Source organism: Alligator mississippiensis, chromosome 10 (genome assembly GCF_030867095.1).
Source record: "Alligator mississippiensis isolate rAllMis1 chromosome 10, rAllMis1, whole genome shotgun sequence".
Lineage (NCBI taxonomy): Eukaryota > Metazoa > Chordata > Crocodylia > Alligatoridae > Alligator > Alligator mississippiensis.
In genome coordinates, this window is record NC_081833.1 from 52,220,605 (window position 1) to 52,508,962 (window position 288,358).

The 288,358-nt window shown below is 42.7% G+C and overlaps 4 protein-coding genes and 2 long non-coding RNA genes across 12 annotated transcripts in view; 3 read left to right on the plus strand and 3 right to left on the minus strand.

Moving 5' to 3' along the window:
• The first annotated feature begins 26,036 nt into the window (after positions 1-26,036).
• Positions 26,037-41,597, plus strand: LOC109285695 (uncharacterized). The gene is made up of 4 exons (XR_002093519.2): positions 26,037-26,929; positions 27,390-28,303; positions 32,946-33,056; positions 41,311-41,597. It is a non-coding gene; the product is annotated as an uncharacterized LOC109285695 (long non-coding RNA).
• Positions 41,598-55,799: 14,202 nt separating this feature from the next.
• Positions 55,800-125,036, minus strand: TENT4B (terminal nucleotidyltransferase 4B). The gene is made up of 12 exons (XM_006273209.4): positions 124,384-125,036; positions 90,235-90,358; positions 80,098-80,144; positions 77,218-77,338; positions 76,222-76,329; positions 70,979-71,107; positions 65,372-65,585; positions 62,544-62,670; positions 62,335-62,438; positions 59,944-60,131; positions 59,252-59,416; positions 55,800-58,586 (listed from the first exon to the last, which is right to left on the minus strand). The coding sequence occupies exons 1-12, from the start codon at positions 124,929-124,931 to the stop codon at positions 58,404-58,406; spliced, it is 2,058 nt and encodes a 685-aa protein (XP_006273271.2). The 5' UTR covers positions 124,932-125,036; the 3' UTR covers positions 55,800-58,403.
• Positions 125,037-125,115: 79 nt separating this feature from the next.
• On the plus strand, positions 125,116-155,044 carry LOC109285694 (uncharacterized). The gene is made up of 3 exons (XR_009455277.1): positions 125,116-125,280; positions 125,775-125,916; positions 154,821-155,044. It is a non-coding gene; the product is annotated as an uncharacterized LOC109285694 (long non-coding RNA).
• Positions 140,544-180,984, minus strand: HEATR3 (HEAT repeat containing 3). Of its 5 annotated transcripts, XM_019497496.2 has the most exons (16): positions 180,823-180,905; positions 179,285-179,349; positions 176,077-176,249; positions 175,325-175,412; positions 174,091-174,203; positions 173,624-173,733; positions 170,826-170,966; positions 169,138-169,421; positions 160,413-160,503; positions 155,796-155,953; positions 153,460-153,542; positions 151,986-152,122; positions 149,564-149,652; positions 148,069-148,212; positions 147,770-147,946; positions 140,544-145,883 (listed from the first exon to the last, which is right to left on the minus strand). In XM_019497496.2, the coding sequence occupies exons 2-16, from the start codon at positions 179,285-179,287 to the stop codon at positions 145,770-145,772; spliced, it is 1,905 nt and encodes a 634-aa protein (XP_019353041.1). In that variant the 5' UTR covers positions 179,288-179,349; positions 180,823-180,905; the 3' UTR covers positions 140,544-145,769. The 5 variants fall into 5 exon arrangements, with proteins under 5 accessions (XP_019353041.1, XP_006273270.1, XP_019353040.1 ...); XM_006273208.4 differs by lacking the exon at positions 179,285-179,349 and having other exon boundaries at positions 180,823-180,984; XM_019497495.2 differs by lacking the exons at positions 179,285-179,349; positions 180,823-180,905 and adding an exon at positions 180,420-180,772.
• A 15,358-nt stretch (positions 180,985-196,342) lies between these two features.
• On the minus strand, positions 196,343-205,337 carry CNEP1R1 (CTD nuclear envelope phosphatase 1 regulatory subunit 1). The gene is made up of 6 exons (XM_006273219.4): positions 205,206-205,337; positions 202,853-202,924; positions 199,455-199,528; positions 198,190-198,299; positions 198,006-198,060; positions 196,343-197,776 (listed from the first exon to the last, which is right to left on the minus strand). The coding sequence occupies exons 1-6, from the start codon at positions 205,228-205,230 to the stop codon at positions 197,735-197,737; spliced, it is 378 nt and encodes a 125-aa protein (XP_006273281.1). The 5' UTR covers positions 205,231-205,337; the 3' UTR covers positions 196,343-197,734.
• Positions 205,338-211,595: 6,258 nt separating this feature from the next.
• Positions 211,596-288,358, plus strand: part of LOC102562739 (nuclear receptor coactivator 5) — a 76,917-nt gene continuing 154 nt past the window's right edge. The window contains exons 1-12 of one of the 3 annotated variants that reach the window (XM_059713799.1): positions 211,596-211,807; positions 213,998-214,064; positions 222,882-222,914; positions 226,352-226,432; positions 235,094-235,176; positions 241,248-241,374; positions 244,420-244,619; positions 245,480-245,755; positions 246,444-246,662; positions 248,073-248,210; positions 285,452-285,551; positions 287,415-288,358. The exon at positions 287,415-288,358 is cut by the window's right edge and continues 154 nt beyond it. In XM_059713799.1, the coding sequence (XP_059569782.1) occupies positions 211,645-211,807; positions 213,998-214,064; positions 222,882-222,914; positions 226,352-226,432; positions 235,094-235,176; positions 241,248-241,374; positions 244,420-244,619; positions 245,480-245,755; positions 246,444-246,662; positions 248,073-248,210; positions 285,452-285,551; positions 287,415-287,439 (1,512 nt within the window). In that variant the 5' untranslated portion in view covers positions 211,596-211,644 and the 3' untranslated portion in view covers positions 287,440-288,358. Of the gene's footprint in view, positions 211,808-213,997; positions 214,065-222,881; positions 222,915-226,351; positions 226,433-235,093; positions 235,177-241,247; positions 241,375-244,419; positions 244,620-245,479; positions 245,756-246,443; positions 246,663-248,072; positions 248,211-250,106; positions 257,322-285,451; positions 285,552-287,414 lie in introns of those variants that run through there. The other 2 variants (XM_059713800.1, XM_006273205.4) reach the window with 2 other exon arrangements.

Consider the following 288,358-nt stretch of genomic DNA (forward strand, 5'->3'; position numbering starts at 1 on the left):
CGTTGGACTCAATGGGTAGTGATCAATGGCTCGAGGTCTAGTTGGCAGCCAGTATCAAATGGAGGGCCCCAGGAGCCAGCCTTATGACCAGTTTTGTTCAATATCTTCATCAAGATCCTGGAAGACGGGATGTACTGCACCCTAAGCAAGTTCATAAATGACACTAAGCTGGGGCAAGTAGTAGATACCGGCAGGTAGGACTAGGATTCAGAGTGACCTAGACAAATTGGAGAAATGGGCCAAAAGAAATTTTACGAGATGCAACAAGTGCAAAGTCCTGCACTTAGGATGGAACAATCCCATGTACCACTACAGGCTTGGGACCAACTGGCTAAGCAGCAGCTCTGCAGAAAAGGACCTGGGGGTTAAACTAGATATAAGTCAACAGCGTGCCCTTGTTGCCAAGAAGGCTAACACTATATTGGGCTGCATTAGTAGAAGCACTGCCAGCAGATCAAGGGAAGTAATTCTTTCCCTCTATTCAGCACTGATGAGGCCACATCTGGAGTAGTGTGTACAGTTTTGGGCCCCATGCTACAGCAAGGATGTGGAGAAATTGGAGAGAGTCCAGTGGAGGGCAATGGAAAAACAGTTATGGGGCTGGGGCACATGACATCTGAGAAGAGGCCAAGGGAACTAGGTTTATTTACTTCGCAGAACAGAAGACTGAGGGGGGATTTGATAGCAGCCTTTAACTACTTGAAGATTGGTTCCAAAGATGATGGAGACAGATGGTTCTCAGTGGTGGCATATGACAGAACAAGGAGCAATAGTCTCAGGTTGTAGCAAGGGAAGTAAGTATAGGCTGGATATTAGGAAAAACTCTCTCACTAGGAGGGTGGCAAAGTACTGGAATGAGTTACCTAGAGAGGTGGTGGAATCTCCATCCTTGGAAGTTTTTAAGGCCTGGCTTGACAAATCCCTGACTGGAATGATTCAATTCAGGATGGTGCTGCTTTGAGTAGGCGGTTGGACTAGGTAACTCCTAAGGTCCCTTCCAACCCTAATTTTCTATGATTTGTCAGAGAGGATAGCGGAATTCATTGCTTTTCAGTCTGATTCAGTTTGGTAACTACTTAACAACAGTTCATGACCCCAAACTTTCACAATCTTAATTAGATGAGACAAAGAATAAGAAACAGAGTCAGAGAGAGAACCCAAAATAGAACCCAAGTTTCAGGATTCCCAGTACAAAAACTTATCCTTTACACCACACTAACTCTCATGGAAAGGGTCACCTTTACATTAAAGAATTTAATGCCCCATTTCCTTAATTTTCAAGGGTCAAACAACCATTATCTTCCACTAAAGTTAAGTGTTGAGCAACTGCAACCTATATAGGATCAGGCCTTAAATTAGAGTCTTCCAAAAAACCCACTGTTGCTAAAAATTTAGTCCCAAACAAAATTTCCCTCAATAATGTAATAGTTCTGTTCCATGCAAAGGAGCTTTTACAAGTCTCAGAAGACACCTGTAGTAGGGATGGAAATAATGATTAATTAAGTACCTGTTTAAACTCCCCTAACATGATCAGTTAAACAGTTAACCAATAACATCCATCTACCGAGGACTGGCCCCTGTCTGTACTCACTCATTCTCTAGGCAGCAGCAGTGAGCTGGAAAAGACCCTCACCCGCTGCTGTGACCTACCACTTGACAGGGCTGTGGCGAGGCTCACTGCTGCTGCCTGCAGCCAACCCCAGACCCCAGGCAGTTGTGTGTCAGCAGTAGCAGCAGGCTGGGAAAACCCTTCACCTGATGCTGCTGCCAGTGCACCACTGCCCAGGGATCAGGGCTGGCTACAGGCAGCCGGTGGCAGGTGCACACACATCTCATGGCAGATGGCAGTGGAGCCATGAGGGGCCCGATCCTTCTTGTGGCAGTGCAACCCCAGCCCCTTCCCTGTTGTCTGTCCTGAGCCATACGTGCAGCCGCTGCCAGCAATGAGCTGAGCCGGAGCTCTGTATATCCCAGTGCAGCTGCTTGCAGCCTCCCCGCCACCTGCCACAAGCAGCCCAGACTCTATGACAGGCAGTAGGGGCCTGCCTAGAGCCTAGACTGGCTGCAGCAGGCAGCCAGAAGCTGCGAGCAGCTGCATCGAGGTCTGCAGAGCTCCGGCCCAGCTCACTGCCAGCAGCAGATACACACGTGGCTCAGGGTAGACAGCAGGGAAAGGGCTGGGGTTGCACTACCACAAGAAGGATCAGGCCCCTCACAGCTCCCCTGCCATCTGCAGTGAGAATGCAGGCAATGCAATAGGTGACAGGATGTTTTATCAGGTACAAGCATAACAATTCCAGGAATCCACGATCTGAGAAGAGAGAGAGAGGAAGAAGGCTTGGCAGCACTCACTTGAAAGTACAGAAAGGTTAATGTCCTTAGAAAGGAGTGTGTGAGGTCCACAGATATGCTAAACTAGAATGAAAGATGGCTAAAATGGTGTCAGGCTAACATATCAGACATTACTTGTAGGAGGTCCAGAGCAAATCTCATCAAGAATAGACAAAAGAAGTTTCCTTTTATGGGAAGGGCAAGACAACTGTGTGAAGTTTCCAGCTAAGTTTGAACTCAGAAAAGCATGATGTAATCAAAAATCTAGGGGGTAAGAAAGATGCAGGAAAAAAAAACTCTTTGCAAGTGTAAGCTGCTCTGCTGAAGCCAGCCAGGATCGGACAGGTAGAATCTCCCTCACTACCCCTCGCTGTGAGTATTCTCATCAAATGGATGCAACTGTAATTAGTGTGGGTGCAGTCATTAAGCAGTGTTACAATACTTATATCTAATGTATACTTAGTGTTTTGTTATAATAATTTAGAGCGTTCATTTAAAGTAACTCTACAACTGCTACTGGTCTTTGGATTTAATAAAGGCATTTTAGCTGAATTGCTGACTGTGTCATTTGAATTCCAAAGCATCATACCATAGAGTCATCAAAGCAAAAGATTTAGGACATCCGTGTTATAATGCCTGGTGGTTCTGCTACAGGCTCCACACAGCCTTAAACATGGCCCAACTTGAGTGTTTCTTTTTCCCTCCAAATTAGGACAACACTTTTTTTTTACCCAGGGTATAGACAAGATATATATTAATATCTATCAGGCATTTTAAGAGTAAAGTAAATCAAAGCATTATAATTGTGTGTAGGCTATATGGACTGTTTTGTAGCAATACAGTCAACATCTCTTCTGACACTTCAATAATTTTGTTAGACTGCACTTCAGTGTCTCTTATTTTTGGCTCTTTTCTCATGCTTCAAGAAAAATGCTCACTTGGCTTCAGTATGAAACACAATTCTGGACTTTAAAATACCATGTGAAATACAAGATTGATTGATATACAGCTGTCCCCACCATGCATATCAGCAGGCAATCTATATAAAACTAGCGCAGAGGATTCACAAAGAATAGCAGCATGTTGGAACCTAGCTTAAACATTCTGTTAACAGGCAAGACCAATTCATTTGTTTGTGGTTTGCTACATATCGCTTTAGAAAATAAAGTTTGGCTTTGCAAATGCAAAGAACATCAATCTATCTTAACATGATGCGAAGGTCAGTACAGGGAGGGATTACAGCCTCTCTTTCAACTTAATAACAAGGGAGCCACTATTCCTCCAGACACAACTCTAGCCAACACATGAGTCAACCGCAGTAATTCACTGCTTTCTAAAGGACAATTATATTGCTCAAGCAAATGATTCCTAATTCACTAGGTTGCTTTCCCAGTGTAACAAGAGGTAACTGCATTCTTTGTGCTCATTCATTTAAAGATTTACTCAAATACCTTCTGTAGCAAATGTATGTTGATTTGTGAGATAAGGTGGGAAACGCAGCTTACGGTTTCAGTTTTTTCAGTAAACAGAGATTTAAAGGGGGGATTCTTGCCCTCTACCCCTCAATCAATGCTTTCTGGGAGAACATAGCTACTGATCCCTTATGTCTGAGTTGCACCCTTACTTTTAACTGAGGTCAAACCTAATTATTTGCTATAGTAATCTATTGAGATGTTATCCATCATCATTGGAACATACTGTATTTATCCAAACTCAAAATTACTTTGAATTTAAGAACCACCCGGCCTTCCCCCACCCCTGGTAATTAGATTCTATACATGGAAAATATATATTTATAATTTTCCATGTAGAGAATTTAATTATTGGAGGGTCATCTTAAATTCATCTCCCCCACCACTGCAGTGGGGCAAGCAGCAACAGGGGAAAGGCAGCAGGGGAGCCAAGTGGCCTGACCTCTGCCCTTCCATACGTTGCTCTCTGCCACCCATCTCCCTCACCATTTGCCCCCATGCCTACCCCCCACCACAATGCCTGCACCCCCTGGCACCAGCTCCTCCTCCTACCTACCCCCCCACACTACCACTACTGCTTACCCTCTGGCTCTGGTTCCAGGTCCAGCCCTGCTTCAGGCTGGGGCATGGGGTTGCTTCAGCTCCCACTCAGCCACACAGCAGAGCGGGGGCCAAAGGGTGAGGGTGGCAGTGGCAGCGACAGCTTGGACCCCATTCCCAGAGGAGCCAGAAGGTAAGTAACAGGGAAGGGGGGGGCCATGTAAGGGGATTGGCTGCAGCTCCAACTCCAAACCCGAGTCTAGGTCAGGACCAGAGTTAGAGTTGAAACCGAAGATAAGGAGCTATCCATCTCTTCCCCCTGCCCTTATGTTAAATGCCAGGGAAATGACCTCGTATTGGATTTGACTAACTACGGTGTACAAGAATAAGGAAGCAGTCAAGTTAAAACAGAGATGGTTTATCAGCTTACACAGAGGCAATGCTCTGCTAAAGTAAATTAAAGGAAAGATAAATGAGGAGCAATGATTTAAAAGAAGGTACCAAAAAGTAGTCAAAGATCAATGCCCTCCAATAAAAGTTCCTGCACTCAGCCTTGAAACAAGCTGCAGAGACCGTGGGATATACAGAGCTCTGAGAATAAAAATGGCTCATCTTTCCTTTGTGTAAGGATAACAGACAACCTTCCCAGACTGGGAGGGAGAATCATAATTGCATCATCTTTCTCGATTAAGTGGTATCCATGATTCAGGGAGCAGCTCTCCTCCCTCTGAGTCAGTACTGAGTCAATGCCTGAGAATACTCCAGGGACACCATTCTGTCATAGGTGATGACTTTCACGTAGACCCTAATGTGAGACTTTACCTGACTTTTTGTGCTTATTAGAAATCCTATATCACTCTTCACAAAGAGCCAGAATGCAGTGCCAGTACCTTGGATAAGCTCCTGCTCTGCTAAATTACAATATATTTTCATTTCTATAATGCCTTATATCTCCACCTAGGGATCTTAAAGCTCAATGAATAAAGCCCCATCACACTTCTTACAGCACAGAAGGAATTACTGTCCCCATTTTACAGATAGGGAAACAAACCACCTAAAGTCTGACTCACTAAAGTCACGTAGGAACAGAACTCAGATCTCCCAATTTTCAGGCATACATTTTTACCTCACTGCTAGATAACATTTCCTCTCCTAAGCCTATATAAAACTGCAACTTCCAGGGCACACAAAGGGTGCATCTACACATGCAATTAGGGCCATGTGATAAACTCTGGCACAGTTTGCACCAGTCTGCTGCTGCCAGACTCAGCATTTGCATGCATGCCCAGGACCACAGCACACCAAGCCAGGGTGCATATAATTAGTTGACCGTAGGACAGTACTATCCTACAACAGAGTTAGTTAATTTACTGCACCCTAATACGGGCGCATGTGTAGACTGTGATGCTTTACTCTAGAGATAATTAGTCAACTCTGCAGTAAAGCACATGTGTAGATGTGCCCAATGTTGTTCACTGCTAACCTAAGCTGTGGTATGGCAAGAGGCAATGCTAAACTACCAGGTTGTTGCATCTCAGAAGTGTCTGTATTCCACTACTAGGTAGAGATCCCTGCCTAATTTACAAAATGTATTTGGGATCCTTTACGATAAGTGCTACTCAAAGGGTCTTAGCTACACTCCCATATAAGTCAAATGGGAAACTTGTATGCCTACACACACACAAACACACACACAACCAACATTATCAAGTTATATACTATCACATGAATACTTGAAGCACTTATTTTACATATGTTGACCCTAACAGTATTTTTCATAAAATTCAGAACCTATAGATATATCATTTATAGTTCTAGCAAACTGAAACTGCATTTGTTCTCAAGTTATATACTCACATAGTATAAACATTTTCAGAGGGAAATGCAATTTTCTAGTTGATAGTATCCCATTGAATGTTTTGTTGGTCTTAAAGCAGATGATGTAATCACTGCCTATGAGAAAGCTTCATTAAGGAATTAAGTATATCCAAAGTAGTAACGAACCAAAGGTAAAATTAACATATCAAACAGAAGCCATTATGTTCAGCATAGATGTATATAGTAGGGAAATTCTGTGTCGGGGTAGGCAAAATATGATCTGTGGGCCAGATTTGTCTCGCCAACTGATTGGGGATCCAGCCCATGGGTGGGCACAGGCTCCAGCAGCTCCACGGTGACCAGCAGCCAGGACTGCTTCCAGCGTTTCCCAAACAGTTTCTCACCCTCTCTCTGTGGGCCAGGTCTGTCACCAGCACAGAAGCAGAAACATGAACCTGCCAGCAGCTGCAACATGTTACCCCACCGAGTCCAGATCTGGAAGTTCCTCAAATGCAGCCAGCAGCTTCTGGATCAGAACTCCAGGTGTGCTGCAGCTGTGGGCAGGCTCAGGCTTCCATGCTGGAACAACTGTAAATGCACACAATTGTAGCATGCCCCAACTCACCCCCTAGCCCCCCTCCCATGCCCAGAACCCCAACCTGGAAGCTGCTGGCCATGTTTGGGCAGCTGTGCACATGACCGGCAGCTACCAGGTCGATACTTGGACAGGGAAGGGGAGGCCAGGAAATACTAAAGCTGCAGAAAGGTTCAGGCTTCCACGTTGGTCACAGCCCCAGGGGGAGGGAGGTGTGGCCCTTGACAGGTCATTAAAACTCATTAAGTGGCCCACCATCCTAAATAATTGCCCACCCCTGACCTATGTTCAAATAACTGGGTCATCCTCCTTCCTCTTAGGGAGCCAATACCCAGTGCTTCAGAGAAAAGACCAAAGTAATCTCTGTAACACCACTCAATGACCTAGTTCACTATACCAAACAGGTAAAACTACATTCTTAGGTTTTTTTCTCTTTATTTATACGTTCACACATGCTCATATATTCATACACGCACCCACACTAAAGAATGCTGCAACACTTAAAAGGAATGGATGGCTTAGGGCTGTTGTAATGGAACACCCTTTTGTTTCTCAGTCAACATTTTAAGTCTACATCAGGAGAAAATAAAATAAGTCAGAAAATAGCAGGGAAAGGGGAAAAATCATAGATAACTAAGAGAGATGTCTTCATTTATGTTTTTAACTTACATTCATGTTAAAAATTTTTACTACCTCTTTAAAGGACTGGAAGTGATAAACACTTGATTAAATTAATGTACACACATGTATATAGTTGCACATAACACTACTTCATCACGATGGTTTGTTTTATAAGCATTTGATTAAGCATCTTCAGACACAGGAAACAAAATGGAAATTAATCTTGATTTTTATGCATAAAATTTCAAAAGAAGTCACCAAGATGTTAAACTTAGTTGCTCATTTTAAAATACAATACTAAAGCACTACCATGGTCTATAAAAAGGAAAAAATAATGTCTTCGAAGCCAAAAGGAAACACAGCAGTTCTGAAGGAATGACACTAAGGCCATGCGTTGGACAGATGTGCATTGGAAGCATTCCAGATCCCAAGATGGCTCTAAATTCAGCATATTGCCCTCTGTCCTTGGAGCACTTTAAATGGGCAAAGTCATACAGCTACTTTGCTCTTCAGCTAGGCAAGATGGCTGTAGTGTAAAAATCCCTGCATGCCTCTCAGCCTCCAAAGGTTTCTGAGAACAGGCAAATGCACTGGAGAGGACTCATTAGATTTCTGCTCTGCTACCTCCTCTGCCCCCATGGACGGGTAGTGGACAGGAAGCAGAGCTCTGTGAGATGCCAGAGGACTGCTGGATCATACAGACCTTTCAGGAAGCACTTCAAAACAAAGTACTTCATAGCTGTATTTTTTTCAAAGATAATTTTTAAGTGCTTCAACCATTTTTGAAGCACTTTGGCTGTGCACATCTTTGTTGTCTGGAGTGCTTCAAAGGTACTTGTAGCGCTGTAAAGAGCATATCTATCTATAACCTAGTAAGAGTGAAGAAAGATACAGAAGATGACATAGAAACAAAGAGAAGAAAAGTTGGTATAATGAGAAAAATGAAGGAGAGCTCTCTGTGCAACAGAAGAGAATGTTAAATACAAATTAAACTGCTAGAATTAAAATTTTATTCTTAGGCAGCCATTAATAATGTTGAATCTGTAATTTAAAATCCACTAGGTTCTACACCCAAGAACTGATTTTTAGAGCCCTATATTCTAGGTAGCATAACAAAAACAGCAGCGTTGCAATCTCCAAGCGTAAAAGATGAGGATTCTGCAGGTCTGCATGGACATTAAACAGTGACACCACAAATCTAGCATGGTTAAAAAATAAAATTTCTTCCTAAATACAAATCAAGAATTTAATCCACACCAAGCAAAGAATTGCTCAGGACTTGCAGGTAGAAGCAATTATTAGCCTTCTTTAATTTCCAAATTTCTCAAAAACTTTCCCTTCTGAACTGAGATCAAAATACAAACAGAAAATAGGAGCAATTCAGTTCTATTGTTTGAGTTAGGTAAACAAGAAATACTACTACTAATAGATACACAATATATGATTAAGTACAGATACACAAAATACACACGTAATTTTAAAGATATTTTTGCTCTCAAAAAACACTCTTGATTGTGCACTAACTGCCGTACCTGCTCTGCTGTCAGTGCAGGAGCCCTACTGTCTTCAGCAGCAATCCACGCAGGACTAGGTCCAACCTTAGAGCATTTAATGCAGAATCAGGGCCTTCAGTTCCCCTCTTTCTATCTTTAGCCACAACGATTAATATCTAGCTTCCTGAACAGCCCCACTGCAATCAATGAGAGCACTTCCCTTTTACATTTTCATTTTCAGTCCACATAGATTCTGGGTTTTAGAGAAGATCTGCCACGGTTAAGACAGAAAAGACTTTCTGCAATCACCTTTTAGTTTGGTTTGATCATGAGTGGGAAGGATTCAGTGGATGCCACGTCAAAGAAATCCTTTCAAAGGGCTTAAAGTTTTTAAGAGTCCAAGATAACCACACTTGTTTCAGGTAAGTTCAGGTAAGTACATCCACAATATAAGCAAACAAGGTAAATGCTAGAGTGAAGTTCACTGATAAAAGCAGATGTTTGTTTCTGCACTACAGCTAATGAGCAGCCACATTATTAGTTCCTGTTCAGAGCTCAGACATGCACATAAACGAATCCCACTGCAACCCACATTACACAAGTACAAAAGCAAAAGGAGCAGTTTCAGTACAAAGATATCCTGCACGCAACATAAAATATAGCAGGTGGCCCTTGTTAGTTATTTTTCTATCTTCTTCTTTCATATGGCTGATAGAGATACAAAACAGCAACTGTAATTTTGCATTTAGATGGTTGAGCCAGACAACTGCATCAGAAGCAGCAGAGTGTATCGCTGCGATACCTCCTTCATAGATTCATAGATTCTAGGGTCAGAAGGGATCTCAATGGGCCATCTAGTCAGACCCCCCTCCCCTGGCAGGCCAGAAAAGGGTCACCAAACCTGGGATCATGTGATCCCAGCCAGGTGCCTGTCCTCTTGAAGACCTCCAAGGATGGGGCGAGCACCACCTCCCTTGGAAGCCCATTCCAGATCCTGGCAACCCTGACCATGAAGAACTTTTTTCTAATGTCCAGTCTAAACCTACTCTCCAATAGCTTATGGCCATTGTTCCTTGTTATTCCAGGGGCTGCCCTGGTAAACAGATCATTGCCTACTTTGTGCTGCTCCCCCCTTATGAATTTGTACACTGTCACAAGATCCCCTCTCAACCTTCTCTTGGAGAGGCTGAAAAGGTTGAGGTCCCTTAGCCTTTCCTCACAGGGCCTTCCCTGCAGGCCTCCAATCAGACAAGTGGCTCTTCTTTGGACCCTTTCCAGGTTGTCTGCATCCCGCTTGAACTGCAGCATCCAGAACTGGACACAGTACTCCAGCTGCAGCCTGACCAGTGCCGCGTAAAGAGGGAGAATCACCTCCCTGGACCTGTTTGTGAAGCACCTACGGATGCATGACAAGGTGCGATTGGCTCTGCTGACTACTTCATCACATTGACAACTCATGTTCATCCTAGAGTCAACTGTGACTCTAAGATCTCTTTCTGCCTCAGTGGTGCTGAGAAGTTCATCCCCCCCCAGCCTATAGGTATGATGGCAGTTTTTCCCCCCCTAGATGCAGCACCTTGCACTTGTCCTTATTGAATTGCATCCTGTTGTTCTCTGCCCACTTCCCCAACCTGTCGAGGTCAGCCTGGATCTGGTTCCTCCTCTCCAGGGCGTTAGCTTCAGCCCATATTTTAGTGTCATCTGCGAATTTGGACAGGGTGCTTCCCACCCCATCGTCCAGATCACTGATGAAGATGTTGAACAGCGCCGACCCCAGAACTGAGCCCTGAGGAACTCCACTGCATGCATCTTTCCAGATTGACACCAACCCATCCACCACCACTCTCTGAGTGCAACCCCAGTTTGCTACCCATTTTACTGTATAATCATCCATGGCAATCTCCTCAGTTTAGTAATAAGGATGGTATGGGAAACCATATCAAAGGCCTTCTTGAAGTCCAGATAGATAACATCCACCTCAACTCCTGCATCTAAACATTTGGTGGCCTTGTCATAAAAAGAACTAGGTTAGTCAGGTAGGACCTGCCCACTATAAACACATGTTGGTTGTCCCTCCGCATCACATTAGCCAGTGAGCTCCCACAGATGCATTCCTTGATAATTTTTTCTAGGATTTTCTCTGGGTTAGAGGTAAGGCTGACCAGTCTATAGTTCTCCAGATCTTCCTTCCTTCCCTTCTTAAAGGCTGGGATGACATTGGCCCTCTGCCAATCCTCGGGGACCTGACCCGAGCACCATGAGTGCTCATATATCCTTGATAGTGGTTCGGCTATGACACTCGCTAATTCCTTCATTACCCATGGGTGGAGTCCCTCCGGTCCCAGTGATCTGAACACATCAAGTCCCTCCAAGTGTCCTTTTACCATATTGGCAATAACCGTTGGTCAGCTGATGTTCCCCTTGTTGATGTCTGTGATATGATGATACCTTATATTGGACCAACTATATAACTGGGATAAAGTTAGACATGCTTTTGAATGCAAGATATTCTTCCCCAGGTCTCTGATCACAGGATTTGATAATTAAGGAGCATCAACAACTTTAACTGGGGCGGGGAATGGAGTTTGAAAATGACACACCGGGACGCTGTAACCTCTCTTGTACTGTCAAAATAATTAAAGAACTTCAGAAATCCCGTTGTAAAGTCTGTTGCACTACCCCTGAAGGATCAATAGCCACTGAAGCAGAACACAGGAAAAGGCATGCTTGTAATGGGGTGCATAAAGGATCAGCACTGTTCTTAGGCCACAAGTAGCTGGACCAAGGGGTACCATGGGTGTGCCAGAAAGGAAATCTATGCCCTAGAGACAGAAAAAGTGACAAAGCCTGGAGCCTACTCAGACCCAGGGGAACTTAAAACACCCATACTCAGTGTGTAGGTCCAAGCAGAAGCAGCCCAGTGATTGCCTGCAGGGGAGCTCAATCAGGACTGCAACCCCTCTATAAAAGGATTCTTTTAATGGACATTTTGCCTGTGCTATGCTATATAAAGGAATAGGTTTTCCCTCTGAACAGTTTTGGAGAACTACAGACCTTCCTAATGCAATGAAGTAAGCAACCCAGCCTGATTCTAGATCTGGGCCAAGTTAACCAGACCCTCTCAGAAAACACTGTGCAATGGCTGGAAGTGAACACATCTCCATATGTATTCCCTGCATCCCAAGTAAAGAGCTCCCTTTTGCGTTCATTATACCAAGTGCTATTCCTAATTTATCATGAGGAAAACTTTCACTTGAAAGAATGACACTGCACTGCATCCTCCTTCCAATTAGTTGAACATTGTGCTCTCCTAGTACTCTCACTGTAGTTTTCAGAAAATAAATGCTTCCAGCAAAAGTAAAGCTTGGCTTTTTAAAGTGGTGCTGCCTCCTTTCTTGTTTAGAAAACTTTTTTGGTTTAAATAGGAAAACAAATTAACATAGTCTCAATCCCTTCACCCATTATCTCTGTCTGCAGCCAGTATACTCTAGGAGGCTTGTTACCAGTTTAGGGGGAAATATTTGTGGGAACCTCTTCTTAAAACATTAGCAGCGTGCTTGTAAACGCTGTAGTAAAAGAATGCGGTGCAGGAAATCTATAGGCAAGAAAATGATTGGAAACAGTCAAGAAAGCCAGGAAAACATGAACACAACCCCTTATAGATTCTGTATTCTCTAAGAATGCAACTTTAATTGAAAACAAGAAAAATGTCTAGATCTTTAGCAGCTCCAATAACCTTAATAAGGGGCTACATCTTCAGCTAAAGACGATGTTAAAATGCAGCTGAAAAATAAGCACAGCAGCACTCGTTCAGAATGGTTTGACCAGGATTTGTGGACTGAGGCCAAAACAGTTAATCCAATATTTAAAAACATCATTTGGGGCTAATCTGATAAATCAGTTTGGCTGCAACCACATCTGAACTCTGTTTAAACATGGCTTATAAACCCTCATAGCAAATGAAGACAAATCCAGTGTAAATCAATCCACTATTCTGTTTTAAATATGCCAAGAGTCTTGAAACACTAGCACAAAGAAACACAACCACCCTTTCAATAGGTTATCTGTAAATTCCAACTTAAGCCACACAAATATGATTAACTTTCATTGGTCATTATACCAAAAGCATCCAGCCAATGTCCTCAAGCATTCCAAAACACTGCATAAATAGGAGAGAAGTAGTTGGCTGTTAATCTGAAATCAGGCAGAAGACAGAGAAGACAGGGTGGCACCTTAGAAACTAACTGGTTCAGAAGGCATAAGCTTTTGTAGACAACAGCCTACTTCATCACATGCTATAAATGGACTTTCATGAAAAGTGCCACACTGTCCTGTCAAAATGTTGCGCAAGTTCCATGTATACAAATAATTGAATAGCATGTAAGCTCTTAGAAGACTGGTGCATTTGTTTGTGCAGCATCTTTGTGGGACTATAAAAAATATATCAAATATAATTTTTATGTATTAAATAAATATATTGCTTTTTACTTTCCATAAGGATAAAATCAATAACAACTCCCACTCAGAGCAGATCCTAGATTTACCTACTTCCTAAAATTTACAAATCTCAAATTCAGAAATACTCTGTCAGATCCAAACACAAGGTCTTTCATTAATTTGTACCATCCATAATATGAACCGACACATTTACTATCAGATAAGGGCTTTGATTGTTTAAAAAAATTCACTGGCTGCTAATGTGGAAACATCAAGTCTAAAATTTACAAAAAAGACTAAAACAGGATGCTCCTCAGGAACGTATAAAGAAATAATGCAGATCATTTTGAAAAAACCTCACTGAAATATTTTTAGGTTAGTTTAATTTCCTGCTATACAAGTAAACCAAAGGTGTTAAATACACAAATCCTGTTACTCATGAACAGAACTGGAATGGGACTAACAACTCTGCAAATGAGTGCGAACCAGAATGCAAACCAGCTTGCTTCCCTAGAATGCCAGAAGAGCTCCTTTTGATCAGAAAACAATGCAGATCTGGTTCAGAATATAAAACCAGGAGCAAATCAGAATAAGAAGGTGCCGTTTTATAAAGGCACTTTTCATAACAAAACCACATTTAAGCTGTCAAGCTATTCCAAACAAAACATATTTAGACCTCACACATGTATACTAAATCTGGCAACCTCATACACTAAATCTATCAACTTCAATGCAACAGGCCATCAGGGAGAGTACAAAAGGGAAGAATTGAGCCCCAAAGTTCCAACTCAAATAACATTTCTCTGTCTTCTGAGACTATTTTTTACATCCTACTGATTTCAGAGAAAACGGTTCTTCTTTTGGGGAGAGAGAGACACTGTGTGTGGGAATAGTTCCAATTCTGCCACCAGGAAAGCTGTACTAGTATTAACCCCTAAGTATAGACAAAGAGAAGCTTTGCTCTACTATGGCTTAACTATGAATCTATGAAACTACATTAATTTTACTCCTGCTTGAAACAGGCCTTTTTAAAGCAGCATACATACAACTGAGGGGCTTCTAAAGAAATGGCAAATGGCAACCATACCTCAGAGTTGCTGCTTTCCCACATTCTGTACATTCTGCCTGGGCCATCTATGGGTTTTGGAGAGGATGGGGGATGGACATGAGAGCCAATGTTTAATTTTTTAATAAATTGTTCTCAAGCACAAACTAATTTTTCTCCTTTTGCAGCAAGATTGGCAAGATACTTTGTATATCTACCAGGTGGCCAAATGCACACAATGTGGAATTAATTCACTCACCTCTGCCCAGATGTTGAATAAAAATATGCCCATAACCTACATCTTATCCCACTTAAGTAATGTGCGTTTCTCACAGGTAAAATGAGAGAAAAAGTGCAACACTTTGAAAGGGTTGTCAAAGCCAAGATCAATGCTGAAAAATCAAATCCCAAATGCAAACTCATCCTAACTTAAAGTTCAAACTGAATCTGTATTTTGCTCCTAGGACACATTTCTGATTAAAGCCCATATAGCAGCAATAAACATAGGGACAGACACACACCCCATGCCACTACCAGGCACATATCTCTATAAATATTTCCCTTCTGTGACTGTCCCAATCTAACCTTGTTTCAGTATACAAATCCTGCTCTACAGTCTGATCTTCTAATCAGTTCTGCTCACGTTCTATAATAAGATGAGTTTTTTACCCTCCAAGTGACTGCAGTAGGAATTGAGGATACCTAGAATATTACATAATGAGACTCTTCATCCAAAGTCAATTAAATTCCATGGAAACACTCAGTAAGCTTTAGATCTGGCTCTGTGACTACTACCTATACAATATCCATTCTTCTGTGGTATACTTTGTGATTCTACTGGAATCGTTTCCTCATCATTTTGGTTACGTGGATGGAAAACCACATGTCTGAATAAAAATTAGTCAGTGCTAAGAGGCATGATTATTTGAAAACATGCTGCCAGCCTAATTAAAATACATGCCATAAAATAAACAAGCAAATCTAACATAAGTTTGTACATGAAAAAAATAAGGACCAACATTCAAATACCCTGGAAACAAAAAACAAAGCTTTTCAGTTCACCTCATTAGTGCTAAACACTATTAGCCATGAGAACACACTTTTGCACCAAAGAAGAGAAAAAAACAGATGAAATCACTACAAATATAGTTACCCACATGTAGATGATTTCTAAATATACCTACCCACCTATCTTAGGAATCTGCGATAATTTGCTTCCTTGATACATGACATGTACTCTAAAACCTACCAACTTAAAGTGCTTTCCAAAAAACTTCTTTATATTACTTCTACTGTTATTGCAAGTTCTTGGTTCCTATAAGCAGACATTTACAAAAACAGTATTATAAAAAAAAAATACTTTATAAACCAAGTGTCCCAGAGAATACAGTCTTCTCATAGTGAGCTGGATGCATTTTTCACTCTATGTAAATTGTGGACTATCCCTAGGTGACTCATGTCCCTGAGAAAGTGTCAATATGCACCTATTTAGCACTTACACATCTGCTATTTAAATTATGCTATTATGTATTGCCAAGAGGCATTTGGCAGATTCTCTCATAATAGGATGTCACTGAAGTAAAACTAACATTGTACCAAGTTTAGTCAACTTCCTTCTAGTTTATTTACACTTTCAAAGTAAGGAAAAACTTCAGTTTTAGTGAACGTGAAAACTTTCTGTTTTTTTATGTGACTGCTAAATTTGCTATTTTGTTTGACCCTTTATACTTTTATATGCTCTAAAGCGACATTTCTGCTCTCTACCCCCCCCCCCCCCCATTTCCTTTTGGCCTGAGATTTGTCCCAGAACACTTTTTTCTGGAAAGTCTAAAGAATTTCAAGTGAGGCATTTAAAGAGAGAGCTTTTCAGCAAATGTACTGTAAATATGCAGCATGGTGGTCATTCTGAACAAAATCAAAGAAGCAGCATGCAGACCTAGGGCATTTATACACATAGCTTTGTCTGCTCAAACATGCCAGAAATCCAGTGTGTCATCAAGCCTGCAGGGCACACGAGCTGACGTGCCCAGCGCTGCATTGCATGCATTTGTATAAATGATGAAATGCGCATCAGCACACAGAAAATGGCAGCGGTGCGCTATTGAACTAAAACATCTTTGACGTGCCTTTTAAACACCTTTTAAAAGAGCTCGGTTCTGCAGTGCACAAATATCCCCCTGATGAGAGAGTACAAATGCCCTGGCTGACTGGAGAGTACAAGTGTCTTCTGTACAGAGTCAAGAAAGACTCCTGCCTACAAAATGATTCTCTAAAACAAACCCCAGCCTGCAGGCCAAATCTGGCCTGTGGAAGCTATGGCATCCAGCCCACAGGGCTCCCCACAGGTTGAGAAATTTGAAGGTGGAGGAGTAGCGGCAATTATCACTGCCACCCCTCCCCACTTACAAAATGCCAAACTCCGTGTGGCCAGATTGGGATGTTACTGTGTGGCTGGATCAGGCCCTGGCCACTGCCACACAACTGGATCAGGCCCTAGGGCCTAGGCAAACCGAACCCATGTGCCAGACTGCCCCCTCCCCCTCAAACCCACACTATGTGCTGGATCAACCCCCACCCCACCCAGCCAGATCTGCCCCACAAGGCAAAAAGTTTGGGCACTACTGCTCTAAAACAATGTTTCCCAAACTGTGGGGTCTACCCTCAAGCTACTTCAGCCACTCTTGCACCCAACTTCAGTCACCATTGTGGCTTCCCCTGCCACCAAATGCGGCAGTGGCACAATACAGACCACCATATACAAGAAACCCACAGACCAACATACATATCTGCACAGAACCAGCAACCACCCTAAACCAGGGGTGCGCAAAATGTGGCCCAGGGGCCAGATGCGGCCCGCCAGGCCATTCTATCCAGCCCACGGGGCCCCTAAAAAATTTAGAAAATTAGTATTTATCTGCCCCTGGCTGCCTATCATGCGGCCCTCAATGGCTTGCCAAAACTCAGTAAGCAGCCCTCCTCCCAAAATAATTGCCCATCCCTGCCCTAAACACACCAAGAAAGCTGTAATATACAGCCAAGCCCTCCGATAGCACTGAATTTGCACTGAGAATACCTGTGATGATCACCTCACAAATCTCAAAAGGGGCTTTGCTCAACAAGGACACTCCTCCAGAGAGATAGACAGCACATTTGGAAGAGCCACCCAGATACCACATGAAGAACTGCTGCAGTACAGAAGAAAACCCCCCATGAATAGCACACCATTGCTTATGACATATCATCCCACCCTGGAACCTATACAGAAAATCCTCAAACAATTGCAACCCATACTAGAAGGAGATCTGGAAGGATGTGGGCAGTGGGGTCCCCCAGGGCTCAGTCCTCAGGCCTGCACTGTTCAACATCTTCATCAGCGACTTCGACGAGGGGATGAAATGTACCTTGTTCAAATTTGCAGATGACACTAAGATCTGGGGAGAAGTGGGCATGCTGGAGGAGAGGGACAGGTTACAACTAGATCTGGACAGGTTACAGGGGTGGGCTGATGAGGACAGGATGGGCTTCAATACAGACAAGTGCAAGGTATTGCACCTGGGGAGGAAGAACCAGCAGCATACTTACAGGCTGGGGAACTCCCTTCTCATCACCACAGAGGCAGAAAAGGATCTTGGAATCATTATTGATTCCAAAATTAACATGGACCACCAATGTGGGGACATGGTCAGGAAGGCTAACCACACCTTGTCATTCATCCACAGATGCATCATGAGCAGGTCCAAGGAGGCGATCTTCCCCCTCTATGAGACAAGGGTCAGGCCGCAGTTGGACTACTGCGTCCAGTTCTGGGCACTGCACTTCAGAAGGGATGTGGACAGCATCAAGAGGGTCCAGAGGAGGGCCACTTGCATGCTCAGGGGGCAGCAAGGCAGGCCCTATGAGCGAAGGCTACAGGACCTGAACCTGTTCAGCCTCCACAAGAGAAGGCTGAGGGGGGATCTGGTGGCCGTCTACAACCTGGCCAAGGGAGACCAGCAGGCAATGGGAGAGTTCCTGTTCCTCTGAGCCCTACCGGGAGTAACAAGGAATAATGGCCATAAGTTGACTGAGAGTAGATTGGAGGCACTACTTCACAGTCAAGGCGGCTAGGATCTGGAACCAGCTTCCAAGGGAAGTGGTGCTCGCTCCTACCCTGGAGGTCTTCAAAAGGAGGTTGGATAATCACTTAGCCGGGGTCGTTTGACCCCAGCGTTCTTTCCTGCCCATGGCAGGGGGTCAGACTTCATGACCTACTTAGGTCCCTTCCGACCCTACCAACTATGAAACTATGAGACCCAATTCTTAAGAGAGATCTTCCCAGGCCAGAACCACCCACCCTATCCTTTAAACAAGCACCGAACCTTGCCAACCTCATAACCAGAACCAAACTTCCTACAGCCCAAAACACACCGAATGAGTCTAGACTATGCCGGGACAAGAAATGTAAAACCTGCCAACACATCTCCACCACCCCCCACAATTACTACACCCCACAACAGAACCATCAGCATTCCTGGATCTTACAGCTGTACCTACAGAAATGTAAGATGTCTCATCCAGTGCACCAAATGTCCTGATGGAAAATCTGTAGGAGAAACCAAACAAGAACTGCATACCAGAATGAAAGCACACTGGAAATCTATCAAAGACATGAATACCCAGTTACCTGTGCAAGCATGTTTCTCACAAGAAAACCACTCTCTCTCCAATTTCTTAGTTCTAATCCTCAAAGAGAATTTACAAAACACCTTCCACAGATGAGCCTATGAAATTCACTTCATCAACCTACTGGATACAAAAATCATGGACTAAATATAGACACTTGATTTATGACATATTATATAACCAGCCTAACATTTGACTCCCCAGGTAAACCCTCACTTTTTACCATCTATTCTCATTTCCTTCCCCACCACCCTCCTGTCTCTCATCCTTTGACTACAGCTACATTCATTCCCTACCCCCACCTGCCTCTCACCTACTGACCACCTCAATTTACATTTCAACTGACTGGCTTTCTTGCATACATACTGGCCTCTGGCTACTTTACCATTCCATCCAGGAAGAGCACAGACCATCTGCAGATGCTTCCTCAGCCTGACAAAGAGTGTTTGTGCCCAAAAGCTTGCTAAGAAGAATTTTTCCAACTATTTGAGTTGATCTAATAACAGATATCAGATTTACCCAAAGAACCTTGTCTGTCTTTGCACAAAATACACTTGTTACATCATTTTGTTCATTGGGCAAACAAAGATATATCTAAAAGTACATACATTTGAGCATTCTTCTCTATAGTCATATTTACTATACCTATAGCACTACTGTATCTCTCAGAGGCTCCAGTCAAGACAGGGGACCCACTGTGTTCTTACATACATATAGCAGGAAACAGTCTGTAATCTAAAGAGCTAACAAACGTAAATTTAAGATGATGCAGCAAGTGGCTATAACAAAAGGGCAAAAACAGCAATGGGAACATGCATTTATGTACACAAATTATTCTCACAATTTGCAAACAGAGTTTAGCCATTCCCACCCCTTAGGATACACGTAAACAAATTATATGAACCATATCAGAAATTCCTACCTGCCACCAGCTTCTGGCCATTATCACCTGACAACTTTTTACAATTCTATTGTGTTACACATACTGACACTAGAGCTATTCCACATGTTAGAAACCAAAAGAAACCTGCTTTGCAAGAGTTTTGGAAAGACTGCTTTGGAAATCTTAATTGAAATAAATGGTCTTTTAAAAATGAACTTCCAAGTAAATCAAGAAACTAATTAAAATAACAACTTGGAGAGGGAAAAGATCTTTTCTTTTAGCTAATGAAAGAAGAAACTGAAAAAACAACTAAAATTGTTTCCAAAACTTAAAACTGGTCACAGTTTTGTTATCAATTGTTATCAATACACACAGAGGCTAGTTTTTGTATTTTACTTACAGATGAAGGCCTAGATCCCAGTGTGCATGTCACATACTGATTTTAGTCAGTATAGGTTTCTGTCTATACAGTGGCTCACCAAAGAATTGGAGCTATGGTTTTATGTTCTCATTTATGATGCAGATGACAAAACCACTTACTGTTAGTAAACAATTTGTACCTAGAAATTTAGTAACTAACATATACCATCAGTCAGCTTTAATATCATTTCAGTCAAGAGGCATTTCAGTCAAGTCATTTCAGTTATTAAGCTCAACAGTTCAGAATTCAAAAGAGTTATAAAAGAGTAAATACACTCAACTGAAATATTAGTTTTACTATCTACTGGACAAACTTAAGTTGTGGCACTGTTTTAAATTAATCAATATTTTCCTAAATCATTAATTAAAGAAACTGTGCAACTGTACATGAATTTTTGTGGATAAGGACTGGAAAATGGTGTTTTAAATGGTTTAAATTAAATTCCGTCTGAATTCCATCTACCAGCATAACTTACATTGCCAAATGTCTGAAGATGTGCAAGATGTTGCAGAGACACTACAGCATTTAAGGAACAAGTACATACAATGTCTTAATATAAACTCCCCACACAAACAAATTCTCACCTTTAAGGCTGAAAAAAAAAATTGTAGTTCAATCTGAATGCATATTTTATTCCTGAGAAAATCCTTGGTTACATGTGCATCTATCCATATCTGCAGGCTCTTCATCAGTGCTTCAAACTTGGTCTTTTTTTTTTTTTTTTTTTAAGTGCTTTTAATTTGTAGCACATCAGTAGCATACAGATGTTCATCTGCCTCCTGAAGTGTCACTGTGAAGTGCTTCAGAGTAATCCACAATTCATACAGTCATTTTTATATGGTCCAGGACAGTTTGTAGTACTATAGCACTGTGCACCTGTCCATTCATTTTTTTACAGCATTTTACAGTTGCTTAAAGCATTACTAAGATGAAGGAGGTTAACTGAGCTGAGTTCTGGCCTGCAGTTCTTGCGAGGAACATTTTGGAGGCTTAACATGACCATGCTTTGCTGTATAGTTCCTATAAGCAGTTTCATAACTAGGGTACTTTTATGCTGTTTTCACCCCAAGGGCAGATGGCAACCTAGGCCTGACAGCAGGCTGCAGAGACTTCTCTCTGATTGGTACCATGTCTTTATGTTTCATTTGCTTGTGTAAGGATTGTCCTCAGATTAAGTTGTGTTGTAAAGGTGGCCAACTGTGCCCAGGAAGAAAAAAGTAAGGCTCAGAAAACTGGAGGAAGAAAGGGCAGTCCCAAGGAGGACAGAAAGTTGTAGAGAAGAGAAAAAAGGCCCAGGGAGGACAGGGAAATATAGAGAGGAATAGTCCCAGGGAGGACAGAATAGAGTCTACAGAAGGACAAAGGGCACTGCAATAGCAGTTTGTTTTGAAGCAGAGTCAATGTACTGTTTGGGACATCAGCACTCCATCCCCCACCCCACTCTTTGAAGAAGAAAACATCCCCTCTCCAGGAGCTGACCATAAAAGAAGGACTTCTGTTGAAGTAGGCCTGCTATGGATCACCAGGGAAGCCAGGGACAGAGAAAAGCCGGGGTAACACAGCAAGAAGCTTGCCCTCTGAGAAGCCATGCCAGGGCTGGCTGCAAGGGGTCTCTCAGAAGGAGATCAGACAAGGTTTCTTGGGGAGTCCTGAGGCAGACCTTCTCCTGAAAGGGACATGACCCATGACAGCTATAAATGTCCATAAATCGGTGGGGCCCGCCCAGTACGCAGACCAATTCCTACATCTTCACAGGTGGAACTCTAAGATCTATAATCTAGGTACAACTATAAAACTATGGACAAACTTAATAGAGATTTTAGTTCTTTCTTTTTCTAGGCAAGAGCTTCTTTTAAAGTATGGTTACCATGAAATTATATCAATAAATACAAATGGGATAAAGATCTAGAATCTTCAGTATCATTTGTACGCAAAGAAAAAGCTAATTTTAAAGTAAAAAGGTTGCTATATATTTTCCTTCAAGAACTCTGCTAAATTCAGTTTTGAAATACCCCAGAAGAGTACTTCCTTCTTTTCCCCACTTTAAATTATAATGCATATCAGCAAAACACTAGACTTTGAATTTTCATGGTGTTATTTCTTACAAAACAAATTACTGAGTTTCCAAAACTATATTAAGCTAAGAATGAAATCGCACTTCCGGATTTTAATACAGTATGATCTGATTGCACTAACAGCTAGAAACATCATCTTATCTGCTGTAATATCCTGCCAACTCAGCAGATTTCTCTCTCAACTCTTTGTGGATGTTATCTTTTCTTAACAGGCACGTCATGTTTTTATATGCTGGTAATATTTACTGTCCATCATTTATAAACCCTCAAACAATGTACTCAGCTTTTCACATGAAATTCCATACTGTAGTTGAGCATTTAAAGATTTTGTACCTTCTCAAGAAATGAGGAGAAAAGCAAATCTTTTTTAAGCCAACCAGGACCCCATATTCATTTAAGTAATCTTTTACTTCAAGTGGGATGAATCTTTAAGGGTCAGATTTGTATATATTAACTCAACTTGAATGATATACTGAAGTCAGGGAGATTATTCAGGAAGTAAAGTGCTACTCTGTTTAAGAGTATCAAAATCTGTCCCTAAATAATAAAACCAGTAATAAAAAAATCTATGCTTAATTAAAATCCCTATCTGGGATTTTCAAAAGGAGATGAATGGCTTTATTCTCCTTTGCTACAGTCTCTCCATGTCAACAAAGAACTGTATCAAGTGTCATGTTTATCACACTATTTTCAATACCGGATGAGGAGCATCAGAAGACCCATAAGTCAGAATGTAAGGCTGGTCATACACACCTGTTAAAAGCTTAATCAGTCAGACAGCCAGCACACCACGCGCAGCCCTGGATATTCAGAAGAGCATGAGATCAGAAAGGACACTTGGGTCTCCTGCATTTGATTGGAAATTACCTATGTGCACTGCCAAATACCTGGACTCCTATGATCAATAAAGCAATCACTAAGATAAAAATCGATAAGCATTTTCATTTAAAAGGTCCACAGTAGTCTTTCAGCATAAAAACTGCATATGTTCTTAGTGAATTCCAACTTACATTTTATAAGTCTTAAAATGTGTAATTCCCAAACACCAAATGAACCAGATGCCTTTCTAACAGGCTATGCTGTAGCTCAACCAGAAATCACTGAGTAAAATTCTCTAGCCTGTGCTAAGCAGGAATTCAGCCTGGATGCTCAAAATGGTCCTCCATGACCTTAAAATCATCAAAGATAGACACGACTCAAAGACGTAACCTAAGAAATGAACCTATGAACCTATAGGATTGCAGATGGGGTCCCTAGGATTTTCCTTAATTCCACAAGGTATGTTGTCTTTTTTGATGCATAAGCAATTCCCAGTTATACAAACGTACTGAATGAAGACACTGCCCTACTGCTTCTAGTCTAGCACCTAGCTAATTATCTCTAAACTAGCACCTGCTCTTTCACTTACTGCAAGCCATCAGGGTGTGAATATGCCCATAATTCAGTCCCTAATGCATCTTCCTTGTTTTCTTGTAATCCCATAGACATTAGCTTCATTAAGTTTTTATAATTGCTCTTAAATATTTTATAAGAACCCTTTTACCTTTATTGCTGTTGTCAAGTTTCTTCAATTACATAATGATATTCATTAAAAGTTAAAATTAACAAACTTTTAGCTTGCCAGGCAGCGGTATTCTCCTTATTTTCTATTCTAAAATAATTGGAACATACAATATTCCACATCTGGAGGCAACGGATAGAATACATCAATTTTAATGTTTGACCACTCCAATGTAAAACTTTTCAGAAACCACAACAAAGTACACCACACCACAGGGCTAAGTACAGACATTCGGAGGTGTCAAGGGTAAGTTATCAAGTAAGTGAGGATGGGGGGAGCTAATGGGGGGCTTGCGGGTCTGCTGGGGGATGAAGGGGGAGGCACGCACTATGAGGGGTGGAAGGGCAGGCATGACCCACAGGTGGAGTGGGGTACCCCCCTTCAGTGAACTTATACCCCCATCCCTCCCACCAGGACTTACTTGCTTGGCTCTGGCAGCAGCAAACACCAATAAAAATGACTGCACCCAGAGCAGCTTATGGAATGGGGGGCAAAAGGGCTGGCGCAGGGGGGGGAAAAATAGCCCAGTGCAGGGGAGAGGGTGAAAAGAGCAGCCAGGTCTATAAGTGTAGGGGGGCTGAGGCCAGCAGCCGGGTTTTCCCAGTCCTGGGGCTGCGCAGGGAAAGTGTACAGAAGTTCCATGCACCGATTTGACTTAATCAAGTAAGTTTGATACTACGTAGATCCAGGTTCATCTTAAACCAGGTTGTGGAATCTTTAGACCAGTCTGTGTGCACAGAACTTCTGTGCAATTACAGGTTTAGGCCAAGTGCCAGTCACTGAGACCAGGTCTGTAAGTGTTAGGTAGGAACCCAGATGAACTAAGTTTAAATCAGGAGGCCACTTTAAACTCAATGTAACCTCCCCAAATGTCTGTACCTAGCTTAAATGAAAGTCAGTATTGGTCTCAGAACTAAACCTAAAACCAGTCCTCTCTTCTGATTAAAGGAAATGGAAAGAGTAAATAACAGTTCACATGCAAAAACTTCATTATTTGAAGGATCAGGACTGCTCAGACAACAGTATTTTGACTATCTGACCTAAAAATAATTGAAAGGTATCTTTTAGGGGTGTAGCACACAGAGAATTCTTCCTATTAGCAGCTGCATTTTCAGAAACTATATTTTATTCTGTTTTCATGCAGCCGAGCACAATGGGGGGAATCATATTCCCATGACTAGGAATCATAAGTGGTAGAGGAATACAGTTAAGAAGTAATAATCCATCTGGCTGGAACACAGCACCCTCCTCCTCCGTGAACTGAAACAGAATATTGTACTTGAATTTACAAACAGTCTTTAAGTGTGTTTTCCAATCGTCAGCATCTCCTGGACCACAAAATAAACATTAGCTTTTGGAGAAATCCCAGTCTTTAGTGTTAACAATATGACAATCTGCCTCTGCAAAATGTTTTACTTGATGTATTTTAAATAAAACATCCAAGAATGGAGCTTGATTGCCAGGGCAAACACTCTGAAACACTTTTATCCTGCTATTGAAATAAAGTCATCATATGTGATGAGTCTGTACCCTAAATCTCCCCCCCCCATTAGAAGTGAATCACAGACTTCTAATTCTTTAAGCCTATCAGCACTTGAACAGCCTTCTTAAAAAGGTTCACAAGTGTCTCTCTCCCATTCCTGAACAACTCCTTCAGCCATTGAGACACATTATGTAGAAATACAAGGAAAAGGGACAGGAGACACTTCACTGCACCTGAGTCAGCTTTGTGACTGTGCCTTACGCTAGGCAAAGACATGTTCAGCCGGTTACAATTTCATTCATTCGACCTTCCTAAATAAAGTGGGGAGGAAAGTCATCAATCCCTGAACTTCGCCAGCTCTCCCCAAATCCAGATGAACAGACCATAATACGGCTGGACGCGGCCAGATGTTTGGGTGGCTCATTGCAGCACGCGTCAACGTTGGTACCGACATCTCCCCTCATGGAGCCCCTGGGAGCCCGTCCTGCCTTCAGCGAACAAACATTTCGCGAGACCCCAATCTCTGCGCGACTGCAGCGCTGCCCCCGCTCCCTCGGGCCCCTACGCCCGCCCGCCCGCGAGGCGCAGGAAGTGTGTGCTGGCGCCGCGCCCAAGACTCAAAGCGGCGGGCAGCCCGGCCTCCGCTCCGCTCCGCTCCCGCCGCAGCCAGGACACCGGCGAGGTATCTCCCCAAGCTGCGTTTCCCACGCTCTTCCCAGACACACAGCTGCCGACCAATCCACCCTCGCCTGCACCCCCGGGGCGGATCCCACGTGTGGCCGAGGAGCAGGCAGGAGGCTGCGGGCATCCCCGGCGGGGCCGCCGCCGCCGCCGCCTCCCTCCACCGCCGCGTCACGTCTGCCTCACGGACCCGCTGCCCCTTCCCCGGCCCGCGCCCACGGCGGCTGCAGCCTCCCCCCGCCCGGGCCCGGGACACTTGCCTGTGACAGCGGGTCAGGAAGCAGGAAGCGGGGGCAGAGCCGCCGTCGGGGCCACCGGGTGCGCTCGCCCCAGCGGGCGGAAGCGGCGCGCGGCTCCAGGTGGCTGCGGGGCAGGGCGAGGGGCGGCCGCGCCGGGGCGCACACGGCTGAGGCGTCCCGTCCCGTCCCGCCCCGTCCACCCTCCCGCAGCCCCCGCGACTCACCTGAGGCGGGGCCGGGCCCTCCCGCCTCCGCCCCGCCCGGGGTGTCTCCCGGCGCGCCCTGCCCTCTAGCGGCGCGGCCTCCCCCGGCAGCGCCCGGCTCAGGGTCCCCGCGGGCACGGGCCTCGGCAGCCCAGGGGCCCAGGTCCTCGCCGCCGCAGGAGGTCCGGCCCTGCCCCGACCCTCAGGGCTCCCCCTTGCCCGCTGCTATCGCTTCAGACCCGCGGGGCTCGAGTAGGGCCCTTTTGGGGGTGCCGCAGGGTGCCTCCTCTTCACAGGATCAACCCAGAGACTTCTAACAGCCATGCCACCGTGCCCGGCCGTGCTTCCAGTGGCGGCAGGATGGCTCCGGTACGTTCCCGCACTCAAAATGAGTGAACACTGGAAGCCGGCATTTTCCCAGGGCAGTCTGGAGTCTAAGAAAGGTTGGGAACCACCACGGTAGATGCTCCACTGTCCCCGCCAGCCATGGGCAACTGGTGCCACCTTGGTCAGGGGAGGCATGTGCCCCCCCAGCGACCAGTCAGTGCCTAAGCAGGGAGTGCAGCCTGTCAGGGGGTGCACCAGTGCTCTCAGGGTGCACGTGCCCCCTCTACACGTCGCCACTGCCATCAGCATCTCTTGTGCTGAATCTTGCCCGGTTCTCGATCTGGATCGTTGGTCATCGCAAGTTGCATAGCCCAGAGGCAGGGGGTTGAAAAGATCTGTTTTAAGTTTCTCGCATGATCCTTGGTTCCTGTAGTAAACGAGTACAAATAGGGACAATACATCACCTGTCCTTACCATTCATTGTTTTCACATATCTTTACAGCAGTGCTTTTCAACCAGTGTGTTGCAGCACGCTCCCCCGCGTGCCGCAAGAATTTTGGAATAATGAGAAGAAAGTTCTCCACTGCCTGGTGTGAACAAGTAAGCCGCATTGATGAGCTATTCACAGAAGACTGGCACATGTGTTGGCTGTGGGGGAGAAGGAGAACCAGCAAAGCAGAAGGAAATTTATCTACTGTGCATGTGTTGGTGGTGGGGGATGTGTAGGTCACAAGCCTCTGAACAGCTGTGCTGTGCAATTTTGCTGTGGCAAATGAGCTAAAGTGAGCTCATGCTTTAACATGGAAGGTGTGCCAGGGAAAAGTTTTATTAATGTAAGTGTGCCTTGGGCTGGAAAAGATGGGGAAACACTGCTTTATAGTATAGTTTCTCTATACTAGGGTCATCCAATACTTTTCAGAAACTTTAGATCAACATCTTATCTCATTGCTACTAATTACTCTCATCATCTCCAAAACCCCTTTTGTTCTATTGTATATCTTTTCTGAGGTAGGGTTACAGGAGGTTAGCACTACATACAATTTCATCATAGCCACCCATGGAATAGTCAGTATTATTTTGCACCCCTACCTTCCTGCATCTTGCTTTTTCATGATTACCATTGCACCTTTTCTACAAATTAATCAAGCTACAGGCTTGACTTCTGCATTATGCTACTTAATTGCATCCTCTCCCTTTGTTTCCCTGCAGCCCCCCTGGCTGGGGTACATTAAACAAAGGCTTCTTTATCTACCAACCTTTTCAACCTGGCTCTCCTGTTTCTGTCGGATATGTTCCTTTTCATGCTGACAGAAGGATATATAACCTCATCAACTGTCTGTTCTCAAAAACTCCTCTGTTACTGAGGAACACAGCTAGCTCAGAAAGCTGAATGCTTCAAGATCACAGAAACTAGAGGTAGGTTTTGCCCTTTCCATCTGATGATTTCAAGGCATTTTTACAAACAGAAATAAATTAAGAGTCACAATACCTTTAAGAGTTCGGAGGATAATTTGCCCCATTTTACAGATGGAGAAACAAAGGACCAATCCTGTTCCAGCCTTAGCAACTTCCAGAATCAGACCTATAAAATACAGGCTTTATGGGTTATTTTCAAACCCATTCCCCGATTTTTGAGTACACACACAGCTTGTGTCTAATTTTTTTTCACATTTATTGAAAATCCACAGTTGCCGTTGATTTCAGCTGGAGAAAGGCACATAGATTCTTAGAAAATAACGAGCAAGTAAAATAATTAGAGAGGACCGAAAATGTTGGCCTAAGAAATTTGCAAAGAGATTTCTAAAATCTCTGACATTCCAGTCAGAGGAGTAGGGAGCGGAACTGTGGAAACAGATTTTTAGATCATTTATTTGGTCCCTTGCCAACTCAATGTTCTTTCTATGTTAGAAACATATCTGTTTTGTTGTTGTTGTTTTTAATAAATTAACACACACTCCCAGCAGGTGGCCTTCACAGCAGAATAGGGATGATCCCAAAGGATATGCTTTATTTTTTTTGTTATTGTTTTCCCTAGTCAGGAAAATACTCTAGGAGTGTGAAATTTGTGAAAGTGACAGGCTCGTCCAACTCAGGATGCCCCTTTGCAATGCCGTGGTTCCTGACCTTTAAAAGGATCTATGTCTAAATTTCTTTAAAATAGAAGTTTTACTTTGTCTTAGAATTCTTATGTTTTTATTTTTAAAACAATATCCATTACTAAATTTTTTTGCTTGCACATTGTCCATGTTTTATTATCAATAAAATGATAGCTGTATTGATCTATGTCCTAAGTGAAAGCCCACTGAAGTCAAAGAAAAGGTACTCCACCTGGAAAACAACATGCAGCCATGCAGACTAGTGATGCACTGATATTACATGATTTTGACAAAATATATCTAACAAGTGGCCTGGCATCTTCTACACCTGCCTAATCTTGAAGTAACAAAGTATGAATGACTGTAGTGAGGTTAACAGCTTTGAAAACAGAGGTGCAGATGGTGTGGTTCATCATCACATGCAATACAACACACATTTTTCTCCAGTTAAGAAGAAATGAGAAGCTTTACTAATAAGGTAGGGTCCTAGAGCTATATTATTCAGTTTAAGATTGAAGCAAAACTAAATATAACTTTATTGCAATGTGCATTAATTTGTTATATTATACATTATGTATAAAGCACAAACTAGGCAAAATAATCAAAATATGTTCCTGCATTAGTTATTAGAATTCAATAATTAGTCATTAGAATTAAGTGTGTATCTCTTTTTGTCAGATTCATAAAACAAAATGTAGCCTTCTTAAGCAACTTGGCAGTGTATTCAGTGCTTCAGTGCATCTTGGCACTGTATTCAGGTATGAAAAATGATTTCCATACTTAAGTTTATGTTTTTATCTAGCATTAAAAACAGGTCTTGCAGGGCTATGAAATACAAACTACATTACCAGGAGCAGCTAACAGAGCAGCACTGCAGAAGAAAGGCTGGCTTGATTAGTGAAACATCAAGACCATTCAAGGAGAGAGGGTCTTTAACACCTGGGGAATGAAAAGTTTAGAAAGAATCAGGTCGATTATAATGAGCTGTTGGAGTCAATTGACTCCCTCAGAGGTGTCTGAATAGAAATGTTGCTGCCACTGTCAGAGTTGGTTTTAAACTTTGGGTAAAGCAGGAGTCGAAGGGGGGTGCAACTGCACCACTTCACCCCCCTGGATCTACGCCTGTCAACATCTAAGAAAAAGGTCCACAATCTGCTATCCAGATGTAGAAGGGGGAAAAATAGTCCTTATTCTTACTATGCAATAGACTCCCAGCTGATTCTGTAGCAAAACCCCCTGTTTTTCTTTTTTTTTTTTTTTTTTTTTAAATTTAAAAATGCATTCCCTCCTCTTCCCCAACCATTTCTGACTTTTTCTCTCCCTCTCTATTCCCTTTAGATAAGTATAAGTAAGCTAAGATGTAGGATAAGCTTTAACATTTTATTTTAGGAAGTAAATTTTATTTTTCTCTCCCTTCTTTGCAAGTAAGTGCCCTGCTATTTTGATATAGATATCCACTGTTTTATAAGTGATAATTATTTTGTTTGTATTGATTTTTTTTTTACTGCTTTTATATTGTGTGATTACTGTTTTAGGCCTAGATATGCAAGTTAACCTAAGTCATATCAAGTTTCCATCTTGTAATGTCAAGCCCCCATCTTATCCCCATGCCCGGTTGTGTAACGTATGACTCGCATATACCCCTCCTACGTAACTTGGTTCCTGAATGAACGGGGATGGATGAGGGTGCTTGAGAGACAATGGCAGTTAAGTCTAAAAATAGCTCACTCTGAATGACCAAACCATCAACACCAATACCTGGACCAATGACCCAGCCCTTGAAACTACCCCCAGCATTTAAGAAACAAAAGATGAGGCAACCCACCATTGTGCCAGGCTACACGTGCTCAGTAAGAACACTTGGGACCCTCTGGAACAGGACTGACCTTGCCTGGACAGGCCCTCCTCATAGGAGATCAGAGGTAGTTTAACCCATAAAAGTGGTAGTGAAGACTGACTCCTTGGGATGCCCTCTCCATCTGGACCAGCACCATGCCACATCACCTATCCACCCAGAGGCCCTGCTGGTGACCCCCCTCTGGACAACACCTACTGGACAAAGACCCCTTTCCAGCCTGGATAGGTAGCTATCACCCCTCACCCTCTCTTCAACCAAAGACTTGGACTCTGCTTCTCTCCCACCTGGACTTCAACCCTTCTACTGAGTCCCTTTCTCCTGCTGCTATTGTGAGAGAGAGTGAGTGTGTGCACGCGTGTGTGTTGTCCATTTAATAAAACTGTTATTTGGACCCTTAAGTTGGGTTTTGCTTTATTATGGTTTGGCCCTGCTCCAATCTCTGCTCCTCGCCCCTCTAACTTGTGTCTCATTTCTCCCTCTCCTGCTTCTGGCTCACTGCCACCTCCAACACCTGTCCTGAGCTCCTCTCTACCTCCAAACCCCATTTCTTTGCCACTGTTTTAACCCCACTGCCTTTTCCCCTGAGCAACCAGGTTTCTGCCTCAGTTTCTTTCCTAGCTGTCTCCTCCTTGCCACCACTTATCTGCCCCCCACCAATATCTCAGCTGTCTGCCTCAGTTTTCAGCCCCAAGCTCCCAAATTTCTGTCTCTCTCTTTCTTGGCTGTCTCCTCCTTGCCACCAGGCTTTTTTTTTCTTTCTTTCCCTTGCACCAGTGACCTCGAGTAACCCTGGGGCCACTTGATCTTAAGTAAACCCAAGCCTCAGTTCCTCAGCCAGCTTCTCTCTAGTCCACTGGTTCTAATCCTGGTTCTGGCAACTTTTACTCCCTACACTTTAAGTTAGGAGCTTACCTGTGTGTATGTGTAGGTGGGTTGTGTGTGTGTGTGTGTGTGTGTGTGTGTGTGTGTGTGTGTGTGTGTGTGTGTGTGTGTGTGTGTACGTCTCTCTCTCTCTCTCTCTCTCATTGTATGCATGATATACAAATTAGTGATCTGTGTATGTGTACTGAGTGTGCGGGTATGGACAATTGATTTTTGTCTAACTTTTGGGGTGTATAGTGTATGTGCTTGAATTGGTAGAGTGTGCGTGTGTGTGTGTGTGCGTGTGTGTGTGTGTGTGTGTGTGTGTACACCTAATTGATTTGTGTGTTTGTATATGTGCAATTGTGTCACACCCTCCTGTCTAACAGCGCAATATTGAGATTCTGAGAGTTGGCCTGACCCCACAGGGCAACACTTGTAAAGCAAAGCAAATGCTTACAATACGAACTGCACCACAAGTCCATAGACAGACAAGGTTTTTTGGGTAAATCTGGTATCTTTTATTAGACCAACTCAAATAGTTGGAAAAAATTCTTCTTTGCAAGTTTTTGAGCACAGTTTGTACCACACACACTTGAGAAACTGCACTCTGGGTCAGACAAAGAACTGAGAATTTCTGAGGATCACCAATATATTGATAACGCTTCAAGTCACGTTTCCTCACTAACTGTAATTCAATAACCCTGTGTGACTAAAGAGGAAGAGGGGTAAAAAGGTGCAATTATCTATAAACTATTCATTCTTGCATCCAGGAGATACCCAAAAATGAAGGATTGTTTTTTCTGTTGATCTGCTTTTCCATTTCATTAGTCAAAGGAGTACATGTGCATCTGCACGGTTCTTACTCAAATGTCAAGCCAGGGCTAACTGTTATTGCTATTCTTTGGTCATTTTCAAAGGGCAAAGGACAAACTGAAGAAGTATGTCTAAAGACAATGGCCTCAAAGCCTGTTTGAGTGGCCACAGAGTGCATTTTTTTGTGGACATTACAGCTAGCCTATTCAAAGTAAAGAAAAAATTGATCTACCACTGGTTTAGCTGGTTGTCAAAATTAAATAGAATGCAAGGCCTGAGAAGACACATTATACAAAAAAAGACTTAAAATAGATCCTTCAAACTGAGTGCATCATAGCTTTAGCAAAAAAAATGTTAATAGCAATGATTGTTGTAACCCAACTGTATTATAGTTTTGCTGTAATTAATACACTTATGTCTTTCTTAGATGAGTTATAAAAACAAAAGCAACCTCATCACAAAACATAATAAAGGACTATAAAACAGGTGCAAAGAAAACAGGATGGTGCCAAGCAACGTTCCAAGACAGTGAAACAAGGTAATAAGAAATCCTTCCCTCCCCAATATTATAATTTTCATAAGGATATAAATTCTATCTAATTAAGAGTTTCCAAGACCATAGTAAAACTTGTGCACTCTGATTCCTAAAGTTTTAGTGAAACAAAGACATTTAAATAAATCTGAGAATGTTTGTTAGAGAAAGCTATGTATAAATATGAGATATCGACTGGAGGGAAAATTGAAGAACTCGGCAAATTCAAGACCCACTACCAGGCTCTGTGCCACTCCTCCTCCTCAAGTCTCCCCAGGGGAAACAGATGAGAATATTGCACCCTTGTAGGTATCCAGATAAGCCTTTGTTCCAGTACCTATTCTTGTGTTTTGGGGTGTAAGTGATAAAAGGTCAGGATGTAGACTTGTCTCTTTTATCAGTAGTCAACTTACCAAACACCTGTAATTCAGGTAATCCTATCTTGGTGCTCCCACCTTTATTAGATAGATTTTAAACAACTTCAGAATGGCTCGGACCAAGCCTGGCTTTACTATACAGGAATCTGAGCCAAAGTTCATTAGGGCAACAGAGTGTTGAGTGTTTCACTCAAATAGGCCCTCAGCAGGACACAGTAACAAAACATCTCAAAATATTTATTGGTCAGAAATAACACTCAGACAGTGACAAGTGGATATATGCTAGTTTGCCAAAGGCAGCAGAAATTCTATCGCCAACTCTGAGAAAGAAGAAGAGAGAGTGCAGGAGACAATCTTATTAAAAACATCTTAGTGATCCAAAATTATTTTTTTAATGCAACAATAGGGACTCTTTTCTGTTTGTACATCCTAGGCTCCAAATATTGGGCTATTAAATAGTACCTTATAAAAAAAGTATACCTGAATATTACCAAGCAGGATTTTAGAAGTACTGTCTAAATTACTTCTCAGTGATAAGTGGTCTAAGGAAGAAGTTACTTACCAAAAAGCAATATTTGGCTCTTAAAGAGTTAGTTGGGCAAACAGGACTAGTTAATTTTCTGGGAGTGCTAAATGACTTTTTGGACACTGGGTCCAAGTGTCAAGGAAAGAGATCTGTATCCAGTTTTAGACATTTGAGAGAATATCATTAAGAAAATGGAATGAAAAGTAGTTATATGGTTTAACTACTTAATTACTTCTGGCAATGGCATAAGTGTTAAAGTGGGTGACCAGGGTGGCATCCTCAGGCACCAGACCTGAGAGGAGGCAGAAAAATAACATCTGTTGTCAAAGCTGTGCATTTGAGCCAGCAACCAGAATAAGTTGCTGTTGCCCTGGGCACCCAGTTGTTCCGTTATGTCTCTGATTACTGAAGTTGGCACTGAGCTGTGTTCTTTTTGCAGCCCTGCCGCAGGTTTTTATGGAAAGCCTTAAGTAGTTCACTTAATGTTGCTCCACCCCCACTTTCTCCCATTCACGTACCACTACATATGTGAAAAGCATTCAAAAAATTAAATCCTTCTGGTGGACAGAACTCTAAGTGCATAGTATTATTAATTAAATATCAAAGCAAAATACCCATTTATTGGCCTGATCTCTGCAAGAGAAAATAAATCTTGCAATGGAATGATTGTTAAAAACAAAACAAAACAAAAACCCTCCTTTCTTTCACTGAAACTGGATTAAATTAAAGAACTGCAGGAAATTAAAGTATACCGCTTTGCTGAGATCATAAATGGACTTATGTCAGAACAGATGGACTCCATTTACCACTAACAACATTTTAAGGACATTGAGAGTACACAGATAATTCAGTGGCTCATGCAGACATTATTCTAATATTATAAAAGTCTACGTCTGTCTGTCTGTAATGCTTTATACACACTCTGATTGGCTGACAGAAACAGCCGATCAGAGTGCTCCAAGTATGGGGGCACGCCACCATGATTCTGAAGCTGAGCCAAGGACCAGGCAGAGGGTGGGGGAGCCACCCCGCTCCCTACAAGCTGTGCCAGCACCAGACCCAAACAAAAAGCCATCTGGGATGGGGAGAGAGAGCACGGTAGGGGAAAGTAGCCCAGTTCCAAAGTGACGAGGGCGGGTGGGGGGAGGCCAGCCCCAAACTAGGGTGCTGGCGTAGCAGCAGTGTCCTCGTTCCCACCTACCAACAGAGGCAAAGTGAGAAAAGACAGAACAGCGGCAGCACGGGGCATTGTGTGGCAGCACTCCATCCGAGCTCCCGCCCGCATCATTCTTGATGACCAAGGACATTGAAAGTACACAGATAATTTAGTGGCTCGTACAGACATATATGAATATTTGCTCTGTATGCGATCATAAAGTAAGATTTATGTGCTCTAGATTTGGCAATCTAATTTTTAGAGCAGTGTCTTAGTGACAATAGTTCTATCAGTACTAAAACATTCTATAAACTACACATACACACCACCTAGTGTGAGTGTGATTCTTCCTGGTTTCTGCAACAAGCTGTGCTAACATGAAGAACTGTTAGACACTTTTTGCATGCAATTTGTCTTTAAAGTGTTTCACAAAAGTTACTCTATTAGCTCTATAAAGAGATCTAGACTAGGATTCAAAAGCCAACTGCTGTGCAAACAAATATAGGAAGCAACAGACCTTCTTACACTGCCTTCCAGTCTCTTATGCTGGTGCCAGCACAGCAGGAATGGGACTGCAGTTTCAAAGAGGTTTGTTTTTTTTTTTTTTTTCAGTTCTCAGGAGATGAGCATGCATCCATTGAGGGGCATATTTTGCACATGGGGGAAATCAGCAAGTATAACAACACTCTTAAATCTTATTTTCAAGCTATTCCTTTCAAATTTGTAAGAAGAAAGTTTTTGGAAATACCTTTTACTGCAATACCTGTACAATTTGGAGAGATGCTAGACAAGTTTTTGCACACAAGGGCTGCATCCAGATGAGTATAACCTTGCAGTATGTTGAGCCACAAACACATCTGTGGCACTACATACCATACATTCAGTTGTTTTCAACAAAGCAAGGGAGGAACACGGAGGGGTTTATTTGACCCCTGGATATCCAGGGGGTCAAAAAAAAAAAATCCACAGAAAAAGAAGAGGAGTGGCACACACACGGGTAGCACGCACCAGGTTACCCAGAGCTAGCTTGTGGTTGCCAGCCAGGCAGAATCTCCACTGCTGCAGCCTCAGGAGGGCCCCAGGTAAAGCTGCTGGGGCCAGTCCTTTGCTGGCTTCAGCCTCTCTTACCAACCCTGGGGTAACTTGCTACATGCCAGAGGATATGTGGCACAGCTGTTTCCCAGGGACTAGTGGCAGCACAAGGTATGCCACTGCTAGTTGTCCCCAGGGAACCAAATGTCCACACTGTGTGTGAATGTGGCCAAAGGGGGCATCTACACATACATTTTTTACTGCGGAGTTAGCCAATTAGCTCCATAGTAAAGCATCACCGCCTACACATGCAGTGCTATTACACTGGAGTAAACTAACAAACTCCACTGTAGGTTACTATATTACCTGACACAAGTACTAGCTTATGGCAGAATTATTAGTGCGCTGCAACACACATGTAGACAATGACCAAAGCTGGTTGGGGCACACGGGTGTTAGTGTGGGGGCTCCCTACTAGTTAGCCCTACACTGTAGCACCCTCATGCCCCTGCCAACCCCTCCCTAGCCCACCGAGCTGGGGCGGGACAGCTCCAGGTTGGCAGGCTGACCCTGGGGCTCCCCTGCCAACCAGGGCTGCGCCAGCCCAGGTCAATGTGCTGCATTTCCAGGTACATGTGTAAATGCTGAGCCCAGGAGCAATGAACTCCAGTGGTGCCAGAGTTTATTCATCTGCACTAACTGCACGTGTAGATGACTCTAAGGTGTCCTTCTTCAAGTAATCTTTAAATAACCGTGTGCCCAATCACTTGTCTATCATCTCTTCCAATTATCCAAGTATTCCAGTAAAAGTTACCTCCAAAAAACCTTTACTTCTCACACATTTCTTGGGACATCCCAGCTGCAAAAATACTCCAACCCTACTTTAAAATTTGTAAACATTCTTTTCAAATATATACACTCCTCTGTAATATGCCTTCGAAGCTTTGCAGCATCACAACTAGAGAGCATGCTAGGAAATTATGCTTTACTGTGTTTTGTCTGCCAGGCATCCAATATCAGAAAGACTGGAAGAAGGGACATTTCCTCTTGCTGTGCCTCACTGGCATGATACCTCTGATACAGAATGTAGGGATTAACATGTCTTTCTTTATTAATACAAAGTACATGTTCATGGTATCCTTAAGAAAAAAACATTTTTTGCAGATTAAATAGACAAGGACCAGAGCCAAACATTCTTATCTCAATCATCAATTTAGAAAATAAAGTTGTAAAAACATTGGGTTATTTATCTACATTTGGAGAAATTTATATATTATACTGGGACAATGCTAAAGTGTCAGATGTCAAAAGCCCATCTTGGGAATCAGGAGAAATATTGTATAACTATTGTGGCAGTACCATTCTTATTTCTCACACAGTAACATTAAAAATTAAATGTTGAAGCTATCAAGTTTATATTGCTAAACTTAAAAGTATCTCACTGCATCAGTATTATGCCTCAGCCTGGATGAGGACAGAACAAAGTTTAATTGGTGCTGAAGTGTTGTCTAAATAAGGTCATCATAATCTACATCTAGGCTTTTAGATCAGTGGAGGAGTTTTAAAGCAGTTCCCTCTAGAGTCAGGAATCAATGCTATTTGAATACTGGATCATCATAAAGAGTAAAAGCTGCCCAATCCATGCCTTAAGATTTGTTGTAAAATTCTTGAAGTACCTGAGTGTCTTAGGAACTCTGTCCCACTTTCCTGTGACTTAGCTCTTTAGCTAGTTTGAGTCCTCTATATTCCTAAATGCCTGATTAAGAAGCTAAATCCTACCGACTCTCAAGTCACTTTGGAAAAAGGCACAGAGGTTCCTAAGTTACATAGACATTTTAGAGAAAATTAGTATTAGCCAGATATCCCGTTTTTGACAGCATTGTAAGTGTGTATCAGGGGTTAAACTTTGTTTGTATTTTTAGAATTATGTTCTCCAGCTGTGGCTGGAGATGCCCTGTTTGACCTTTTAAGTTACAAATTAAAAGCATTTTCTCTTCTTTCCCACTCAAGTAACATTCTTTTTTGGGCAGGCTCAAATGTAGAATAAAAATTATTCATAGATTCATAGATGTTAGGGTCGGAAGGGACCTCAATAGATCATCGAGTCCGATCCCCTGCATAGGCAGGAAAGAGTGCTGGTTGCATATCCAACCTCCTCTTGAAGACCCCCAGGGTAGGGGAGAGCACCACCTCCCTTGGGAGCCCATTCCAGACCTTGGCCACTCTAACTGTGAAGTTCTTCCTAATGTCCAGTCTAAATCTGCTCTCTGCTACCTTGTGGCCATTATTTCTTGTAACCCACGGGGGCGCCTTGGTGAATAAAACCTCACCAATTCCCTTCTGTGTCCCTGTGATGAACTTTATAGGCAGCCACAAGGTCGCCTCTCAACCTTCTCTTGCGGAGGCTGAAAAGGTCCAGGTTCTCTAGTCTGTCCTCATAGGGCTTGGCCTGCAAGCCCTTAACCATACGAGTGGCCCTTCTCTGGACCCTCTCCAGGTTATCCGCATCCCTCTTGAAGCGAGGTGCCCAGAATTGCACGCAGTACTCCAACTGCAGTCTGACCAGCACCCGATAGAGGGGAAGTATCACCTCTTTGGATCTATTCATCATGCATCTGCTGATGCACGATAGAGTGCCATCAGCTTTTCTGATGGCTTCATCACACTGCCGACTCATGTTCATCTTGGAGTCCACTGGGACTCCAAGATCCCTTTCCGCTTCTGTGCCACCCAGCAGGTCATTTCCTAGGCAGTAGATATGCTGGACATTTTTCCTCCCTAGGTACAGCACTTTGCATTTCTCCTTGTTGAACTGCATTCTGTTGTTTTCTGCCCATTTGTCCAACCTATCCAGGTCTGCTTGCAGCTGTTCCCTGCCCTCCAGCGTGTCCACTTCTCCCCACAGTTTTGTGTCATCCACAAACTTGGACAGAGTACACCTCACTCCCTTGTCCAAGTCGCTGATGAAGACATTGAAGAGTATCGGTCCAAGGACCGAGCCCTGTGGGACCCCACTGCCCACACCCCTTCCAGGTCGAAGCTGACCCATCCACCACGACTCTCTGGGTGCGACTCTCTAGCCAATTCGCCACCCACCGGACTGTGTAGTCATCCAAGTCACAGCCTCTTAACTTGTTCACCAGTATGGGGTGGGATACCGTATCCCTTCCTGAAGTCTAAGTATACGACATCCACCCCTCCTCCTGTGTCCAGGCGTTTCGTAACCTGGTCATAGAAAGAGACTAGATTAGTCAGGCATGATCTGCCTGCTACGAACCCGTGCTGGTTTCCCCTCAGCATAATTTGTCCTGCCGGTCTCTCGCAAATGTGAGCCTTGATAATTTTTTCAAAGACTTTGCCAAGGATGGAGGTGAGACTAACTGGCCTATAGTTGCCCAGGTCCTCTTTCAAGAAGGGGAGGAAGATGGGGACCACATAGGTGGGACTCTGGGACTTGGCCCATGCACCACAAGTGTTCAAATATTCCCGTTCAAATTAGTTCTTTGTTTTTACATGCACTGTACCTTGAGAGATGCTGTCTGGCTAATTACATAACCCTTTCTATTTTTACTCAAGCATATGATTTTTTTTGCCTGAAAAATGAGTATAGAACTTGGTCTAAGGTGATTACTGTTAGTTTTGTACAGAGTTGCTAACAGTATTAAATCACCCCTTTCCTGAACTATAATAAGTATACTGAATAGTAACATTTCCTTCCAAATCCAAACACTTATCAGCAATTCCAGATGCCAAAGAAAAACTATTCCTTCCTTCTCTGAAGAACTCCTACCAGGGGCCTATCAAAGGCCACTCTTTAGTTTCCTTAAAAAAAGAACAAAAACCCCTATATTTAAGAGCATAACAGAATAACCAAGAGATTCAAGGAAGAAGAAATGAGAAAGGAAAAACTGAATCTTCTCTGTTTGATATAAAAATACTGAAAATGAGTTTATTATAAAATTAAAAGAGGTTATGGATTTCAGTAACAAAGAACACTTATAAAGCACTGATTGTTTTATTTTCACGAGTAATGAAACAATAGCAAGCTGACTTTGATTTATGCTTCCAAAATCTCTGAGTTAGCAGCCAAAAGTCGTTATAGAAAACTGAAAGAAACGCTCTGGCTTTTGTACAGCTATGTGATTAAAATAATCAGAAAAGAATAAAGAGCCTATGTATATATTTTTTCCAAGTGAAAAATACTTGGATTTAACTTCCACTTGACTCAGATGAGATGTAAAACCTAGATCCAATTGCATCTAAAGTCATGGAGAAATCCTACTGAGAAATATGAACTTACCAAGATTTACTTTAAATCATTGTTTTAAAAGACTGTAGACCAGAACTTCAAATTGGTATCAATCACCATGTCTCCATTTTAAAAAGTCAGTGAAGTGCTGCTGATTTACATTAGTGGAAAATTTGGCTCCGCATGTGAACACATAGTATCCACAAAAATGTCTGGTTTCTTAAGGATTAGAAATAAAATAAAGAATACATGCAACAAGATAAGCTCACCCCTGTCTTCACATCTCTGTTGACAGAGGCCACTTGTACACATGACGGGGGCTCATCCCCCTAAATTGAAACAATGGGTTTTTAATTGTGATGATTAAAAACCCACCATTTCAGTTTAGGTGCTTCTGTCACCATTATAGTGACTGGTCTGATCCTTTCATTTTTTTCTTTCCCTGCAGAACCTGCCCACCTCTCCTGCAGCCGGGAGGCAAGCTGCTGGTGGACCAAGCAGCCCCTGAGCTGTGGGAAGCCCCAGTCCTTTCCTCCACAGTGGCGGTGCCCCTGGGGTTGCCTGGGTAGGCTGCTAGGGGGTGGGGGCTGCCTGGGGGATGCTGCCACTGTGGAGGGAAGGTCCCAGCCCCTCTGCAGCTCAGGACCCACCAGCAGCTCGCCCCCCAGCCACAGGGGAGGCAATCAGGCTCTGTGGGTGGGGGAGGAGGGGGGAAGAGGATTAGGCCCCTTGACGCTTCCCTCACTTCCAGCCCCCCTCTTAGCACAGCCTGCCTCTACAAGCTGCTGCTGGGATGAGTGGCCCCTGAGCTGTGGGAGGGCCCGGTCCTGCCTGTGGTATATGGAATGTACCTTTAAGGGGCCAGCAGTGGGACGACCCAGTCTCTCCCCCTGATGCCCTGCGCGTGTGGTTTGCTTCAGCTTATCCAGGGCTGCCTGATGCTCGGGTCCTCATCGCCAGATAACGTCATTCCTGAGAAGCGCTCTCAATGGGGCCATCAGGCTCGACTCATGTGGAACGTATTGTGCTAAGTACTGAATGTTTCCGAGGAGTCTCCAAAGGCCTTCTTTGTGTGTTGGAGGGGGCATCCTGTTGATGGCTTCCACTTTGTCATCGTCTGGTTTGACACCATCTTTTGAGAAGATATGGCCCATATCTGTAGACTAAAAACTGTATTTTGTCCTTATTAAAAACTTTACTCCTTTCAGACGTGCTTTCTCCAGGACTTCTTTCAGGATAGTCTCATGCTCCCCTTTGGGGCTAGCTGTGAGGGTGCTGCCCTGCCTCACAGGCAGCACCTGCTGGATCCAATTCTTCCCCGAGCCTACAGGAAGCAGCGCCCAGCCAACTTTCAGAACACAGGCTGGGGGAAGAGTTGGATCTGGCAGGTACTGCCTGTGAGCTGGGGCAGCACCCACACAGCTAGCACCTCACCCAGGAGGCCCCAGGCAGGTCAGGGGCTGCTCAGCCCGGCAGCAGCTCACGTGGGTAGGCTGCGCTGAGGGGGGAAAAAAAAAGAGTGGCAAGGGGCCTTTTTTTTTTTTTTTTTTTTTTTGTCCCTTCCACAGAGCCTGCCCACCTCTGCCATGGCTGGGCGTGAACAAACTGCCAGCAGGCTCCAAGCTGTCGGGAGGCCCAGACCTTCCCTCCATGGTGGTGGCACCCCCTGGGGCCACCCAGATGGATGGCTAGTGGCCAGGTGCTGCCCCAGCTTGCAGGCAGCACCCAGCCTGATCCAACTGTTCCCCAAGCCCGAGCTGGGGCAGCACCTGCCCATTAGCAACCTGCTTGGGTAGCCCCAGGGGGCGCCACCATGGCAGAAGGAAGGACTGCGACCCTCCACTGCTCAGGGGCCACTCAGCCCACCAGCAGCTCACCCCTCATCTGCGGGAGACATGGGCAGGCTCCATGGGGGGGGGGGGGGGGGAAGGGGGGGAGAAGAAAAAAAAAAGGATTGGGCCCCTCACTGTGTCTGCCTTCAGCCTGCCTTTCCAGTGGTGCGGGGGCAAGCTGTCAAAGGCTGCAATGTTACAGATAGCTACATTGCAAACTAAACTACCTACAGATGTGGTTTAGTTAGAAATGTAGCAAACTCCTTTAAATCATTAAAAAACCCTGCAAGTGTACAGTGTGATGCAATTAAACCGCAAAAGTGGCCAATTTTTGTCACATATACAAGCGCCCATAGGGGTTAAATCTTCTTCTGTGTAACAGGCACTGGAAAAAAAAAAACGCAGGTGGTCAGTTACTAGTACCCCAAACTTGATGTAAAGGGAAGACCTGCAGAGGTAAAAAGATTGTTTAGTCTTCAATGTGCATCTATTCTGTAGTCACAGAAGCAGCCTGTGCCACTGAAAAGCAAAATAAATTAGCCTATGCTGAGTTTTGTGCTGCTTGACTAGTTTGCTTCAAGTATTTGTGCTAGCTTGTTCAAATAGTGCTTTGGCATTTATATACTACTGCTTTCTCCAGTGTTGACTTGCTAGTGGATGGTCCATATCAAATTGATTTGTATTACTTCAGCATTGAAGCCCCACCTTCTGCTTAAAAAAAAGGTGCTGGATGCACAACTTCTTTTAATTTCAAAGTCAATGAGAGAGAAATTCAGCCACACTTTAGCTATTAGAGCAAATTAAAAATGTGTGGCAAATGCACTGTGCTGCTTTGAAAATATCCATTACAACAAGTTAAAAGGAATGGTAGAAATACTGTATACAGAATAATGAATGATGTAAAGTAGATCACCCTTTTCTGTTTATTCCCTCATATGGCACAACAGTGAGGGTATACAACTCTAAGGCACTTTATGGATAAAAGTTGCTTACAATAATTAAGTACCGTAATTAACCTGGTTATGACCATAAACTGCATCCAACTGGAAAGCCTGGTGGCAACGTAGTGGGGCTACTCATGGTAGAGTAGCTCCTATAACATACCCCATGTTGCAACCTCCAAAGTAAAACGAGTATAGGGCACCTAAAATACCCTAGCCCTCACTGCCTGGTGGATACTCCTTGGTTGGAGAAAGGCTAAGGGACATCAACCTGGCAGGAATGTGCCTTTGCTGAGGTATTAGGCAGTCAGCAGCTGTGCTTATCTCTTTCACTCTGGCAGAAGCTACAATCACTGAAGCACGGAATGTCTGGACTTGGTCTGGCCTTTGGATTTTGTCTCAATGGTCTAAAGGGGGAGCAGGGAGACAGTAAATCTTGGGCAGCCAAACTCCTCCATACTCTTGCCTAGGGGTATGCATCAGAGGTCTTCATGTGGTGGCCACAGACCTCTTACATATACACCATCATCCAGAGGATCAATGGTTGCCTACAATTAACACAATATTTTCATGTTCTTTTCATAAGGAAGCCTTTCCTTGACTCTGATAACAAGGTAGCTGTGGGCATGGGTGGATCTAGGATTTTGAAAAGGGGGGTGTAGATGGTGTATTATATGGGATGATGTACCACAACACGTTTTTCTCCAGGTAAAAAGAAATTAGAAGCTTTATTAATATGCTAGGGGCCTACGACCATATTATTCAGTTGAAGATTGAAGCAGGAGTAAAGTAACTTTATTGGAAAGAGTTAAAAACAGTCTGCAGGGTTATGAAATAGAAGCTATATTACGTGCAGCTAACAGACAGAAAGGCTACCTTGATTAGTGAAGCATCAAAACTATTAAAAAGGAGAGAGGGTCATTAACACCTGTGGAATGAAGAGCATAGAAGGAATCAGTTAGACATTAAATAAGTCACGAATTCTATTGTTACACTCAATGCTGCCTGAATAGAAATGCTGCTGCCACTTCCAGGCAGTTGGTTTTAAACTTTCGGTGAAGCAGAGATTAAGAGGGGTGCAATTGCACCAGTGCAACCCCACCTCTATCCATTCCTGGTTGTTTCTCTCCAGTGTATTCTTTGGGGTAAATTAATTCCAGAAAAGGTGATTTTTAAACCTCATCTACACTGAAAAGTTCCAGAGTTTTGGGGTTTTTTTAATCCAACCTAAATTTAAGGAAGAAATCAGAAGCCAGGTATGTACAAAGTGCAATAAAGAATTGTTGTCTAATAAAGAAGTCCCAAAATTAACCTGTAATGCTGTTTTCTGATAAATTATCCTTTTAGTCATGTGACAGCTCTTCTAAATGGGCAGTTGATTTTTTCTGTTAGTAAGCAACAGTAGAATAGAGTAGCTAAATATATAAATACAGTATTGTAATTAGAATGCATAACATAACTAAAATAATTTTTTTTCAAAGACCACTTCTACTCGAGTGCTAATAACAAGAAAAACTACGTAATGCAGTAGAACTATCATTTTATTTTTAAAAAATATTTTGTATTTATTCAATTACCATTGTAATGTATAAAAGGATTATTAGTTTTACAATAGAAATAGTGGTATGATAGCATTTTAAAAATTGTTCTTTTTTAACTCCGAGTAGTTATGCATAATAATAGCAGCAGATCACCACTTTTTCATTATTACTGGAAAGAAATTGTTCTCTCCTAACTCTTCAGCTTCCAGATTCTCAAACTCCATTTTCATTAGACTGTCCAAAACCTTGTTCTATTGACAGATGTACAGCTTTGAACTCAATAATCTGAAGATTACTTATGGTACTATTATATTCAAACTTCAAAGAAAGCTGCATTTTTCTACAGAAAATGCGAGAGGTTTTCCTTCAAATATAGTGACAACAGGCCTGCAGCTCAGGTACAGTTTCTCAGATGGTTATCTTTTAGTTCAAAAGTTGCATTTATAAACACAATCTATAGTATCAGTTCAATGTTTTAGTCTGGACTTTTCATTTAGGACTTTTATTATCTGGCAACACTATACCTTCTATATCTGTTTGCTAAAGGCTTATAATTTGCTTCAAAGCCTGTGTATGCCTCTATTATTAAAATAGTAGCCAACTGCCCGTCAAGAAACAGTGGGCCCAGGCTGACCTGGCGGTGGCAGGGGGATGGGAGGAGCGGGCTCGAGGCTGACGCGGGGGAGGGTGTGCGGGGGAGGAGTGGGCCGGGCAGAGTGGGGGGGGGGGGGAAGAGATGCTTGGTCCCTCCCTCCCCCAGCCGCTGCCATGTCAGGCTGGGCCCACTGCTCCCACCTCCACAGCTGTGCTCGCTCCTCCTCCCCCGCCCCCACATCGGGCCCAGGCCAACTCATCCCCGCCCACACCGCCCACTCTTCCCCGTGTCAGGCCTGTTCCTCCCCCCCACCACCATCGCATCGGCCTTGCAGGCGGCAACAACAGAAAGGGGGAGGGTTGGGCTGAGGCCAATACTGGTGGCCTTAGTCCCCCCCAGTGTCCCTACCTCGCTTCCTCCCCACACCACTGCTGCCGTCACCTGCAAGGAGCAATGGGAGGGGCGTGAGACCAGCTCTGGTGGCCTTGCCCCTCCGCTCCATCATTGCCACCTGCAGGGGGGAGTGGAGGGCCAAGGCCAGCTCTGTCCCCTGCCCCGTGTCCTGCCATCATGGCGGTGTGCCGCCACTTGTCCGAACGCTTCTTCGCATTCTGATTGGCTGTTTGTCAGTCAATCAGAGCGCGAATAAAGCATTATAGACAGACAGATTAAGTCTTTTATAATATTAGAATGCTGTATTACCAAGCTTTAGTTGGAGTTTTCGATATGCAAGGAATGCAGGAGCAGTTTCTAAAACCCTTGGTAAACAAGCACCAGCTGTTTAAGGTGCAGCTGAAACTATTGGCTATGATCTATGTACAAAAGAATATTCAAAGATAATTACAACCCAGAAATCCATGGGTTATGACAGGGTTTCAGACAGTTGTTAATAACTAGGTTTAAGGTTTCTAGGATTAGCAGCAGTAACCTGTTCATAAGAAACCCTCAATTAGTAAACCTTGATCCTGGCTGAGTTCAAATGTGGCTAGTTTAATCAGAGTCCAGTGAAAAAGACATTCTGGTTTTATGACAACCATAAAAGATGAAATCTTCATTCTCTCCCAAAGATGGTGGGCTGAACTACTACTGACCAGAGGCAGCCTTAGAGATGGGTGGGGTGGGCAACTGCCCAGGGTGCTCTGGTCTGAGGAGCACCACACACACATGCCCTGCCCTGCCTTGCTGTTTGTGCAGGGTGGGAGCTGTCAGGGGACTTGTGTGACAACTAATCCCCAGGGGTTGGGCAGCAGGGCCTGCCACTCCTGGCCATATCTGGAGCTGATTAGAACTAGCCAGCTGGGACAATGGGTTAAGAAGTCCCCAAGCAGCATCAGGCACTACCAGTCAGCATGACATGCCAGGAGAAGGGTGCCAGGGGCTGGGCCAAAGCCAAGGCAGCAGTGTGCAGCAAGAAGGCAACGCAGCTAGGCAGCCTCAGGTTGTGCACCAGGGTCTTCGCCATCATCAACCTGCTGGGGCTGGAGGCTAAGCTGCAGCTCCTTCTCCCTGCCAGCCGCCACCACCACCACCACCACTGTGGAGGGTGAGGGTATAGCAATGCCCTACCACTGGGGCTGGGCTTCCTGTATAGACAGCCCTGACTGCTGCCAACCTGCCTGCCTTTCCTGCCATCAAGTCTCTACTACCCCCTGACCTTTCTGCCTGGCACCAGCCCAGCAACTTGGGTGAGCAGACACGCTGCCCTGTAACAGCCCAAGGGGTCCCCTGCCACCTGCAGATGCCGGGGCATGCATGCACACTACCCACCCCCTGCCACACACCCAACATACATGGTGCTGGTGACTTGGGGTAGGGGAAGGTGCCACGGATGGGGCACCAGCAGGGGGGGGTGGGGAGCCAAAATACAAGTTCACTCAGGGCACCATTTTCCCCTAAGGCTGGCTCTGCTACTGACTCCTGTAAGTTTTCTCTTGAGCCTCACAATATTTGTTTTTCTTAATGCCACATTTCCTGAAGGGCTTTGTTGGAGGAAAAGTTCAGTTTTCATTCAATGAAAAGATGGTAAACCTGAAGTGTACCCCTAATAGCTCTAATCTAGCAAAGAAAAAAAACCTCAACAATTAAATTTCATCAGTCTTTGGGGATTTGACTCAGGATTTTTGAATGATTAGAAATGGTAGTAGTGTATCTTTTAGCTTATTGTTGGGTTGTGTTTTACTGGTCTAGTTGTGAGACACTGAGGTGTCCAGATGTTTCAATGATGTGTGTTTAGACAAATAAGGGTTTTAGAAATTCACCGTGGTAACATAGTAATGTGATCTCAACATCATTTGATAGCACACAGTATAAGATGAGAAGTCTGATGTAAATGGCAACTTTCCAGAGAAGTTCAGACAAATGCTATTCTATTATAACAAAACTAATACTAGTTCTGCTCATGGTGTTAAAGGTTTTGAAAATAAAGTGAAGAAAAAGATATTCTGACGGGAAAAAAAAAACACAGTAAAGTTTTCTAGTTGCTGTCGGATTAGCAGTCTAAGGATTTTCTGACAGCCTGTGATCTTTTCACAGCTACTGACTATCAAGCAACCACAGATTACTTTGATTTAAGGTCCACTGCAATAAATAGGGGGAAAAAAATCTCAACAATCTCCTAGTTATTGCAGGTTTAACATAAATGTAGTTTGGAAACAGGCCATTGATGGAAAATAGCAATGAAATGCTAGGTTTGGGAAGTTTTGGATGGGTAAAAAGAAACAAACAGTAATAATTCAGATTTTACTTTCAATATGTAATTAGATGCATTACATTTTAATCAATCAGAGACAAGAAACAAAGAAATGTTTCTACAGTATCCATATATAACAATCTTCCTTACACAGAAATCAAAAAAGTAATTTAAAAAAGAGGCTGTCAGAGGTCATTCCGGTGCTAAACTGCTAGACTTCATAAAATAAATAATTTAGTAAGACTCGTTTGGCAATAGTGAAAACGGAAAAAAAAAAATCTGCTACTGTGAATGATCTCTGAACCTGAGATAAGTGCAGTTGAGTGTTTATGATTTTCTTCTAATAGATAGTTAGAACCACTTGATTTGTCAAACCGCCTCTACAATGAAAAGTCGAACCCTGTCCTATCCAGAAATATGAACCAATAGGTGATTTTTCCCTACCTGCAAACAAAGTATTCAGTCTGGGTCAAGGACTTTCTGCAGATTTCTTCCATCACCATGCTGATACACACCCTCTCAGGACTGCCTTCTACATATTTTTCAGTTGATTTCTTCCCTTTATGAGGATCTTTATCTACATACCATAGCAAACCTATAGAATATAGAGTGAGCTTACCTTTTTAAAATAATAAATCTTAACTGATTGACAGCTTAATATATAGAGGTCTGGGAACACTCCAGCATGTTGAATGATTTGTTTCAGAAACCAAATTTAAAGAGGGGAGGGAAAGATGTCACTCACTTCTATTAATTTCAGTCTGGATAAACAGGCTCCAAGTAACAAACAAACAAACAAACAAACAAACAAACAAACAAACAACACTTTGGCAACCCACCTCTTTTACAAGTCATAAGTACTCAGCACCCACTTGTCAAGTGCAAGGATAACATATCAAACCTATTCAGCTTTCAAGAAGATATACAAGGACCACCAGGTGGCAGGCTTGCCCACCTTTTCTATTTTCATGGCCTCTGAAGTAAGGTTTCTGGGAAAAACAATCCTATGGTTTAATGTGCCAAAATAGTTTAGAGCAGTGATCTCCAACCTTTTAAAGGTGAAAATCACTTTTTGAAGTAACGGGCAATCCAGGATCTACTGCCCCCCAGCCCAGTCTATGTGGGGCAAGGGAGGAAGTGGGGCAGGGATGAGTACCCTGCTGGCCCGGGCTAGACTGGGGAATGGTCGGAGCCCAGGTAGCTCATCCAGGCGCACAGGGGGCTTCTGCTGCTGTATGCACCCCAGCAGAGGACTGGGGGGGGCACATGCCCCCCAATCTGTGCATAGGGTGAGGCAGCTGCCGTTGTGCACTGGGCTTTGCAGGTTGGGAGCCCCTCCCCCCGCACACCTGGATGTGCCACCTGGGCTCCAACCCTCCCCTGGTCCGGCTGGGGCCCCACTCCCAGTGGCAGGGGGCGTGGAGGGGGATTGTCACACTCACCCAGCCCAGCCCTGGCGGCAAGGGGTGCGGGTCAGCCCAGCCACGTGCATCCTGCCACTTGTACATCCTACCACTCCTGAACTGCATGCCGGCCACTCCCGCTCATGGAGTCTCTGACAGTCGATCTCAGTCTGGGGGGTGCTAAACACCCAGAGATCGATTGTCAGGGGCTTCCCAAATGACCTGTCGATCAGGATTGACCAGTTGGTGACCACTGGTTTAGAGTGTTATTCACTTAGCTGTGGGGAATCTAGAAACATTTACCTTTCTGAAGAAGCATTCTAAGAATTGTGCTCTTTCCTGAGAGATCAGAAATGCTTTTCTGCCTACCTCACATGGCTGAAGTAATTGCTGTAAAAAAAGATGCAATAAAGAGGGAGAAATTATTGGAGAAGAAAAGGTCTAGACTCAGAGAGGATATGAGCCTAAAATATTAAAACTGTTTTCACAGAAGAATTATTGATGAAACTGGTTTTAAGAAGGACCAGAAAAGGGGTCAGGACTCTACTATGATTTTACTACTTCTCAATAAGAGCAGATATTTGTTCAAGTAAACTAGGTTACACTCTAAATTCCAAACCTGCCTGAATAATTCTAAGATGCAGGTGGATGGACTGGTAGCAAGAGATTCGCCATTAAATGCAATCAATAAAGCCTCTCTTGTATAACCATGAGGTTATCTTGGTCTCCAGGCCACTAGAAGATGTTTCTTTGGCGTGAAGTGAAAACCTGGAGCCTTAAATAAAGAAGGACAATCTGAGACACTTTTGACTTAGTGCAGGAAGCTAATGTACCGAGGACCACAGAGGTTTAATGGGAATGCCTCAAATAAATCTTTCAAAGACTCTTAGGATGAGGGTCCAGGAAAATGGGGAAAGTATTAATCCTGTGAAGAGGTTTATGGCAGAAGCTCCTAGTGCCACAAACCTGCTTCAGAAATTGACAGTTTCCCAGTTTATTTGGGTGTTGAGCAGATTCTTTGCTGGAGTCCTTCAGTATCAGGCATGAAACACTGTCTGGTAATCCAGGTTACCTGGATATCGACAATATACCTATGTGGCCGTGTTGCTAGAAATAGCTCCAAATAAGCTAGGTTGGGTACCAAAAGCAGAATTGCTGCATTCCTACACCTGTTTCAGCAGGGCTAATTTACCTATATGGCATTCAACACTAAAGGGCCAATATTTGTTCAGAGCAGCTTGGGTATATACTTGGCATTGAAGTGCTGGGCAGAGGCAGCATCCCTCCCCAAAAAGTGGAAAGGTCTGGTTTCAAGACAGAAATTCTTACTTTTTGTTCTTTTTTAATAAGATTTATAATAGAAAATTACTTCCCCGTGTGCGTGCGTGCGTGCGTGCGTGCGTGCGTGCACGCACACACACACACACACACACACACACACACACACACACACACCAGTGACTATCAAGAGACAGAAAGCTAGTTCTGGATCTAATAGTAGAGAACTAACCTGCACGGCCAACATCTGTCTTTTAGGTTATTATTTATTTTCTACTTGAATCTACAAACTTTGGGCTGAGCATCTTGAGTAAAAAGGATTAAAAATCAACCCAGAAAGAAGGCTGATTTGATTTTAAATCCTAGACAGTTTACCCTCTGTTTGTGTAGTCTGTCCCCCATGGATTTTTATTGTTTAAAGAAGTTTAAGATCATCTATCCTTACCAAATGCAAAACAACCTTTGAAGTCAGTAAGATTAGACACAGAGCAAACTAATATTATAGGGAAGACAACGATTCAGAGGTGTGGCTCAGAAATAGTATAAAGTAGTAATATATTTAAATTTTTTCAATAAGCCAAATCCTTAAAATTTACAGATTGAACTATGAGCAACTCTTTGTCAGAACTGCTGGTAAATGACATGCATGGAAATACAGTCAAGAAACCAATGTTTAGATCACAGACAACTGGAAAACATTATTGAGAAACTATTTATAATTTTGAAGAGGCAAAATTGGCTGTGAACAAAAGTTTTCAGACAAAACAGTTCTGCACGAGTTCTGTATAACCTGAGTTCTGCATAACCTAGGGCTTGCTCAGTGATGTCATCATAAGATGTGACACAGCTCTTTGACTTTTTAGGTTTGAATTATATTTTCAGTCAAGCAAATTTGCCTTCCTCATTGCTTGGTGCCTCTGGTGTTTTAACGAAACAAGAATTTTTCAAGATGTTGTTCCGGGATCTCGCACATTTCAAGAGAGATTCAAAACTGCAAAATATTAGCAGAAACAAAGGTCAGAATATGGAGATATGATAATTTTCAGTTATATCTGACAAATGAGGCATCAGAGCCTACAGTATGCCATGGTGTTAGTAAAAACAAACAAAACAAAAAACCTACGCATTAACATTCTCATAGCCAAGATATGAGTAGAGTGCCATGGGTTTACGACAGGGGCAGGCAAGATGCAGCCTGCGGGCTGGATGCGGCCCACCAGGCCACTCTATCTGGCCCACGGGGCCCCTAAAACATTTAGAAAATTTATATTTATCTGCCCCTGACTGCCTGTCATGTGGCCCTCAATGGCTTGCCAAAACTCAATAAGCGGCCCTCCACCGAAAATAATTGCCCGCCTCTGGTTTACAAGGTAGGGCTTGCATAAAGCCTTCTTACATATCATTCTTGGACTATTTACCATGATACTAAAGGATTTGAAATTCAAATACATGCTATATATTTTCCAAAATAATCAGTATTGGACACACTCTAGGATAATGTACAAAGGTCTCATAATATAGATAGTGTATAAATAGAATCCATTTATTTTTACCTCCCAAAGCACAGGGCTCTATTCCAATTTTAACGTGGCTTCTTTAGGTAGTGACCCACAAGACTTCCATTCCAATGCACAATGTTTAAAAAATTTGGCAGCAGGTGGAGAGGGCCAGGGAAAAGTCCTCTTGCCTTAATTTTCTCCAAGTTTGCTACTCTGCCAATTATGCAAAATACCCATCTATTATCCCATCTTTGTATACTGAGGAGAATAAATCAGAGCAAGCCAGGACCTAGCCATGTCTCTTGAATTCTTTTTTGATTCCCCTTGGGCACATCTACACATGCCTATTAATACGTTTGAATAAACTGTGGAACTTAATGCTTCACAGTTTATTCAAATTGGGCATGCATCCGCACGTGCACCCGGGATTGCAGCATGTTGAGCTGGAGCAGCCCCACCTGGTCGGGGGCTGGTGGCCATAGGAAGGGGTTGGGGGTCAGCCTGCCAGCACTCCCTCCCAGTTCAATGTGCTGTGGAGGGGCTGGCCAGCACATAAGGGTGCTTCACTGTGGGGCTACCCAGCAGGCAGTCCCCACACTGAAGCACCCTCATGGTCAAGCCAGCCCCAGTGGCATGTACATGTGCACTGCTGAGTTTTACACATACTATCCTTCTGTGGAGTGTATTTACAAGTACTATCCTGCTGCAGAGTAAATTAGTTTACTCCAGCCTAATAGGGGAACATGTGTAAACACAAGACATTTACTGCCCAGCTATTTAGTCAACTGTGCAGTACATGTCTTGTGTAGACATGCCCCTCAAGTTGTAACCATGTTAAATAAATCTATACTAGGCATTTTATATTATATATATATATATTTATTAGTGATGATAGCGAATGTATCAAAAGGAAGAAAAAGTCCATCCACCCAGATGCTCCAACAGCATTGCAATTTGAACAGAAAAATACGGATGGGTCAAATCTGTACATTAGAAAAAATACGTAGCAAAACAAAATCCTCTTCATCATATGCCAGGTCACCAGTCCTGTGACTGAAATCAACAGCCTACATAAACGGTGGGTGTTACTCTGGGCAAGCACTTCCAGAAGTACTGCTCAGGTGCTTAAATCTATTCCTGCTTCTTGGTAGGAATCTGGACAAATCCAGAGTGGTTTCTCAGGGATGTAAGCTCCCTCTTCCCCAGTCACCAAGAAATGTTAACTTTTCTCGAGTAAAACTTAAGAAAATGGACTTTGAAACAAGAGATTTAGGAGCTGTCCACTTATTGATGAGGAAACTAAAAGTACCTGTCAAGATTCTAAAACTTTTAGCTTAGATCTCCTTAATGTGGTTTTGAAACCACTGCCCCCTCCCTGGAGTGCATACAGCCACAGCAACACAGTCCTCAAAAAAGGGAACTTTGCTACTGATGAATATAAGGGTGTTATGCTATTACTCTCTAAAATTATGGCTTCCAGTACATTAGAAAGCAAAGTTAAGAAATAAAAATAATGTTAAAATCTTACCTGTTTGAATTTGCTTTCCCCTTCCAACAGAAGTAATCTTACTTACATAAGGTATCGTGCTAGAGACAAGATATGGATAGTAATGAATAGTGAAATAGTGAAATATTACCATTTTATACATTTTAAAAGCAGTTCAATCAACTGGTACAATTTCAGTTACATCATTTAGATCAGTGGTTCTCAACCTTTTTTGTTCCAGGACCCACTTGTAAACATTGATGGCCAGTCCTGACCCGGTAAATAGTTCAAGTAGCTAGCCTCCTGCCAGTCAGCAAGGGGAAACCCAAGGTTTCCCATGTTTTTCTCCATTAAAAGAGAAAACATGATTTTCCATGTTTTTCTGTGATTGTTCACTACCCTTTCATAAATTCTTGTGACCCATTTTTGGGTTGCGATCTACAGGTTGAGAAACACTGCTCTTAATTTAAAATTTGGAAGCAACATGGAATGTTAGTTAAAGGCACTCTACTATAGAGTCTGTCGCTACTTTACTGGAGTTAGGGCCAAATCCTGAGATTCAAGAAACTCAGGCTGGAGTCACATTTGCATTTAGATTTAAATGTCAACCCAAAGTTCTAATTACTGGGTGATTTCATTTAATAGCACAACTTTGGGCTCTGATGCATCATTTTCTGATAACTTAACTGTGCATCCCATAGGAATTGTGCATGGCCCCAGATACAAGTGGGAGAGGTCGATTTTTAATATACCGTATTGGGAAAAACTTCCATAGTAGATCAGAACATGATTTTTTTCTACGGATAGTTTAAGAAAATAAAAGTAATTACAAAATGTAATAAAGGATTATTAGAAAAATTAAGATGCAAAACTTGTAAAATTTCAGATGACCCAGAGCATGACATTTTGTAAAACCAGCATCATATCTAATTTCACACAAAAATACATTTTTTTTTTACTGGTTGACTAACTTACCTATCAAATAATAATTGTATGGAAAAAAACACACTTCTTTCTATCACACTGTACAAGGAAGGTGATTTACAGTTTAAAGTTCAATTTTTTAAATACATTTGAATAGACTTAAAATGAGTAAGTAGGGTAAACTTGAAGAAATGATAGTCTGACATCCTAAAACAGGTTTTTGGATGTTTCAGCTTCTTTTGCAAATAACTTGGATGCTCTTGGTTATAGAACAGAAACGAGGCCTACAGAAAGAGGCTGGGATTTTTTGGAATTTGAAAGGTTTGTATAACAGTAGAATCTGAGTAGTCCTGATGGTCCAGGGACTATGCTAGAAGCTAGATTTATTTCGTAATATCTTTTATTGCACTAAGATTTTAGCTGCTCCTTCCCAAACCTGAACAAGCAGGAGAAACAGCCTGAAGTAAACAGCCTGAACTGAACTCCAGTTAGAACAATTCTTAAGTAGTAAATGAGCTATGTCACAGACAACTACATTCCAAAAGATGTTTATCTACTAATTGAACTGCCTTTTCTATATTAAAAAAAACTAAAGAAACATTTTAGTGTCAAGAGCATGGATGAAGTTCAGGAAAATCTGGGATAAGAACAGTGAAATGTTACTTAAAAGTTAGACACCTGTTAGGGCAAGGATTTTAATTTACTAATGTGCCTGTACACTACCCAGCCTACTGTAGGTACAATATCTAGACCCCAATCCTGAATAGGGCCTCTGGCTGCTCCCGAAATACAAGAGATAGAGAGTGGGTATCTGGTATAAGACAGAAGAGAAAAATTAAACATTATAAAAAAAGAAAAAAACACAATAAAAAACCCCCCAAGGTTTGTATAGTATAACTCTCACCATCTCTTAGACTTGCCACTTGACATTAGGACCACAAATATTACTTTAAAAACCTGTACATATGAATACCTGCACATTTATTTTAACTTCTCAGATTTGGTCTAATATACATTTCTCAAAAAACCCACAACTTCAAAAATTAATGGAGAAAAAGAGCGGGCAATCACCCAAGGAAGCTACCTACAAAGACTAAAGGCATCTAACAGACAACAAAGGAGACATACTACAAACAGGAGCCATTGATATATCCTGTTCTTTCCATAACAGTGCAAAGGAAAAAACAGGGCGAATGTCAAGAATGCTGATAAACTGTAGTATTTAGATTAAACATTTATTTTTTCATATATTCACAAAATCTTCACAAAAGTATTGAAACTCAAAAAGGAATTAGACTTGAGTCAAATACAGAGATGAAATGTACAAGACAAATGAGCAGGCAAACTAAAAGTTCTTGAAAGTATTTTACTTCAGACTGAAAAAAAGGAACAGTTCAACTGTTCTGTTTAAATAAAGATTTGCAAGATATACAGTATTTTATGAATACAATGCTGGTCATTTGAGGCAATGTAAAATACACCTCAATTTTTCCTTCATGCTTTTTTTTTCTTTTAGAAAGTTACTGTTTACCAAAAAGAAACTTGAGCAGTCCAGGAAAACCTATTTTCCATAAAATTTATGAAAACCATAAATTGAGGCAAACCTAAGATTCCCAATGGAATCAAGATTATCTTCCCGCTACCACCACCTTAAAATTATCACATGCTTATTGGAACACTAATATCTGCACCCTAAGAGTACATTTGCTTTCAACAATGAGGGTGATTCTTTAAAAACACTTCAGTGTGGTAAATGCGATACAGATCTTTGCAAGTATTAAGTGTTTGGAACAGTTTTGCTAATAGCAGCTAACAATACTGGATTAATATAATTTATAAATAATTGTTCCCTAAGCGGTGAACATAAGTCTACACATTCACAATAATCTAGAACAAAATAAATACTGTGATTATGCATAATGTGGTACAACTTGTACTAGTTTCTATGAATAAAAGCTCAACAACTTGTTGATAAAATTATCTGATCAGAATAAAAATGTGAATCTAAAATTTTAAACATTGTCAAATTAACATCACTTTTTAAACTCTTAGTGTTGGTATGAGTAACTGTTATGAATTCCATCTTGTTGAAATATGTATTTTTCTTTTTGAAGTAAAACACTTTAAACATGTTGAGAATGATGATTAATTTAATTGATGACATCAGTTTTGGTCTTATTTTAGCATTATTTTATTTTAAAAAGGCATTTCACACATCAGTGCCCATTAAAGGTCAGGTTGGTCTGCAGTATTTTGTAAATGTATATAAAAAGAAATTGCTAAAAGCTAACAGTACTTTTTATAAAAGCATCGTCTCCAGGAAAGCTACATTAAATGCAGCCACGTAGGTTGAACACAAACTCTTTTCTCTTAAAGAAATATGTTAAAGTAAATGCCATTTAACATTCTATCATTAAAGTGCCCCAACTCTTTTTTCAAACTATGTATGTGGATGTAATCACATATTTAATTTACATTCACGGCATTAAATAATTTACTGTAAATTAAAGTGTGACCGAACCAAAACATGCTGAATTTTAATTAAAGGTAACAAGTTCAATGAAGAAATATTAGAAGGCTATGAAAGGTATGGGTTAAGGCAATACAAAATATATTTTCCATTATTTGAAGACTACTTAAATTTTTAAAGTGTAAATATAAAAATACCTAAAAGGGGAATGAGAAAAAAAATACTTTAATAGTAAAATTTACAGATAGCTTAAACAGTTATTTTTTTCTCCAAGTGTTAGCAAAAAATATAAAAAAGACCAGACTTGGGTGGGTGGGGAAGGCACAAACAGAAAGGCATGGGATTAAAGCAGCCAGGGAATGCAAACACTGGTAACAAATTGAGTTGGTTTGTACTGAAAATAAAGAAAAAGAAAAACCAGAGGCTTGTTTTTGTTTTAAAAAAGGGAGACTGTTGAAGGAGGAGGGAGGGAGGAGAAACCTGAAAAACCCCACTGCCTTAAATGATGGCACGCTAGAAAACAAGGTGAAGATTTTTTCAGCGCTCACAAATTCAGTGTTCACACAAGAGTACATGTACATTTTACACAAATGAAAGACTTCATTTGCCACCGTAAACCTTTCTTCTTAGAGGAACAACTTTTGCAGATCAAATGTTCTATGAAATTATTTAAATGCCAAAAAAAAAAAAAAAAAAAGAGAAAAATTCTGAACAATATAGCTAATAAAGTATCTTTATACGGATGTTAAGATGATAATTTAGATTATTTTCCAAACTAATCCTGAGAAAAAAAATTCTGTTTACAATTTAAACAGTAATATTATGTAAAAAGTATTAACAAATCCACTATTACAAATGTCAGTTTTCCTATGTGGTCATCTATATATACACAATAAAATGGTAAATATATGCAAAAATAATAAAAAAATCATGCACAAATTACTTTCACCTTTAAAGGCAGGGTTTCCCTCAAAAATACAATTTTTCATCTTTTTTTGGGTTTTTTTGTTTTTTTGTTTTGTTTTGTTTTGTTTGATACCACCCCCTAAACACACTGAATACTACCCCTACAGGTCAGCATGAGCTGATGGGAAATATATTTATTTTACATTCAAGCTTTATATCCTAAATGACCCTGTTGTAGCATATGACTTATCAAATGAGCAGCCATTTTTTCCTCTTTTTTGCGGTGATCAATCTTCATGATCCGTTCCGTGGCGAGCTGGGAAAAAAAATGCAGTTGCTAATCAACGTCTGAACAGTCTGAAGCTCCAGAAGATATCCAAGGAGTCACTATCAAACTATCCTGTAGCATGAGATCATTGCACACAGAAGAACAGTCATTAAATAGGCAACTATCTACAAAGGTCTGAAAGGGCTGCGTCCCTCTTGTGTTTCCTCTTTTTGCCATGGAAATACTGATTATGTGATTTGCTGCCTTGATGTTGTTTGTTTGTCACTGAGGTACCATGGCTCGAGTTTGTTGGACCTTGGAAGCCTTTGTTGGAAGAAGAGCGGAATAACCTTGCAGATCCATGCTGCAAAACAAAAAGAACATAATCAACATGCATTACAAACAACATATGCCATTTATAGCATTTGGGTTCTGGTTAAAAAAACCCAAAAACAAACCCTTAAACACTGTAATTTCAGGAGGTATTGTATTTAAAAAGATCTCAATGTTAAGGGAAGAATTATATCTAGATCTAACTTCTTGTGCTAAAAGGCTTTCACTTCAGCAACCTCAGTAATGAAAGAAATAGAATGATGATCTCTAGCCTTTACATAACACTTCAAGAGTGACAGGACCACATACTTTATTTTGCAGTAAGAATTGTACTATGTACCCTTTACTAAAAGGAAGTGGATAATTCAACTGCACGTGTCCTTCTACATCTAAAATTTCCGAGAACTTATAAAAAAGGAAGTCTATGTAATCAGTTTAACAGGTATAAAAATAATATCACTGAACAACCAGTCCCAAAAAGGACCGAGAGGGAACGAAATGACCCCAGAATAATTAATGATCCTGGAATGCCTCAAGAAAAAGTCTGCATATTCTGTTACACTAGAAAATAAATAATCAGGAAAAAAAATCCTTTTCAAGATCAGCTGTTCTTCCACAGAATGTCTCCATACTTTCAGAAGCATGTATCCTATTAAAATAGTTTAAAATATTTATGTTTTTAGAACAGTTCCAAACCTGAGATTTGTTCATGCTGCTAGATGTATTAGCCGTTTGACTATTTTGCATTTTTCCACCTGATTGGGAAGATTCCAGTGATACATCTTGTGACCCCACTCGGTTTGTGGTAGACTGACGACAACTCAGCTGCTTAGATGTTTTGCATGGTGTTCCATCAGAATCCTTCAAGAAGACATGGGTATTAGACAGCTTATGTTCTCAGAATAAAACTAAAGTAAACAAAGTTTAAGGAGTAAATATGTTGGTCCCACCAGATACTAAGCAATTTTCAATCTAGAATTCCATCAACTCCATCAATACACAGTCCTGACTGTTTAAAGTCTTTTAAAATCCCTTTATTAAACCAGATTTAAAAAAAACCTATTTAAATACATGTTCATAGGCAATTTATTTTGGGAATGTTATTTAAATCACATCAGCCCTTTGAAATGCATGCATTATTCAGGAAACAGGGGCAAAGAATGTGACTGCACTTTATATAGGAATGCAGTGGGCCATCATATCAGTTTAGTTTTGACAAATCAATTAATGCTGATTGGATTTGTAAGAAAAATAACCCCAATGCAAATCTAGCTTCTGTATGTAATTATTGGAACCATCATAATTTGTCTAAAGTATATTATACACATATACAAAGAGGGAGAAAAAAAAATTCTGATCAAGTTCAAAATAAGAACTTTAATACTTACTACATCACTAGAGCTGGATAACGTGGAAGAGGAGGAAGACAATGGACCTGATGATGAGTTTGAAGAGTGTTTACTGAGCGTTTCTGAAGTTTTACTTCTAGATTTCCCTAGTGCTTCGTTCTCTTCAGAAAGATTATTGTTACACTTGTCCAACTGTTGAGTATCTACTATCAAGGTTACCCCATTACCTGCAAAAAATATTTTAAAAAGTAAAATGAAAGGAAATTGTTCATTTCTAATAAACCCTACATTTTGTATACACAGCACAGTATTTTTCAGAGTAGTCCCAGCAAAACCTATAGACTTCCCAGATGTAGCAACTTGGGATCACACCTACACTCAAGAAGTCCACTGTGGAGTGTGATGAAATAAACTACCATACTATACCAAATTTAAAAATATACATAAAAAAGTTCAAAAAGAGAACAGACCACAGAAATGCTGTTTAACTTTCTATCTATGCCTTTGGCTACTTAATTTGCATTCCTAAATGGGAACTGCTGGGTGCAGATCTTCTAAATAATGTGGCCTTGTGTTCTGGCAAATGTGGTAAAAAAGATTTAAGAGCAGAGAAATAGCCAATCTTGGAACAAAACCAAGAAGAATCCCAGTATGAACTTCCTTGTTACGTTTCTTATAAGCAAGATTTACTGTTTTATACATAAAAGGGGCCAATACAAGGCAAAGTTGCCCAAATTTGCTTATTCCTAGAAAGACAGTGCTATACTTCTATTCAAAACAGCAGATTTTTAGGAGAAATATTCCTCTGTGGCCCTTTATGAATGCCCTCACCATATACTGAGGTAGGTTTCCAGTAGATCTACAGGTTCATTTTCTAGTTAGGTATATTCATATACATAACTAACGTTATGTAAATACATTAACAATGAAGTAATACTATGAAGCTTGAGAGATCCGACTGCCACAGCCAGCTGACATATCTTTACCATACTGATTTACAGATTAAAAAGAAGAGAAGGTGCCACAAGCAGTCTTCCAATCAAGACAGAGCTTGCTGGAATCCACCCACTAAGGCAAGCTTTAAATTCTGGTCAAGCGTAAAGATGGCCAATTATTTCTCAACTGTTTAGTCATCACTAATCTAATCAACATGATTAGATTTTTAGACACTGCATAGTTTCAATGCATTTTACAGTATATGCAATTTAACTCATCTAAATGATGATCTCTAGCCACAAAACAGAGCACTGGAGTTCTGTTTTACATTAAGTCATTAAGCATGGCAGAAAATATAACAAAGAGTCCAAAAACCAATCCTAGAGTCATCCTTAACAATTAGAAGGTTAAAATAAACAGAGGCCATGGACAGACATACATTTCAAGTGCTCCAAATTTCACTCCAATTCGGAATGCTTTAGGCAGGGACAGACATGCAGCCTTCTGCTGTAACCTACTGCCAGGGTGCTTCCAAAAAAATCAATGAGGGTATGCAGCAAGTGCTCTCCAGCCAGAGGAGAATCCTGTGGCTGGGGGCGGGGGGCAGAGAACACTTTCTTGCAGACTCCAGAGAAGGTTGAGGGCAAGTGTGCACCTCCCAGTGGAAAACAAGAGACTGGAGACCCTGCACTCCCTGCCAGAACTGTAAGACCCTGTGGCAGAGACATGCAAATGATTTTCTGGTTCTAGAGGTTGCTGAGGCTGCGCAAGTGCACATGTGCATGTTTGAAGGGCTTTAGATGTTACATCTGTCCAGGACTAGAAAGACTGCTTTGAATATTCTTCATATACTTGGATATATCCCCCCATGATCTATTCTCTTTAGTAATAAAAAGTCTATAAGGAATTATGATTATTATTCAAGTATTGCTCTGTTTTTGATATTCACTCCCCCAGGGAAGTCAATCTCTTTTGTATCATGCTCACAGCTACATCCTTAGCTAGTTGAGATCAAAGACATGTTTAATTTCACATCAGGAACACACTTCAGAAGTTCAGCCGAGAAACAAAAAATAAATAAGTAAATAAATAATAATTTTTAAAAAACAACCAAGGTTTATGTTACTGTCCTTAAAGTCTGGACTACTTTAAAAGTGACTGTGTTGTGTATATTCATTTTACAACAATCTACACTTCAAACACACCAGTAGAGAAACATACAGTGATAATTTTTAGAACCATTTTAAATAGAAGCTTTACAAAAGTTTTCCCCTTGGGTGTCAGTGCTCTTTCTAGGGTTGTTACCAGGCAAAATCAGTGACACCAGAATAAAGATTAGTGTTAATGCCGTTTTTTCCACAGCTACTCAAATCCAAATTTTCCCTCTTGATTATGCTAACAGTTTGCCAGAGAATTAGATGCAATGTAGAATGTTCATATTTAGACCTTTGCCATTACCTTATCTGAATCAAAAGCAAAGTAGCCAAATCTTACCATTACATGAAGACTCTGTTCTACTCTGAATTCCCCACTGCTTTGATATCCAATCTCTGTATGTGGCCACTTCTTGCGTTACTCTAATTATTCTACCTAATATACTGTGAAAGAAAAAAAGAAAAAAAGCAAAACCTGGTCAGTTTCAGATTTTAAATACATAAGAATGCATGTAAATATGGTGTGACTTAATTTTTTAAAAGTTTTACCTTTCAGTTTCATTGTTGGGATAATATTTAGCTATTGGCGATACAGCATGGCTCAAAACAACATATGCATAATCAAAGGCCTGTTTCACTTGCATGGCACCATATGAACTCCTCCCAACATCATTACCTTAAAATAAATACATAATAAATCATGCAGTAGTCAAAACTGCAACACATCAAAAAGTACATATTTTATAGAGCATGAAATGCCATATAGAGCAACACAACATTTCAGTTTGTGTGGGATCCTAAGATTTTAGAGTATCTTTCTAACATGATGAATAAATACAATTTATTATAAAATATCAATTATATCAAAATGGAATCCTATAAATACCAATTTTGTGACCACATATATCAAAACTGCCAAGTATATGTCCATTTACAGAATCAAATGGATGCCATGGGCATGTCTAAATGTTCTCTCTCCTGACTCCAGGTCCAGTGCTAACAAAATAAACTTTACCTACTCACTCCCACTGGACTGTGGCTGTATGTACCTGCTACCAGGTATGAACCTCTTGCAGCCCTAGTACAGTCTGCAGAGCACCCAGACAAGGGAGGAACGCTCACAGCTACCACCCCTGCTCTCCCCAAAATGAAACAGCATGGTTGTCATGGGAGACTCCCTCCTGAGGGGGACTGAGGGAGCAATCTGCCGCCCTGACTCCTTAGCCCAGAAGATCTGCTGCAGAGAGGATCCCAAAGCTTATCCAGCCCTCTGACCACTACCCTATTCTCCTTATCCATGTGGGTATGAATGACACGGCTTGGAGCAATCCTGGCCGTGTCATGAGTGGCTACAGGGCTTTGGAAGTGGGGCTTAGGGGGTTGGGGGCACAAGTGGTTTCTTCCTCAATCCTCCTGGTTGTGGGTCATGAGCTGAGGAGGGAGAGATGGACTGAGGTAGTCAACCAAAGACTGCAGCGCTGGTGTCATCATGGAGGCTTTGGCTTCCATGATCACAGTCCGCTCTTTGGTGAGAGAGGCAGTGGTCTGCTGGGAAGAGATGGCCTCCACCTCTCTTAACTAGAGAAGTAGCTCTTTTCAGCCAGAATGGCTGACCTGCTGAACCGGGCTTTAAACTAAACTCGCTGGGGTATGGGTGGACAGCCACTAAAGCAAACCCACTAGGCAACTTCTGCAAAACCAGCAAGTGAGGGCACTCAAGGGAATCCACTCCTACCCCAGCCCTGGAAGGATGTCCTCCTGGGAGTGCAAGGAAGCCTAGGGCTTCCAATGGGACACTCACGTGCCTGTACACCAATGCCAGGAGCTTGGGGAACAAACAGGAGGAACTGGTCCTCCTGCTAAACAAGAATGACTACAATCACATAGGGATAACAGAAATCTGGTAGGACTCCACCTATGACTGGCCCACAGGTATAGATGGCTATACCCTGTACAGGAGAGATTGTGCAGAAAAAAGGGGTGGGGGTGTAGCTCTGTCAAGGAAAGCTACACGTCCCTGCAAGCTGACATTGGCACCCAGGGAGGACTAGAGACCCTTTGGGTTAAAGTGCGTGGGGAACATGGCACAGGGAACACAATGGTAGGAGTCTACTAGAGACCACCTAATCAGGAACAAGAGCTTGACCAGGAATTTGCCGAGGAACTGGCTACGGCTGCATGCTCTTGGTGCATGGTTGTCATGGGAGACTTCAACTACCCAGACATCTCATGGGAAGAGCACTGGGCCAAATCCAAATAGTCACAAAGCTTCCTCATGTGCATGGACCAGCTCTACCTGACTCAAGAAGTCTATTCACCGACAAGAGGTAAAGTGCTGCTAGACCTGGTACTGGCCAAAGGGGGTGATCTAGTCAGCGACCTAAGAATTGAAGGAAAGCTGGGAGACTGACCGCAAGCTGATCACTTTCACTATCTACCGCAAAGCTGGCAAGTCAGTCAGCAATGTAGAAGCCCTCAACGTTAGGCCCTAAAGGGACCATGACTCGAGAGGGAAGGGAGTTCAGGATGAGTGGTTGCTCCTTAAGGAAGCGATCCTGAAAGCACAAGGAATGTCCATTCCATCTCAGAGGAAAGGTAGCAAAAGGGCACAGCAACCCCCTTGGCTCGGCAGGGAATCTGTGGATCTCCTGTGTCTGAAGAGAGAGGCTTATAAAAGGATGGAAGATGGGAATCACCACAAAGGAGGCATATTCTGTACTGGTCCGGACCTGTAGGGAGCAAGCCAGGGAAGCCAAGGCTGCAACCGAACTCCAAGTGGTTACATGTATCAAGGACAATACAAAGTCCTTTTTCAGATATGTGGGGAGTTGGAATAAAAGCAAGGGTAATGTTGGATGCCCACTAAACCAAACGGGACAACTGACATCCAGGAAAAAGCCAACCTGCTTAATGGTTTTTTTGCATTGGTTTTTCACCAGGCCAAGAGGGACCACCCTGCCTAACACTATGCGGGACGGCCAGGGTGAGGGTGAACTTATACCCAATATCAGTGTAGACCTTGTAAGGAACACCTTGAGAGGCTGGACACCTTCAAGTCAGCTGGTCCTGACAGTTTGCACCCCAGAGTACTTAAGGAGTTGGCAGGCATCATAGCCCAGCCACTGGCAAGGATCTTCGTGAACTCATGGCACAAGCACTTCTAAAGGAATGTCTACATTGCAGTCAGAGATGACAGACTGCTCATTTTGTTCACCAGAAATAAGGATTAGTCTCATTTGGAATATGCAGTACACAATCTTAAAAAAACTGAATGAAGAGAGTTTGAAAAAGTGGAGCTGTTTTTAAAGTTACTTTTCCCATTTGACTCCTTTGGGTTAGCTTTAGAATTTGATGTTTCATATGTTAAGATACAATACCTGGTTGTAGCGGGTCTTCAATGTATAGCATTGAAGGTCTATACCCATCCAGCATACTCTTCTGCACTTCATCTTTTGCTACATATGAGCCACCATCCTTTATTCGGATTCCAGTCTTTAGGTAGTTGAAATGGCGGCCATATAATTCAAAAAATTCTATTAAAAGAACACCATAGTTGGCACTCGGTATGCAGGCATCTTCCCTGGGATGTAGCTATTTAAAAGAAAAGGAAAAATAAACTTGTTTCATCTTTTCTTAAAGAGTCCCACTTTCAGATTTCTTTATGTTCCTTTCAGATGCAATCTGCCTAGATTTAACCTGTTAACATGTTAAACACTGCCTTACCACAAATTAATTCATTATGCCCTTGTGAAGCATAAACACCCTAATATTCCAGCAGATTGTGCAAAAAATCCTATACCACAGACTTGTACTTCTAATACAAATGTAATTTAATCTAGACAACTATCTAAGTGTGGCCTATACGCTATTGTGTATAAGTCCTGAAGTGTGAACAAGTGGCTCATGTAATTTTGTAGACAGGATATAAAACTTCAGAGGAGATCAATCCATTTCCCATGTTAAACATACCATTCATGACCAAAAAAAGGGAAAACTGGGTTGAAGTAGATTACGTTTTCTTGAAAGGAGGATGCCTAGAATCTTCAAAAATTGAATGAAGAGAGTTTTAAAAAGTGGAGTTGTTCTTAAAGTTACTTTTCCCATTTGGCTTCTTTGAGGTTAGCTTTAGATTTTGATGTTTCATATGTTAAGCTACAATACCTGACTGAGGCTCATTTGCTGATTGCCAACAAATACTCTTTTCATTGACTTCTCTCACTCCTGCAGGATTCCAAATCTGTGAACAGACTTAATCCTGGTCATGTGTGTGCAATGTAATGCATGTGTTTGAAGGCACCCTCCATGCACCACTAAAGCAAGCACTTTATAAAAAAAGTTGAGATGTAGGTGGTAAAAGGCATGTTTGCATTACATAATTACTGCTAAAATATTTTATCACCTTAAAAATCAATCTTCTAGAAATTAACACGGGTGATTGCACATAACTAATCCAAGACCAAGAAAGCAAAATACACTGCCACATACTCACACTTACAGTATATACTGTAATCATAACTGAAAGAATTATAAAAGCATTGAAATTTGTAAGTGCTATTACGCAGACAAGGTTCATAGATTCATAGATGTTAGGGTCGGAAGGGACCTCAATAGATCATCGAGTCCGACCCCCTGCATAGGCATGAGAGAGTGCTGGGTTTAGATGACCCCAGCTAGATGCCTATCCAACCTCCTCTTGAAGACCCCCAGGGTAGGGGAGAGCACCACCTCCCTTGGGAGCCCGTTCCAGACCTTGGCCACTCGAACTGTGAAGAAGTTCTTCCTAATGTCCAACCTAAATCTGCTCTCTGCTAGCTTGTGGCCATTATTTCTCGTAACCCCCGAGGGGTTCCTTGGGTGAATTTGATATCTTTTATTAGCCCAACCCAAATAGTTGGAGAAAAGTTATTAAGCAAGCTTTCGGGTTCACAAACCCTTCGTCAGGCTAAGGAAGTTTCAGCAGTTGGTGTGTGCTCTTCCTGGAAACTTCCTTAGCCTGACGAAGGGTTTGTGAACCCGAAAGCTTGCTTAATAACTTTTCTCCAACTATTTGGGTTGGGCTAATAAAAGATATCAAATTCACCCAAGGAACCTTGTCTGCCCATGTCCTTAGACCAACACAGCTAAAACCTACACCCCTGTAAGGGCTATTACCACATTTACCTAAATCAAACTCTGAATTTAACGAGCTGTGTGGCTGGGCAAAGACCAAAACTTCATGTGTTCTGTACCCCAGGAGGGAATGGAGCCTGACACTAAGCAGCAGAGGAAAAAGGAGCAGGTAGAAGCTGTGGGAGACAGGCAGCTGCAATGTCTCCCACTCTGGCCCTGACCTGGGTTCAAGGCTGGAGTTGGACCTGCAGTGGATCTTGTTCTAATTAAATATATTCATTTTCTCATTTTAGCTGTAGGAATGATATGATCCATACTGACACATTTTAGTGCTTAAAGTCATGGATATGAAGTTGTTTGTTCAAACATGAAATTCCTCACATTTGATGATAATATGTTTTTGTTCCATCTGATTAAGTGACTGAGTTGTGGAAAACCAAAGCTTCTCCAATGTAAATGCAATGTAAGACTATTTCCTCTGTGCTTAAAAAAATGGGACAAGAAAAAAAAAGTAAATCAGAGCTGTGTACTACTTTTAAAGGAATAAAAATGCAAACTTAGAAAATTAGTGCCATAATGCCATCTTGGGGTTTCTAGGAATATCACAACGAACTGCTGTGTTCCCAAGCACTACACTGCAAACTAAAGCCACTAACATCATGAAAACATTAGTACAAGATTATCCTAGATATCTGCACGTGTTGTGCATAACTGAAAAAGTACAGCACAGTATACAAGATATAGAGGAGGAAGAGAAGTGGTAAAAGAAGAGACTATCTGCAAATTCTAAGTGCTTCCAATGATAGGATCTTGGGGTCATAATACAGAGAAGCAACAAAAGCACAGTTCCAATAGCTGTGATAAGATCAGAACTTCATAAAATCGTTTGAATAGATATTAGTGGAGGATAAATGCATTTAGGTAGATGCACGAATCAAACTTAGACTGAACAACCTGAACTTATTCAGCAGAATCAGTTTTGCAGATGCTACGCAGCTGAATACAAAATTTCTCTTTACATTTCAGTTCCACTATGAGCTGTAATGAAAATCTAATTGACCACTACTTCAGCCTTTTAATTGATGGGTCTGAAGCAAGATGCATGGCTACTGACCCATGTGAACAGTACTTATGGATTTAAACCACAAAACATTTTAATGTGGATTTTGTCAACGTGAGAAAAAATGGCATTTAAGCTTGTAACCTTGTGAGTATACTCTAGGTAGAAGTCAATGGGTCCGATTCAAATAAATATGGTAAAATAGCAATGCCAAAATCGCACCCAAATAGGTATCATGTTCTAATTTAATAAATTCATTTTCTCATTTTATTTGTAGGAGTGACATGGAAGTATGGCAGAAGACCAGCTTGGCTGAGCAGGGAACTCCTCAGTAAACTAGATCACAAAAAGAAGCTTATAAGAAGTGGAAACTTAGACAAACAACTAGGGAGGAGTATAAGAGTATTGCTCAGGCATGCAGGGATGAAGTCAGGAAGGCCAAAGTGCAATTGGAGTTGCAGCTAGCAAGGGATATGAAGGGTAACAAGAAGGGTTTCTACAAGTATGTTAATAACAAGAGGAGGATCAGGGAAAGTGTGGGTCCCTTACTGAATGTGGGAGGCAACCAGTGATAGAGGATGCAGAAAAGGCTGAAGTACTCAGTGCCTTTCACCTCAGTCTTCACAGGCAAGCTCAGCTCCCAAACTACTTCACAGGGCAGAACAGTTTGGGGAGGAGGTATGCAGCTAGCAGACAGAAAGAACAGGTTAGGGACTGTTTAGAAAAGCTGGACATATACAAGTCCATGGGGCTGGATGGGCTGCACCTGAGAGTGCCGAGGGAGTTGGCTGATGTGACTGCAGAGCCACTGGTCATCATCTTTGAAAACTGATGGCAAATTGGGAGAGATCCAGGATTGGAAGAGGGTAAACATAGTGCCCACATTTAAGAAAGTAAAGAAGTAGTATCCAGGGGACTACAGACCAGTCAGCTTCACTCCAGTCCCTGGAAAAATCATGGAGCAGATACTCAAGGAATCCATTTCTAAGCACTTGGAAGAGAAGAAGAAGATGCTAAGGAACAGTCAGCATTGATTCACCAAGGCCAAGTCATGCCTAACCAACCCGACTGCCATCTATGATGAGGTGACTGGCTGTGTGGATATGGGGATGTAGTATACCTTGATTTTAGCAAGGCTTTTGATATAGTCTCCCACAACATTCTCGCAGATAAGCTAAGGAAGTATGGGCTGGATGAATGGACTGTAAGGTGGATAGAAAACCAGCTGGAGCATTGGGCTCAAGGGGGTAGTAATCAATGGCTCAATGTCTAATTGGCAGCCAGTATCAAGTGGAGTGCCCCAGGGGTCAGTCCTGGCATCGGTTTTGTTCAATGTCTTCATCAATGACCTGGAAGATGGCACAGAGTGCACCCCCAGCAAGTTTGTGGATGACAACAAGCTGGGGGGAGTAGTAGATATACTGGAGCATAGAGCTAGGATCCAGAGTGACCTAGACAAATTGGAGGATTGGGCCAAATGAAATCTCATGAGGTTCAACAAGGACAAGTGCAAAGTCCTGCACTTAAGATGGAACAATCCCATGCACCAGTACAGGCTGGGGGCTGACTGGCTGGGCAGCAGCTCTGCAAAAAAGGACCTGAGGGTTACAGTGGACAATAAGCTGAATATGAGCCAGCAGTGTGCCCTTGTTGCCAAGAAGGCTAATGCCATACTAGACTGCATTGGTAGGAGTGTTGCCAGCAGGTCAAGGGAAGTGATCATTCCCCTCTATTCAGCACTGCTGAGGCCACATCTGGAGTACTGGAGTTTTGGGCCTCCCACTACAGAAAGGGCATGAACATGTTGGACAGAGTCCAGCAGAAGGCAATAAAAAAGGTGAGGGGGCTGGGGCACATGACATGAGGAAAGGCTGAAGGAGCTGGGCTTAGTCTAGAGAAGAGAAGACAGAGGGGGTTTAAAAGCAGCCTTCAACTACCTGAAAGGGTGGTTGAAAGAGGATGGAGCTGGACTGTTCTTCAGTGGTGACAGATGACAGAACAAGGAGCAGCCATCACAAGTTGCAGCAAGGGAAGTTTGGATTAGATATCCGGAAGAATTTTCTCACTTGGAAGGTAGGAAAACACTGGAACAGGCTACCCAGAAAGGTTGTGGACTCTCTATCCGTGGAGTTTTTTTAAAACTTGGCTAAACAAAGCCTTGGCTGGGATGATCTAGTTGGAGATGGTCTTGCTTTCAGCAAGGGATTGGACTAGATGACCTCCAGAGGTCCCTTCCAACCCTAATTTTCTATGAGTCTGTGGAAGGTACCAACTCATCTCTGAAGTTGGTCTGCCGAAGTGGGGATAATGTGTTGTCCACTGTACCACTATTGATCAGGGTTCACCTAGAGTTTAATCAAAATTTTACGCTGAAGAACTGCCAATTACCTTCAGTCTGATATTCTGAAAATGCTATCAGCATGTTACTTTGAGTGCCTTTTACAGTAGATCCCTCAAGTGCCATTATAAATGGCATGGACCAGAACAGCAAGTTTCACATATTAATAAATATACATATATACTGAACTACTTTCACTCTAAGTCCTCCAAAGCAAATGGCTCTAATTCCACAATCTGGATTCCAATGTTAAGATTTTCAGACAGAATTATTAAACTAAATTCTAACTATGAGGGCAGAATTTGGCCTCAATTACACCAGCAACAATCAAATGTAAACAATGAGGGCAGAATTTGGCCTATAGACATGATATTAAACACTGAAATTTCCTATAGACGTGGCATCAAACACTGAAATTTCACAAGCAGGAAAAAACATTTTTTGCCATAATAGCATCGACAATTTCAGTTAACTCACCTGAAGAAAGCTGACAGCCATTAAAAAAAGACTATATGAACCAATTCCACCTGTGAATACTTCATTAAGGTCCCTCTGTAACAGGAACTGTTTCAATACTAAAACCAGATACGGTAATACAGGATATTTCTGAAAAAGAAAACAAGGATTTTTGGCTAAACGTTATGCATACACATGTTTGCTGCACAAGCCACAGTGAAAATGGTTGTGCCTAAATCACAAGACACCCATATCTTTACTTGGTATTACCATACTAAACACAGCAAGTGGAAGTGACATAGGATATCTTTAGATTCCTTTGCTTATGGACAGTTATTTTTGCATTGCAATGGAGGACGGTGGTCTGCAAGTTCCCTTAGAAGATATCCAGGGAATGTCAAAGGGCAGAAGAAAGGAGTGAGGGTAACCCTGTCCCCTATGATTACTACAAAGTTTCCCTAGATCTACTGCACAGTACTGTTGCTATGGAGTAAATTTAAAGAGAAACTGAGCTGGTCTTGATTGAACCAAACACATACCTACATCTGCTTTTCTTACAACTTTTCAAGGAAAACTAAAGGAATATCAGTGCAACCTACAGAAGACACTTCACAAGAGTTGCATTCTTCAGTTGCTAGACACTGAAACCAAGATCCGACACACTTACACCTATGAGTGTTCCTAATGAAGGGCCTCTTTATGAAAAATTGTTAAATCCACAAATTGTTTTCTAAAGAACTATTAAACTTGTATTAACTAGCTCTTCAAGATGTTTTATCCACATGGAACCCACTCAAGATATCTGTTGGAACTATGCCAGCACCCTGCATGTCCTTGTACACATTATCCAGAGGAAACAGCCTCTTGTTTTTTCATCAAATCCAGAATGCCAGAGCTAAAGGACTCTGCGGTGGCAAAAAAGCAACACTGGGTTGTAGGATCTATATAAGCAAAACACTACAAAAAAAACAAAAAAACAACAATTTCTGCAAAGTTTGTAGCCGTTCTTTTATCAAGTATTTGTCCACATGGATCCTCTCATTGTCTTGCTGGCAACATACCAAGTATATCGTTATGAGGAATCCGATTTAAATAAAAACTGAAAGACTTTCCTATAAAACTAAGAGTGAGATCTGCTTTCTTTTAGGTAAGTGCCCTAAAGTCATTTAAACTCTGTTTTGGCATTAAAAGACCATGACCATCAAATGACAACTGTACCCATATAGGATTTGAGACCTCAATGATGCAGCCACAACAATCTATGCCCAATGGCAGAAGCAGTTACTGTCCTGACAGTGGTGTCTGACATTTGGTAATGCCATCTTAGCATTTTAAATTATTATTTCTGAGTTTCTCTCTTGAGAACTGCAGGTATGTCCAGGAACTGGAAGACTGTCTCACTGGAGACATTTGTACTTCATTAGCTAGTCCTGGCAAATGTGGGAAGAGTAAAAGTTTCCTTTTAAACAAGTTTCTTTATCAATTCCTGAGAGCAGTATTTTATTTTCTCGTGTGCTACAGCCACAAGGAGCTCCTGAAAAGAATGGCTGTAAGAACACCTTATTTATTTTGGAAGGGCTTTCTCAGTCATTTTCAGAATGCACCCTGCATGTCCTTGTACACAATGACCGAAGGAAATAAGTGACAGAGAGGCAGAGGCCTACCAATGATCTTTGGACATTTTAGCTGCACCCAGATAAGCATGGACCTGCAGTATGTGGTGCTGCAGATCTGTATGCAGCACTACACACCACACACGCAGGCATTCCCTGCACTGCTACCTTGTAGCACGGGGGTGGGGAGGCACACAACCAGTTCTCCCAATCTAAGTTCCTGCAATAGGCACCCCTCACTTTGAAGGAGTAGAGTGATTTACACTTGTGTAAGGCTGGACAAAATTTGTCTGCTCTACTTCTACTCTGGGGTGGGGTCAACATAGTTCATAGCAAACATGCCAGGTGTCTCAACCCCTACTGTCTGTCATTCAATTCAAGAGGTCATGAAGGATCCTACAGTCCTCAACAATTAACAGTTGTAAGGGGTTAATAGTTTCATCTGCAAAGATGAAGCAATCAGAATATAAGCATGTTGCTTTTTATCATTACTAACACCAAATATTCTAATTCTTGTAAATTTCACCATGCAGAGGCACTTTCATCATTCTAGGCGTCCTTGCTAGGTTAGTTTATTCATTCCTGCATGAAAGGCTTCCCCATAGTCTGAGTCTCAAAAACACAGTTTGATATTTCTCTAGTGGCTGGTGACGCCATGTCTGCACACCAAAAGGCAAGACCCATATGTAGAAATCAGAGTCTGGACCCCGTCCCATTCATGTGTCTCATAGAGGGTGAAATGATGTCCTAACTCCTAAAATCTCCTTTTCCTGCTTCACTTTACAGATTGGTCAAGGAGACCAAATAGAAAATATTGGGAGAAGGACTCATTTTATTTTTCTATTTCATCTCTGTCAGGACGCCACCTTCAGAGGAGCTGAACAATGCTGAGCAGACCCAGAGGATTTATTTAATTAAATACAGTTCTGGGTGCCAAACTAGGCAGATAAACTTAAATTTCTGGTACCCTTGGTTCTAGTACAGGGGTGGGCAATTATTTTGGGTGGAGGGCCGCTTACTGAGTTTTGGCAAGCTGTTGAGGGCCACATGGGTAGCCCCGCCTCTTCAAAGGGCCCCACCCCCCCAGTCACCAACTCGTGACTGGAAGTTCTGCCCCCTAACCCGTGATCTTTGCCACCAGAAGTGTCCCCACTCCTTGCTCCCCAGAGAAAGTACTCCCTTCAGCAAGGGATTTTGCTCCTTTAGGCAAGGGGTTCATGTTTGAACCAAAAAAATACCAAATTGTATTCTAAAATGTGAACAACTAGAGCATTCATTAATTTGATTTAAAAAAAAATATTTTTGTCCTGATTTATATGCATTTGTGTAGTGTACATAGAGATGACTGCACAATAGCTTAAAATGAAGTTTTAGTCTTGTATATTGTGGGGGGTGGGTATGTGGAGTAGATGTATGTGGATATAGTCTGTGGGGGGAGGAAGGTTGGGTTTGTGTATGGCAATGCGAGGGGTGGTGTGGGTGCATGTGTATGGTGGGGTGTGTGTGTGGGACTCACCCATGAACACACACACACACACACACACACACACCCGCCTCCCCCCTGTACCAACACAGTCCCATGCTCTGTAGTCCAGTGATGGTGCCAGGAGCCACAGCAGGTGGTGCTAGAACAGGGCAGGGGCAGAAAAGCAGGAAACTGGCTGGAGGTGGGGCAGGGTCGAGTTGCTCAAGCCTGCTGAAGGCTCCCTCTGGGTCCTACTGCCCCTGGTTTCTGTCAGCTTTGCAGGCAGCTGGGGGCAAATAAATCTTAATTTAGTAAATTTTTTAGGGGCCCCACAGGCCATATTTTGCCCACCCCTGTTCTAGTACCTATGTAGGCTTTGTGGTTGTAATTAGTGGTATGTTGCAGAGATCCTTGTTCAGGCATGACGCTTACATTTCTAGAAGTCAAAGACGTACTGTATTTACTTGAAATAAGACTAGGTTTTTTACCTTCCTAATCAGCATTGGAAAAAAAGCCTCATCTATAATAATAATACGCTTATCCTGCCTGTCCAGAGTACTCCAATTGGTCAACCAGGGGTACACCTGGGGTAACTTGAGAAGGCCCCAGGGGGTATGCGGAAGCAGTGCAGAGAAGCAGGGGCACTTCTGGTTTCGCCACTATGCGCACAAAGGACCCCCTAACCCCTCTGCTCGTCAAGCAGCTAGGGGACTCCCTGATTCTCTACTGGCCACCAGGGGTACACAACCAAAAAAGGTTGAAGACCCCCTACCCTGTGCAGTTTCTGCCCTCCTCTGTTCCTTTCCCCCTCCTTACTGTCACATGTAGCTTGCTTCCACATTGTGCTTGGGGAAGGAACAGAGCCTGAGCAGGTCTGACAGTGGAAGGGGGTGAGGGGGAAGGCTGCAGGGGGAAGAACTTATGGGGGGCAGAGGACAAGGGAGCTACTTGACTCCCTGCAGCCACCATTTTCCCTACTGTAGCAGTGGGAGGGGGATGAATTCAAGACAACACTCCAGTAATTAGATTCTACACACCTGGAATATTATAACAACTTTATAAATTTTCCATATATAGAATGGAAAATGTATAGAATAGGGAAAATATAGAATAGGGTCATGTTATATTCAGTGTCATCTTGTATTTGACAAAATACAGTAAACAAAATCACATGCCATGTACTGAGGGAAGTCAAACATTTAGAGATCTGCACCTCATTTTGGTATTGTAATAGTTACAGATAACTATCAGTACAAAAGGCTCCTGGGGCATGGTACTAGTGCTAAAGAATGCACAGCAGTCAGCAGGTCAGATTTTAAAGGAAGACTGGGGATTAAGTCAGAAATATGTTCAGTCACTGCTTTATATCGAGTTAACTGGTTTACATAGTTTGATCCGTCTTGTACAGCTACTGACCCCATTTACTAGCTCACCCACTGACCCATTTGGCTTTGAGTAAACAAGGATGTCGGCGCTACCACTAGAGGAGTCAACCTCAGCATTCCGTTAGATTTAAAGACACCACCGTGCCCTATCAAACAAGCAGATTTTTACTGCTGGCTTCACCAAGGAATTTACTATGTACGTCTAAATGTTTCACTAGGAGAAGAGTAAAGAAAGTTCAAAATGACTGCAAAGTTTTAACAAAAAAAAAAAGCCTATTAAAACCTAACAATTAGACTCCACATATTAAGTCATTTCTTATTTGTCTTGACAATTAAACTATATTACGCAATAACATGCAAGGATAACACTCATTAATAGGAAATTTGTTAACAGCATTTTTTAAGCTATTGGGATTCATCTAAAAGTAGCCATTAAATAATGAATACCCCGTTTACTAATACACAGGCCCGAAATTAATTACAACGTTCTGCACCGACCCATGGCCTTATCACAGCCTTGAATTGCCAAGGTACTAGGGAACATATATTCAATATTAATGCTAATGAATCATCTTGATTATATGTCTAGAGGTACACTTTCCATGAATATTTCATTCCAGAATTTTCAGGCAGCAACATACTTTTTGCCTTTTTGTGCCCCTTTGTTTGGCTATCACACTAACAAAGAATAAAAGAGTACAGTGTTTGAACACCTGATTTTACATTTCGCTTTGACTCCATTCTCATTACAAAGTGAATTGATATATAATTCAAAAGGTTCTACTATAAGTATTATCTAACCTTGATAAAATCTTTGATGAGTTGGGCTGCTTTAACCCCATTCTGTACATTAAAGCTGATATCGACCTTTACCTCAGTGAAGGAATCTGTCAGTTTAATAATAGGAACCTGACAAAGGAAAGAGAAAGTTGAAGTTAATGTACAGGGATCTCAACTGTAATCTATTTTCCAAGATCTACTGAACTTAAATACTACAATATGGTTTACAGATAGCTGCACTAGCAAACAAACTGTCTTCTAGATTTGCAGAGGGAAGGCTGGGGGGGAAGGGAGGGGACAACAAACAAACAAAGTAAGACAGTAAGATCACAAGAGCACTGAATTAATAAGATCTCATTTCCTTTTTGCCCATACCTTTAAATGATTTATGCTTTACTCAAAGACAAAGTATTTTTAATTTGAAATCTATTATATATAATATAGTAATATTTATGAAGGTTCCCTAACATGTAATTGCAAAGTCAAAATAGTATCATTTCTAGTGAGGAAAACACCAGAGGGAGACAATGATTAAGAAATAAAGACCTTTGGTTTCAGAAAATATTTTCAAGAGAAAATACAAATCTCAGGAAATCTATCAATGACTGGAAGAAAATATAGACATGAGCGACACTTCAGAAACAGGTCAGGAATGAGTTTCACTGAGTGAATTATTTATGTATTAAAAAACCAGAGCAGAAATTTCTCATCCAGGATAGAATTTGTCTATTTAAATATCCTCACCTTTCCAACCCCTAAAAAAATTAATTCAGAATCATTATAAGTACACTTATAAATACGGTAGCTGATATAATTACTGCTATAAGCCACAGCCTGGTTGACTCGTCAGTAGTAATAAAAACAGTATTATGTATTAATAAGTAAACAGGTTTGACTTTGAATGTACGCAAAGTAATGTATGTCGGGTCAAGACATTTTCCAAAGGACACTTGCCAAATTAGAAATTCCCTTTAAAAACATTAAACTGGGGGACTGAAAAACAAACAAACAACTTACAGTTGCTTTGTCTAAAACCTTCACTGAATTTTCATCCGCTACGTTGTGCTTTCTGAGCGCTTCTTCCAGGGTCCAAAGAGGTAATGTTTCCCATTTCCCAAACACAACTAAGTCAATATCACTGAAATGGGGAAAAAAATTGCAAAGATAGTTAATTTAAAATATACATGAATGCCAGTTTTTTGCTTTTGCTTTGTTTTTTAATGTATGCCACTGAAATGTAACATGAGTATTGATTCCTCCGTAAATTCCCTTGAATAAAAGAAAGAAAAACTTCAAAATAATACAAGACATTTTGGATTCCAAGGAACAATTGTTATATATTTTAAAATCAGATGGGAAGCAACCATCAGATACTTTGATAATACTAATTGTGACAAAAAGTAAAGTTTAAAGTATGAAAACAGCTCAGACCTTTAACAGTTAATTTAGGCTAGGAACAGAAGTTGCACATAAACCAGTATAAATGATTGGAAACAGTTCAAAACTGTAAAGCAACAGAAATTCAGTGCACATACATCGATTTCAACATGGCTGAAGCCAGTTTAAGATAAACCTGGATGGATGTAGTACCAGACTTCATTGGTTTAGGTTAAATTGGTTTATTGAATTTCTGTCCTAGATCCCCTCCAGATTCAAATTAACTCAGTCCCCTAGCATCCCAGAATGCTTTGCACCTTCCCCACAAACCCTACCCCTTGTGCAGTGGGCAAGCCAGCCTTGGCCTAAGCTGTCTGCTCCAGCCCAGCAAAGAAGCGTGCTTTTAGTGAATAAATCAGAATTTCTAAAGCGTGAAACTGTTGCCTCTTAATTGACTTCTACTATGAAAAAGAAACATGGGAAAACAAATTGTTTCAGTCCTACTTTGCATAAAACTGGATACCCAGCAATGCCAAGATATTAAATATATATGTATTTTTTTCAAATTTTGTAAGTATTTAGTTATTTAACGTCTTAATTAAGTCTCCAAATTTTGCCTTTGAAGTGAGGATAGCAAGCCCTAAATAGAATTATCAATTAAAATATTTTCATACATAAAAAAAGGGGAGATCTACAGGAGTCCAGTCTGAGCTGTATATTGGGCTTGCTGGGAGAGATTCTCTGGTATGTGCCTAGAGAGGAACAGATTAATCTACTGATTGAATAATTGGTAACTGCCCACTATTGCATTGAGTTTCAGGCCTTTGGAAAGAGCAGAAATTTCAGAATCAGCAAGGTTAAGACATATAAAGGGAATCACAGGCTGCCAACAATTAAACTGGTGGGGATTCCAATAGCATAAAATTAAAAAGTTGTCTGTATTAATGCAAACTATGGGAGGAGACCACAATATTCCCTGCTTTCTTTTTTCCCTTAAATGAAAGCTTATTCAAACCCTTTGAAGACATCAGGGTACATTTTTATTCTAAATTTCCTTTTGGTTTGTAACTTCAGGTCTGCTTTCCAATGAGGCAGAAAAAAGAAAATATATAAATTCTATGATTTTGTTCATTCACTAACACTCCATTAGGAATCTTACCATTTGTAAAAAAAGAATATATTCACAATAGGCAAATTACTTATGGCTGACAATAAGCAATAGCAACAGGCAAGTTCAGCACCAGTTTAACTGCATTCCGTTTAGCTAACCAGGACAGATCATGTTCAGTACATTTCAGAAAGGATATTCTCAGACTGAGTTTTAAAAAAGGCTTCCTGAAGTGGTAACCACCACTCTTGTCTCAGTCTGCATTTGTGTCTAAACCTGCATTGAACCTGTTACAATGCTAAACATCAGTAACTTTTTTCTGGGTTTAGACAAGAATAGACAGGACACTTAACATACTGAGAGAGTACACATGATTTTCAGGACAGCACAAAAGACCCTACCAGATGACCAATCATCTAACTCAAGGCTGTCCAACTCGTGGCCTGTTGGTTGCACAGGGCCCATGAGCAGTAATGTGCAGCCCTTGGGCTCTCACCTGGCCACTGTTCCCCTTTTTACTCTAGCTGCAACAGCAAAGAGAGACTCCAGGCCTCCTCCTCTTCCTGCTTTTGCCCCAGGGGGCAGGGCAACAGTATGGGGAACTGAACCAGAGTTTGGGCTGAGAGAGGCAGGGCAGAAAAAACTGGGGCTGTGCACTGCAGTGGTGGGGGCGCCCACATGGGCACGTGTTGTAGCTGGGGAGGGAAGTCGTTCTCCCGTGCCCAAATGGTACAGAGGCGAGGGACACCTATGCAGGTGCATCATTCAGCAATGGGTTGGGAGGGAGCACCACATGGCAGAACTCATGTGGCCTGAATGGTGGGAAGCTCCCAGGGTTTAGAAGCTGGACAGCCCTGATCAAACTAAACCCTTGGCACTAGCATATGTAACAGGATATTCAAAGATTGTTTTAGAAAAACAGAATCAAAAGCAGTCAGCAGCGAGCGCTTAACATGAGAACCTCAGATCTAGGCCACTTAACCTTGCAACTAGAAATGAAAGAAAAAAATATGAATCAAAAGGAAGTTTGATGCCTGTTAATGGGTAATAAAGTAGATCAAAAGATCCACAGTTTATCATGTTAACCTAAAATGTTATTTTATTAACTATACTAAGCACCTAAATTCTTCTGAATAAAGTAGGGAAATGCTACAGTAAAAAAATAAGGCAGGCATGTAGCCAAGGTATATTCAGAATGTATTTTAATACAAAATATATGCAATGATTGTGACTGATAGTGAAATAAAAAAATCAGAACTTCCTTGGGTAGAGTATTTGCTCAATACCCGACTATTTTCCTAAATCTGCATGCATATTACTCCAGCATGAGGAGACGGAAGATAATTGGACAGAACACAGGACCCTGAAACCCTACTGGAATAGAGAGATACAAAAAAAACCAAACTACTAACCTTGTTGGTAAATATAAACCAGTTTTAAAACTTCCAAATATCTGCACCTGAAACACAGAAAACCTTATTTAATTAAAAAAATTCTGAAGTCGCCTAAAAGACGTATTGTTTATTAAAGTTTGACTACTGCAACCCTCTATAGGTAGTTGATATTCCTGAACTGCACATTATGAACAAAAAGGGTTTATGATATAGTAATTTAAACATGTAACTAATTTAACAAATATCTGTAGGTCTAGTGGTTGATTGCTGGATTGTATTATTACTACATTGCAGTAATACTATAATGCAGTACAGTGATACAACACAGCAAATCAGCCACTAGACCTACAAATATTTGTGTAAGTAGATTTCAAATAGCATAATTAAAATAAATACATACATTCCTAATGCAAGTATTATATATGAAACAACTTTAATAGCTTTATTAGTTTTTCCATTGTAAACCCCCAATTTAAATTTTTAAATGGAAAAAAAAAAAAATCACTGTATAAAAAGTGATTCATATTTAAGTTCAAATTTAGTTTACAATGTCTAAAGAGAAAAAAAAACATTAGAAAACCATGTAAAAATAGTGAGGAAAAAATTACTAGTTCAATTATTTTTTGTGCTTTTATGACCTGATGGGCGGGATTCCCTGGAAGGCCAGTCTGAAGGGGAAAGGAGTCCTGGAGAACTGGTTGTATTTTACTGAAACCTTACTGAGGGTGCAGGGACAAACTATCCCAAATGTGCAGAAAGAATAGCAAATATAGCAGGTGACCAGCTTATCAGAGAGCACTCCAGTGAACTTAAACACACAAGGAAGATTACAAGAAGCATAAGCTTGGACACACAACTAGGGAAGAGTATTGCTCAGGCATGCAGGGATGAAATGAGGAAGGCCGAAGCGCAGTTGGAGTTGAAGTTAGCAAGGGACATGAAAGGTAACAAGAAGGGTTTTTATATCTTTGTTAGCGATAAGAGGAAGGTCAGGGAATGTATGAGTCCCTTACTAAATGGGACAGACAGCCTAGTGATAGATGAGGAGAAAAAGGCTGATCATCAATGCCTTTTTTACCCAAGTCTTTACACGCAAAGTCAGCTCCCAGATTATTGCATCAGGCAGCACAGTTTGGGGGAAAAATGAGTAGACTTCAGTGGTGAAAGAACAGTTTAGGGACTATTTCGAAAAGCTGGACATGTACAAGTCCATGGGGCCAGATACAACGCATCCAAGGGTGTTAAAGGAGTTGGCTGATGTGATTGCCGAGCCATTGGCTATTATCTTTGAAAACTCATGGCGAATGGGGGAGGTCCCGGAAGACTGAAAATGGCAAACATAGTACCTATCTTGAAGCAAGAGAAGGAGGATCCAGGGGACTACAGATTAGTCAGCCTCACCTCAGTCCCAGGAAAAAATCATGGAGGTCCTCAAGGAATCCATTTTAAGCACTTAGAGGAAAAGAAGGTGATCAGGAACAGTAAGCATAGACTCACCAAGAGCAAGTCATACCTGACCAACCTGATTCCCTTCTATGAGGAGATAACTGGATCTGTGGATGCAGGAAAAGCAATGGACGTGACATGCCTTGACTTTAGCAAGGCTGTTGATACAGTCTCCCACAGCATTCTTGCGGGGAAGCTAAGGAAGTATGGGCTGGATGAATGGAGCGTAAAGTGGACAGAAAGCTGACTGAATCATCAGGTTCAACAAGTAGTGATCAATGGCTTGACATCTAGTTGGCAGCCAGTATCAAGTGGAGTGCCCCAAGGTTCGGCCCTGGGACTGGTTTTGTTCAATATCTTCATTAATGATCTGGAAAATGGGATGAAGTGCACCCTCAGCAAGTTTGCAGATGACATCAAGCTGGGGGGAGTAGCAGATACGCTGGAGGATAGGGCTAGGATTCAGTGACCTAGACAAATTGGAGGATTGGGTCAAAAGAAATCTTAAGAGGTGCAACAAGGTCCTGCGCACTGGGGATGGAACAATCCCATGCACCAGTACAGGCTTGGAACCAGCTGGCTAAGCAGCAGCTCTGCAGAAAAGCACCTGGGGTTTACAGTGGACAATAAGCTGGGTATGAATCAACAATGTGCCCTTGTTACCAAAAAGGCTAACCTACTAATGCAGCCCAATATGCGAAGAGTTGCCAGTGGATTGAGGAAAGTAATTATTCCCCTCTATTCTGCATTGCTGAGGCCATATCTGAAGTACAGTGTCGAACTTTGTGCACACCAGTACAGGAAGGATGTGGACAAGTTAGAGAGTCCAGCAGAGGGCAACAAAAATGGCTAGGGGGCTGGAGCACATACCCTAATTTTCTATGATTCTATTATGTAAAACTGGCATTTGTTTTTAAAATGTGATTTTACAGATAGCAACTCTAGAATTTTTGAAAGATAGGATTTTGAAAAGATCCAATCTGTTCCAAATTGCATGGGAAATGGTATACACAGTTCTCTTGTCTCAGCTAAACACAAACTCCAATTATTTCTTAAGGATCCATAAATACACTATGTTTGTTTGTCTCCTTGATGTAGCTGTGTTTAATCATTACTTACAATAAAAGTTCATGGTGAACTTGTATTGAATATGGTTTGACCAAAACCATGTTTTGGCTGCATACACATGTTCAGATTATCTGGAAGATTTCTCCCGGGGTTGATTTTCTGGTAGAAAAAAAAAAAAAACCTTACTAGGAGATCCCTGAACAAACACTTAATTGTTGAGACCCTGAGGAGCAAACAGCTTAACAGTGCTGATATTGCACAGCCAGGGGGACTCTGTACACGCATCTCAGCATGGCAGCGGTGCACAAGGCAGCCCTGACTGGCTGATCCAGAATGCCCAGGGTCAGCCCATGTCTCCCTGTTACTTAATGAGGAAATCATGAAGGGGGTATGTTCTCTTCCAGTAGAGTCCAGTGAATGACAGAATGTCTCCCAGGAGGTTGGAGGGGAGCAAAAGCACGCTGGGATGCTTGAGGACTGCTGCAGCATCTCCCAGAAGAGAATGTGTAGACAGTCCCCCTCCCAGGAGAAACTCTCCTAGAAGTGACTTAATCCAAGTTACTTTTCTCCTGGAGTAGCCATTTTTGCTCTGGGAGTAAGAGCCTGAACCATCTGCATACTTGCAGTTTCTCCTGGTAGACCAGCAACTCTCACAAGAGAAACTGAATGTCTGCATATGGCCCCAATTAACTCAGAAGGGTACAAGGGCTGGTCAGCACTTGGCTCCCACTCTCTATGGTACGTTACTGGTACAACAAGTAAGTCTCCATACTTTGTCTAATCTTCAGCAAGACCTCCCTACAGAAACACACAGATTGCTCTGATGCACATTTCATGTACTGATGTGTTTCCCTCAGCTATTTCAAATGGCCGTTTGTATTTTACTATTCCGCCCAAGGTATTATTTTTATGGTTACATAAAACAAAAATTTTGCAAGTGACATGATATTTTAAATATATAATTTGGAAAAACAAAGTATTTTTCAGAGTTTAAGTTACTATGCCTTTCCTTTTTTTTTTTTTTTCTTACCCTAAAAAGCCATTTTTACATACTCTTCTGTAAGAATTCGTAAATTGTTATGTTCAGAGACCGGGGGGGGGCAGGCAGCGTATGCACAAGTGAGCAACTGTGTATGAGCAATGGCTTCTTTCAAGCCAGCTGAAACTAATATCCAGATTTTTAAGGAACTTGACAGCTTTATAACCCATGTACTAAAGAATCAACAAAATCATCTACCTGACTCCACTAGGGTCCATACAAGCCATTACTTTTGCCAACAACACAGAGTAAAAAGTTCTTACACAGTAAAACAAATGGCCCAAAGAGCAAAGGAATACCCAAATCTACCCTCACATAGCAGCAAAAAAAACATTTGCGAGTGAAAAATATTCTGTAGCATACAAATAAGAGACAAGTTGGTCAGAAACAGTGAATGAAACTTAGCAGTGGAATGCATGCGACCTTTGTAGAAAAGTGAGCAGCACGTATTTATCTCTCAACACCACAACAATAAGTAATATGAGAAACATTTAAAAAAAAATACTAAAGAAAACCAATGCTTGATTTAACAATCAAACAAATGGCAGGAGAGCTAAAGCACTTCAACATTTATATCTTTAACCCATCCCAAATATGAAACATTTCATGATTTACTTCACAAGAACAGTGCAGACAGTAAATTTGTGCTGTAAGAAGTACTACTGGTAGCATGCATTTTTTTTTACCTTATATAGGGGCAAATGTTGGTTTTTGTTCGCAAACTGCTGATATATTATGTAATGCCACAGTGGACTTCTTTTCCTCAGTGCACATATTTTTAGTATTCTGCCTTGAATTCTTAGACATGGACGCAATAAAATACAGTACTAATGCTTCTGAGGAAACCTTTACCAGAGTATTTCTGGACACAACCCATGCACCAAACAGATCCTGACAAACTTCTCAAGTTAATGCCGAGCTTGAAAGTAAAAAAAAAAAAATCTTCAACTTGCCAGTGGCCCAAGAGGAAAATTTCCAAAGCTGGTTTATAATCCTTCTCTCCCAACATAAACTCTAGAAAAACTCACTGTTTGTTTTGTACAGAGTTAAGTTTTCCACTTCCTGTGCTGCATCCAACTATGGTATTATCATAATTGCAATGCACAAGGTACGCAATATCGACTAAGGCCTATAAGGAGGACTATGCTAATATTTGGGCATGATTAAAGATAACGCAACACACTTACCCTCAATTTCACTACAGGAGAGCTCTTGTAAATTCAGATACTAGCAAGATTTAATGTTCATTTTGTCAAAGTCTTTGATTTTAAGTGTCTTCATTTAAACTACTCGTGTTGTTCTGCTTCAATGTAATTAAAGCCTTTCTTATGGTGGAACTCTGCTGATGCCAAGAACAGTTCTCACTTGCTAGGAATGTTTCCTTCTAAGCACATTCCCCTCGAGTAAGAGAGCAAATGACACAATTGCTAACTTCTATAAATAAAGTTACAGTTTAAGATTGTGTACCAAGGAAAGAGAAACCATACTCGATTGTAATATACATTTAGGGTGGTTACACCTGACTTCTGGTGATTCACTGTCAAATCATACATAACATTTAAATCTCAGTGCAACTAATTTGAAATTAAAAGCTAAATTACATGAATCAAATTGTGATTAATTAAAATATTGAAGCTTCCTCACAACGAACACAAAGAATTAATATCCAATTGGTAGAGGAAGTGATATTGATTTCTAAATTGCATTTTATGTAATGAATTTACTGTTGTAATCCTTTAAAGTTTTAATCTGTTTACGCTCAACATCTTAATTTGGAAATATATGTAAAGTTTTTAAAATGTGAGAGCAATAATTTGCGAGCCACGAGCTGCAACACTACACTATCATCTACAGCAGGTTGGCAACCTTTTGCCGGCACAGGCCGCAGCTTGCAACCTTGCAATCTGTGGGCCACAAATCTCTGCCCTTCCACTCCCCCCCAAGTGGCCAGCTGCCAGAAACCCAATCCCTCTGGAACAAGGATAAACTCAGACACCACGAAGCAGCGTCTCTGCAGTCTCTTTAGACAACTATAGTTACTACTAACAAGATACAAGAACAAGTATGAAAAGTGAAAGCCCTACGTGTGAAGATCGGTTTACTTAATCCATCTCCTTTAATATTGCTGTGAACTATCCCAATTTTGTTGGTTTGGAGAGCAAAATTATTGGTGGCATAATTTTATTCTGTGAAAGCCTCAAGAATATAGAGAACAGTGAAAATGCTTGTCGCTCCATTACAAAAGATAAACTACCATGATATCAACTAATTTCTGGAATAAAACCGCATACTGTATTATATATACAGGTATAATCCTCCAACCCCAACAGAAGAGGTCTGGGTCTTCCCTCTTTAGATCCTTTTCTTGCTATTCCCCTGGCATCACAGCCTCTTCCCCCACCTATAGTGTGAGACAGATTGTGGATTTGTTTCTTTTCACTGGGAACTTTAAATGGATTTCAGTTTCAGGTGTTAGGAGAGAAGCCTTCCCAGATCTCTAGCAGGAAATAGCTACTTGCTATAGCAAGCACACTGCTCTTCTAGTAATGACTGGAAAAAGCAAATAGGGCTGTCCACTAACAGTGATACAAGTCACGTCAGTCAATTAGCCACATGCCAGGCTCATTTTTTAATATCTGAACAGGGCTAGAATCCTGTTCTTCTATAAGTCTATCTGTGATTCTCAACCAGGGTGCCACAGCACTCTGGGGTGCCTTAAAATCTTTTCAAGGGTGCCACAGGGTACCACAGTGTCAGCACTGCTAGTTTTGCAAACTTGATTCACAAGATAAACTCAGAGATTAAACACACAAATCCATACTTATGATCTTTCTAAATTCTCTGCAACATAAAAACTGCTCTATTATTTTTCTGTAGTCAAGAAAAGATAGAAAACTAAAAGCTGACATTTTGCAAGTATAAAAAGGTTGAGAACCACTGGTATAGCAACATGCACGTTTCTTCTCTTAAGCATAGAAAAGTATGGCAACTTGCTGGATCTGCTATATTTAGATGCCAAGTCTAACCGTAGACTGGATCTGACCCAAGCAATATGACAGACATTAGTACAATATAGGGGAAAAAATCATTACGTAAACCATAAGAAAGTTCTAAAAAAGGGAGAGAGAGGCATAAAATTCCTTTACTCTTTTTTCTTAGCACATTAGTAGTGGGGGTATTACCATCTTCTAGATCTGACAAGTTGTGGTTACAAATAAACACAGCAGATGCAAATGACTGCACACTCAAGACTAGGAGCTGGATATGATACACCTACAAAAGGAGCATCCCACTGTATTGTTCAAAACACATGACCTCCAGAGGAATGTGTTCCTTTGGAAATGGTTCTGCCAGGGGGCATCTCCAACAGGATCTCCTAATCTGGGGTTCTTTCTCCAGTATCACAGATTTCTTTGTATTTGGAATCGGGAAAGGCACTTGAGATAATGTTTCTGCTACTTCTCAGACCTATCCAAGTGTTGGGGTCAACAGTGGCCTGCATATATGCATTAGGATACATGAGTAATCATGGTTCTGGAAGACATGTCTACCTTTTTTTTTCCCCCAGCAGAAAGCTTCAAGTCCCTTTTATACTATGTCCATTCCATTGAGAATAGAAAACTCCAGCCATCTGATCTCCCAGAATCTGGAGGACAATAAGAATTGGCTTTGCACAGGTATTGTCCCTAAGCGGAGGAGCCATTCATTGTTTATATATCTGCATGAGTTAAATATACACAGTCCTCTGGATTCTGGTTAGACTTCAAAGCCTTAAGGTCAGATGACAGGAGGTGAAGTATAACAAGATAAGTTAAATGAGGAAGTGGAGCAGAAAGGTTTGAGAGAAAGAAAGGAACAGCAGGAAAAGAAACAAGATTAAAAGAAACATAGGAAGATACAAGGTAGAGGAAACATATTGAAGACAGTGTTCAACAATACATCATTTGATTAATCTCACAAGCATTTGTCAAAAATATTATTCAACCAAAAAATCTGTAGTATTCAGGTAGTTTTATGATTGGATAAATGCTAATTTACAAATAAATTAGATAAAGAACACGGAAATGTTTATATATTCCAAACATTTCCCCCCACTATTTTACTAGGCCCATTAGCTATTTACAAAAAGAAAACATTTTTTTCAATTGAAAAAAATCTGAGAAATCAAATCTGATATGAGATTGTTTAAAACATGATCTGTAGATGTTGCATCAGATATTCTTCCACCCTAGCTAGTAGACTTACTTCATGGACCCATAGATCTAAGGTACTGGAGTTGCAAAAACTTCTGTGACAGGACACTTTACAGGTCTGTTTAATTATATTCATTATCTTACATATTACAATTTAACAGATGTATCTGCTAATTTTGGATTCTTCCTTGCTTGCCTATACCAGTATCTCATATATCAGGGCTGTACAACTGCCAATGCACAAAGGGGTAATACATGCCTAGTGTTGCACATTCTAAGTTTTTACCGATTTTCACTGATAACGGAAATTAAGTCATTCAGTTTTTACTGATTTACACCTGTTTTTCAGTTCAAATCCCTGTTAATTGGCACGAGTGGGGAATGGGCCATTCCCCACTTGTGTCGGCAAACAGGGAATTGAACTGAAAAACAGGTGGTGCTAGTAAGCTAAAAGTGCCACTGTGCCAGTTACCTGAGGCACAGATTTCCAGCCGGCCGGAGAGGAGGAGCGGTGGCAGCAGCTGCTTGCAGAGCAGGGGGCAGTGGCATGGCAGTAGATGAGCAGGGGCCAGGGAAGGGTGGCTGGAGCTGCTGCCTGGAGGCGCGGGGCTCCTGTCTCTGACCCCAGGTGAGGCAGGACACATCATGGGAATCCATCCCGGGGCAAGCAGGTCCAAGCTGCACCCTGGCGGCTCCAGCTTCAGCCCTGCCCCGGGCACTGGGAGCTGCGAGCCCCGCGGGGGGGCGGGGCAGCAGGGAGAACCTAGTCCCACTCCCTGCGGCAGGCACTGCACCCAGCCACTCCACATAAGCCCACAGGGCTGCAGCCGCTGCCTGGGGGTGCTGGGCTCCCGGCTCTGACCCCAGGCAGGGCGGGAGGTGCCAGTGCTGGGGTCAGGTCTCATTCACCCTCCAACATCCAGCCATATGCCACTACCCCCCCCCCCCAAAAAAAACACCAAGGCAGCCTGGCAGCAGGCTGCTGCAGCAGGGGGGAGAGGAGCAATTGCAGCCATGCAAGAAAGGCAGGGCGCGGTGCCATGTGCTTCCTACCGCTGATCTGGGGGCACGTGCCCCCCAGCCCACAGCCCTCCCAGGGGATGTGTAGCAGCAAAAACTGCACTCTCCCACCCCGCGCCCTACACCCACTGACAGCTCCCCCTACTTTGCTCCCTGCTGCAGCCGCAGGAGCGGCTGATGGGCTGTACCACGTACTTCCCCCTGCCCCTTCCCTAGTCCCAGGAGCCTTACTCCCTCACTGCTGATTTAAACCAATTTTTTTCCTTTTCTTCCTTTTATCCTGATCATCCTGGCTTTTATGTTTCAAAGATAAAGCCCAAAAAATTCCTGGATATATATATAATATTTTTAAAAATAAAAACTGAGAAAACAGAACATGTATGTGCCCCACAGGCTCCTAACCAGCCACGACTCCTCTAATTGTTCTGGCTGCATAGCAGCTGGAGTCTCTAAACCAGGGGTTTTCAACCTTTTTGAATCAGTGTAACCCCAGCAGCCATACATGAGGCAGTGTACCCCCAGTGGCCGGATGTGAAGGGGAGGGGTGACATACAGCCAGACAACCCCTGTTGACAACCCCTGCTCTAGACTCCACTGCTTCTTCCTGCCTTTACACCAAGGGGTGGGGCAGTGCAGCAGCACAGGGAACTGAGGGTGAGTCTGGGCCATGCTGGGAAGTGGTGGGAAAAGAGAGGAGGAAATTGGGGCTGAGTACCAGGGTATAATGCAGGCACATTTTGTGGCAGGAAGGGATTGCACTTGCACAGAGCAGTGGTGGGGAGAGGGGTGCTCAGTGCAGCAGCAGCGAAGAGTTGCCTGCATGGCCGAGCAGTGCAGTGGTCAAAAGAGTGTCCACACAGGATGCCTGGTGTGGTCTGTGCAGCAACCAGTCCCACTAGTGTGGCCTCCAGGGGCTTAAAAGTTTGACCCGGTCTTATATCATTATGGCCATCAAGCTACCCCCTCCAAAAACCAACCTACCTCTGCACTTATGCCTAACCTCATGCTCCTAAGTAACATATTGCAGGTATAAAAAAAAACAAAATATATGAAATATATGAAAACTTAATAACATTTCATGCCCTTTCTTTTTCTGTAGTATAGCTCATTTAGATCCTTAGGACAGGGCCTTTGTTCCTGTATTGTTTTAAAATGCCATGTTCAACTGTATTGCTTCCAGGGAAAAAGTGTCATTGTATATTATATTTTGCTAGAAAACATTATCATCATCATTATTAATATTAACAGCAGTAATAATAGTAATTATTAATATCATTATCATTATTATCATTAGAAAAGGTGATCTTTTAATTAAGAAAGTTGTTTACAATAAATGAACAAAAAATCATAAAGAGATAAAGCTTTAAAATCCTGCCAAGTCCTACTCACATCTGCATTGGGCCAGAGTTCCTTAATAACATTTTCTATCCTATTCACCACTTCCATTCGCATCCTCTCTTCTTCAGCTCTAGGAGACATATATTTGTAGAAGTCAATGATTTCCTCGTGAAGACTGGAGATAGAGAGAGGGGAGGGGGGAGAAAAATCCAACAAAAATTACCACCACCACCACCAAAAAAATCTGTGTAATATAAACAGGATTTTATTATTTCAAACCAATAGTTGAAAAATATTTCTTGAACACCAAATACTGCCTTTAAACCAGAAGCAACTTTGTTTTAGCAGATTAATGGAACAAAATTTCATCCATTCACCTACAAAATAGATGCTAAACTTGTTGCATGTTTACTAAAAATATGCAAAAGGAAACCAAAACCAAAGTTGCTTTTGTTTACATTAAAAGTGAAGACTAATACCACCACTAAACAGTAGTAAGTTTAAAATCTTCAATTAACACTCAATATACTTAAGGTAGGATGCATTATGCAGGCATTTAAACAAGGCTTTTAAGCCATCTTTTTCTAATTGACCCCTGAGCACAAACAGGCATCTGCAGAAACAATTTGCTATTCCACTTAAATTCAGTTACCAGTGATTTAAAAGGATGTGAAATAGCAACTGAACTGTCATTGCAGCTACACACCTGTTTGTTTCTGCTAAACAGCACACATTCAGACCCAACAACATATTCTGTACCATTAGCACTATAGTGAGTAATGCATAACTGGGAACACGGAAGAATATGAGCCTGATAAATGACCAAGATGTGAGACAGACTGCATTTGAGCAGGTAGTAGCAGTAAGGGTTTGAGTAGGGTTTTTGTGAATTACATCTACATGCTGACATTATGTTTGATTAACCAGGAAAACAAAGCAAAAAACAAAATAAATAAAACAATGCTCCCCTCCAAAAAACAATATTCTCCCAGCTTTCTCTCCTTCTACACTGTCAAATTAAACAGTCCTTCAATTCCTAAAAGACTAGAGTCCTGGCACAGAGCTGCTTATTTTATTTAATTAGTTTGTTACAGCCCTAATATGCTAGCAGGTAGTTGCTTCAAACACGTTTTAAAGAAGGTAAGAGCCATATAAATCGAATCCCTCTTGCCCTAGAGTTCTGATGGACTACTAGGGGGAGTGATTTGCAAAATTAAAGCCTTTCAATGAGAAATGAAAAGTCTTCGTAATATCTGCACAAGAGATTAGGGGAACAAACAGTCTCTATCTTTATATAATTAGGGATCTACCTAAATTGTGGAGAGGCAAAGGGTTTTTTTGCAACCCACTCACGGTTCACACAGCATATTTTGTGTAATCTGCAGCACAACAGAACTTTGGTACACATAAACTGCTTTCAAAACCAGTTTAAGATAAACCTGGATGGACGTAGTATCAGGCTTCACTGATTTAGGTTAAATCAGCTTATTGAACTTCTGTCCCAGGTTCCCTCCAGATTCAAGTTAAGTCACAGTACCCCAGCATCCCAGGATGCTTTGCACCTCCCCTACCTTGCAGGGTAGGTAGGCCAGCCTTGGCCAAAGCTGTCTGCTCCAGTCAAGCCACAAGGTATACTCTAAAATCTCCCAGACTCTGGCCTGGGCCACTGCAGGCATGTGGCTGCATTTCTGGAATCAAAAGTAAATGTCTGTTCTTTTGCTTATTGGTTCAATCTAGGCAACTTAGACTAACCTGCAAAGATCGAACTGATTCAGCCTCAGGTTTTTTGACTGTCTGCACTTAGTCCTTGACTGGTGACTGCCTTTCATTCAGCCCTGCCCCTCAGCGCTGATTGGTGGAGGAGGCCAAGGAGGGACGAGGGGGCAGCTGCTATCTTGATTAATGGCTGCCCTTCGTGCTGCCCTGCCCCTTGGTGCCAACTGGCAGAGAAGCTCCAGCAGAGGGGAAGGAAGGACAAGGGGGCAGCTATCGTGTCTGCTACCCTTTGTGCCACTCTGACAGTTGGCACCTTCCCCTCCCAGCAGTGAGGACCACCAGCTTCCACTGAGGAGTTCTGATGAACTAATCACATGCCACTTGGGGGTATTTGATTTCTTAATGATGTTATTTCTCAAAGGTCTCAACTCCACAGCTAGTAGTTTCTCTTAGCCATCTCACTGCACTTCAGTCAGTCTGTAATTAATTTTAAAGGGACCTTCTGTAGTGTTATAACTCTGTAGCAGCAAAGAGGTTTGGGAGAGAAGCACGTGCAAGTAGAAGACAAATCTGAACGCTTCATAATCAACAACAGAACTTACTGATCTCACCAGTCAAAGATCACTAAAGCTGCCAAAACTAATGATCAAGTTTGTAAAGGTTAGGGTGATAACTACATATATTACTGCTGTCCATGGTGACAGAAAAGAAAAGGAAGCGATAAGAAAGAAGAATAGGAGACTGTTTAACAAAAACCTAGAATTCCCTGTCTTTTTTTTTTTTTTTTTTTTTTTTTTTATAGAAAAAAACACAAAAAAATGGAATCCCAAGTTACAAAAGGGATTGTTTCCAGGGCTTCAGGGCATGCCAAAAGTTACAGGAGTATACAAAAAGAGATATCAGTAACAGTTCCTTGATTCCCATTCATATGGTTTTATTATATTAGTCTGCCTCACTTTCTTTGGGGAGCCCTGCAGAATGGACCAAGCAGCCCGACCCTGCTCACTGCACAACGAGGGAGGCATGTGCAAGATAAGCATGTTCATGGGGGCCCCACATTCACACTCCCCCATGCACCCCAACACACACCCACAGCCCCCCCCCACAAACCCAATACCCACACCTTTCCCCCCTCCCCACATGTGCACACACACATGTGCACACACACCGCCCATACTCACCTAATATCCCCTCACACCCTTCTATGCTCCCCCCCACAAATATACAAGAGTAAGACTTAATTTTGAGTTATTATGCAATCACCTCTATGTACACTACACACACACATAAATCGGGACAAAGTATTTTTTGAAATAAAATTAAAATATGTTATAGTTGATATTTGCTTTTCAGTATACAATTTATTTTTTTTCCCTAGTTCCAAGATGGTAACCTCCTCCCCACCCAGGAATACTTCCAGGGGCAATGGGAGGGACTTCCAGTGGCAAAAGTCAAGGGTTAGGGGTGGGACTTCCAGTCCCAAGATGGTGACCAGGGGATGGGGCACCTGTCAAGGGGCGGGGCTACCCTTGCAGCCCTCAACAGCTCACCAAAACTCATTAAGTGGCTCTCCAGTTGAAATAATTGCCCACCCTTATACACAGCCTTGAATGCACTGTGCAAACTCTGCATGTCATACATTTTCAACAAATTGTTGGACTGGACTGGTCATCTATAGCTCTCCATGGACACAACATAATTGTTAGTTCAACTAGTGACAACTGCATAAGACACGACATGAAGAGTATTCATTAGATCCATGTACAACTTGATGGGTCACTTGACTTGGATGTGTGGTTCTTATACCAATTTTTTGCTGGAACATGGTAGAACAGTAACAGTTCAAAAGGCAGAGTAGCAAAATTCTACTATTTGGTACCCATCGCTTACTTCTCCTAGCAGGAAAGTACCAAAAAGTATCATTATAAAGCCAAGAAAAAATACTAGTAGAGAAAGATTCGAGTTTTAGCTTGATACGAAGTGATTTAGCAGTACGAATCCAATTAAGTTAAATAACTAAAATAACATTGAAAACTTAAACTCAAGGTTATAAGAAGTATAGTATTCAATGGCTTAGTCGATCAAGAATTATTATAAAAAGTGCCACTACACACAGTTTGCTTGGATTATGAAACATTTTGTAAACAAGTTTTATTGAGATATTCTAAATCTTTAGATTAAAGATGAAAAGGATCCACAAATTAGTTCTGACTCTATGACAGTATTTTCCTTCTATTTAATGCCACTGCATTCATTAAGTTTCTCTGGATAAAAATCTCATAATGAGCAGGCTTTAAGGAAACTGTTATACATCTATAAGAAACATTCTGTTCATAGTCAGGCAAGGTGTATTGTTATTTGAATTTATATTTATTTATGCAGGAAAGGAACGATTATTCTACCTGATCAAGATACAATTCTAATATAATGAAACTCACTGGGTTTATCTACACGTACGTTAATGTGCCTTTTCTAATACTCATTAAATTTAGTACCTCAAATGTGAGGTATTAAATTAATGCACATTAGACCGTGCTATTGCACAGTAGCGCATTTGCACACCTTTTTTAGCGACGCTTAATGCAAAGTAGAGTAATTTACTGTGCATTAGCATAATGTCACTTTTTTTACATGATGTTTTAATGCACAGTAAAATAGTCTACTCGACTGAGCATTAAGGCTCGCATGTAGAGCACCCACTATGCTAAAAATACAGCAACAGAATCAGCAAAAGAAGAACAGCCTGGAGAGGTGTGGGCACTAACATGCATTTTTGACAGCCCAGAGGTTGCAAGTTTGAGGCCATAGTAGAAGTGCTCATGGCAAGGCCAGTCAGATTCCAATAAATCTGAATTCTGATAAATACTTTGTCACAAGGACATGAGAAAGGAAAGGAAAGGAAAGGAAAGGAAAGGAAAGGAAAGGAAAGGAAAGGAAAACTAAGGGATGCGTTCTTTCGTAAAATGTAAAGAAGATATCTGTAACAACTGGACATCCCAGGGCTGATCTCAATATAGACCTGCCCGCTTGTTTCCAAGCAAACCATCCGCTCGTCTCTCCTGCCATGCCTTGATGATCCAGATTATCAGATGTTGATCAGGCGGGAGGCTGCCCTTTTTCTGCCCTGATGACAAGGGCCTCTGTACATGCTCCGACCTTCCCTTGACATATCCCATGCCTTGCAGATGAATCTTGGCCTAACACCCAGCCTCATCACAATATTTACATATACTGGGCTCCCAGCCCCATCCTCTGGCTCCAGGCCCCATCTTCAGGCCACAAACCTCTCCCAGCTATAAGCCCTGTCCTCGGGCTCCAAGCCCCATCCCCAGGCTACAAGCCCCCTCTGGTTCCAAGCCATCCCCAGGCATCACCCAATCTCTATCTCCCTAGGCCCCTCACAGTGGGACTAGGGCTCCAAGCCCCGTCCCCCCTGAAGCCTAACACCTAGCTCCATAATGTGCCCAGGATCTTCTGCGAGACTGGGCGCTGCTGCAGGTCCCTCTACCAACCTGGGCCCTGCCTCAGTGCTTGCAGTGAGCCTGGGCTCCCCCTGTCTCACAACCCACCAGAGATGTAAGCGCTGGGGTTTTCAGGCACACCTACTTGCCTTTCACTGGGGAGATAACTGGCCTGGCATTTCTGGGGAGCTACCCTGCCACAGGTAGCTCTACCAGGCCACCCTTCCCCAGCAGGGTGGTTTCAGGTCATGCTCAAGACCATGGGGCCTCCTCCTTCCCCACAGCCCTAGCTCTTACCTCCAAGATATTCCAGGCAGCAGCTCAGCCAGATGTTGCCTCCTTAGCTGGTAGCAGCAAACTGCTGCCCTGCAGTTCAGGAACCCAGCTCTCATATATTGCAACTGAGCCTCATTCCCCAAGCAGGCAACTCTGCTTGATTACCACCACAGGCAGCTGAGGGCTGCCTGGCTGCCACTCAAGCCCCTGCTAGTAAATCGAGCACAGGGTGCTCTGTTACAATATCAATCATAAAAAAAGTTTGAGTCTTCTATGTAACAATCCTGGTGCAGAGCATATGTTCAACCCACGTTCTTTTTATAAAGATGGTTTGGTAAAAAGTAAGAGGTCTATATCAATTTTAGCAGTCTTCAAATAGACAACTGACTCGAAAGGTAGACTCTGCCTTACCTAGATACCACACTTATCTGAACCCAAGATGACTTTGAATTTAATTGGATTCTACACATGGAAAAAAAACAACTCTGCTATAATTTTCCAAGCGTAGAGTCTAATACTGGAGTGTTGTCTTAAATTCATCCACCAACTGCTGCATCAGGGAAAGCAGTGGCAAAAGGAACAGATGGTGAAGGGAAAGTGGCCTGGCCCTTGCCTCTTACTTCTCCCACACTGAGTGCCTGTAGCCTCAGGCATCTGCTCCCCACCAAAAATTTCCTCTCCCTGGTGCCTGTTCCCCTGACACTTGCCCCTTGCTCCGGCCTTAAGCAGGCAGTAGCAACAGCAGTGGCAGCTCCAACCCCAGGGAGACAGCAGCAGCAGCTCTGGCCCTGGCTCCAGGCAGGCAGTGGCAACGGAAGCCCCAAATAGGCGGTGGTGGCAACAGCTTTGGCCCCGACCCTGGATCAGACCTAGGGCAAGACTTGGAGTACCAGGCTGGTACTCAAATGCAAGATAAATTCTACCCCCTGCCACAGGCTGAATGTGTGTGAGTTGGGAGGAGGAAGAGAACAGGGAATCCTCATCATAGATTCAAGTACATCCGGTAGTTTACAAGCCTCATTCCAATTAATTAGTTATCCTTTCCTAACATACAAACCTGAAGATAGTAGCATTCACTATTAAAAAGTATCTTCATTTTATCCCATAATTTTGATTGAAAACAAACTGATAACGGATGCCACACAGCTGTACAACTTTGCCCATATTTTGCGTGGCATACTTAGGATTAACAGATATGCTTAGACTGGAATCTACATGTTTTGTAGTCTTAAAGTCACTCCTTTTGGCTATCAGTTTGCAAAACTTATTCCTCAGTCCTTTTAAGTTTCCATTTCTCAGTACTGTTGTTTCATGCAGGAAAACGAGTGAATTGGCCACATAGAAGTAAACAATAAAGAACTCTTGCATCACTGGGTCAGCAGTGCAAAGTATTTAACAAAGCTAGGTTATTGAAACCATGACCATGAGGAGCATGCTCAAATTTAAGTTTCTGTTTCCATTTGTGTTTGATGTTGGCAAACGAAGTAGAACAGGGGTGAGCAGCACTGTTGGGCAGAGTGCCAAAAACGCCTGCAAGCTTGATTTGCAAGATGTTGGCAAGCCAAGGCAGAGGGTTGGGGAGCTGTGAGGGGCCCGATCCTTGTAGTAGCAGCACAGCCCTAGCCCCTTCCCCACTATCCGCCCTGAGGCGTGGATGCCAAGCAAAATGCCTTCACATTCTACACACTGAAACCCGTGCCAGGGGTTGCCTACCCTGGAGTAGAAGATTAGCAAGAGTACAAAACATCAGCCAATAAATGTTGTTTTAAAAAAAACAAAACAAAACAAAACAAAAACCCAAAAAGCAAAAACAAAACAAACAAACAAAAACAACAATTGCAGATTAGCAAAATCATTTTTCAGCTATGAAGCAGCAAAAAAAACAAAACAAACCCAAATAGACAAATATGGAAGTGTCAGTCAGTTTACGGCCCTTTTGTTCTTTTGCCAAGCTCTGCACCAAAACTTTAAAAACCACCCATCTATGTAACATAGGTCTTTAAAAAAGGCTTGCACTTTTTAGCTTTTAAAGTTGTCTAACAATCCTTCTTCAGGGTTATACTGATTTAAAATGGGTGAGGGATCAAACCCATTTTTCAGAGAAAAGCTAAAGAACTCATCCTTCAGAAGAGAAGAGATATGCAATGTCTGGAAACTGGAGAGAATGGAATGAAAAAAAATCTTGAACATTTTACATAGAAATTAAAGAGTGTTAAGATTACAAAAAAAGCCAACAAAACAAAACCGTAAATTAAAAAAATGCTGCCGTCACCAAGGCAAGTGATGCAATGAATAACAGGACACTAAATACATTAGGTGCCAGAAGTATATGGTATCTCATACCAACTGCACCCAAGGCAAGTTAGACACTGAAAATCAATTCCTTGGCTTTCACTGGCTTGCATCTCAACCATATTTAAAAAGGAGTTGTAGTTTAATTAAAATCAAGTTGGAAAAAACAGTTTTCTACTAACAGGAATGTGTTATAGCAATAAAGTAATAATGGCAGCCTAAAAAAATTGAGGCTGTGAAAACTTCATTTTCAATTTTAGCATTGTCCCGTAGGGAAATTAATTAATTCTCTTCCAGACAGAGCAATATTTTCTCCCTTCTAATTGCACAACAACTGAAAAGATAAAGAATAGTAAAGTTCACAACCATAATTCAATTCTTTTGTTCAAAAGTGAGAACCCGAGGTAAGAGCAATCTTTGACCTGTTCAAGTGTTAAAAGGGAAAGTATCTCCAATGGATTAGTATTGCAGAGTGTCCCCTCTCCCTACCCAGAGTCCCCAAGACAGGCAAGTGGTAGTGTAACTAGAAGTGGGCGAGTAGGGCACCAGCCCTGGGCAATGTCTTAGCAGGAATGCCAGAATGGCAATGCCCTAGGGAATCTACACCACAGCTCCTGCTGCAGCAGCAGCAACAGTCAGAAGATTTTGTTGAGGCAGCAACAGCCTAGGACATCAAGTCCCTGGCACAGGTAAAAAGGATCCCCCCTTCACCTCTGCCCCATACTTTCTCTGACAGCGTTTTCCTCATGGTACAACCTTCTTAGTTATGCCTCTCGATGCAAGAGCTTTTTGATTGAGAAACACATCATGTACATCATTTTAAACTATCAGCATCTTCCAGGATTATCCAGTAGCCAAATAAGTGTAATGTCTATTATGTGGTAATCCAGAGGCAAATGCTTATCCCTTTGCTCTTGATCTGCGTAAGACTGTCATTACAGTAGTGCTGTGTGTTTCTAGAACTGCCATCAGGGGCATGCCCAGCACCAATATCCTGAGAATATCCCTGAGCACGTGCCAAAAAGCAACCATACAGCATTCTTCATCAAGTAACATGTATGAAACAGGCGTGTTTGGGTGATGCTCATTTCTCAGCTGTCATCTCAGGGGTAACCCTGAGTTCTTGAGTTGTGCTGAAGTTGGGAAGCTCGTCAATTGACCAGTCAAATAATATCAGTTGCAGCAGACTACTAGTTATTTGACCACAGTCAAAAACTGTCAAATATTACGTGAAACAAACAACAAAACTGGCCTGCTGCCTACTTAGCATAAGTCAGTTTTTAAAATGCAGTTATTTTATAGTTGCTATGCATGTTTTATTTCTAAACAGAAACATATTACTTTTTTATTCTTTTGTAACTGTTTGGGCTGACCCTGAAGTTTTGAGATAAAAGCTAAGGAAAAGAATTGTTCAGCCTTGATTATCATCCACATTTATACTTAGCAGTTATAAAAACTCATTACAATTTTTTAGAATGTAATTTCATTGTTTCACAGTAACAGATAATTAACTTGGAGGTGTTTTGTAATTACCATAAGTATCTAACCTATTGAAGATTAAAATCTCTCTCTTCACTGGTCTAATAAATAAATGCTTAAACTATTTGACCATTATTTGACAATATTTGACCGGTCAGTTGACCAGGTATTTTTGGATCAGTCAAATACCCAGCCTTAAGTGGTACATGCCCAAAGTGTTAGAAGAGGGGCTAACTGAAACCTTGGCCCTCAGGAGAAACTATGATTAAGAATAATAATATAAGTAACACTTGCCCTACAGAAAACAATGGCAGATACTTTTACATCTTTAACAACCCAAGACACACAGCTAAATCACCAGCAGGACCCCACCATTTCTTTGAAGTACCATGTATTGCGCCTACATATGGGCCCCACACAAAATAAATAAATAAATAAAAAATCCCTGCTGAGTCTTACACTGCATTTTACCAACCTGACAAACAGTACACTGATAATTTGACAGATTTTTGAGAATTAATTAACACAATTCCTCTAATAAAATTCACCTGTTTGGAATGTAGTGTCATATGCCTGTCTTTGCATACAGAAGCAGAATACACTGTGAAAAGTCTTACATGGGTTAAAAAAGGCAGATACTGTGCTAGCATTTGGCTAAATATCACATATGCCACTTACTTCAGAATGGCTGCTTGACAATGCAGTCTCCTAGGAAACAGTTAAACCAAGATCTAGGTAATTTTTAGAATTCATCGAAAAACTGTGATTTTCATCAATGTCATTTATAGTTTGCAGGGTAAATCATATGAATTATGTTTTAAAATTAAGGGTATATTTTTAAGCAGCACTTCAGAGATTTAGGAACTACAGGCAATTCATCTCATTTCCTTTGACTAGTCACTATTCCTGGGCAACTGGGTATGCAATATCTTTCGTGTTCCTGATCGAATGGCTACAGTACATGCTGGTTAATTTACCTATGGGGCAATTTGCCACTATGATTAATTCATCACTGTTCTAATTTTCCACCAGCACCTCTTCCGCTGTATCATCAACTCCTGATAATTGGTCACTACCAAATTATTTGCTGCATTATCTAGTATAAGCTTGCTCTCTCTCAACTCTGGTAGAGGGAAAAACCTATCTATCCATTCATTTATACCAGAAGTGTATGCTTCCATGCGTATTGGCAGTCACGTGACCAGCTGTAAACAAACAGTATGATCCCCCCCCAGCCCCCAAAGAGATTAAACAAATCAGTCATTTATGAATAAACTTTTAGATATTTTTCCAAAGATCAAATAAATACTGAATAGGAAAGGCAAAAAATTAGAAATTCTATTTAATGGGAATGCATGTGGCCAGAATCAAGGAAAGGGAAGGTTAAAATCTGGACTCATCTCTATAAAGGAGTTTTAATGAACGCACATGGAAAAATGAACTGTACCGATTAGTTTTAGTTCTATTTTATTCTGAACGATATTGCCCGTATTTTCAGGTTTTTATTTTAGAAACAGCTCTGGGTGAAAGCTGTCTTCATTAACTAGATTCAGGATTTCTTCAACCTTAGGCAAATTAGGCAGGGGAAAAATAAGCAGGGGCCTTTATCTTTCACTGACAGAATAAGAATTAACTTGTTCTTGAAGATGTATGCTATCTTCTGCACTAGCTTAGGGGAAAATTACTTCTTAAGCTTAAATCTAAAAACTATGTTCTGTAAAGTTAATAGTTTTCTTCCTATTTTAAAAAACAAATGTACTAATTCTAGATTAAATATTTAAAAATCTGCTCCACCTACACAAGACAACAGTTGAAATTTCAACTCCATAAATATTTAACTCGAACCATAGGAGAATAAGTAAAACATGCATTGCCATAATCTGTGTGCGCACTGGCCTGGACCCGGGCCAGCAGGGCTGTTCCACTTCCCGCAGCGCTCCTCCTCTTGCTCCTGCCCTTTCCGTGTTGCTCTGGGCAGGGGGGAAGCTTGAGCCAGCAGCTCCTGCTGGAGGTGAGGGGAGCAAAGCAACAGCCAGCCAGCTGCAGCCGCACCAAAAACAACTCCACCAGAAGTTGCGCAGTGGCTGGGGCTAGGACTGGGCTGGCGGGCACGGGGGAAACAGTGCAGGCTGCCCCAAGTGGGGTTCAGCCCCACGCAGAGCACTGCAGGGGCAGCCGTGGACTGCACAACCTGGGCAAGCTCTGCTGAATGTGCCTGGGACCTAGCCCCCCACCCTCCCCCATACAAATCCTGTAACACCCGCACAAGGTAAGGCATGCAGTGAGCAGACTGGTTTTGCCCACCTGTTCCACTCCCAAACACTGCTCCATGCCTACCCGCCCAAAGCCCCACAGGGAGTTTTGATGAATTGTTGCGGGAGGGGAAGGGTGGGAGGAAGAGGGGGTGCTGATCCAGCCCATGACAGATCATCAGAACTCCTTATGTGGCCCTTGGGTCCAAATAACTACATATTCCTGGTTTTAATTCAGGGTCATCTTGGATTCTGGTAAATACAATATATTTCAATATCCATTTAACCTACAAAGACACTAAGCAAAGTCATTGCTACAAATTAATAATCAAACTTTGCAGCATCATCTGGAGTTTCAAGCAGGCAGATGAGCTACTAGAGCAGTGGAGGTCAACCTTCAAGCAGAGGGCCTGCGTGCTTCCTCTGGTTGCACTGCAGGCCACTCCTCTCTGGTAGTGGACAGGATGAAAGGACAGAGGAGAAGGAGGTGGCTCCCACCGTCAGAGGGAGGGGAAGAGAGCAGAGCAGGGAGGGCTGCAGAGGGGATGACCAGTGCTAAGCAGGGCAGGGCAGGGGCCAAGATGCTTTCTGCTACTCCACTGTGCAACAGCCCAGATCTAGTTTAAAATGGACAGTACTATTCTTGATAGCATGACACACACACACACACACACACACACACACACACACACAGAGTGAAACATCACATTTCTGTAGCTTTCAAAATACCAGTAGAAAAAATCCAATTGCTCAATCCACAAATAGTAGTGTTTGGATCCTTCACTTATTCACTTCTTTTTTCACAACACTTTTTACCCTTCAAGTCCAACTATGCAAGCATGCAGTATTTAAGGTAGTGCTTCAAGTTTGGGAAATTCTTTGCAAGGATTCCTCATCTGGGACATGTACTCAGTTGGGAGGGAGCACCTGCTTCTCTCTTGAAAAACAGCTGTGCCTGCTGCCTCCAGACGTTTTGCTTCTCCCATTGAAGTGGTTCCACTTCACTTCTCTCTCCCTCACTTTGGTAATGGGTAGCACTGTGGAACAGCTGCAATGGGGTAGTAATAGTGATTCAGAAAGAAGGCTGCAGCATATTCCTGAAAAGAAGACTAATAATCCCTTGTCAAGTTGGAAGTTGGGTGAAAAAGAAAATGCCAATTAAACAACAGCACACAGCAAGGGACAATTTTGTACCATGAAGGAGAAAAATCAAACGAACCCCCCCCCCCCCACACACACACCACAAATTCCCCCGCACAATGGAAATATAAATCTAAATGAAAGACAAACAAGACAAACAAGGTAGAAGGAAGAATTTTTAATATCTGGAACATATCACGTAGCTGTTGTGCTGTGGCATGGCGTAGCATGACAATACCTGTAGGTGTTGATGCAAAACGTGGAAGGGACACACATGAGAAATTGTTATATTGCTCACGCACAACCATAATGGCAACTAACAAAAAGCTAATCCAACCACAAAAAAGGCTGATACTACAGCTTAATCCTGAATACATTTCACTGCTGAAAAACTCAATGCTTTTTTCAATACTAAAAAATACTCCCCAGATTTACATTAAAAAGGGACACTATATATGTGTGGCTGTAGGAAGCAAGAAGTTACGTGGGAACTATTTTCCCCTTCAAAGGATTGCATTGGGATTCATATGCTGCATAATAAGACAGCAAGGTACTGAAGCGGGTACCTAATGAATTTGAAGCATGAGTAGTTTTATTGGCTTAAAGTTTAAATTAAACACATGCTTAAGTAACTTCTTTAGCCAAAGCTTCAATCATAAGTGTAATCCCACACCAGAGGGCAGTGGGGGAAAATCTTTACTGCCTTTGTGCAAACTTGCGAAAAGTATGTGTCTTTAGTACAACCACAACACAAGTCTTTTTTTACTCTTCTGAAACACCAAAGAATACTCTTTATTACATGTGTGTGTAGGTTGTAGCCATGTTGATCTAAGGACATAGGCAGACAAGGTCCTTTGGGTGAATCTGGTATCTTTTATTAGATCAACTTAAACAGATGGAAAAAAAATTTTAAAGCAAGCTTTCGGGCTTAAAAACCCTTGCTTGCTTAATTTTTGTTTCCAACTATTTAAGTTGGTCTAATAAAAGATATCAGATTCACCCAAAGAATCTTGTCTGCCTTTATTACATACATAATTCCATAAAAATACAGCCAGGATTTTTAATTATATACTGTGTACCTAAATAGTCAAGATGTTCCACCAGTCCTAAATTCTGATAAATTATTTTACCTTTTCTAAACAAACTATCCTATCTTCCTTAGAGAAGGTATGTGAAAACTGCACGCTTAAAAGCTTCATTCAGATCAATTTGTGGAGAAGATTAGTGTCTGAACACTGCTACATAAATAAAGCAGTTGGAACAAGGCTCACAAGCTCTGGTTATAGAACACTCCCCAAAACTTACTTCAAAAGAAAGAGTCAAATTCATAGAAGAAACATGCATCTGATTTTTATATCTACTCCAGTTTCAATTTGAGAGAATACTGACCTTATCTCAAGGTTGAAAAATGGCAACTCCTGTACGAAGAGCTGGCCAGCCAGGAAAGCTAACTCCAAATTACCTGGTAAAATTTACGCTAGGCTAAACTTACAACTACACACAACTTGTCTGCATGGTTTTTATGCTAAGTAACAGTCAGAAATGTCAAAGTTTACAAAAATAGTACAAACCCCTAGTGTAGATACAACTATAATGCTAGAGATGCATTTTCCTTCCAGTACAAAAATATCATGGTGGTATAAAGCAACATCACTGTAAGAACCTTTTCACCAGTTTAACGGTGTCCACATTAGTGGGAGGTCTACAGCTTTGACTACACTTGTACAGCTAAGCTATTATTTCTGTGTTTAAACAAGGCTTTGTGCTCTTCGGTCCTACTAGGGCTATCATTTCCATTGCTAGTCTACTACATCCTGCAGGTATTGAAGATGGTTACTCAAATGTGGAACTGCTATTTAAAAAATATTGTAACTAATTTTGGAAACTTATTTTTGTTCTTTCACTTTGCATATTTTGGAAGGGCTAATGGAATATCAGGGGACTTTTTTTTTTTTTTAAAAGCAAGTTTGAAAATGGTATGAAAGGAATCAACACCATCCTTGAAAACAGTGGCGCTCAACCTCTAGTCTGTGGGATACCTCACAAGTCTGGAAATTTGGTGACAGGGGAGTGGTAGCATTTAACACCACCACCACCACTTCTGCCCCACCACCTAATTTCCAAGCCATGCAGGCCAGATGACACAGTCCTGCATGCAGGGCTGTGGACATGATCTGGTGCACATGGCTGGGTCCCAAACTTTGGGCATCAATGCTTTAAAAGACTGAAAAAAATGTTTTAAAATAAGGAAAGGAAAGGCAAGGCAAAACACACAAATGCAACATATTTCTATAAAAAGCAACAATAACTGTTACTAAGCTACAGACATAGTTCTGAAGACTCACATAACAGGCATCCTATTTGTTTTTCAGTTACTTCAGTTTAGTATTCATGCTGCAAACTAGTTATACCTGAACAAAGATGCCTTTCAAATAATTTCCAGATGTGACAGCTCCAAGCAAGTTTAGCTATTTTCACATGTACAAAGGTATTTTTAAACAATTTCAGATTGTGTGTTTAATATAAAGCTTCCAGACAGATTTGTTCACATTTCAAACTAACTGAGTTTGCACAGCCTTTAAGGAATGTATTATATCTAAACAAGAACAAAGGTTAGTTTGGAATCAATGGAAGGGAAATCAAAGGTAACAGAGAAGTCTGATGACAGGAGACTATACCAATGTTTTTCCCTAAAACTACAAGCATATTATGTTAAGAAATGCATACAGATGCAATCTCAGGGCTCAGCTAACAATAGTAAGAAATTCCAAAAAACCTAAAAATGAAACTGTAAAAGCATCACTACTGCAAAAACAGTTGTTGTTCCTAGTAAAAACACACTGTGTTGCCACATTGTGGCAACACTAACAAACTACTATTTGCATAGTAAACCTGTTTTATATCTACATACAGACTGATATTTAAAGAAGCTGAGACTTACAACTAACTATCTACAGCAAGAGACAATAATATTTTGAGCTTACTGCAAAAAAAAAAACAAAACACAACTTCCAGGCATTTATTTCCTGGAGCAAGTTAAATTAGATGAGTCACATAGCCTTTGCGCTCTGTCTCAGCAATTTTGATCTTTTTAAGCCTCATCAAAAGTTGAGCAAAGTTACGAGCAATTCACATCTAATTTGCAGACACAATATTTGCAAGACACTATTTGGACAGCTAACTTAAGAAAACAGTTCAAGTAAAATCTAAAATATATATATATATATATATATATATATATATATATATATATATATATATATATACCTGAAAAATAAGACAACGATAAAAGCTTCATGACAACTAACCTTCATCGTTTAGAGCAAAAGAAAAAAAAAAGCTATAATAATACATAATATTGAAGTGATCTACGAATTAATTAAATCATAACATGAGTCTAATTGTATTCTCTATATTAACACACAGATGGCACGTCTACACGTTCATTGATGCGCCATGGTCATGGAGCATTAAGTTTAGTACTTGCTAGTCTGGGACTAGGGAAGGGGCAGGGGAATGGGTGCTGCTCCCAGGGCTGCACAAGGCAGCAAAGCAGAGGGAACAGAGCAGCATTCACCCCAGCCCTGAGAGTGGCCGGCACCAGTTGCCTGCAGCCACTGGGCTGCACTGTGCCCCCCTCTCCTCCCCACTTGGGTGCCTGGGCTCCACTTGTTTGCACTCACCTCTGCTCCTAGGCTGTGCCATGCCCTGGTGCAGGCAGCTAGTGTCAGCCACTCCTGGGGCCACTCCATCACAGGCTGGGATGAGTGCGTAAAAGCAGAGCCCTGGGCAGCATGGGGCACAGCACTCACCCTAGCTCCAGGTGCAGCAGTCCCAGGAGCAGCTGATGCCAGCTGCCTGTAGCCACTGGGCTGCACTCTGCCCTGGTGCAGACAGCTGGTGTCAGGTGCAGCATCCGGGACTGGGGTGAGTGCTGTGCCCTGCACCACCCAGGGCTCCGCTTGTCCACACTCACCCCAGCCTGTGCTGGAGCAGCCCTGAGAACAGCTGACACCAACTGCCTGCACCAGGGCACAGTGCAGCCCAGAAGCAGAGGTGAGTGCAGACAAACAAAGGCCAGACACGGGAGGGAGGGAGGACGAACAGGTGGAGCACAGTGCAGCCCTAAAGCTGCAGGCAGCTGGCACCAGCTGTTCCCAGGGCAGGGGTGAGTGGGGCCATGGCCCTTTCCACTCCCCCCACAGACTTACCTGCTTGGACGGGTGGGGAATGTCTACGCTGATCCCATAAGAGTCAATTTACCTTGCATATAATGAATTATGCGTCTAAATATGCTCATTGCACAAGAGCAAATTTGCATATAAAGAACCCACATAAAACAAGGGAAACCTGTACTAAAAAACTAGCTGCTAATCATCCATGTGTTACATCTAGGTGTAGCTGAACTAAACAATTAATGTAAATACCTACTTACAGGGAAAGATCAAATAACCTCTCTAAACATGAAGACCCCTTTCACACACAAATTCAGTCATGGATCTTAAAGCAAAGCGATTTTTTTCGTAATCAAGTCTTACCACACTTCAATGACACCGTGACAGTAATATTAAAAGAATTTTTTAAGACAGAGGTACCAAATAAATATTCTTTTGCAACTTGTACATACAATACAGTATGTCTACATTACTGTAGTGTAGCATGAAAACCAGATGCACATTAAGTGTAACATACTTGCATCAGCTCACAAATAGTCTATCCTGCAAGGCAAGGGGCACATATTCTACAAAGGGCTGGGGCATGAGACTGAGCAGCACTGTTATACTTATTCCCTTTAACAGCAAGTCACCAGATTATCTTTGAATTGCTGGACCTCGAGTTGAAGACCTCTGCCAACCTTGAGTGGCAGTCTGAAATTAAGCTCCTTGTCTCTTTATTTGCTTATCTAAACTTCATCATGTCTCTTTAGCATTTTCCTCCAACCCCGTTTTTAGAAATTAATGTGTCTCTGCCAGGAAAGAAAATTCTCTACACTCCAGTCTTTCTCCTCCTTGATTCCTTTCACACACACCCCTCTCTATCAAGGCAAATAAAGAAAACAAAAAAAAGGGAAGTTCAGAGTTGCTACAAGTGATGCACCTCAAGATATTGTAAAGCAAAAATCAAGTATGCTTCCCTCTCCAATTCTGAATACCAGAGTTCCAGGCCAGAGGCTACCTTCAACATACTGGACTCGGCCTAGCTGTAAAATTTAAGTTAATGTCCTTCTGGAAGTCATACTAGTTAACTGGATACCCTCCAAGAAGGAAAGGTTCTGCTTGAGGAGTGCCTGGAATTTTAAGAAATACATAAAATGTTCAAATTTTAAGTTCCTGAACTAGCTCATTATGTAAACCACCTCTGGACATAACTAGTTCACTGTATTTGTACAAGGCAGAAGGCAGGGTGACACCTCAGAGACTAATTGGTTCAGAAAGGCATGAGCTTTCTTAGCTAACAACCTACTTCATCAGATGCTAGGAATGGACTGGCAAAAAGGAAAGACTGCACTTAGAAGGAAAAGGGAAAATGGGAGGGGACACTGCTAAGAGGTGATAAGAGGATTAATGAGATCAATTAACATGAACGAGGCAACTAATACCTGGAAGGACATGAGTAAACAGCTAGTTCAGGTAATAAGATAGGAATCCGCAGTCCCTGTTTAGACCAAGGTTAACACAATCTGCCAGTCTGTAAGTGATTTGTTTGCTAATTTCACATTAAAACTGGTTTAAAGTTTTGTTCTAGATCAGCTACTCCAGGTCAGTAATGGAACATCCTGAGGTTAAAGTGTTCTACTATGGGCATTTTAATATCAAATGAGTATCCATTTGTCCTTTTTTTACAGGGATTGCCCCATCCGGCCAGCATAGATAGCTGTGGGGCATTGTAAACAAGTGATAATATACATGATGTCGGTGGAGGAATAGGTTAGACCAGGGTTTGAGTCTGGCTCTACTGATTTGACTGGTTACAGTTTGGGGATGATATCTAAACCCTTTTGTACGTTCCCAAGGTGTGCATCCCTGTCAGTGACATCACAGCAAATATGGCTATAATGTAGAGCTTGGCTGTAAGCAGTGGATCTAGTGATTTGCTTAGGATGAAAGCTGGTAGCATCAAGGTAACTGTAGCAGTTGCTTGGTTTCTGATACAATATAGTGGTAATATGGCTATTGCAAAGTTTCACAGTGGCGTCTAAAAAACTGATTTGCTGGGTGGAGTACAGTATTCCAGAATCAGTTTACTGGAGGGGTAGAAGTTGTTAAAGTCCTGGTGAAATTTCTTGAGCAATTCCTTCCCATGTGTCCACAGGATAATGTCACTGAGGTCCTCAAGTATACCATGGCAGCTATGGAAGAGGCAGACTTCAAGATCTGTCCTAAGTATATTGGCATACTGTGGGGGGCAGCATGCACCCATAGCTGTACTGTTCAAAGGTGTAGGAAATTTAGTTAATGATTAAGGTAAAAAATTAAGCAAAGTTTGTCAATTTAAATGGCCAAAGGAAAAAATTCCTTATTACTATCTCTACGTCTCACATCTCTACTAGCTACGAGTGAAACAGGCAACAAGACAGATGGTTGCATGTTGTACATGAACATTGGAAAGAACAGTGAACCAGAAAGGGAGGGAAAACAGCTAAGACAAGGGGTGTGCCATAGTTAAGAGAATACTGAAGTGGACTAGATCAGGGGTATCAGATTTGGCCTGCAGAGCCCTATCATCTGGCTTCCAGTTCTGACCACCCGTGGGTCCTGAGTGGACCCATAGACAGCATGCAGGGATGCATCAGATGGCCCAGCACGCTGCATGCAGCACCTACTCCAGCACACATCCACTTCATGCAGGATCCAGCATGCATCCCACCATGGCTAGAGCAGGCGGTACATGCAGCATAGCCCTAACATAGCTGGAGTGGGTGCTGCATGCAACATGGTCCAGGACTGAGAGCTCTGGGACACATGGTGGAGCAGGTGCAGCGCTGCACTGACATGGCTAGAGCGGTGCCACATGCAGTCCCAGAGCAGCCAGAGTATGATTTAGGATCATACCGCATGTGGTGCTGCCTCCAGAGCCGCACTACACATGGCACCTGCTCTGGGATTCATGCTAGATCTAGTTCTGAATGAACGCAAGCTGTGAGCTAACACTGTGTGCAGCATGGTTCAAGAGTGGCTGGTCTGGGGAACATACTGAATTTGGCATGTGGGGCTGGTCTGTGGGCCTAATCCAGTCTGGAGACCAGCCTTATCCAGCCCCACAGAGCTGGACGTGTTTGACACCCCTGAACTAGACAATTTTGAAATGTTTAGTGACCTCCTGACTACAGGTAGACAAATATTGCCTCATACAATGTGTGCATATATGTGGGAGAAAAGGTTTGGAATTAAATCATTACCCACTTCATCTGTCCCAACAAAGATCCTGTTGCACGTTACTTGTTAACTTTTAAGCTGACACTGCTGCCTGCTGTTACTGGTCACATATTTTTTACCTATATAAAAATACTATATTGGCAAATCTGTGAGAACAGCTGCAAAAAATTTACCAGCCTTTTCAGACATGCAAGTTTTGATGCACCTTACCAAAGAGAAAACAACTGTTACCTGCTGAACCTTAATTTATTTTCCTTGTCATATGCCACCACACAAGAGCAAAGCCTGACCAACCAACAAGAGCTTAAGGAGTTATTTTATTTTCCTCATGTAATAATAAATTCAATCTTATCTAGGTAGAAGGAATTACTAATGGAGAACAGGGTTCTATTCTCAGCCACAGTCTTGAGATGAATCTCTTTGTAGACCTCAGATAACTTACTCCTAAAGGCAGGATGGACATCAACATCAAATTCTTAACACAATACCTGGACAATATCTACCAAGTGATATTGTTGCAAATAAAGTTCTAGTGACCAGATGTATTAGAATAGCTTAAAAAATACAACCAATATATAAATATCAAACTGAGTCAATAGTGGGTTTTCTTCACTGACAGCCTGAAACAAGCTTCTTTATCTGGATTTTAGTTCAACTAAAGGAAAGTAAGAAGTAACTAAAACAAAGAAAAAAAATCTGCTGAATACATTTTTTTCCTTGCTTGGCTCAAATACTGGCCAAGACTCTATTTGGGCCTTTGCAGTCATGATCATTATTCAGCTTAAAACAGTTTTCCACACCGCATTGTGTTTAGCTCAATACATTAATTGACAGTGCCTGAAACTTGCTAAAAATCAGTAACTTTGAATACACAAAAATAAAACCATTCTATAAAGGCTCAAATTAAAATTGAGATTTAGCATGCTTTTCATACAGAATTCATTTTATAACAAAAATTAAATCGAAGAAAGAAAAAAAAAAAAGTGACATCTACTAGCATACCAAAACTTGTTGCACACACGTACTGGCTGCTTTGAAAGCTTCCCAACAACAAAGCTAGCCACTGTTTTAAAGCAACCTTATCAAAACAAGGCATTTCCTGTACCAGGGGCACTAAAGATTATTAGACCAAAGCAGATGGGTGATAGTATAATTAAAGATTCACTCTGTTCAGACTACGTATTCATGTGACACTAAAGTTAATATCTGGTCACCAGAAAGTGCATTTTCTAGATGTAGAACATTCCAATGCACCACAACTCACCTGTAGTTACATTAATACTTTTATAAATGGCTGGTATACACCTGACAGTCATAACAAGTTACTTTGAATTACTCCACATTAGAGTACTTTGTGTCCACAAACTTTATCATTTGTGGCAAATGAGTTTACCCACAGGAAAGTAAGTGTAGATTCATCCCCTTCCTGAACCAACTAGGGAGTATCTGCTAAAACCTGTGCATGGCATCCCACCCTGACTTCCAGATTACCTGTTCATTTGTCTTACCTGTTTGCTCTCAACTGCTCAGGAGTCATCTTAACGGGATGTCACCGTGTCATTTATATGCTAGAAAGGGATGAGGTGCTTTCCTTTGCAATTTTAGCCCATGTGGAGTTCACGTATCTTTGTCCTACTCCCAACCCTTCACCAGTCAAGCCTTATGGTACCACACAGAGATCCTGCCCATAGACCTCCTGTTCTCAAGAGGACAATCAGTCTAATCTCAATAGCATTTACTCATCAAAATAGGTATATCATAATGCATGCAAGGTGGGACACAAAGCATGACACTTCTGTCGGTGCAGCAATAAGACAAAGGAATTCAGATGGGGCTATAAAAATGACTAATACAATAGGAATCCAAGGAAAAAGGGTATGGTCTACTGCTACCAAAAGAAGCTTGACCATGTAAGTAATAACCCTCAACCACTGAATCTTATGGATTCTCCAGTTAACCATGAGGATCTTGTCAACCACCTGAAACCAAAGCAACCACAATCATTGTGACCTAGCACCATGCAAAAACAACAGCCAAAAGACAAGCTTGAATCACAAGTGGCAACACAAATGCTGGCCAATGGCAGGAAGAACTGAATAACATTAAGGGTGAAGCAAAAAAGATTTTCTTGGCCAATACCAATAACCAGTTATTAACCAGCCATATAAACCAATACCGATCCGATAACCGATTTACAGGAACGTAACCAGGCAGCATGCAGAGCAGCACCCTGCAGGTAAGTCTGTAGAGGGGAAGGGGCAGATTGAAGCCCCCACAGTGAGGGAGAGAGGGAGTGAGGGAGGGAGGGAGTGGGGCAGGGGCTAAATGCGTTGCCCAGCTAGGGCAGTGAATGGGATCCAGGGCCAGGGCAGGGAGTGGGACAGAGCCATGGACAGCTTGTCCAGGGCATCAGCATCCCAGCACTTAAAATTGGCGGCGGTGGTGTTTGAAATAGAGCTCAAATGAGCTTTAGCTCATGCACTGCTATCACTATTTGTAAACGCAGGGATGCTTTTAACCAGAATGGACCCAAGTGGGGCAAGGGTGGATGTGGGCTACCCGCTGTGGGCTTGGGGCTCTCTATTCTGCTGCCTTAGCCCCAGGGGCCCCACGTCAGCCATGTAACCCATTCCCACGTGGCAGTGGGGGGGAAAGACAACCAAGCAGAGAGCCCTGAATCCGCAGTGAGCAGCCTGCATCTGCCCTGTGCACAAATCGGGGGGGGGGGGGGGGGGAATGCCCCCCCATGCCTCCACTGCACACAGCAGGGGGAGTCCACCCCCCTGCACAAGATGCGTGAAGCTCCGTCCTGTTCCCTACCCAGCCCCGGGTCCCACTTACCACCTTCGTGGGGCACAACCCCCAACGTCAGCCCTATTCCCTGCCCCGCTCACTGCAGGGGCCTCGATCTACCCTCCCCCCCCCACAGCCCTTCCCTCACCCATGCCCCTTCCCCTACACAGACATGGCTGCTGCTCTCCATGCTGCCTGGCTGCATTCCTAGCCATGCACACGCACATGGTGTCCAGGGGCCCCATCCAGAAGACATACTGTATTTATTGGTGACATCAACTACACTGGCCAAAATAAGCCAATAGCCCATAATATTAATATTCCTTTTAATTGGTGCTGATCCAATATGTAACTGATATGTCAGTGCACATCTAAATAATATTTTACAACCCAAGTTTTGGGGTTGTAAGGGGGAGTGGATCTTAGCCTAGGTACTGTAAGGGCACTATCAGGACCATCTTTCTGCATACTGGGCTTTAATCTCCTCCACATCCACTGTTAAAATAGAATTTATACTGGAGACTAGACAAACTCTCTATATTTTTTCTATAAATCACCAACCTTGTGATTTCCTGACTATGCCTCCTACTGCAGCGCTTATTGGTCTACCCTGTCCCTGTGACTGGTGACAGTACAAGGATTAACCTTTCCTTTAGATAATTCTACTGCAGATGCACATACAAAAAAGAAACAAAAATCGCAGTCCTGAATTATGTCCTCCAAAGTAACAGCCAAGATAGGTATATATGCATCTTAGCTTGCCACTTCTGTTTTATCTTTACCGAACTTCCTAACTCAACATCTCCAGCCTACCTGGCATTTATGACCTTTTCCCACAAGCTGTCAAAACAATTACCCTTAAACCACACCCCTCATCACAGGCCCATCAAGGATTGCACGAACAGGGAAGAAAACTTGTTGTTTCCCAAAAGCAGGAGGAAGAGAGATTTTTATACAGCAGGAAACAAAGATAACTAGCACAGGACACATGCGGCTGCTGGCAAGGATAGAGGTCAACAGCGTTCCTGGAGAAGACTGCTTGAAAATATAACTTTTCACAGCACTGTGAATATTCACTAAGGTTTTCTTTCTTTTTTTTTTTCTTTTTGTAAATATAATGTTCACATGTTTGTCCTTGTGTATGCACAATTATCAATTTTAAAAGGACTGAAAATGCCTTGAAGTCACTACATGACTTCAGATATGCTTACAGTAGTTTATGACCATGACTGCAGAGATCAGTATTTCTCCCATGCTGCCTGAAAGTACCTCGCAAATGGTACAGTTTAGCTCACAACAATCAGATGAATAAGATGCAAAAAGGAGACACAAGAGAATTTTGTTTGATCCCAAGCCCCTGAATTCTACTGCTAAGCACACCACAATGCAGTGCAAAAGTAAAAAAACCCAGAATTAATATAGCACAGCATCAGAGTAAGGCATCTACAATATGCATGCCCAAAACGGAGCACTTGCTTTGAAATAGCAGTCATGTGTGGCTGCAGCAATACGAGGGGGCAGGGGGAACTCCTTCACTACAGGATAAGGTAACATTGCACTGTTCTACCAGTATGCATACCTGCAGATATGTAAAAATATGCAAAGGGTGTACTATACTTCTTTCTGTACTACACTTAAACGTTTTAAGGCTTTTTTTTTGTGCTACCTTAAAAATATGTACCTGGAGTGAGCAACATAATTTCTACCCTAATCTGATGTCACAACAGTTCACGGTATTTTTGGAACCAATTCCTACTCTCATCTGTCATAGGTTAAAGTTTCAAGCTGACTAAAGTTCAAGTTGCTACTCCTTTAAGGTTACTCTGTCCCAAGGCAGCACGCCATGATTTTGTCCAACCCTTCTTGCTCCAAGAGCTATTTCCTCCCACCAGCAAAACGCAGGCAAAACAGTAGAAACTGGTTTCCAAGTGAGACAAAATTCTTCCCCGAACTAAATTTATAGTATTTTAGGCCATGTGCATATGTAAACAAAAAGGTGAAGCAAAAACCAGCTCTACAGTTTTTTGGCACACTACCCGTTTTTGAACACATATTCTACTACCTAAGTTGAAAACACCAAGATTCATTCTGGTCCCATAAACTGGCAGGACAAGAAGGGTTTTAAATAAGTATGAGCAACATTACAAAACTTTGTATTTTATTAGTAAAGTAGAATTTTCTAAGACAAGCCCTTTGAAAACTATTTCATGGTTTGGAACAGAATCCAACTTTTACCTGATACTCTACTTCGAAACCACATAGAAGTGAAGTATTACATTTTGATGACTATACTTCTTTTAAGTACTGTAGGTTTTTACTTTAACTGTATAACATGTATTAGTATATCTCTCCATTCGCAACAGATTAGCCCTCCAAGCTTCAAAACTACATTCCTGCTTCTTAACTGGACCTTGTCCTAATGTCCTATTTATTTGTTACAGGACAAAAAGGCATAACGCCAATACCTGTAAGCGATAATAGTAAAGGATCAGGGTTTAGAGATAGAAGAGGCAAAGTTCCATTAACATATTTTCCCCCCAAGTCAGACCCTATGAGAAGAGTCCATACTTTCATGCTTTTTCCTCATACCTCAGAACAAACTATAAACTATGCTTAATACTTAAAAGCTTGATTTAAAAAGACAATGTAACACTGCTATTGAGTTTTTAAATAATCTCCCAAACAGAGCCATCCCCAGGGAATTATATGCCCAAATTGTAATACCAAAACAAACCCAAGTGTTGGGGTTTTTTTAAAAAAGAAAAATATATATCATACAATTTGGTTTCTTTGAACTTTGAACCCTGAGGGCTCTCAGACTTCCCTTCAAAGTTATCTAAGCAGCCCTACTAAATATTTTGGGCCATCTCCCAATATTTTGCAAGCCTAAATAATGGTGTTATAGAATACTTCCAAAAGGTAAGTGCCTTTAGCATTACATTTTGAAGCCTGTCCTAAAACATGTTTCTCCCAATCCTTGAAACAGACAAATTAATGTATTTTGAAGTTACGTGCAAACCTCCAATTTTGACTTCCCAGAAAACCTAGCTAATCAACTGAAAAAAAATCTGCATGGTCAGAGTGGTCCCAACTGACTGTTCATTTCATAACTCATTTTACTTCTGATTTTACCAATCAACTGACAAGAATTATGTAGACTCTGTCCTACTTCTGACAATAAAGTGATTTGTGTCTAAAGCATATTCTTTGCTCTTCTGTTTCAACATCTTTCCATTCTTAAGTGCACTTGTCAGTTACGTTACCAAATATCAAAATGAGACATCTCCAGGGAGCTAGCAAGCTATTGTCTGTGGATTTTTAATAATTTATTCTCATGTATGAATGTGTATGCCAAATTTACCTGCAACTTCTGTTTTCTTAAACAAATTTTTTTACAGTATTCCCTAATCCCATATATGTTTAATCCAAGACACAAAAAACAGTTACATGCTCAACCTAAACTGCTCTAACTTAAAAATATGAAACGCTGTTTAGTTTTATTACTTATTTTCTTATTAATTTTGAAGGATTTATGACCCTAATGCAATAACTGAATGTTGCTGTGTGGCCACAATCAACATGACTTTTCTGGCTGAAATGTGTACTTATACAAGATGCAGAATTGTTTTAAGATAAATGATTTTTATCAGGTTCTTACCCCCCTGATCTTCTAAAGTAATGTGACACCATGGATCATAACACTGAAGCTTGCGTGATTCATCACTACAGTCTAAAGGTTCTTTAATCTACATGGAGTTTGGGATACTCATTAAGCACAACAGTAAGCAATGTTCTTTAAGTATGCCAGGAATCGGGATGGTCTTAAATCTAACAACTTCTGTGGTCCTAAGCTACTCTCCTTCTGTATGCAAGAGTGTATTTATAAAAGAGATATGAATCTCTATATGAAAGAGAGTTGCCATGATTCATATTATAGGACACCTACTGTATTCCATACAGCCTGGAATACATTAGCATTTCTGAACAAATTCACTTGCTTGTGTGTGTGTGTATACACACTTGTACATGAGCACACACTTCCTCCAGCCACAGGGTCCTACTCCCCTCTATAATAGGTCTTCAAAATGCTATGCAACAGAAAAATACCGTTTTTCCCACATCACAGTGTCTTCTGCCAGAACCTCCTCCTTGTAGAATTACATTCTACAGAATAACTGCCTGCAAATCACAAATAAATTGTTTTTTTTCCTGCTCTGGGTCCTGTCCACTCCCCGATGCATTACACTATACAGGCCTTCTACATGGGATTAGCATTTGAACTGGGTCTTCACCTTGTAGGGACTCTTGTACAAATCCTCCTACTCTCTACAGCTGTATAGTTTAATTTAGTTTGAAGATTATTTAGTCCTCCTAGGACAAGCAAGTAGCTCTCTCTTGATCCCTGACATTGTTTGGGAAACAACAGATTTGTCACAGGTGGGGTTGGGCCTGGGCCCAACTCCCCTTAAAAAGCCAACCACCTTAAGTACCTGTAACTTTAAAGAATAAAGATGAGAAACCCAGTCATTTGGCTACTACCCAGAATCCATAGATGCCAGTCAATGGAAAGCTTGGACAAAGACAGGCTATACAAGACAGAGTCAGGGTTAGATGCACTTGAACAGTGAATTCTGGAGGAGCAAAATAGCTGCAGAGAAAGTTCTGGTTTCAACTGACAAGCTTCAGTCTTTAGCTTCTTAAGTATTCTTAAGGAAACTGTCTTTTTAAGTTTAAGTCATTTTAGGCTCTGCATACAGGGCTCAGCTACTTGAATTTCACACACAAGTATATTTCAGCCAGTTCCAGGAGCAGAACAAAGCATAATACAGTTTACCAGGTCTGCCCATCTCAGATGCACTCCCTCTGCCTTTGTTCTTATGTTGTTGTGGGTGGGATAACATCAGATTTGCAACTAAAAGGACATGAACACTCATTTTAAAAGTTTCCATTTAGTGATAGTAGTGCTAGGAGCCTCTAAACCTCAGGTGAAGTTCTATAATCAAATCAGTCCAATCCTTTTTTTTTGTTTTGGTGGGGGAGAAGGGGATGAAATACTGACAAAGCCTCTTTTTTTTAAATAATTCCAGAACAGGAATCCATAGTTATCATATATTTGATCATCACATCTTTTTTGTATTTAATTAAAAAACTATACAAGATAGAAAGTTCAAAATCTAGCTCAACTTGATAATAACTTGGTGGAAGTTGTAGAACACACACGTGATTTTGTTTTCTTTTAACATCACACCACTAAGACTACTTTGCTTTTTCACCATGGCTCAAAACAATGCACTGCTTTGCTGAGGATACCCTGACAGGACAAATTAAGCAGATGAGTGTTTTGTATCTGATGTTGAGTCTTGCCTATATGGATTACAACTTTTCCCTCATGTTTGTTAGTTTGTTCTTTTTAGCATCACTGTCTCATGTAGAGCACGACAGGTGTTCAAGCAGAATATGTCTGGTGCAAAGCAACATGTGAGCTTTTAAGCTTCACTTGCCAACTGAATATCAAGGAACTAATAAAGCAATTTAGGAAGTCACCAAGTTAAGGACGCAAAAGAATGGAAAACAATAACAGACCATGTGTAACGCAACCATATGATATTTTCTATTCCTGTTTTGCTTGCTAAATGTAATCTTTACTATGATTATTTATTAAGGCATACCATAAAATGTCCACTGTAGTCCCATAAAGTTTGCAGGAGAAACCTTAATTTTTGGAACTGACTGAAAAATTAAATATTCAAAAACTCACATGGATAAACTGTATATATTAAACAAGAAAATGAAGACAAAGAACAAGTTTTAAGCTTAAAATCTGAGCCGTAAGTGTACAATTGTAATAATCTTTTTTAACTAAAATGTAAGATCATTTTAGCACACGTTTCTTGACAAAAAGGTAAGGTCAGCACAGAAAACCTCAAATGGCTGATTGAACATAACTGCATATTTACTTGGTTAAACTAAAATATTTCTAATATTTCAACATGCATGTTCATTTAACCTAAATTTTATCCTTCTGATATGCAAAAAGTTAGTTTGTCCATGTTGATCTCCTAAGCCCAATTAAGACAGTTGATCTGTATGCCTAAATATTATGCAAAATTAGCACACAATTGTGAAGTTATATGTCCAATTATTATCTCACCATGTCAAAAATGTAAATACCACATTTCAGACTACAGTCTAGTTAGTTGCACAAGTAAAGCAGGTTCATAAATAATTTGAATCGAAACTTTCTGAAAATGAGAGCATTTCACTAGTTCAAGTTTTAAAATGTCCCAAATTTGAGAAATAAACAAAAATGGTTACATTTACTCATACTACTGCATTCTTTCACATAGAACACGCATCTTTCCCCAAAAAAATCAGCTGCTGGAAATCAGTGCGTTTGTTATATGCAAGGAAATATGCTAAGAACAGTCTCTGTCATTTCTGGAGAGAGCAAAAGTAAAAGTCTACCCTCAATCCACAGTAAGAACAATCAACAAGCTAGCCTCCCTAGCTGCTGCTACTGTTACTTAATGCAAAGAAAAATCTTCTCTCTTCATTCTGCCTTTAAAAAAAAAAACAAAGTGTATACCTTATTTGTGTATTTTATGCATGAATACACAATTTCTTTTACCAGAAATAACAGGGCCTTTCTATTTTTATTTCAATAGTTTACATTGAAATAGCAAAGTAAGGAACAAGTTCGAGATCTGTTAACAAAGACAGTGTGTCTTTCATAAAAGTGTTTGATAGGGCAACAAATTATAGTGGTTTATATTATCCTATGAACATGTAAAACTTACTTGAATTGGTAGAAAGTGATCACGAACTAAAATTTCTAACCTCACGCAAAGCAAGGCTATGGGCTTCTCTGACCAATGTTACCATCTAGTGTTCCAGGATACTGAGACACTCAGGTAACAGACTAGTTACTCATTATGGCTGCTTGCAAATGTTAAAAACAAAACAAAACACTTTACTGGAAGCAGCAGTGCATTATTTTGACCTGGCTTTGCAGCATTTGTATAGTTTGGGCGCTTCAGCAGGGCTTTTTGGTGCTTTTATCTAAAGCTATTAGATAAAAGCACCAAAAAAGCCCCACCAAAGCACCCAATCTATACGGACATTGGGCGAGTTGGGTCCAACTAATACACTACCTCTTCTGGACATGCACAGGGCTTGGCGCAGGAACGTGCCAAGTTTAAAGTAAAGCATCTTTTTTGTTTTTTTTAATGTCTGCAAGCAGCCTTTAAGCCTATGCAACTGGAACTATGGAAGTAACTCATTGTATGAAATAAACAATTACTCAAGAGCCGATACAAGGTTTACTAACAACCATTTAACTGGTCTGTTAAACTACAGTGTTCATAAGACTTTTGTAACCAACTTCGTCTGATCTTTCAAGAGTCTTCAGTTGCTGGCTAGCTACTGCATTAAAAAAAACGAAACAAGGCAAAACAATCAATGTTTACCAGCCATTTATCACTCTTCAGTACATACTCTCTCTGTAACCCTTTGGTCTCTCGAATTCCATGTACTAACTTGCTTCCATTGTTCAGACAGGCGTGTTATAAGCAGCCCCCATAAGCTCTCAGAACAGACTGTGCAGAAGTTTCAATATTCTGCTTAGCCTACCCGTAAAGAAAATAAGACAGCCAGAGAAGAAAGTCAGCATGATATGCATTATGATCACAAGCACACCTGCCTTGAGGTGCACCAATATATCGGCACCATGTCAGATCGGCACTGATAAAGGGAAAATTAACATTATCGGCTATCGGCTTTTTTTAATGTCATGGATAAATACAATATCCCTTCTGGCCAGGGCCCCTGGACACCGCGTGCATGCCTGCAGCCACACACGTGCACATGGCCAGGAATGCAGCCAGGCAGTGTGGAGAGCAGCGCCCTGCAGATAAGTCTGTGGATGGGATGGGGTTTGGTAGAGACAGATCAAGGCCCCCAGTGAGGGAAGGAGTGGAGCTGGGGGAGCTGCCCAGCCAGGGCAGTGAATGGGACCCGGAGCCAGAGTGTGGAGCAGGATGGAGCTGCAAGGGGAGGCAGAGAGGGGCATATGCTCCTCCAGATTTGTGTGTGGGGCAGATGAGGGCTGCCCACTGTGGGCTTGGGGCTCTCCATTCTGCTGTCTTTGTTCTGGGGGCCCGTTAACTGCATGTTTCCTGCCTGGTGGACAAGGGATGGACAAGGGATGGCCTGCCAGGTGGACAAGGGATCAGCAGCCGACGTGGGGCCCGGGGGCAAGGGCAGCAGAGCAGAGCCCTGAACCCACGATGGGCAGCCTGCATCCACCCTTGCTCCGCTACGCTCCACTCTGGTTAAAAGTTTCTTAAAAATAGTGGTGGTGGAGTGGCACTTGAACTAACGCTCATTTGACAAGCTTTAGTTCAAGTGCCACCACCGCCATTTTTAAATGCTGGGATGCTGACCCCCTGAATGAACTACCTGCAGCTCCGTCCTACTCCCTGTCCCTGCCCTCGGTCCCATTCACTACCCTACTGCCCCACTCCCTCCCCCACCGTAGGAGCCTTGATCTGCACCCCCCTCCACACTCCTTCCTCTCCACAGACTTACCGACAAGATACTGCTCTCCATGCTGCCCTGCCCGGCTGCATTCTTGTAAATTGCTTATCCAATCGGTATCACCTGATATGAAATCTTTATTGGTGCACCCTATACCCAAAGTCCAAATTTGGAACAAGTAGCAGCTTAGATTAAAAATCACTGCCTTTGCCCAGTCATGCTGGGAGTCCTGCACAAAAACACAGACTTAATGTGGAACTTTTCACTTTTGATGGTGCCTCTTTAAATCCCTGACAGCAACTCCAACACCTCACATCACTAGAACTTACTTTTCCTGTTTCAGGACAGAAGGAAGTTTGCAGTGAGTTATGATTGCAGTATATCCATCTAGTAAGGGTTCTAGTATGGCTGTGCTCTTGAGGTCACCCACTAGACATCAGTGTTACTCCTTCTGTACATGTCATGGAAGCCCATCCATTATTCTCCCTATCTTCAGAAGGAGAAGTTGCACTGGATTTATGAAGGGGAAAAATGGCATTTTCAAAAACAGACCCTAACCTCCAGGGAAATAAGTGACAAGACACAAGTCCAAAAACTACCTTGTAAAAATTAAGCATCAGGCATATTTCAACAACAGCACCTAATACCCCTGTGAAACCATGTTACGGAAGGTTTCATTGTGTAATGACTAGACAAGTTTCAACACGACCTTCTCAGGTAGGAGCTAACATTTTACCTAATTACCATACTGTAAGCGGAAGAGGGTAGTACTGGGAGTTGGCAGAAGATTAGGGAGCCAGAGGTTACATAGTTTGTATTTTCAAGTGTGACTGGCAATTTGGGATGCCTCTACAGAAACACTTAAAAGGGTCCCATTTTTACAAGGCAAGTGCTCAGCACTTTCTGAAAATTGGGCCCCTTTAAGGCACATCAATTTGGGCACAGAAAACCTGAAACACCAATTTTTTTAAATACAGACCAATTTAAATAAACCTCTGAAAGCACTTAGCTAGACAGACCTGTACTAGGGCACCCACTTTGGACTGCCATGTCAGTTTGAAAATGGCATACATCTCACTTGAACCCTGTAACCAAACCTCATGTTCTGCAGAAAAATTGAATTTGCATGCACTACACCAGAAAGCTAGCCTGAGCAAAGCAGGCACTCCAAATGACATCCTGATTTGTGACAAGAAAAGGCAATGATTAATTCAAAACTAGACACTATATTTTGCAAAGCTTAAAAAAAAAAAAAAAAAATCAATAGCAAGCCAGTATTTAAAACAACAGAAGCATCTAAGTCAGGGGCGGGCAATTATTTTGGGCAGAGGGCCGCTTATTGAGTTTTGGCAAGCCATCGAGGTCCACATGACAGGCAGCCCAGGGCAGATTAATATTAATTTTCTAAATTTTTTAGGGGCCCCACGGGTCGAACAGAACGGCCTGGCAGGCCGCATCTGGCCCCTGGGCTGCATTTTGCCCACCCCTGATTCAAGTGATTCTTCCCAAGGTGGATAAAAGACAGCAGGTGAGGAGAGTAAGCCTGCCTCCATCTACCTTGTGTTCACACAGTACCAACTAGTGAGGTCTGAGCCAGAAGGCGATCTAAAAGATGTATCCAGATGCACGCATACATAAACACAGAGTAGGTCTGTGCAGACTATTAGCAGTCCCATAGTGGAAGCTCAGACTCAAGGCGTGTGCCTGTCTGAAAGGGGAAAATGTCAGCAGACGGGGCCTGCAGAAATAGTACCCTTGTACTGGTATCATCAGATCTAAGCTTGGTAAGTCCCCATCAGAGTATTCACCTTATATCAGCAAGAAAGGTCTGTGCAAAGCATGCAGGCATTTGAAACAATGACACCAGATGCAGTCTGGTAAAAATGACAACCATGTGCATGTGTGTGCACACCCACACCACTCTAGGTAACAGGAACCATAGCTTGTATACGGTAGGGTCCTGTACCCACATGGACTGTGTAAATGCTGAAAAACATGCTCAGGCTCCTTAGTATGAGCACATACAACATATACACCAGTGGCAATTTCCCCTCCCCCATACACATCATGAGACACACAGAGGAATAGGCAATGTCCAAGTAAAACATCTCATTCTCTGACCCTCACAGCTATGTGTCTGCACACTGACATTAAGAAGTGTCTCTACAAAACCAAGCCTATTTTTAAAGGGCTTTACAAACACTTCACTAATTACATTGCATGTGTAACATGCACCACGTGCACATGCAGTGCAAGCAGGAGGAGTCTACGGGGAGATCCCCTCTCCTGCATACAGGCGTGTCTGCAACATCAGCCTTGATACAGACACATCCTGGGTGCTTGCAGGATACACCGCTTGCTCTTGGCCATAAAAATGCTCTTCCCAACCACCGGACTTCCCTGCTGCTGCGTCTCTGCTGTGAGATACGGTGGTGGCCATTCACTAGGCCCCTTTATTTCACATGCCCATCCCTTCCCTTCCCACGTCCCTACAAGAGAATGACGAGGGAGGCCCCTGGATGCTGGCGTGCAAAATGCCCGCTGTGCGCCTGCCCCTCCACATCCCGCCGGCCTGGCAGGTATCTCCCCGTGAGGCTGGGTGCAATCAAAGCACCCATGCCTGTGCCAGGAACCGCTTCCTTGCCCCAGTGCCAGCCCGGACAGTGACAGCAGGAGAAGATGCTAGAGAGCTCTGGCCCATGCCTCTGCATCCTCCGCCGGCAGCGCGGAGGGGGAAGGGAGGGGGCGCCCAACGTGCTCCCACGTCTCCAGGCCCAGACAGGAGCTGCCCCCTCCGCCCGCCCGCCCGCCCATGTGCGGCAGCGGCCGCGTGTTCCTGCCCGCGGGAAGATGCCCGGCCCCGGCCCCGGCCCCGCTCACCCCACGACTCCCTGGCTGTAGTTCCTCTTCTTCCAGGGGGTGCCGGTGTAGAGCGGCTCGGCCGGGCCGGCCTGGGCCCTGGCGGCCGGCCCGTCCCCCAGGGCGGGGGCCGCGCTCTGCGCCCCGGGCCACAGCAGGAGGCTGTAGTTGAGGCCGAAGGTGCTGGCCTTGTTGTCGCGCTTCCTCTTGTTGCTGGCGGCCGAGGAGGCGGCCGAGGCGGCGGCGGGCGGCGCCCCCCGCGCGGGCCGGGCCCAGGCGGCGGCGGCCGGGGGCGGCGAGGCCTGGCGGCGGCTGGGGTGGTGCTGCGGGCTGCTGGCGCTCTCGAGCGGCAGGAAGTCGGGCTGGGGGTCGGGGCGTGGGGTGCGGTACATGCCGGGCGGCGAGGCCGGGCCGGCCCCGGCGGGGTTGCTCTGCTGCTGCTCCTGCTGCTGCTGCTGCTGCTGGAAGTAGAGGTTGCGGACCCCCTGCGTGGTCTCCCAGATCTGCATCCACAGGCGGTTCGAGGGGCCGAGCTGCTCTGGCTGGAACCAGGCGATCCGGGGATCCATCAAACGGGGACCCACCCCGGCCGCCTCCGCTCCCCGCCGCCGCCAAGACCCTGTCGCCGGGTCCCCGCGCTAATGGCGGCTCCTATGGAAGGGCAGCTCCGCGCCTGCCTGCTCCTGCCTCCGCCGCGCGCAGCCCCGCCCCTCGCGGCCGGCAGGCAGGCGGGGTGGGGCGGGGCCGGCCGCGCACACGGGCCGCGCGTAATAAAGGGGCGAGCAGCAACGCCGCTGCGACCGCCTCCTCTCCCCTCCCGCTCAGCACAGCGCGCGGGGGCGTCTCGCGGCAACCGCCCCCGGAAGTGGGGGCAGCAGCCGGGCAAGGCAAAGAAGGGTCGGGCGGGCCCGGCTGCAGGTGCCGAGGGTGAGGCGGGCGGGGTGGACCCTGGTGCGAGGCGTCGGCAGCCCTGGGGAGGGCGCTGCTTGTCCGCGTCCCCCTCCATTGCCCCCCGGGAGTCGTCCCTGTAGCGCTCCCTTCGCCTGCTGCGGCCGGTCCCGGAGTCAGTGGCCGGCGCTGCGCGGCCCTGCCGGGCGCGCAGGCGGGAAAGGTAGCGCTCCTGCCTCTCCCCGACCCCGGCCGCGGCCGCGCCCGCTCCCAAGCGGTGCAGCAGGGGGCGTCCACATTAACCAGTTCGTTACACTACAGCGGTGGTCCTCAACTTCTTGTACCAGGACCCGCATGTCAACATCAGTGCTCCCTCCCAGCCCCCTGCCCCCAGTGTGTGGGGCAGCCCCTGCAAGGCTGCCCTTCTACAAGGGAAAAGCCAGGGTTTCCCACGTTTTTCTCTTTAAAGGAGAATCCATTTTTAAAGTTTGTTCGCCACTCTTTCGTATGTCTTTGTGACCCAGTTTTGGATTGTGACCCACAAGTTGAGAAACGCTGCACGAGGAAACATGAAAGTGTGACTGCTAGCCGCTGGGAGAAGCGTTGCCAGGCGGGTCAGCCCTGAGAGCCTTTTGAGGGTGCTGCAGGTGGCTGCACAGTCATGAGGTACGCAAACACAATTCACAAGGTAGACCCTGAGTTTTCAAATAGCAATCCATAGCTTTAAAAACACCCTGCCTTGTTGTGGTCTTTCTGAGCTCTTTGCAGCAGAATTGCTCTAGTAGTTTTCAGTAGCGATAAAACAAGTGAAAGCTAAGAGCTGGCGTTTTCCAAAGGGTGCCTTGAGCCTGGGGAGGAGGCCTTGAGTCTACAAAGGTTGAGAACCACTGGCCCAAGCACATTGGCATTCACAGTAGACCCAACCATGCAAATTTACCCCTAGGGTATAGACAGGCATTGTGCTTCACACACTTCACAAACCCACGTAACAGGGGAGGGTGTTGCTAACCTTGCAGATGCTTCACTGTCAAAGCTTCTGGGGGTGTGGAGAAAGGGGCAGATTAGGAGAGTCCTTCCCAGGGCTGCCAATGCCTCACACCCTGCTGGCAGCACCAAGGTTGCCTGTTTACTACTTGCCTCTCCATTGGCTCCTTCAGCCACTGCCACTTTATTCTTAAGCTTTTTTAGACTCAAGGCACTCCCTACAACTTTTCTACATCTAGCAAGCAGCACTTTCTGCATAGGTGACAGAGGGAGTCCCTTCTTTTCTCCATACAAGGGAGACTTGTATCTTCACCTTTGCCTCAATGCTTAAAGCCCAAGAAGAACCTCTTGCCCCCCAGAGAGCTCAGGGGCAGGGGTGACACTTCCTGTATCCTGTCCATGTTGGTGGCATTGCCAGTCTAGGTTCTCAGGAGGCCTGCAGCAGCCTCAGGGGGTTCTTCCTACCACAGCCACTTCACAGTCCAGCCCCATATGGCATCTCCCGGAAAAGGAAGCATAGTAGGATATTTCCACCACTTAAAAAGATCGCGTGGCACCATGGTCTGGGGTGTGCATCACACGTGAGGCACAGGGCTGGTCTGAAGCATGTACTGCATGTGGTATCCATGCCAGACCAGTCTTGTGCACTGGCTTCAGCACATGGGGCAGGACTATGGGCCTGATGCAGGCCAGCTCCAGATGCAGCGCACAGGGCCAGTCTGGCACAGGTGCCACATGCAACATGTGCCCCAGACCGGCTCCTAGAACTGCATGCAGAGTGCACCGACTCCAGCCCCAAGTGCCAATTGCAGCACATCACCCAGCTTCAAATGGCATGCAGTGTATAGGGCTAGGCTGGAGTACATGCTGCATGTAGCATGGCACCCTTGCCCAGGTGGCACTCAGGGGAGTCTGTGGGCCTGATCCAAACTGGGCCCAGATCCAATATGCAGGGGTGGTCCAGCACAGAAATCACATCCAGCATGCATGGGCTCCAAGCCCCATACTATGTGCGGCCCATACCAGACAGGCTCTGCCCACCACATGCAGCATGTGGCGCTGGGACCAGCATGTGGTGCATGTGGTCCCAGACTCAGACAGCACTGTAGGTTGGGCGATAGGACTCCGCAGACCAGAAAGAGGTAATGTTTTGGGGCAGTTTTGCCATGGTTTGTGCTATAAGCCACTTGAACAGCTGTAGGCTCGCTTTTTGCAGTGCTAAAAAAAGTGTACTTAGCACTACAAATGCAACACCTGTTCATGGCCCTACTCAAACCTTTGCCTAGATACTCAAAGTCCAAGAGCCACCCTGTGCTGTACATCACCTATTACCAATGGATTCACTTAGTACAGGTAAGGCCTGGGATAAGCAGATATTTTTGACCTGCAAGAAGGGCATAGGGTATATGGAAATTGACTCTTCTACATTTTTTTAGTGATGACATACAAGGACTTGAGAAGTTTTTGAATTTTTCTGTTCTAGTATATTTTTATTTTAGAAATTCATGGTGGAGAGGGTCTTTCCTCCTTCCCCCCACCTTTTTGATCTAGGCTTTAGGACTCTGGCTCTGTGTACAAAGAAAACTGAATTTGTAAAAAAGAAGAGATGTAAGAACCAATGATACAGTGTGTCCAAACTGTATTTGGAATGCCTGGGTCTCGATTACAGATGTCCAGGGGACTAAAAGGTAGGATGCCAAATTTCTCTAGTGTGTACAGAACTTCTGAAGGCTGAAGAATGATAAAGAAATAATATCACCACAAAGCCAAAAGAACAATATATGGGCACTTACAGAAAAGGATTTTGAGTCAATAAACTTTGTTTTTTTAATATCTGAGCACCTTCCACATCAAATCAGTAGCAGTATACCTGGTCAGCATCATGGAAGTTCTGACATTTTCCCCTTCAAGGTGTCAGAACTCTGCTTTGGGTAGGTTTTTGTGTGTTTGGAATTAAGGAGATTAGAGTGGTCTGGGAATTAGATGGATATTTACATCATACCCCTTGGAACATGGAAAGTAAATCTGAAGGGGGGGACATTGAAACATTTCCTAGAAACTGTCAGACACAGGTTTTGCCTGATCTCCTATGCAAAACTGGTATAGCAGAATTCTAGCAATAGACTGCCCTGTCTTCGGTTTTTCAGAACATAAGTGCTATACTGGCTCAGACCAATGGTCTGTCTAGGCCAGTACTGTATCTGTGACAGTGGCAAGTAGTAGATGCTTTAGAAGAAGAGTAGTATGACGTGGGCATGTGTAGCATAATCTAGACACATCCATCATGCCCTCTCTGGCATCAACTAAAATTGGTTTAGGGATGTCAGACACTACATCCTTAATTATTCTACTATATAGTCCCCAGTTTATCTGTCCTCCATGAATTTGTCTAATCCGTTTTTGAACCTAGTTACATTATCTGCCTTCATAATCTCTTTGGGATCAGGTTCTACAAGCTGACTATGCATTTTGTAAAAAATATTTCCTTTTTTTTTTATTTTAAACCTGCCTCCTGATAATTTCAGTGAGTGCTCCCTACTTACTGTATTCTGGGATTCAGTGAATGACCTATTTCCTATTCACTCTACTCTCATCATTCATTATTTGTAGACCTCTTATCATATCTGCATGCCCCTCATTTCCCCTTCCCCAACAGGCTTCTCCTTCCCAAACTGAAGAATCCTGGCCTTTTCAGTCATTCCTGGTCCATAGACTACTCCATACTTTAATCATCCTTCTCTGTACCTTTTCTAATTCTACTACATCCTTTCTGAGATGTGGAGATCAAAACTCAGTACACAGTATTCAAGATATGGGCTCACCATGGATGTATACAGAGGCATGGTGATGTTTTCAGTTCTGTTCTTAATGATGTCCAACATTTTGTTGGCTTTTTTAATCACTTTCGTGCATTGAGCCAATGTTTTTAGAGAACTGTCTACAATGAGTCTAAGGTCTCTTGTCTGAGGTATAACATCTAGTTCAGAGCCTAGCATTGTGTATGTATAATTTAGGTTATTTTTCCCCATGTGCATTACTTGGCATTTGGCAACAATTAAGTTCATTTACTACTTTTTTGTCCATTCAATTTTGTAAGATATTTCTGAAACTCATCAAGGTCAGTTCAGGATTAGACTACCTGGAATAATTTAGTGTTACCTGTGAACTTCATCTATGTTTTCACTATTCATTCCCTTTTCCAAGTCATTTAAAAAAAAGTTGAGCAAAACTGGCCAAGGGATCTTTGTCAAAAGATTTTTGAAAACAAGCATATTGTATCAACTAAATATCCCTTGCCAACATGCTTGTTAACACCCTCAAAGAACTCTAGCACATCGGTGAGGCAGGATTTCCCTTTACAAAACAAAAAAAAACGCATACTGAGTCTTCCCCTGTACCTTGTATTTATCCATGTGACTGCTCATTTTATTTTTATTAGGGATGCTAACCATTTGTGAGGAATAGAAGCAAGACTCAATGGTCTATAGTTCCCAGGATCACCTCTGGAATCCTTTCTGAAGACAGGTGTTTTGTTGGCAATGTGCCAGTCCTCTGGCAAAGAACCCATTTGTAACAATAGGTTACTTATTATTGCCAACAGTTCTGCAATTTCACATCTGAGTTCCTTCAGAACTCTTGAGTGAATGCCATCTGGTGCCAGTGACTTACTAGTGTTTAATTTATTGATTTGTTCTAAAACCTACTTTATTGTCACTTCAATTTGATCCAACTCTTTGGGTTTATCTGCTAAGAAGAATTGATTTGGTGTGGGAATCTTCTCAATATCCTCTGCTATAAAGACTGATTCAAAGAATTCATTCCCTTTCTCCGCTATGGCCCTCCTGTCGTTTTTACACTTTGGTCATCTAATAGTCCCACTGACTCTTTTCTGTTTCCTATTTCTGAGGTATTAAAAAATCTTATTATTAATCCACATTTTTTACAAGCTGCTCCTCAAAATCCTTTTTTGACCTACCTCACCATGCTTTTGCCAAATTGTGCATGCATTCCTGTTTTCCTCATTTAAGCATGTCTTCTACTTTGGGAATAAAAGGAAATTAAAAAATCTAGAATTCTTGGTTCCAAAATGATACCTTTTACTAGACCGAGAAATTGCAAAAAACCCTTTTGGAATAATGCCTTTTTGTCTTCACTAGCCTCCTTTACTCTGCTGTTAAAACCATGCAGTTCTTACTAAACTCCTTGCTATCCTTTTTGATCTGCAGCATGCACTTTTTTATGAGCCTCTATTATAGTTTATACACAGCTTTCAGGCTGCCCACTAGGTTTTGAGCTGCTTCCTGCTCCTCTCCTTTCACTGGGGGAAAGGCAGTGGGGAGATACAGGGTTATGCTGATGGTCCATTCCGCTCCCCCTCAACTTCTAAGAGTTGGCAGGGGGAAGTGGGGGGGAAACAGAACCATACGTCTGTGGCTGACTGCAGCAGCATATATGATTTTGAAGCACTCCAATGGTAGGGAGTAAGGGGCAACAGGGGAGGCTGTAAATCTGTCTTCAGATGTTCAAATGTTCCATTTTTCTAATGCTGCTGCACTTTGAATGTCTGTGTGCACTCAATGAGATCGCTCTGTGTGCTTTGTCTCTGACTGGTGCAGTGTAACTGAGGGGGACAACCAGGACACCAGCCCCAAGCATCTCCTTTGCCAGGGGTGCAAAAGCTGACCATGTCAGCACAACTGGCATGGCAAGAGCTGGCGCTGCCCTGTGTGCTGGCAGCTGCCTCAGGCTTGGACCTGCCCTGATAAGCCTTGGATCTGCAACCTCTTCACTCACTCCTGCTATTTGCTTAGGAGCTGTCTTTTGTGTACTTCTATACTCTTATGATCCTCCCACAGAAAACACCCAGAGCACACAGCCCCAAAACAAATGCTCTCTCAGAGCATCACCACCAGACAAGCAGACTAAAGTCACCCATATTCATCCACCTTCCAAGAACCAGGCACCAGACATACTCCTTTTCCTCCCCACACATTGAGATCCATTAATAACTGTCCTATTTGCTCTTCCTAGTTTGCACTTGCATGTTTCACCTTGGGATATGGGATCTGCATTGTCTAATAAGAGTAAGGCTTCATAGAATGAAATTCAGTCTTTGATGGGGCTGGGTTTGACATATTAATTGCTTTGAAAATTAGGACTTAGCACAAACTGCCATCAGAACCAACTGGGAACAAATGAAGGGACATGAGCACAGGCACCTCATGGAGATGGAAAGTGTTTGTTAAATTCTCAGTAACACCATTTTCCCAAATATATTGTGAAAATTTATAAACATTTTCTGAGACCTACCAAGTCCTCCAGAGAAAGAAAAAAGAATCAAAATGGGGGGTTCTGATATTTCAAGGAATTGGGGAATGGGAGCGGAAGAGGCAAGAAAATAACTATTGTTTTTTAAGTTGCTTTCTTAATATACCAGGAAGTAGAAGAAAGGGTCATAAGCCCAATTAAAAAAAATATCCCTAGAAAAATACAGCAACTTACATCCCAATTCTGCTGTGATTTGGTTCTCAGACACTGGGTGCATCTACAGTCAATGAATGCGACCCAATGAACTCCAGAGCCGTTTGAGGTGGAGAAAACTGCTCCCAGGAGCAGGATCTACATGTACACCTGGGACAGCAGCAATTTGAGCTGGGGTAAAGCAGCCTCCCCACACCTGGCTGGATGCAATTTACACCTGCCATCAGCATCCACACATGTTTTAGTGCAGTAAATTACACTGCTGTAAGAGAGTACTGTCTCCAACAGTACCATCTTATGACAGAATTAATTTACTGTGCTCTGGTACACATGTAAACGGTGATGCTTTAATTGATGATTAATCTAGTCTGCAGTAAAGCACAAGTTTAAATGCACCCACAGTGTGTAATGTTAAGCATTTTGCCAAAGTCCTGGCAGGGTTGCGGGTTAGCATCTACAAACTTTCCCACCAGCAGTTCTTTTGCTGTCAAATATGGACATGACACTGAACACTGTGATGTCATAAAAGCAGGAGACATCATTAGGATTTGTGGGAGACAGGAGCAGTGGAAGTACACCCACATATTCTCAAACTGACTTTTCTGTCAACATTTGTTTCTGTCCCCTCAAATCTTAATAGATGCACTCTACTTGCAAAAATTGCAGTCAGTGTATTAATGGGTCAGATATTTTTCTGAGTTAACCACTAAACCAAAAACCAAAATATTAAAAAATGCTAAAAATATATTTTACTCTCCAATAACTCAAATATTACTAAAATGATTTTCCTCAAGCATTACAAAAATGCTAAGTGTCTTCGATTCTCCAATAACTAAAAAATTGCTAGTGATTCTCTCTCTCTCATATATATATGAAGAGGGAAGAGATGCATAAAAATCTCAGTGATTCCTTTATCACAGCAGCTCAGAAACCTAGCCATTGACATTGTGCCCTCCATCGCTCTACTAGAATACCTCAAAAACATAAATGAATTTAACTTCACAAGTGCCCCTCTGAAGTAGGAAAATCCTTTATCAAACGCTGTCATAGTATTCAGGACACTTGAAATGGCATCATGATGTTTCAGTATTTATTCTGGGCTTTAAACCCTACAAAATGCAAGCAGCGCCTGGAACCAAGGTTTGCAGCTTGTGCCCAGTTAAAATAAAAAGTATTCAGTTTTGGTCCTAAATAGTGGGTATGGACAGACAAATACAATTATACTATCAAAAAGAGAGGGGGAAGCTTTACTGTGTTTTAAGCGGATCCATTTTAACTGTAACTGTTTTGTGCCTCTGCTCAGTTTTAGAGTAAGTGGAAGCAAAACTGCAGTAATCAAGCAGCTCTTTCACTCCTGTGTAAATTTTCCCTGGCTTAGTTTCCCTACTACAGGATAGGGGAAAACACAGGAAGCAGGTACAATGGATCAACTGACATATGCTCATGTAAGTTCCTGCCCCCTGTTTAATTGTGTCATATAATTTTCCTATAAGGTGCTTTTCATACAAATAAGGAATATTTGAAAAGGAGTATGCCTGATTAAAAGCTTTAGTAATATGCTCTTTTTGACTCAGTAAAATAAATACCCCTTTGCATGTTCTACCAGGTGAACTTTGGAATTCAGTTCAAACTTTCTAATTTAATCTGTTTGAAAATTGCAAAAAAGTCTCTATCTGAAGTATATATTTTAGTTAATTAATGACACTTTAACAAGATGTAAAAAACAATAGCCTTTCCTGGGAAATATTTAATGGAGGACAAATTAAACATGAAAAATTTTAAATGTCAGCTGGCCAGAAACTGACTGATTAGCTCATATTTCTAGATAGTATTGAAACCACTGGAAAAAAAAAGAAAGATATAGAAACAAAGTGAAATTATAGTGTAATTAGATTTCAGAAATCAAGTCTTGATTTGTAAAGGATTAAATACTTTGCATGGATTTTTTAGTATTACTTAAAGACACCAGATATACCTCATCAAGTAGCTATGGGCTTAGACATAGATAAAGACAGTATAAGTTTTCCCACTTGTACTCTTGCTGTGCCTCAACCCTGATGGAAAATAACTCTGGGAGTGAGAAACTACATCAGTCCTGTCTTCTGAGACTGCCAGCAAGGTTTGCAGCTTGTGCCAAGTGTCATGGTTTTTGTGATGTGGATATATCTGCTGCAAACTGGACTGAGACCACCTGCTCACTTCATGTATTCCAGAAAGGAGCCATCAGATATCTTTTGATTGCTACTACTTTGGACTGGATTTAAATTTGCAATGACAGGGACAAGACTTTGTATCTGTTACTCCTTAAGCATGTTTTTGCTGAAAATCTATTATCCAGGAGAGGACAACCTTGAGTTTTCAAGGTAATACTTGTTCTTTGTATGCAGCATGCTGATTTTTCCAATGGCTTTTTTGAATAGCAATTGCAAACAAATCTTGGTAATCTTATTTAAAACAAACAAATTTCTCTTACCTCATGTCTTTAATTTGCTCCTTTTGTCTCTTATGTGAGAAAATGTCACGATAAAAACTTACACTGCTTAAAAGGTTATCCATTCCTCCAACAGGCCTGTGAACAACTCAGTCCTTAACTTTAACATAGAACATGTTAGACATACCCTGGATTTGTCAGTGGGTGTGTATTTTAACATTTTTGAATGCTCTAAATTGTTTTAGCTTTTATTATTATCTATGGCAAGAAACTAGTAGAAATAACAGTCATCTGTATAATATGAGATGCATCTGTTCATTAGCTGAGATCAAGGGAGGGGAAGGACAAGTTCTGCCTGTCCTACTGCTGTTGAATAGGTAGAGATTCAGAATCTCTCTCCTTTAAGTAGTAAAGAAGATAAACATATTGTATTATCATAGTGCCTGGAGGGCTTCATTGAAATCAAGGCCCAAATGAACTAGGTGCTGTACACTGATAGAGGCAATCCCCATCTGGAAGGCCTTACAGTGTTTTAGATGGATGGAGGGCTGAGGACCAAAATAACCTGTGATTGTATGAATACTGCTCCACCTTATACTCTTTACTCTGTAACATGCAGGCCACATCCAAATCATCCTAATTTTTCAGTTGTAACATTTTTCAAGATTTCTTGACTGCTGCCTTGATTATTGCAATCTCATATTCACCTTTAATTTAAAAATGATGCCAAAGTAGTCTTTATTCATTGCTTCAGTTGTATTAGTCCTTTTCTTCTGGTTTCAGTTTCTCCACTGCATTAAGCAAAGTTATAATCCTTACTTTACCATGTGGCTTTTCTGTACATCTCCATCCAATCTTTTCTCTCCCTAGTCCATGACCTGACACTTCACTCTCAATGATGAACAGCCTTTTTACTATCTTACACACTTTCACCACTGACCCTTTTATACATGAAACCTGTTCTCCAAATTAATCTTGCTGCCACCATTAATACTCTCCACCATGATGCCAACAGCAAGTCACCCAGTGGTAGCAGCCACGCAGGTTGCACATAAAAAAAATCTACGATACCTCTCAATGGTATACTTGGCTAATTGTTATTTATGTTTCCATAACTCTTTGGAATCCTAATAAAGTGTCAGGACTCCATTCTGCTAGACACTGTAGAGAGAAGTAACAAAGGCAACAGTCCTTGTTCCAGAGAGTTTACAGTTTGGATGTTAAAAAACAATTGGTGATGGAACAGATTACCTACTGATCCTTTGCTAAGATCTGTTAAGTGGTATGCTCTAGTATCCTATCTACTAATGCAAGTCTTCCTTTACAGGGATACTATTTCACATATGAGCTGTTGAATGCTCTAAGTTCTGCCACTGTTATCCTCCGATTTCTTGATTACTGCTGGGAAGAGGTGGGTCTGACTTTCAAAATCTAACATCACTGAAGTTCACACTTTCAATATGAATCAGACCAACTGCATCTTAAAGACCAGGTGCCTTGTCACAGATTTTCTGTCTTTTACAAGCATTTCTTTCTTGCTCAGGCAGAATAACTTGAGCTGCAAGACTGGTATTCCTAGGAAGGGAGAAAACTATAGAAAATATACACCTCTGCAGATTGACACAGAATAACAACAGTTTACATAAAAGCATGCATCTTAGCTCAGCCCTTGTCTCACCAGTGTCAGGTAGTGAAGATCTAGACAGAAAGGAAAAGGAAAAAAATACCCACCACCTTCTCAGATACTAGCAAAGAGTTGTCCAGATTCTCCTAGAATGCACTAATGGAAACACCTTTGGGTAACCAAGCACATTTGGAAACATCATTGACACGTCATTGTCTTATGAGAAGGCAATGTAGTCACGTTGCTGCTGCATATTGCTGTATATACACAATTACCCTTTTGTATTACCAGCAATATTGGGGGGGACTTTGGGGGCAGTGAGAGGCACCAGTGAGAGGCACCAGGGTTGGGGGAGGCACTGGGGGTGCATGAAGGGCACCAGCAGGGTTGGGGAGTGCTGCCAGGGGGCTTTTAATTTTAATAAAGGATTTTGGGGGCTTTGTCAGAGAATTTGCGATTTTTCATCAGGGAATTTGTGATTTTTATTAATCAGAGAAAATTGTTAAAAATCCTAATTATACTGGCTGAATACACCAAGTCCTTGTGTGAATACACCAAACTAGTAAATTAGATAGATATCTCTAAATAGATGGGTATAAAGAGAACTGTTGTGGGCATTTCTGCAATGCTATCTATGATAGCTTGCATGCTGGTAGCAGGCTAGCACAGAACTCAGCGTGAATTGTAAAGCCCACCCAGGAAGCAAGATAATTTCTTAGACAGTCAGCTTGTACTGCCACTGCTTGACTGAGCTACTTGAAAGCTATGACAACAGTGACTGCAGTGACAGAATAGGTATATCATACGTATAGGGGCCTATCAAAATCTCAGTTTCGCAAAATCCATGGAGTGGGGGAGAAAGTTACTGAAAAGAAAATGCTGGCTCCCCAAAGAGAGCCAACAGTCCTCAAGACACTGTGACAGCCTACTGAAGTGGGGAAGGGGGTGGTCTGCCCACTTGAAGGGCTGCCAGCCAGATGGATGCTGCTTCTTGCTGCTGATTGGTTGTGAGGGCTGCCTGTCATGTGGTCCAGCTCCTCTCTACCAATCAATAGCAAGGGTTGGGGCCACATGACAGGCAGCCCTCACAGCCAGCCAGTGGCAAGGGGCAGAGCCAGTCGGGGGGGGCACGTCCCACCCATGAAGTGGCTGCCAGGCCCTACATTCTGCCTGCAAAATTGGGAGGCAGCCGCCACAAATTTGGTAGGCGGCCACCTATGTAGAATAAATGCTAACAGTGTATATGAGGTATACATCAATAATTTCAAGAGGAAGTAGAATATACAGAGTTTGAAAAGGAGAGAAAACACAGCTTGGGAATTACTTGCACGAGAAAAAAGAAAGTAGGCAGAGTTCTAGTCTGAGTTCTGTCTCCAGTCCAAAAGGGTTGGTAGGGAAGACCGTTGCAGTGAGATCACCAAGCTGGTGGTATAGATTTATTGTATACACCTTTCGTTTTGTTTCCCATTGCTAGTCAGAAGTAATTATTTGATTTCTTTTCTCATGAAGGCAACAATTAAGACCTTTTTTTCAGCACTTAGTTTACTGGTGAAAAATCCCGTAAATGCGTAACAGGACCTCTAGACCAATAATCATCAGTTATACAAGTCATTAACATTTCACTCTGTCTTGGTGTGGTCGTTTGAAAAATACCCATTTGGGTTCTTGTATCAGGTATGTAACAATTTAAGCATTTGCTAAAGTCAGAAGCAAGTTTTCTGACGTATGATGTAATCTACTGTCTGGGGTTTCTTACTACGTATGGAAACGTTAAAAATCTTAAACTGGCCATCCCTTTCCCAGGGCAAATTATTTCAGCAAGAAGAAAATGTTGATGGGTCAGGGGATTGTGTCTTCACTTCCAATGTTTACTACTGTGCTGTCTGTATTTTGGAAGTAATAACTAAGAGGCTTGGTCTGAAATTTTAGATTATAGTTCAACGCAACAGGCTTCCCCATGGCTGCTTAAACTTCTTTCATGCATTTAGCTCTAGCTGTACATGGCTTATTAGGGATTTACAGAAGAAAAATATAAAAAATTCCCAAAACCATGTTGAATTTGCTCAGTTAATTTTCTAACATCTAGGCAGTTTGGATTCTGCTAGAAATGCTTAGCATAAGGCACTAAAAGTGAGTGAGGATAGTAGAGTCCAGCCCATATCTTGCATTGCTCCTGGCCAGTATTCTGGAAAGTACCAAAGGCATTTCAAAATAAGATCATGTTTTAATCTCAGGGTTTATAGGGCTGTTACTCTGGACTATCACCTTCCTGAAATGTCAAATCATTTCTGACAACAGTAATGTATGTGGAGCTCAGTGGGTGATGGTGCTAACACATTTCTGCTTTGCACCGTAAAAGAATCTTGCAAACTAGTCCACCGTTCATCTTCTGGAATGATTGTCACAGCAGGTAGCAGTTTGCTCTGGGTATGCATGCACATACATATAGAGTATCAAGAGGCAGGAATCCCCTTATCTTTTCAGAGGGATTTCTCTACTTTTGTGCCTGTGAATTCTTATTTCCAAAACCTTTTCCATTCCTCATCTTACTGAGGAAGAACATTGATATTCTTCCATGAGGACAGCCTCACGACACTTTCCAAACACTAATAAGATCGGTCTTTTCTTAGGTAGGTATATTATGTGCATTTTAGAAGCAACATAATCAAAGTTGGATTTACAATCCAGGTAATCCAACCTTGAATCCTGTTGTGTTTACAATACAACTCTCTTCCTCATATGGTCAGATTCCTGACCCTGTTCTTTAGTTTATGCTGCTTTCCATTAGCTTTTTCTTGCCTTTCTTAGTAAGGGCTTTCTTAGGGCTTTCTTAGTAATTATACTTTCTTTAGACTCTTCCCCCAGCTTCCAACCACCAATCTCAACTGCCAGGGAATTCTCCAGGCCCCAACATCCCCTTGTTTCTCCCATTAACAGGATATCATAAAAACACATCTTGGCAACTCTCTAAAGCAGGGGGAGGAAAGGATGTTAGTCATAGATGTAATCACCTTTGGTTCATTTTTTTCACCCACTCAAAAAGTATTTTATTTCAGAATTTCACAAAGCGTAGAAATTCTTCAACTCTGTAACTTGCTTTCCACCCTACAAGAACAAATAGGAATGGCAGGCAATATCTAAATGTGAAATCCTTTCATCCTTTATAAGAGCATTCTTTAATCCACTGGATTTCACCAATCTAATTGTGGATTTTCCTGTTTTTTATGCGTGTCAGTTGTTTTCTTGGAACACATCATGACAAAGGAATAAAAACCATTAGGCTAGGGACAAAAGTTACATATAAACTGGTTTAAGTGATTGGAAATTGGTTTAAACCTGTACACAACCTGTTCAGTGGACATAAATCACTTTCAAAATGGCCAAAACCAGTTAAGATAAACCTGGTTGGATGCAGTATCAGACTTAACTGGTTTAGATCAAACCAGTTTATGGAACTTCTGTCCCAGATCCCTTCCTGATTCAAGTTAACTCACAGTCTCCCAGAATCTCATGATGCTTTGCAGCCTTGGGCTATGCTGTCTCCTCCAATGGAGCAGGGATTGCTCACACCTCTGTTCCTTAGCCTGCTTCCTGTGGGTCAGCATAAGAATGGGTTGGGTGGGGAGGGGTGGAACAGATCCCAGACCCCCCTTAGCCAGGGTCTACACAGCATTGTGGGGAGGGTGGGGAGGGAAAGCCCCTGCGGTGTGGGCTTTTTGACCATCAGTAGCCCTCCCCCCTCCAAGCTGCTGATTGCTTCACTGGCTGCCACAGGATGAAGTCCTCCCAGCTGGGTGCCTGACCTTGCAGCCCAGCATGGGGGCACCAGGGAGCCCCTGCATTGAGGTGCTTCCCCTCATCCCAGCCCAGGGCACCCCAGGGAACTGTGGGGGGAGGAATTATTTCCCTCCCAAACCCCAGAGCTGCTTGCCTTGGCTCCTGTGAGTCTCAGGCAGCCTCAGGGAGTGGAGGGAAGTTCTCCTGCTCCTCTGCATTTGGTTTTGCCTCAGTTGCTGCGAGTTGCAGGGCAGCAGAAGAACCTCCCTGTGCTCCCTGAGGCTGCCCCAGGCTATCCCTGAAACTTGCAACAGCTAAGGCAAGCATCTCTGGGGTTTGGGAGGGGAAGAATTCCCCTTAGCTCCCTGGGGCTGCAAGACCCTGGGCTGGGTGGGGGATCCCTGGCACACCCATGCTGTGCTGCAGGGGCAGGCACCCAGCCAGAAGAACTCCTTCTCTCTCCCTCCCTCTGGTGGCAGCAGCTAAAGCAATCAGCAGCTGTGAGAGGGAGAAATTCCCCTCAGCTCCCCAGGGCTGTCTAGGCTGGGGAATGCTCCCCCAAAGTGAGCCAGCACCCAGACAGCAGGCTCCTTAACCCCCTATGTGGGGACGGTAGGGGGTTAGGGACATGTACTGAGGAGCCAATTGGGGACACTTGGCTGGGCTGACAATGGCCAGCAGACTGGGAGATGTGCTCTAGCGCCCCCTGCCTACTGGCCTCGGTCAGTGCAGGCCTCCCCCTGCCTTTCCCAATTGAAAACTGAATGTCAGTTCAGTTGGTTATCGGTTCAGTCGCAGCTTAGAGGAATGCCTATATTGAACTGATTCTGCCTTGGGCTTTTTGAATGTCTGTACTTAGCCATAAAGCCTATACGATGAATGTTAAATTGTTTTCTTTCTGCTATGTTGTCATTAGAATTTTAAAAAGTTAATGCAACAGAGGTATACATGCTTCAACTTTAAAACCCATTTGGGAAAAAGAACATAAATCTTCAGTATTTTCTCAAGTAAAATATTTTATTATCTCTAATTCAGCATTAAAAATAAGTGTAATGATTGCCAAAAAGCTTGCAGCATGAAGGATTGCACTGTTCAGAGGAAGCAACTGAAACATATAAAGGGATCTAACAAAGAGTAGAGGACATCAAAGAGCATAGATCATCTTTACAAGAGAGATAAGGGAGAAAAAAAGGAGTCTCAACAGGGGAGAAGCAGTGTCTAGAATTTAAAGAAGAAACCAATTGCTAAAACTGCTCCCTTGGTAATTCACCTTCTTCTCTTTGTTCTTACCCTATATTTGAGACTTGGCTCACAGAGGTATACATTCATGTTATATAGCAATTTTAAATATACAAGTGTGATAGTTTTAAGAGGTAAATGTAAAAACAGAATCTTTGCATTGGCTGCTTAATGATGGCATGCAAATATCTGAAGGTTTAGTCCTATGTCACTATTATAGTATTACCATGGTAACTCACCAGGTTTGTGTTTTAGCTTGTATTCGAGTTCAAAGCTTATGGAAGTTGTCTTTTAGAAAGAGACATAAAGATTAGACTAGGGTGTGCAGTTCAAGGGGTCATGAGGAGGATTGTGTTTACTCACTGAATGCTTTCTGGAAAAAGACTTTTCTAGCATCTCATCAGCCCTACAATGCTAAGAGGGAAAACTAAATCAGGAATATGAGCAGCATAGAAAGTCTGAAGGTGCTAAGAGCTGGAAGACTATTGAGGAGGTAGTAAATGTATTTCTCTTTCTCCATTCATGGGGTTATTTTTTTATATTTGTTTTGTTTGAACAGAGATTCTTGTATACTATGGTCTGTAGCTTTTTTTTTTTTTCTTAAAAAGTCTTCATACCACAAGCCATATTGCTACCCTGCACCTAAAACGGATAGCCAAGGATGTTGGTGTGCTACTTAAAAAGAGCTATAAACTAGCAGTGGCTAGTGGCAAGACAGACTATTTAAAAGAGGATCTGAAGTCTATTTCAGTACAGAATCAATAGATGCTTGTAAAATCAGAATGATGTCATTTACGCAAAATACAATGACAAACTTCTGAGACAAACAATTAATTAATCTTAAAACTTCAGTAATTATAGCAAAATGTACAAATTACACACCACTTCACTGCTGGGGTTCAGTTAAAATAGGGCCAAACAGCTCCAAATCCCATACTCCAAAGAGAGGGAAAAGAAAGCAGCAAACCACAACCACACTCCTTGCTTTGTAACATCTTATGACTCTGATGTCACTTCAAAATGGAACATGCTGCTGAATGGGAGATAAAGTCCTTTAAAAAAAGAACAGATGATAAAGAGAAAAGTGTACAGCAAAGCTGGTGTGTGAGCCCACTATAACCCAACAACCAATTTAAAAAACAAAACAAAAAAAAACTTAGTTTGTAGTGAAGTGTTACAGCATTACTGCAAGAGTGACTACAGAGAGAAAAGATCAGAAGGAAGACAGATTTTTTTAGGGACAGACTCCGAACTCCTACCTAAAAAAAATATCCCTAAGATTTAACTTAGGGAAGGGAAGGGTTAAAAGAGGCTCTAAATAACCAGCCTAACACTAATTTGTTATGGCAGTAAACATGAATAGAGTTGATGTGATGAGGAACTGAAATTGCTTGCACATTAACTCCATATGGTTAAGGGCTTAAAACCTTTCAAACCAAGTCTGCTCTGAGCTGTGATGTTGATATTGTTCCTCCCATATTTATTTATTTTATCAGAGATATTTCTTTCAGACAGGGCCAAGCTAACTTGTTTCAATGTCTTAAATTAAACCAGAAATTAACTGACTAATGCTTCCAATAATGAAATGTTAATATTAGGCCTACACAATATTTAAAAAGTTCTGTATGATTTAAACATGCTCTTTTAACCATACTAACACAAGAAAAGAATAAATATGGTACTCAATGTAAAGCAGGGAGATAGATGGCCCAGTTTCTCAATCTGAGATTCATTAGCATTTCCTTATGCCACTTAGGTAAGAGACAAACATTAGGTAATGCTTTCCCTGTATTTCAGGCATGAGCCCAACTAGATAATTCAATCATTAACTTAACCAGTCATGGTTGATTTTCTGTCTGGATATTTAACATTAAAGAACAGCTCTGAATAGATTGTCATTAAAGATCACCAAAAGAACACTTGGCCTTCTGTAAAATACAAGAAAATCCATGTATTTCAACTATTACTCCTATCCGTTATTTTGAAGTTAAATTAGATAGCAGAGATATGATTTACTTATTTGTCTAAGGCAACAAGCCATCTTTAGTAATCTGAAGAAAAAGCAACATACCAACTAATTGATGCTCCCAAAATTACAATCAATCTAGGGCAGGGCTGTCAAACAAACAGCCTGTGGGTTGTATCATTTGTAGAGCCATGTCATTTGGCCCAGGAATTCAGGGGAGAGGGGAAAAGGGACAGGGACCAATGCCAAAACCTAGCATATGAAGCACCATTAGGGATGAGTGTCAGCAACAGGGGTAAACACTGGCTGCATTAACCCCTACAGCTCCCTGTCTCCCATTTGCCCAGCTCCTGAGACAGTCTGGGGTCTGGATCTAGTCCCCAAGGGGTCTGTGGTTCAAATCTGGCTCCTAAGGTTAGGGACAGAAGGTACACATAAATCAGCTTAAGTGATCAAAGACTGATTTAAACCTGTAACAGAACAGAAGTTCAGTGTAGTTAAACCACTTTCAAAATAGCCCTGGGCTATTCTGTCTGCTTCAGGGGAGCAGGGTCTACCCCAACCCCTCTGTTCCCTAGCTGGAGCACTGTTATTTCTCTGACTGACTAAGGAGGGGGTAGAGGTAGGGGAGCAGACCAGCACCTGACTACTACTGGCACAGGGAGGGGGGTGGATTGCCAGACTGCCAGTTGGATGCTGCTGACATACAGAGAGCAGGGAGCCTGCAATGGAGGATTGACTGCCTCCAGAGCCATGCTCCCTTCTCAGTCTCTGGGCTGGCTAGGGGTGGGGGTATGGGGAAAGAAGCTGGCACTGGGGCTTGACTCTGCCCTGAGAACTGGGACCCAAGAAACATGCCCCCTCCTCAGCCTCTTGCCTGTCTGGGAGTGGTGGGGGAAGCCTGCAGCAAGGGGGCTTCATTTTGCCCCTCCGCCCCTAGAGCCAGGAGCCATACTACCTCTCGGCCTCTGGGCTGGCTGGGGGCAGAGGGAGAGGAAGTCCTTAGCAGGAGGCTTCGCTCCAACCCAGAGTTGGGAGCCAGGAGCCAAGCCCCAGCAAGGGCTACACCCCTGCCTCTTCCCCCTCCCCTGCAGTCCTCAACTGGCTGGGAGGCTGAAGAGGGTATGGCTACAAGACTCCAGCCCCACTCTGGTTCCCAGCCCCTATCCACCCTCCCTGAGCTGGCCCCCAAGGCAGAGTAAAGCCCTTGGTTCAAGCACCCCATGCTGGGCTGCTCCTGGCTGGGGGTTTGGTGATGGGCTGGAGAGGTGGGTTTTCCCCCCTCACCCATTCCTCCACTGCCTAGGGGCTGAGGAGGGGGTGTGGTTGGGAGGCGCTGGCTACTGGTCTGGGCTATTGCAGGGGTTTGGCTGCCTTTCCTGTCTGAAAAGTGAACATCAGTTCACTTGCTTATTGGTTCAATCTATGCAGTTTAGAGAAACCTGCAAAGACTGAATCGATTCAGCCTCAGGCTTTTGGACTGTCTGCACTTAGCCTAAGAAGCTAAGTGAGTTTGACAGCCCTGATCTAAAGGATTCCCAAAGATTCTTACTGAAGTAGCAATTTGGGGAGAATACTGGTAGGTCCTTCAGGCTTTGAAAAAGATTTTAAGAAATCTTGGGAATCTAGCCTTCACTACCCTTAAGGTCAGAGACATCGTGTGGTTTTCAGAAACTGTGGACTTATCCATAACCTGGACAATGGCTAGAGTTGATTTGATATCCTAGGGCTTACCACCAAGCATCTGAGGTAGCTATCCTAGGGCTTATCACCAAAGAAAAAGACAAAGACAGACAAGTAACCATAAACAGAAAGATAGTGAAATATTAAGAATCAAAAGCTGAGATAGTATGAATTAGAAGGAAGCAGGATTTACTTAAGAAAATATGGAATTGCTTTGGAAACTGGTTTAACTGTTGGCCTGCCAGGATTAAAAATCACAATTATAACAATTTTGAACAGAATTAAACTTCAGCCTTAGTAACCCAAATAACCTGAATAAAGTTTTGAAGACCATTGTCTGTATTTTCCTCTATGTTCCCTGTTGTTCCAAGCTACATACACATTCCAAGTTTGTTTTTTTTAATCAAGTATTTAATTCAGGAGAGCAAAAGCATCCAATTTTAGATAATAAAAACTAATTAACAAAGAAGAGTTTATTTCTATTTATCTTTATGCATACATGATGCTTCAAAAATAGTGAATGAATTTTATAATATATAATGAATTTTATAAGCCTTTCTCAAATCTCAGTTTATAATTCATGTGGGGTATAATTTACCCAATTATAAAAAATAGTTTTTATCATACCTCAATATAAAAAGTTACGTATGTAATTAGATTTAATACTTCCCTGAATACAAACTTTTAAGTTTAACATATGCTCTAAAAGGAGGGAAGTAAATCAATCAGATTTTCAGAAATCTTAAAAGTACTTTTTACAAGTTTTCCCAAACTACAATTACTGGTCATGTAGAAAGATATGTCTTCTTTGATAAGCCTGAGGGCAACAGATCTAAATGCCAGTTACAGTCTATGCGCTTATCATACTTTGCTTAGGAAACTTTCAGCTCTAGAAACTGTTAAGAGCAAACAATAAACATTAAAACAGTAGTTGAACATTAGACCTTTGCAAAGTATCTATTTTTTTATGGTTTCCTGGGCCTACCATGCACCAAGATATAATTTTTATTACTTTCTTATTCAATTAATTTTGTGCCAAAATACAGATTTCTATACAAGGAGAGTAAATTCTATTTACAGGTCTCCAGATTGCAAGAGTACATTCCATCAGTGTTAACATTTAGTCTCAAACTAATGCTGCACTTACACGCTGAAGCCAGCTTTAATATTGCATCAACCCAGGAATTATAAAAAACACTGTATGAGAAAAGCAACATTAACAGCAAAACAAAATCCCATTTCCCCTCCAATTCTAGAATTCTAAATACAAGGAAATCAAAATCAAGAAAGCCTTTACTTATAATGCTTTCAAAGTCTTTTGTTTTTTCAAGAAGTCATTTTTTCCCCAATGTCTCTTGGTAGGCAATGAATCTTCTCAAATTCATTTTTATATTGTCTAGGACGCACAACTGGTCCGTGCTGTACTGTTTTTTTCCTTCTTTCCGTATCTGCAATAAATATAAATATTGCAGAGAGAGAGAGAGATTATTACACACACACACACACACACACACACACACACACACACACACGAGAGAAGGCAAATCTTTCAGACTGGATCAGCCAATTTTATAAGAACTCTGATATCCTCTGGCAGGACACTACTGTCTTGCACTCTTTCACAAGCACATGCTTGTACACACACACATGCATGAGCACGCACACACATACACACACACTTTTACACAGACTGAGCAATTTATGTTCTAAATCCTTTTACTGCTCACCTATAATAAAAGTAGTCATTACTAATAACATATTTACTTGAATCTAAGATGACCCTCCCCCCCCCCCAACAGCATGGGGGAAAACCCCACTCATCTTAGATTCACCTATGGGGGGGGAGGTCAGGCAAGTGCTGGAGCTCTTACTCTGGTCCTGAGATCAGGTCAAGGCCAGACACAGACCCAGACAGCTAGCTGGCTGCCTACCCCCACCCCACCCCCAGCTTGCCCTCTGCAGCCTGTCTTACTGTCAGGCACAGTTCAGCTCCTGCTCAGGCTGGATTCCCTCCTGGGTAGGGAGCACATGGAAACTCTATCACCTGCCCCACCAATCAGCAGCAACTGCACTGCTGCATAGCCTGGCAAGGCCTGCGCTTCCATGTGCTGTACTGTGGGGAAGGAACAGAGTCCAAGTAGCAATTGAAAATAAAGGGGAAGGAGGGAAAAAAAGCAGAGACTGCAGGGAGTGTGTGTGTGGGGAGCAGTGACTGGGGGGAGATGCCTGACTCCCAGCTACTGCTCTCCTTGTGGCAGGGGGAGGGATGGGGGGGGGGGGGAGTGGACACACAAATTCAAGACAACCCCCCAGTACTTGATTCTATCTGGAAAATTATGAACAAATTGATAAAATTTCCATGTACAGAATTTAAATATTGGGGGGCTGTCTTGAATTCAGGGTCATCTTAGATCTGAGTATATACGGTAACTGACCCGTGACGTTCTCAGCATCTAATTTCACAGATGGATCTGAAATGTGCTTTTATCTTCTATAGCCATTGTAGTGAAAAGATCTAAATATTGGACTTTTTATATATATTCTGTAAGTAATGCAAAGCAGTTGTATATTTGATAAAAAGTTGATTAGTGGAGCCTGGCACCTACTTCTGATAGTCAGAATGTTATACTCCAGAATGCCAGGCCAATGGATACTATGCAAACCAACAACTGCAAAACTAAAAATTAAAGAGTTTAAAAATGATATACAGGCAATAACTTATTAAGTTCACTCCAGTGTGTAACCCAATTCATGAAACATTCTTTTTAATAATTTGCATTTCTTCTAAACATATAAATACTTAAATTTGGTGAACTGGAAATTTCAGTCTGTATTCCCAAGAAAGGATTCTTGTTTAGCTAAACAGTATTTAACCAAACAGCAGCTGGATAAATATATGCACACTTAGAGATTCTCAGGTTAAAACAAACAAACAAACAAACAAACAAGTCAGACTACTTTCAAAAGAAAGTTTTCTCCAGTCCCTCAAAAAGAGATTCTGTCTGGCCCTCTCTTCCTCTGAAAAATCTATCTTACCAGGATTTCAGAAAGAGATGAACAATGACTTGGACACCAACAGTGTTGCCTGATATAACATGGCATTATTTGAGTCATTATGCACATTGTTTAAAATGTGCCAAAGGAACGCAAATGCATATTAGCAAGAACTCTGAGGTTAGTGTTTTCTTCATAGTGAATCCTTAAAGATTGAGTGAGCATATTTCATAATAAAATTAATTTCCCAACAGCATAAGCAACTAAACTAGTTTCAAATCTTAATCCACACTGTAAACATTGAAACCTCAAATTGCTTACTGGTATAAGGGATACCTACCCTCATTTTGAAGACTGGCTGGAATTCTTTCAGTGCTGGAAGCAATTTAATCTCAACAGCTGCTGTTTCAGCTTCTTTACCATCTGCAAAAACATCAAAAAGTGCATCCAGAGCTTCTCCAGCTACCACAAGTGAAGAGTCCTTCACAGCAACCTCAAGAAGAAATTTCCCAATCATCTGAAAGAGACATTTTTTTTTTTAAATAACACAACATTAAAAAAGTTTGGCTAAACAAGTGTTTGGGTTCTCACACACACACACACACACACACACACACACACTTTTTATATGTATATTACCTTTAGTGTTTCAGCTGAATCTTCTACTTTTGCCAGCACACTCCCAGCAATTCCTAGGATACTAACTACATTTACTCTAACGCTTACATTGCTGCACTGAATTCCAGCTTCACATAAAGTTATCAGCTGCTCAGGAGTTATGCACTGTTTAAAAGAAAAACAAGAAACAAAAGGCACTTGTCAGATGCATTTAAAACTTCCAAAGGAACACTACTATAAGACTAATACTTAAATCATATGTTTTCATAAAAGATATTCAGACAATCCTACATCAGATAATCAGCACAAATATTATGAAACATGTGAATCTCGAAGCATAAAGATAAAGTGTCCTTGTACTCTTCGAGCTATTTCTCCAGAACAATCTTGAGGCTTGTTGTTCTGGCCCAGCAGAAGAAAAAAAAATAGAACCATAAACTACTGTTCAGTTAATCCTTAAAGTGCCAACCTACCTTGCTTTCTGCCTGACTTCAGACCAACTCAGCTAACTACCTCTCTCTATGCCATTAGAGTTCACAATACAGAAAGGCTTTATTCATAGAGTTTAATGTCAAAAGAAACTGTTAGATCATCTAGTCCAGGGGTTGGCAACCTACCAGGAGTGGTAGGTTGAATTAATGCAGCACGGTCCGAAGATAGGCTACCACTTGTGACCCAGCTGCTGCTGCATCCCCCACTCCCCAACTGCTGCTACTGCACTCATGACATGACTGCTGTTAAATACCATCAATTCCCACCATCCTCCAATTGCCAGTGACACCCTACCTTGACACCAGCCAGATACAACTGCATGGCAGGCCACGTACAGCTTGCCAGCTATAATTGTCAAACCTTCATCTACTCTGACATCCTATGAAAACTATGAAAGGGCCTCATGAGTTTAGTAGCCCACTGAGCTACTGTGGTTAATGCAAGGTTTCTAAAATCTGTGTCACACAAGGCAACAATGTGGTCAACCTACTACCCGGCCACCTTTAATGCCCCAGCTCAAGTGACCCATTAATAGCTGGATTGACCAAGGAGGGTATTTGGCATCAAGCCATTATAGTTATTTTTGTTACCCTTATATTAATCCGAAATGCCACACGTGCATGGCAGGAAGCTCAATTCTGGGATCCAGCATCACATCCTATCACACCTCATTGCCACTGTAGGGGAAGCTCAGGATTATATCAGCTGGGGGACTCCCAGCCACAGTAGTACATGATGCACCCCTCCAAATGACAGCCAAGTCAGTTTACGGGGCTCCTAGCTAAAGGCACAGACCCTGCTACACATGCAAATTAAAGTTGGATAGAAACCAGCTATAAAATTATTACACATTTTCCAGCTCTAATTTTACAGCTGGGTGCACCCTTTTAAGACATGATAGTTAATTTGCACATGTACCGGGTCTAAATAAACTGTGCAATTAACTAGGTAATTGCATAATCCATGTAACATGTAGAGGGGGCCTTCTGCTGAAAACTAGGAAGACTGGAAAAAAGTCTCTCACCTGTGATATGTTCTTTGATGCCATTGTTTGCAAGAGAGCTCTCAAGGCACTAGTTACAGCTTCTAGGAACTCAGTGTCTTTAGGAAATACTGTCCGAAAACAAAACAACACATAGCCAAAACAAGCTTCAAATTATTTTAAAGACATTCCAAACTGAAGAAAAACAAGGTTCCTTTTTCTGCGCCAGCCTCTTCCAACTATTAGGCACTACTGAATATTGAAAGCTAAATTTTTCGAGACTAGACTTTTAGACTTGCAAGGGGAAACCATAATTTTGTGTTCAAGATCAACTGTGCCTGCAACAGTCACAGATTATGCCTAAAAACTAAGACCAGAGATACCCAAGATTAGGATGTTAAGTGACCCATGTATCAGCACAAAATTGCAATCAGAAAATCAGAAACCAAATTAAGGCTTGACTGAGCACTGGCACCAAGCGCCCCAACATCGGAGGCACAACTGCAATACTAATATAATAACCAAAGGGGAGCTTTATGTGTATTTTAAAATTTAATCCCAGATCTCTTAAGCAGGTTTGAAGGACTGTCATGCTTTTGGATTTGAAGTTCTAATCTAATCCCAGAATACTGACATCTCTCTTTGGGACCTGTATTCTTCCCTGTGAAGCAATAAATACTGGTTCTGTGATTTAAGTTGTTCTCGTTGGGGGTGTCTACACGAGACACTATGTTGCTGTAGCATCGGCAGGCACGAACCGTGACGCCACCACTACTGCATAGTAGCAATAAGCTACTGCACAGTCAATTGTTGCTATTGCACAGTAAAGTCAAGAAAACGACCTGTGCAGTGCTGGGACTCTGCAGTACCAGCTAAAACAAATACTAAATGACTGTGCAGTAACAGCAAGTGCAGTTGGACAAACATGTAGATGCTCACATTAACTTACAACTAACTGCCCAACAACACCAATTATCTTATTACATGTATATTAATGTAGTACTTTTTATAGTCTCATTTTACTCTTCTTAGGCTGCTGATTGCAGACTCATGCCAAAAATAATAGCTTGTTTCTCGTCAAACTAAGCAGCTAGGCCCCTGTCCCGTAGTCCACGTAATTCATCAGGTGTTATAGGACTTGCCTGAACCTACTTTGTCTTAACATGTTATCTACTATAGCTGGGAGCAGCTCATCCTACAAATCTCACCACAGCAAAAAATGAGGGGCTAATATTTCCGTATTAATGTAAGCAGGCTCCTTTTAGCTGTTCTTTTTTGGCACCACATTTCTTCAACTGTTCACTTCTCAAAACACTATTTAAAAGCTTTCTTTATTCTGATTATTGCGCATTGCAACATGTAGAATCACAGAGATCACAGTCCTGCTCCTGAAGTATGCAACAAACTATACACACAGACCTTTTTTTAGAAGGTTTTTACACTGAGCACCATATTGTGCATTTTGACATGTGATGGCCTTTCACAGCCTGGGCTCACAAAAGCTTATGCTAATATCTATCCATCCATCGATAGATATATATCTATCTATCGCTGGCAGCTGTGAACTAAGAGTTCTGGGCAGGGGGAACAGGGGGATTCCTAAATGTTGGCTAAGAGATTGAGAATTATTAACATCATGATTAAGCTAAGTTTTTTAAGCCCTGTCTTATGACTAACATACTTTTCAGTCAGTTTCCAGATCTCTAACAGGCTTTTACTGCTCAGTGAAAGCAAGTCAGTGATGTGGATACAAACAATTTTCACCAATTTTAAGAAACACACTACTAAAATAGTTATATTAAGTGATTCAGATCGCCAACAGTGTTAAACTACCTGTGGTATTCTGATCTGCACTAAGTCTCCCAATATGCTGATGTCTTGACATTTCTATGAAGTCTAATCTTAGTGAAGTGTCCTATTTTAAAACATCATTTTTGTAAGAACATCATCCATTAGACTGTCTTCATTAAAAAAAAACAAAAACAAAACAAAACAAAAAAAAAACAAACCAAAAACAGACCACTACTATTCTTGGAAATCTAGTAAACAGCTTCTACGCCTAGTTTAAAAACAAAATGTTAAATGCTGTTACACCTTTAAATCACTTGCCTAACTGCATTTTCCAAACTACACACCTGCATGCATAAATCAGGCCCCATGAAACATAACAACCCTTTCCCCTTCTCTGTTGTAATAAACACATTAATTCTGGAGTTGCCTGCTGTGACCACTTTTTGAAAAACTTCCTTTTGCTCAAAATATGCTACACGCCAATGCTGTACACGATCAGGGCTCTCCTAGAAAAACAGGCCACATCAGTTTTGGGCATGGCAACTTATTGCCAATATCAAGTATTCCTGCATTCAGAATGTGGTGTTCAGAAGGGAACATAAAACATAATGGAACTGCATGTTAATTATAATAGAGGCAATCAAACCCTTTAACAATACGATCTGAAATTTACCTGACTGAGAAAAAACTAACTGGGACAGGTGCTGTGAAAGTGACTGAAGTGCCGAAGATCCTCCAAGGCAATCCACATCTGCTACTAACAAAATGCTATGGAGACATGTTAGAGCTCTACATTGGACCACATTCAACCTGGAATAAACAGCAAAAAGAATGCCTTTAGTGACTCTGTACATTAATAATCTTTTTTTTGAGAAAGCAAAGAACTTACATTCCAATAGGAAGTCTGGACAGAGGATATAATTTATGAGATCAGTTGAGATAATGTACTTGCATGGAAATATTTGTATCTTGTTACTGAATCATACTGTAGGAAGCCAGTATGGTCCAGTCTTGAGGGTAAACCAGCACAGGCCTTTCCTTGTAATGCCAAGTCTTCAATTTCAATTACGTTTTAAAAAAAATAATCTATAAATACTAGGGCTGTGCAAAGCTTCTAGTGCCAATTCAATTCAGAGGAAATTCAGCCCGATTCGGTGGCTGAATCTCCAAACCCGAATCAAACCAGGGACGAATAAAAAGGTCTGAATCGATTTGAACCCCTCCGAATCTTCGGAAAAGGGTTGGAGAGCTTCGATGGTTCAGGCAGTCCCTGTCCGCTGGAGCTGGTAATTAGGGGCAGGGGAGGGGAGGCTGGAGGGGACCCTGGAAGGACCCCTACCAAGTCCCATCCCCTGCCTGCTCCCCCAGTCTGTCTGTCCGTCCCCATTCCCTCCCCCAGGCGACCCCCACCTGCCCCGCCCACCCCCGCTTCTGGTGCTTTAAAAAAGAAAAAGCCCCCACTCACAGGGTGCTGCCAGATGAAGGGCGATTCCCACTGCCCCCCGCTGCATGGGGGGGCTCTGCATGAGCCCCCCAACCCTCCCCCAATGTCACAGCCCCCCCATGGCTGTCTTGCCTGCCCCAGCTCTGGCCTTTTAAGAAAAAAACCCAAAAAACCCTCTGAACTCACCAGCTCCTGCAGCAGCCTCGGGGCTTCAGGGGGCTTGTGGAAAAGCCCCCCACACGGTGTGGAGCAGTGGGGGTCACCCCCCGCCAGGCAGGAATCAGTGAGACCGGAGGGGTTTTGTTTTTTTTTGTTTTTTTTCCTTAAATGGCTGGAGTTGGGGCAGGCGGGGCAGCCATGGGGAGAGCTGGGAGGTCAGGAGGCTCATGGCAGAGCCCCCCATACAGCATGGGTCAATGGGGAGCAGCAGGGATCGCCCCCAAACCTAGCAGCACCCGGTAATCCAGGGCTTTTTTTTTTTCCAAAGTGCTGGGAGCTGGGGCAGGTGGGACACCATTGCCAGGCTGGGAGAGCGGGCACAGGATGGGCCTGGGTGATTCAGCCAAATCAATTTGGGACAGTGATTCAAATCATCAAATCGAATCACTGTCCCCCGAATCAGCCAAATCCAAAGCGAATATTAGCCGCTTCACACAGGCCTAATAAATACCCTGAAAATAAAGCATGTCAGTAAAATACCTACTTTTTAATTAATGGTTTCCAAGATGGGCTATGTGCACAGAGGTCTACAGCAACACTGTTTGGAAAAGCAGTTTTGTCAAGAATCTGGAAGGAAAAAAAAAAAGTTTAGCAGTGAGGTTCTTTCATTCTGGTGACAATCAGGTAATGGGAAATAAGGTGTGCGCTCATCTCAGCGCTGACTCTGCCATTCACACCTCCTGCTATTACATATCATCTTGCCATTGAGGGAATTTGACATCTATTTTGTGGATTATTCAATATTAATTTTTCCTTTGCAGACAGCCTTTAATATGCTTAAAGATGACTTTTTTTTGTATAAATGGGAATAAAAATCCTTGTACTTCAGGAATCAAGTTAGATATTTTATTAGTTAAAAAGTCAGCTCACAAAATCATGCATACCTAGGGTTTTAATAGGGTCACTATATTTCCAGTTCCAAAAAAGAGGATACCTGTTGGGAGGGGAGAATATGATATTTGGGGGGCGGGGGGGGGGGGGGGGCAGTTTCTAACTGTTATGGTAAATAACAAGTGTTATTGTCAATTAAAGCCACAGCTCCCTGCCCCTGCTGGTGCCCCTCACTACTAACCCATGGTCCCCCGTTCCCCCAGGGCCCTGCTGGCACCCTTCATTCCCAACCTACAGTCCCTCCCCAATCCCTGCTGGTACCTCTCACTGCCCCCAACTCTGCCAGAGGGGACCCCCAGCTGCCCCTGTCCGGACTGGGCTTGAGTGCAGCGGCTCGAACTTGTGTGGGCAGCGACAGAGCGAGTCCATCCCTGGCACAGGCTGGAGGGAGGAGGAGGGGAGGCCTGTGGCACCACCCACCCTGGGCTGGGACTCCCTTGCTGTGCCAGGTAGCCTGGCCATGCCCCCCCATGTCTCCCCAGCAGTTTCTCCCAGCTGCCACACCTGTGCAAACATGGGCACTGGGCCCTGGCACCGCTGACCCACCCACAGAGCTCCCTGCTGCCCCCAAAGGCCTCCCCTACCCCTGCTGTAGGACAGATGCCTCCCCCTTGAGCCCTGCCACAACTCCAGCACCTGGACACCTTCCCCCAGTGCCAGGAGGCATCTACCCTGCCTCGCACCCATCCCGTCCACACACCCCTGCCATAGCCTCCACCACCAGTACCCAAGCCCTTGCCCTCTAACCCCCTCTCCCCATAGACTTAGCTGCATCCACATGCCAGGGCTTATCCCACCACCCTGCCTGGCTGTATGCCAGCCATGTGCATGCGCGCTCACATGGCACCCCAGCCTCCAAGCACCCCAAGCAGCTCCTTGCTGGAAGGCTGCCAGTCTGCAAGGGGAAACCTGCAGTTTCCTCCTTTAAAGAGAAAAATCCACATTTTTCCACAGCAAATGGAAAACCCGGATCCCTGGTAAACAGACACGCTGCTAGGGCAAGCTGGGAAATGCAGTTCTACCAGCAAAACTCCAGACATTTGTTCATATTTCAAAGAACTGCCTGGACAGAGATCAGAGGACCCAAAGAGAGGACATGTCCAGAAAAACCCAGATATACGGTAAACCTAGTTTTAAAGAGAAATGCTAAAAGTTGATTAAAATTGTGTCTTCCTGCAGTTCATAAGAATTGGAAAAATTTCTTGGTCTAATCCAGGCTTGTCCAACGTACGGCCTGTGGGCCACCATGAGGCCCGCCAAGCCATTTTCTGAGGCCCAAGGTCCCTCGCTTGGGACAGGTGGGTGGGGGAGGGGAGCTGCTCAACCCCACAGGGCTAGGCTCGTCGTGCAAGCTGGCGCAGGCAGTCGGCAGGGCAGCCCCGGGGGGCCTCGGCAGGTGGGGTCTTGGCGTGACCTCTGCAGGGTGAAGCGGCGGGAGCCGGTGTCTGCTGGACCCTGCGCTCCAGGCTCGCAGCACTGAGACTGCAGGGGCTGTGTGCACGGGCGGCTGGGCACCACGGTATGTGGGGCCGTGCGGGCAGGCAGGTGAGGGCCTGTGGTGCAGTGGCTGCCTCGCTCCGGCCCCCCTCGGGCAGCGCCGGCTCGTGGGGCTGCTTGGGGATGGGGATGTGGAGCTATTTATTTCTCTCCTTCAGTCTCTGGGGCAGTAGCTGGCTGGATGCAAAATGGGTCTCTCCTGCCCCTGCCCACCAGCAGCTACCATGAACCTTGCAGTAACAGGCAAGTGCAGTAGGGCTGCACAGGCAGGGTCTCTGGCCCAGGACAGAGGGTGTTTGAATATGGCTCGCCGGCCCACTGGGTGATAAAGAGTTCATGATCCGGCCCTACATTCAAAAAGGTTGGACACCCCTGATCTAATCTAAGGTCTGAATCAAGCATGAGGAATGGCTTAAATTTTGGAGGTTGTACCTTTTTGGGAACAAGGTAGTTCAGAAGTGCAGCATGAACTTCAGCAGAAAGGCAGAGGGGAGACATCAGCAGCCCACTGCCCTCATCGTAGGAATTCTCCATAAACAGATCACTTTCATCGCTGCTGGAAAGCTCTTCCCATTCATCATCAGAAGGATCTGAGAACAGAGAAACAGAAGAATACAAATTTGAGATCACACATTCCCAACCCCTGAGCTGTCACGTGCCAACCAGCACAGAAGGCCTCAAGGATTCATGTTGCAGTGAACTCTAAGCACTCATAGCCTCAAGTGCTTTACATGAGCATTACTTGAATTATTAATTCTTTTTTAGAAGTTAATGCTTATTTTAATGTTATTTTATTTTAAGTGCAGCAGCCTGGTGATTATCCAAAATGTCAGTTAAAAATCCCCTGACCTTCCCGCTCCCACTCTGACTTGTGCTGAGTATGGTGGGTCCCTGACAGCATATCCAGCAGTGACCTCTCAGGAAGCCCTGCTGGGACCCTGCTACTCTGGCTCTTTGAGCAGCATCAGGATTGTTTGTGGCTGCTCAAGCAGCACCATAGATTTGTGGGAAAGAAATCAATTATCTGGAATGATGGTGTCGATAAGCAACAGTCTACTCTGTCATGGACTATGGGATCAAACAAAGTAATATTCAAGGAGTGCATATGTAGAGGATAAAAGATTAAACTTTTTCATTAATATAAATATTTTCCCAGTACACATTTACAGAATGTTCTAATAGATTTGAGGTACCTAAAGTGACACTGATTTTAGCACAGCCATTATTGAATGTGTGTGAAAGCCCATCCAAAAAGCAGGGCTCCAGAAACAAACAAACAGGGGCTGGAAAACATGGCCATATTTGTAAGCAGAATTCAGTGAAATACTAGAGCAGTATATAATCTTTTATATTAATGGGCTTCTTTATCCGTATAATAAATGTCTCCTTGATCCAGTCTTTCCTCACACCAATCAAAGATATGCAGTATCTGGTAGAATAAATACAGCGTAGTTCTGCTAATGAGGATACGTTCTAGAAGAGACTGGGTCTTGGTACTAAGAAGCATTTCTGTCCATAGAGGAAGTTGCATACATACATATATTACTTACATGCAACTCCACCTGGGGAGGCAGACAGGTAATCCAAGTCTCCCCCACTGCCAGATCCTTAATGTTGTGAATAACGGGTGAAGCAAAGGGAGGAGGGAACTGCTGTAAAAATTTACAAAAGATGCTGAAGCATCCTTCCTGGCCAACTGTGGTTATTCATGGCTTACAAATGAGCCAACTAGGCAGTGTGTAGAGCCTCCTGCTTCTCCAGTGCCAGTCATAACCCCAAAAAAGGAGGTTTCAAACTAAGCCAGTTAACTCCACCACTCCCACAGTGAACTGGGTCTTTCCATGAATTCAATACATTGGCTAATGCTTGGAAATCATATCCCCAACAACTGAAAATTAAATGAACAGCCGTGTCTAGATTCTGCTTAATTCCAACAGACCTTATTCTATCTCACCATGGATGGTAAAACACTGTAGCAAAGTAAGGTTGATTGCTTTGTATTTCACACCAAGTGAACAACAGCATATGCAGCTATCCACAAGAGATTTTCCAATTAAAGGAGAGAACCTACGAATTACAGTTCATTAGACTGGAAATCCAGTTTAAAAAGTACTTTCATTTACTATGTGCAGATTTTCTTGCACTGTTAGAAAAGGAAAAGAAACACCATAGGGAATATCTGGTGTTACTAGCATTTTCATCAGAACCAGCAAGGTTTACTTTAGAAGTTATCTTCTAAATGTGGGCACCAATGCAATTAATTTTATATTAGGGTCAGGAGCTGACACTAGAAATTAAAGTGAATAAGTGAAAATTTTACTGCAGAATTTGAGGACTACTCTCTTTATTTCTCAAGATTTGACAAACAAGTAGTAGAGACTAAACAAAGAAAATTAATTAGGCAGTTGTCACTATCCAAGGAGGATAGTGAAAAAATATAATTATTCCTTTTGCAATTAAGCAACTATTTTTCCAAGAAAAATCTTGCATATGGAGAGCCCTCTAAGCTAACTGTACAACCCAGCTGCTGTCAGTACAAGTTTCATGCTGAAGCTTCTTTTCAAGTTGCTTCCTATGAAATTTGGATGTAGAAACAGTAAAAAAAAAAGTATATAAACTGAACAGAACAACAAAGTTAGCACAAGATAATGACAATTCCCTGACAAGACTGCAACTTCAGAGTGAAAGTGCAATAAGATTGAAACCCCAATCTGCACACCCATAGAATCCTGTTAATTCTCAAAAACTCTGGTCAGGGATCATCAACACTCTGCGTAGATTCAAATACAGAATCAAAGCTTTAAAGATACTGAACATCCTAGAACATCAAAAGCACAAAAGAGAAAGGGTTTATGCAAATTACAGAAGTAATCTCTTAAAGACTACCAGAACACAAGATTTATTAATAAATCTCCTTTTGTTTAATAAGTGGTTTTGGAGAGCAGCTCATGCTAGCTAGTTTCATTCTTGCAAACCAGTAACATTATCATTTTCAAGCATCATAATCTATTAGTTTACATCATAAAGTACAGTAAGAAGTATTAGTAAGAAGGAAGATAATGTGCACTTTTCCTCAAGCTTTATAAATGGGTGTTTATTTCTAGCAACAGAAACAAAACTGAGGATGAAATTCTAAAGTATAAAAGTGGGGGCAGGAAGAGAGGTGAGGCTAGACAAATTTACTTTGCTTTGTTACTGTTTTTATATCATTAATATTAAAGTCAGAAGATATCCTTACAAAGAGGACTCTTGGAAGTTAACTTGAAAATTACTTTTTGACATGTTCAAACTGACATTTTAAACTAGTGGTGCTCAACCTTTTCCCCCGCATGGGCCGGACAGGCAGTGAATGCCAGGTCTAACCGCATGCCAGATGGTGATTCATATCCAGTGTCTGGCCACATGGAAGGGGGTGGGAGGCAGCCAAGACTGAGCACGGCCCCCATGGAGGGGAAGGGGGCTTCACCCAGCCCCCCGAGAGGACAGGGGAGGGGGAGGAGAGGACATGACCCAGTCCCACGGGGAGGGGAAGAGGCCTTGACTCAACCCTGTGGGGGAAAAGGGGGCATGACCTGGGCCCAACCCAACTCCCTATGGAAAAACGCATGGCCCAGCCCCAATGGGAAAAGTGGGTGAGGCCTGGGCTCAACTCAGCCCCTCAGGGGAAAAGGAGCAGGGCCTGGCCTGGCAGGGAGGAAGGAGGGGGGTAGGGGGAGTGGAGAAGGGACATAGCCCTGGCCCAGCCAGCTCCACAGGGGAAAAGTGGCCATGGCCCAACCTGATGATGGGGGTGGGGGGGGCGGGGCACGCATGCACAGGAAAGGGGCATCACTGGCTCCAACCCTAGAGGGAAGGGCGCACAGCTTGGATCCCAACAGGCGTGCGGGGCTATATTAATGGCGACCACCCCCATGCCACCAAATGTCTGTACCCGGGGGGAGCCCTGCAGTACACATGCAATGGCTCTGTGGGCCACATTTGGCCTGCAGGCCAGAGGTTTATATTGCTGAAAACTGTTCTCGACAATTGCAAGATGACTAGGGAAGTTCCTGGAAAAAAAAAGGACACATATAAAGGAAAAGATCACTCTATTTAAAAACTTAGAGAAAAAATGTAATGTTCACATACAGCTGCTACAGGAAGTCTCAATGGCTGTAATAGAGGAAACACAAACATGCCCGAAAGCTTTATATAAAACTACTATTAAAAAGGCAAAAAAAATCCCAAATGTAAAACACAATACTCTAGTATCTTTGCAGTAATAAGAGATTCTAATCCACTGAGTTAGATTCTTCACACAGACAGGCCAGAAAACAGACATTCAATTTTTCAACATTATTCTGTTTCTTTAATATCAGTCATTTTTTATTTTGTAATCCAGCAAACGAACAAAAAAAATTTAGTTCTCCAGCTCCTAAATTAAAGGCATTTCCTAAGCTGCCTTTTAACGTTTTCCTATAAAAAAAAAAAGAGAGAGAGAGAGAAGCTCCAGATCCACATTCTCCTTTTTAACAGTGGGTTTGAAGAGCACCACCCAAAAAGTCAAAACTTGAACTTTAACTGCTGGTGGAAGAGAACCCGAGTTGTAGAGCCTGACTATAAAAAAAAGCTTTGCCAGGACAACTGTGCCAATATCTAGATGCAGTTATAGCAGTAAAAAGTGTTGTCTTTCTCTGCCCCCCAGCATAGCTTATACTGGTTCATTAGGCACAGCAACAGCATAAAAAAGCTCTATCCCCACAACACAGCTGCACCAGTAATACTTTTAAGTGAAGGCCTGGCCTCAATCTGTGAAGATCTTACACCAAAGAGGAGGGAAGTTTGAAACATATATATAGAATTAGCAATGAAAAAATAGTCAAAATTAATGCTTTGAGACTCATACACCATAAGGGGCATTAAGGGCCGATAGTTATGTTTCTTCATCTTTAAGGATGAGATAATTATTAGGCCAAGTTAGAGAAGGTCCTAAAACCATCTGAATAAGTTTGACATGTTACTAACAAGAAAAGCTATGTTAAAGCTTGCAATGAAAAGTTGCCTACATACCTTCGCTACTGCACATATTAACAATGATTTCCAGTGCAGTCTGCTGAGCCATCAGTAAAGCTGTCACTTGTTTCAGCTCCAATTTATCTGACTACCGAAAGGAAAAAAATAAATAAAAACTTAATTAGAGGGAAACCCTTCAGGGCACTCTGGTTTTGAATTAGCTAGATTGCCAACAAAAACAGATTAAACATGATACTTCCTGAACCACTGTCACATTAAAAACTACTACTCAATGTTATAGTTCTAGCATGTGCCAAATTTCAAAAGTTCCTGTTACTTCTAATATGCGTATTTTTTTAAAGGACTAATTCACCACCCATCAAAATCTAGGAGTTGATCTGTCCTTCCTCTTCTTGAACACAAAATAAAGCCTGCTCATTTTTTAATTAGAGTAAGACTTGTTTAAAAGTGACACTACCCATTTGCACTGGAATTTTTACATGTCGGGGCTCTCTCTCAGTAAACTTTACTGGAATTCTCAGCCAAAACGCTTCAGCTATTTCTGAGAAACCACTATAGAAAACTACCATATTTCCTTAAACACTTTTTTTTTTTTTTTAACCCAAACCCCCCTCATCTTACAGTCACATACAAGGAAACCTCATTAAATACGCTGGTTATCATTAAATTGCTGCCAAAAGCAGCGTGTTAATGTATTTAATCAGATTCCCATTAGCATGGCCCATATTGGGCAAACATGCTGATGGGAACCGTGCATGTGTGTGTCCATGTGTGTGTGTGTGTGCGTGTCCCTTAAAAGACAGGCAGTTGCTTTCCCAGAAGTCAACAAGCACCAGGCCTGCAGGTAGTACAATACCAAGTTGGCACCAGAGTCTGGAACAGGCTCCAAAATCCTCACCTGATGCCAAAAATGCTGATGGGAACACAAGTGTGGTGTGTGTGTGTGTCCTTTAAAAACAAAAAAACAGAAAGATGTCCCCTCCACACGGAACTGGCACCAGGCCTGGAAGTACCGCAATACCAGGCCAACACCGGGAAGACCAGAGCCAGCCCAAACACTCTCCCCTTGGTGCCAAAAAGGCTGATTTTTTTTTTGATTTTTTTTTAAATATTTTGGAAATTTTTTCATGTTCCAGGTCAGATTAGTTTCAAATCCTTTTGACTGAGCAAAGTTCAATCATTCAAACACCGTATGTGGCGCTGCAACTGGCAAGTATCCTCCACCCCAGACTTTTCACCCTGGGGAATTCAAGGTACTTCCAATTCCATTGGCAGGCATCCTATGTGCAGGCCCAAGCCTGGAGGGTTGGGGTTCGGATGCCCCTGAGTCTCGCTTGCCCTCAGCCAATGGCCGCAGCAGCAAACTAGAGAGGAGTCCCACATTTCCATAAAGTAAGTGTGTAGCCAAGGTCCTCCCACTGGAAGTTGGCCAGTGGGAAGCTAATTACAAGACTGAGGGTAGACCATGGTCTCCCTCCAGGACAAGGGAGGACCTGGGGACCTCCCATTCTGTCCAGCCACAGGGTTGGACCAAGGTGGTCAAGGACCCCAAGGCCCGCCACACCAAGGCCCCTGCCCTGCTGAAGCTTTGCAACAGGTACGAACCTCTTGCAACCACAGCAGAGCCTGCTGAGTTGCCAGCTCCCACAGGCAACACAGGCTCAACTGTAGCTACCACTCCCGCTCTCCCTAACACAAAACGCAAAGTGTTTGTCGTGGGAGACTCCATCCTGAGGGGGATGGAGGGGGCAATCTGCCGCCCCAACCCCTCGGCCCGGGAAGTTTGCTGCTTCCTAGGAGCCTGTATCCGAGACATTGCAAAGAAGATCCCTAAACTCCTCCAGCCCACTGACCACGACCCTATGCTCCTCATCCATGTGGGCACCAATGACATGGCTCAGAACCCTCCCAGCCGGGTCACGAGGCGCTACAGGAATTTGGAAGCAGGGCTTAAAGGGGTTGGGGGCGCAGATGGTGTTTTCCTCGATCCTTCCGGTTTCGGGCTACGGGCTGAGGAAGGAGAGGACGATCGAGGTAGTGAACCAAAGGCTGCGGCACTGGTGTCATCAAGAAGGCTTCGGCTTCCATGACCACAGCTCGCTCTTCAGTGAGAGAGGCAGCGAGCTGCTGGGAAGGGACGGCCTCCACCTCTCTCCGCTGGGGAGGAGGCTCTTCTCAGCCAGACTGGCTGACCTGCTCCACCGGGCTTTAAACTAAGCTTGCTGGGGAACAGGGGGACTACCGCCGCTTCTGGCCCACTGAGCAACCCTTGCAAAGCCAGCAGGCCAAGGCACTTAAGGGAGCCTACCCCCTGCTCCAGCCCTAGAGCAAGCTGCGGGCAAGGCAAGGGCCACCAAGGGGACACTTGCATGCCTGCATACCAATGCCAGGAGGTTGGGAAATAAACAGGAGGAACTTGTCCTCCTACTCAACACAAATAATTACAATGTCATAGGGATAATGGAGACCTGATGGGACTCCACCCATGACTGGACCATGGGTATAGACAGCCTGTACAGGAGGGATCAAGTGGACAAAAGGGGCGGAGGTGTAGCTCTCCATGTCAAGGAGAGCTACGCGTCCCTACAAGCCGACATCGGCACCCAGCGTAAACTACTAGAAACCCTCTGGGTTAAAATCCGTGGGGAACACGGCACAGGATATACAACCGTGGGAGTCTACTACAGACTTCCCTCCCGGAATCAAGAGATTGACCAGGAGTTCGCCAGGGAACTGGCTAAGGCTGCATGCTCCCGGTCCATGGTTGTCATGGGGGACTTCAACTACCCAGACATCTCGTGGGAAGAGCACTCGGCCAAATCTGAACGGTCGCAAAGCTTCCTCACATGCGTGGATGACCTCTACCTGACTCAAGAAGTCTACAGGCCAACAAGAGGCAAAGCACTGCTTGATCTGGTACTGGCAACCGGGGACGACCTAATCAGCGACCTAACAATCAAAGGGAAGCTGGGTGACAGCGACCACGAGCTGATCACCTTCACCATCCGCCAAAAAGTTGTCAAGTCAGTCACCAGTACAGAGATCCTTGACTTCAGGAGGGCTGACTTTGACAAGCTCAGGAGTCTTGTCGGTGAGGCCCTAAGGGACCACGACCCCAAAGGGAGGGGAGTCCAGGAAAAGTGGTTGCTCCTCAAGGGAGCGATCCTAGATGCACAAGCTAAGGCTATTCCATCTAGGAGAAAAGGCAGGAAGAGGGCACAGCAGCCCCCTGGCTCTCCAGGGAACTGGCGGTCCTCCTGCGTCTAAAAAGACAGACCTACAAAGGATGAAGGATGGGATCCACGTCCAAGGAGGAATACTCTGCACTGGCCCAGACCTGCAGGGAGCAAACCAGGAAAGCCAAGGCTGCCATGGAACTCCAACTGGCCACAAGTATCAAGGACAATAAAAAGTCCTTTTTAGATATGTGGGGAGCCAGAAGAAAAGCAAGGGCAACATTGGACCCCTGCTAAACCAAAAGAGAGAACTGACAACCGACGCCCAGGAAAAAGCCAACTTGTGAAAGACTGATGCAAAGTACCCATTTAGCAAGTCCCATGGGATGCCCCTGCCCATTACAGGACAGGGACACCTAAGTGAGGGTAGTTCCTTGCCCTACATCAATGCTGACCTTGTGAAGGAACAGTTTGAGAGGCTGGGCGCCTTCAAGTCAGCCAGCCCTGACAATTTACACCCCAGAGTACTCAAGGAGCTGGCTAGCATGATAGCTCAGCCCCTGGCACAGATCTTTGAGAACTCCTGGTGCTCTGGTGAAGTGCCTGATGATTGGAAGAAGGCCAATGTGGTGCCTATCTTCAAGAAAGGGAGGAAAGTGGATCCAGCAAACTACAGGCCCATCACCCTGACCTCTATCCTGGGGAAGGTCTCAGAAAAAAATCATCACAGAGGCTATTCTTAACAAACTGGTCAATGGCAACACCCTGAGGGACAGCCAGCACAGGTTTGTTGTGGGTAGGTCGTGCTTGACCAATCTCATTTCCTTTTACGACCAGGTGACCCATCACCTGGACAAGGGGGAAGAGATTGATGTCATATAGCTTGACTTTAAAAAAAAGCCTTCGACCTGGTATCCCACAATCACTTTTTGGCAAAACTGGCCAACTGCGGCCTCGGGTCCACCACGATCCACTGGCTGGGGAATTGGCTCCATGGTCGGACCCAGAGGGTGGTGGTTGACAGAAGTCAATCGTCATGGTGCTCTGTGACCAGTGGGGTCCCTCAAGGCTCTGTCCTTGGACCTATTTTGTTCAACCTCTTCATTAATGATGTAGACACTGGAGTCAGAAGTGGACTGGCCAAGTTCGTCGATGATACCAAACTCTTGGGTAAAGCATCCACTCCTGAGGACAGGAGGGTGATCCAGACAGACCTTGACAGGCTCAGGAAATGGGCAGATGAGAACCTGATGGTGTTTAACACCGAAAAATGTAAGGTTCTCCACCTTGGGAGGAAAAACCTGCAGCATGCTTATAGGCTTGGCAGGCTTGGAGTATGGCAAGACTGTGACAAAAACACCCAGTTCAAGTCATGACTGGGGGCTAATTAGCACGTGTTGCAATAGCACAAGGCTGGAGTTGCCATGAAGACTGGGCCCAGCCAGGCTGGCAGAGCAAGGCGGGGGGCTGCTCCAAAGCCACTGGGATCTTGCAGCGGGGACAGCTTGGTCTGGGGCCAGGGCAGAGCCATGATCTACAACCTTCATGCTCTGGCCAGGGGCACGTAAGCAGTGGATCGCAGCTATGCCCTGGCTCCTTGCAGCACAGCCGCAATCTGCTGCCTATGCACCTCTGCCCAGAGTGTGCAGGCTACAGATCACGGCTCTGCCCTGGCCCTGGATCAAGCTGCCCTGCCACAAGATCCCAGCAGCTCTGGAGCAGCCCTCTGCCCTGCTCTGCACCCTGCCAGCGCAGCTGAGGCCAGTCTCCGTGGCAACACCAGCCTTGTGCTATCACAACACAACTGTGGCTGGGGTCTCCATGGAGACCGGCCCCAGTCATGCAGCAGGGGCTGCAGGGAAACGGAGTCCAGCTGCTGGACAGATCCACCATTTTGCCCACCCTGGTTTAAATGCTGTTGACTCTGCTGGGGCCCAAGCCCAATGAACTATATGGTAAATCATAAGGTTTTTGGCTTTGGACTAATAACATATGTAGTTTAGATCACATAAATCTTTCGCCTTGTACTATTTATAACTAGATACAAAAGTACCTGTGCTAACACTTGTAGCAGTTTCAAAAAGTGCAAAATGCATCAATTCTAGGTGAACTAAGTCTATTGTAAATTACTACAGGTATGTTTATTTCAAGATCACTGTTTTCAAATTTGCTCCTTGCTTCTACATGCTTAGGGAGACGAGGGTCTGACAGGAAGGAGGGGACCAAAGGTCTGCAGGAGGAAGTAGAGGGGCTGAGGGCAGAAGAACTACCTCACCCCCGTTTTATTTTCCCTGCTGTAGCAGTGGGAGGGCGACAAATTCAAGGCAAACCTCCAATAATTAGATTCTATGCCTGGAAATCATAATTTTTCCAATTATACAATCTAATTATTAGGTCGGGGGGGAGGGGAGTCATCTTGTATTCAAGTGAATACAGTATACTGTTTTCCCATTTTTAAAAATGCTGGTGGCCTTTTCTTTGAAAAACTCTCCTACCCCAAGCTCTGGAGCAGGGCCTAGTATAAAGAATGAACCTTCTGCCATGAAAAACTGGCCAAATTCACCTTACAAGCCTCTGAAATATTTCTCGCTCCAATGTACTTAGTAGTGTCCCCCAGCAAGCCCAAGCTATCTGGAGGTGAAAGCTGCCCAAATGTAACGGACAAGATCCAGAGCTTGGCTGGGGTTAGAAATTAGTACTAGCTGCAGAGGAGGGGAGATGTAGGAACTTGGACTGGCTATTGCTGGACTGGGACTTGCTGGGCAAAGAGACTTTTGGAACCAAGTTGAGATATTTGAGCAGTAGAGACTGAGACACGTGGAGAAGTGCTAGGAATAGGGACTTTATGTAAAAGAATGTTATTGCTCATAGGCTCGAACAGCGAGTAGCCTCCAGACTAAGGGAAGGGGGGGGGGGGGGGGAGGAATCATGGGAGGGCTTGGGATTGGAAGGCAGCAATTCAATAAGGAAATTATTAAAAATGAACACAAGGCAAACCAGGTCTGACTTCAGGCTCTATATCAGTACTTAATTCAACATAGCTGTTTCAGTCATTGAAGCAACAAGAAAAACTGTTCCTTATATTTTCTGCAAGGTCTGCTTGGATGGAACCCACAGTAACTGGGATCATGTTTGAATGCCGTTAGTTGACCGTGTCTGACAGCAACTCTGAAGTGACACATGAGATATTATACTTTAGAAATAGCTTTGAGACATTTCCTATGAGATATGGACATTGAGGGCACACAGGCTGCAGGGCAAGGTAAAAAAAAATTAAAAATTAAAAACACAGCAGCCTCACATTCTATCAAGTCAGCCTTTGAAGTTCCTGCTAAGACCTATCCACATTTTTATTCCAGAAGATCCCAATGCCTTCGTGTGAGCTGGCCCCTCTTCCCAAATCACATTCTGCTCCAGAGATTAGATTCTCTATCATTTTATTATCTATCTGTAAGAACAACAGCAGGCTATTTGTTACAGTATGGACAATATAAACCAGTCTCATTCAAAGTTGTCCTTTTCCATGATGCACCTTCCAAACTGGCTCAATTCAGTTTATTTCTGGGGTTAATCTTCCCAATTAAGTTTTCAGCATGCATTTCAGGCTAAATAACAGGCATGTCTTTACCGCAATTGAATTGCTATGGTAATTCTCCAAATCAAGGGTGACCAACTTGTAGCACGTTTGCCACAAATGAGGCTGAGAGAGATCTTGGAGTCATAGTTGACTCCAAGATGAACATGAGCCGGCAGTGTAACGAGGCCATTAACAAAGCAGCTTGTTGTGTATTAGCAGATGCATGACCAACAGATTGAGGGAGGTGATGCTCCCCCTCTATGCAGCATTGGTCAGGCCGCAGTTGGAGAACTGTGTCCAGTTTTGGGCACTGCACTTCAAGAGGGACACGGAGGATCTGGAGAGGGTTCAGAGGAGAGCCGTTCGCATGATTAGTGGTCTCTGGGAAAGGCCCTATGAGGACAGGTTGAGAGATCTGGATCTCTTCAGCCTATACAAAAGATGGCTGAGGGTGACCTTGTAGCCGCCTATAAATTTATCAGGGGAAGACAGCAGGGAATTGGGGATGTGCTGTTTACCAGAGCGCCCCAGGGAGTAACTAGGAATAATGGATGCAAACTAGTGGAGAGAAGATTTAGGTTAGACATTAGGAAGGCATTTTTTACAATAAGGGTGGCCACAGGCTGGAATGGGGTTCCAAGAGAGATGGTGCTATCATCCACCTTGGAGGTCTTTAAGAGGAGGCTTGACAGTCACCTGGCTGGTGTCGTCTGACCTCGGTCCTCTTTCCTGCCAGGGGCAGGGGGTTGGACACGATGATCCACTGGGTCCCTTCCGACTCTATAATCTATGACATGGGTAGCCTGTGTGTGTTGCTTGTGGCAGAATGGGGGGGCGGAAAGGGAGGGAGGCAGGTAGCACAGTGGCCGACAGGGCAGGAAGCAGAAAGCAGAGCAGATGAGGCAGGGGAAAGGGACTGGAGTGATAGCTGGGAGGGACACAGTGCTTAACTCGTGGCACAGCTGCCAAAAAGGTTGACACCCAGTGCTCCACATCATGTAAAAGCTTCCAATATACAGAAAAGTTTCTTTTGACACACTGAGGCCACTGACAGGTATTAATTTAAAAGTGCAATGGAATCTGATCTCCAGCCCCAACAACTACACCTCCTGCCATGCCACATGCTCATGACAGAAAGTGCAATTGTGGGATTGGGGATCAGATCCCAATCACACCATATTGCCAGTACAGGCAGAGCCTGAAATCACAGCAAGGTGCAGGCTGGCTACCCAGTATGCCCATGGCTGGGAACGCCAGTCAGATTTAGCCTTGGGACCTCATAAGAAACACAAATGTGTAATATTCTGTGGCTGGTTCCTACTACACCTTAAAAAGAATGTGTGGCCAAAGCACTCCCAGCACTGGGAGCACCAGCTCATTGATCGGTTCTCCCAGCCCTCAGAGCACAGAGCCCTCATGGGCTCCAGTAAGCTCCCAAGGCTAGGAGTGCTGATCAGTGGACTGGCACTCCCAATGCTAGGAGAGCACCAGACCCCTCAAAGGCTCCAGTTTTCTCAGAGGGCTTGGAGCGCCCTAGCCAAATGTTTCATTTAAGGCACAATGAGCCAGCCACAAAATTATTGCACAAAATGTATTATAATTTTGTGGCTCATTCCATGTTTTATCGTACCATTAATTGCATAAACATGTGGCCAGGTTCATTAACTGGCTAAGCAAGTCTTAAGTGTAATGTCTGCCAGTGGCCCCAGGAACAGAACTCAGAAGCTCCCAGTTTCTAATCCCTCCCTCCGAGAAACAGCTGCTTCCTTCAGACAGGCATGGGAGTTCTTTATTCTCAGTTGAAATTTCAAGCGTTTCCTATAGACTTGTGATACTAAAACAAAAAAAGTTGTAGGCTCAGTTTTTAGGGAGAATTTCAGTTAAGACCATCCAGCCATCTGTAAGAATAAGGCTAAACAGAAAAGTTAAGCTGACTAACAACTAATCAAAAACAAAATTAGAAGCAAAGCACTATACTAAACCCTGTCAGCTAGTCTGCCATACTTACTGGAAGCAGATCCAGAACATTATTTTTTCTTCTGGCTTTTCCTTTCGGTGTTTCTTCCATTTCAACATCTTCATTCAATATAGATTTGTCTGTCATGTCATCCATATTTTCCTCAGTTTCTGCCTCTGCAGCAAGCTTTAACCGTTGTGTTTCAGCTTCTTTCATCTGAATAATAGTTTCACCAGCATCTATTGCTAAAGATTCTGAAAAAATCTTCAACATAGCATTAACTGTACTTGCCAAGCTACTGGATGGGATGGTATCTTTTATATTCCAGCCAGTGCCTAAACAAGAGAGAGTCAGTGTTAAAACCCCTTTAAAACTAACTACAGAACATATGATTTCTTTGCAGCCATAAGCTTTTACAACTAGTACAAGCTGTGATTTTCATACTCATCATTTAAAATCACATCATTCACTCAGAATATTCAAGTGTTTTTAAAGATAAGTGTTATTCCCAATTTAAGTAAAGATAATCTGAAGCACAAAGAAATTTTTGATTTTCCCAAAAGATCTTGGGAACAGAACTCAACTCTAATTTCTAATCCCTTCCTCCAAGGCAATAACTGCTTCCTTTAAAAGAGCATAAGGACTCTTTATTCCTGCTTAAAATTTCTGGATCTTCCTATAAACTTGAGCTATGCAACAGCAAGAGATGCAGGCACAAACTTACTGTGAACAGTCTGGGACTAAAACCTCAAGCTATGACAAACCTCAGCAGAAAGCTCAACATAATATGTCACCAGCACTGCTCTGTAGAAACTGGGATATAGGTGAACCACCAAGACTTGAATTAGTTTAATTTCAAACTTATTTTCTTAATAGCATTTCCTTTTATCCTAATTCTGTATTTCTTCCTTAATAAGCAACTTATTTCTATTCTGTATCATGCTTGTATGTAATCAAAATGAAACATAATTAAATAAAATCCTTCCCTTCCAAGAACTGTACACTTAAGACAGGAGGATTCTTAATTTCATTTAATGCCAAAAAAATCATCACTGGTTCACCTAGAACAATCAATACAAGACGGGATGTTTTAGCTTTTGCTTCCCAGCAGATGGGTTTAAAAAAAAAAAAAAAACCCAAAAAACACACTTATGAAAACAGTTTCTGGACTATTTCAACAATTTCAGACAAAATTTGGTTGGTCAATCTAGACAAGCCAAACTATTGCAAAACTATTTTCCAAATCTCCATTTCAGTACAACAGTTTGACCCTGCTTATAGTGACCAAACTAATCATGTTAGAAATTGTTTTGAAAAAATGTTTACATTTAATAACTGTTCTAGCTAAAGGCGAGTTCAAAGTCTGTTTTCAAACAATTCAATAAGTCAAGATCAGAATAGTCTTTAACATTTATTACTGCCTTGCTTCACTAGTAGAAACAAATAAACTGTTAACTCCATGCCAGATTGGGGCAGAATATACAACGGTTTTCAAGCATGTTCTAAATATACTGGGTATCTCATATGAGACAGTAATGGAATAGAAGTATAAAACTCCAGGCAATCTGACAAGAACACACTTACAAACAATTTACCAAGGCCTCACTTCTAGCTGGCACTATGACAGCATAATTTGCTACTAAAAATTTAGCACAAGAAAAAAACAAGTCTTATGCATACCGAGCTCTGCTGCTACATTTCACATCTCAAATGTGTTATAATGTCCCATTAAATTATACCTGCCACCAATGTCCTTAAAAGGATATACTCCATGGCAGTATCTGAGGACAGCATTACAGATTCCAATACTTGATGTGCAGAAGAACTGAAAGAAGAAAGCAGCTCTGGATTATCTTCTGTCACTGCTTGTAGACAATTTGCTGTTGATACAAAAGAAGAAAAGCATACTGTTTACTCTAATTCGAGGGGGTATTATCATTCTAAAAGCTATTCTATTCCACAAATACAGGATAAAAGTAATTTGTGATACAACATTGACCTAACGATCAATCATTTTCTTATACAGTAAAAGCTGTGTTAACCAGCGTTTCACTAACCAGAATACTTTATTAACTGGAATTTAATAAGTTAATAAATTATTCAGCCACACTCCACGCAGGTGGCGGGACTGGCCTGGCACATCACACCGAGCCACTTTCAGCAGTGAGGCACAGAGACAGGGAGCAGAGCCCAGCCCGCAGCTGCATCCTGCAGTTGCAGCCTGCGCCTGCCTAGTGCACAGATAAAACAAAAGTAGATTGAAAGAAACTTACCTGCCTGCTGGGCCGGCTACGATCCTGGCTGCGCAGGGTATAACTCTCAGATAACCGGAATTTTTAAGATAACCGGCACCCACCTTACTCCACTCATGCTGGATAACAAAGCTTTTACTGTATTAACAAAAAATTCTCTCCTTTGTTCTTAATTAAGGAAGCATATAGAGAAGTAAGTGACATAAGGACCTTGTCACAAACCCACAATATTTAAAGGTGTTTGTGGAATGTCATGCAGGTTTTCTTGAATTCATTTTACTGATATGGTGTATGTGGTCTCTACATATGGATAGTGTCAAGCTGTATTTAGTCTCCTCATCCTTATGTTTCTCTGCATTGTGGCAACTGATATACAGCAAAAGCTCTGTTATCTGGCACCCATGGGAGGGGTGCCAAATAACCAAATATGCCGGTTACCTGAGAGGCCCAAACAGGCGTCTTTCCCTGTTCGGGCTGCTGCCCCTCCCGCCATGTCTGGTGCGCCACTGCCCCTCCCTGGTGTCAGCGTGCCGGGGGACAGGGAGGAGGGCCCCCACGGAGGCTGCTTTGCCCTGGGCCGTGGGGGCTCGGCAAAATCGGAAGTGCCACAGTGGGCACTTCTGGTTTTGCTTTTGCTACCTGGCTTTTGCATGCCAGTTAATGGAGCACGCTGGTTTCTAAGGTGCCGGATAACGCAGCTTTTACTGTAAATGTATTGTTTACATGTTTTAGTAGGCCTAGATTTCATAATTTAATAATGATTTTTAGGTGTTACTCCTCAGACAATGAGTTTTCCGGGGAGATGATTCAAGCCTAAATAGCTGAGAGAAGTAATCATTGAGAACTGACATCTGACTTAGGTATGTTTAATGGCCAGTCAAACTGACCCTTGCCAACCTGATTTGAGGCCTATGAGTGAGGCCCTTGGAGACTATGATAAATTTACATTGTAAAAGGAGAGAACTGTAGCAAGAATAATACTTGGAAACAGGCTATTCAGGAAAGGATATTTCTCAGTGGGGAAATTAAGAGAGGGTATCCTTAGGATATGTCCGAAAAGATGCACATGCTCCCTGCGTCATTATTGGAGCAGGAAAGACTTCTGCTCTCATAAACAGATGAACCCGAAGGGACAGGAAGTTATATGTATAGTATGTATGTAACATATGTAAACAGCCAGATAAGAAACCATCCTTAAGTCTTGCCATGAGAGCAAGTGTTTGTCTTTAGTTTTCTCAGACACTAGAAATGACTTCAGATCTTCAGCTAAGGGGGCTGAGTGTTCTGGCTGCAGAAGTTGCAGGATGCCCTGACAGGAAGATCAGAGGCAGCAGCTGCTTTCTAACCTGTGAAGCTGAGAAGTGAGAGTTACATTCTTAGACCTTAGAGCTAAGATACAGGGATACGGTAAAATCATCTTCTATTATCTTCTTTTGTTTATTCTTATATTTCTGTCTGCATCTCCACATATGGTTATTGATTTCTTACGATTGCTCTTGTTTTTATAATAAATGTTATCTTTTATAATAGTACTGTCAGTGGTAGATGTGACTAGAGACTATTTGGCCACACAAACAGTCCTCTTCTATGGAAAGGAGGATCTAAAATTTCTGAGCACATGACCAGACAAAGGTATGATTCTTTTAGGTGGCAAAATCCTCTCTGTTAAAAGCTGACAAGATGTGGGCAAGACAGGTAAAGCTGACAGGTCAGCTTGGAGTATCTCAGCCTGTTCTCAGTGGTCAAGCAGCAAACAGCAGACAGGGGGTTTGGGATTGAAAGGCACTCAGGAAGGTGTGAGAACACACTAGCAGTGTGTCTCAGTGGCTAATCTGATCAAATCTGGGGTCAGCGTGCATCACATATTTACTCTTGCAAATACTTCTGCATGAGTAACTTCACCTATAGGATTAGCTTTATTGACTTCTGTTACTCTTACACAGAAGCATTTGCAAGATCAGACCTTGATGGACTATATAAAGAGAAACAGTAACTGGTTAGGCAAAAAAACAAAGAAAAAAAAATATCAACCATAAATTAGTTTTTCATATCTTTTGAATGTCCCCAATACTTTTCCTCCCATTGAAATATCCAACTGCAATGGAAACAAGCACAAGAAATTCAACCTCATTAGTAGTCAAACATTTTCAAGTTATTTTCTGAAATCTTTTTTCCATTTGTAAATGTATAGCATCCCTAAAATGTCTGTGAATTGCCATGAGACATCTCTACATTTCTGAAATTAAACTACATTAAGATCACTACCATCCTCTTTCATCACTTACCTGCAGAGATAGCCAGATCTACATTTGTGGAGAACTTCTTCAAGTACTGTAACATGGCATCCAAGCAACCCTCTTTATTGAATATAGATACTGCTGTGCCATTGCACTCACTAATATATAAACAAAGAATAATACAATACTTATTAAAGTAAATGTTGCTAGTCATAGTAAAGAGTTCTATATAAGACAAGACAAATGAATATCCAAAACCCACAGAATTTGTAGAGAGGAAAGGTTACAACCAACAAAAGGTCATTTGGACTGCATGGAAAGTTGTGCGGACAGGTATCTGCAGGAAAGAGGATACAAACGTCCTTTAAATCATTATGTTATTGCACTGATCTTCACACATAAGGAAAGTTATTCCTCTTTTCCTTCAGTTAGTATATTCCTAGTGAAAATATTTTTCAGGGGAACTAAATAATTAAGAAAAGCCCTACCCAATTTGATAATTACACAGCGCTTACCATACATTCCAAAGCACATTAACAGCCTCATTGGCTATGTCTTCAATATAATTTTTGTTTGTATCTTTGCATTTCTTTGGGGAGGCCTGGTTGGCGTCGAGTCCAGCACTGCACTGTAAGCAAACATAAACAGAGCAGCTAAGAGAAAGTTAGAAGCAGAGTAAACTAGAGATCTTAGGTCAAGAGCTTAGAGCTAGCGTGCCATTCTCCACGGGAAGAGTCAGGTAAAAACCAAATGGTTACCTTCTACAGGAGAGAGGCAAATGTTTACAAAATCATCTGGTATGATATCTGTTTTCCATTCAGTAGTTTTCAAAAGCCCATTTTTTGGTAAACAAATGTTTAATAAATTTATACCTTGAACTTTGCTATACATGTTACTTACAAACACTGTCTTCACATTTCCATTAATTTTGACAACGCTAATTAGAAACACACACACTAATCACACAGTGCTTTACTAACATGGTTATTATCCATGTTTTATAAATGGGGAAAGCAACCAGTGTGGTCAATGGATAAATGGAACCACAACTTGGCTTGAAGTTTTGTGTCTTAGCTACTAGACCAAACAGAAATGATATGGAATAATTAAAGATGTTAAGAATATTTATTGTTCATGGTTGCAAAAAAAGTAGTTTCTTCAACTATAAATTCAGTCATTAATGTAGATGTTGTTCATAACTGTAATACTCATTAGAAATAGGATGCAAGTTTGAAGGTGGATCTGAACTGTCCCACACAGGTAAACATTCAAAGCCAGGAACCCGAGTCCTGATTTTGCAGTCACATCTATCAGCATAAAGCTTTTATAGCCACATCAAGTCCCAGTAACTTGTGGGACACTGCATAGATACAAGCTGGCAAATAACACAGAATCAAGTCCTTTCTTGGAATCTCTAAATTTACCTCTAGGGCTCTTTAAACAAACCATGCCTGAAGAGTTCCTCTCTAGAAAGGATTTAGTTGCAATTCTTAAAAGGAAAGTTATGTTATGGACATCTTTTCCAAATCTACTTGCTGGATATCGGTTAAAAATAAAAGACAAACCATTTACAAATCTAAGACAAGGAGACACATGAATCTTGCCAGATCTCAAGCAACTCCTCTAATGTAATCCTGCCAGTGTTGCAGTTTTAAGATACAATTAAGGTCTTGTAGCGTTTTTCAAAGGGGAAAAAAGTACTGACTGGAACAATTAAAAAAAAAATTAGAAGTAAAGAAATAGGCATACCTCTTTCAAAAGTGCTACCAGGGGTGTCATGATATCTTTAGTCACCATGTCATCACAAACTTCAAAGCCTCCGCAGGCACTGAGATTTCTGAAAGTGAAATGCTTTTGATCAGATGTTACCTGACTTTATTTTAAAACACTATTAATGAAATGTACTTAGCCACAATGAACTAGAAGGGGCCTATGTCATCAAATCCAGTCCCTTGGGTTCTGAGGCAAGAGACTCCGTTAATCCCCATTAAGGGATGCCCATAATCACCACATTAAACCGTCACACTCAACTGTGAGACACAATATGCAAAATACCATGAACAGCCTCTAACATGCCCTAGGTTAAAGCCAGGCAGATGAGGACACTGACAACAGCCTGCTGCCAAAACAGCAGCAAGTGTGAGTGAATATTTGCTTAGAGGATCCTAAGGAAAAATCAAAACAAAACAAAACCTGTCCTACTCTACAGAGGAAGCAAGAAAAAAAAAGTAAAATGCAAGCAAACCACAATTACTTCTACTGTAACTGATTTAAAAAATATGCTAGGTTTAACTTCTAAAAAAAATATCTTGTTTAACCACCTACATGCTACTATATGCATCACCAACTTTGGTCTATAATATTTCTTAATGTAGAAATACTTTAAGGATAAAATTGGAAAGATGACATTCTTCTTTGATTTTTCTTATACTAGAAACCCTTTGTCTTAGCTATCTATCAAAGTAATGTGTTCTTACATTTTTTATTTATTAAATGCTTACCGGAGAGCTCCAGCAGCTGTCTCACGAACAGCTAAACTTTGATCTAGCAACATAGGGCCTAAACACCGGACAACATCTCTCTGCAGAAAATCTGGAATTGTATGCTTCTGCTGTAACAGTTTTGAAATGCTGGCACAGGCAAATTCCCTTACTTCAGCACTTGGATTTTGCAGCTAGAATAGATACACGCAAGGATGATTAGAAATCATCAGGGATCCAGGTTTTCTGTTTCCCATGGAAAAACAAAACAGAAAAATAAACCCATGGATTTTCCCATTTACCAGAGAAAAATGCGGATTTTTCATTTTAACAGAGAAACATGAGGATTTTCCACTGCTGCAAAGAGGTCTCTGCAGGCTGGCAGAGCTTCTTGCAAAAAGGGCAGCAAACCCTAAGCCTGGTCCCAAGGGAGAGGGAGATAGGGAAGAAGCATGGCCTTGGCTCAGGCTCACTTTCTCTTCTGGAGCCTGTGGGGTAAGTGGGGCTTGTAGGGGGCTAGGGACTAGCTGGGGGTGGGGGGCTGTGAGTCAGGGCTGGGGGGCACTGGCAGGGCTGGGGAACCTGTGGACTGTGGGAAGAGCCAGCAGGGCAGGGGAGGGGGGCAGGGCAAGGGTTTGTGGGTCGGGGCTGAGGGAGCAGGGAGGTGTCCGCAGGCGCTCTCAGGCTAGCATGGGAAAACCCAGGCCGCATGCCCACACCCCACCAGGGGTGGGGATGGGCAGGCAGGTGCTTAGCAGCGTTAAGCACCAAGGCACCTGCCTTGTCACCCACTCCCACAAGGAGGCAGCAGTGGCCACAGCACAGCACTGCAGCTCAGGGGATGCTGCAGTGTGCCAGAGACCAGGGCGGGTGCCAAACTGCTGCACCATCCGACTGGCTGGCTGGCTCCATGCGGGGCTTCTAGCACTCCAGCAGGAAGCTGCATGTGGAGGCAAGCAGGAGCCCTGTCCAGCCCAATGGCACACTATGCCATGCCTCTGTGTGCGCTATCAGGCCAGGCAGGAAGCCACACATGGAGGCACAGAGTCACATGCCATCAAGCCAGGTGGGCTCCTGCTTACCCCTACATGAGGCTTCCCACTGGAGTGCTGGAAGCTGCATATGGAGGCACAACGCCCGCCCAGCTCCATGGTGTGCAGCTCCTGGTTCACATGCCATCGGGCTGGGCTAGCCAGCTCTGTGCCTCCATGTGGGGCTTCCAGCACTCCAGTGGGAAGCCACACATGGAGGTACAGAGGCCACCTGGCCCGATGGCGAGTGGCTCCCACCTGCAGTGCTGCGATCTGTACCTGCTGATATGGAACCAAGCCAGTCTGGTGTGAAGGTACATGCCAACAGGCCAGGCTGGCTTCCTGCCAGCATGTGCAGGGCCTGGGACTCTGCCAGAGGTGCACACTGCCAAGGGCTCTCACAGCCATGAATGCCCTGAGGGCCTACCACCTGCTGCTGCTGAGCTGCCGGCAGTAGGGAGTGTGCACCACAACCCCCCACCACAAAACCCCACACCCACCCACCACATCCTGGTGCATGGGGGTGGGGGAGCTGCTGCTGCTGGGAGTGAGCAAGTAGGAGGTAGTCAGGGAGTGAGGGGCACTGGCGGGGCTAGGGCAGGCTGTGGCTTGGGAGTGAGAGGTAATGTTAAATCAGGACTGTTCAGCACCCAAACCAGTGGTGGGGAGAGAGACGACAACTGCAGCTGGACCGGCATCTTGATGAGTGACCAGGACAGCAGGACTTCTGATTTCCCATGATAAAAAACCCAAAATCAAATGCCAAAAGGTACTGTATTCAGAATATATTCTATTGTAGTGATTGAGGCACTGGTAGGCTTCCACACTGCTTTAAAACTGTAAATCTATCAATAAAACATTGTGTTCAACTGATACCTGTATATACAATGGCCTTTCATCACAGATTAGGGGGTTTTAATCAGATATTTTGCAATGGGTTTTTCTGAGATAATTTGCTATTTTAAAACAGAGAAAACTAGGATGTCTGGAAATCATGTCTGATGGAAAAAAAGTTCCATTTAGCGAAGTATAAAAACCTGCAACTCCAAACAGAATTGGACTAGCAGAGCACTAAGCATGGCCTGGGTCTGGGGTATGACTGTAAACTTTATCCAACTGGAGGGCCTGGGGGCAACAGGGTGGGGGCACTCTTCTAGAATATACCACAATGTTGCAACCTCCCGAGTAAGGCAAGTACAGGGCACCTCAAAATCCTAAGCCCCACTGCCTTGTGGCTACTCCTTGGGTGGAGAAAAGCTAAGGGATATCACCCTGATAGAAATGTGTCCTTGCTGAGGCATTGGGTAGTCAGCAGCAGTTCTTATTTGTTCTCAAGGTGGATAAAAAGTAATGATAAAAATCAGATTTCTTAAATTTAAATAAATTTTAATTGTATTTTTTATGTTTTTGGTAAGATACTTTAAAAAAACCCACCACCTATATAAAGGTAGTTTTAATCTAAGATGTGTTAAAGCTCAAAGACATCATCATGGAATACAGATTATAACTTCTAATTATATACTATTTGAGACAATAGATTCATGTAACCTTTTTAGAAAAGTTTTTATCAGTAAGTCACAACAGGCCATAGACTATATCAGGGTCCCAATCTTATGAGGTTCCCAGAGGCTCCTCTATAGATTAGTAAAGATTAAAAAAAACCTACTCTATTCAACTGGACTCAGTGCTCAGTCTAGAAGATCCCGTTAAGTATCTCTGTGATGCTTAGTTTCAGCTCTCAAACTGTGGATTTGTCTCTCCAGAGATAACATCCTTGTTAACAGCCGTATATGGAGATGAGAGATAACAGACCTGATTACCTATCAGCTCTCTTGTGTCTCTGCAAATTTGTGTACACAGTCCTTACCTTTCTCTAAAAGTGCAGTTTCAAGAAGTTAAATGAATGAATGATATCAAACCAAAAAATGCACTTTGGGTAGAAAACAATGATTAAACTGAGGCTTCCTGATCAGTGATTTAAATTGCTTTGATTTAAATCAGATCCACCCTGTCTGTTCCTCTCTAGCAGAAGCTACAACCACTGAGGCACTGAACGTCTGGACTCTGTCTGGCCTTTGGATTCTGTCACAATTGTCTAAAGCAGGGACAGTAAGTCTTGGGCAGTTGCCACTCCATACTTTTTCTTGCCTAAGAGTACATGTCGAAAGTCTTGGAGACTAGACTTCTTATGCACATACCATGATCCAGAGGATCGGTGGTTGCCTACTAACCACGACATCCCCTGTGCTTTGATTTATTAATTCTGCAAAGAATAAAAGATGTTTTAGTTTAAAAAAAACTAAAATGTATTAAAACTCTTTATCTAAGCTTTAAGTCAATAATGTGATACTATTAGGAGGTGGGGAAGCTAGGAACCCTTGCATGTATGGGAAGCCCAGAAAAAGATTTGGGGGTTCTAGTGGCTCTCACACAAATACAAGTGTGCGATACATCACTTCAAAAAGGCTAAACTAACTCTGCCGTTTCCCCAGGAGGGATGAGTAAGACACAAGAGGAATATACACTGTTTTGGCATCATGCTTTAAAATACAAAGACAGTGAAGGTGGTCCACAAGGCCCATGGCAGACATTGCATTTGTCATGTCAACATGTTAAAATTATCGGGGGATACTTCTGCGCCACAACCATGAACACATGCCGCTGGAGGCTGGGGGTGCATGGCAACCACTCACAGGTGGTGGTGGTGTTAGTGAGCAAGGAGCTCCCGCAGGCAGCCGTGGCGGTATCAGTGGCAAGTGCCAACCAGTGGTCGGGAACCACCTGCAGACGCCACTGGCCAGCAGCAATTGGGGACCGCCCACAGATGCCACCGGCGGTGTTGGCAGCGAGGGGGGAAGGATGGCAAGCGGTGACTGCTCGCATGCGCCACTGGCAACATCACCAGCAGCCAATCGCAGGGAGTGTACCGCTAATCTCAGGGGGTGCATGTGCACCCCCTACGCGTTGCCAATGTTTTCAACCAACAACAACTTCATGACTGGTCCACCATTTTAATAGTTGTGTGCAAATCATGGCAAATATAACATGTGCCAGAGGCCATAAGGAACCTTACGAACAACTGCCCCCACAGGACAGGACAGGACAGGACAGGACAGGACAGGACAGGACAGGACGAGAGGAGAGGAGAACAGCTTCTGTTGCAACAAAGATGATTTAGGCTATTAGAAAAAACTTGCCAACTACCAGAGAAGCAAGGCAGGAAGCACCCTGGAGCAGATTCTCCTTTGCCCGAAGTTTTGAAGAGCAGATTAGAGACCCCTGTGCCCAGGGAAATGCAGATCACACTGGCTGGACTAGACCAGGGGAGCTCACCCTTTCTCCCCGGTGGGCTGCATAGGCAGTGCCCATGTCTGCAGGCCAGCTCCTGCGGGCGGTCCCGATCCCACTCTGCCAGCGGCAGCAGACACCACCAGCTGCAAGGAGAGGGGCGGGGGGAGCCTGGCCCCAACCCCAACCCCGCGCTGCGGCCGCAGGAGGCACGACTCCGGCCCAGCTGCCATGGGGCCCAAGCAGCGCGGGGCGAGGAGCTGGGGGATCTGGCCCGAGGCGGCCGGGGGCACGAGCTCGGAGCGCCGCCTCCTCGGGCTCGGCCCGGCGGGAGCCGCAGGCAGGCCCCGCACTCGGGCAGCAGGCCGCGCTATCCCGGGGCGCCGAGGCCGCCCCCCCTCCGGTCCCGCCGAGCCGAGCCGGGCGCCCCGACTCCGCACGCGCCCACCTTGTCCAGCAGCTCGGCGGCCGCGCAGTCCGCCTGGCCGGGCTCGTCCCCGCCGGGCCCCGCCTGCGTCCCTGCGGGGGAGAAGGGGGCCCTCGCGAACCGCTTGGCCCGGCTCTTGCCCATGGCGCGGCGCGGGGGGGGAAGGAGGGGCAGGCGCGGCGCCCTCGTGCGCGAGCAGCGCGCAGGCGCGGGCCGGCGGGGAGGGGCTCCGCGGGTGTAGGGGCGCGCGAGAGCGGCCGGCCACGTGGGCGCGGGCCCGGGGAGGCCGCCGGGGGTCGGGCGGCGGCTGCAGTTAGCCCCTGATTCCCGGTTTCCTTTTCAAAACTAATCCTTACAGGCCTGATTGAAGGGGGTTAGTATTAGTAATTAATTTAGCGCGTCTGAATGTCACCATTTAAGAAAAAAATGTAAAATGCTTAATGCCTCAAGTACATAAAGAAGGAGCTGAGCTGCGGCTGGGGTTATTGTGGGGCAAAGTCGTTTTCGGGTCCCCCGCAGCCTGCTCGCTTCCAACACCCGAGGGCTCCTCTGAAGACATCTGAGCAGGGCAGGCTGACAGGAGCTCGCTTTGCATGCGCCAGCCGCCCAGACCTGCCAGCTATGTACCTCGGCCCCATTGGCAACGCATGGGGGGTGCATGTGCACTCCCTGAGCTTGGCAGTGCACCCTCTGTGAAAAGCGGTGCCAATGCTGCGGCAGCACCTGCAGGCAGTCGCTGCTCGCCACCCTCCCCCTCCAACACCAGCGGTAGGGATTCCAGGTGGTCCCCGATCACCACTGCCAGTGGCATCTGTGGGTGGTCACCGACACTTGCCACCCCCCCGCCACTGACACCACCATGGCCACCTGTGGGAGCTCCCCGCTTACCGGCGCCCCACCACTGCTGACACCACCTGTGGGCAGTCACTTTGCCCGCCCATACAGGGAGCTGAGTTTGGGCTGAGGTTATGGGGCAAAACCCACTTTGGGTCACCAAAAACCATATGTCTCCATGCCCAGAGAACTCTCCAGAAAAAGTCTGGGCAGGTTCCAGCCCAACCCGAAGCTCGGTTTTTGCATGCCAACCTGCCAATTCATAGCCCCCCAGGCCTGTATGCAGCGTACATAGCACTGAATGAGCTGATTTTGAGCTGGAATTAAGAGTGAAAATCCTCGCCCCAGGATCCTTGCCCCAAACCACATGTTTCTGCCACAAGGATAGGGGCCTGTGTGCTATTTTACATTACCTTGACTGAGTTTGGACTGGGATTATCTGACAAAATCCTTTTCAGGTCACCCCAAAACTCACCTCTCCACCACCAGAGGACTGTGCTGAGGAAGACTGGGTAGGCCCCCTCCTGATCTGAAGCTCAGTTTTCACATGCCAGTCTGCCAAGGCCCCACATGTCTGTGAGCCAAGCGCATTGCCATGAATAAGGAGCTGAGTTTGGGCTGGGATTATCAAGCAAAACCCACTTCAGGTCACCCCATACCACACTACTCCACCATTGGGGGACTCCCCTAGAGAAGAAGCCTGGGCAGAGCATTGCCTGGCCCAAAGCTTGGTTTTTGGGAGCCATCCTGCCAACCTAACTCCTCTCCACCCAGGCCTAGGTGCTATCTATGTACCTGAATAAGAATCTGAGTCTGAGCCCAGATTGTTGGGCAAAATCCTTTTAGAGACACCCCAAAACACATCTCCACCAGTGGGGGACTGTCTTGAAGAAGTTTGAGCAGGTCCCTTTCCAACCCAAAGCTAAACTTTTGAGTCCCAGCCTGCCAATTGATAGTCCCTAAACCTGTGTGCTAAACATTGGCCTGAATAAGGAACTGAGTTTGGGCTGTGATTATAAGGAAAAATCCATTTTGGGTCATCCCAGACCACATATCACTGGCACCAGGGGACTCTCCTGAAGAAATCTAAGCATGGCACTGCCTCACCCAAAGCTCAGCTCTCGAGTGCCAGACTGCCAACTGACTGCTCCCACAGCCTGTGCACTAAACATGGCCATGAACAAGGAGCTGCCTCTGGATTACAATTATGTGGCAAAGCCTGCTTCAGGTTACTACAAAACACAAACCTGTGCCATTGGGGGACTGTCCCTAAAAAGACTGGGCACAGTCCTGCCCAACCTGAAGCTCAGTTTTTGAGTGCCAGCCCACCAGTTGGCACCCACCCTGGTGTCTCTAGTGGGTTATGGAATAGAGAAAATCCCACACAATTTACTGATTCATTTGATGCACTGGCTGGGGGAGTATTTAGTTGATTGCACAATTTCACAATGACTGCACACTTAATTCATACAACACAATTTTATTTTAAAATTATTTGCTATGCATATAACACTACTTAGCTTTAAGAAATACCACAAACATTAAGAACACAATAACTACATATATCAGAAACAATGCTCCAAATGCACTTCCTTCCCAAACAATTACAACTCAAAATTAAATTTGAATCAATACTATTATTTTTCATAATATACTTACAATCCTAGAATTCTGAGAAGCCAAACATCTAGATATGCTTTCATTCCTCAGTAGTACAATTTAATGGGTTGGCCTCAGTAGTACAGTTCAATGGGCTCGCCTCAGCAATACGGTTCAATGGGCTGGCCTCAGCAATATGTTTCAATGGTCTGACCTCAATACTGATAGGACTAAGTCCCCTTCCTTCAGTCCCTTTCGGGCGTTCCACGGCTTCAGCGTGAACTAAGAGATTCGTGTTCACAGAGGGGGTGGTTCAGGTGATCAGTCTGATCCGGCCTACACTTGTGATTCTTCCTTCGTTGTTCTGCAAGTGAGGTTACCTCCAAATTGGGACAGTAGGTTACAGTTTTTATTGAGTGAGTTGCCGTCTTGGGCCCCTCCTACCCAAACCTGTCACTACTCCCAAATTTGGGCTCAGATCTTACTTAACAGATTCTTTTGCTTGGTAATTAGTTTCTTTTGTTGATCATTTAATTACTTTGAGGAATTTCCATATCGCTGAATTGACTTTTATTTCCAATCTTTTAAAAGGCTCCTAGGGTTTGATTTCTCAGAATGTGGGATGTTTGCTTAAGGGTCATTTTTAGGTTAACTTTGTTAAAGGCCTCTAAAGATAAAATTCAAGAGTTAAGACTTTGAGCAAAGTCAGGACCTTCCACACGTAGACCAAAACAATGGCCTAGATAAGAAGATGAATCTTGTCTTCTTCCTAAACTGGCTAATGGGCAACTATTACAAACATTTAAACTATTTCATTCAATATGACACCTGGGACGCCTGTATGTTACTGTTCTGCCAGGCACTGGACGGCAGTTAAAACATCTGGGTACAAATACAGGGGTTTTATACTAACTTTTCAAATTTACCTTGAGCCCCCACCTAGAAACCTGGTAAAGTAAATGTGAACTGTTCTAATGTGAACAAACCTACCCACTCACAAGCCAATGTGAAATTAAAACGGGTTTATTACAAGGGAAAAGGGGAGCAAGAATACACCCTAAGCAAAACCTTAACTATTAACCTTTAACTGTCACTCAAAATCAATCACAGCAATAGCAGCAAACCAACCTGGGGAGCTACCACCTAGCCCAATCACTTGGGAAAGGAATCTCACTCAGGGCTGCCATCCAGGGGCTCTAGGACCTACACCAGCTTAGTAGCAAGTGCTGGGTAGGGAGGCCCATCCCAGAGGCCCTGTTGCTCCCTGCTGCCAGGTGGTGCCGCCCTTCCGGGGCTTCACCACCTATGCCAGCCAAAGTAGCAAGGGCTGGGTAGGGAGGCCTGTTGGTCACTGATGCTGTGTACTGGTGATAGTGTATAATCCTAGGGAGCACTGCTGTGGATGTTGCCACCAGAAAACCTGTTTTAGCAAATTGCTAAATTTGCAAATATGTCTGATGTTCTGTTGAATTAATCAGGACCGGTTACACATTTTAACCAGCAACATTCCGTCTAATTAAATACATCTCTGTCATGCCGCCAGGGGTCTCCGTTGCTCCTCCATGCTGCCAGGGGTCTCCTCGGTCATTCCTCCACACCACCTGGGGTAAGCATCATACCTTTGCCCTGCCAGGGTTTTTGCTGGTCTACTTCAGATTGCCATGGAACCTCAGATCTTTTAGGCTCTGCCTGTATCAGGGATATGCTCTGGGATTTTTTTCAGCTGTTTTTACTAGTGAATCACCTAGACCAGGGGCAGGCAAAATACAGCCTGTGGGCCAGATCTAGCCCACCAGATTTCATCCATTCCACAGGCAGGCACCCACCAAGTAATTGTATCCTACCTGGTCCATGGCTGCCCCTGCTGCACTCACATGGGGCCCAAGCTCTGTCCACTCCTGCTGAGGCAGTGCGCCACGCCCTGACCTTCCTGCCGGGAAGAGCCCCGGCCTTAGCCAGCAAATGGCTTTTGGGTGGGGCCGCTGCTGCTACTGCTGCTGGGAAAACTGCTTGGCTCCCCCAGCTTCTCCTCATGTCCCTGCTGCAGCGCTCCAGGCAGCAGATAGAGAAGCGCCCGGGGGGAGGGGGGCAGGAAGAAGCTGCAGCTGGGCAAGAGCATGGAGCAAGGTGGTGAGAGCACAGAGCCCAGGTCAATCTGGTTCCATTGTACTGGGCTCCCCATGGCTCACATGCAGCTCCTGGGACTCACGCGCCACTAGGGTGAGAAGCCCCACACACTGGAGCTGATGGCCTTTGCTACTCCCTGCTGCCACGTGCAGCTCCTGGGACTCCACCAGAAACGGTGAGGAGCCCCACACGATGAAGCAGCCCTCCTTCACACCACCTCCCCCACCCTGCCCACACATCCCCCACACACACAGCCACACCCCTCCACAAACCCACACCCACCCCCAACCCCACATCCACCCACACACATACACCCCAACACACATTCACACAATATACAAAAGCGAGACTTTATTTTTGAGCTATTATGCAATCACCTCTATATACACTACACAAACACATGTAAACCAGGACAAAGCCCTTGACTTCAGAAGGGCCAACTTCAATGAGCTTAGGAGACTAGTGGGGGAGGCACAGAGGGCCCAGAAGGTAGAGGAGATGGGATGGTTGTACCTTAAGGGGGCGATCCTCCAGGCCCAAAGGATAACAGTCCCTGAGAGAAGCAAGGGGGGTAAGGGTGCTCAGAAACCCCCTTGGCTCAGCAAGGGCATTCAGCAATGCCTGAGGACTAAAAGGGAGGCGTACAACCAGTGGAAGGGAGGAGATATCACCAAGGAGGAGTAATCCTCTTCAACCCAGGAGTGTAGGAGGGCTATTAGGAAGACAAAGGCAGAGATGGAACTCAGGCTACCGTCCAGGATTAAGGACAACAAAAAGTCCTTTTTCAAGTACATTGGGAGCAAGAAGAGGGCACCAGGCAATGTAGGGCCCCTGCAAGACATAAATGGTAATCTGGTGGCCACGCCAGACAAGAAAGCTGATATTTTTAACAGTTTCTTTGCCTCTGTTTTCCTGAACAGGGACCGGGATATCCCACCTACCAGAGGTAGGGACAATCTTGGGGATAGCTCTATCAAGCCTTCAGTCAGTGCAGATGTAGTTAGGGATCTTCTGGAAGGGCTAGACATTTTTAAATCTGCAGGTCCAGATGCCCTCCACCCAAGGGTGTTGAGGGAGCTGGCAGGGGTCATCGTGGAGCCCTTGGCCTGGCTGTATGAGCATTCGTGGTCATCTGGCCAGGTGCCGGGGGATTGGAAACTGGCTAATGTGGTCCCTATTTTTAAGAAGGGGAGGAAGGAGGACCCAAGTAATTATAGGCCTGTAAGCCTCACCTCGGTGCTCGGGAAGCTCTTGGAGAGGATCATCAAGGAACATATCTGTGGGGGGGCCTGCAGGGGAGATCATGCTCGGGGGCAATCAGCATGGGTTCACCGAAGGCAAGTCCTGCCAGACCTGATTGCCTTTTACGACCAAGTAACTAAATCCTTGGATGATGGTGTCGCTGTGGACATAGTCTTTCTAGACTTTAAGAAGGCCTTTGACACTGTCTCTCACCCCATCCTCATCAATAAATTAAGTGACTGCAGCATTGATGCCTGCACAGTTGGATGGGTAAAAAACTGGCTGATGGGGCGCACCCAGAAAGTAGTGGTGGACGGGTTGTACTCAACCTGGCGAGATGTGAGCAGTGAGGTACCCCAGGGCTCGGTCCTCAGGCCCGCACTGTTTAACATCTTCATCAGCGACTTGGACGAGGGGATGGAAAGCACACTGTCCAAGTTTGCTGATGACACTAAGATGTGGGGCGAGGTGGACACACTTGAAGGGAGAGAGAGGCTGCAACTAGATTTAGACAGACTACAGAAGTGGGCATACGAGAATAGGATGGAGTTCAACGTAGACAAATGCAGGGTGCTGCACCTTGGGAGAAGGAATCCACAGCATACATACAGGCTGGGGAGTTCCCTTCTTGAAAGCACAGAGGCGGAAAGGTGAACATGAGCCGCCAATGCCAGACTGCAGCCAGCAAGGCCAGCCATACCTTGTCATGCATCCAAAGGTGCATCTCAAGCTGGTCCAGAGAGGTGATACTCCCCCTCTATGTGACTTTGGTCAGGCCGCAGTTGGAGTACTGTGTCCAGTACTGGGCACTGCACTTCAAAAGGGATGTGGCCAGCCTGGAGAGGGTTCAGAGGAGGGCCACCCGCTTGGTGAGAGGGCAGCAGGACAGGCCCTACGAGGAGAGACTGAAGGACCTGAACCTGTTCAGCCTCAGCAAGAGGAGGCTGAGGGGGGACCTGGTGGCTGCCTACAAGCTCATCAAGGGGGATCAACAGCAAATAGGCAGAGCTCTTTTCTCCCCAGCGCCACCTGGGGTGACAAGGAACAATGGTCATAAGCTGATGGAGAATAGGTTTAGGTTGGAGATCAGAAAGCAATATTTTACAGTTAGGGTGGCCAAAAACTGGAACCAACTTCCCAGGGAAGTGGGCCTCACCCCTACCTCGGGCATATTCAAGAGGAGGTTGGACAATCACCTGTCTGGGGTCTTGTGAACCCAGCATTCATTCCTGCCTGTGGCAGGGGGTCAGGCTAGATGATCTGTTCAGGTCCCTCCTGACCCTAGCTACTATGAAACTATGAAACCCCAGCTGGGGTGAAGGCACAGGTATTGACCCCGAGGTTGCCCTAGCCTGAGGGCGTTAGGGGAGTAAGGGTGTACGGTGATCCCACTGAGGGTGCTCCGTTTCCTTAGGCATTCCCCTCCCTTCTTTCCTTTAGGTCACATTTCACTAGTAGTCATGGTGGTGGCCTTGTTCCTTTGCTTCACGTTGGGTGTTTCGGGAAAAGGGGTATAGAATCTAGGTATTGGCAGTGGTTCCCCTTTCGGGGCGCATCTGTCTTGGCTCCCTGGAAGAAGGTGGATCAACAGAGTCCAAAGTACCAGACGAGGTGGGGCTCGGTCCCCAGGAAAGGGGAAAGAAAGGAACCGCGCCAAAGCACACTGGGCCTACCACCAGTGGTCTGCAAGGGTATCAAAGAAGACGAGCCCAAAAGCCGAGGGTTCCCAGACCCTCACCAGAGTTTGACCAGGACCCTGGGTGTTCGTCATCGAGAGACAACGCCGGGGAAAGGAAAGACTCCAGTGGGGCCAGCCGTGAATAGACTCAGAGGCCTGTCTCTAAGGTTGGCACATGGTTGGGGTTTAGGGGAGGTTGGAGCCCCATGAACTCCCACTGAGATGCGTGACAGCCCGGGAGGCACTCTCAAGGGGGACCCCCTCCACTGAGGAACCATTCAAAGTCATGGCAGGCGAGTTAGGGGGTCACCCTGAAGACAGCCGAGGTGCCCTCTGTGGCCCGAATGCGAGTCCCTGGCAGGCAAGATTAACTGCCCGAGTGAAGGCGGCACGGGAACACATGATAGAGGGGAGGCGGGCACAAAGTGGTGCATTGGCCGGGAACATAGAGAACCCGGACTTGGCAGCCTGTGCCAATAAGCAACCAGCTTATGGCCCCTGCAAATATCCTTGGACAGGACTTGCAGGTCCTCACCCAGATCCTAGTCTCGCAGCAACAGATGATGGACCGCCAGCAGGACTGGCTCAGGCACAGCCTGGCATCTTTCAAAATGCCCAAGATGACCAGGGACGATGACCCAGAGGCTTACATCAAGGCATTTGAACACCATGCCCTCATGACTGGACTCGACAAAGGGTATTGGGCCAACGCTGGTTGTAGGCAAGGCCCAGGCTGCCTACCGGGCCCTTGCGAGAGATGACACTAGAGACTACAAACATGTGAAGGCGGCCATGCTATACAGATTGGAGATCAACCCAGAACATTATCGCCGGCTGTTCCAAGGAAAGAAAGGGCCCGATGAGAGGCGGCTGAGAGTGCTATTACAACTGCTGCTGGATCTCCTGGACAAATGGGTAAGCCCAGTGGGGCACAATAGAGAGGCCCTGGCGGACCAAATCCTCCTCAAGCAGTTTCAAAACGACCTAGAGGAACAGACGCAGCGCTGGGTGTGCCAGCACTCCCCATGTACCTGTAAGGTGGCCCTGAAGTTGGCAGAGACCTTCGCTGCCTCAGAGGTCAGCTACTCTCAGGAGAGGAGGAACCCAGGGCCCCTTGCGGTAGCACCGAAAGAGCCCGAATGTAGGCCCAACCGAGAGGCAACGAAGGACACCGTATGCTTTCAGTGTGGGCGGAACGGCCATTTTTCAAGGGAATACCCTAGTCAGCCCACTGAGCGTTGGCTCCCCGCTGACAGGCTGAGGGTACAGATGGAGAGACGGAGAGACCCCGAGTCCAGTAAGCCAATGGACTGTAGCTACGCGGTTGGAGAGGAGGATGCGATCTGGAACTGCCCTGTCATCAAAGCCTGGTTAGAGGGATGCCCCATACAAGCTACTCTGGACTCGGGTTGCGCCCAGTCTTTGGTGAGGGCCGACTTGGTGCAGCCGCAGGGCAGGCGGAAGGCCATCCCAGTGAAAGTGGCCTGCCTCCACGGGGAAGCTAAGCAGCTTGAGCAGCAATGGAAACACCTTCCCCACCACCTTTTAGAAGCCGTCCACAAGGAGATTGACTCGATGTTGGAACACGGGGTCATACGTCCTTCAAGGAGCCCCTGGAGGAGCCCCCTGGTCCCAGTACACAAACCGGATGGGTTGTTGAGGCTATGCATCGATTACAGGTGGCTGAATGCCATGGCAATCTTTGACGCGTTCCACATGCCCCACGTGGCAGAACTAGTGGAGTGCATCAGGAACACCCAATGTATATCAACCCTAGACCTCGCAAAGGGATACTGGCAGACCCCTGTAGCCAGAGAAGATCAACCAAAAACTGCGTTCGGGACCCAGTGGGGACTGTACAAAGTTGTGAGGATGCCCTTCAGGCTACGTGGCACAGCCACGATGTTTCAGCGCTTAATGGACCAGATCTTAGCACCACATGCCAAATATGTGGCAGCGTACATAGATGACATCATTGTGTTCTCACAGACTTGGACCCAGCATAGGAGAGCCCTCCGGGCCACCCTTCTAAATTAAGGTGCTCCAAGCTAACGGCAAACCCACGAAAGTGCGCCCTTGCCCAAAAGGAGACCAAATATTTGGGATTCTTGGTTGGGAGGGGCACTACTAGACCCTTGGCATACAAGGTGGAAACTATCCGTAACTTTTCCACCCCCCAAAATTGCCACCAACTCGGGTCATTCCTAGGGTTAACCAATTATTATCGACAATTTGCGCCCCATTTTTCAGAACTGGCAGCACCCCTATCAGAGGCTCTGAAAGGACGAAAGACCAGGCCTATAAAATGGATGGAAGAGATGTCCCGGAATTTTGAGATGCTAAAATGGGCTCTACATGAGGATGTCATAATACACACACCTGACTTCCTGAAACCATTTATCTTACAGACCGATGCTTCAGAGATGGCGGTGGGAGCCATTCTCACTCAGGAGGAAGAGGGGAACAAGAGACCAGTTGCTTATGCCAGCCGCAAGCTACTACCAGCAGAGACGAGGTACACGATAGAACGCGAATGCCTGGCAATCTGGTGGGTGGTGGGCCATTTCAAGTATTACCTGATGGGTAGAGAGTTTAAATTGGTGACAGACCACACCCCCCTAAGGTGGCTGGGCACGGCTAAGACAGACAACGCCCAGATTACACAATGGGCGTTAGGCTCTTCAACTATACAAATTCCACATAGTACACCGACCAGGAAAAGCTAACGCAGTGGCGGATTTTCTATCCAGGTGTGGAAGTGAAGCCCGGACCAGTGACCCAGAAAACCAAACCAAGGGGATCACCAGCCCACCAGGTATGGCCCAGAGACAGGACAACAAAGCACCCCAAGACATCTTGGGGGGGTGGGTGTGCCAGGGGCACAGAACCGGAAAAGGGGGAAGCCTTGCCCAGAGGCAAACCCCTAACTGAAGAAAAAGAGGAAAAAAAAACTTACCTGTTTCAGGAGCTGGGAGGAGCAAGGAAACATGTGGCGAGAAACCGCCCGCACAGTTTGTAAGCCGCGCCCATATACAGCTGGGGCCGGGTGATGTCATGAGGAGACGCCACCCAGCAGAGATGAAAGGGAGCCACAAAAGCGTGGGAAGGACACCAAGGACCAGAGAACCAGCGGGCAGCGGGGAACCACCGGGCAGAAGGCATCCAGCCGCTGTGGCCGGCAGCCGACAGTGGCAGCAGAGGCGGCGGCGGCGGAAGCAGCAAGGGCTGCAGAGGATCCCCGAGCCGGAGAAGATCGACAGGGATCAAAGACACTGGCAGAGAGGCTGGCAAAGGCAGCAGCAGCAGCTGCTGCGGTGGAGGAAGCAGCAGGAGCGGCAAAGGATCCCCAAGCTGGAGAAGACTGGCAGGGCCCGATGACGCCGGCAGAGAGGCCGACAAAGGCAGCAGCAGCAGCTGCTGCGACAGTGGAAACAGTGGGAGTGGCAGAGGATCCCTGAGCCAGGGACCGGCGGGGATTGAAGACGCCGGCAGGAAAACCGGCAGGGATGCCGGCTGTGGTAGCGATGGCGGCAGCAGCGGGGAACCCCAAGCCAGAGTAGCCCGGTAGGGTCAAGGAAGCTGGCATGAGAGCCCCAATCAGAAGCAACGGGGCCACCGCCTCAAACAGGCGAGTGCAGGGAAAGAGAAAGTGTGAGACCCCAGCTGGGGTGAAGGCACGGGTACTGACCCCGAGGGTGCCCTAGCCTGAGGGCATTAGGAGAGTTAGGGTGTACGGTGATCCTACTGAGGGTGCTCCGTTTCCTTAGGCGTTCCCCTCCCTTCTTTCCTTTAGGTTACACTTCACTAGTAGTCACGGTAGTGGCCTTGTTCCTTTGCTTCATGTCGGGTGTTTTGGGAAAAGGGGTATCGGATCTAGGTATTGGCAGTGGTTCCCCTTCGGGGCACGTCTATCTTGGTTCCCTGAAAGAAGGTGGATCAACACAGTCCATAGTACCAGATGAGGGGGAGGGCTCGGTCCCCGGGAAAGGGAAAAGAAAGGAACCACACCAGAATGCACTGGGCCTACCGCCAGCAATCTCTAAGGGCATCAGAGAAGACAAGCCCAAATGCTGAGGGCTCCCAGACCCTCACCAGAGTTTGACCAGGACCCTGGGTGTTCGTCATCAAGAGGCAACGCCGGGGACAGGAAAGACTCCAGTGGGGCCAGCCACGAATAGACTCAGAGGCCCATCTCTGAGGGTGGGGCATGGTTGGGGTGTAGGGGAGGTTGGGGCCCCGTGAACTCCTGCCGAGACGTGTGACAGCCCGGGAGGCACTCTCAAGGGGGACCCCCTCCACTGATGAACCATTCAAAGTCGTGGCAGACGAGTTAGGGGGTCACCCTGAAGACAGCCGAGGTGCCATCTGGGGCCCGAACGCGAGTCTGTGGCAGGCAAGATCAACTGCCCAGGAGAAGGCGGCGCAGGAACACACGTTAGAGTGGAGGCAGGCACAGGAGGCTTAGTAGACAACATCTCATCTGCCTTTTAACCTGCCTCTCACCTCTCTCACCTGCCTTCTACAATTGTGCACTTTAAAGTCAAACAGTATAACCAAAGACTACAAACAGTGAAAAAAGGCTCAAGTAGCCCTTCAAACCAGAGTAGCCTCTGCATACTAATGAGGGCATGCAGATATCATTTTAATGGCTACACTGAAGACCTGCACCAGGCTACTGAAAATGCCTTGCAATGGACATCAAATCTAAAACTGTCACTATAGCCTTATCCCTTGCTGTTATTTATAGGTTGTTTATACGTTGTTCTGTCATTTGGTTGCTGTATTCCATATGAATAAATAACTAACTATGGAACGTAACCTTAGTCAAACATGCAGAACATAATCAAAGATACAAATATATAGAAATAAGAATTTTTTTGAATGCATATCACTATAAGCACAGAACCAGCTTGAATGACTTGAGATATCATTGCATAATTTGACTTCTTGGTTTAGGTTTAAACCAGGCAGGTTAAAAATCAAAACCATGATTTTTCTGTTTTTTCTTATTAATCATGTAACAGTCTTCTCAAACAGAAATATAGGCTAATATGAGTATTTTTGGATAAGCACTTGTCATATCTTTTCACTATGAATGTGCAGTTAGTCATTTAGATTTATTTTTTTCTATTTTGTGCGTTATAAATACCACATTAAAATATTCTTTCCTTCATTTCTTGTCATGGAAACATATGGTTTTTATATAAACCGACACTGATTTTTCTAAACTTTTTAACTTTTATTTCCTGAAATCCAAGGTAAGTTATTTTTTCCTTCATTCAACACGGGGAAAAACATGCCTCATCTTGGATCCGAGTATCAGCCCTCTGCCTCCAGCTAGGACCAGGATCAGGCAGTTGCATAGGTCAGGAATCATGTGGGTGATGAGGCAACCAACAGTTTGCATGAGACATCATTGCAAGTGTCACCCCATGGGGATCAGTTGGGGAATGGGGCAGCAGTGTGGGTGGGGAATCAGACATCAACATGAGCTCAGGATTGGGCAGGGAATGAGGAAGCAGCATGCAGTTTGGGGAACTGGGCAACAGAACACATAGGGGGACTGAAAAGCAGCCTGGGTCACAGGTTGGAGCAGCAGCATCCATATGCAATCAGGCAGCAACATGCATTGCGATCAGGAGGCAGCAGATGCTGGGGACTGGGCAGCAGCAAGGGTGGCCAGCACAGTGTGATGGGGATCAGGCAGCAGCATGAGTTGGGAATCACATGGTGGGGTGGTTGTGGATCAGGGGATGGGGGCACAGACACTGAGCTACTCACATGCCAGTGTCCCCCTCTCAGCCTTGCTGGTTTAATTCAAAGGAAAGGCAGGTATCAATATATTTAGAACCAGCTTGGCCACAGGAGCTGCTGCAGCAAAGGAAATCATCCATTTGACCATCTATTAAGGCTCCACTCCTAGACTGGTTGCTGACTAGGATTAAAGAGCCCAGTCTACCCTATTATGGAGTGTACTTCAGTTCCACAACTTTTTGGCAGCATTTCCTCTGCCAAGGGTAAGACTAATATCCCCCTCCCCCCACCCCCATCCCCTCCTCCAAGGTGCTCTTCTGCACAAAGCCATTGGCATCTTAGAAGTTGTCAGGTTATGTAACTGCTGCTCAGCACCTGGTGATAACAGAGGTACTTCCGTCTACTGTAAATTATGGTAGCAGGTGAATCTGACCTAACCTGCATTAGCATCAGTACAGTTCTTAATTGCCCAAGAGTGAGGCTTTGGTATGTGTTCAATTATCTGTGTGCCCTTGCTGATATCCTTATCGTTTCTGAGACATTTGTTCAATAACAACACGGCTTGGTACATTTTCCTTCCCCAGACCTTTGGGAAACTGTTCTTTAGTTGCTGGTTTATCTCCACATCCTACCTTTTTTAATTCTAAAATTCCATCATAGTAACACCAGCTCTCAGTCTTGCCAAGTTTGAGAAAACATATAAAATAGCTACTAGTACTGTATGTTACCTCAACTACTTTGTACCTACAATGAGAAAACCTTGATTTTAACAAATTCTGATACATTTGCAAATATGTCTGATGTTTGCTGTTGAATTAATCAGGACCAGATGCACATTTTAACTAGCAACATTCTGTCTACTTAAATATAAAAGACCTAAATAGAGATACAAGAAAGGAATTTGGGGGGAAAGGGAGTAAGGTATTACCAACTCTGAAAAGCCAGCAACTGGCATTTAAGAAGGCATGGTTCAATAATTTGATAAAGAGCTAGATATGCATATAGTTTTATTTCAATTTACTTAATATTAGCATGGTTACATAACTCTTATACTACCAACTTATTTAATGTCATCCATAGAAATCTCTGGTGGAAAAAGCTGAGGATCAAATGAAGCCTAAAAAACATTCTTCAAGAGATTCCCCACCCTGCCGTGGTGGAGAGGCGACCCAAAAAGGATTGTTTGGAAATCCCAGCTCTATCTCAGCCCTGTATTTGGTGCCATTCACATAGTACACAAGCCTGCGGGGCTGTTAGCTGGCTGACATGCAAAAACCAAGCTTTGGGATGGGCAACATCCTGCCCAGACTTATTCAGGAAAGTCCCCTGGTCAGGGAGGTGTGTGGTTTGGAGTAACCCAGAAGGGATTTTGGACTGGGATTACAAGGCAAAACAAGATCCTTATTCAATGCAATGTATTTAGGATGAAGGCCTTGAGGGGCGGGCGTCAAGTATCCGGCTAGCATGCAAAAACCAAGCATTGGGTCAAGCCCAAGCTTCTTTAGAATCCCCTGATGGTGGAAAGCTATGTTTTGGGGCAATTCAAAAAGGATTTTGCCCCATAACCCCAGCTCAAAATCAGCTCCTTATTCATAGGACCATACATAGCGCACAAGTCCGGGGGGGCAGTCAGTTGGCAGGCTGGCACATGAAAACCAGGCTTTAGGTCAGGCACTACCCTGCTCAGACCCATTCACAAGTGTCCCCCAGAGCTGGATATGCATTTCAGGGTGACGATTTTCACCCACAATCCCACCCCAAATACAGCTCCTTATTCAATGTACATAGCAATGTACACAGGTCTGGGGACCTGTCAGTAGGCAAGCTGGCATGCAAAAACCAGGATTTAGGTCAGGCACTGCCCTACCCAGACTTCCTCACAAGAGTCTCCCAGTGGCAGTGATGAGCATTTTGGGGTGACCCAAGAAGCAATTTACCCTGTAATCTCTGTCCAAACACAAGCCTGGGGCCTGCCAGTAGGCCAGGCCAAGTGCCAGTAGGCCAGCGCGCAAGCCTAGGGCCTGCCAGTAGGCTGGCTAGTATTCAAAAACCAATCTTGGGGTCAGGCAGTGCCATGCCAGGCTTCCTCAGGAGTCTCCCAGTGCAGAGGATTGTGGCTTGGGGTGACCCATAAAGGATTTTTACCCATAATCCCAAGAACAAAGTCAAATGGGGTCCAAAACCAAACCGATGAAGAAAAGTGGATACCATTACTGCTTCCCATGCTGCTCTTATCTTTGTGACTTCAGCACCCAGGATTTTAAGTGACACTTCACAGAAGTACAAAAGACGTAACACTTTGTACACTGGAGTTTTCAATGGTTTATAGCCAAAGTTCTTTTGTAATTTTCTATATTTGCAAATTAATTAATTTACAATACAAAAACAGTTGACATACTATTTATATATAAAGCATTTATTTTTATGCACATATGTAACTACAAAATTTACAGCAGTTAAAAAAAAATAAGGGAGCTACAGAAGTACAAAACTTCTGAAGAAAAGAATTTATGAGCAAAAATGTTAATGCCACAGCTGAGTGAGTTTACACTAGTCAAACCATGCTCCTTAAGAGGCAGCTTTGTTTGTATGAGGGGTTCCTGTAACTGCAAAAGCTTTTTATTCTTAAAGTCTCATATTCAATTAAAAGAGAATTTGAAACAGATAAAAAGGCACCTTACACACTTAAAATTAAACTGTTATGATTATTGTAGCTATTACGTACATACATAATAGCCACACTGAACTTTTTTCTTTTTTAAACACTTCTTGAAAATAAGTTTTGTAAGTTGACTTGTGGCACTGTTTACATAGTTTCCTTTACCAAACGATTTGGATCTTAAGTTAAACATTTGCAATACTAATTTCATGGACAGACTACCACAGCATAAAATCTGCTCTTAAAACAGGGGTATTATGGAATTCAGACACTATACATAATTCTTACAGTCAAAAGTATATTTAAGACAGTTTTAAAATGCTAAAATCGTATTAAAACAGGTTATACTGCAACTCGGATGAAACTGAATGAAGTATAATAAAACCACAATGCAAGTGGCTGACGTACTATATGTAGTTTGATAAAAGTAGTATTTTGACATATTTTCAATATTCTTAAACATAAGGCCAATTTTTCCAGCAGACTGTCTCATTTTTAACATCTTTTTGTGTTCCAATTCCAAAAGGACTGTGATCAGGAATGGGAAAAAAAGATTAATTAATAAGTGTTTTAATAAAAAGCTGTGGGAATGGCAAGTGTTGCTTTCAATACTGGCTTACGAGAACAAGAATCTATACAGGTATTACTCTTTGCTTAACATTGGCATTGATTTGCTATTTACAGTAGTTTGCAAAGACATAAAACAAATGAGGTTTGATTTCCAAGTTTAACTTAGAAACCAGTTAACATACTTCAACTGTATGCTGTTTTGCTGTAGCAGAAATACAAAAGTGACACTAATACTGAAAAAAGAGGTAATGAAAAGTAGCAAAAGCATTGGTGACATGAGAAGACTCAAAAGAGAATTTGAATAAATATGCCAGAAAGTAATATTGCACAGTTTGCTGTCACTTTTAAATAAGACTTTTACTCCTAGACAACTGCCAAAAGTCCCATTTGGCTTTTTGCTGCCACACTACCTTGAGAAAAGGTTGTTTCTGGTGTTCACGGCAGTGAATAGACTTGAAGGAAGATTGTGGTTATTGAACATGAGGCCTAGGTTTCAAAATTAGTTTTCCAGTCTGCAAAACAGAAGAACAGATGCAAACAAAATCCTGAAGTTTAATACAGCCCTAATGCAAAGTCATTACGCAAGTTATTCTTACCCCTATACTTAAATGGGGAAGAAGAGTTAAGTATATTTTTGCATTTATTTGTAAAATGTAAATAGATTATCAAGCCCCTCCAGAGACAGAGCTATTTGCACCTTCAAGGTTTGCATGTGTAGCAAGTAAAATTCAAGTCACTTACATCATCACAAGACATATTGTACTCTGCCAATACAGTTCGACATCGGGCTGCTATGCTGTTATGGATCATGTCAAAGGAAAGTGCTAATTTTTGGAGAAAAGTTTAAAAATGAGACAGATTTAGTGTGGCTGCAATTACCATTAAAACAATCACCTTTCACCTGACAAATGCTATCAAAGGATACATTGATGGTGCCACCACTCTTTTGTGTATTCCAGCAAAGAATAGGCCTATTAGAGTAATACAGCTGATTGTGAAGAAAGGATGATTCCACAATGATGTGAAAAAAGATACCTAAGAAAGAAATCAAACAATCTTGAAGGGAAAAAGAAAAAAGGTTTAAGAAAGTGCTACCATACCTGTAGATTATCTTTTTTAAAGTTTTGGGTTCAAAACTAAATTGTTCATTATAATAGTTTAGCTTAAAAACAGAAAATGGATCTAAACATTAGAGTCCTCCATATTACTTAACAAAAAAAAGTAGCCAATTGCTCACTTCTCACTCCCCCACCCCTCCATTGTTCAACAGAATGCAACTGCTCTACTTTTGTTTTACTGCTGGAATGTAGAAATGTTTGTTTAAATAAAATAAATAAAACAAATAAACCCTTCACTACACTTGCATCAAGACGGGGGTAATGCAAAGTTCTTGCATTTACTCAAAAACATACATATTCTCCCTATGAATAAAGTTAATCTGCTCAATAACTATCCCTCTAGACACATGTCAGAGATGTAAAGTTCAGAAACAAGTTTTATCATTTCAAAACAAACTACAGAAGTTGGTGTAGCAAAAATCACAATGCCAAGGCTCAGGTACTTCACCAATACAGATTAGGGGAGGGGAAAAAAAACCAAAAACTACACCCCCTACCCTCACCCCCCACCAGACAGGTAGCTTTATTTGTTTAATGTGAACATTTTAAGGTAACCAATGTATTTAAACAAATATATATTGTGGCCATTTTAATTATCCTTCTGCCAAAAATTAAGAAGTTTGGGCTAGAACAGGTGCAGGTACAAGAGCCAGTTTACACCATAGCCACATAAAGAAACAGTTAAGTTAGGAACCATTAACCTATCGCTGTACTCTGCTTTTGTTTCCTTGATTCTGGATCAGTCCCATGGAAACTGACTTCAGTAGGCCATGCTTTACTGTCACAAAGTGTAAAATTATTCTTCTAGAGGAAAAGAACCCCAGATTCAGCACAGCTTCAAAATGCACCAGACATTCTTGCAAAGTCTCAGCAAGCGTTGTCTCTAAGCAAAACCTACATGACCCTCTTCCTGTGATACTTTAACTTAGGGAAGAAGCCAACCTTTCCATTAACTTTTCATTCTTGAAGACAAAATCCACAACTACACACGCTTAGTTTATTATCCAGATTATATACTTGTATTGCAAAACCAAGGAATCCCAAAAAGCTTTATCAGATTGATATCACTTACCTTCTGGGTTTCAGGATCTATTAACCAGTTCCAAGCACCAGTTGCAGTACAGACTGATATGAATATAAGGATCACTAATGGGAAAAGTAAAAGTCATAAATAGTACCTGATCTGATTCATGTTAATTCAAAGGTATGTCCAACCTCTCATTACAAGTTGACAATTGTACTGTTCTCTCTCCTGGCTCTTGATGTTCAAGAGCATCCAAAAAAAAAAAGTGAGCTAGATCTCTCTGCATAAAGAGGTACATCTGCATGTTTGTTTCCCCATCTGAAGTTCCCACGTCGACCTCACAAATAGAAAGGTGAAGACAGTAAAAAAGTCTAAAACAAGGTAGTCCTTTAAATATCCTAGTAAAACTTCCTGCACAGAACAAAAATAGATCCAGAAAGCATTGGAGCCTCTAAGGGCATTCTGTTGTCCGGACAAAGAAATAGGAAGTTTCTAAGTAAACTTGTAGATGCACCCACAGTTTCCATGTGCCTATTAATGCAAAGCAATAGGCTCTGAAGCTTACTGCTACTGGGTGTGCAGGTCTGGACCACAGGATGTTGAGCTGGGGCAAAGCCCCAGCTGGCAGGGGAACCTGAGGTTCAGCCTGCCAGCTTGGGGCTGTTCCCCCCTGACTCAACATGTTGCGGAGGGGCTGGCTGGGGCATGAGGGTGCTTCAGTGTGGGGGCTAGTCAGCAGGCAGCCCCTGCACTGAAGCATCTTCATGCCCCAACCAGCCCCTCTAGCATCTACACATGCATTGCTGCAGAGTTTTTTAATTTGCAGCAGGATAGTACTTTACAAGTACTAATACTTACAAGTAGTAACCTCATCATGCTGGGGAGTAAATTAGTTTACTCCAGGCTAACAGGGATGAATGTGCAGACACTGAGATGTTTACTGGGCAGCTAACTAGTCTACTGCACAGTAAATCTCATGTAGATGTGCTCATAAGATGGAAAAAAAAAAATAAGGAAAAGGGTAACTTTCCATGCAATACGCTGCACAGGTAATATACCCATATGCTACTTTGGACTACTGTAAACGGCCAGCTGCACCAAGGCCCCAGTCCTGTAAGCTGAGGCATGCATTACAGAACTAGAGCCAACAAGTTAAGCTTTACAGTTAAAATTTGTTATTGTGATATTTCCATCAATATGTTGTTATTACCAAACAAGCTTGTAGGAAGTGCGGGAACAAAGATTAACAAAAGAAAGTCTGCTGGCAATAGCTTTTCAAACCCTCTTTGGGCACCTCTACGTGATCATTAATGCACTTTTGTTGTGCATTCAATTTAGTACCTCCATGGAAAGGTACTAGAAAAAGGCACATTAGCCTTTTTAATGCACATTAGCAAAAGCACACAACTTTTTTTTTTTTTTTTTACACTTTAATGTGCATTAAAATAGGTTAAAGCACATTAAAGCATGCATGTAGATGCACTCTTAGGTTCTGTGAATCTCTTGTTACTGACTTCTCATATGCTATCTGAAACTGTGAACCAGGTATAAGCTCAGCAATCAAACTCTATTGTCTGCAAGACAGACTCAGTACTTTTTCATGCTGTAGTACCAACAGCACAATCTTTGTTTCAAGTTACATCCACCAAATGGACCATTTGAGGAGGATGCAAAAGTTTTAGATCAGTGGTTCTGAAGGCATCCCTTTGGAAATGCCACCTCCTACTCTTTAGTATTTTTTTTTCCATAATCAAAAAAACAAATGGAGTAATTCGTCTGTGGCAAAGAACTCAGAAAGACCACAAGAGGTCAGAATCCTGTTGACACTATGAATTCCCAGTTAAAATCTTGGGTTTATTTTCTGGATCATGTTTGCACACCTAATAGTGCTAACACCATGTGGCATCCATGAAAGAATTTTAAGGCTCCCCCAGGATGCCACAGATCTCTGGCTAGATAAGTACATTTTTCTTCTTCCATTTTCACAAATGGAGACACTAAAAGCTCTACCTCTCAGAAACAAAGCCTTTTTATACATGTTTGAATGATAAATTCACTCAGTACTTGGTTCCAATATTTTTCCCTCCTTTTTGAGAGTTCACATTAGATCAGAAAAACTTTAGTCTATATTTAACAATATTTAAACTGGTTTGTGAGAGGTTTCCAATAGCTGGAAAGTGACTACTCATTAAAAAAGTAAAAGCTATAGATTAGTGAGCTTATATTGCCGATGGAAGGAAAACTTTAGAAGACACACTAGAAGATAACTTAGAAACCAGAGAACCTAGAACGTTTTCCTTCTCAAAAGGTATGATGGTTAAAGGAGGTCCTACACAAGAACATATAGACTTCCTCATAAAGCCTCAAAGTGTAAACTTGTCTGGAAAGGGAGTCCCTTAAAAACAAACAAACAAAAACATTGCTATTACATTGCCACCTATTTCTCTCCAGATTCAGGGTAGCTACTGCCTCAGTCTGCCCTCAGTCAGAGTAGATCCTCTGACCTCAGGAAGCATTAGCTGCCATGCCATGTGTTTTCTAGGCAGTTTAATTCCTCAGATATAGAAACAGAGGGAAAACTTCAAAACAAACACAAACGAACAACCAAAGCAGTTCTGTCCGCCACTGGACATACTTCCCAATGCCTCAGTGTTAGAGCAGGGAGGACAAACACATTTCCTTCAATGTCCCTGCTTCAGGGTCTAGGGCAAGCCTATCTACCTCTTCCAGTGGGCAATGGATCTGTGTTCATGACATGCCAACCTTCAGTACCTGGCCCACACCAGGGAAAGTAATGATTCTCTTAGCAAACCGAATTCTGAGGACTTTGAGGAATCCTGGTGTTACTGCCACTGACCACCCAGACGTCATATAATCTTATGATTTTCATGCCATGGGGCCCACACTCCAAACATTACAACTTAACATTGAGGGCCTGTCAGCTGCCAAGCAAAGCTCTCTCAGGTCTTTATAGGGATGACTTGATCCCATCCCAAACAGAAAAACATTTCACAGGCTGTCTGACTGAAGGCACTTAGGTGGGCAGGAAAATTGCAGTCTCATTCAGTCCCCCTTTACTGAACTGGCTATAAGTTAGTTATGCTAGTATAGCTTTCAGTATTGTTGCTCTTTCCTATATCAACTGTTAAACAAACCAATACACTTCTTGTACTATCAAGAGCACAAGGTATTTCTGGCCCCTATACATTGGTTCCAAAGGTGGGCAAATGCTGTAATACTATTGTACAAATAACATTAACTCATTATTTTACTTTTGGTATTTCCTGGTACCTTGTGCATGTTTAGTTAGAAGGTTTACCTTAGGCCCACACACACGATACAGGTATTTTATTAACCTGAAATTAACCCACAAGGATGTAGATATTCAAAAGTCAACAGATGTACTTATGAGTCGATCCAGCTTCTCCTAAATATTTTTAACTTACTTCTCCAACGTCCCGTAGTTGGTTGCAAACATGCAATATATTCAGTAAGTCTTCTCTCAAAAGCCTTGAGATCTGAGAAAGAGATAAAGAAAACAGCATATAATCTATGTCAGGGGTGCCCAACTTCTAAGCAGCTGGGGGTCACATACCTCCCAGGCCACAGTAGTGGAGGCGGCATGCTGCATAAGTTGCACCAGTGCAAGCTGGTGGTCCCTAGGGCCACGCTGTCAGGGCCTGAACCTCACACTTAGCTCTCAATCACAGGTTCCCCTATTGCACATCATGCAGGAGCCCCAGGCTGTGGTCTGCAGGGCACTGCTCCCTGGGGTGGAAACAGAAAGTTAAAACAGGAGAGAGAACCTAGAGACTCTCGCTGTTCCTGCAGCTGAAGTAATGGAGGGGTAGGGGAAGGCAAGGGCTGGGTGTCAGTCCCCGGGGCCACAAATTAACCCCTTGAGGGATGCATGCAGCCCTGGAGCTGCCAGTTGGACAGCCCTGATTTACATGATTAGTTTGGTTAGGTTTTAGAGATTTCCACAGTGCCTGGCTTTATAAGAAAGACGGGAGTTGCTTTTTTATATTAAATATTCTTTAGAAATGTTATCAGATATTACACTTGAAGTTGTTCTGTTTAATAAGATTAGTTTTGAGGCTCCAAAATAGCACTTTAAGATTGAATTTGCTCTCAGTGAAGTCCATACTTTAAAAGCAGCTCAGCTTCAAATGAGACTAACTATTCTTTAAAGCATTTCATGTTACAGAGCAGAGGCATCAACTCATCTGACCCTGTAAGCTGGATGAGTGGCATGGGGCTGGTCTACAGACCGGACTGGGCCCACAGACTCCTCTCCCTCACCTTGCCACATCCATCACACAAGGGCACCCACTCTGGGATCTGCACTACACATGGCAATCTCCCTTGCCAGTCCAGGATCCTCACTGCATGCAGCACCCCCACTCTCCACCCCAGTCCCCGGCTCCGCTAGCCAGGGACACAAACGTTACGCTGCTCTAGCCGGTCCACAATCTACAATGCACATGGTGCCCATACTGCTGGTCTGAGGGGAAGTGTGGCAGGTGGAGTAGTCCAGGACTGGCTAGGGTGAGTACCATGTGCAACATGGGTCCTAGAGCGGATGATGCATCCCAGGCCCTAAACACGAAGCCAGGCTACCATATGCCGGGTGGAGCACCTCGCACCAAGGAGCAGCACCGGGTGATGGAGCTCCATGAGCCATATCTGTGACACCCCTATTACAGAGAAACATATACAAGTTGATAAAAGAAAAATATTATTTGGGATTATATTACTTGGAATTGTACATTGACAATAAAAGCTTAAAGAAGCATTTGCATTAAGATCACAGCTGTTATGGAGATGTATATTTTAATATGCGCACTGAGATAACTTCTTGAACCAAAATACTCTTCTCTGGCCACATCTACACAAGACACTGACTGTGTAGTTAAGTACTTGTACAAACAAGTATTAAATTAAGTTACTGTGCAGTAGTGCCACTAAATGGCTTTTCCATGATGCTACTGCGCAGTAGTCACAGGCTACTATGCAGTCAGCGTCTCATGTAGATGCAGCCACTAGAAGTTTTCGTTAATCCCATTGGTTTAAACACTTTTTAAAGCAAGCACTGAGATACTGTTTTTAAGCTCTTCTTGGAGCTCCTCTTAAACTCTTGCAACCCATGTTGCAAAAAACATGTCTTAAAAGGCATTATTATTTTGGTATTTAAGTGCTTCCCAGTTCTCACCAAAAGAAGCAACATTTTACTATGTATTCTGTAACAGTACTGCAATAAGTGATTAAATCACCTCAAAAACTCATAATTTCCAAGACCACCGCCAATACGCCCAGACCTTATATACGCTACACCGCTAACCGGTGTCACAACCATGAGGCATCTGTATTTATTTTTTGGCAGAGGCACACAACGCCGCTTTCGAGTCCCTGACAGCCCTTCACAGGCATCTGCATGAGCTCGGTTACAAGACAGAAAGGAGGCTCAGTCACCTGCAAACTCCAAAAGGCAAGAGCTGCCGGTCCCGGAGCCCTGCCGGAGAGACGGCGCCAGGCCGGTGGCACAGGCAGTGCAGACGGGGCTTTCGGGTCAGCGCCCCGCTCCTCCAGCCACTCTGGCCCCCGGGAAAACGGAAGCAAGTGCAGGCGCGGGGCCGAGGCCGGGTCCGCCACCCGGCACGGGTAGAGGAAACAAAAAAGGGACAAGGGTCGAAAGCCGCTCGGCCCCGTGCGAACCAGCCAGGGCCCGCCTACGAGCGCGAGCGGCAGCGCGGGCCAGGCAGGAAGAGCCGCGGGGCTGGGGGGGGGGGAGCCACCCACCTTCCGCCTGTTCCAGCGAGTTCATGGCGGGTGCGGGGGGGACCGCGCAGTTGCCCCGTCCTCAGCGACTCGAGCCCGGCCGCATAGCAACCCGGACCGACCCCCGCCCGCCGCTCCTTCACAACACCAACAACGCCGCGCCTCATTGGGCGCCCTCTCACACCACACCCCCCACCCCCAGCAAACTCCGCCCTCACTGGCTAGTGCGGGGTGGGCGGGGCCTGCCGGCCGCATTCGGGGGGTGGCGCTAAGGTGGGAGGAGGGTCTGAGCGGGCTCCGAGACAAGCAGCCGCGGCGCTTGCGGGGCAGGGAGCCCCGGGCCGGAGGTACTGAGGAGCACGGGCGCTTTGCGGGACACAGCGGTGATTCCGCGGTCCCGGCCCACGGAGCATAAAGAAGACAACCGGCGGGGCTGGAGGTCACCTCGGGACGGCGGTGCCGGAGGTCACCTCGGGACGGCGGTGCCAGGGGCTCGCCGTCTTGGCTGGTCCCTGTTTTGTTATTCCCTGCCGCTGGGAGGGTGGAGTCCTTCCCGCCCGGGTTACGACGGCATGGTGACTCTATGTGTTTGTTGTCTGAGTTTTAAGATAAACCCTGTTTCAAGAAGGCAGTGTGAGCAGCGCACTTATTTCCGTGATTGCTTTTTCTTAACATCAGTTATTCTTCCTGTTGTAAGTGAGTTGGATCATTTGTGGTGCTTTGGTTGATCTGAGACCTCAGTGTCCAGCGTAAGGGAACCCGTTAAACAGTGTCAGTATTTACTGCAGCAGGAGGTAGTTTTCAGGATCATCTGAAATGACCCTTAGTTTAAACTGTTTCCTGACACACGGCAATTTGCAGTGTTGAAAAGCACTGGCAAATGCAATGACTAGGAAATGCAAAACAGACCTCAAAACAAAACCCCCTCCCTTGGGTATTTTCTTACTCTAATGATTTGTTTTTCCCCAAATTTCAAATTGAGAGATTTGTCCAGATTAAGGTGTTCCCTTTGTCTCCACCTGCTGGCAGAAGCTCATATTAATCACTGGATCAGCATTTTATGCTTGGAGAACTATAAAAATGTTTGGCTGATAGTAGCACAAAGGCTGCCTGTTGAATCTGGTTCACTTGTACGGCTCTTCAGAAACATGAAATCTAATATTCAAGAGTGTTACAAGCTTATTAATTTCTGATCAGATAGAGGAAAACCCTCTTGACCTTTAGATTTAAGTTCTCATGGCCTCTAAAAGCTTAGCTGATGTCTAAGAAAGATCTTGGACAGGCTACTCCCTTTTTTCCCATATCAAAGACAAGATTTTCTAGGATATGAAGTGATCAATAATGTGACCATTTGTTACCAAGTGTCTAATAGAAAATAGGAGGATTCCTTCCTACACTGAATCCTGGACCAGGGTCAAAACATGAGGCCATTGCGTGGAACCTCAGAGTTTGCATCAAAGAAGATGCAAAATTGCAAAGTACCACTAGGTAATTGTTCCAGCCCCACAGAGAGTCTCTCATTGCTCACAGAATTGGCAAGAAGAAAGAGAAGTGGTATGGCTTGATTTTGGAGATTGCCTTTCTTCTTGAGCATGTCTACATGCTGCCCTACAGCAACGTAGCAACATGCTACATCGCCATGTGATGTACAGGTCTACATATGATCACCATCTATGTTACTGTAGTGGCACACTCCCTGGTTATAAGGAACCAAAAGGAAGTACTAAAGCACAACGCTGTAGCAGCGTCTCTGTATGGGGACATGTAGATATGCCCTTTGCATTCTTTAACTGAAAGGGATCTTAGGTCTGCACTCTTTCTAATGAGACATCAAGGAATGATGCTTTGGGATTTTTAACTAGTAAATGCTATGTGGACACTTCTCCTTTGTAAATCCAAATAGGTCCCTTCAAACCAAATCCTAGAATAGGGACTCTTGTCACAAGAAGGGAGGAACATGTGACTTATAATGGGAAGACAGCTCCTGGGTTAATGGGTACAGTTTCATTCTATCACTACAATATCAACCATATCATACAATTCCTTTCTAAACTCATACCTTTAAAACTGAAGTCAGTTTCTAGGCTTCTGTTGGATGCTACAAAGTTTTACACCTAATTTTCAGCCTAAATTTGTTCATGGCCGGTTTAAACCTGTCTTTTCTTAAGCCAGCATTGTCCTTTAACTCAAATGTGTGGTTCTTCTCTCTCTCTAGGATGCAAGTTCTTGGTAGTTTTTACATTTTTTACTTTGTAACCCTTCTGCTGAGCACCTGTCAGCAGCAACAAGGGCTGAGTCCAATTCTGGGGTACTAAATATATTTCACCTTGGCTTAAATCCCTACCCAGACTACCTGGGAAACATGAATCACTTGGGTGTCCAATAAAACCAACAAACCTTCCCTCGCAAGCAGTGTAAACACAAAATTCAAATTTATTACAAAGAATAAAGAAAAATCAAAAGTAAACACTAACTATAATTGTAAAACACTATAAACTACAAAACAAAGTCTATAGGTGGCACCATCTTGAGGAGGCTTTACCCATACCCAGGCAGTCGGGGACTTGGGGTTTCCTAATTGGTAGTTCTGGGGGCCTGCACTCCTACACCTGTCCTTTATCAATGGGCTGGAGAGGGGGACCCACACTGGAGAGTCCAATGAGCTGCACCATGGGTCTATTGCACCACAGGGAGCTGCTAGAGAGCATAGGTCTTTCTGCATTGCAAAGGGCCCCTCACTGTTCCCTGCAAAGCTGTAGCTCTGATCTCCACTTCCACATAGTGGCTTTGTTTTTATCAACATATCGCACCCCAAAGTTTCTAGTCCTAATCTCAGCTCTGCTGGGGCAAGAAGCTGCAAGAGAACTCAAAGAAAAGCCAGCAAAAGAGCCTGAACTGCAACCAGCACCAGCCATGATGATTAGTCAGGACACAGAGCTACGTGTGCCAGGTGCAAAACGTGCCAGGCCCCAAGCCAGACCCAGACATGCATCAAATGTACAGAGGGGCTCAACAATACAGCTATGCTGAGATACAACAGCTGTAAAACAACAGAAGGGGGACTCAGGTCTGTCCTGCAGCAGGGCCTGAACATACAATGAAAAAGCGCCAGGCCTGTTTGGCCTGGACATGTAGTCTCAGCTGCACTGCTGTGCTGAGACCAACAACTATGAAACAATACAAGGGGGGCCAAGCTGATCTTGGCTTGGGCTTAAACTACAACTAGCACCCAACCACACTGCTTGCTTGGGGCATAAACTGCAAAGGGGACAAAGGAAGGCCCAGGCCTATTTCACTGGGCGTGGATTGGGTGGCAAAAAGCCGGCCAGGCCTATACAGCACTGAGGTTGGGGTTCAGCCCCACACAAGTGGGCTGAAATGCAACAGCTGTGAACAGCAAAAAGAGCCCGGGCTTACGGCTGCAACCTAGACATCAAGTCTCAGCTATCCCATTGTGTTGAGACACAAAATCCCCAACACAGGAGCTAGTATCGACCAGGACCCAGTTCCTGGTCAGTCTGTACTGGGGAATAAATACACTTACACTCGTGGCATCATCCTACTCAAGGCCTGCATGGCCAAAACTGCCAGCAAGACGCACAGCTGGGGTTCAGTGCACAGCTATGCTGAACCCAAAAGAAGTTCTAACAGCAGCTGAAACCTCCCAGGCTCTCAGCTCTGGCTCAGAGCATGTCAACAAAACTGCCAGGCTCTAACCTTGGCTAGTTTGCTGCAGGGATTGATGCCCCCCAGCATCATCCCACTCAAAACCCAGAAAAAAACAAAGAGGAAAAGAACAGGTAGAAAACAGCAGTCTCAAGCCCTAAGATAGACTTTCTCTCCCTGAACCTGAGGCTTTCCCTTCTCATAGCTTCAGTTTGTTTCTCCAGTGAAGAAGTGGGGGAGAACCCCCCTCCATGGAAAGCAGGCTTTCTGGCTCCCAATTCAGCTTTCAGCAGCCCCAGGAGCAGAAACAGACCACCTGATTTAAGGGCCAGATGGCCTGACCCTTAAATCACTTTTCTGACATCTGGTCCCAACCAGAAACAGCATCATTTGACACTACTAATGCAGACCAATCAATTCAAAGGTAGTCATTGCACCTGAAGATGTAGCCAGTCACCAACCCGGTTGCGTGGGTGCCTTGGAGGGACTCTTACGACAATGAGGGGAGAGGAGGTCATCTTCCAGTCCTCAGAAAGGCACAGTATAAAACACAAACAAGATTCACAGCAATATGAAACTAGAACACACTTTCCTACATACAACCCTAAGTGTGTGGGGATGTTACAACTTAAATCCCAAACCTCTTCCACCTGAAAGAGTCTGTCAGATCCAGCAGGTGTCCACAGGATGTGCTGTCCAAACCGAATCTACAGAATGCTGGTTGCTTAACTCTTTTTTTTCTTTTTGAAATTTGTTAGCGTTCCAAGCCAAATCAGCCAAATCAATTCCAAATCCATGAGTCAGTCAAGAACCATAAGTGGCCCTACTACCAGCAAACATCCTCCATCCCACCTGGGGCTTCAGATATTTCTAAATCCTTGGGCAGGCATCCTAGTGTAGGTCTAAGCCCGGAGGCTTGGGGCTTGGAGGCCCCTGACTTTTGCTTGCACTTAGCCATAAGCAGGGCTATCCCTGCAGGGGCATGTAAATTGGTGCGACCGCCCCAGGCCCCATGCTTTGGGCAGCCCTGCAGACCCAGGCAGAGTGGCCACAGCGACTCTACACTGCTGCTGCTGGCTTTGCAGCCGGCCACTCACAACCCCCTTCCCCCACTGATGCCAGTGGGGGTGGCAACTTCTTCAGGGCTGGGGTGCACAGGATCAAGGCAGGGCTGGGGCCCTGCATAGGCTGATTTGCCCTGGGCCCTGCACCTTGCTTGGGTTGGCTCTGGCCATACAGCCCCAGGAGCAAGCTAGGGAGAAGTCTCACATTTCCATAAAGTGAGCATAAAGCCAAGATCTCACTGGAAGTGAAAGTGGGAGAATTTAATTTTTATCTAATTTGTATCTGAGGCCAAATTAGCCAAAACTAATTCCATATCCAAGAGTCCAGAACCGTAAGTGGCCCTACTACTGGCAAGCATCCTCTACCTGCACCGGGGGCTTCAGATGTTTCCAAAACCTTTGGTGGGCATCCTACTTGCAGGCCCAAGCCTAGAGGCTTGGGGTTCAGATGCCCCTGAGTTTTGCTTGCCCTCAGCCATAAGGCGCTCGGAGCAAGCTAGGGAGGAGACTCCCCTTTCCGCGAACTGGGATTAAAGCCACTGCACCTCGGCCGGTCCCGAACCGCACCAGAAGGGCAGTTCTCCTGCAACGCGGTTCGGGAAAACTGCCTTCTTGGACACAGATACACGGTATTTCCCCTGCCAGGTTGAGAAGCCACCACACTTGATCTGAGCCATCAAGAGGCCGAGAAGCGAAAGAGGGAGATTAACTAGACATTACCTCCGTGGGTACCACCCTGTGCCAGGACAGCATTTTAACCCCGGGTGCAACTAGGAAAACCGCCTGGGTGCTCACCGCGTTTCCCCTGCCGGTGACTTGCTTACAGATAAGAGGCCTCCTGATTTAAAAAGCGCTGTCCAACGCGAAAGCCGGCCTGAAGAGGAACCTACCCATCAAAGGAGTCAATTAAACCCCTTAGACTCAGTAAAAAGCCCCTGTCCTCCACGGGCAGAGATGTGGCGGCAGGGTGGGCCCCGCGCCCCGCGCCCCGCACCTCCCCTTGATCGGGGCTGAGGAAAACATTCCGAGGCAGCCCCTGCCCCGGAGGCAGAGCCCAGCCTGCCCGGGGCCCGGATCATCCTGATCAAAGCGGGCGATCCGCTCGAGCCCAGCTCGGCCCCGCGGAGGAGCCGCTTGAGCCCGCACGGACGGACGGACAGACCGGCCGGCGCCGGGCGCGGGGCTCAGGGCGGCGGCGGCGCGGGGCGGAAATCGCGCGGCAGCGGGAGGCGCGGAGGGGCCCGCCCTGGGTGCAGCGCCGCCGGCCGCCGGGGGAGGCGCTGTGGGCGAGGCCGGGCCGTGCAGTGCGGCCGCTCCGAGGGCGGAGCCTGCCTTCCTCCACAGCTGCCGCCGCCGCCGCCCCCGCCCCCGCCGCCGCTTTGTGTGCGCTGCGCCGAGCGGGGCGGGCGCCGCCAGGCTGCGGAGCGTGAGTGCGGGCCGCGGGGCGGGAGGGGCAGCCGGCCGGGTCTGCTGGGGGGCTGAGCGCCGGGCCGCGGGCGGGGGCTGAGCGGCTGCCGCTGCCTCTCGCAGCCGGGCCGGGCTGGGCCGGGCGCGGCGTGGCGTGGCGTCCCCGCTTCTCGGCGCCTGGGGGCTCCGCTCCGAGCTCTTGGGCTGCGCGGAGCCCCCCCTTGGCTGAGGGACGCCCCTGGCTGCCGTCAGACTCGGGGGCGGCGGGTCTCGAGGTCCCTGCAGGGTGCGGGCAGGCTCCCGAGACCAACCCAGAGATCCTCATGGGTGAAAGCCCCAGGGAAGATGCGCTTGTGTCCTCCCCAAACCGAGGAAAGCCCCGAGCGCTCGTTTTCCAAGGGCCGCTGGAGTCGAGAAGGGTGGAGCCCCTGGCTCTGGTGCCGGGCAGCGATTCTAAGCTGGGGGCACCGCGCGGCGTTGGCACTGGTAGGCGCTTCATAAGATCGCCCCAGAGGTTTCAAACAGGAGTCCGCAGTGTTAAAAACTTTCTGCTCCGCTGTGGTCTTTGCAGCAGAGGAATTGCTCAAGTGTTGTTTCTGTCCTCAAAAAATGAATGAACTGGCATTTCCAGAGGTTGTGACCCACCCACCGCCTCACTTGCTGGGATGATGCTCTAAACCGTTCGCTTTGTTTTGGTGTATCCATGTGTTGAATCCAGGCCAGAGTTTGGACGTACCCAGAGCAATCTCTGCGCTCTCTTGCTGCTGAAGTTACGACATGTAGTAAACCGGTACTGGATTTCAGTCTAGACCAGTCAAATTTGAGGCCGTTTGTAGATGTGCTCACCGTTCTTTGAACTGATTCGCATCATACAGTTCGAACCAAATTTCAGTTCAAATTCAGGGTTAGTAGATGATCACTGACCATCAGGGAGGTTTTTGTGCACTTCTGCAGTAGAGGCAGCAGGGGCTGGACACTGCCCACCCCTCCCAATCAGGGCCACAAAACTGCATTTGCTTGCTACACCTGGTGCTGGGCATAAGCAACAGCAAGCTGGAGATGCATATACATGTTAATTAATACAGTTTTAAACTGCCTAGTTTGGACTACCCTAGCCTGCATTAACTAATCTTCATTGAATGAAAATTAAAATTAATTCAGACTGGAGCCAATTTTAATTCGGACTACAGACCTCCACGTAGGTACAGTGACAGCTGTAGTCCAGGTTATATGTAGAAAAATGTAATATCTATAAATGGCCTTAATGACTGTCTTGAGTTTCCTAGTTAACAGATCTCTAGTCTGGATTTACTTCTCTTTAATTAACACCTAATGGATAATTAGTGTCAAACACATCAGGGAAAGAGTAGTGCTGTGCTTTTGCATAAGATTATACTTTGTGATGTATTCTGCAGTGGTAGTTGATGGATCATACTACCCACAAGTCAGGTACAGCAGGTGGGATAGTTATATGCAAGGAGAAAGAGAAGAGGTGGCCTGTTTATCTGCACTGAGCTGATACTCGGTTTCCCCTGAAATTACTGGGATGACTCAGATAACAGAACAAATAGCTATAAGCATCAAAGCTGCCTTTTCCTTTAGGTTAGGAATATATTGTATTTACCTGAATCCAAGTCAAAGTTGTTTGTTTTTCTTCCCCACATTTAACATGGGGGAAGGGGAAATGTCCTTCACCTTGGATTTGAGTGCAAGTGGTGGTGCAGGCAGCAGCTATGGCTCTGACTCTGGCCTTTACCTGGTAATAACTCTCTTTCCCTCCCATCTTCCACAAGATGATCATGGTCTGTATCCTGGAGAGGGTGCTTCAAAATGAGCAAGAGAGCGATCTCTGGAACTTGAAGAATAGAGCTAGTCAGCCAAGAATGAGAAGAGATAACTTAAATGACAGAGGAAGAGCTGCAGTCAGGAGGAGCCCTGAGTGGGCACTGAATGTTTTTCTGAAAGAACTTGCATGCCATTTGTAAATAGCAGATCCCATCAGCCAGAGGGTCCTTTTGGGATGCTTTGGGTCTGAACTTTTATATAATTTTTAAAACTGGCAGTCAGACAGGAATTGAGGGAGGGTGAGATTGGCAAACATGCTCAGTATTTGAGAGCACTAGAATTTGGAGAAATTTTAGGGGAAGCTGAATATGATTTATAGATACTAATCTTAATTTTCATTGACTAACTGATGCTTGTAGTGATCAAAGCAACATTTGATAGTGCCACTATAGCTTCATTCTTGCTTAGAATAAGATCTGACTGATATCTTTTAGATCCTATGCAACTGTGGATTATATGAGGCCCCATATTTCGCATATTTCTAAAAGACAGCTGTACAAGAAACAAGGAACTATAACTATATTTAGTTTGGACTAAACACTCAATTCAAAGCTTCAGTGACTTTTTTTAAAGAAGAAATGGGAAAAAAATACATTGTTTTGCTTGGGATAAAAAAAAAAAATGAATTGTAATAAGTGAAGCTGGTCCAACAATGTGAAGGGATTTATTTTAGGAATTATGAACAAACAGCATCACTGATCTCTGAAATAAGTGTTTTTAAAAATTGGCAATACAGCAATTCTTTTGAACTTACGTATGCTAGAGATGTTTTAAGAATGATCTCTCTTAACTCAGGAAAAGAAATTAATGCAATGTATTCCATTTTCCTAGGAATTAAAATGTCATCATGGGTCAAAGTTACCAGGGGTCAAGTTCAAAAGCCTGTTGTGGATAAAAGGTAAACTATACATAAACCTTTTGAAACAGAGACTTGTTGTTTATGGATACTTTTTGTACAATAAAGTTAGGATTATTTTCAAAAAGCTTAGCTGTGATAACTTCATTATTTTCAAATTCAGTACTTCAAATAATTGATTTTTTTTTTTTTTTTTTTTTAAACATGAATGAAATTAGAAACACTTGTATTGATTCTAGGTGGACATAGTTCAGTGAAGAAACAGTGAACTTTTTCATTATTGCCTCAATCCTGCAAAGACTGAATTGTGCCAACTTCATGTACAGTGAATCATTCCATTGACAATGATGGAATTGCTTAGTGTGTAAATTTGTGCGTGGGCTTAAGATTTAAGCCTTGGTTTAACATAATTTAATGATAACTTACTCCTGTAAATGCAACTGCGAGATATTGAATTTTCACTTAATAGAATCAACCACATGTTATAATCTAAGCCAGATGCTAAAAACATTCTACATTGTACATTTCCCACCATTTATAGGTATCATGTTTTATAGAGTCAGCGCCTTGCCATAAGCAAAATCTTAAGCAATCACCTTTGCATATAAGCTGTTTTTTCTATCAGTTAATAGAATCAGTTTGTAAAATACAGTGAAATACTGAATTGTACAGAGGACTTTGCATGGGCTTTCTGCTTTGCTAACTAGCGGTGCACCAATAAAGAATTTTTGGACCAATACTGATGGCCAATTATTAATGAACCATATCCACCAATACCAATCCAGTTATTGATATGCATCCTGGCAGCTTGCAGAGCAGCATCCAGCTGGTAAGCCTGTTGCAGGAGGAGGGAAGGGGTGTGGCGGGGGGCAGATCAAGGCCCCATGGCGAAGGGAGGGAGAGGGGCTGGGGTAGGTGCTCCTCAGTCATGGTGGGGCATGGGACAGAGCCATGAACAGATCGTTGGGGGGAGGGTGGTGGCTCCCACCGCTGCATGCACCCCCAGGGGAGGCATGGGGGGCATGTGCCCCCTAGAACCGTGCATGGGCAAGGGTGGGCTGCCTCTGCAAGCTGCAGCCTGAGGCAGCACCAGGCTCTTCCCGGCGGGTGGTTTGGGCCTAGGCTGTGCTTGAGGCAGGCAGTGGTGGTGCTGGGAAGGGGAGCCATGGTGTGGGCTACGTTGAATTTTGGGGTGGCTGCAGCTCACCCTGTAGTCCCCCTCCTAGCGCCACTGTCCCCACCCGCCCCAAGCACAGCCCTAGCCCAGCCCCCCTGTTGGGACGAGCTCAGCACTGCCACTGACTACAGAACGCAGCAGCAGCCCACCCTCGCCAGTGCACAAATCTGGGGGCGGGGTGACTCCCCTGGGGGTGCACGTAGTGGCAAGAGCCATCCCCTTCCCCCCCCACACATCCCCAAGACAAGCCACTCATGGCCTGCCCTGGCTGGGCAGCACCTGCCCCTGTTCCAGCCTCACTCCCTTCCTTACTGTAGGGGCCTTGATCTGCCTTCCCTCCTCACTACCCTTCCTCCACCCTTTTCCAACAGCAGACTTACCAGCCAGATGCTGCTCTCCACGCTGCCGGACTGACCGCATGCATACTGCGGCTGTGTACGTGCATGCAGCATTTATTGGTGACATCAGCCAAAAAAAGCCGATTGCTGATTAATGTCAGTTATCGGTGCCAATCCGATATAGACCAATGTGTTGGTGCACCTCTATTGCTAACTTTATTCTGCTCTTGCTTATTAGAATCACCAGGTATGAGATTTAAAAAGTATTTTACCCAATACGATGTTAGTAACCAGCACGTACTATAGCTGAGCATTTAAAATATAATCATATATGTTTCGTCTATCTTAATGAAACAAGATTTAAGCTGTATATTGCTTTCAGTTAATACATTTTATATTTGCAGCAATGTATTGAAAACAGCGTTGTAGCTAATATCGAAAACAGTTTGAACCCTTTGCTGAAGTTAATGTTGTATGTACTGTTGTCAATGTCATACTGATAATCTACGAATCATGGTATCGAGTTGTTTCAAGTAATGATGTCTGACCCTGTTCAAAAGTCCATCTACTCAGGGCTCTGAATAGTAAAAGGTGCTTAAAACTCAGTAATGGAATGCTGCTTGAACAGTACCTTATTTTCAGTCAATTCTAACGTATACAGATTAAATTCATCTTATGCAAAAGGCTCATAAAGCTTTTATACAGTGTACTTTTGTTTAAGTCTGTAGCCTTAGGACTAAAGAAGAACTGAAGCCTGCACTTCCTCAAGTTCGTGTGAGCAATCATTTAATACTGGTTCAGCCTGCACTATGTTTTTTACACCTCATTAAGGCTTGTTACTTTTTTCAAAGTTTCTATGCCTTTGTTAGTAGCCTTGAAATTGACTGTTCCTAGGAAGATGGGGAGGGTGTTTTAGAAGCCTTGACATTCACAGGTCTTAATCATTTATACAATTAGGTTAGAGTACAGTTAGGTTACAAAATAGTGATGTTGAAAGAAGATGCATGTTTAAGCTGTTTAACTGGAACAAATATTAGTTATTTACATATGAATGCAAACATTGTGTTATACAGTTAAGCCCATTGGCTGCTTACAGACATAACCCCCCCCCCCCCCCCCAAAAAAAAACCCCCAACAACAAACAACAAAACAAAACGGTGCTTTACTTTAAACTCTGCATACCCCTGTGCTGAGCCCAGCACATGCCCAGACCAGGCATCACATTAGTTGGACTCAGCTCACCCAATGCCTGTATAAATCAGGTGCTTCAGCAAGGCTTTTTGGCACTTTTATCTATTAGCTGATTCAATCAGCTAATAGATAAAAGTGCCGCCCCCCCCCCCCCCACCTGCTGAAGTGCCTTTTTTGGTGCTTTTATCTAATACCTGATTGTGAACCAGCTTTAGATAAAAACACCAAAAAGTCTTGCTGAAGCACCTGATCTATACAGATGCTGTGGAGATGGGTTGAGCTAATGCAATGCCTCTTCTGGGCAGGGGCGACGCATAGGGGGTGCATGCGGGTGTACATGCACCCTCTGCAAAAAAGCGCTGTCAACACTGTCAGCATTGCCTACGAGTGGTTGCCGCTTGTCACTCTACTGCCAGAACCGTCGGCAGCATCTGCAGGAAGTCCATGGTTGCTCCTGGCTGCTGCCGACGTGGCCAGCAGCACCTGCAGGTGGTTGTCGACCTATGGCCAGCGCTTTCCACAACCCGCCTCCCCCACTGCTGACCGTGCTGGTGGCATCTGCAGGAGCTCACTGCTGCTGCGTTCCGGCCACCACCAGTTGCAGCCATGCCTTCCAGCTGCCGGGGGCACACTCCGTTCATGCTTCTGGGCATGCATTGGGCTTGGTGCAGTGGTGCATGGAGTTTCAAGTAAAAGTGCTTTCCACACACACACACACACACACACACTTCTGTCATCACCCTTAATGTGCTTATCTAAGTGTAAATGGCTAGGCAGTTACTAAACTCCTAGTTGATATGCATAGACCTTGTAGTGGTCCTTTGTACAGATAGATTTTAGCCTTATGCCCTAATTATGCAGTTTTCAATTTACGTATAGACTATTATGCCTAATCAGAAATGCACTGAAATGAATGCAGTTATTAAGGCTGTGCAAAATTAAAGCAGCCATTTCGTTTCGGAGGTATTTTGGCCTGTTTTGGTACCTGAAACACTGAATCTGAAATGAAACAAAAAGCTCTGAAACATTTCCAAAACATTTCAGATGGTTTTGTTTTGGAGATGTTTCAGAGGCATCCCCGGGAAGAGTCCGGCACGGCCCCGCAGCCCTCCTTTTAAAGTGCCGGGAGGCTGGGTGGAGGATGGGGCCAGGCAGGGCAGCTCTGGGGGCTTCTCCTGCATCTCCTCCTGCTGGAGCAGAGGCAGACACAGCCAGAGGAGGCGTGGGAGAAACCCAGCCAGAGGAGAAGCCCCCATGGCTGCTTTGCCTCACCCCATCCCCTGCCTGGCTCCAGCCTCCCGCCATTTAAAAAAAATAAAAAGTCCTGCACTCACCGGCTGCAGCAGTGGCAATCAGAGCCTTTGAGGGTTTGTGGCAGAGCCCTCCCGCACCATGGGGGGCAGCAGGGATGTGCCCCCTACCCCCGCCTGGCACCCATGTGGCAGCTGCCTCATGGCACAGGTGAAGCAGAGCTTGGCAGGGCACTGTGCACTGTCTGGGAACTGGGGCTGCTGGGGCTGAGCGGTGCCCAGCTCCAGCTGACAGGTGGAGCTGCCCCAGCTCCCAGACACCGCACAGCGCCTTGCTGAGCTGCTCTGCACCTGCACCATGGGGCAGCCGCTGTGCTGGTGCCAGACTGGCGGAGGAGGGGAGGGGGGAGTAGTGATTCCTGCTACCCCATACTATGTGGGGGGGGGGGGCTCTGCCTCAGAGACCCCGATCGCTGCTGCTGCAGCCAGTAAGCACAGGACTTAAAAAAAAAAAAAAAAAAATAGTGCTGGGCTGGGGCTGGGCAGGGGAGCCATGGGGGCTTCTCCTGCAGCTTCCCCAACCCCGGGGAGAGACAGGCACAGCCTCAGGAGAATCTGCAGCCGCCCAGCTGTGCCTGCCTCTCCCAGCCGAATCCAAATCTCCTAATCGGTGCCAAAACAGCATTGAAACTCCGAAACAGATTTGGCCGAATCAAAATAGAACAGTGATCCAAAACACTGAAACAAAACACTGTCCTCCGAAATGGCCAAATCCAAAACCGAAACAAAACATAGCCGTTTCGCACAATCCTAGTGACTATCTAGGATTTATAGTTTACTTCCATAGTGCTGGTGAAAAGCTTTTTCCAGATATATCAAGGATTAAGTTTAAGGTCTGTAAGAAATTTGAAAACCAAACTAAACCACTTCTTGTTTTTCATTTGGAAACCATCATTCTGGAAAGCAGTATCTTTTTATACTTGCGTAACTCAAAAATAAAATGCATCATTGAGCTGAGATTAAGCATGAAAAATCTCATCCACAAGAATAAGTTTGACATTCTAGTGGAAGATCAGTTTATAATTCAATGAACTTTGGCATATTTTTCAATAAATATTTGGTACACATTTCAAAGAAGTAGGCACAAAAGTTCAGAGTTAAATGGAAAACTGTGAAAGTAGTAAGTACTAAAGCTATATTAAGCATTGATCCCTTCAGGAGCTTTACTTTAAGCACTATGAAGAAAAATTTATAGCTCACTTCTATATTTATAGTTTCCTTAAAAGGGAATTACCATGGCTAACACTAGCCAATGTCTTCAAAGGTTTTGGCTTCTCTGTATTTCTGTCTTATCTGTATGTATAGCAAGGAAGGTTAGGGGAGGGAGAAGTCTATAAGATCACTAACTGTTCAATATACCATGTTTCATCTAATCTAAGATGACTGAATTTAAGACTACTCCCCAGTAATTAGGTTCTATATATGGAAAATTTATACATTTGTTAGTTGGATTCTGTACCTGGAAAATTCTGTCAGAGGGTTGTTTTCAGTTCACCCTCCTCCCAACCCCCTGCTACAGCAGGAAAAGAAGCGATAGAGGAAGTCAGATGGCCCTTTGCCCTCTGCCCCCACCCCCCTTACTGTCAGACACTGCTTGGACTCTGTTCCCTGTCTGGACCATGGCATGTTGAAATATAGCTACTGTTGGCCACACAGCAGCACTGACACTGCTGATTGGCTGGGTAGGGGATGGAGTTCCATGTGCTCTGTGCGCAGGAGGGAATCCAGCCAGAGCCGGAGCCATGTTGTGCCTGACAGTCAAGTGGGACAGCAGGGAGCAGAGGGGTGGGCAGAAGCTGTAGAGGGCAACTGAGGCAGGGGGGAGGGAGGGCCAAGTGACTATTGTGGGTCTGACTCTGGCCCTGAGCCCAGTTTGGGGCCAGAGTCAGAGCCACAGCAGCAAGCTCTACCACCCCCTCCCCGGGTTTGTATGCAAGTCTAAGATGATGGGCTTTTTTCTCCATGCTTAATGAGAGGTGGGGAACCTCGTCTTGGATCCAAGTAGATACAGTATATGGTCTGGAGTGTGATATGCAATAAAGAGAGAGCTTTGTAGAATAAAATGGAAATCTGGATTATCTTTATGCAGTACCTGTTGAACAAACTTACTGAGGTTCACATCGTAACAGAGCAGCTGGAGCCATTATCATTCATCAAGAGCACCAAGGTTTAAAAATCTATGGGCACGTATACATGTGACAGACCTCTGCTCCAACGCATGCTAATTAGCATGCTCCAGCAGTTGCCGGCTGTGCTCTGGCTGTACTCCAGCTCCGGCTGTGCTCCAGCGTGCTAACTAGCATGCTCCAGCAGCCTCCGTGTCGCATGTATTCAGCGTCCCCACATTTCAGAATGGTGGTGGGAATGATTTGACTAAAGCTCATCGAACGAGCTTTAGTTAAACTGTCCCCACCACCATTTTGAACCACAGGATGCTGAATACATGTGAGGCTGTGCGCGCTTTAATTAGAGCAGCTTTCAGAGCCACTCTAACTAAAGCACCCCCCAGAGCATGCATATAGACACCCTGTCTGCTTGTTCACAAGTAGGAAGGTTTTTCTGTGTGTGAATTCAAATCCATCCATCTTCCTTTTTTTTTTCTTTCCTTTTTAAACAAACCAGCAATGTTGTGAGCATGACTCACTGAACAATATTGCAGTGGTCTTTCCTGAGTCTGCAGATGACTCCAATTTATCATAGGTTAGTCTGACAGCAGTGTAAAAATTAGAAGAATAGTTGCTTCCATTGATATTATTTAGAACCCTGTCAGCAGCAGTGAAATAGTTGGGAATATTGACTTTGCTTTGTTGGTTCTTAGGAAAGACCAACAACATATATCAACATTAAAATTGTTTCACAAAATTGAAATCTGGGAAAAGATTAAATAATAGGGACATTTCCTCTCTTCCTTACCTTTGTACCTAAAAGCTAGTGGAGCTTTAAAATTTTCACATACCAAGAAGTCAGATACTCTTCTGAAAAATGAAGATGTATGTATTTTCATCACCAGGAGGAAATTTACACCAAGTTATTCTTCCTAGCATTCACTTATGTAGGGAGCCCCCACAACGCTTGTATTTTCCTCTGGCTAATAGGGTTACTTTTGCGGTTAGATACTATAATTTTCTTCAAGCTCAGGTCATTTGGAGACTCAATTAATTTACATAAAGAGGCGAATGAAACAGTGTGAGAAGAGAGACTTTTGTAGGTGAGACCTTTAATTGGTTGAACTGCTTGGCTGAAATAGACAAGCAGTATATTCTTTTTCAAGTTTGAGGAAAAAACAAAGTAAATGAAGGAAGATTAAGCAGCTGTTCTAACACTATCATTGTGGTTTGAAGAATTTGTTTCTTAGAATTAATGCATCTATTGGTCTGCTCCTAGCTGTCTTTCCCATGCACCTGTGGCAACTTAAACCTAACAGCCTATGCAGAAAGGTTTAGAGTTAATTTGGATTGTTAAGTAATTATCTACGCTGATTATCCAAAACTGAGGATCTGAAGAAATTTTCATTATCAGTATAGAATGAGATGTCATGTATCTCTTCTTTAGTATGGGATGCAGGGGTGGAATCTCCCTTGAGGTTCAGGAACTTTAGTATCTGTTTCTCTATCTCATATTTCTACTTCAAGCATAATCCAATGCTCATAAACTGGTAGCCTTGTCTGCTATTATAAATAAATGACCTACCCTAACTGCCTGTTTGTGTCTTTGTTTTTCCAATCTTAAAATTGCTTTTTCTCCTATATAAACCATCCTCTCAATGCAGGCTATTTTATAGGTGGAATGTTAATGTTTCAAGATGTGACTGACTAATATTTATGGACTATTGCAGGTAGTCCAATTTTTTTATAAATCCATCTATTTACAACAGCAACTACTTCATCCCAAGTTGAGGATAAAGCACCTAAAAGACCTAAAATTCATTTAGTAACATGAAGGTTACTTTTTACTCAAATTGTAATACTAAATGAGTCTATAAAGTTTTAAGTTTATCAAGGAACTACAGCTTTTATTTCTTTTCAAGTTCTCATTTCCCTGAAAAGTTTGGTTTTTGTTTGTTTTTTTGTTTTAATATACATGTAGCTACAGACATTTTTGGTAAAAAGATCAGAATTCCAGGTTTCCTGTTTGGGGCAATAGTTATGCTAGATAACTGAATAACAAATTATATTACAAAAATTATGATTTGAAATAAAATCCATTGAATTCGATCTAGGATATAACAGGTTTATCAACTACCCTTCATTTATACTTAAAAGGCAGATCTTTAGTCAGATATCAACAGCGCAGCTACTTGGGTCATCTCTATGTGGATTGTACACGCACACAAATTCCTTTGTATCCATTTCTTGAGTTATATAATACTAAACTACACTTCTAAGTGGAGAATTTAAAGACAGTTTGCCCAACCATTGAAATGTAAGGTTATAATTCATGGCATGAAAAATGAAGAAAACAGTGATCAGTGTTTGATTTTTTTTTTTTTTTTTTTTTTTCAGTCCATCTGTATATTCTATTTATTATTTAGATTTATGTTCTGCCCTACCTGGAAAGGCTCAGGGCAGCTAGCTCCTCTTTCTTTGCTCTTGTTTTCCCCCTAGGATTGAGGCAAGTAGATTTTTGCATATATGTGCTTCTACATACTTAGCTTAACTTCATTTTTTTCCTTATCTTTTCAATCATTCTTTGAACCACTAGTGATAATTTAAAAGCAAGTTGTCTAAAATCTGAGCAGATGAAGAAACTTGCACATTTTCTAATCTAGTAGTGACTAAACTGCTATTTTTACCATTTGTCTTCAACATCATTTAACCCAAGCTCTTTTGATTTTTGGGTCCAGGCGTAGACCCGGATGGAGTCCACACCTTCTGGAGTAAGTAATCTGTAACAGGTTTGTTGAGTCTGGAATAGTCTGTTTTTCCTTCATCTGGCTTTGTATGTAAAGACAGTACTGTGCATTCTATTTGTAAGTGTTAACTTGTTTGCTCTTCTCAGTATCTTATTTTTATGACACCAAATAAAACTCTTCTAGAAAATGTTAGAGAGAGCCGTATTACAGTTCTTGTTCATTTTTTCTTAATGTTCCCTTAATACAAGTTTTGGTTGAGTTCTTGATCAGTCAAGTTGCAATATGTATTTGGCTTCTTTCCCCAGTTTCTACTCCCACTTGTTCCATTCCCAAGAAGCTTCTTTCCAGTCTCCATCTTCATGTCCTTCCCAAGTTTTCATATTCTGTTTTATAATGCTAATAGTGACTGTAGCATTTTTTTTATTGGTCTGATTTCTTCATAGTTTGAGAGGTGCATTAATACTTCTAACGACCTTTTTAGTATGACTGTTTTGAAGAAATCCCAAATTTTAAGGTCACACCTTTATACTGGCTTCCTCTCTATTTATTTATTTATTTATTTATTTATTTATTTATTTTTGGTAACGGGTAGAATTTAAAAAAACAACAAGGTCTTTATTTAGGAGAACAATGTTTTATTTATAATTATCCAGTTTAGCTTCCAGACTAATACCATATTGTATCAAAAAATTTGGATTAATAAAAAACCCAAACTATTATTAGAGAAATAAAGATTTTAAACTAATCTTTTGAGTGTGGAAGCATCTCTCATTTTTGGCTGAAGAACTTGGGGACAGACATTAGGACCATGATTCATATGGACTGTTATCCTTGTCTTTTTTTCTACCTCAGCAGTAGCAGCAGCCAATACTAGCACTGGCTGTGAAGTGCAACAGAGTAATATTGTAGGGTTTCTATCAGTCTTATAGCTGCCAACTCCCTAGAAATTAGCACTTCTGTGCTTGCGTGCCTGCTAATCTGTACCATCTGCTGCTGGCACCATTTGGTCTGTGATAAATTGGCCCAGGGTAGTCAAGGTGCATGGCCTGTAGCCAAGCATTCATGGTACATCCAGGCCATATAGTGAATTCCTGGATAAGGAGGTCCAAAGCAGTTTTTCAACTAACAGTACCATCTTGCAAGTGTTGATGATTTGTAATTTTGAGAGACAACCAAATTAATTTTAAACATGCTACTGTATTTATTTCAATTGAAGTCATATGTCTGTTAATTTTTTCAAGATTTCTTCTTTCTTGAAAAGATCTGATGCTTTAATTTTTGCTTTTCTTCTAATTGCCTCTTGGCTTCTAAGTACATGTTGAATTTCTTCTTGTCTCTCAAGTAATGTTTTAGGCATCATCCTATTCAGTTTTGGATCCCATTCACAGCAGCTCCTTTCAGTGTTTGCACTGAGCCATTTGCTTATTCCTTTCATCCTCTAGCCTTCCTATTGTACACTGTCTACTTGAGATAAAGAATTGTCAAGTATATGTACTCATTTTAAAAAAAGAAAAATCATCCTTGACACTTGGTCCACTGATGTCTAATATTTCTTAACAGTACTCTTCTGTGGCCACCTCAGTGTGAACATTTTCAGATAATAATTCTGATCCTTCCTGTCTCAGAAATTCTGTCTTGCTCTTCTCTTAGGGGTGGAAGTTAAATGCCATATAGAAGCTAGAGATGCATTCTATTAAGGGTTCTAGTAATTTTCCTTGCCTGTTGAAGAAAACTTAATTCTTCCAACTGGAATACATAAACTAAACTCATTATTCACTTTGAAGGCAAATCTAGTGCAGTAGAATGTGTATGTTTGTATAAATAGATATTGTCTTTCTCCTTACCACCCTGTGTATGTTGCTTGTTTTCAATAGTAAGTTCTTTTGGTGCAAGGACCTTGTTTCATTGTTAGTATAACATGTAGTGAGGTTGGAGCCAAATCTCCTTGGGGAACACTTGCCACTCATGGTAATAAAAGTATTAAAAAGTGAAGTGGAACTCTCAGCTATGACCTGTATGTGAAAAGAGCTTTAGATTAGCTAGTAGGGGTGTGTGAAGCGGTCCTTATTCAATTCGGCCCAAATCAGGGACAGTGATTTGATTCGTTGATTTGGATCACTGTTTGGTTCAGCAGAATCTGAATCTGAAGATCTGATGCCGATTCTCAGAATCAGCGATTCGGACATAGACACAGCTTTAAATGTTTTTTCTACATACCTTGAGGTACCAGGTTCGGCTGGTGAACCCTGCGATGGTGGGGTGGATGGAGTGTCCCACAGGAGCACGGGGGAGCCCTCCGTGTGTTTGGCGGTGAACCCAGAAGTGGACCAGAAATACTTCTGGTCCACTTCCAGGTATGCTAGGGAGCATGCTGGGGGGGAGTGGGTCTCACACCTCCCCGGCTCAGTGATTGGCTGCTGGGTGGGGTCCCCCCAGCGCGCTCTCCAGTGGACCCCTAAGTGCTTCTGGACCACTTCTGGGTCTGCTGCCGAGCATGCTGGGGAGCTCCTGTGCTTCTGTGGGACACTCCATGTGCCCCAGCATTGCAGCATTCACAAACAAGCTGCCTGCTACCTAGGGATATGTAGAAAAAAACATTTAAAGCTGTGTTTGTCTGAATCACCGAATCTCTCTGAATCGATTCAGAGGGTTCCGATTCGATTTGGAGAGATTCAAAGGTCCTCTGGTTCGATTTGGATTTAGAGATTCGGCCACCAAATTGGGCCAATCTCTGCCAAATTGAATCGGAGACCGAAGCTTTGCACAGCCCTATCAGCTAGCATTAGACAGCTCGTGATATATAAGGAAATAAACTGGGATAAAAATGATGAAGTTAAACTATTACATTTGAAATATCTTGCTTAATTTACATTTATTTAAGCAGGTATACTTATCTTTTATCTTTTGGGGGGAAGTCAGTGAAGTCTTAACACTCCTGATTTTTTTTTTTTACATCCAGGAATTCACGTGCTTAGCTGTATGAGCTTCAAGTTCTAAGTTTGGTTGTATGTATAGGTTCAAGGGGAAGTGGTGGACCATCAAAAGCTTTAGGAAAACATCTGTCAGGGTTTGCAGCTTTCACAATAACTGTGATATCAGTAGTTGTTTTAGTCTTTTTTTTTTTTTTAATGGACTGTCAGAAGAAACTGACTGGATAAAGTGTAACTACTTCATAGTATATCACAAAACAGTTATCTAAGATAGGCAGATTTTTTTTTTTTTAGCTTATAGCTCAATGAGAAAAAAATTAAACTTTTTTTTCTTTGACTTAAATATTTGCAGCTGTTACATAAAACAGAACCTATAATTGTATTCTGCTATTAAACCAAATATGATGGTTTTTCCAAGCTATAATCAAGTATGTTAGACTATCAATGCATAAAACAAGCCTTTTTGATGGCAACCAAGCAAAGGTTCATTTGGTAGCCTTTACCTAATCTTACGTTTCTTGCATCTTTTAGTATGAATCCTTACAAACCATACCAGAAGAGTGTTTATTCTCCTCCAGATGGTTATTCAAAGGACTTTGAAGATCTTAATAGGTAAGATGCTTTCAGTACAATAATTCTAATATAAAAGCCTAAGTCTGTCACGCTCTATTCGCACTCTGATTGGCTGACAGAAATAGCCAATCAGAGTTCTCCAAGCATAGGGGAGTGCTGCCATGATTCCAAAGCTGAACCAAGGACTGGGCAGAGGGCGGGGCAAAAGGCAGAACAGCGGCAGCATGGGGCGTTAGATGGCAGCACTCCATCCCAGCCCCCTCCTCTCCCCTGTCCCCCCGTCATTCATTCTTGATGGGCAATTGGCTAGTCATTTATAAAATTATCTAAATGTTTTGTGAATTTCCAATGTTTTTAGTACCAAAAGCTTTTAAAGAATGTAAGAATGAAACTGTACTAATCTGCTCATTTTATCTAGTGCTCTTGTGCACTTTTTAGTTCTAATGTACCTAGTGAAACACTGTTAGCTATATAAGTACCCAGTGGTATAACTGTAGCATGTTTGCGTTGTGAAATCCGCAAAACTCTAGACTGTAAGCTTTCAGAGAATTAATTCTGTAGGAGAAAGCTGTCTATTGCAGATACCATGCTAATGAACTGTAATACCAGTCTGAGTCTTGACTGGCTATTAGCAGTCTACTCCAAGAACTTTAATGGTTTTATAGATTTTGCTTAAGCCCCATGGCTGTGTCTACATAGCAAACTTAACTGTGCCTGAGAGTGGTACCCTCAAGCACACTGCACCTAACACGCTGCATGAAAACTGAAAATACGTAGCCACATCTACTTGATATCTCTTTTGGACTAACTAGTGGAGTGTCTGAAATTACTGGCCTGAATAAAAGCCTGCATATATGGCTATATTGCTTCTGGTTAAGAGGCAAACCTCCTGGAACAGGGCGGCAAGCCTGAGGACTTGCTGAGGGACACAGTAAATTCAGTGTGATCTGTTTTTTTGTATGCAAATGCCATGGTTTTCTACTATGTTCAGTTATAATAGGAAACAGCCTGACGCTTCCTCCTCTTCACTGTTAGAATTCTATTATTTTATCCAGTTCATTTTGACAACTTAAAAATGTTTAGAGGTAGCTGAATTTCTTAGCACCTTGCGACTAATCAAACAACAGACTAGTAGTAATAGTTCCCAGCATTTCTCATACCCTTAAAATTTGTAATGTCTTTCAGTTTTACAAAACAGTGTGTCACCTCTCAAAATCATTTTTTATTTGAGGTTAACATTTTTAAATGTTGCCTACTGAAGTGCAGTCCTAACTGTAGCGTCTCTGGAGCTAAAACATTAGAAGAAAGCTTTTTAGTTTTCATCTCCAAATGGCTTTAAAATCATTTACTAAAATGGCAATCACTTTTGTTTTGCTTCAAGAAAATCTTGCCAATTTACAAGTTAAAAGTAGTTACTTGAGGGCATGTTTGTGTGTGATGTATATTAAAACATATATTCCACTAATGGTGTGTACACCCACTGCAGACTTTTAAGCAGCAGGGTGCATTGAGGCTGCATGTTTCTTCATGCCTTCATCCAAGTACTGGATGACTGCACTTGCCCTTCAGGTCATTCTAACCAACCAACAATGCTTCAAATGGAGCTCTGGCATCTGTTTAGAGCACTAAACAGCCTTCTTATTTGTTTGTAGATATTGTATGCAAGATAGTTTTTTAGTTTAGTGATTAGGGTAATGTTTTCTATTTGTTCTCTAGCTTGGGGATTCTGTCACTTCCTTGAGTGGCTGGTCAGTGTAACACTTCTTGCCTGCAATGGCAGAGCAGCTTCCAAAGTTTAAACCCTTTTCTACAGTATGAAGGTCTGCTGGTGGACCTAGATCAGCTAGGGCCATGAAAATATCATGTACTACAGTCACCATAGCTCTTCTGGCAAATTTTCTATTTCCCCGTAATGTAGACAGAGCTTTAAAATGGTCCAGAGGCGTAATGCATTGGTATATGAGAGAGAGGGGTACATAATTGAGAGGTGCTCGGTTTTCAAAAAAGCAGGATTAATGTGCCCTTCCTCAGAACCTAGAGACTGACTGGGGTTGTACAAGAGAGATTACATAAACTCCTGCTCATCTTGCATTTCATGGCAGTCTCCATTAATAAGTCTCCCAGATCCTTTACAGTTGCTGAGACAGACATCAGTTCTTTAGGACCAATGTACAAATAGGCAGTGTTGACACCAAGCATCATCTGGAAGGTTCAGACAGCTTCAAATGTCCATCTCGCAGATCCCTCTGATGTTTCATTCCATCATAGACTGCAAGCATCAAGGTCCCTCAAACTTTTGTTCAGCAGACTGTTCGTTGGTTTTCTTCCAAACCTTCCAAGAGTTGGGGTGAATGGGAGAAAATCTGTTTTAATCCCTATTCAGATAATACAATTCTTAGCAGCAGTTTTGGCATTTAAGTACAGCAAGGGCTTACTTGTCTCAGGAATGTTCCATGACACAGTAAAGTAATTGATCAACTCCCGATGCATCTTCAAATGTTATTGAGCGCTGGTTTCAAATTCTTAGGTCACATGACTTTGTCCATCTATATAACTCAGCATGCTAAAGTTCACCTTTGCTTTGTGCCATTGTTGGTTGAAGGCAATCTGTTAACCCAACATACATCAGCTAGAGAGAAAAAGTGGTAGTTCTGTCAGGAAGGATCCTGTGAATGTTTGCAAGGGAAGCTAGTTTGTCTGTTGCTACCAACATCCAGCAGTCCAGGAGGTGTATGAACAACTCCATCTGCATTATGCACATCAAGAAGTCTGGCTATACATGAACATTGTGGAGTGAAAACAATTTGTTTTGCTTTCATAGCCATTTCTTCTAATTCTGAGAGAGTCATCCAGTCAGATATTGATGGATGACTCTTATACAGGAAGGAACAAGATTCACCCCTCCGTATCAAGATGCTGTGCATCTGTGAACAATTATGACATGAATTCTAGTTGTTTTCCCCATACTAGATCTACAGGATGTTCTGGCCAATTATGAGAGCAGGCAATTTAAAAGCAATAGTGAATGAATGGGTAAAGAACTATTTGACTGTCAGGGTCAAGCCTCCATGTATATCTGTTTGCAAAAATGAACAGTGCAGGTTTTATTTCAGACTAAGTATAGACCAGGCTTTGTTTCATGTAGGTTCCTGATTTCTTGATATCCTAGCTTCATGTACACAACTTCTCCACTTCCTCTAATTCTGAAGTGAATTGGAAAACTCAGGTAGGTCCCTGTCTAGACACTGCTGTCACCATTTTTGTCAGGACAGTTTTGGTTCTTGAATCTTTTGACTTGAGATCCATTCTTGCTGCATCTTCAACCAGACCTGATATCCTAAGAGGGTGCCATGTTTCCCAGAAGTCTTACCATATGGATGCTTGATGGCTGCTGGCAGAGAAGCTCTTAATCAGAAGTCCAAATATCCCTTACTAATAGTGGAAAGAACTCTATTCTGTTCTGCCACACTGAAAAGTTTTACTGAATGGACCAACCCCTACCAATGATATCTTTTTAGAGGTTCTGTTTTCAGATTTCATATACTGTCTACTATTATTATAGAACATGGGGCTGGCTATGATTTTTCTACTTGTAGTGTTGATCTTTTTTGCAGAAGGGTCTACTTGGAAGACAAGTCAGCCAGTCACCCTCCAATTTAAGGATGCTCAGTTTTCCCCCATCCCAACAGTATGAAAGAAATGTAGGTCTTTAAGGCAGGTCTAATCCTACAGGGTAACTTTAAGAATTTGTTCTCAAGTATCTTAAAATATCACAACTTCCATCTCATTCAAGGGATTGAATTGAATTTCCCTGATTTCTTCTCTGAGTCATATTCTTGCACTGAAGTGTGAAGCTCTATACTTCAGTGTGGAGCTTCACACTTCAGATGTTAATACAGCGCTGCCATTCTATTTAGATAGGACTAGGCTGTTGAGGTGTCTCCTTAGAGTATTTGTTTATGCAGAAAGATTAAAAGGTTAGCACATTTTGTTTCAGATTTGTCTAATTACATTACTGGCTGCATTAGATTATTTCATAAATTGACCAATAAACTCGCTGGAAAAAAGTCTCATTCTATTTCAGTAGGGCTCAGGTGTCCACAGTAGAATCTTTTGAGCAGTGTGTCTATAGTAAAAACTTTCAGGGACAGCTACTTGTTGTATACTGGTATTAAACTTCATTGTAGAAACATACATATAATTCTTATTTTGACTGAAATGTCTTAGGCCTGCTCTACACACACCTGTTGCACAATTACCTTGTTAATTGCTCGATAAATTTAGACTGACTGCACAAATTAACTCTCTCACTTGAAAAGGTCCAACTAGGTATAAAGTTATTATTTGAAATTGTGTAAAAACATTATAGCTGGTTTCTGTCCAGCTTTACTTTGCACATAGAAGCAGTCTGCAGCTGTGAGATCTCAGCTGCTGCCATCTTTGAGCCATTGAGATCTCTCATTTGTGGATTGCTCCATGCACCCCTGCAGCTGAGACTGCAGCAGCACCCCGCAGCTTCAGGGATGGAGAATCCTGCAGTTGACAGCACTCTTGGTCCTGTCTGTGCCACATTGGAGTGTGGGACTTTTGGTCCCAGTTGTGTCACATGGGCAGCAGGGACTGAAAGCCCCGCCAGGTCCTGCTTGCACGTGGTCCTTGTGGCTGGATGCCCTTTCAGCAAAGGGGCTCCAAGCCATGCGAGTCTGCTTCTTGCACAGGCTCCCCCAGCATCAGCAATAAGGGGCAACAGTATCTAATGCATTATCTGACAGTCATGCCTTGTGGTGCAATGGTGTGGATCACGCGTTAGATCTGATTGTGCCTTTACCTGCATGTGTAGAAGGGGGCTTAGAGTTAGTAGTCTTCCACCCAATTTATAACATTAGTTCATTGTTAGCATGGAATACAATTGCAGAAGCCCTCATAAAAGTGTATCTTTAACTTACAGTAGCTGTGTTTCTCCCAAATGCATTGGACACCTATGCTGTGACTGGTTGGCAAAGGAACTGAGGAACATTTAGGTTGCTTTGTTTTTCTGCCTTCAGTTGGATGCACAGGGACATGGCAGAGTAGAGGCATAGCCACCCACTGGTCATTGCTGGTTAATGAAATATGAACTGGAAGACATAGGATGCTTGCCTGCTATCAGTGGCATATATAGTCAACACACCTGGAAAAGCCACAAATACTTTAGATACGTAATCTTTTTTTCTGGGTATTTTATTTCCCCAAGGTCATCCTGCAATTTTTTGGTAGTTCTGTAATCCCACTTTCCAACCTTTAAATGACTTTTCACCTATTGCTGTGATACTTTTTTAGATAGGAGAAATTGATTATCCAGTGCAAACAGTGAAACTATGTAAAATAAAACAGAAAACGTAAGCAACCTGGGGAGAAATACTGTAATTTTCAGTTTTTGCCAGTAAAGTAGGTGATTGATTTTTTTTTTTTAATGTTGACAGCACCCTATTTGATAATTTTAAACATGTAAGAAAGCCTGTTCAGGTAAATTGAACTACAATTGTGACTACTATTACATGTTATTAATTTGAAAGATATATATGTATTCATATTCTATAGAAGTATGTCAGAATAAGATTATATGATTGCTGTCCCTGTAGGACTGTCATGAAAACAAAGTGTAAATTTAATCAGAATGTCACATTGAAATATTTTTATTTAAAAAAATTGAACTGCTACACAAGTAATGTTAACATGTACTAAAGCTGAACAGTTTGATAGCTATAATTTAATGCGAAATACATTGATAACGTGTTTGCCTTCAAGTTTGATTAAAGGAGAGAGTGATTACATTGCAAAATAACTTGGCTTCATAACTTCTAATTGATTTTCTGGTCACCCAAAATTAAACTTTAAATATAAGACTGACTATCTGAATAAAGTACTGCATCTGGTTCAACTTGTACAGAGTATTCAGTTTACTTAAGCATATACGTAAGTGTTTGCAGACTTAAACAGAAAGTGACACTGACAACATAATGTTTTTTCAGGATGAGGAATGCAAAAGAATGCAAAAATAACCAAAGCAGTATCACATACAATAGCTGATTCATTTTTTTTAATTCAAGACATAATAAGGGTAAAGAAAACTGAAGATGTGGTAAGCTGCCCTTTTTAAATATTGAGTTGGAAGGCTGACAATTAGAAAAACTGACTTTAAGATAAATACATCTTGTTTGTTCATATGGATGAACAACACTGAACATAATTTTTGCTCAACAGTACTAAGGCAAATGAGATTTCATTAAATATAGGCAATGGATCTCATGGAACAAGCTCATATGCATCCAAAAAGTTTCTGATCTCCTAGATCTTACTCTACATATCTGTAGAGTGTAAAAACAAAAAAAAAACTTGCTTCCCAACTGAGGTTAGTAAAACGGAGATATGCAAGCTGTTCTTTTATGTGGAGAGTTGACTTTTCCTGGCCACTTCAAGTGTGGTAGTTTTTTTTTATCTTGCCCATTTAAAAACAACAAACCATAACCCTACTTCTATGTAGCTTTCAAAACAGGATCCTGGAGCATCAATAAGAAATTCTCTAACAAGAAACTCTCCCATTCTGGGTAGTTTCATATTATAAACCGCAGTCATCCAGTGCACTGAAGTGCAGTGTCATACTCTTCCTGAGATAACTGTATTGCAATCAAGTGGAATGATTCTTGTACTTGCTAGTAAGATTTTAAATTTGTCTAAGCATAGAGATCTTGCTAACTATATCTTTCTTGTATCTCCTTACCATATCATGTAAGCTGTCTGAGGTAGGAATTGCTATAAATGTTTTTAATGCACTTAGTTTGTTTTAGCTAAACACAAAATGCATATTTTATATTTCTTAGCTTGTGGTTGGTGCTAGCTTTCTTTGCCCTAGGATGAAAACTGAGGCTTTAGACAGATGTTCGGTTAAGGGCATCATGGGATCTGATCCACAATCCCAAGAGTTACACCTCCTTCCATGGTGCACATGCATGCCAGGACATGCAATTTTGGGATCAGGAACCAAACCCCAATCACACCCAATTTTGCTGTAGTGCAGGGGGAACTTACAATCATGATCTCAGGTTCCCTGTTCACTGGCAAAAGGTGCCTGACAATCAGCTGATTGTTGGGTGGCTCCAAGGACCCACTGGGCCAGTTTGACCCCTGCAGCCAGCTGATCATTGGCTAGATTAGGAGCAGCTGGGTGTTTCTGAGGCTTGAACTGGCCTTGGTACCACCCCTGCCAGCTGACAATCAGCTGATGGTTGACAGAATCAGTGCAGCTCCTGATGCTGTTGTTTATCAGCTGATCACTTGCAGGTTCAGGACTGGTGTGGTCCCTGCCAGCTTGCAATCACCTGATTGGCACCCTGACTTGTATGAGCCCTGATGCAGTCCCTGTCAGCCAAGGATCAGCTGTTAGGTAGCAGCATTGGGACTGCACCAGGGCTCAAATGGGCCCTGGTGCCATCCCAGAGCTAGCTGATTAGCAGCCAGCAGGGACTGGACTGGGATGCATTTGAGTCCTGGTATCGTACACCCTGTTGCACATTCATTTTAAGGCACAAAGGAAAGCAGACACAAAATTACTACACAACTCTTGTGTAATAATGTTATGGCTGGTTTTGTGTTTTGTTGCACCATTAATTGCATGAACATATGGCTGGGTTACACTTAAGAGGCGATTATCTGTTTAATCGCATCTTAAGTATAATGTCTGGGTGGGACCTGATATAACAGCCTTCTCTCTGTGTAAGAGAAATAGAGGAATAGGTAGTTGGTGTGCAGAATTCAGGGAACTTGTGTGGTAATGAGTTTGAAGAGGGAGAGTGGATTGGTTCTGGGACTTGAAGGAATAGGAATCCACAGCAGTGAGTAGCTGCTAGTGCCTAGGAAAAGCTGGAAGAAAATTAATTGGGAGTCTGGGTGAGTAGCAGCAGCTTTATGGTTATGATCCCTGTAGCATCAGCTTATTGACTGCTGAATGGAGGAGTAAGACATTCTTTCTGAACATCCCTGGATATATCTGGTGAAATACTGGATAACTGGGGCTTATAAACTTACAAATAATTTTAGAGTCTCCAACACAACCATATCTGGCGTAGGTGCAGACCCTACTAAACACCCCCCATCTGCACAATAGAATCCACAGGTTTTTATGACAGAGCTTAGAGTAATTGTGGCACACTTGGGGAAGGTGGGTGCATGAACATGGGGGTGTTTTTTTTTTTAATCTGTTTTCCTTTTGTATAAATGTATAATTTGGCTTTAGCAGAGGGAAGTTTCCAATGCCAAACATAATCTTAGACAAAACTTGAAGTGAGATAATATTATATGCTACATATTGCATTTATCACTGGTAATTAAAATGTTTGTGTATCTTTGGTGTGTTTGGGTAGTTGAAGACCCTACCCAAACATACCAGTCAACAAGAAAAAAATGTTACATGTGAATTTAGTTCTGGTGAAGCTAATGTTGGCTTCTAAAATCATTTAAAATTAAAAGTCAGTTTAAGATTTATGGAAGGACTAAGAACTCTGGATTAACTAACACTTGACTGTTGTGACAGCTATGTAGATAATTTGTACTACAACTATTTAAAGCCTCTTTTCCTCTAAGCTTTTGCAGGGAATGTGCATGAACTGTCCTGCTGTCTTTAATTGGGGAAAAAAATACATTCAAAACATATTTTCTTCTTAGTTTTGAAGAACTACTTGGGCAACAGTATGATTATTCAGCAGGGAATGAAGATCACTATGAGCGATATCAGTATTCCCAAAAAGGTAAGAATCTAACTAGTTAATATTTCATTTTGTTACACTATACAGCGGTGTGTAGTGTAAGGGGTGAGGGATACTTTGTCTGAAACTGTAGGGGAAGTATGGCTGTATGGCTTTGTGATAGAATGGCTGGTTCTTTAAGGGGAATTGCACCCAGCATCAGCTGTGATCCATCAGTTACCTCCTAGATCAAACTAATTATCCAGAGGTCAGGTGATTGAAGCCAGCAAGTGACTAAGCTGGGGTAGGGAGCTGGCAGAAGCAGGGAAGCTCTGACAGGATATATCTAGCCAGGGTAGGGAAAGCTACAGGAAGTGTGTGGATACCTGAAGGCAGGCCCTTGACCAAGATTATTCTTAAGCACATAGTCAAAACAGCTGGGTCCTATAGGTAATCAGTATGCCCCTGCAGAAGACCCTAGACTAAGGTAGTAAGGATGATTGATAAGCTATACAATAAATAAAGCTGAAGCCCTGAGAAATGGTTTGAAACCAGGTTTTGGGCATAGTGTCAGTCCTTCCTGAGCTAGAGAGAGAGGCCAACAGCTGACAGGCAACTCTAAGGGTGACTCTTTTCTTTTTCCCTTCCTTGTGTTAGCGTGTCTTCCTCATGGGTTTGGAAAGGAACAGGGTAACCAGTCTAGTAAAAGGAGGAGTCAGCCATATGCTCTTCATATCCAGAGGCAGAACTAGGCTGTGGGAATGTGGGAAAGAGTTTTATCCTGTTAAACTCAAGATCATCCTTTGGGGTTTTTTTGATCAGATAGATGGGCTTTTTATGGGAAGAGTTTACATAGGGAAATTCTAAAGAAGTTAGAATTCACATGTTTCAGAAATGTAAGTCCATAGAGGGCTTCCTTGTAGGAGTCTTTGTAAGAAATAATTGTTAATAGAATTGCAGAACTAGTTATGTCCATTTACACCCAACCTGAATGTTGGGTTCTCCTAGGAAGGTGCATGGGTATTGCTTAATCTGCCACCTGTCATTTCCACAAGGAAGTTCAACAAATTAGTGCTCCTGGAATTATGTATGTAGTTTATTAATTGAATACTCTTACAAATACGGTGAGGCTTTGCGATCCTGGAGCAATTCAAGTGAAATGTGACCTCAGATTGGCTTTTCTGGTAATCCCAATATATCCTTGGGATTCTAGCATTCTGGAGTTTTATTTTGAAGTTCAAGCTTATTTTGATAAGGGCGTTTTAAGGGGATGGTAAATATCCTGCTGAACATTTGACAAGTTTAGCACGCTGGTGATACAGATAGAAGTACAGGAGCTGGGTTTGCAAAATGTGTAGTGTAAACAACCTAGATGATTTTCTGTTTGTGGGCAAGAAGGATCATGAAGTGTATGCCTGCATGTAGGGCTCATTTCAAGTACTGGCTGGAACAATGGAAGTGGGAGGAGCAGAGGGAAAAAAGTGTCTGCCCATTTGTCCCCATGCTCACCTATTTTGTTATCAAACAGAGACAAGCTGGTATTACCGGAGTTTCTGCAGAGAAGATTGGCAGAGTTAATGGTATTGATTAGTGGGGCCAAGCAGTCCTGAAGTTTACTGTGCATGAACTGGCCATCTTAATTTTGCGTGGATACAATAGGATGATGCTTTTGTACCCAGTTACAAGTCACCCTTTCTGAAATAGTTTTTCCCCAATCTTTTAAAGAGTGAATAAAGATATTGAGACTTATGTAGGGGGATAGTTCTTGGATTCATGTAACAGAGGGCTTTTTGCAGAAAGAATAAGATGCTAGAGGCAGAGCTGAAAGTTCTCACACATGCAGAAGGAACATCTGATTTGGAGTTTAGACCAAGGCAGGTATTATGTTCTGAGATGACCCACTGATTTGATGGCAAGGGGGAAGGTAAAGGATATAACACTTCTGGAATGTTAGTTGCAGTGCTGTGTAGAATGGAGAATTTCATGAAAGAGTGAGATTCTGAAGCGGCAGTGGCTCATTTCAATAGCTGGCTCTGCAGATTACTGCATTATGAGGTTAGTGAAGGTCTTTGCCTTCTAGTGCAAAATCTCTTTTACTGCTGAATGGGTTCTTGGAATGAATTATAACATAGTTACAGCGGTGTAGGTTGTGTAGACCCTGATGGAAAATACATAGGAGAGACCAAACAACAACTGCACACCAGAATGAATGCACACCGGAAATCTGTCAAAGACAGGAATACCCAATTACCTGTGGGGGCACATTTCTCACAAGAAAACCACTCTATCTCTAATCTCTCAGTTCTGATCCTCAAATGAAACTTACAAAATACTTCCCAGAGATGAGCCACGAACTCCACTTCATCACCCTCCTGGATACAAAAAATCATGGACTAAATATAGACACTGGATTTATGACACATTATAACCTGCCTGACATCTGACTCCCCAGGTACCTCTCCACTATTCATCCCCCTTCTGTCCCCGCCACCCAGCCTCTCTCTCACCCATTGACTCCTCAATCTACATCTTCACTGACTGCCTATCTTGTATGCATATCAGCCCAGCCTCTGGCTTCTTTACTTTTCATTCCATCCAGGAAGAGCACACACCAACCGCTGAAACATTCTCAGCCTTACGAAGGGTTTTTGAACCTGAAAGCTTGCTTAAAATTTTTTTTCCCCAACTATTTAAGTTAGTCTAATAAAATATATCAGATTCACTCAAAGAACCTTGTCTGCTTATAACATAGCTGATGGTCTTAATTAAAATATACAGATGGTGATACAGAAGCAGATAATGAAGAAAAGGATGCTGGCCCTCTGGAATCTTAGATTACATGTATTCTCAGATAATGCAAACATCAGCATCACCATGAGCCTTTTATTGTTCATTTTTAAGGGAAGAAAGGTAGGCCTGCCAAAGAGGCATGAAAAGTCATCTTGATCTTTGAAGCATCAGAAACAGATTTGGGAGGTTTAGGTGAGTTCCATAATACAGCAAAAGTGTGGGGGAAGCAGAGGTTTGTTCAACTGGAGAACTTAAGGACCTGTGTGGTGGTGTGGCTGGATAGTGATGGGCAGCTTTTTCTTCACAGAACAGGGCTTAACTCTCAAAATTGCAATTTGTAGGCCTCTCTAAGAGGGCTAGATGGTAAATTTGGATCCTGTTCTATCAGTTGAAGCAGTGATGTTTGCAGCAAAATGAGGAATAGGGGTCTGTTGAAGGATGCATGGTGCCATTCAAACGCATATACAAGCAGTCCTCAACTTCCAACATTTCGACTTACAACATTTCGCGCTTACAGCATTTATAAATTGACACCCTGTTTCAACTTTATGATGTCAGTTTTGACTTACAACGCTTGATCTGATGCAATGCCATGCCAGTGAACAAGTCTGCTGTGTCGCCCATCTCCCTGGAGAACATCTGTCCAAACTTTCTTGGACACTTTCTTTAAAAAAGCAGACACGACTCCAGAAAAACTTGCAGCCAAGACTCCTGAGAAGACTCCAACCAAGAGCCCTTCAGAAAGTCCAGCAAAGTCACCTCAAAGAAGTCCTTCCAAATCAATATGATTGTTATTTACAATTTAAATACATTAATGTAGCTATATTACTCATCTATAATTGATCGAGTACAAAATTCTGGGGTATTTGTGGTGAAAATAGGGTATCAGGCCTTGGTTCGGGAACCAATCCCCCATTTATAACATTATTTCTTATGAGAAAATTGGTTCCGAGTTGCAACATTTCAACTTAAGACACGGTTTTCAGGAACCAATTGTGTCATAAGTCCGAGGACTGCCTGTAGTGTCTCTGATGGCCTGGGTGTGAGTATGTGTTTTCCTTTTTACCTGATTTTCAGAATCAAGGGGACAGGTAATAAGAGCCAGTGTCTGATTCCTAGGAAGAGTATTGTGTATTCAGAAGTGAGCAACTCTCTCAAATGTTTGTAATTGGGTTTTGTGAGGGGAAACATTGCTCTCAGAACAGTTGATGCTTTTTGATGATATGAAATAATTATTGTGCACCTGAGTGAAAACAATATGAAATTTTGTAATTGGGTAGATGCTTAATTGAGATGAAGATTTAGGACACACCTCGTACTTTTATCTAGTGATAATTGTTTTCTAATAAAAACTGCTGCAGCAAAGAGTATGGGGAGAGCTGCCATCTTCCACAGGCTGGCGAGACCAGAGCAGGTGACTGAACTTGTACTGAAGCAAGGAGGAACAGTTTTTATCCACTGAAAATCTATTTGGTGTTTGAGTTTTTCAGGAATGTAGGAAGCTGGGGGAAATGTATTCTTGGTTAATACTAAGGAAGATGCTAACCATCTGGAAACCTGACTCAAGATTGGACAGCAACCACACTAATTCCTGATGATCAGAGATCCTGGTTTTCTCTGTTTAAAAAAAATCCAAAATTTTCTGACTGAAAACCCCAAATCCATGTTTTTCTGTGATTAAAATGAAATGCCACTATGTATATAGGTGTCAGTTGAATAATGTTTTATTGATATATTTACAATTTTGAAGCAATTTGGAAGCATGCCAAGTGTTTCAATCCTTATAATAAAATAAATTCTAAATACCTATATATTTGGGCATTTGATTTTGGTTTTTGTTTTTTTTACCATGGAAAATCAGAGCTCCCTCTGCCACCTTTGCTTACCAGGATGCAGGTCTAGCTGTGGCTGTCCCCCGTGCTGCTTTGGTGCTGAGCAGCTCTGATAAACTGGTGCCCCTGGCTCTGCCAGTGCTCTTCACTTCTGACCCACAATCTGCCACCCCCCCCACCTCTCCGCTGGTGCACCTCGCTCCAGACCCACAGTATGCCACCCCCCTAGCTGTGCTGGTGCCCTTCATTCCTGACCCATTGTTCCTCCCCAGCCCTGCTGGTGCTCCTCACTCCTGACCCAATGCTCCAGTATGTGGAGCCAGGGGTGTGGGGTGGAGGGGCCATGAGGGACCACCTCTTCCCCCCCCCCCAAGATTTCTGCACCCACAGTGGGGCATGGGGCTGCAACCTGTCCAGACTGGCACTGGGCAGGAAATGTCTCCATGGTCCAGTGGACAGGACCTGGCATGGAAGGGAGAGCCATGCAGCCATGACTGCCAAGGTGAGGCACCGCTGTGGCAGTAGCACAGAGTTGTGCCCCCTGCTGCTGCTGGATGGGCAGGGGGTGCCTCACCTTGGCAGCCATGGTGGAGTGGTGCTTTCAGCAGCAGAGTTGGTAGCAGCAGCATCAAGCCTCCCTGCTCCGCTCTGCCCTCCTGTGCTAGGTCCTGCCTATCAGGCTGTGGAGGTGGCTCTTGAACAGTGTTGGTCTGGCCAGGCTATACCCTGTGCCCCACTGTAGGCGCAGAAATCTTGGGGGAGGGCACATTTGCCCCCATGCCTCCCTACACGTTGCCTGTGCCCCCTCCCATAGACTTGTATGGGAGCTGCTGTCTACCACACTGCCTGGCAGCGTTGTCGGCCACATGCATGTGTGCACGAGCATGTGCACACAGCCCCTTGTAGGCCTCTGCCAGCCTGCAAGGGGAAACCCATAGTTTCCTGGCTTTTTTTTCCTTTAAAGGGGAAAATCTGCATCTTTCCATGGGAAATGGAGAACCTGGATCCCTAATGAAAACTCCTTATACTACATGCCCTGTGCAGGTTCAGTAGGCACTCTGTTTCCCCACTGAACTCTGTTTCCAATTGGACTTTGCAGAGGGAATCCTCTGAAGAAGGTTGGGAACAGGGTTGGGTGTCTACAGTCTGGTAAGAGCAAGGAGACTATTCCATTTCCCCAATCCTTGAAATCTTAAGAGGATGACACTTTTGAGTCCCATTGCCAGACTGGAACCAAGCATAGGAGGACACAAGGCCACCATCTACCATGTGGAACAGATTAAAGAGAAAAGACTTGCTTGCACTAAATGAGTTAATTCCTAGGCCTGTTAGTCAATTGCAGCCTAGTTAAACAACTTTCCTGTGCCTTATGCCTTCTCTATGACACAAGTGAAAATGTATGTCTTGTGCAAGAACTATTTTTAGTGGACTTTCATCTTTCAACAGCACTGAAGCTCTGACATTGGCTTTCCATCAGCATTACCTTTTAATCAACTTGTGCTTTGATTTCAGATGACGACTACACCAGGGATGATCGTAGGGAGAAGCTATACCTGCAGTTTTACCAACAGATACAGAAAGAATATGATAAAAATAGACCTGCTGACTGTGTCATTGTTGCCATCAGCAAGGAACAAACGTAGGTTTCTATTAACATGTTAAGGCTAATTTTACTCTATAGGTAAGAATTACCCAGCCGTAAGTGCTTTATACCTGGGAACTGAAGGTGTAGGTAATATTGAAGATTAAGCTTAAACTTTTCTTTTTGAAATTCCTTAACGTATTCTGTGTAGTCTGAAAGTACAGACTAAAGTAAATTATACTTCTCTTGGATTGCTGCATATTTAAGAATGCATGGCATCACCTGGAAGAACCTTTTAAAGAAATTTAACTCATTGACTTCAGTCCTAAACTCATTTTTATAACAATGCTTGAGTCACCTTGGCCCTTGAGTTGTCTTGGCATTTGTTGATGTGTTAAAAATACATTTTCCTAATTTGAAAAATGTTTTTCTTTACAGCTGCCAAATGAGACCTGCACAAACAAAAGGGAAACCTTGCTATATATAAGATGCTAGCAAATGCGCAAAATAACTTGAAATAGTTTTTTTTTTTTCTTTTAATTATCATTTAGTTTGTTGGTATTTTCAGCAAAATTTAAATTCAGTATTTAGGAAAAGATGCTGACTTTTAGTATATTTAAGTTTGAAGCAAAATTTGTTTTTATCCTCAATTATTTTTCTTCTCTTCTTGTAAGTATTTCTTTGAAGGTTTGCATTGAAGTATTGCACTTTCTCTTTAAATGCCAGAGCAGTGTTTTAGCAAAAGTGATGTAAAACATTGGAATATTATAAAATGAATATGTAACTAGGTAGGAAGGCTAAATGAGGCTGAAGGCAGAAAAAAAATCAGCTAATTAATTTTTATTACTACTGGTATACACCTGGAGATGATAAGGATCAAGCCGAATATCAAAGTCTTAATCATCCTTGATATACAGAGCTTGTTCTTTGCCATAGGGTTGATTTGAGAACCAGGAGGTGCATAAAAGCTCACCTTTTAATTTCTAATGTTTCCATGACATTCAGTATCACTACTTTAAAACTAGATTTATCCTTCCTCTTCCTCCACAGAATGTTTCATATACAGTGTTCCATACAAAAATCACTATCCACATTATTTTTAAATGGCTTAACTATGAGGAAACTTGTAGCTAAGGTAAACTTCACATGCTTCAGTATCTTGCTCATTTTCTGGTTATGGAATATCAGACTCAGTTGAGGGCAGGTCTGAGGCTGTTTTTCTTCTGAGAATGTTGAATTTTGCTTCTGTGAATACAATATTCAATGCCCATTCTTCCCTCTTCCTCCCCTCTTTCCATCTGACATACTAGTCTTGTTAATACTCGGATATTATTTGGATTACACCAGAGGTCTTGCTCATCTCTTAATTCATGGCATCTTGCCAAGATTTTATGGTGGGTGATCACCTCAGTTGTGGCTGGCAGATGCTCGACCAGTACCCCATGTAGCACAGTGTCATGAATTACTTCTCTGTGAAATATCTGGTCTGTATTCAACAGCAGAGAGACTTGTAATCGGGATGGAAACACTATAGCTGATATACCTTTGTCTGCAGAAACAACTTGATCTGTTTGGTTGATTCACCTGAAGTTCAATGATCATGCTTCATTTTAAAAAGAAATGTTTTTCAAGTAGGTTTATGAACTGACTTTTTTTCTCATTGCCAGACATTAGGTTTAATTTGATGCACGCAAAGGCTACATACACATTCAAATAATCTCGTAGAATTCTCCCAGGTTTGTTCTCTTGGTAGACAAAGTTACCCAGAGCCACATATACAGACGTTCAAGTGCTGAGACCCTGAAAAGTGAAGAGCTTGCCGTGCTGACACTATGCAGCTGGAGGGGCCCCTGTGCACACATCTCCATGTGCTCTGTGGCGTGGCAACAAATGGCAGCAGTACAAAGGGGTCAGCCCTGTGTGGCTGACCCAGACTGCCCATGGTCAGCCTGTGTTTCCCTACAGCACAATAAGGAGGGTTGTGAAGGAGACATGTTCTGCTCCTTGCTGGAGTAGCAGAGTCCAGTGACCATCACACTTTCCCTGCTGGGATGCTGGAGGACTGTGTTCTTCTGAGACAATTCATGGTATGTACAGACATTCATTCTACCAGGAGAGTGATTTAACCCCGGTTGTTCCCAGGTTATTTTTCTTCTGGAATAGCCATGTTTACCCTGGGAGACAAACCCTGAATATCTGTGCACTCATGGTTTCTTCTGGGAGAGCAGTGAATCTCCCAGGAGAAACTGAATGTCTGTATGAAGTTAAAAGTGAACTGTATGTAAGCGCCTCTAATAATTCCAGGGTACTGGAACCTAGTTAGCAGCTCTGTTGACAAGGCAGAATCAAACAACCACTGCTCTTCTCTTTACCCATGTTGCCTCCAGAGTGCTGGCAGCAACAAAACTTTTTTTCCAACGGTAAAATAAGCTGGCAAGACTCAGAAGACACCTAAGGAGAAATCTACATGTGGTGCCATATTTTCTATCTGTTTTCTGAGCACAGGCACTATTGAACTTAACTCTTGATGCCCCTTCGTTATCATCAACACTTGGAAAAAAACCAAAAACAAACCCAACTACTTAAACTAACTGAAACAATAACACTAATACCTACATAATAGCCTGTACAATTTTGGAAAGAGAGAACTAGTTTCAGCTGAACATGCCTACAGTATACTGGAATGACAGATTAGCAGAAATAAAAAGGTAAATATAAATAGTTTTACTCATTAAAATATTACACTTTCAAGAATACCACTCAATCACATGATGGCAGGGATCTTCAATTTTAAAATTCCTATTTATGGAGAAATCACTTGTTCCCAGTTTGTTATGCCTTAAGAATCCTATTTTCCAAAAATATTGGATGTGCCAAAAAAAACCCCCAATCATGCCCAACAATCATAACTCCTTTCTGCCATTTTAAAAGCATCATCTAATTTTCAGGAATGTGCCATTTGTGGAAAGAGAACAGTTTCTTACACTTCCCTTGTTACCTGTAACATACAGAGCATACAGTACACGAACAAAGAGCATGGCAAAAACTAAGAGCGGCACAGACTTGTATTTGTAAATAACCAGCCTCTTTTTTCTCTTTAAGGGAATATTCAACAGCCATAGGCCATCGGTTGCAGGATCATGGCCTTGTGGTGGAAATGATATACCTTACATCTGAGTTGGGTCTCACACGCGCACTCCAAGAAGTTAAAAATGATGGTTCCCCATTTTGTATTCTTGTTGAACAGTCAAATGTAGCACTTTCCTCTTGCACCGCAATCATGCTTCATGAGTCTATCAAAAGTAAGTTTAGCTTCATTTAGAATGTCACTTAAAATAGTCCCCACTCAAAAATGCGATTTAATTTTCCTTGAACCCATTAAAATATTAAGCACTGATTTATCACAATTTTTGGTAATGGAATTTGACCTGGCTAAGATGAGACAGTTCAGAGAGAGTTCACTAAATTAATTTTGTAGTATTTCACAATACATTAACATTTGTCCTGGACTGTTTCTTGCAAAATGGCATTAAATACAGGCAACAAAATCTATTGCATGTAGTAAGTAATGGAGGCTGTTTATATATAAATTACTTGATTAAAAATTCTTACATTGTTTGTACATGGGTAGGTCCAATTTAAAATCCATCTTTAAGTCTTCAGTTTTCCAGAATTTTTTATTTTAAATTTAGATTTCACATCTTTCCCCTTATTAGGAACACAGTAGTAAAAAGGCACTTTCTTCTGAATGGAAAGTAACTGCCCTCTCCCTCCACTCAGGTAAAATATGTTCTGAATTTAAGAGAAAAAATTGTGCTAATACTGTTTCTCTTGTTCCAGTTAGGTGCTTGTGCAAGTGTTCAAGCATCAAAAGAGAGTCATTTATTTCAATTTTCAGATCACAAGTGGTCTGAAATCTTTTAATTGGAGTGGTAGCAGTTTTAATACTTATTTAAACAATGTTTCAGATAGCTATATTGAATCAAGCTAACCTCTATAATTACAGTGACATACTGATTTCAAAACAGGAGCCTTTTAAAATTTCACTCAGTTAATTACACACAAACTTATTTAGCTATATTTTTCTGTGTTTTTTTTTGTACATGTGTAAAGTAGATGAGAACACAAGACTGATAAAGCAAGCTATCTCTCTTCTCTGTAGTACACCGTAATATGCCCATGGAGGATGCATTGGCTCTGGTAGCTAAAGCATTTGGGAAAATTTTTGCTGAGCGCGAGCAGCAGGAGCGTACCGAGATTTCACACAAAGCAGCTGATCTGGCGGATGACTACCTAGAACGGGAGCTCTATGAGAGTTACAGTGTGCCTCTGGGCATTAGACATCTTCTCTTTCTGTTAAGTGAGGGAAAATATTTATATCGGGAGGAGTTGAACTCAATAAGTGACTACCTGAAGACCAGGAAAGATGAGCTTGAAGGTATTCATGCTTTTTCCCCAAAATACAACTTTAAGCTTCTTTTTAAATCAGTCTGGTACCAGACCAGTTTTTAAGTACATTCCACATAAATAGCCTGCAAATAAATGATAGAGGGTAAAGTACCAAAGTTTGTAAAACATCAATGTATACATTAATGGACATGTATTTGTATTCTAAAATCAGATGTACACACCCTATAAGAAATGGACATACATAAAATGCTTGTATTCAAACCCAATAATGGGCGATCACATTCCCAGAAGATTCACTGTTACAAGTAAGTCTTTGCTGATCTTCTGCTAACACTTTTGTGCATTAAAGTTTCAATAACACGATACACACAAAAACATTTTAAATTAGTCATATTTGAAGAACTAGTAAGCAGATTTTAACACATGATTTAATAAAACCTGTAATTCAGCTGTTACATATTTTACAAGTTATTCACAAAGGTTAAAATTCAATAGAACAACTTCAAAAGATAAACCAAAAACTTCCATAAATTATAGAAAATAAGAACTTTGGGCAGAGTTTCTGGTGTCCTCCTGAGCATAGGAGCAACCTTATAGAAACTTCTTGGATCTCCTTCTATTGAGAGGGAAAGATTCTTGTAAATGTATTGCTCACATATTGTCTTTTAACAATGTATTCTTAAGAGTTGCTAATTTTTTTTATTTTCTTAAACTAGGCCTTGTTGAACAAACTAATCCTTCCACTGAAGTTGATGACACGCTGTATCAAGCAAATGTGAGGCCAAGTACAAGCACTGCCACCCATACCTTAAGTAAACCTCCTCCTCTTCTTCCAACACCAAGCAGGAATGCTCTGTTAGGCCTCTCACCCCTTCCTCAGGTTAAACCTGCATTGTTGGGTGATAGGCCACCTGGGGGTCTTCTTCCAACACCAGGTCAGCAGAGAGTTAACTTGTCCATGTCAAATTTTGTATTTCAAACTAATTCAGTACCTTTACTTGACAGATTTGATTGTTTGCTATCATGCTATAATTATGTTGCTCAATAAAACCATGAACAATATTAAGGGAAATGAGGGGAGGTAGAACCCAGAAAAAATGAGAGCTTGCAGATGTTTACAGTGGTGATTAAATAATAGTTAACTGTGTTATTCTTTGGGATGAGCTTTCTATGAAAGATCAGAAGGATAGAGGAGTGCACTGGTCTTCTACCTCAACATTAATCCTGCGTAATATTCAAAGCCTTTCAGTGCCAGTGCTTTTAAACTTTGTGTTGTTAGTCTGATATCAGATCCTCTTGCAGTTCTTGGTTGCTTTGGAAGCTCCTGTGGAATGAGAAAAAACCCCTAAATATTTTGGAAGACTTGTTGTTCATTGAGAATTTTTTATTTATATTAAGCTTTTGTTGTTTTTGTCAAAATTGAGGCATCAGCAAAAAGATACCTTTTAATTTGCTGAAGTGTATCGAAAACCAAGGGGACTGCTGGTGCAGTAAGAGCAGTCCTGAGTCAAAGTTTTAAGTATCAGTGCTCCTAGATGCTTAGGATTCATATGTACTACTGATCCATAATGTGATTTGATTTAAAATTAAATATTAATTGATTTTATGATTTAAAATGAATGTGTTAATCAACAAAACTTGTGAAGTCTGTATAATTTAATGATTTTAAAGTCTTATTAGACAGCAGTATATAGGACTTTCTTATATTCACTATTGGCATAAACATTAAATCTTAGTCACTGCATATGTGTAGTATTTGCCCTGAATCGCAGCTGATACTGTACAGTACTGTTGAAATAAGTTACTGGTTAGGACCTGCCTGAGTCTTTTACCTAAAATGTTTGATGTGAAATATTAGCTCTATTAGCCCACCTTAATTTAGCCCTGTGTTATTTGCTATTCTCTATACTAATTTAACTTAATTAACTTAGTAATATGACATTATTACTTTGTTAATCTGTCCTCTAATTTAACCATGTTTACAGGTCAATACTAATATAGTGGAAAACTGTTTTTTTTTTTTATAGTATACAGATGCTAAACTCTCTGAAATGCAGTTTAGAGGTGTTTAGAGGTTGTTGTATAATCACACAGTTTTTAATGCATTTCCATGGGATTACATCTTTCAGTAATAGCATTTCATTTTAGTACTGGCTATACACTCATCTATTTAAAGATGAAATTTCTATGTCTACATCTCTAGTGTCTTGCATAAATGTCAGCTAGTCAAACAGCATTTGCAAGTTCAGTTTTTTTGTGTATTGTATAATTTATATGAGCATCCTGTGCAAAACCAATTAAATTAATACTTTTTTGCTCAAAAAACCCAACCTGTTTCCAAACAGGGATGTCAGGCACAAAGAGTAAACCTCCACCTCTTCTAGCAGGACCTCCTAAAAGACCTGGTCTCCTAGGATACTCACCCCATCAGCCTTCAAAACGACCACTGCTTGGGGAGAAACCAGGCCTTCTGCCAACACCAGGTGAGAGTGGGAAAGCTTTGTGTCCCTATAGGCAAACCAACAAAAGCCTTGAAACTTGGGATTACCAGACTCCTACCACACTACAAGAGAACCTGTATACTCTAACATGGGGACTGCAAAAACATGACCTCACATCTTACTCACTGATTGTATACATGTGTTCTATCATACAGTCCCTTCCATAAACTTACCAAGTTCATTCTTGAAGCAGTTCAGTTCTTTGCCCCCACCTAATTCAGAAAGCCATTTCAAAGCTTCACTCCTCTGATATTTAGAAATCTCTTCTATCTAGCATTATCTGTTGCCAGTTTATAGCTGCTTGATTTTTGTATTGAGGTCATTTTTCAGCCTAAAAAGCTGTTTTCCTTCCATATAATTCACCCCTTGCATGCATTTATAAAAAGCAATTATATCCCCACTTAGTCTCTCTTTTGTTGATCTTAAACCAGCCAAACTCCATAATTTCTCATGAAAGATTAATCTCCATTCCCTTAAACAGCTTTGTGGCACTTTATTTTTATTCAGTCTCATTTAAATTAAACTCTTTTGAACACTTATGACTAGAACTGCACATCTATTCTAAATGAGATCTTTCCAATGCTTTGTACAATGGGACTAGTACTTCCTTGCCTCTAGCGAATACACCTTGCCTATTATAACCTAGCGATGCATTAGCTTTTTAACACCTGTATCCCACTGGCAGTATGACACGGGAGATAATTCTGCTTTACTTGTCACTGATAAGACCTTAGTTTGCTCATCTTATTCAGTAGTAGGCACCACACTTTAAGAAAGATGTAGCTAACTTGGACAGATTCAAGACAAGAGCAGCAAAAATAAGTTGTTTAGAAAATAACCTATGAGAGAAGATTGAAGGACTGGTTGAAGGTTGGTTTGGAGTAGAAGAGAAAGCCAAGGGGGGGTTCAAAAATCTTCCAATATGTAAAAGGTTATCATATGGAGGATGGTGATCAGTTTTTCTTATTGTCCACTGTAGGGGTAGAATGAGTAGTAATCATCTTAATCTTCAGCAAAGACCATTTCAGTTAGATATTAAAATTAAATTAAAAAGTTGTAATTGCAAAACTATTGAAGCACTGGAGCAGGTTGCTTAGGGAGTCTGTGGAATCTCCTTCACTGAAGGCTTTAAAGCAGGGGCAGGCAAAATGCGACCCACGGGCTGGATGCAGCCCTCCATGCCCCTCCATTCTATCTGGTCCGCGATACCACTAAAAAACTTTGAAAATTAATATTTATCTGCCCCTGGCAGCCTGTCATGCAGCCTTCGATGGCTTGCCAAAACTCAATAAGTGGCCCTCTGCCCCAAATAATTGCCCATCCCTGCTTTAAAGGTAGGGCTAGATAAATTAAATAGCTGTCAGGGATGATCCAGGTATGCTTGATTCTTTCTCAGAACAGATGGATTTATTAGGTGGCGTGCTCTTGTCCCCTTTAGGTCTGAATTGCTTTGATTCTATTGGTAGAAAATAACACCATCTACTGAAGTAACGTGACATCTTGGTGTCACACCTAGGCTTGAAACCTGATTTTAAGATACAGGATATTGGTTGTTCACAAGACAAGTGCAGTTGGGACTGTTTTGTGGGACTATTTTGTTAACCTATCACATAAAAACAAAAATAAAAAAACAGCTAGTCTGGGATGCTTATTCTGTGACCAGTTACAGCATAAAACCTGTAGCGGTCTGTGGTGCTTTTGTCTTTGCTGAAATAAACATTGTTTCAGAAAACCCTGAACCGGAGATCCCAATTAACCTTGTAGTTGGGGAAGGAGAGGAGGAGTCTACACAATAGTTGCTAGACCTAGCTGGGCGGGAGCAGATGAACAGATATTAGAACACAACAGTCTTACACTGTTCAATTTATTTTGTCACAGCTGTTCATGTTAAACCAGTGCAGCATCAACGGGTAGTTAAACCAAAGCCTTTGCTTAACTAAGAAGACATCACAGATGCCGTGTTTAATAATGGAATACACCAAACCGGATGGTGACAATCCTGTTCCAAGACAGCAGAGAGCATGATAAACTTGTAATGCTAGTGTCTGCACACTCAGACCAACTTAAATGCATTTCATTTTCTGTTGCGCACATTCCCATGAAAACTCTTTTTAAAATTTGAAGAAGTTCTGTTAAAAACAAAAAAATGTTTGTGGAAGGTCAGTATTGCAGATTCATAATTTGTAAGGTTGTTTTCTTTCGTGACTATTTAAATATCTATCTGTTTTACTAAACTCATCACTGATTGCTTGTGGTAAAATTTCACCTGACTCTTCTGTCTAATCATTTTATATGTAGGTACAGTTGGACTTAATTTGGTACTCGTTCTGGGCAAGGCTGAACAAAACTTCTTTTTCTTGTTAAAAACAAAGTCTGTGGGGTGGTGGGATCTGCTGTGCATTTACATTCAAAGTGTTCTCTACTCTCTCTGCAGCTTTCTTAACAAAGGTGAAGACACTCTGAACATACCTCAACTCCATATTGGAAGTGTCTTTTGCTTAGCTGACTTCTAATAGTTTTGAAATATTTTTTAAATGAGATCATGTATTTAATACTGTATTATGCTACAAATACTTTACCTTTTCCTTCTCTTGGAAAGTCTCAATTTCTATTTATAATTTGAGGTAAAGGAGGACAAGAGATAGAAGCCTTAAGAAAATGTGCTAAGTATACTCATAAATTTATTTTAGGTAAATGATGTTGAAGTCTACTTTAATTTTTGTTGTTCCATGCAAGCCAATAGTGTACTAGATCCAATTTAATTTGGAGCTATAAAATTACACTTTTATAAATATTAAATTTGGACACCCATTCTACTGTGTAGTTTTAATTAACACATGAAAAATAGATGATTTTCATGTGCCAGCAACCAAGGCTAACTAATAACACACTGGTAAAGTTCAAAAAGTTCTAGGGATACTGTATTTAGTCTGAATTTGTGGATTTCCATTTCCTTTCCCCTGTGTGCATGAATCCTACACAGGAAAAACTGTTAAATTGACTGCACAGAGAGTCCTTAGTACTACTCACTATAACTAAAATTTTACTTTTTTAAATCTGTTGTTATCATAAGTTATCACTTTGTACAGTAATAGATAAAATGCTTTTTTAGACAGGAGTGTGACATTAAATTGGTCAGAATAAGAGCCCAGGAAAACATGGATTGGAAAAAAATATATAGCTTTTCTGGCAATATTCAACATATCTTCAGAAATGACTTCAGCCCATTTAATTCCTACTGATGTATTTATTTTGTTGCTAACTGAGGATCCACAACATTAATAAAATTGTCCTCTCAACACCCATGTAGTATTAGGATATTACACAGATGAGGCTCTAAGGTACAAAGTAAACAACTTCCCCGTGGTCACCTGTAAAGTCTTGTTAGAATTAGTAATTGAACCAAATCCCCTTGATCGCCCAGATAGTGTATTTTAATAACAAGATCATTCTTTCTTAAAGGATTAAAAGTGGGTAGTCTATATTCATTAAGACTCTGATCTTACTCCTGTGAAAACCAATGGAAGTGAGACTGTAAAAGATGTGTATTTGTATTGAGAGAGACACCTCAATGGAAAAATCTTAATAGAAGCAAGATACTGTAGTTCTTACCTGAGTGGAGTTTGTTGAGGTAGTACCCTGCTTTGCCTCCAACAGGCTATTACGCTGAAAGAGTAAGTTACATTGAAATATCAGGTTTGCTATTGCAATGTAAACCCAGAGGATTTTTTCAGTGAAAGAGCTTTAGTGGGTGAAGCTGAGCTGCTGCTCTAACAGACTCAACACATTAAAGTAGTTTGGATCCTTGCTTCCTTTACATTGCTAGTGCAGGCTCTTAAACTGTTTTAAACTCAATTACGCAAGAAGAAAAGTGGTTGCTTCTGCCCTTAATGGATATCTGGCAATTGCAATGGTAAAATACTACTTATTTTTAAATGAATTAAATCAAGGCAGAACTTTTTTATTAAAAGATCATTAACAAACATTTACTGTAATGCAAACTGTATTAAGACAAAGGCTAAAAGTAAATCAGGTTAAGCTGAAACATTTTGTAAAGCATTTCTAAGATCTTAATAGGTGTATATTACCCAGGACTCTCATTTTAAAACAGTTGGAACTGTTTCCCTTCAGGAAAGTAGGGTCTAATAGCTGAAGAACAAGGCAAGAAGATAGATCAGCCTTCTTTTCCTAATATCCCCCCAGTAGATGGTATAGTAAGGCTTCAGTGAGGATTTTGAAAGTTTTGGAGATTCTTAAATAGGATGCTTTGCTCATCTGTGGTGCCTAATGTACCTGCCAAAGTTAATGCAGGCCATCTTCCCCAAACACCGAAGCAGTGCAGGAAAATTTGTTATTCTAGGTATATGTGTAAATTGAACCAAACCTGGACTGCACTTTTGAAAGAGAAATTAATTTCCAGTTGTTTTATTGTAATGCTAACTTGTAAGTCAGCAAGTAGCTTTTTAGAGGCTTTTAAAAACCTTTGCTTTATGTTGCTTTTAAAAACCTTTTAAAATCCTGTATGCTGGTACAGGATCCACATAGCTTCCATTCTGGGTTTTTTTAAAGCGCTAATTATTTTGGTAACAGCAATTGTTTTAATTTCGCTGGAAAAGCTTTTAAGTTGACCAGTATTCTTTGTCCTTTACTTTCAAACTTTAACATAGTTGAGAATAAATTATAACAGGCCCATTGCCAGTTATCAGAGACTCCTCTGGTTATATTGTATAAATTGGATATTAATTGTTAAATGTATTCTGTTCAGCTTTCCATTCTAGTGACATCCTAGATGCAGTTTATTTTTCTGAACAGTCACTATAAACTGGACTTGGGAGCAGAAAAAAAGTCAGGTGAGATTTTAACCAGAAATTTAATTTAGTGCTAGAGGAAAAGTGAAAGTAACTTTCACATGAATTTCAAGCTAATATGGACATTGTGTTTGCATTTATTTGAACACTTTTCATGCCATCACTTTTAACGCCATCACTTTTCACACCATCACCATCATTTGACTTCAGTGTTCCTGAGCTGCCCTAGGGACTCTTGAATTTGTGTTCCGTCATCTCACAAAACTGCATTTTGCTTCCTACTCGTCTTAATTTTTAGCTGAATTTGCTTTTCTAGTACATCTGAATTATAATTGCTTCTCAAGTACATGCCCACATCAGGTTGATCTATTCACTTCTCAGCTTGGCTACTGAAGTAAGGCAGAAGTCCTGTGGGTGAAGCCAAGTTTTCTTCCTAGTTCAGAGTTCTAGCAAATAACACTAACTTTAGGGAACAGATGTTAATTTTTTTATTTGCTTGACTTCATTTAATATTAGAGAAGGTGCTACAGATATTTTTGACATTGACTGACTTTTTTGCTTGTTTTACAAAAAAAGATGTCCCTTTGGGATGAAGGATCTCGTTTTTCCCCTTTTGCAGTTAACCTAATACAGCATTAGATTGTGATGAATTCAGAACTGTTCTAATGTTTGAATAGCAGCTCCCGTGAGAAATTGTGGGGACGGAGAGTGAGAACCATGGCCTCTGCCCAAAATAAATGGAAGAGGGGCTGCCTACTGAGCTCCTTTGAAAGATGGTAGAAGTTGCAAAGAAAACTACCAGGGTGAGAGCAAACCCATCATCCCTTCCAGTCTCACTAAGGCTATGGTCACACAAACAAGTTACTAATGGGCAGAAAAGGTAGGGCTTTTACCATGTGTCAGCTGCTCTGTGGTAACTGCCCGTGTGCATCTCCCTGCTCTGTGGCAGATGAGACATAACACACGGAAGATTAGCTATCCTATAGAGCAGTGATTCTCATTCAGCATGCTGTTGCACACTGGCATGCCATGGGATACTTTTAAGGGTCCTGTGGGGTGCTGCACAGTATTAGCACTGTTAGGTGTGCAATACCTACACATGATTTACAGAATAAACCCATAAGATTCCAAATAGAAATCCATAGTGTCAAAAACATTCTGACCTATTGTGGTCTTTCTGAGTTCTTTGCAACAGAGGAATTGCTTTGTTACTTTTTTTAAGTTGAGAATCACGTGAAAGCTAAGAGCTGGCATTTTTCAAGGAGTACTTAGTCTAATGAGGTTGAGAACCTCTGTTATACAGGAGTCTAGACCTTATACTAGGACAGGAGTGGTACAGAGACTTGAGATGCTGAGATTTCCTTGCAGTAACAGATCAAAGAGTTTGTAGGAGTTTAGAGAGAACCCAACAGGGTGAATGAGGAAGCAGGTCACTTCCTGCCCTGCCCTCAACTCTTTGTTTATTAATAGGCAGCTGGTTGTCTGCAGGTGAAAGGTATACAGCAAACATCAGTATTTTAAGAGGAAAAATCAGGAGGATTTTGGCATAATCCCAAAGGGAAGTGGTTCAGACTTAGAAAACTTGGAGGTAAGGTTAAATTGGGCTCTGGGAATGAATTAGGCACTGTAACAGCCCCTCTAAGTGATACCATGTAAGAACAATGCAATTATAGATTCATAGATATAGGGTCTTGAAGGGACCTTGCAGATCTTCTAGTCTGACCCCCTGCCCTGGGCAGGAGAGAAAACTGGGCTCAAATGACCCCAGCCAGGTAATTGTCAAGCCTCCTCTTAAAAACCCCCAAGGTAGGAGCCAGCACCACTTCCTTAGGAAGTTGGTTCCATATCCTAGCTGCCCTGACTGAAGTAGTGCCTTCTAATGTCTAGTCTGAACCTACTCTCTAACAACTTATGGCCATTCCTTGTTACTCTGGGAGGCACTCGGGGGGGAACAAGGTCTCTCCCATTCCCCACTGTTCCCCCCTAGTAAGTTTATAGACAGCCACCAGGTCCCCTCTCAGCCTTCTCTTGTGACGGCTAAACAGGTCCCGTAGCCTCTCCTCGTAAGGTCTGCCCTACTGTCCCCAGATCACACGAGTGGCCCTCCTTTGGACCCTCTCAATGCTGTCCACATCCCTCCTGAAGTGCGGCACCCAGAACTGGACGCAGTACTCCAACCAGTGTCACATAGAGAGGGAGGATCATCTCCTTGGCCCTTCTTGAGATGCATCTGTGGATGCACGACAAGGTACCGCTAGCCCTGCTGATCGTGTCCTCACATTGGCAGCCCATGTTCATCTTGGAATCGATAATGACTCCAAGATCTCTTTCTGCCTCTGTGCTTTTGAGAAGAGAGTTCCCTAGCCTATAGATATGCTGCTGGTTCTTACTGCCCAAGTGCAGCACCCTGCACTTGTCGGTATTGAATCCCATCCTATTCTCATTTGCCCACCCCTGCAACCTGTACATTATGATTAATGTATGATTGTGTTTGCAGCCCTGACTTAGATTAAACTTAATTCCAATTTTTTTTAAGTTCAGTTTTTGTATATTTTTCTCCTCATGGTGTCACTATTGGTTGCAGTTTTAAAACTGTGACAGTCTTGGCAGTAGGGGGCTTTACATGGATGAAAACCAACCTGTGTGGATTGTTTCTGGAGATGAGGGAGGAGGAGGGTTCTTTAAGTGGGTCAGTGTGGTTGAGTGGGAATGTAGGAGGTCAGGTGGCTGCCAGGGATGTAGATGGGAGGAAGGAAAGGCCTCCAAAGAGGGATATCTTGTCTTGTGACATGTGGTCTGTGCATTGAGCTGAAATGGGCAGTGCAGTTCTACTGTGCCTTAAGGGAGGACTGCAGGGGAAGCTGTTTAGATGCAGACATGGCACTCTGGCCCAGATCCTCAAAGGTGTTTTGTAAATATGTTTTAGTATCCAGAACTTAGGGACTAGTCTCCTGTGTCTTTTTGCCTAGAAGGGCTCTTTATGAGCCTGCAATTGGTTGTCAGGGTCAGTTTATGAAAGAACAATAGCATGGATAAGAGTGGATGTTTGGGAGGGTCCCAGCTTACAGAGGTTTGAAAATCATTTACAATAAAGAGTACATAAAAGAGCTTATTTGTCTAATGCTTGTGCTCCAACCTCCAGGGTATGTGTTTCAAAACAAAGCTAAACAAAACCCTGGCGTTCACACAGGCTCCTGTTTGGATGTGCCACAGCCCACCCCTGCTTCTACATCCCTGTGCATAGGAATACTAGTCTTTTACACATTTCCAGACCTTTGCAGTCCTGTAATGGTATTTGACACCATGGACCACAACTCTATATATTAATATGTAGGGAAGCCATACTTGGTAAAATGGCCTCTGTGATAAATGTGTTTGTAGTCTCAGTAACTGTAAACTACAATAAACTGGTTTCAGTTAACAGAGTTACGGTATGAATGTGTTAAGTGTAACCTAAAGGTGAGGAAAATGGGTTTGTTCCCATTTTCTGCTTCTTTGTAGCATAAAAATTATAAACCTGATATTTCTTAATGTAAGCAGCATTGCATTTGTGTTATGTTAGTGGAGGAAAACCTCCAAGAATACACACAGCCCTCCCCCCAGTCAAATGAGTTGTATGAATCACAAAAAAGAAAGAAAAAGGGGGGCTACTTTCCCTTCTTTCTATTAAAGTCATATTTAAAGCTGTTTGAATGGGAAGCATGAGTAAACAAGTTAAGAGTTTGTTTCCTTTCATCATGCCTGTTATGGCAATAAACAAGTCTCTGAACTTTTGTGAGACACATGTATGTTGAAAAATATATTTATAGTTTAGTGTTTTGTTTTACTTCTTACAAGAAAGTGACAGTATTTGCTTTCACTTATTAATGCATGAGGAGACTTTTGTAAATAAGCCTATTAATGTTTTAAATACATTTTTGTTAAATATTTTACTAATTCTGCCTTCTTCCTCAAATTGTTTTTGTGCAGCCATCTATCGTGGCTAATCAACTATGGGATAAGTGCACAAAATATATTTTTTAATTTTGACATGGTTAAAAAACAGTAATTAAAACTGAGCTCTTTCAAAGATTAAAAAAAAACAAAAACTGCATGGGTAATGAGCAGGAAATACTTTGACATGTTGTTATAAGTTAATTATGTTGTATGGTGCTTGATTTCCTTGGGTTGTAGACTAAATTAAATGGTGTGAGCCCGAAGTCCTTATGCTTTCTTTTGTACTCATTCGTGTATTGTAAACTTCCTGACAATGTTTGTAAAAGTAAATATTTTATTGTGTATTTTTTCCTCTTTGGTACCTCTTCCTCATTTTCTCAGCTGTTTATATCTAGTATTAATGGACCATAACGTTGCAAGATATCTAAGCTAGAAGGTATATAGGGAGGAGAATTTCCATTCTCAGGTCCGTCATGAATGAAATGGTATAAAGTGTTTGCTTAACAGCACTTAAGCTTCTTTGATATCTTAGTGGTTTCTTAATATCCCTTCAGTGAGAGCTAGTTGTTCAGAAACGCTCGCTGCCAAATTCTGGCTTCCTCTATAATTACAGTTCCTTATTTCCCTGGTAAATCAAATCTTAGAATGAATAGCAGCAGTTTTCTGAAATGAATAAAAGAGCCACAATTAAGTTAAGATTTCTTGGCAACTGTATACTACTACTACAGCACATGAGAGCTTCATCAAAATTAGATAGAGGTCACAAAGTCAGACACTTGGAAATGCCAAAATTAGGGTTTCGTGTCTTCGTCTTGATTTGAACCCCTTGTGTTATATGCTTTATTTATGTTACAGTCTTAATGACACTTGTTCTAATAATTGGAAGGTGCAAAGCGAATGAAGCAGGGGAGTGCAGGAAACAAAACAATGTCTTCATGATGAAGGCAGCTAAATGCTGTCCTAGAGAATTGGATTTTATCCCTGCTTCCAAGGAATCCTGGGGAAATTACTTATACTTTCTATAAGTGGTCACTGATTGCATGTTCTTTATATTCTGGTTCTCCAGCTTGGTTTACTAGGATCGGATCTGGAGGAATGCCGAGCATTTAAGGTTGCAGGTAAAATCAGATGTACCGGTGCTTGGAAACAGTTAAGCAATTTGCAAAATTAGGTCCTGGGATCTCAAGTTGGATGCTCAAAAATGGTGGGTACTTTTGCCCTTAACCTATGTGCATCACTTGAGAAATGAGTGCCATGGAAAAGTCTGTAAGGAAATTAATGTTGTTTTCAGAGCACAGTTTGAACAGTATGCAGTAAATAAGACCAGATTGTTTAACGAGTATAAAACAAAATAATGAGCCCAGTTCATTCTGTCTACTGAATGAGAGAGGTTCTGTGGAATAACAGTTTGTGACTGTGTAATTAAAAATCATTGTTATAATACAGACACACCAGGGGGTAAATTAAGGATTCATATACACCCTTCATTTTGGCATTTTCTTTCACTTCCATGATTTGACCTCACAACGTTAATGTGTGTGCGTGCGTGTGCGCACACGTGCATTTGGGAGGAGGTTCTAAATTTTAAGTAAATCAAACTCAAAAAATTCATCATGGGACATAGAAGTATTAGGTCCACTGCACAGATCTCTCCCTTTTGAGCTAATGGAGTAGCAAATAGCAGTAGCAGTTTCTCATCCTTAATATGGACTGATACTGAAAGAGAATGAAGTATATACTTTTCATCTGGGTTTTTGCAGATTCTGGATTCTTTGCCTTGTCACCTTCAGCTGCTTCCCATCCCAATCCAGTCTTTTCCCCACCCCAAGCCTGTTGTCCAAGTTCCATTGTGCTCACCTGTCTACTCTCGGGCTCCTTGTGTTGGTCCCAGTATTCTTGTGCAGGTAGTCCTAATGTACCTTTTCAGTCTTATCATCCAACCACCTCCCAGTTCTAGTTTTCCTACCCAAGATCCTAGTCCAAGCTCACTCTTCATTCTCCTGAAGGTCATTTTTTCCAGTTTCTCTCTTCCCTTTCCCTGACTCCTTGTCCCAGTACATTTGCTCAGCCAGTCCTATTGCTATGCTTACACCCCAGCAATAGTGTAACATGCGAAGGGCAAGCAGACCTCATGCCCAAGGTACCTACCCATTCCTGACTTAGCTTGTCCTTCCAAGCTATATGTCACAGTGTCACAGGCAGTGTGTAATTGAGTGCAAGGTGTGCTGGGAATCATAGCTTTGTAGGGTGGCTGACAGGGAAATGGGGCTGGGGCTTAATACAGATTGACAGTGGAGGAAGGAAACAATGAATAGGTGTGGGGGGAGAGACAAGCTTGGAAAGAAATCCAGGGACTAGAAGCCAGTGTGCTTTGGATCTGACAGTGAGTTGGCTGCTGTTGGTAGGATAATTGACCTACATTTTTGCCATGAAAATCAGCAATTTTTTATCCTTCTGACATGGTCTTTTGTGGCATAAAAATGGGGTGAATGTTTTTACCGTCCACAGCAGTGAACTCCCTTGCCACTCCAGAGAACTACAGTTCACAGCACACCTTGCACTTTATAACATGCTATTCTCAAGGCTGCTGGCTGCTGCTCCTTTATGCTGCCTTGTGGGGGAAGGGTGAGGGTGGGTTGCCTTGGGCATTGCCTCCCAGTTGCAGCCTGCCATTTTCCAGCTACAAGCCTCATTGCCCAACCAGTTAGAGTCTCCTTTCCCCTTGGTTCCCAGTTCCCCATCTCCAGTTCTGTTCACTGTCCAGTCACTCTATTTCCCCTCTCCTAAGTCCTACCCAGGTCATTTGCACCAGATTTGTTCCAGTCCCCTCTGCCTCTGAATCCTACAGTTTCTTCCATATTGCCTTTAATGAATACTTTGTGTTGATGTTCCTGCATGCAAATGGTGGTAGCCCACCTTGATGGACACTGGGGGGAGTGCTAATGCCAACCAATGGTCAGTGTTGAACTGGTGAGGAAACACTTAAAGCAGCTGAATGTCATCAAGTCGGCAGGACCGGACAGACTACACCTGAGTGCTGAGGGAATTGGCTGAAGTCACTGTGGTACTGTTGGCAAAGGTATACGAAAACTCGTGGTGCTTGGGAGAGGCCCTGGAAGACTGGAAAAGGGTCAATGTGGTGCCAGCCTTTAAAAAGGGAAGGAGGGAGGATCCAGGAAACTATGGGTTAGTCAGTTTGAGCTCGATACTAGGTAAAATTTTGGAAAAAATTATCACGAAGTCCACTTGTGAGAGACTGGCAGAAGGCAGGATACTGAAGGAGAGCTAACATGTTTTTGTGGGGGGCAGTTCATGTCGGACCAACCTCATCTTCTCCTATGATCAAGTAATGAACTTAGATGTGGGAGACACAGTTGATGTCATATACTTGGATTTTTTAAAAAGGCTTTTAAAATGGTTTCCCATGACACTTATTAAAAAAAACAAAAAACAAACCCTAGGGGATTGTGGGCTGGCAGAGTCCATGGTCAGGTGGGTTGGGAACTGGCTAAGGGGTCAACCCCGGAGAGTGTTAGTGGACTGGTCTGTATTGTTTTGGCTGGAGATTGCCAATGGTGTCCCGCAGGGTTTGGTTCTTAGGCCCATGCTGTTTAACATCTTTATCAATGATTTAGATGAGGATGTAGAAAACACGCTGGCCAAGTTTGCAGACAATACTAAGTTATGGGGAAAAGCAATCATGCTAGGGGATAGGATGCAGATCCAAGCAGTCCTGGACAAGCTGGAAAGGTGGGCAGAGCAGAACTCAATGAAGTTCAATAAGGATAAATGCAGAGTGCTTCATCTGAAGTAACCAACAACATTACTATAGGTTAGGAGAAGTTGTCCCAGCCAGCATGATGGCTGAAAGGGACTTGGGGGTTATGGTTGATCACAGAATGAACATGAGCCACCAGTGTGATGTTGTAGTCAACAGAGCTACTAGCATACTGGGATGTATTAGCTGATGCAGGGCTATGGAAGTGATACTTCCACTTTACTTGGCATTGGTGAGGCCTTAGTTCTGGACAGTGGACTTCAAAAAGATGTGGAGAACCTTGAAAGGGTCCAGAGAAGGGCCACAAGAGTGATTAAAGATCTGGAGGATAAACCTTATGAGGAAAGACTAAGGGATCTGGGACTGTTCAGCCTGGGGAAGAGAAGACCGAGGTGGGACTTGGTGGACGTCTATAAGTATGTAAGGAGTGAATATCGGGAGCTGGGAGAAGAACCAGGGGCAATGTGTAGTGCGTGCCGGTGTACCCCTTGACCAGCTGTGCTTGCTGCTTAGGCAATGGGCAGGGGAGACAGGTGGGGGTGCCAGTGCCCCCCCTGCAAGTACTGGCTGATCACTGCAATGACTGCAGCCGCTTCCAGGATTGCCCGCAGGTAATGCCATCCTGCTCGGCGGGACTGGTCTCAGGGAGGTCCTAAGGCAGCACCAGTCACCCATGAGAAACTGTTCACTAGGGAGCCCCAGCAGAGGACAGTGAGCAATGGCCATAAACTGTTGAAGTAGGGGTTGTCAACGGGGGTATGCATACCCCCGTGGGTATTTGGGAAGGCCCTAGGGAGTATGCACAGGCATGCGGGGACAGAGCACTGCCATCCACCACCCCACGCCACCACCTCCCAGGAGCAGGTGGGGGGGGGGGCCAAGGGTAGCGGCGCCCCTCTGTGGGCAGCACAGGCCCCATCCAACTGGCCAGATGTGGGGGGAGAGGAGCTCGCATGCAGCGGCCGCTGTCACCACTGTGCTGCCGCTGCTCCACATCTGGCCGTGTGCCACCACCCCTACTCCATATCCAGCCACATGCTGACACCCCCCCCCCCACACACACACACACACTCCGCATCCAACTGCTGGGGGTACACTTATTGAAAAGGGTTGAAAACCCCTGTATTAGAGGATGGTTTCAGGTTGGATGCAAGGAAAAACTTCTTTATGGTAAGAATGACCAGACTCTGGAATAGACTTCCCAAGGAGGTGGTGCAGTCCCCAATCTTGGAAGTCTTCAAGAGGACATTAGACCTTGCTGGGATCGTTTGATTTCAGCAGTATTCCTGCCAAGAACAGAGGGGTTGGACTTGATGATCTTTCAAGGTCCCTTCCAGCACTTAATTTCTGTGATTCTTAAGGCGCCAACTGGCGGTTGTTGGAAAAGACTGGCTCATTGCTTTTGGCTCCAGTGCTCAACCTGGAGTAGCTAACAAACATCTCGAGTGAGACAGCCTTTTTTTTCCCCTTAAGGCAGGGATGACGTATAGGGGGTGCACATGCACCCCCTTGTTATGTGGGGACTTAATTAAGCACCTAATTAACTGAGGTCGCTCAATGGGCTGTACCTTATACTGTCCACTGTGTTTCTTGGCTCAGACGATTAGCTGGTAAACCAGGGTATATCTATCACTACCCAATTTACCAGGCAATTAGATTAAGTTGAGTTAACTACCACACACACTCAATTAGCAGTGAAACAAATAACACAGTTTATTAATAACAAGAGCAACTAACAACATTTAACAAGTAATATTAACCACAACTAATCAACAAACATTAACCAATTAACTATAACAGGGAGAAAGGAGTGGAATACATTATAGAGGGGCAAGAGTCATTTTATTTATCTCCGCCACCGTCTCATCGATCACCAGCTGTCCATCCTCCAGTACAGGTCAGTGATGGCTTACCTCCCACCTCAATGCCTTTCTAACAAGGGTGCTTAACTAAGAAAAGGACAGGAGGGGAGGGATTGAGGTGATACTTAATAATAATAAAGTAAAAGGGCTGCTCTGTGTCAAAGATGCATACCCCCAGGGAGGAAAAGTCTGGGGAGCTGACTCTATTTACTTTGATGTAGGAGCAGATCCAGAGGGGAGCAACTGCAAAGAGACATTTGAGCCTCTGGAATACACACAGCACAGCCTCCACAGAGCGCCTGTTCTCTCCTTCAGTCAGTCTCTCCCTATGCTCTCGCACCCCGGTCAACCTCCAACACGGGCCTCAATCAGTCTCACTCTCTTGACCACACTACACACACACGTGCCCTCAGACACACAGACCCAAAACCTCACAGCCACACATCCACCCACAGATGCCCCCAAGCACACCCAAAACTACACACAGCCCTAGACACACACCAAGCTCTGTCCATGCACCCTTTATTGGCTACATGCACATGGAATGGCTCTGCACTCGGCCCCAAAATCTTCACATGACACCTCTTTCAGGGGTCTTAGATCATCTTTCATGAGGCAAGGCCACTCACAGTTCAGTTGGTGACCCACTTTCCATCTGTGTTGTGGTACCATAGTGTCTTCATCCTTGTACGTAGACCCAGACCCTAATTTTGGCTGCACCCTCTGACCAGTGCACCCCCTACAAAAAGTCAGGCAGTTGCCGCTCGCCACCCCTCCTCCCCCCGCCGCCGATACCTCTTGTAGTATCTGCAGGCAGTCAGCGATTCCCTGCTGGCTACTGCCAACACTGCCGGTGGTATCTGTGGGTGGTTGCCAACGCCTGGTCAGCGCTCACCACCCCACCCTCCTCCAACTGCGCCAGTGGCATCTGTGGGAGCTCCCGCTTCCTGCTGCTGCACTCCCTCCATGGCCACTGCGCTCCCACCACTGCTGTGCCCCCCCCCCCAGCCACCAGGTGCATGCGTCGTTCATGCCTTAAGCCCTGGTGTTGCAACATGCGCAGTCACTTTCTTGGTATGGCACAGTCTGATCATCAGTAGGAGCTCTGAGCTCTGAGAAAGTCAAGCATGCTTGTGAGGATGGAAACTTTGGAGAGATTAATTGTTAAACTGAGTGATAAGAGTCTGTTTATAACGTGGCTGAATTGGGGCAGATTTTTATAGGGAATGCAAAAGCCACATCCTTGACATAAATATCCACCACCCTCTCACACACCCCCTCCCCCCAATGATGCAACAAATTTGGTAGTCCCTGCTCCAAAAGCATGAAATGCTTGAGCTGTTCAAAGTAAAGGTTGCCAAAGTGTCTTAAGGTATCTTTCTCTAGGCTTATCTTGGAAAATGGCTGAACCATTTTCGATAAAAATTTTAACTTAAAAAAGAATGAGGAAAAATCATCCTGAAGCAAGACCTGGCATGTCAGATGTTAAAATCTGGCAAGGTTATACAATTAATAATAGGGGTTTACAATGGGAAGTATCGGGCAACCTTAATAGATGCTCCAGTCCCACAAATAGTGACTATTCTATTTTGGTTTCAAAGGAATTGTATAGCACATGTTGTTAAAGAAATAGCTTGCAGGTTAATGTGTTACTCTAACTGTAATCTTGTCAGACTTAATGGAATTGTAAAGATATTGAAGCTGAACTGAGAAACTCAAACGCTGCTACTGAACTTTATTGGTACTAGCCTCTAGGGCTACTGCTTAATGCTATAAGTGTTAAAAGATGCACTTTTACATAATTTAAAAGCTTCAACTCCCAATTATCAGCAAGTGCAGTTGTCACAATCTTTCATTTTTTATAGATTTCTTGACAGCTTCTATTCCTTTTAACCTGTCAGAATAACATGCTTGACAGCAACAACTGTAGCAATCCATTTTTATTTGCTTAATAGCAATTCTTAAGTGCAGTACAGTATAACTATGGAAAAAGTATAGTAACTTCCTACCCTACTTCTCTCTCTCTTTGTTTTGTTTTGTTTTTGGTGATGAATTTGCATACACTGACCTTTTAATAGGGACAGTACTGACCATGATTTAAGGATATTGGGCATAGGTAAGGGAGCTGACTATTATAGCATGAGTTGGGAAATGGGAACTTGTCTGATGGAAGTTTTTTTGGCAGTTCCATTGAGTAAGATGCATTGAAACTACAAAAGCAAATAAATTGCTAACTTCTAATAGTAAATGTGAAGTCTTAGCCATCTTAATTTTGCACTGTAAACATTTATGTTCTTTCATGAGGGGTTTCTTGAATTTCTGTCACTCACAATGCCCTACAGTATTAAAGTATTTTTTGCCTATTATTTATTGTGTTGAGTTAATAATACATTTAATATTACCCAGATAAAAATGTATGCCACATTTTATGTACATATGTTTACGGGTTTATGTAAGAAAAAAGCTGCACAACATAACCCCTGCCAATGTGGGTATCAGGCAAAGAAGTGATATGAGAAAATGAATATCACAGGTTCATGGACTTACCCATAACTGCTTGCTTTTCCTAATACTTGAAAAAAGTCTTGTCAAGAAAAGAAGATAGATTTGTTTGACAGAAGTGCAGGTCTACTTGACAAAAAACAATGCGATACATGACTTGGGCTTTTTCAAAGGATTCAACTTGGATTAAACCGTTTCCATTAAATAGAATGAATACAATTCACATTAGATTAATTAAAAACTGGCTCACTGACTCATCTCCAAATATTGTTAAATGGAAGATATTGATGAATGTGACTGTTTTCATGGGGGAAAGAGGACCCTGAGAATGGATTTTCGTTCAGTGCTACATAGTATTTATATTTTCTAACAGTATCATCCTTTACCAGATGATATAAAATCTCTGAGACAATGTATACAAAAGGAATATCAAGTAAATGGAAGGATGTAGCCAATGCTGTGTAAAGAGGTCACATAAGACCTTTACTAGAACACAGTGTCCAGTTCTGGTGCCTGGATGGAGTTCAGAAGATGGTAACAATCATGGAAGCAAGCCTGAAAAAGAGATCTGATTGTGTCAGTTTTCAATCTCACTGACAAGGGCATAACAGGAGCCACTGGTTAGAAATTAAAGTTTGACCACTTCAACATTGTAATAAGACCCAATTTCTTATCCTTCAGTGTAACTAACAGAGGCAATTTACTAGCAATTGTGGTAGACCTACCATTGTCTTCAAAATGAGTATAAGGGATTTTTTGGCTTGGTTTGGTTCGGATTATTGTTGGGATTTTTTGTTTGTTTGTTTTTTGGTGTGCACCATTTTAATAATATGCTTCTATCCAACTGCTGGGAGAAATTCTGAGCTCTGGGGTGTGTGTTTGTGGGACAGGGAACAGATTAGGTTGGATCATTGTTGTGGTCCCTTCTGGTTATAGAATCCATGAATATCTCTGTTCATTTCCTTCATGAGTCTTGGGAGAACACAAAGCTCTGCCTTGTCTTCTGCATACTCATTAAATGTTCAGCTCTGTGACAAAAATTATAATTATATCATGTTTCAGAGTTTTAGCTGGTGGCATGTAGGAGTCAGGAAAGATTTTTTTTTTTCTTCCCCTCCCCTTACCTCTTCTGCCACCCCTCCCTGTAACTTACAGTTGACTTGTATGGCTTTTTTCCACTTTCCTCTTAAGCATCAGAGATTCTCTACAGCTGGAGATGGGACACAGGGAATGGTGAATAAATGCTCAGGAATAGCACAGAGACTCTTGTTTCCTAGATGTCTAGCTGGTATGACTTGCTGAGGCATTCTCTGATTGCAAGATTTGGGGTCACAAGGAGTTTTTCCTTGGCTAAATGGGCAGATTGACCTTGGGTTTGGTTTTGTTCCACCCACTCCTCTTCTTTTGGCCTGGCTGATGTAACTGCAAGCCATTGCAGGGACTCTGGAACTGGTGGTACGTTCATTTTTCCTATTCTTAGTCTAGCACATAATTTAGTCTCCTGATGATTAAAATGCTTTACACTAATCAAAGTCTTTGGGCTTAATATAGGGGTATCTGGCTGAAATGTATTGCCTACAATACAGAGGTCAAACCAGCCAATCTAACACTTTCTGACTTAAATCGCTGAAAAATTCCATGTGCCACTATGATGGAAGAAGGCTATTCGTAGGTGAGATTAAAGGTATAGTTCTGCCTCTGTTAAAGTGATAGGACTTTTGCTACTCCTTTCACTAGGCCCAGGATTTCTTCAGTTTCCCAAATGTATTCTGTTTGCAGGTTATAGTTTCCTTTTGGGCTTAAAGAAGGACTCTTGTTGGGAAACATGGCAGATGTGAATTTTTGGGTCAGATTTAGATTGAAAGCAGCCTAAATAGGTGGGAATGGCCTGGATCATTCCCCAGGTTATATATTGACATAATCTTTGGGAGACCTAGAGAATGTTACTCTCTGAATATTTTATTTAAATCTGAGTTGAACTCTTTGCCTGAGGACCTGACTGCAAGGAAGCATTCCTACTGACCAAGTATCATACAAAATACCAATTTTGTTACTTCCTTGTTCTCTTCATAGCAGGGATGTGGCAATCTAAATCCAGGGATTTTTCAGCCTTTTATCTTATGCCTTTTTTTCTATGCACTTTTAATGGGAAGGTCTAAAACTATAACTACTCAGTATTTGTTTAGTCTTTATATCCTCTTATGATGCACTTATAAGTAGTAAGCTTACAGCAATGTATTCCAGCTGGCCATTGCAATTTAAGCTGTCCCCCATTTCAGAGAAGACAGAGATGCTTGCTTAATTTAAGACTTGACAGAGCTGATCACCACCACTGAATGCTGAGTTCACTACTGTCTATTTAAGATGTTTCTTGGTGTCCTTAGTGACCTAGCAAATAAGGGGAAAAAATTCCCATCCATGTAAAGAAAGTAGTGTAGTTTTTTCTAAATTGTTTGCCAATAGATACTTTAGCATCTGTTTCTTCTAACCTGTTCATGAAAGCCCTCATTTTCTCCTTTCCTTCATGAGGATGCTGTATTAATATTTATGTAAAAACTTTTTGTTCAAAGGAACTGATGAGTTTTTGTATGGTCTATAAACAGATTCCCCTTTGTATTTTTTAAATGGTCTCTTTTTCCATTTTTATTTGGAGTTTGAGGCTATTGAAAGAGGTTTCTGACCACTTGCCTCCTATGGAAGTATGGGCTAAAATTTCAAGGCTGTCCAGAAGAATGATCCATTGATTTGAAATGGAACAACTTGATGAGTGCAGAATGTAGAGGAGAGAAAGAAAGGAGATTGTGGGGGAAATGAAGTAATAAAAATGAATGTTGCATCGAGTCAGAAGTGGGGAGCGAGAGAGGCATGGATGGTATAGAATCCCTAACTACAGGTAAGTGATGAGCAAATTGAAAACTTCTGAGTATATTTCAGTGCTCCAGTAACCTAGAAAATGTTCCTGAGCAGAAGAGGGGGAAAAATAGATGGGAAATTCTCTGAGCTATCCTAATCTATGAAACTGCTTAATCCCACAGTCCTGCTCTCGCAGATCACCTTCAGTTGACTGAGCACATCTGGTTTTGTTTTAACATAACAATTAAAAATGCCAGAACACTGATAAGTAGGTAACTGGATTTTTTTTTGCCAACAGAAAAGATACCACAGTGTCTTAAGGAACAGCCCATTAGGCTCTGTTATTTTTGCAGTGCTGCCAATATAAAGATGTATTAAAAAGCCACATACTGCCTCCCATCATAAAATATCCAGCTTGTGTTTATATTATCACTTTTCTTCAGAGTGCAGAAACATTGCTTATGTGAATAATGGACCTGGCATGGACATAGGAGCTAGATGTGTGTGAAGAAGTGTGTGCACATGCAGGGTTTGTGCTAGGCTGAAAATAGTGGTTGTGGAGCTAGTTTTAAACTGGTAATTAAGAGTTCTTAAGACAAGCCATACATTTACCAATGAGGGTTCATTTAAGTACAACATTTTTGTACGAAGGAGTGGTTGTGGGGAGGAAGTAGTAGAAATGAACAGAAACCTCTTGCTCCTTCAACCAGAGAAGAAGATCCTGCTTTGTTTTTCTAGCCTACCCAAATGAATTTTTCCAGCAAAAGCTGGAAGGAAAGCCAATTCTTGACATTTAAAAAACCTGAGGCAGGATTTGAAAACGCCACAAAGAAGCATAATAATGTTACCCTTGCAGTTTCCACAATTGAAAATGGCAATCTTTGAAGGCTTTGTACTCTAAATTCAGGAGCAGAATCCTAGGGCATGATCTCCATTGCTGAAACTTCTTGGGAACTTTCCTGTCCTGTTTCATTTCCATAAAATTCAGAAAGTAGGGGGATGCTGCTGTTTCGGGTCTTTCACATAATAATAATAATATCCTTATGACTTCCATATCAGTATCCTTCTGACTACTCTGCTTGGGACTTCACACACACACACACACACACACACACCTCTCAAATCTTTTTTTTTTTTTTGGTCAGAAACCTGAAAATCAAAAGCTTTGGCTAAAAATTATAGGTTTGTTTTTAATCAGTTTGCCCCAATTTTCCAACCAGGTAATATAGTGTGGTCCATGGAACAAGGCATTGGGCTTAAACTTGGGGTGAAACTCAGGAGTCATGGATACAGAGGAGAATAATGTTTTTTCTACTATTTCTGCTTTAGGTAAAAAATCACCACAATATTCTGCATTTTTCTAAAGAAAGAAGAGCATGGTTAAAATATCTTTTATACCTCATCTCTCTCTTTCTTTTCCAATCACACCTCCAATTAAAAAATTAAATACTACCAATAATTATGATGCAGGGATGTTTCAAAATGCCTTTTGAATTTACAGACACTGTGATTGTACCATATATTATAACACTTCTTGGCATTCTATATTCTGTGTCTTCATGTTTTCAAAACTCTGTATACACATTAACTAATTACATTTTATTTCAGTGAGCCAAAGAACAACTCAGCCACAATTCCTTTGTGAATTATACCATCACATCATGCATCATTCAAATGAGAGTGCATTTATAGTGCCCCTCTACACTCATCACACACTCTGCTTACCAAAAAACTAACCTTCTACCAGAAGGGGGCATCCATTGTCTAAAAAAAGGACAGTTGCATTTTGTGTGCAAAAGAAAATGGTATTACAATATTATAGAGTAAATTTAATGATGTGGTAATGGAGAAATAGCAACACTTTTACGTATAAAAAAAATTATTCCCAGCTATAGAAAAAAATATACTTTCAAACACTAGAAAAAATCCTATTAGTAGTGTGTGACTTCTATACATTTAGGGTTTGAAAGGCATGTGTGTCTGTTTAACTGGGTCTTAAAATGGTTTAACTAGTCCATCAAAGGTATATCTAATGGTGCCCTTGTTTATTCCTTCCAGACTTTGCTTGGTCAGTATGATGCTTTCAATTCTAGTAGGAGGCTCCCCTATTTCCTAGCCAAAATGGGCTCAGATGGGCTGTACTTTTCCCTCTGCAAACTGCCTCGGGCTCAGCCTTTTAGCAGTTTTGTGGTGCATCTGCTTCAGGAAATCTGTCATAAGTTCTCTCTGGATCTTGCTGCTTTTCTCTGAGGTCTCAGATTTGTTGCACAAATCTATCCCTTTGTGAATTAAGAGAATGGCTTGGGCTGCTCTGAAGCTCAGAAGACCTTAACAAAGAGAATAAAATATAGCACTCCTCTTGCCATAACATTGAGGCTTTATAAACTAAAATGTGTCTCCAAAATATCTAACCTGGGTAAAAATCCTGAAAGGGCTGTTACTATCAAAGCAGAATTGCATTTTTTTAATATGATGATATTTCACAAAACATTCTTTTTTGATAATCCTTTTTTAAAAATATTTTTATGTCAATGTTAAGGTATCCTAAAAGACAAGTTAACAAATAGGAATGTTGGTGAATTAAAAATAAAACCATTAGATAGTATTGTTTTGTGTTTAAAAAATGAAACAGCATTCTTAATCTACTTTTAAAATTAAATCACTAGGGCCAGGTGTGGCTGATTTCAAAACACAGGCAAATGCTCATTGTATGAACACAAAATTGTCCACCTAGTTACACAGATAATAATAAAACAGCAGTTGTGTGTTTGTAGAAATTAAATCACTGGATTTTAGGGGAGAGGCTGTGGTTAGGGATGCATTGTGTTTGGTTTCCACCCTGTCCCTCCAGCCTCTTTATTTTAGAAGGAAAAAATGAGCCCAAATAGTAAAGGTTGCAAAAATATTCAAATATCCTTACTCCTCACATAATTTTTGGACCATCACAGCTACAACCTCACTCTTACACTACCAAAAATATTAAAGAAAGAATCTAAATGTTGAAAGAAGATGATGTAGGAAAGCAACATAAAAATAACTATGATTAGGCATCAAGTCTAGCCCTGGGAAAAAGCATTTTAATCTGGGATCCTACAGATGTGCAAGCCCATCATCCCACTTCAAGTATCTGTGAAGTATCTTAGATAATACTCAAGCTGTATGTGTAAACAACTGTCTCCACTCTTTTTTTTGACGGGAGTCAAAGCCCAGGACCGTCAGACCAACCCAACACCTGTTTTTTACCCTTGGACTGAATTGTCAGTGGTGGTTTGCTTGAGGATTCTGTATCTGACTTTCTTGCCAAGAATTTTCAATACAGGTTTCCATTGCTTTATGCTGTACCTGCATTCATGGAAAATGGCTCATAACTTGTATTTGCATAAAGGGAACCTACTTTACAATGCAACAAATAGGGTTACGTTCCAAGACCTCGACTGTGCTGACCCCCAGGCCTATTTCTACCACTTTTACAAGACAATTTTGGTACTCACCAACAGCAGACAGTACACACAAGCACAGGGCACTATCATAATGGGGATGGCAACTATAGAAACACGTCGCAGACAACAAGTGAGGAGCACAGATCCACATAGATTTTATTTTGGTGTGTATCACTCCCACAATGCACTGCACAAAGCAGCTAACTGTGGGCTTCCACCACACCAATCACATAAAAGTGAATATACCGTGAATACAACAATTTTTTTTATATGAAAAGGGTCATCGCATAAGCGAATTCACACATATAGAACACACACAAAGTCCAGGAAACCTGTATCATCATTCATTGTATTATTTAGGTGGTTCCCTGGCTGAAAAAGGATGTTGCATTTATCTTGGGATAAAACTTTTTATTCTGGGACAATGTGCAATCATACAAATGTCCATGTTGGGTGTCCAAGATAAATCATAAAAAAAGTTTCCCAGATAAGAGGTAGTTCTTTCTATCTATTCTATCTACAATCTTTTCTGGAATGTTACAAAGTATGTCTATGGTTATCCCAGGATTGTATCATTGATTAAATGGCAGAAAAGCGGCACTGCATTCAACTGCTCGCTAAACCATCAATAGAAGGGTGATTGTATATACATGCCAATCCTGGGATATTTTTGTTCTGAAAACACAGGTACAGTTTACCAGAGACAAACATCTTTGTCTACCCCTTGCAACTTAAGCAAGAAAACACTAAGCATAAAAGAGGAAAGTTGCAGTGGAGCGGGACTTAGAAATAAAAGTATAGAAAATAAAGTAGTTGGCTGTAGGAAAAGAAAGTAGTTGACTGAATTCCTTGCAGACAGCTGTTTATGGTAGCTCCAGGTACTGTGGGGTAAGAGCTACCTTATGAAAACACCCTGGAGGAAAAAAATACATATTTTATCCCCTTAATTCGCCAATCATGTCTCTTCTGAAGTCAGTGCTTTTAATGGCACAGGTCTGGTTGATAGAAATGGTGGCAATGGAAACGGTGGAGAGAAAAGTGATCTTGGTCTTTCTACTCCTATAAATATTACTTGGGATCTTGCATCCACCAGTGTGGTCTCTCTCAAACTGCAAAATAGTAACTGGATGGAAGATAAGCAGAGAAAATGTAGGACAGCACAATACTGGATTTTTCAAATAGAATGGTAAAATTAGGTGAAAAAACCCCACAGAACAAAAAGGCAGCAATCGGAAATGCAGGAGAAATAGGGCAGTTACTCTTCTGAAATTTACAAAAATATTCAGCAATAAAGGTTTTTGTAGCAACATAATGGTCTGCAGAAGTTGTTTTTTTCAGTGATATTATTTATAAATACAGGGCCCAGAGCCAATGATGACCAAATGCACAAGACAGTTCACAAATAATATGAGAAATTCCAACAGAACGTAGAAGTGGGGATATCAAAATATTTCAGAGACAAGTTTTTTTTTTTTCATTTGGTACTGGAAATAGAGAAAAGGAGAGATGCAGAAGTGAGAATGAAAATTAAACATTTTTTGTGTCTGAAAAATTAAGCATTTGAGGGGTTTTTTATGGTTAAAAACTAAATATTCTGTAGAAAACCAGACAAAATTATGCAAAATGTTCTTCCTTCCAAAAACAGTTCAAACAAAAATGTTATTTATCAACAAGCTGTAGATAAACAGTGTAAAACCAAAGGTACTCCCCTCAACATAGGGCACAAGAGTTTCAGTGGAAGTGTTGTTAGTGTAACAGGTTCTTCTAAGTCCCATAACTCAAAGCTTCCCAGGAGGAAAACAGAATATACAATATTCTGCTTACAAGGTAAAGTATAAGTCCATTTGAAGAGGATGTTTGCTATGCTGAACAGTAGCAGGTGTGTGTTTATTTGTTTGTCTTCTTAAGAATCACAAATTCTCTCTATAAATGCCATTGAAAGGTTTCTGCATGTTAAGTGCATTTACAATTTTAAAGCATTTGTTTAATGATGAATTTGCCTCATTGAGGAATCTTACTTTGGACAATGGGCTCCTTCCTGTAACAGCACTGCGCAGCACATTGCTGTGGCAGCTTATACACTGCTTTACTACAAATTTCAAGAGACATTAAAGTAGAAAGTAAATGAAAACATTGAATGTGGATGCAAATGCAGGAAGCTAAAAAAATGAGGATCAGTCATCTCAGAAGTGTATGTGGTATAGTACAGCTTGTCCTAGGATCCTGGACTTTTTATTTTTTAACATATAAAGGAAGGTCTGAAGTAGCCTTGATTTACATAAATGGAGCAGCATGTATCTACTTTCATCTTTAAAGGGCAGGTCCAGTTTGCCAAAGTGGTGATCCATCCTGGTCCAGGCAGAGATGGCTTAGCTCCAGACAGAACATTTGTACCAGCACCTGTGGTAATCTCATACCGAGGTACCTCATAGCTAATCCCTCCATGGGCTCTGCTGCCATAGGAAAGATGAAGCCAGCTGCAAATACTACTGTAGATAGCCCTGTCTTTACAGTACAGTCCACCCCGACCTGAACTTCCTTTAGCACCTCTTTCCTCTAATTCTCACCAACTTAGAACTTCATTGGCACACATGTGGGTAGACATATAACTCAACTCTGGCTCTGCCACCCATGAGTAACAGTCATTGCATGTTCCTGCCAATGAAACAATTAATTTGTCTGGTGAGATCCCTGGAGAAAGGAATCCTCTTCCACAATCTGAGGGCTGGCATAGGCTCCATGGCACGCAAAGCTCCTAGAGGTGCTATGTAACAGGAGAGCCTCCAGCCCCATGCCTTCCTAGCTACCGTGAATGCAGAAGGGCAGGGGCCACTTCTGCACAGTCTACCTACTTCTTGTCCTCTCCTACATTGCTTTTGCTGCTAAATGAAAACACACAAGGCTCCAGAGGCAGATTTTACTCCTGCAAATATTAAGACTGAAGACAGTGTGTTTAGCCTCCAAAAATTCTCATTTAGTAGAGAGGTGTATTGATTTAAAAAATGAATGGATTTAGACACCCTGTAAATCAAAATAATATGTCAAGCTGGAATCTTAGCAGCCTGAAATAATGTTACCTGCTGTACTCTAACTCAGTTTAATTCCAGCATCTAACTAGAACTAAAAATCACAATGTGAGAACAATGCAATTAGATTTCAGACAAAAAAGATACCATTGCTCTGTCATAAGATTTGCTAAGTTATAATAAAGCATGTTCATATGTAATCTAACTGGGGAAAAAATCATGTTTAAACCAGGCACGAGCCCTGTTTGTCTGACTCTCAGATAACAAAATTTCAAGCTTTTCCTTTCCCTTTTTCCCTTTTCCTTTCCCACTTCTTTCACTTTTCATATTGCTGACCAGAATCAAGTGTGCTCTAATTGTTAGAGCAGGATTTCTAACATCAGTCTAAAGGGTTTCTAAGCCCTTGGAAATTGCATCATGTTGGAACATGTTAACACTGTGTAAAACGTGACTTAGTGTAGGCAAGGACTCTCCTGGTTAAGGTCCTGTTGGCTGATGGTATGTTAGAAATAAATACAACCAATTCCTCCTTTTAGGGCTCCTACATAGTTCTGGCTAACTAGCACTTGAAATTAAGCTGATTTTGAATAAGCCACTCTTACTCCAGAATGTGTGTCCATGTATACACGGAATAAGGAGTACTATTTAACTTCCAATTCATGCTAGGTTAATTCACATTATTTTCCCTGGGCGGACAACCCCTTAAACTAATTGGGCCGTGTCATCATGCAATGTTTCACACGCTGTTGGTTAATACAATGCAATTTCCCAGTAAGTACCAGATCTACGTGACTGTGAACAAAGTCCTTGATGCATCTGTGCCTCAGTTTGTCCATCTGTACAATCGGAATAGTTCCCTAAAAACAGGGAATTGTGAATGAGTGGCATTGAACTGAGGTTAACCATTTAACACCACTCATTAAAGGATTTCTGTCTGTCTCTCTACAGTGCTGTTACTCAAATTATTTAGTGTCTTCAGACAGGTAGATATTTCTTCTGCCATTGTGTTGACTTTACCTCCTAAATGAATAATTTGGGTGCTTGTGTTTGGTGCTAATGTTAGAAAACTGAGCCTTCATTATGTTACAGAAAATTGTAATTAAAAAAAAAAAAATAGAGATCTCTCAATATCCTTTAATGCCTGCATTTTAGAACAGAGCTTTTGAGGCTGCCTATGCCAACCTCATTACTGTGCAATGTAGTTATCCAAACATTATCAGAAGTCTGCAGTAACACACTAAACCCTTGAAGGTTAACACAGCTGGATTTGTCAATGCTTGTTGAATGTAGTAAGATATTTGTTCTTTAGGGAAGTTTCTAAAAAAAAATCCAACTGTCTGGTCTTTTCTCCTTTAATGAAAATGCTAGAAAAAAAGAAAATATCACTTTTTAAGTTTTGAAAAGCTTAACCTTTCTTCAGGGACATATTGCAACTTTAGTAAGAGTCTTAGTCTAAATGGATTTGGTCATGGCCGACATTGTCCTTCAAGCTGACCCTGTGGTCATGGTAGAGACTACCATTAGTTTTCTCCTTTAGCACTAACAGCTGTCTGAAGCTTCTTCTTATTCAGAGGGGACCACTTCTCCCAGAGCACTTCTTCCCTCAAGAGTAGTAGCTTCTTCATTATAGCTCACTGTATCTTCTCTTACAATGCCCTCTGAAACCTTTTTCCCATAGACCAAAGCCTGCTAGATCTTACTAGTATCACCTTCTGTTATGCTTCAAAGCATCTGACTGGCTGAGACACCATCACTGAGACAATCTGAAGCATCACTGAGATGCAGGCCATTATGGTGTCTATATACAGATACTCATGCCCATCCCAAGTGTAACTTGCAGTTGTAACTGTAAATTGAGCAAATGAAAATGTTACTGAACTATGGAGATAAGAGTTAGATTGTGATGTCTACATGAATAAAACATAGTAGGGAAGTTATTTCATGGAGAAATGATGCAAGAGCAAATTGCCATGGATCAATTTAATCTAATTTCTTTGTCTTGCTTCTGGGATCTAAATAAATGTTTTAATAATTTATTAAGGGGGGGGCATTTAGTAGGTGGGAGGGAAGTGAAAAAGGATACTTTAATATGAAGTAGAGAAGGAAAACAAGACATTCAAGTTAGTCATTATAAGCTAGCTGGTATGTAAGCAGTTAAAGCAATGTGATACACAGGGGAAAAGACAGGCTTGTTGGATTTAGAAAGACATTGTACTAGAGTACAGAAATTTGAAGGGCTGTTTATTGTTGCTATGAAAATTCTGAAGGAAATAATTAATTTGTGCCCAAACAACAGCAGTTGCAAAAAGAATATAAACTCATATGTTGAAGTAAAAATACATTATCACCAATCTGAGTCCTGCATATATGTATTTAAAATCAAGTGTTTAGGAGGCACTTATTTTTTGGGGGGTACTCAACCAACTCTCACTTGTTCATTCATTTCTGCTCCTGGGCTTCTGTATTTATTGTAACTTTGGAAGATTTTTTATTTTAGCCACTTGATGTCCTGTTTCTCACCTTGTCCATATGTGTATGCAAGTCATGCCCATTTGTAGCCATGCTGTGCATGGCTCCTTATATGGTCTTGTTATGTGGTGAACTATCTATTACTATATGGCATAACAAGCCAATACAGCTGGCCTGCCCATTAATTTTGTGCCAGTATAACTGCTTTGATGAGGAGATTCATTGACATTGATACACTACAAAACCCCTAGTGTGGATGTGGTTATATCCTTATAGAGCTGTTTTAGGTCTTATGTACACGGGGGGGCTTCTGCTAGCATAACTGTCATTCAGGGTTTGAGACGAGATGTGATCCTTGACTGACGTAGTACAGTTTTCTTCTCATGGTGGGGATCTGGAATAAGTAATACCAACAAAAGTGCAGTTTGCCATTATATGCTGTGTTTACAGTAAAAGTCCCAGGTAGGAATATTGGTTTAGCTTTGGCAGCAAAAGTATACCTAGTATAGACTTAGCTTTATACCAGTATAGGTTATCCCTCCTCTTCCCATCTAGGAGAACTAATACCACTATACAGCTTGGCCCACATGTAGCTATGTCACTTAGGAGTGTGAACAAAATCACACACTTGTCCAACCAATTTAGCTGTGCAAATGAAAACCCTAATGTTGGCAAAAACATCCTGTTGCTGATACAGTTTATTCCATCTGGAAACTGGTTTATCCTATGTTGGTAAATAAATATTTGTCTAGCATAAGTTCCATTTCCACTAGCAGGGTTTGCTGGTATAGTACTCCAGCAAACCCTTTTAAGTGCAGGCAATTAGTATGATGGGGTATAACTTTTGTATGTAAACAAGTCCTAAGAATACATCTGTTCTTTACATATTACTGAGTGGCATCCTTAGCATGGAGTGGCCAAAGGAATGTTAATATGTTCCAATTTTGTCCATTTTTATCTGCTATGGTGGACAGGACAGCAAGCATCCCAATATTTGGCCGTGTTCTATTCTGCGGTCTGTTTCTTTCCAATATTTTTGTGACATTTCCTGAACTAGCTGGAGCAAAATCTTTGCTTTTTTTTTTTTAAGTTGCATTAATGTTGTTTCATTATTGACTGTTAGAGAAATAGTTTGTGTTTGATCCTCCTGGAAATCAGACATATTAAACTCCAAAATACTCCTGATCTCCATTAACCCAAAGAATGGAAATCTCAAGGTCACCCTGTGCCCAGGTCTCTGAGAATAACTGTTCAATATACTGTTGCTGCTTAGCTGGGCTAGCTAATTTTCCCTAATTGATTTTTGTGTTCTACTGAGTTTATGCATAAAGCTAAAAACAAACAAACAAAAAATCCCAAGATTTATTACAACTAGGTATTTTTATTATTAGTGCTGCCCATCCACATTGACAACATCATTAAAAAAATAACAAAAACATCAAAAATAATATCAAGAGGGATCCACCTTTACCAAAATTTAACCAACCCTTCTATTCAGGTGGATGAACATAAACACTTAATTGAATTCCAGCAGGATCATGGGGCTAGGAAGTCTTAAGCCTTTCTAGTTCAATGTAAGTGCAGAAAGTACAATCTAGCTTTAGTTTTTCCCAAAGCACAGGATTGGTTTCAACTTGCCTTTTCATTGTGGGTTTGTTATACCAGCTGTGTAAGTTACTCATCCTAGCATAATTTTGAGTCTGTAGTCCACACACTGGGTCTGTGTTCTTTTCCTAATACCATACAGACTTTATGAGAAGCAACTTGGTTCCTCTACAAAGACACTGGACTGAAGGTTGGGAGACCTGGGCACTGACTTTTTTGGGAAAATTGTTCTGCCTCAGTTCCCCACCTGTAAAATGGGAAGAAAATAATTCTTATTTATCTTTGTAAAATGTTTCCAGATCTCTGCCTATAAGTGCTATTTAAGGATGATATATATTTTACTAAGAAGAAATTAAGAGAAGAAGGATGGTCCAGTGGGTAAGGTACTAGATTCATAGATTTATAGATGTTGCCTTGGAAGATGTGGCCTTAAATTCCTTCTCTAATAGACATTTATGCAAGACTTGTTTGTCTCAGCACCCATCTGTAAAGTAGGGATAATACCACTGTCCTACCTCACAGAGATGCTGTGAGGATGAATGCTTAGACTGTGCAGTACTCAGACACTATGGTAGTGGGGGCCACATATAAGCACTACAGATAGATTTAAAGGTTTGCTCAATTTAGCTCCCTATTTTGTACCCAATAACCACAATTGAAGTTCACATGGAGCTGTAATTTGTATTGATTCTCTAAATGTTTTTATGTTTAACATTTTCAAAAGCTTACTCTGTAGAATAACAATATGGATCTATCTTTTATATAGCTATGGATCTTTCTTATTTCAATACAGGGTACTTGATAAATTCTTTACATACTTTGTTCCGTATTGATAGTGCTTTGTTATCAATGTGTACTGTAAATACTAATAGATTTACCAAGCCCTAATTTAAAACTGGATTTTCCTGGGAGTAATGGTGGTTTTATAATATTATTAGAGCTGAGATGAATTTCAAATAAACTCTGATGCAAATACAGTTTTGCAATTTGGGATTCAGATAAGCTCTTGTGATTCCAAATTTTGTTTAAATGCATCTAGCCGTGCAATTCCTCTAGCAGATTTGTTCAAAATGTTGTATTTTAAATTTGTGTACACCTGAAACAGTCTGATAAAATCTGGATCAGAGAGAGGCAGTTGAAATAAAAAAGGTAATGTTTTGCAAGATTGTATTCTAAACAAAACCGTTCCTCTTGCTCACCTCTAATTATCATTGAAAATGCTTTCCAGTAATAAGTATCCAATAGTTAACATTTCTTGTAAGGCTTTCCTCTCAGCATTTTATATGGAGCTCTGAGGCTGTTGATTGGATAAAAACCACAATAGGAAAAAAAGTCATGACAGAATGTATGACAGAAATAATGGTTTTGCTTTGTACATCTGTCAACTAATGCTTAACTAATGCTGAATTACTGTCAAACTCCTAGGGTGTTTGCTTTACATTCCACCTGAATACACAATGACTTCATGGCAATGAATTCTAAATACATGCATAATGGCTGGACATTTAGAAAATTAGGAGTGTAAAGAACTTTGGGCTGGATCCAAAGTGCCTAGAGGAGTACGTAGGCAGATTTAGGAACCTGAGTCAAAAATCGTGACCCAAAAGCTTCCTGCTCAGTGGCTGCTTAACTATGGACTTGTTTAAACATGGTACCTATTTTCCTTTTTGACCTTAAAGTCCCTTTGGCACCTCTAGTTTTTCCTCCAGAAATATCCGTGTTCAGTGTTTCTGTTGGCTAACCTAGCACACGGGCTTTCTGGGTCACCTTTCTCAGAGGTTGTTCTTTCCCCATGCATTCAGAAGAGAGTTTGACTTTGGGTTTTGGATTCACTCCAGAGACCAGATGCTGAAATTAGGGGCTGTGGTGTTTCACTTGGAGGTGCTGAATTACTGCTTAAGGCCTGGCCTTTTGGGATTTTTAAAGCATGTTTTCTAAGTTTAGTAATAGCTGCTTGATACCTTAGCTTTCATATGTTTCTTAGGGAAGAACTGCTTGACATCAAAAAACCCATCATGATCATTGGCACTTTTGCTGGCATATTCAGCAGAAAGGGCAATGATGGCTGTTATGGGAAGCAGTGTTTCCTAGTGAGTAGAGCACCAACCTATGTTCTGTTTCTGGCTGAACTAACAGTCTGTTGGATAATCTAGGACAAGATGCTTCATCTCCTGCTGTCTCAGTTTGCCCATATATAAAATGGTCCCTGTGATTCCAGCTGGGTTCTTCCATTGTTACTGGTGACTAAAGCTTATTCAGGCTGTGCTATGTTCTTAGGCAGACCCAGCGAGCACCCACTGTCCAGTGGTTTTGTACAGGTATTACCTGATGGGCCTTTGGACTAAATTAGTCTGATGCTGGTGCACAAGAAGAAACTGTATCCAGCTAACTCCCTCTCAGCTGTGCTGTATCTGCAGGAATAGCAACATAGTGAAAAACATATTTCAGTCACTGCATTTGGGAATGCAGTTGCCCCCAGATGCCTAGATCCTATACCTTGAGATGCATGGGTTTTTGATACAGTGGCCCAGATCATGCCCTCATGGTCCATGCATAGAAAGGGCTTTCCCTGTGCAGATCTTCCTCTTAGGGAGGCAAGGTTCTTTGGGTAGATGTGATATCTTTTATTAGATCAACTAAATAATTGGATAAATTGTTCTTTGCAAGCTTTTGGGCACAAATACCCTTCTTCAGGCATAGGGAGAGTTTGCTGGTGTTTTGTGCGCTCTCCTAGGTAGAATAGAGGCCAATATGCAAAATGCAGGTCTGTGAAAATACAAATGTGTGGCAGTGAGGATCAGAGGGAAAGGGAAACAACAGGTGTGAGACAAGTTGCATATTGGCTTCTATTCTACCCAGGAGAGCACACAGGACACCAGCAAATTCTCCCTATGCCTGAAGAAGGGTGTTTGTGCCCAAAAGCTTGCAAAGAACAGTTTTTCTGACTATTTAGTTGGTGTAATAAAAGATAATACATTTACTCAAAGAACCTTGTCTCCCTATGTCCTTAGACCAACATGGCTACAACCAACAACCCTAAGAGCATGGATCTTCCTCTTATGCAGCAAAGGAATAAGCCTTCCATGTTGTAGGCCTCTGGGGAAGTGGGCATAGCAGGACCAACTATATATTTTGCACTCCCTCAGAACCACTTCTACAATTGGCAACTCTCCCTTAAAAGCAATTCTGATGGTAGGCTTGGTCAGGAAGGTTAGTGACCAAGAGCCAGGCTGCCAAGGCTGCCAAGAAGCCAAGGTAGACAGCTACAAGGAGTGACAGCCCTGGGGCAGATGTATAGAGCTTATGTGTCCCCTTCTTACCCAGAAGACCCATGTGCATCACAAAGGAGCCAGCAGATTTGAGGACCCCTTTCCTTGTTTTCACAAGGCAGCTCAAACCCTCATGCTCAGTGGGAGGAATGCCTCAAGAATCCTACAGTATTTTCTGCCCCCGTGTGAGTATTAATACACAGCAGGAGCATCTAAACTGCTATTTGTGTTTGTTCATTTATCTGCATGTATGAAACACCTATCTCCTGCCCCACGCTGGTGTGAAGGGGTAAACACTGGGCAATTCAACAAGCAGAAAGATCTACAAGAGCGATTCTCCCTTCCCCCAACTTCTGATTATTTGCCTTTGTAAGGAGTTGTTTTACTTGAAACGGTGCTCATTCTTCTTAGTTTAATGGCTGCTTAAATGATTTTGCCTTACAGCAGTACCAATGACAGAACCAATATATGGCAATAGAGAGCTCAGTCCCCTGTGCCAAGCAGATTTGTCGGTATTCCCCCAGCCTCTGTAGAGCAGTGTAAATGGACAGGGCATTCTTTACTTCCTGCCATAAACTGTTGGGTATTCTGCTATGATGGATAAAACAACTGCAGTGTTTCAACCCAGGGGGAGCTTCTCCACCATTGAAATGCAGCTATTCCTATTCTGAGATTTTGTTGTCCAGTTTCTACACTTCTTTGGAATCATGTGGGAGGAAAGATGCTGTCTCAGTGTCATTACCAGCTTCTCAGTTGAGGAACAGATAATGGGTAACTAAGATCTGCATGGGTGGAACTTGTGTGGGCCAGCATGGAGCATCAGGGAAGCCAACGAGGCTCTATGCTGAACCAAGTGTCTGCCCATATGAAACGATTGTAGGACTGAGAGATGAGTAGCTTTGCTCACCAGTGCTCTGAGCAATCGGCCCATATGAAAATATCTAGCAGGTAAGGTGAACTGTGAAGTATGATGAGGGGGTTCAAAAAGGCTGTGTTTTGACTGAGCAAGGGGAAATGAATTCCCAAACCAGTGTGTTCTCACAGAAACATATCCTAGTCAGAGCAAACAGTTTCAGTTTTAAGTGCTTCCTCTCCTCTCGTCCATCAGAATAGCTGGGTTAAGAATGTGAAATTTTCAGATCTTTGTTCTGAATAGAGAAAATTTGAAATGTAAAACATTGCCACCAGCTCTGTCTGGCCAAATTCAACATGACCAGTGTGTTTCTAATGTAACAGTGCAGTACCCCAGGTTCATGTTTTGGGCATGCCTGCACCATTGTGAAAACACACCCAATTATTCTGTTCAGCATGTACCAAATGCTAAAAGTATGATAATGCAGCCACTGTTTGGTGCATACACAATAACTCTCAGGTTCAGGTGTGCTCAGTGGCATGTGCCCAGAGCTGCTCTAACAGCAGGTACGTTACATTTGTATGGCATTTGCCTTAAGTGCTCGAGTGCGTTTTCACAGTAGCAGTCCCTAGCACAGTCAGAAGTGGTGTTGACATGCCTTTCAGTACCATAATATTTGATCAGAGACGCATGAATACTTTTGTTAAGGCACATTTTATGGAAAAATGTATGCTAATTCCTTGCCACAAGGCAAGAATAAAGAAAAAGTTAGCTGGTCAGCAAATTTGTAAGATTTTTGAAATTATAATGAAAATGGAAAACGATTTTCATGAAAATTTTCAGGATTCCTACTTCCTTCCTCCCCAGCTCCCAGCTAGTCCTACACAAAATATTCAAGAAGATCCTTCCAATATCCTATCAGTATGGAGTACATTAAACAAACATCCTGTAGTTTTTCACTACAGCCACTAGGGAAAAATACAAGCCTACATAAAACTGTACAGTTGTTTTTAAAAACCAACGATGTCAGAGGTGACTAGTGTTTAGTCTTTGAAATGATGCATGAAGTATATGCTTGAAAACAAAAAAAACATATGACGTGGTAACAGAAAGTAAAGAATGTACTTGCAAGAGTCTTTTGTAGAGTTATTTAGAAGTGGAATGATCTCAGCCAGGCAAAATACAGCGTCTAGTAATTGACTGCTGTTTAAGACTATGTTAACTCTACTATGGGTATTTTGGCATGACTACGTGATAGAATTTGATAGGCATCACTATGTCTTTCAGGAGTCAGGAGACTGATTGGGTGCAATGCCTAACTGACAAAGTTGTGCAGCAAAAGCGCTTAGAAAAGATGCAGATATATCAGCAAAATTATTTTTTTTGGCAGGACAGTTGGATGGGGGCCTGGGCTAAGGCTGAAGTGCACTTTGCCAGTGTAAGTTGTGTCCATACTTAGAGCACTTTGTCATTGTAGTCATACTAGCAAAGAGCTCCGAGTGTAGACGTCATCTGTCTGTATCCCAGTTTCAATAACAGAACAATATAACACATGCCTGCTCCCTATCGTATTACTATTCTCATGATGATAATGATAGCTTTTATATAGTGCCTTCCATCAGTAGACATCAGAGCTTTACAAATGAGAGAGACATCATTATCTCCACCTTACTGAGAGGGAAACTGAGGCACAGCAAGGCAAGTGACTTGTCAAAGTCACCAAGCAGGCCAGTTGTCAGGTCAGGAATAGTGTTCTGTACATTCGGCCAGGCTGCCTATACTTAAAGCAAATCTGCCTGCCTCAGCTTCTTGTTTCATATCAAATGACTGAAGAATCATTAAAAACAGAACTATAGATCAGATCCAGTGTGAGTATGGGCTGGATCCAGTGTTAATTAAAGTCAGCGAAAGTCCTTTCTTTGACTTCAATGGGTTTTGGATCTGACCTTCTAAGAATAAATGGACAATGCTTCCTATTAACTCATTAGTAACCACAGCTGGAACTCTAAGATTTAATGTAGTTGTTAACACATAGAAAGAAAATACTATTCAAATACCATTTTAAAATGTCATTAATAGAACATTCCATTAATGTGCTATATTGCATCATGGGAGAGTGGACAGCACTTACATTAAAATAATTTTAAACAAATACATTATACATAAACATTTATAAGAAATATTTACATAAACCAAGCCTTTGTAGCAGTGGACCCACTTATGTTTTATGATGATACAACCAGTAATAATTAATTCCTCTTGAAGAAACAAGTCTATTAAGGGAATACATTTTCTATGTACCAAACAAAAATCAAATCTATAATGCAGGGGAGCTTTTTCAAATGACAAAGACGTAGATTTTAGAAAAGCAGAGACTGCTAGATGTAATTTTAAAATCTTTCCTCTAAAAATGTATCTGTAAACAGGGGGGCACAGTCTCAGCATCTACCAGTCTACCCAGTACACACAGACCAAACCAGTTAGAGTATTAGTATACTTGTGACAGACTACAAGGCTAGTTATTCACTGTGCAATTTTGGCTACCTCCCTTCTCCTTTGCCTACTGGTCAGGAAGTCAGAAACTACTCCATAAAGTGACCCACCTCTCAGTATTATCTGAGCTCCCTTCTCATTATGAGTGTGCAGACCGCCAATCCTCCCATCCGTGATTTTAAAACACACTGTGGCAACTACAACAGTTGCGTATGTGGAAAAAGTGATGAGGTTGCCTAAGAGCCTGCAAGGATGTTTAAGTGCACACACTGGGAAAGGATTCTATGTATTTGCTTTGTCTTTTTGACGATCTCTGTGCTACTATTTAGGGTCACCTGGAGGCACCCTTCAGCCAGACCAGCCAACCTGGCAGTGGCCTAGCCCATCCACGGCAGCTCCCCTGAACCCTGATTACCTGGAAATAAGTAGGTAAGCTAACGTTATGTGACCAGCTGGGCTACAAGCAAATGTTGCACAGACTGGTGATCCTTGCCACAGTTTGAGACTTTTTGTACTGCCCCCCAAAACTACTTCTAAATACCCCAAGCCTCTGTATTCTTGTTCGCATTGTCCATCTAAAGATGTTTTTATATTTTCCTCAAATTTTCAGTGGCCTGACCTGCAGAATAGGCTGTGTTGAGTCCTGGAGCAGTAACAGTTTTAAGGTCCAATATCTTGCAGTGTGCAGTGGCAGAGTGGTTAAGGTGTCTTGCTATAGTCTCCAAAGGCATGAGGCTTGAGCCTTACTCCAGACTTGTGTTGAAGACTGCCTGATGTTGATCATCGATTGGACTGGAGAGTCAGCGGTGGCTTGACTTGTTACCAGCCTCATTACTCTCTGGCATGCTGCTTGGCCAGCTAAACTAGGTTGGATCTTCTTATCCATCCTGGCTAGAAACAGGAGCTTTAATCTGGAATATGTCTTGGCTTTTGAAAGATACAAGAATTGCTGCTTGTTAAAGCAGGTCTTTAAAGTACAGTGACTGTAGAACTGGTATTGTGGGATTCCATGCTTACTGTAGCTCACTGATTCCAAATCCAATCTGCTAATTTTGATAAGTAAAGGGATAGTTTTTATAACTTCTGGCCTTGTGAATAAAGCTTGGGTCTCTTGCTTGTTTCCTTATCATGGACTATTATTGATAACAAAGATTCTGCAGGCCAAATTAGACCCTCTGAGATACCTGGGCTAACACCGCTGAGATGTGCAGATCTCAAATTGTAAGTGAAGTGTCCAAGCGCACGCACATTACTAACATGTTTATGGAATTTTGTACCACCATATATAATTACAAAATAACCATTACAACTAGTCTGAGTAACATACACCATATTGGCACTCAAACAAATATGTGATTAGTACAGATTTACTGGTCAATAGTCTCCTATATCAGGTTTCACCATCTACAAAAGGAGGGGAAATTCACCAGTCCTCCCATCCTATATTCTTCATACAGGCAAAACTCCCACTGAGATCTCATTGAATTCAATGGTAGTTTTGCCTGTTGTAGAGCTATGGAATCTGGCTATTTACTTGGCTAAAATGTAGTTACCTTTATGGTGAAAGTAGAAGGAAAGCTGCACATTTTTTCAATGCACCTTGCACTTCAGGGTTATCAATGATGTGTGTGGAAGGGCTGGGAGACAGAGGACTGGTTTCTTTTCACTGGGATCCCAGAACAACCTGTCCTAATGGCTTCACACAGCTGCCACTGGTATGATTTAGTTGTAGATATTTTTCCCCTACAGATTTTATGAAAAAACAGGTTGAGTTGCTTTTTGTATAAACTGAGGCGTGTGTGACATTTTTACAAGAAAGCCCTGCAGATTGATAGAAATCAGGGTTTCTTGTAAATTGCCATGGTCTTAGGGTAGGGACATGTCCTAAGAAAAAAATTGAAGTGCCCACTCTGCAAATTTCCATTGTCAGCCCTCCTAATCTTCCATCTGAGTCAAATGAAATGGCAATGTTCACTTGCTTAACTCTTAGAGGATTCTTGCACCTCAGCTTCCATCAGGAAATTGAGACACACGTATTCATACACCTGATTTCCTTGTTTCCTGGACCAAATGGCAGTGACAGTCACATTCAGTTGTCAGTGCATGCTGCTTAATGGGAATGGAAGCCCCAGTCTAGTCCTGGGATCAGATTTGACATCTAGCCAGCTATTTAGATTTATTCCCTCCACTTTTTTTCAATAGCTGCTGATCTTGTTGGAAAAAAAAAAGAAACCATTTTGCACATTCTGTAATGTCCATTCTCTCTTTTACGTTGCCCCTTTTGAATTTCAGGCTCCACACAGACTTGTTCAGGTAGTTCCAGCAGACCTAAAAAGTCAATCTTCATCTCTTCTTGGTACGGCACCATCTACAGAAATCAGAGCATAAACGCAGAGAGAGAAAGGGCAGCAACAACAAGAGGAGAAGAAAGCAGTATGCCTGGGAGAGGGGTATGAGGAGAAAAAGAGAGGATTGCCTTTGATGTATTCGTTTCCTCTTATTAGTATCCTTCTAGTAGTGCTCAGGCTGAGATAGCTGACCTGTCCAAAAGTTAGTGATCCACACACAATCCACTCCCAATAGTGCAAAAGTACAGACATCATAGATGAAAATAGCAGAAGTCAAGATAAAGAAAGAAACCATGGGCTGTTAGATATGAGTGCGAATAACCTAAGTTCACCCAAGTGGCAGAGGTACTATCTTAGTTTGTGGAGAGTAAGGAAAGAATTTCTTAACAATCTCATTCTCTCACCGATAAGCACATCTCTCCTGTTTTCTATGCTGCTACTGATAAAGCCTGCCCACACATGAAAGGACTTGGCAGGGTACAAGGTCAACCTTACACAATTTCCTCTAATTGTGTGGGTCTGGCTGACCTTCTTATTTGACAGCAAGGAAGGATAGCTGCAGACAGAGATGACAGGGAAAAGCCTGGCAAAACTTTTCCTGATATTGCTGTAGGATGCTTCCTATTATTGCAGCCCATGATTTCCATAATGTAGACTCATAAACACAGTCTATCAATAAGCAGGACTCTAAATAGGATTGTCTGATGCATATCAAGGCAACCATCAAGTTGGGAAGCTCAGCCATCTCACCCAATGGCAGTTTTACAAGGTCCAGAGAAGACTGAATGAAACTTAAAGGCAGCCTTGAAAAGGAAAGAGAAGAAAAATGGCAAGTCTCTGCTTTCCTGCCCATTTCTTCAGCTTTCTGAATTTTCACTTACTCTTTCA

Coding starts and splice junctions, on each gene's coding strand:
- HEATR3 (XM_006273208.4), bottom strand. CDS start 180,945: ATGGGCAAGAGCCGGGCCAAGCGGTTCGCGAGGGCCCCCTTCTCCCCC. Junction 170,967..173,623: donor AGATCTGGCTATCTCTGCAG/GTAAGTGATGAA, acceptor TTGTATCAACAG/CAAATTGTCTACAAGCAGTG. Junction 147,947..148,068: donor ATTCAGCTGAAACACTAAAG/GTAATATACATA, acceptor TGTCTCTTTCAG/ATGATTGGGAAATTTCTTCT.
- CNEP1R1 (XM_006273219.4), bottom strand. CDS start 205,230: ATGAACTCGCTGGAACAGGCGGAAG. Junction 198,300..199,454: donor TAGATCCTGAAACCCAGAAG/GTAAGTGATATC, acceptor TTTCTTTCTTAG/GTATCTTTTTTCACATCATT. Junction 197,777..198,005: donor ACAATATGTCTTGTGATGAT/GTAAGTGACTTG, acceptor TCTGTTTTGCAG/ACTGGAAAACTAATTTTGAA.
- TENT4B (XM_006273209.4), bottom strand. CDS start 124,931: ATGGATCCCCGGATCGCCTGGTTCCAGCCAGAGCAGCTCGGCCCCTCG. Junction 80,145..90,234: donor AACTCTGGCCCAATGCAGAT/GTGAGTAGGACT, acceptor TCTGTGTTTCAG/GTGCAGATATTTGGAAGTTT. Junction 58,587..59,251: donor GCAGCATGAACAAATCTCAG/GTTTGGAACTGT, acceptor TTTGTTTTGCAG/CATGGATCTGCAAGGTTATT.